This window comes from Eubalaena glacialis, chromosome 5 (assembly GCF_028564815.1).
Source record: "Eubalaena glacialis isolate mEubGla1 chromosome 5, mEubGla1.1.hap2.+ XY, whole genome shotgun sequence".
Lineage (NCBI taxonomy): Eukaryota > Metazoa > Chordata > Mammalia > Artiodactyla > Balaenidae > Eubalaena > Eubalaena glacialis.
The window spans coordinates 32,375,118-32,663,475 of record NC_083720.1 but is presented as its reverse complement, the minus strand read 5'-3'; the positions used below and the strand labels follow the sequence as shown (position 1 = coordinate 32,663,475).

General features: G+C 38.5%; 1 protein-coding gene across 2 annotated transcripts; it reads right to left on the bottom strand.

The window, feature by feature from the left end:
- Positions 1-166,514: 166,514 nt before the first annotated feature.
- Positions 166,515-268,895, bottom strand: PAPSS1 (3'-phosphoadenosine 5'-phosphosulfate synthase 1). Of its 2 annotated transcripts, XM_061191181.1 has the most exons (13): positions 268,600-268,895; positions 267,469-267,621; positions 256,031-256,145; positions 250,843-251,078; positions 244,373-244,511; positions 240,351-240,469; positions 220,510-220,623; positions 217,987-218,098; positions 215,403-215,608; positions 212,176-212,311; positions 199,494-199,762; positions 182,249-182,478; positions 166,515-167,175 (listed from the first exon to the last, which is right to left on the bottom strand). In XM_061191181.1, exons 3-13 carry the CDS (start codon positions 256,140-256,142, stop codon positions 167,037-167,039), a joined length of 1,812 nt encoding a protein of 603 aa, XP_061047164.1. In that variant the 5' UTR covers positions 256,143-256,145; positions 267,469-267,621; positions 268,600-268,895; the 3' UTR covers positions 166,515-167,036. The 2 variants fall into 2 exon arrangements, with proteins under 2 accessions (XP_061047164.1, XP_061047163.1); XM_061191180.1 differs by lacking the exon at positions 267,469-267,621 and having other exon boundaries at positions 166,516-167,175; positions 268,600-268,894.
- Positions 268,896-288,358: the final 19,463 nt, after the last annotated feature.

Here is a 288,358-nt window from a genome sequence, read left to right as displayed (position 1 = left end):
AGCAATAATATATGTTGTGAGGGAATCCGTGTCATATATTGGTACAAGTTTATTATGTATTTTAAAAGCAATAAATCTTAAAATATTTTTGTATTATATAATGGGGTATTCTATTCATAACATGACAACCTAGTATAAAATTTCCAGTCTATGGATCACTGGGTCACTTTCATAATAAATTCTTCAAAGCTGAGGGATTCAAAGCTATAAAAAATGTATTTGCTTTTCTATATAACAAACTTTGCTTCCCTAGTGGTATTTAACCAGCCCCAATAGAATTCACAAAATGATATGGCCCTCAAATTTTTAAATTGTATCCAGAAAGAATATTATGCTTATATTATCCCTGTGGACTACTTGCTTTTGACATGATTCAACTTGTTTTGTTTTCTAGTGTTGAAAGGGGTGGAAAAATTTATCCATTTAATGAACATTTCTGAAAAATATTAACACAAAACAAGTGAAAAGGAACATGCTTTTAAAAGTTTAGGACTTAGAAGAAACAAAGCCAGCTGTTGGGGGCAGGGTGGGGGAGGAATGGGTCTACTGGAAAAATGAACACAGTTTTATTTCAAGCATTAACGTTTTCAGTCTAAGTAAGCAATATTTGACACTGATTTGAAAAATTAAGAAAATAAGTTCTGGTAAAAGGTAATATAGAGAGAGTAACCAACCATAGTAATAGTAATTATCAATGCCACCTAGAAGCCTGATGCGTAAGGCACCATGTGCACACTGCAAAATGTGTTTGTGTGCACACAAACAACAGTAGGTCACCTGCAGGAAGCACACTTAAGAGAACTGATGGGATAGAGAAAAGATCTCTGATCTCAACACATCTGCGTTCTCCCAGGTCTATCACTAATTAACAGACTGGGGCCTCCATCTCTCAATCCCAAAATGGAGGAAGCAGCACTAGGTGACCCATATGGTGCTTTATAACCCATTCTGCAATATCATGAGAAAATACACAGAAGAAGTAATTATGAGGATGAAAGAATGATATACCAATCACCACAGGTTGGAGAACTTTTTAGTTGAAAGTTGGTAAATTCTCCAGCAATAACATAGCCCCACATTATGTCTCAACCCATAATTCTTGGGGAATTGTTAACATTTGAGTCCCTATTTATTTCTAGCCATTACTATTTTGTCACCAGAAAATTTATTCCCCATCACTAGAGTATCCAAAAGTGTGTTATATCACCACCAAGTTGAGATGTAGCAAAGAAGATTCCTACATCTGCAGGCAGGTGCTGGCACTTCACACACACACACACACACACACACACACACACTCTCTCTCTCTCTCTCTCTCTCTCAACAATCCTGCACAAAAGCTTTATCATCCCATTAATGCAGATGAAGAAGCTGAAGCTCAAAAATTCACTCTGCTCATGAGCAGAGATGCAAGCCCAGCTTTAAAGCTGGTACAGTTTCCCCGTATCATCATTTACTACCATCACAAAAACTAGATTAATGGAAAATACATACATGCTACATGTATGTAAAGCACTGCATCTTCAAAAACATGTAAGAAATCTAATTTCAAAATTGTTCAATTCATAGTCATTTGTTTATGATTCATCTGCTACTGCTCCCAACAAAATGAAATTATCTGTGTGTCTGTTCCATTGGACTGGAGGATCACTAAAGACAGGATATGTGTATCATTCACATACATATTTCCAACCTAGCACTCTGCCTACCAAATAGCAGTGTTTAATAAATGTGGACTTAATTAGAAACATTTAGGATAAATTTATGGGGTAAAACAGTAATATTGAGAAGATTCTTGCCATGATATCAGTTTGTTTCACATATTTTCCTTTTGTTACTTTTTTTTGTTAATTTGTGAATTAAAGAAAAGCACCTTTCTTAACTTTTAGTGATAAACCATATTGAGTCCACCAGCATTCTCAGTGAGCACAGCTTGAGAAATAATGGTCAAAGACAGAAACAGAATCTAGGTTGACATCCCCCCTCAAGATCCAGTAAGTCCTACCTCTGGACGACAAACCAGAGTTAAGGCTTGTTGATCTCTACTTTTTGTTGTTGTTTGTTCTGTTTTACACATCATGGTGTGAGCAACTCAAATACATCTCCAGAAATGGCTTTTCATATTCCCTCTTCTTCCCCACTTTCATCCCCACCCCCATCCCAAGACAGGAGGAAATTAGCTCGTTGGCTGACTATCCAATCTCATGTCCACTGAGACACATTAGGGATTCTCAATGGGGCAACGGTAGTGAATCTGGCTGATGATAGCTGGGATGAGTAGTTAGTTGACCTACCCGCTGATGAGCTCATCCCCAAAGCCATTCATGACTCTAGCAGATGTTCAGACTTCACAGAGTTGTAGCCTTCTTCTTCAGTCTCCAAAGCCAACCAGGATCCCATGGAAATCTGTTAAGGAATGTGGCACACACACAGCTTTAACACAGAGAACAAGGAGAAAGACATCCAGAGGACCTGCTACTGTACTACTTCCTCACACCCAAAATCATACTACTGTAGCCTTTGCTATGGAGATACAGCGCACAGCTGTATGAGCTGTCTGCTAGAAGAAGAATGAAGAAAGAGAGAAAGATTTATACTGAGATCAAAATTTGCCTGCTTACATGAAGGGAAAATTTCATTATAGCAAAGGAATCATAGTGATTCTGAAAGAGCTAAATTGACAGTTGTAAAGACCAGCACCCAATCTTTATCTGCAAGAAAAGCATTATCTATGAAGCTACTTGTCAAAACAATTGTTAGAACTTCACTGGAACAATTCTTTCTTTCTCCAAAGATAAGTAGATAGCTCACACATTCTGGTGCACAGACAGTAAATGTTTCATAGAAATTAAGGTACAGTTATCAGGCTGTGGTGGCACTGGATTGGAGTCACTTTGACAAGATGGACTACTGACATATTTTAATCACTTACTGATAATTTAATATTATTGCTGAATTTTGAATGTGTGTACATATACAAATATATATGCATGCACAAATACATATCCATTTTAAGTTAAATTTGGAGATCAAAACTAAAAAACTCTGTGTTCAAATCCTAATTGCCCCCTCACCCTAGTTAATGATTTTCTAGGTACTTTGCTCTGGCCCAACTAAAATGAAAGTCATATATTCCGAGATTTTATTTTTATCTTCTAAGAATATTTTTCAAATGCGCATTATCATGGTTTTCAAACCAAAAAGTAATTGTTACACTACTGTAATGTGTGACTTAGACTATATACAACTGTGAAAATTCTATAATTCTAGCTGAATATTTCAGTTTTGATAGATACCATAAATGAGATACAGATCAACTGCGTACATCCAGCCAGACATATTTAATAACTTAAGAAACTCTTCTCCAACAAAAATGTTTAGGTAGTCTCTTGATTGGGGTTAAAGCTCCAATGATTTCCAGTCTTATTTTTGTCACATCGCAGTGAGTTTCCAGATTTTTAAATTATGTTACAATTTTTTTCAAATAAAATATGAAATCAAATTTGGAAAACCACTCATGCTTTTTAGTGTTCAAATGGAATATGTACACTATAGATTTTAGCAGGGGAAATTTTTATAAAGTCAGACAATTCATAAAGCTTTAGAAAAACTGGACTGGAGTCTGAGGGCATGTACCCTTTAAGTCTTCACAACTAAAACAGTGATGGAAAAAAACACACGCACACAAATCCATCAGTGGGATTGCTGCTTAAGCCAAACAAAAGCTTATTCTTTTAGGTATAAAATACTTTCCACTTTGATTATTACTCCTAATCCATTCTCCATTTTTCTTTAAGTAGAGCAATTTCCTTTCAAGTGGAAGTAGTTGCATCTTCACATCTATTTGAAAATGCAATTAGATGGAAATACGATACACTACAGCTGGAAAATGAACAATCCATTTTTCCTCTTCCCAGACAAGGTCACACTGCTGAGCACACTCAAGTTAAGCGTGATACAGAAGTTAAGCCATAAATCCAATGAGATGGGAGACTTTGGCACCCAAGCCACAGCAAGGCCCAGTGTCAAAGGGCTCACACTCAGTACTGTCAGACTCATTTAAAAACTCTCAGTTGTTATTAACAAATAACCCCTCTCTTAGAAAAAAAAAGATATAGCATTTTACAGACCAGATAAACAAAAGACACTGTCATTTTTAAACCAAAACATATTTCGGGAAAAAAATGTAAGTGAAACTAATTTGCTACATATGTTTTATACATACAGTACATAAGGGGGTTTCTCCAACGCCATATGGAAAGCATCTGAACTTGTAAGACAATGACCTTCATAAATCACTCTAGGCTCCAACTCCAAATTATGTCTTGTTCCCTCACTCATGGGATAGTCACTATATCTCATATAAATTCATTATGTTATATGTGCACAATAATCTATCTCTACCTTTATAAGGAATGATGTCATAACACACAGGCATGGTTTTTTACAAAAGGGAACAAGTTCTCCCACCAGATGGACCAACCTATAGTACTGCTTCTCCAAACACAATATGTTTCACAATGCAGAGTTATCCATGTTGCTCAAAGGAAATACAAATTAATGGAGAAAGAAATGACCACTCTAAGAACAAAATTTTTCTGAGCCTTCCTGGTTTCTTCCTATTCCAAGGTAAAGGTAAAATAAAATAGCTTTATATCTTTTCACATACTTTCCTTTTACATATTTCCCATATATATATACATTAAAAGGGAATCTATGTTCTACGTAGTAATTTTCATACACATTGAATCACCAGCTATGGTACTAGCAGGTTTTTCTCTAAGCAAATGTCTTGCCATGACAAAGGTTTAAATTAAGGGAGCAGAAAGTTTTTGCCTCTGACTGATGGAAGAGAAAAAGGAAATAGGTATTCTCTACCCTCCAGCCTTTTTCCATAGAAAGTTGCCTTTTACTAACTTCTGTTTTGATCCAATCTTTCTTCCATTTTCTGTAGTTGAAGAATGCAGGTTTATCTGTCCCCTTATTCACTTCCAATCACTTGGGGAAATGAGCACTGAGTTAAGATGAATACAACTGCTTGGTTCTTCTTCTTTAAGAATTAAGGACCTTAAATCCATAATCTGAAGTGAAAACTATATAAACCATGTATAAACCTATAAAAGGACTACTCTTCAGTCCTTTGAAATAGTCTCACTCTCCCTCCTTCTATCTCTCTCTCTCTCACTCTAGACCAGGGATCAAACATGTAACATAAAGGCATGAAGAGGCCAGGTCTAAGGCCACAAATAAATAACTGCTGAGTGAATTAAGTGAACATTAATGGCTAGAATGGGGAGTTATTATGAGAATGACAATGTGGAGAAATTATGTCCCATCTGAAGTGGGTAGCTCTAAAACATTGTTGCAAGTCAGGATTGCTCTGGGAGTGGAAAAAACACTGTATGTGCCAACCATGCACAGGTTGAAAAATTATGTCTATGGGCTTGTTCAGGTCCATAAAACAAAAGTATGCCCTGAGTTAGAAACCTAAATTCGTTGAAGGAAGAAAGTATAGCTGGAAACACAAGATCCCAATTAACTAATGGTTAAATAATTCTAGATGTTTTTATAAATATCTGATGAGATTAATAAAGAATGACAAAGCAGTGGAGTATAGTAACATCAAAATATGAGTAATCTCTACTTTTAATATTCAAATTTTGCATGAGACTATCAGGAGTAAGATATTCGATAGTAAATTTATAGTTGGATTTATCATCTACTATTTTTAAATATTAGGTTAAGAGATTAAGACCTTTAGAACCCCTAATTACAGAAAGGATCCTGAAAAGCCTGCAAACTCATATGATTACACAGACACACACACACACACACACACAGTACTAAATGTAAAGAAATGCCACAAAATCTGATTTTTTCACTACTGTAATTTTGATGCTTCCCTTGAAAAATCAAATTTCTGAAAAATACATGTCCTTAATGCCCTTGTTTTGTTCAATTATTTGCTAGAAATTCAGCACTATTAGGAAGAAACAAGTCTGTACACAAATGCTCTACTAAATATTACCTTATAAAGATTCTAGCCCTATTATGAGGAATTTAAAATATTATAATTACATTGTATTATAAAATATCACCATTTCTTTATAATAATTTTATTTTAATCACTGGGTATACATTTATAAGATCAGGCCATTCAATGCATATAGCTACACATATATTTTCATAAATAATCCCATATTTAATTTTACTTTCACAAATTGCCACCACTTTTAATCACTTGATAAAATCACTGCATCTTTCTCCATTTATAGTCTTTAGGGAGTAACAGGGTCAAGAATTACACCCTCATCATAAATAACCAGAAAGCTAGACAAAATAGTGAAGCAACTGTTTTCAAACATGGACAACAATGCAGGACTCTGATCCCTTAGAAAAGGAAACAAATGAGGTGATCTTACAATTGTCCCAGATTTTGACTGAGGACAGTTTTCAGACCACAGACTAGGAAGGCAGAATGCAAATAGTGCCTCGAAGCCTAGCTGAATTAAGGAGACGAATCAGAGTCCAGAGAAGCTAAAATGTCTAAACTGTAGGGGGCAGAGTAGAGAAGAGAAATTTAAAAGTTCTAGAGATCTAATTAAGGGTTCCCTAAGACTTTAGCTGAGTAACACATTTTCATGCATAGAATAAAATACCATGAGTCTGGGAAGAGAATAATTACCAGAGAGCTGTAAGCTAAACAATTCTCAGAGCACACAGGACTGATAATCATCATGAAGAATTCCACAATTCAGAGTGAAGAGACCTCATTACATACATGGGAATTGAGTAGATACCCCCAGAAGGTTATACCTCAGTAGAAGGGCTTAACTAGCCATAGAGTAAGGGTTACTCTATACCTGCCCTAAAGATTTTAAAAACAATCCTTGAAAGGATCTATGTAATCCACAGGTATCCTAACTGCCTGCCAGAACAAAATCTAACAATATTTAAAGACCACAGAATGGCCATCATTAAAATGTCTACAAATAGCAAATGCTGGAGAGGGTGTGGAGAAAAAAGAACTCTCTTACACTGTTGGTGGGAATGTAAATTGGTGCAGCCGCTATGGAAAACAATATAGAGGTTCCTCAAAAAACTAAAAACAGAGTTGCCATATGATCCAGCAATCCCACTCCTGGGCATATACCCAGACAAAATTATAATTCAAAAAGATACATGCACCCCTATGTTCATAGCAGCACTATTTACAATAGCCAAGACATGGAAACAACCTAAATGTCCACTGATGGATGAATGGATAAAGAAGATGTGGAATATATATACAGTGGAGTATTACTTAGTCATCAAAAAGAATGGAATAATGCCATTTGCAGCAACATGGGTGGGCCTAGAGATTATCATAAGCAAAGTAAGTCAGAAAGAGAAAGACAAATACCATATGATATCACTTATATATGGAATCTAAAATATGACACAAATAAACATATCTACGAAATAAAAACAGACTCACAGATATAGAGAACAGACTTGTGGTTGCCAAGAGGGAGGGAGGGAGGGAGGGTGGGGGAGGGAAGGATTGTGAGTTTGGGATTAGCAGAGGCAAACTTCTGGGCTGGCCATAACGTTCTCTCGGGTTTTTCCATAGGATTTTATGGGTAAACCCGAATGAACTTTCTGGCCAACCCAATATTATGTATAGCCTGGGTAAACAACAAGGTCCTATTGTATAACACAGGGAACTATATTCAATATCCTATGACAAACCACAATGGAAAAGAATATGAAAAAATATATATGTATAACTGAGTCATTTTGCTGTACAGAAGAAATTAACACAACATTATTAATCAACTATACTTCAATAACAAAAATATTTAAAGACCACAACAAAATTAAGCAGTCAACAACAAGACCTTCACAATGTCTGGCATCCAAAAAAAAAAGAAACATTTATAGACATGCAAAAAGAATTTCTAGACATATGAAACAAAATCAATCAACAGAAACAGAAGCAGACATGACAGAGATGACAGAATTAGCAAACACCACAGTTAAAATGTCTAGTTTCAATATGCTCAAAGATTTAAAAGAAGTTATGGATACAATAAGCAGACTAATGAAACATGATTAGAACTTCTAGATATAAAAAATACAGTATCTAAAATTAAAATAGACACAGCTGAACAAAAGATGAATGAACTTGAAGACAAAACAATAGAAATTATCCAAATGAAATCCAGAGAGGAAAAAAGACTGGAAGAAAAAGGGAAAAGAGCCATAGTTAACTGAGGGACAATATCAAGTGTTCTAACCTATGTATAATTGCAAACACAATTATACAGAAAAGTAGGAGAGAGACAGAATAGTTGAAGAACAGCTAAAATTTTTTTCTAATTTAATGAAAACTACAAATGCACAATTTCTAGAACTCAGTGACTCCTAAACAGGATAAGCACAAAGAAAACTATACCAAGGCACATAATCAAATTGTTGAAAAGCAGACATAAAGAGACAATGTTAAAAGCAGCAGGGGAAAAAAAGGCACATTACATACAGAGAATCAAAAATTAAAATAATTACAGAATTCCTATTGCAACCTATGCAAGCTAGAAGACAACAGAATGGCATCTTTAAAGTGCAGGACCAGGTTAGGGTTGTGGATTCAACCTGGAATTCTATACTCAGCAAAGACATTTGAGAGAATTTGTTGCTAGTAAACTCTTACTGCAAGTAATTTTTAATTGAAGTTCTTCAGGCACAAGGAAAATACCAGATGGAAACTTGGATCTGTACAAATGAATGAAGGATACCAGAAATGATAAATATGTGGGTAAATATTTCTCATTTTAAAAAATTTCTTTAAAAGTTAAGTGATTATTCAATGAAAAAAATGTATGTGTTGTTTATAACATACGTAGAAGTAAAATGATTAGAGAAGTAGCACAAAGGATGGGAAGGGATATAAAATACTTGGAGATATTGGAGGCTCAGTTCCAGACCACTGGAATAAAGCAGATATTGCAATAAAGTGAGTCACATGAATTTTTTAGTTTCCTAGTACATATAAATGTTATGTCTACACTATATTGTAGTCTATTAAGTGTGCAAAAGCATTATGTCTGAAAAAAAGAATGTACATGCCTTAATTTTAAAATGCTTTAGTGTTAAAAAATGCTAACCATCATCTGAGCCTTCAGTGAGTCATAATCTTTTTGCAATAATAACGTCAAAGATCACTGGTCACACATCATCATAACAAATATAATAATAATGAAAAAGCTTGAAATAGTCTGAGAATTACAAAAATATGATACAGAGATATAAAGTGAGCAAATGCTGTTGGAAAAATTGCACCAATACACTTGCTTGAAGCAGGGTTACCACAAACCTTCAATCTGTTTTTAAAAAGGGGGGGGGGGCATTATCTACAAAGTACAATAAAGCAAGGTGAAATAAAATGAGGTTTGCCCATCTACAGTTATAAGCTTCCTGCATCATATATAAATTGATTCTGTATTTTTTAAGGTAAACTGTGACAAGTTAAAGATGCATATTATAAACCCTAAAGAAATTGCTAAAAAATAAAGGTATAGTTAATGTGAAAATAATGGAAATTAAGATAAATAAATGGAGCACTAACAATATGGAATAATCAAAAATCAGAAAAGGGGGAAAGTAATAAAGAACTTATGGAGATAAGATATATAGAAAACAAATAGCAAGATGGATAATTTAAGACAAATTATATTAACAATTACATTAAATCTAAATAATCTAAATAATCTAAACCTTCTAATTAAAAGGCAAAGATTGTCAAATTAGATAAAAAAAGCAAGACTTGGCTGTGTACTGTCTCCAAGAAACCCACTTTAAAAATAAAAATACATCCAGTCTAAAAAAGAATGGAAAAGGATATAAAATGCTATGCTACTCATAAGAAAACTAGAGTAGCTATATTAATATCAGACAAAACAGACTTCACAACAAGGAATATTACCAGGGATAAGGAGGAACATTTTATTATCAATATTATGATAAAGGAGCCAATTCATCTAGAAGATATAACACTTCATAAAACAAATAGACAGAAAATCATTAAAGGTACAAATGATAGCTACCTTCATTTGCAACTTTCTGACGTGACATTTATTCTATCCTCTTCTGCCATCTCCCTTGCTTTACTAGTTATCTCCCCACTGTCCTGTTTCTTCCATTGCTAGCTTACCTCTTTCCTTCCCCTTGAGTCAAAAACAAGTTCAGGACTTTTCCATCCTAAAATAAACTTTTCTTCTTTGACCCTACTTTCTTAACTATCTGGGGCCCTTTATCCTTCCTGCCCTTTCATAATCAAGTTTTCTTAAAGTGTAGAGCAGTCTAGACTTCTGGAAGTCCCCTAGGGCCTGGGTCATCTTCATAATCAAGTTTTCTTAAAGAGTAGAGCAGTCTAGGACTTCTGGAGGTCCCCTAGGGCCTAGGTCATCTTTTGCTATTCAGACAAAAGCAAACCCTTCCATCAGATACCCAGCAGTTGCAGCAGCAGCAAGTGTTCTTGCAGCATCAGTTGCTGAGAGGGACAAAGCACTTTCCTTCTGATGAGGCTAACTCTGGTTCCTATTAGCTGCAGAGGTGCCCAGCTGGTTCACTCTCCTTTGTTCAAAATTTAAATGAGCACTTACATAACCATAACAACTGACTATTTGGTTACAATTTTAGGTCTGGAAGCTTTACTGATTGTTACTTAGGGGATGATCTAAGTAATTTCCATATCTGGGAATTTCATACCTGGGAATTGAACCAGGAAAATAATTAAACCCCAGGTCCAGAAGGACGTTTCCAGGATTTCATTCAGCTAAACTCTTCACTTTCACACCTTCACCAAAATGATTTCCATGCTCACACCCCAACTAATTTTCATGAAAACCATTTTCATATTTCAGTAGTGGACTCTTAATTGCTAAAAACCAATGACCAGTTTTCAGTCTTCATGCTACTAGACCCCTTTTATAATTCTGACACCATCTAATTCTAAAAACACACATCTCCATTAGCAGAGGTAGACTGATCACAAAGATAATGAAGTTTAAGCTTCAATGCCCTTCACAATACAGAGGATTAACATGTTGGGAGGAGCCCTAGTAATAATTTTTTCACATGATCATATATTTTCCTACTTGAAAAAATGAGCTATTTAACCTCACTTAATTAAAATTACTGTCTCTATCCACCCCTGACTCCCCCTCCATCACATTACCCTCATATTAGGTGGCATTTGAATAACCACAGGCATTTTGACAAACCAGCTAAGGAGAAATTCAGTTGGAAACACATTTAATTTAAATTTAGAAAGATGTATTTGTATGGTTGGCAATCAGTTTAATATATAATTAGTTACTAACAAGATTTCATAGACTAGTAAATGGCAGAGGTAGGATTCAAAACAAAGATCGTCTGAGTCTAATATTGACAATCTTAACAAAACAATATATTGCTTTTCAATTGTTTAGTGATCCATCCTTAGGCCCCTGATTCCTTAACTTAGTCTGTCCTCAGCCTCTCATCAGAATTGGATAGTCTAGTCTCAGACACATGCTACAATTTGGCACCATTTCACTCCTCTTTTCCAGGCTTCAACACAGTTGTCCAGTTTTATCACCCACTGCCATGCTGTGTGTTCACTGCACTGCATCCAAAACCATTCTCTCTGTTTTCTAGACCATATCTTTGCTCACGTCCTTACCACAGCCTGAAATGGCCTTGTTCAGTCACATCTGTACTCATTTTTCTTAACTTCCTGCTGATTTGACAGGAAAAATTAATTTCAATGAAAATAACATTAAATAATCTGCCACTACAATGAGGAAAACATTGACAACCAACAGGTTAATGTATGTTAATTCCAGCAGTTTAAGATTAGTATGTCTTCATGTTATTTACTGCTGTGTAACAGATCATCTTAAAACTTACTAGTGTAAAACAGTTTTTTAATGTGGATTAGGAATATGGACTTGCATAGGAAGAATGGCTGATCTCTGTTCCACCATACCTGGGAGCTCAGATGGAAAGATTCAAATGGCAGGACCTAGAATTATCTGTAGGTTTCCTTTATTCTTATGTCTAGCACCTAAGAAGGGATGATTTCAAGACTGGACCCATCTGAGATTGTCAATCAAATAGCCTACACACAGCTTCACCACGTGTCTTGAGCTTCCCCACAGCATGGTGGCTTCTGTGTAATCCGATTCCTAACACTGAGGCACAGGACTACAATATCAAGTATTCCTGTAACCAAGCAGGGAAGTGCACGACCTTTTTTTGACCCAGAGGCAGAAGTGACATAGCTTCATTTCCACTGTATGCTACTGAATAAAACAGACACAAAAGCCCACCCTGATTCAAGAGGAAGGGACATATAACTCTACCTCTAAATGGGAGAAGAGTCAAAGAACTTGTGACTATGTTTTAAAATTGCCACAGCAACTACATGGGAATACTTTAAATGCCCTGAAATCTTAGTGTTTGCATGTGAAAGAAGTTTTATAGAATTCTTCCCAAATTTGATAATAATCCTAAAAATTTATTTGCCATTACCAATAATGAATAATAAAGCTAAAATATGTAATAAAAATCCCTAAAAGTAAATTTATTAATAAGTCATTGGGTCTTCCCTGGTAGCACCATAGTTAAGAATCTGCCTGCCAAACTAACACACCACTGTAAAGCAATTATACTCCAATAGAGATGTTAAAAAATAAATAAATAAATAAATATCATTATTCAAAATAAATAAATAAATAATGAGGCTAAATAGATGAGGCTTGCCCTGTGCCCTGGAAGTTAGCATTCTTCAGGCTGCAACAGAAAAACAACAGAAACAAGCTCCAAAGTGGAAGATTCTCCACCCTTCCAGCAGAGTTCAAACTCAGGACCTGACAAAGCTGATGGATTCTACTAATGGGAGGATTCATATCTCATCATAAATCTCAATCTACCTTCTTCTTTAGGTCAGAATCTCCTGGTAGTTATTACAGTGTTTGTTTGTACTTAAAAGGTAAGAGGAAAAGGAAGAAGTATCCAGCCACTGAGCTTGGTCCATGTGCCTGGCAGAGTGAAATACTATTGTCAAGTGAGTCCAATCCTCTGTCTGGGCCCAACAAGGGTTCCCAAATAAGTCAGGTTAAATTACAGACTTCACACCTGACCCTTTTACATTCAGTCAGACTCTGAGGCATAATTATTCCCTTTTTTTCGCATTTCCCTCTTATTACTGATCACATTTTACTAGTAAATTTATTTTTGTTTTTATTTTATATATTTTACACAGTAGAATGTGCAGAGCTTACATGAGTAGAGTTGGATGAATTTTGACAAATGACACACCTGTGTAACCATCACCCAATTAAGATATAGAAGATTTTCTTTACCCCTTGAAAGATCCCTTTCCAGTCAATACCAACCTCCCATCTTAACCCCTCCCTGGAACTTTTTTTTTTAAGTTTTTATCACTATAGACTAGTTTTGCTTGCATCTGAGTTTCCTCTAAATACAATTATACTGTATGTATTCTTTTGTGATGTTGTCTTCAGCTCAGTATAATATTTTTGTGGTTCACTCATAATGTTGAATGTATCCTTTTTTTTTTAAACATCTTTATTGAAGTATAATTGCTTTACAATGGTGTGTTAGCTTCTGCTTTATAACAAAGTGAATCAGTTATACATATACATACATATACATATACATTCCCATATCTCTTCCCTCTTGCATCTCCCTCCCTCCCACCCTCCCTATCCCACCCTTCTAGGTGGTCACAAAGCACCGAGCTGATCTCCCTGTGCTATGCGGCTGCTTCCCACTAGCTATCTATTTTACATTTGGTAGTGTATATATGTCCATGACACTCTCTCACCCTGTCACATCTCACCCCTCCCCCTCCCCATATCCTCAAGTCCATTCTCTAGTAGGTCTGTGTCTTTATTCCCATCTTGCCACTAGGTTCTTCATGACCTCTTTTTTTATTTTTTTTTCCCTTAGATTCCATATATATGTGTTAGCATACTGTATTTCTTTTTCTCTTTCTGACTTACTTCACTCTGTATGACAGACTCTAACTCCATCCACCTCATTACAAATACCTCCATTTCATTTCTTTTTATGGCTGAGTAATATTCCATTGTATATATGTGCCACATCTTCTTTATCCATTCATCCAATGATGGACACCTAGGTTGCTTCCATGTCCTGGCTATTGTAAACAGAGCTGCAATGAATATTTTGGTACATGACTCTTTCTGAATTATGGTTTTCTCAGGGTATATGCCCAGTAGTGGGATTGCTGGGTCGTATGGTAGTTCTATTTGTAGTTTTTTAAGGAACCTCCATACTGTTCTCCATAGTGGCTGTATCAATTTACATTCCCACCACCAGTGCAAGAGTGTTCCCTTTTCTCCACACCCTCTCCAGCATTTATTGTTTCTAGATTTTTTGATGATGGCCATTCTGACCGGTGTGAGATGATACCTCATTGTAGTTTTGATTTGCATTTCTCTAATGATTAATGATGTTGAGCATTCTTTCATGTGTCTGTTGGCAATCTGTATATCTTCTTTGGAGAAATGTCTATTTAGGTCTTCTGCCCATTTTTGGATTGGGTTGTTCGTTTTTTGTTATTGAGCTGCATGAGCTGCTTGTAAATCTTGGAGATTAATCCTTTGTCAGTTGCTTCATTTGCAAATATTTTCTCCCATTCTGAGGGTTGTCTTTTGGTCTTGTTTATGGTTTCCTTTGCTGTGCAAAAGCTTTTAAGTTTCATTAGGTCCCATTTGTTTATTTGTGTTTTTATTTCCATTTCTCTAGGACATGGGTCAAAAAGGATCTTGCTGTGATTTATGTCATAGAGTGTTCTGCCTATGTTTTCCTCTAAGAGTTTGATAGTGTCTGGCCTTACACTTAGGTCTTTAATCCATTTTGAGTTTATTTTTGTGTATGGTGTCAGGGAGTGTTCTAATTTCATACTTTTACATGTACCTGTCCAATTTTCCCAGCACCACTTATTGAAGAGGCTGTCTTTTCTCCACTGTATATGCTTGCCTCCTTTATCAAAGATAAGGTGACCATATGTGCGTGGGCTTATCTCTGGGCTTTCTATCCTGTTCCATTGATCTATATTTCTGTTTTTGTGCCAGTACCAAACTGTCTTGATTACTGTAGCTTTGTAATATAGTCTGAAGTCAGGGAGCCTGATTCCTCCAGCTCCATTTTTCGTTCTCAAGATTGCTTTGGCTATTCGGGGTCTTTTGTGTTTCCATACAAATTGTGAAATTTTTTGTTCTAGTTCTGTGAAAAATGCCAGTGGTAGTTTGATAGGGATTGCATTGAATCTGTAGATTGCTTTGGGTAGCAGAGTCATTTTCACAATGTTGATTCTTCCAATCCAAGAACATGGTATATCTCTCCATCTATTTGTATCATCTTTAATTTCTTTCATCAGTGTCCTATAATTTTCTGCATACCAGTCTTTTGTCTCCTTAGGTAGGTTTATTCCTAGATATTTTATTCTTTTTGTTGCAATGGTAAACGGGAGTGTTTTCTTAATTTCACTTTCAGATTTTTCATCATTAGTATACAGGAATGCAAGAGATTTCTGTGCATTAATTTTGTATCCTGCTACTTTACCAAATTCATTGATTAGCTCTAGTAGTTTTCTGGTAGCATCTTTTGGATTCTCTATGTATAGTATCATGTCATCTGCAAACAGTGACAGCTTTACTTCTTCTTTTCCGATTTGGATTCCTTTTATTTCTTTTTCTTCTCTGATTGCTGTGGCTAACACTTCCAAAACTATGTTGAATAATAGTGGTGAGAGTGGGCAACCTTGTCTTGTTCCTGATCTTAGTGGAAATGGTTTCAGTTTTTCACCATTGAGGACAATGTTGGCTGTGGGTTTGTCATATACGGCCTTTATTATGTTGAGGAAAGTTCCCTCTATGCCTACTTTCTGCAGGACTTTTATCATAAATGGGTGTTGAATTTTGTCAAAAGCTTTCTCTGCATCTATTGAGATGATCATATGGTTTTTCTCCTTCAATTTGTTAATATGATGTATCACGGTGATTGATTTGCGTATATTGAAGAATCCTTGCATTCCTGGAATAAACCCCACTTGATCATGGTGTATAATCCTTTTAATGTGCTGTTGGATTCTGTTTGCTAGTATTATGTTGAGGATTTTTGCATCTATGTTCATCAGTGATATTGGCCTGTAGTTTTCTTTCTTTGTGACATCTTTGTCTGGTTTTGGTGTCAGGGTGATGGTGGCCTCGTAGAATGAGTTGGGCAGTGTTCCTCCCTCTGCAATATTTTGGAAGAGTTTGAGAAGGATAGGTGTTAGCTCTTCTCTAAATGTTTGATAGAATTCGCCTGTGAAGCCATCTGGTCCTGGGCTTTTGTGTGTTGGAAGATTTTTAATCACAGTTTCAATTTCAGTGCTTGTGATTGGTCTGTTCATATTTTCTATTTCTTCCTGGTTCAGTCTTGGCAGGTTGTGCATTTCTAAGAATCTGTCCATTTCTTCCAGGTTGTCCATTTTATTGGCATAGAGTTGCTTGTAGTAATCTCTCATGATCGTTTGTATTTCTGCAGTGTCAGTGGTTACTTCTCCTTTTTCATTTCTAATTCTATTTGAGTCTTCTCCCTTTTTCTTTCGATGAGTCTGGCTAATGGTTTATCAATTTTGTTTATCTTCTCAAAGAACCAGCTTTTAGTTTCATTGATTTTTGCTATTGTTTCCTTCATTTCTTTTTCATTTATTTCTGATCTGATCTTTATGATTTCTTTCCTTCTGCTAGCTTTGGGGTTTTTTTGTTCTTCTTTCTCTAATTGCTTTAGGTGCAAGGTTAGGTTGTTTATTCGAGATGTTTCCTGTTTCTTGATGTAGGCTTGTATTGCTATAAACTTCCCTCTTAGAACTGCTTTTGCTGCATCCCATAGGTTTTGGGTCGTCGTGTCTCCATTGTCATTTGTTTCTAGGTATTTTTCGATTTCCCCTTTGATTTCTTCAGTGATCACTTTGTTATTAAGTAGTGTATTGTGTAGCCTCCATGTGTTTGTATTTTTTACAGATCTTTTCCTTATCATCATTTTTATTGCTGTTTTTCCATCAAATGAATATAGCACAAGTTGATATCTATTTTCTTATTGATGGACATCTGTTTCCAGTTATTCATTTTTATAAATAAAGCTACTGTGGGCATGCATGTACAAGCTTTTATTGGATACATGTTCTCATATATCTTGGGCAAATACAAGGGAGTGGAATTGCTCCTTTGTATAGGCTTAGTATGCATATGTTAAACATATGCTCAGGAGGCATATGTTTAACTTTATTAGGATCTACTAAACTGTTTTTCTAAATGGTTGTACCACTTTACAGTTCCACTGGAAATTGAGAGTTGACTTTCTCCACATCATCACCAACATTTAGTATCACCTGTCTTTTTTGTTTTAGCAATGCTTGTGAGTGCAGTGGTATCTCTTTCTGGTTTTACATTGCATTTCCTTGATGACAAATGATGTTGAACACTTCTCATGTGCTTGCTGATTATTCATATATCTTTTTTTAAATGAAGGGGCTGTTTGCCCATTTGTTATGGTTTGTCATTTTAATATTCAAATGTAAGGCTTACTTTATATATGCTGAATATACATGTCTTTTATCAGATTAATGTATGTATTGTGAATATTTTCTGAGTTTGTCGCTTACCTTTTCATTTTCTAACAGTGTCTTTTCATAAGCAAAAGTTTTTATTAATTTTGAGGAAGTCCAATTTTCAATTATTGTATTATCTCACATTTTAATTACACTGTATTGTGTTGAAGTGTAATACACATTGCATTATATTGTATATTATATTATAATTAACAATGCATTATATCATTAAAAAAATAAACAAGAGTCCGCCTGCCAATGCAGGGGACACGGGTTCGAGCCCTGGTCCGGGAAGATCCCACACACTGCGGAGCAACTAAGCCCATGCGCCACAACTACTGAGCCTGCGTTCTAGAGCCCGTGAGCCACAACTACTGAGCCTGTGTGCTGCAACTACTGAAGCCCATGCGCCTAGAGCCCGTGCTCTGCAACAAGAGAAGCCACCGCAATGAGAAGCCTGTGCACCACAACGAAGAGTAGTCCCCCGCTCGCTGCAGCTACAGAAAGCCCACACGCAGCAACAAAGACCCAACACAGCCAAAAAATAAATTAATTTTAAATAAATAAATAAATCATTGATAATAAAAACTGAGCTTTTATCAACCATCCTAAGGGGAAGACTGAATTCTTTCTTGTCTTTCTAGAGAGAGGAGGCAATCAAATATTATGCAGTCAAAAAGCATAAGGAAAATACTACGTAGAGGTGTTAATAATTTACTAATAAAAATGTCACTCTTTTTTCTAGATATTATGTTGCTCTTGGTACTTATTTTCTCTTTATAAATAAATATCTACTTGTACCTAATTTGTATTAGTAATTAAATAAGCTTCGATTATTTATAACTGAATAAGTTTCAGGCTTCTCGGAACCTGGATCTTCCAGGTTTCCTATTTCCATGATATCATTCTTTTTGCCTTCTTCCACCTCTCCGGCAATGCCTTCTTACTCTCTACATTCTTCTCCCTCTGCCCACCCTATTAATATTGGTAACCCCCAGGGTTCTGAACAAAAAAAACCCTCTTATAACCTTATCCACCAATCCATTGCTGCCAATCTCTTGCTATTATTTCAACTATCCTCTGTAAGCTAATGGCTCCTAAATGTATATGTAGTTGGTACATTTAAGAAGCAGCACTCCTGGGGTATAATCATATGACAGCTTTATGTTGGCATTCCGTGTCCCTTTAAACCTTCTCTGTGGATGGTGATAGCCCTTATCCTGCCTCTGATGATGGAAGCTTCAAGTCCTCAAGGTGTTTTAGATCACATGATCAAGATTCAGAAATTAAGAATCTCAGACCAATCGAATTCACAACTCCAAATTTGATCTCACTTTACAACTCTTCCTCTTCCCCCACCTGGGGACCGCTATAAATCAGTCATTTGCCCTAGGAAAACAGGGCCTGGCTTTTTTTGTCCTTTCCCTGCCAAGTATGTCCTGGCAGGGGTAAGAGGGATAGGAAACACGATGATATCTGTCACTGTATAAAGTTTATTCTTAGCCCCCGGACCTAGCAGATGCTTACAGTTGACTCTTTCTCTCACATGTACTTTGGTGGGTTCTTCCAAGATTCCCCTGTTGGGTCTTGCAAACTGCAACTACCGTAATGATAGGCAATAACTGTCCTTCACATGGCTTCCCCTGACAGCCTCAGCTTCAGTCTCCAGAGGCTCTTACCAGGAAGCCATTAGTCCAAGGGCCTTCCCTCTTGGTCAGGATTTCTTTGCAAAACACCCAAAGCTGCCTTTTCCTACCAAAGGTTACATGTGTTATAGCCCCTGGAACACCTCTGACCCTCCATCAGAGGGGAGTGCAGTGCCCAGATGGTCGGCTGGCTGATAATAAGCTGTGCCAGCTTTCTCAAGTTCATGTCAATCACCAAGTCCCTACGTTCCCCATTTTCAAGGCACACACAGGAAGCTCACCATGTGGTCCCAGTGAAGCCCCTCTCACTGTGTACTGAGCTGAGAAGTAGCTTCCAACCCCAACTACAACCCTGGGTAAGGAGAGGAGGAGCAAGGAGGGGAAACATACATCACAGCGTTTCCCCAAACCCTTCTCATAACAATCCTTCTGTTTTCACTCTCGGAATCTTTTCATACCTTTGAAGTTTTGGCATATGGTCTAGTACCCCCTTTGGAATGCAGCATGTGCTCTATCGTGATGCTTCAGCTGAAAGTTCAGTATGTGCTTCAGAGTACAAAACTAAACTCAGCTCCCAACTTGCTCACCCTACCATGTTCCCTCAATTAGTAGCCCAATCTAGAAAGCTCAGTTATGCTAAAAGCCCTTCCATCGCCAAAACTTAATGCTTACACCTCAGAAGTGTAAACATTTGTACAACTTTTCCTTGCTTTGGAATCAGGAACCAATACCCTCTCACACGGATTATTACAAACTACTTGGACTCCCTCCTAGTTATTTGCTCGTTTGATAAACAGCTGTTGAGGATCTACTATAGTCCATGCACTTTGGACAAAAAGATTAAAAATGCAATCCCTGCATTCAAGGATTTCACATGCTAGTGAAGAAAATAATAATCCAACATTCACAATATATTATAATCTTATAAAACTTGAGGGCAGGACTTTTGTCTATTTTGTTCACTACGCTACATCCAAGATTTAATAGGACCTGGTACATAATAAAAATTCAATAAATAAAGGAGTAAAGTGGCATTTGGACATGGATGCTATCAGAGTCAAGGCTTGTGCATGAGACCTCACAATGAGAAAGAAACCAAGGAATGTGATGCTTCCGTGGGGTCTGAAGATAAGCTTCCATTCCTGGCCAAGCAAATAGAATATAAAAAGGCATAGCAATTGGGAAACTGAAAACAGTTCAGTATGATGTGTGTGTTGTGAAGGAGAGAGGGAGGGAGGAAATTAGGCTAAAGATTTTGACAAGAGTCAGATCATAAAGAGCATCCTGTGTCATGCTAAGGAGTCTGAATTGTAACTTGGAGGTGGTAGAGAGTCATTGAGGGCCTTAAGCAAGAACCTGCCCTGATCAGATATTTCACTGAGAAAAGATACTCTGAAAGCAGCTTTGAGGTTCAATGGGAGAAGAACAAGTCTGCATATTGAGAAGCCAGCTTGATAGCAATGGTATTTAAATAGTGAAATAGAAAAGGGGTTCTAAATAGTGAAATAGAAAAGATGCTACTCCTTTCTCCTTTCAAAAATTGCTCCTGAACCACAAAGAGAAACAGAAATACAAACACCATTTCAACAAAACTGTATATAACTTTGGCCACACTATAAGACAAAGGCTCCCAGATGCAGTGAATGTCACGATGAGGGACACTCCAGGGGAGATACATGTCTGCAGCTGTACCTCGAACAAGGCCACAGAGTGATATTCTCCAAAAACAGGTGATACTCGCTAAGGGAGACACTAACAGGACCTTATTTACAACCATGTCAGGTGTGTGCATGGACAAGCAGAAGGACTTTCCCTGGACCACCCCCCGGCCAAGAAAAAACAAAAACAAGGAAGAAGGAGAAATCACACACTCTACTCTCCCAAGAATGATCTACTGGTGAAGCAGAGTCAAATAGATGGATTCTGCATGGCAAGCAGTATTGCAAAGGTTGATCTTTGTTGGCTGGAGAGAAAAGACAGAAAGAAATCACAGAAACTACTTGAATCACAAGGAAACTGAATAAGCATTGACACTCATATGCAAAATACAAGAACAGGCTAATTATTAATAGTCAAAATTTTATTTTACCTCTCTCTGTCCATCGAGGATCAAGTGGACAAATAAAGATAAGTATAGATAGGAATGACCTAAATAACATAATTACTAAGGTAACATAATTGTTATTCAAATGATAGGTATCCAACTTTATACCCTAAAACCGAAGAATGCACTTTTTTTCGATGCTAGCAGCACACTGTCAAAAATTAACTATATATTATGCCACAAAGAAAACTTTAACAAATTTCAAGAAGTAGGAATAGTACAGTTGAGTCTCTGATCAAAAGCAATTTTAAAAACACGTAAGTAAATGAGGACCTCTACCACTTGCCTGTAGTGTAATTTAGCATAAAATATAACAGCAGTGACACAGGCAAAAAGCTATGATGGCCTGAAATAAGACAATGAGAAAGGAAAAACAATCAATTGATAGAACTATGTGGCCATCAGAGATGGGAGCTGAAGAAGATAGAGGTGTCTTTAGAAACTTCCAGGCTTTTCAGTTGGGAAATGGGTGGATCACATTGCCATTCATTAACATCAGGTACAGTATGTTAGGAGAAACAGCTTTTGAGGAAAGAATAATGAGCTCATTTTCAGTCAAGTTGAATCTGAAATGCCAACTAGACCTCAGTGGGTAAAGGTAGAACAGGCAGCTGAATATATCAGTCTAAATCTGAGGAGAGAGAGCAAGAGATGCATATTTGGAAAACAATCATGTATGCTGGCTAAGTGACTTTGGATTTAGATGAGAGTCCTAAGAGAGGTTTTGAATGAAAACGTAAGAAGACACAGGAGAAAGCCCTAGGGCTCACAGATGCTTAACGTGGAGGAAAAGGATTTAGGGAAGGAGATCCAGAAACATGCTTCTCCTTTCATAACATTTATCACACTTGTAATTACTGGTTTCACGTCCATATTTCCTGCTACACTCTAAGCTTCATGAGGATTGGGATCCATGTATATAATAGTCACTGCTTTATTCTGAGCCTGACAAGGGCCCAGTAAATAGTAGGTGATCAGTAAATATTTGTTGAACGAATAAGTCAAATAATACATTAACCCAAAGTATTGCCTCCATTTGAACGCCCCTCGTCCCCACTTCCTACTCTATGAGTGAACCTGATCTTTTACCCTTCTCTCTCATATATCCAGCCTTCCTCTTTTTGTTAGGTCTTCTCTTTGCTCTGTGCAAGATCTTTAAAAAAGGATAAAATTCATGAAATATCAATATTTACAAACACAGTGACCAAAAAAGAAACTTAAAAACTAATATTGGGGCTTCCCTGGTGGCACAGTGGTTGAGAGTCTGCCTGCCAATGCAGGGGACACGGATTCGAGCCCTGGTCTGGGAAGATCCCACATGCCGCGGAGCGACTAGGCCCGTGAGCCACAATTGCTGAGCCTGCGCGTCTGGAGCCTGTGCTCCGCAACAAGAGAGGCCGCGATAGTGAGAGGCCCGCGCACCGCGATGAAGAGTGGCCCCCACTTGCCGCAACTAGAGAAAGCCCTCGCACACAAACGAAGACCCAACACAGCCATAAATTAAAATAAATAAATAAATAAATAAATAAATAAATAAATAAAATTAAAAAAAACAAAAAACAAAAAACTAATATTGGATCCAATGGGCCCTGATGGTATACTGAGAGTTGATATAAGTAAAGAAAACCAGAAATTCTCAACCATTTTCAGGTCATATTACATAGAAAATAATGCAGCATTTGTTGGTAAATAGAGGCACCTGTTCATGCGCTAAGAGGAAACTTCTGATAGACTGATAGTCAATGTACAAAAAGACCTGTTAACCACTTGTAATGCACAGGGTGGGAAGTTTTACATGGCCCTCCTTTAAGTCTTGCCCTCCATTTTGAACACTGTTGTTTCCAGACTGTTACAGGATTTGTGAGCATATGGCCAGGCTGTTTATTCTTACAGAGAGTAAGGGTAGTGGTTAAGAGAAGATTGCCTGGGTTTGAATATGGCTCTGCGACTCACTAAGTGTGTGACCTTGGACAAGTTACTGATCTTCTATGTACCTCAGTCTCCTCTTTTATAAAATGGGATACTGATCGTGCTTACTGCATATGGTTGCTGTGAAGATTAAATGATTAAATGAGTTAATATATTTGAAGTGCTTAGAACAGTGCTTGACAATAAGAAAATATGGTATTCTTAGCCAGCTAATCCTTTAACAGGAGAAACTTCATCTTGCAGTAACCCACAACAAGAACCTAGACCATACTGATATTCTAAACGGATGAGTATTCTCATTTAGGGATGTTCGTGCACCAAAATTTACTTGATATGATTCATAAATGAAAAATTACTAGAGCAGCTCTGTATACAAAGATAATTGGAAGGAAATATATAACGTATAAACAAAAAACTTCACTGAAATAATCATTCTAATTGGTGTTTATAAATCTAAAAATAAAAACGTTTTATAACTATGGAGGAAAGAAGATGGAAATCCTCTCTTCAACAAAATTAAAAGTCATCGAAGTTTTCAAAAGTATTGCATCTGGCAATGCAACTGCTGTTTAAATTCTTATTAAAATTTTTAATATAGGGAATTCCCTGGTGGTCCAGTGGTTAGGACTCGGTGCTTTCATTGCCTTGGGCCCAGGTTCGATCCCTGGTGTGGGGAACTAAGATCCCACAAGCCACATAGCACAGCCAAAAAAATTAATAATAAAAAATAAAAATCTTAATATAGCTATTTTTCACTATCCCCCTTATTCTTACTTCTATAATTTCTTTGTTAAATGGCCTAAAAGTGCTTTTTTAATAAAAGGGGTCCATTGGACCCAGGAGATAAATAATAATGACTCAGGATTAAACTCAGGATCTAAAAATGAGTAGACTCAGAATCTAAAAGAAAATAAATAGAAACATTTTCTCCTTAGGGTTCATTGTATTGCTGTATTCGCTGTATTGAACAACTTGAAGAGCTGAAGAAAGCACTAAAAATAAACCTAAGTTAAGACAAAAAGAAGAATAAATCATAAGTTCAGAGACAAAGTTGAAGAATTATTAAATGACTAAATATATGCCAGTGGTGACTAAATTACGATTCCATGTAAAATCCCTTTCAGAACTGTCTTTGTAGAGACAACTTAGCTCATGAACCCAATTGAGCTTAGTCTGAGCGAAGAAAACTCAGCCTAGGGAGCTGACCAGAAGCCATCCCACTGAACTCTGATAATATTTGTTGACGATGTCATAGGATTAAAACTCATGAGGTTTGTTGCACATAAAACCGCATAAGATATGTATGTAAATTAACGTTCTGAAATGAGCATTCAACAATCTTTGTAACATGGAATTCTAATGATAAAAAGTAAATTGCATCCCTTCCCTCATTTAAATAAAGATATATCTATCTGCCAGTGTTCTTCACTGTAATCATGAAAACCAACTTTGACTGTCTTAAGGGAATTTATTGGAAGAATAGTGTAGGAGAAGAGAATGAATGGGACGCTGAAGAAGCAAGTTCTAACTTTCACTAAGATTATAACCAACAACGTAGGAAATAACAGGGGAGAGGAGTCCTTGAAAGAAAACTGGAATGCTCTTCAGAAAAATGTGAAAGGCAGCTATTATTAATTAAAAAGAGAATCTATCATGTCAGAGGAAGAAAGGAATGAAGATTAGCCAAAAGAAATTCTAAGTATGAAATCAATAATTTCAAGAGACAATATGCAGGTCCTCAGGATTTCATAGAGAGTCAGACTCATAAGAGGTAAACTACAGAAAGCTTGGATCTTTGCCATTACCATAATGGGGTGAGCCAAGAACACCCTAGAGTTCAATGAGAATGAACTATGCATGCATCACTCTTAATATCCCTGCTGATGGAGCCACTAACTCAGGCTAATTATATTATGAGAAAATTCACTTGGAAATGAATAATAACCCCCCCAATTTACTCTCCTTACAGTCTTTCCTCTGTCATTGAAATTATCTCCATTATTCCAGATGTTCAGGCCAAATTTATAGAATCAACCTTGATTCCTCTCTCTCTTTCACACCCTGCATCTCATCTATCAAAATTCCTGCTGACTGTACCTTCAAATGATATACATAAGGCCACTTCTTCTCACCACTTCCATTGACCATCCAGGTCTGAGCCAACATTATTTCTCAATGGCAACATCCTCTTAACAGGCCTCTCGGCTTCTATCCTTGCTCCCACCCCTGCCACCTCCGTGGCCCATTCTCAACACTAGTCAAAATAACTTTAAAATTTGTCAGAGTATTTTCTCCCTGTGCAAAGCCCTCTAAAGCTCTCCCCCTTTCACCCAAAGAAAATACCAGCTCCTTACAACAGCCTCACGGGTCCTACGTGCTGCCCAGCGTTACCTCCTCTCCTACCTCTTTGTCCCTTGCTCACTCTGCTCCCATCCTATTGGCCTCTGTCTCACACACACCAGGGATGCTCCCACCTTAAGGTCTTTTCTCTAGTTGTTCTCTCTACCTGGAATGTTCTTCCCAACGATATCTGCTTGGCTAACTCCTCACCTCCTTCAAGTCTTTGCTCAAATGTCATCTTCTCAACGACGCCCACCCTGACCACCGTAATCAATACTGCAACCAGTCTCCCACCCCCAGTACTCCTGGGTCCACTTACCCTGCTCGACTTCTTCTGTGCTCCACAACACTTCCTAATCCGTAATATGTTCTATTATTTATTGTTGTTATATATCGTCTCTGCCTCTACTAGAAATTAAGATCCCAGAGGGCAGAGATCTTTGTTTTGTTCACAATGTATCCCAAGAAAAATATTTCAATTTATTGTCATATAGAAATGATTCTCAAAATATTTGTTGAGTAAATGAAATAAACAGTAGTAAAATGTAGAGCAATGTGTGAAGGAGTTGTTTTGATCTTGGGGTAGGGTTTAAGAAGAAGTTGGACAGGGTTTGTCACAAACTAAGGATAAGAACGTGGGCGAAATAATGTGAGTAAAGGCTGAAACTGAACTACAGGGTAAAGTGCAAAGAGACCATCCTTCTATAGGGAGGAATATCTTTGTTTCTATATGAAGGACCTTAGATTAATTCTTTCAGTTTTTCTCAAGGTAAAGTGGAGTGATTTATCTAGTCCATGAGTTTCAGGGGGGAAAAAAAGAGCATATGTGTTAGTTTCCTAGGACTGCCACAACAAATTACCACAAACGTGGTGGCTTAAAAAAACAGAAATTTATTCCCTCACAGTTCTGGAGGTCAGAAGCCCAAAATCAAAGTGTTAGCAGCCACTGAAGGCTCTCCCTCTGCAGGCCCTAAAGGGAGAATCCTCCCTTGCTTCTTCCAGATTCTGGTGCTGTCCTTGGCTCGTGGCTTTATCACTCCAATCTCTGCTTCCTTCTTCACATGGCCTTGTTTTCTGGATTTCTGTCTTTTCTTCATCTCTTGTAAGCACACTTGTCATTGGGCTTAGGGCCCACTCAGACAATGCAGGATGATCTCATCTTGAGATCCTTAACTTAATTACATCCGCGAAGACCCTTATTCCAAATAAGGTCGTATACACAACTCCCAGGGATTTAAATGTGGACCTATCTTATGGGGAGTCCACCATTCAACCCATGACAGTGGACATCCTTGGGTCAACACCTCTCCTCTTCAGATCTTTGCATCTAGATAAGGTGGTTTCTGACCATGAGGGAACCCTGTGGTTTTCACCTTGTGCCAATGACAGACTAGCTCCAAGATACTTAGAGCCTCAATATCCATGCTTTGTAGACATTTTCAGGTAAAACAAATTTACTGCTTTTATTGTTTCTCAGCAAGGTTTATACTGATTACATGTTAAATCATAATCAATATAAAAATATTAATATAATATTTTACCTTCTTTTTTGTGTGGTATATCTGTAAAATCTAGTGCGTACTTTGCATCTCAATCCAGACTATCCATATTTCAAGGGCTGTGTAGGCACATGTGAGTGGCTTCCCTATTGGAAAGCACAGGCATACAGCAATGTCTGCCACATAGTCAATACTGAATAAATATTACTGAATAAATAAATGATTAAATAAAGTATCCTATCTGATGCCAGTGCTACATAGAATGAAACCTTCAAGGGAGCAGAAAAGGTGAATCAAAAAGGGGATTTGTGCTGGACATCCAAAGACCAGTGATAAAAGACCCTTAGAGCTTCAATCTCATAAGATAGAAAAGACTTAGTCTTACTGAAGTAGGACCATGCCAAATTCTCTGAGTATCATTTCCTTGGAAGAGAAAGCCAAACGTAGTGTCATAGTGGTTTGGAATTAAATAATGCCCTTACTAGATTTTTATTTCTGAAGAATGACCCAATTTTCATCCTATAATGTCTTCTAGAGACTGAAGTCACAAAACATGAGAATTTGAGTCCTGCAAATCTACAGTCACGAATATGGAATTAGGAAGAGGCTTAACCCAGCGAAGACTGTAGTCCAGCTGTTAGGCAAGTCCTCATGCTTTACAACTTTTTTATCTTCTAAAAAAAAAAACAAACAAACAAAATGAAACACATGGGTTTGTCTGACAGATGCTGGAAAACAGCTTCTGCTCTTAGACCTCAAATGCACTGATGCAAATTAAAACATGAAAGGTAGTCCATGTCTTTATGGCCTTGATTACCACCATGTTCACCCCCCTGGGTTCTTGTATGGCCATTTCATAGTTTCCTAAGCCTGGCATGTTTGCTTAGTGCTGGGAACATGATTGCCTAAATTAAGTTCTCTGACATAAACACACCATTATCTCATTCTAAATTGGATGATCACTAATCGCTCATAATTTATTGTGCGTGAATGCTACAGTGCTTCTTGAAGTGCCAAAACAAACTGTCAGCAATTTTAAAATATAGCAGCCCATTAATCTATTTAAACCAAGTCCTAGGATTTCCTTTCATCAGCATTATGAATGAGGAAGCAGCTTCACTTCCTAAACTCTCATACTGAGTGGGAGCTCTACCTTGAGCAGTTCGTCCAACCTCCCTCTCCTTTCAATATGGCATTTCAACCATGGTTTGTAACTGAACTTAGGTTTGCTAGCCCAAAGCCTCTCACTTAGTATAATAAATTAATACTGAGCCATGTCAAACAATTTCTGCTTTGATATAGCCTTCAGAGAAAGCATTTTGAAGAAAATTCTGAAGTCTGAGATAGGCTTCCCTTACAAATAATTTCCCTTATGAAATTACAAGTTAAGACCCCAGTATAGACTAATGAACTGTTCAAAAGATTGACTATCAACCCTTGCCCTGCCTTCACATTTAACTTAGGAAAAAAAATTTTTTTTGCACAGCTTAATTTTTCCTCTAAGATCAATGAATGCTTTTACCTTTCATAGCTAGTATAATAAAAACCTTCCTTTGAACTCTTCTAAATCTCTCCTTTGATGAAAGATTTGAGAATATAAAGAGAATATAAAATATTAATTAAACTATCACCAGCAAGTCTAAATGTCATTGGAATACAATTATGCCCTCCTCAATGCTTTTAGGCTCCCCAAACAGCCAGCTGCAGGACAGATCTTTTCAAATCAAATGGCCCAAAAGATGATGAACTGATGAATGGTCCAGTGGTGGCATTATGTTTAATGTGATCTTCATTTCCTTTGACTTTCTATTTTTGCTTGGAGTCTGAGTCAGTGCTCTGATAGTAAATGGTAACACTTTTTATTATTGAGAAGGCAGAGTTAGGGAGGCATTCTGACTTTAGGAAAACCTTCCTTTAAAATAAAGATACATCTCAAGCAGTTGGACCCAGTCCAACTTCCATATGAATTCAAATTCCTTAAGTATTTTATGAGGGGACCTGAGCCACTCAAACTTTTATACTTTTCAAGCACAGTATTTTTATGGTTAATTTTACATTTTATTTCTATATGTTTAAATAGCTATCTCTTCAAAACGTTTTTTTCCAAGCTCATTAACTCTGTTTCCCTGTGGACAATTTAGGATTATATAAGTAATTTTCTGCACATATTTTTTAAATTTTTTATTATTTATAGCTAGAATGGCTGCATTTTGCCAGCAAATTATTATCTGAGAAGAATAAAGGTATCTTGCCAAAGAGTTGCCACAACTACAAAGTTCTCTTATGGGCTATTACTTATAGCCAAATATACTATAGAAGCAAAACACTCTGCAAGAAAGAAGAAAATTTGCAAATTTTTTAGGTACTTTTCAATTTAATGGGTATCTAGTTTATATGGATATTTTATGGTATGAGATTTGAACTATAATATTACATCTTTTTTTAAGTTTCAGATTTTACTATTTTTTTCCTCTAGAAATAAAATATATTTTCAAAGTATCAGTCATTTCTTTAATAATAACAGTAATATATAAATATATTTATATACATATGTTTAGTGGCAAATATCAATAGACTTACTTTATAGCAGCTGCTCTGTACCCTCATTCCTTTTGTCTTTTACACCATATCCTCACTCCCTTCACTCTCTCTCACTTCCTTACTGTGTAGATTGCTTTAACCACCAGCAAATTCCCCCACTTTCTCTCAGATTTTGCATCACAAACGTCTAAGAGTCGACCTAGGATTGAGGAGCCTGTAAAATTATGGATTCTTTTCGGTAGTCTGAGGGAAGAAAGGAGCAGTTTGTAAAGGTTAATGCAACTGCACTCAAATAATATTCTACAGAATTTTAAAACTGTGATAAGCATTATTTTGAGACAAAATAGAGATGAAGGTGGAGAGTCTGAGAATCCTTCTCTGTAGAAGTTAAATTTCAGCTGAGACAAGGCCCAAAAGATAAGTCAATTTCTATATTCAAGATCCTCACAATTGGAATAAGAGACCAGTAAACACAGTGATTAAACGTTCTGTCAACTGACTAAGAAAATAACCTTCATAAGTTTATTCTCAGCATGTTACATTTTCATTCAGAGATCCTCCTAGGAATAAAGCAAAACCTAACACACTATTGGTTCACAAACTATTAGGCATATGAAGTTGCTGATATCTGAACATTTTTTACCCCTAACAATCTAAAGTAGGGAAATGAAAACAAAACCTCTCCTTGAAGCCCATTTACATGCCTTTCATCCCCACATTAGCAGTAATTGTAATACCGGAGCAGTCTGACGGAAATTCTTTGCCTTGTACAGTCTTTAAAGAACACCAACTTGTCCCACTACCAAAGATATACGGTGTTAAACAGTGACCTAGATCCCAGAAAGAGTTCATAGTTTTGAAAGGAAGCTCTCTCTCCCTGAGGGAATACAGTTTGTTGGCCACTCAGAGTTCAGGATAATAATTGACACTGAAAGTCTGAAAAAGTAAAAATTTCTGTCATTGCCCTACTCCACTCCCAACATTTTTTTTCTTTTTTGGTGTTCAATGTGGACAGATTGTACGTGTATACTTTAGACCGTACAGAGTAACAACTCTAAAATTAAGAATATTACCTATTGATTGGTTATCTCACTTTTCCATTTGGTTACATTTGGAGAGCTCTAGCAATGAAAATAAAAATACACACAGATAAGAATTCTCCTTATAGGTATATTAGCATGAATCAGCCTACTAAATGGATACAAATGAGTGTAACAGTGTAAAGACTTGAATGCAAAAGAGTGTTTCTCTTAATGTAATGTTTACCTTGAAGACTCAAGTAGCCAAAGGTAATTTTGAAAGTATTTGCTTGCATGCATAGAAGTGTTTGGGACTAGTTAGCTAATTTGTTAATGCTTCTTATATTCTCTAGTAGGTCCTGTTTTATATTTTGGAAAACTGGTCACTAAACATTAGGATGGTAATTAGCTACCACCTACTGCTTCTGGGGTCATGATGGGCATAGCATACACCTAATCCAGTTTGTATATAAATTAAATGAAAACTAAAGCCACTTCCTGAAAACAATGAATATGTGACAGAAATGACTGAAATAGCAAGACCTTTCTTAAAAAAAAATATTGTTAGGTCTTTAGGACTTACAGTCTGGCATCTCTTTGCCTCAAAGCACATTGAAAACAAGAAAGTATAAAATATATATTTGAAGACAATAATGCTTATTATCCCTACTTAGTATCCTCTCTATAAAACACAAAGGCCAAATTCCCACTGGGCAGTCTTTCCAGTTTCCAAAGTCATTGCTCCTTTTTTACTGCATAGTGGTAATGGCTAGATTTTTCTTTACAGTATTGCCACCTGATGCAAAGAGCACTTTTGCTCTAGGGAAATTTAATTCTAGAGATTAAAAAAACTCAGGCATATCAAGAATGATGCATATCACTATTCACTGTTATGGTTATTATGTTAACAATTACAATTAAAGCTGCCATTATTTAGAGCTAACCACATGCCAGCTAATATGCTAAGAATGTTACAGATGTTAACTCATTTTATTCCTCAAATAGTTCTGCAATTTGGGTGTTATTTTTCCTATTTTAAAGATGACAGGAAAACCCTTAAGAAATTAATGATCTTATCACAAAGCTGGTAAGCAGTAAAGCAAGGATATTGAATCATTCCATTATATTACCTCTTAAATAATATAGATCATTTATTAAGCACCTACTTATAGAGCATCAGTCATGTACTACATTGCATCTTTTAATACTCACCCTACAAAATAAACTTTAGTAACCCCATTTGATAGATATGGCAACTGAAATTAAGGAAGGTCAGTTACGCAGTTTCTCCCATGCCACCGTGTCTCTGAAACGTACAGAGGGACCAATATTGTAAATTCGAGGAGCTCACCCCTCCTCACCAATGCCTTATTCATCCAGTCATTAGCACATTATTTATTCCTACGCTTAATCTTATTCCCAGTACCTTAGAGATAATTATTGGTCCCCTGTGATCATTATAAACAGCCCTGATATATAATTACCTATGCTTTGGACTGTCTGAGTCTATTGAAATATCCCCAAATGCCCAGGGACTTGAGCTCCCACTTTTAACTATTATATCATTAACAATTATTAATGTGAGAGTTAGAGTGGGTGTTTCAATGTAAACAGCCCCAGTGACTGTAAAATTACCAAAGCAAAACTCATAGATTCCAACAACGAGAGTAGACACTGGCCCTGCTAAGAATAGCTCTGATCACAGCCAGAGAGAGTCCCTGGAAAGTTTTTGATTTGATATATGATACGGCAGTTTAAGACACTACATTTTTGAGAGTTGAATTATTTATCTCTTCCATTTTCCAAATTTAACTTCTGGTTTTAATTTAAAATCATCATAAACTATTTATAACTTATCAGTAAAATGCACATTTACAGGAAGTCAATCCTAGGTCATAGAATAATACTTTGGTTTTGTTATAGGAGGGGAGAAATGAGTCCAGAGCATTAATATAAAAGACCATTAAGTATGTGCATATGTGCTCCTCCCCATCCCTGAACCCCCAAATGAAGAATCTTCTTTCTCACTTCAGTTTGTATATTATATAGTAGATCCAATTCAGGTCAACTTTTTGTAAAGACTTACTGGCTTTAACATAAACTCTCTGCCTAGTGGTCAAGTTACCTGCCTATCGGAACTGGATGTGAATCACTTCCCATCCATGGTCTGCAGTCAATCTCTCTCTTCGATAAACTTATATGAAACAGTGAAATTTTAAACCTGAATTCAGTATATGACTAGTTGTAAAATAAAGTTTTTTGATTTTTTTTTTTTTAACTGACAGGTATGCATTATTCTTCCAGAGGCTTACAATGAAGTCAAAAAAAAAAATACAATGCCATATACATTTCACCAATGCTGTGAACTGAATTCTTGTAACATCTCAACTTCTAAAAACCAGTACTACACCCTGGATCAGAACTTTGGTTTTTAAATTAAAAAATGCATTAGGATGGGAAGCAAAATCATGAAGAGTAAAGTATAACATAGCTCAGGATCAAAAACACCTTTTTTTTCTTTTTTTAGCCAGAGATAACAGATACACAGCGTTTGGGTAAAATACTTGTTTAGATGGTTTCAAATGCTGTGGAGTAAGGAGTGGGCTATTTATTTATACAGCCATACCTTGGAAATGTTGCCGGTTTGGTTCCAGACCACCACAATAAAGCGAGTCACATGAATTTTTCATTCCCCAGTGCATATAAAGGTTATGTTTACACCATACTGTAGTCTGTTAAGTGTGCAATAGCATTATGTCTTAAAAAGCAATGTGAAAAATACCTTATGAATAAAAATGCTTATCAGCATCTGAGCATTCGGTGAGTCATAATCGTTTTGCTGGTGGAGGGTCTTGCCTCGATGTTGAGGGCTGCTGACTGATGAGGGTGGTGATTCCTGAAGGCTGGGGTGGCCGTGGTAAATTCTTAAAATAAGGCAATGATGAAATTTGTTACATCAATTGACTCTTCCTTTTATGAATGATTTCATAAAATCAATGTGCAATACTGTTGCATATTGCAAAACTGTTTGATAGCATCTTACCCACAACAGAATTTCTTTCAAAATTAGACTTAATCCTCTCAAACCCTGCCGCTGCTTTATCAACTAAGTTTATGTAATATTATGTAATATTCTAAATCCTTTGTTGTCATTTCATAGCATCTCACCAGGAGTAGATTCCATCTCAAGAAACCACTTTCTTTGCTCATCCATTAAAGCAACTCTTCATCTGTTTAAGTTTTATCATGAGATTGAAACAGTTCACTCACATCTTTAGACTCCACTTCTAATTCTAGTTCTCTTGCTATTTCTACCACATCTGCAGTTACTTCTTCCACTGAAAACTTTAACCCCTAAAAGTCATCCATGAGGGTTGGAATTGATTTCTTCAGAACTCCTGTGAATGTTGGTATTTTGACCTCTTCCCAGGAATCACAAATGTTCTTAATGGCATCTAGAATGGTGAATCCTTTCAAGAAGGTTTTCAATTGACTTGTCCCAGATCCATCAGAGGAATCACCTTCCATGGCAGCTACAGCCTAATGAAATGTATTTCTTAAATAAGATTTGAAAGTCGAAATTACTCTTTAATCCATGGGCTGTAGAATGGATGTTGTGTTAACAGGCATGAAAACAATATTAATCTTGTTGTATATCTTCATCAGAGCTCTTGGGTGACCAGGTGCATTGTCAGTGAGCAGTCATATTTGACAGGAATTTTTTTTTTTTTTTTCCTGAGCACAAGTTCTCAACAGTGGGCTTAAAATATTCAGTAAACTATGCTGTAAACAGATGTGCTGTCATCCAGTCTTTGTTGTTCCATTTACAGAGCACAGGAAGAATGGATTTATCATAATTCTTAAAGGCCCTAGTACTTTCAGAATGGTAAATGAACATTGGCTTCAATTTCAAGTCACCAGCAGCACTAGCCCCTAATAAGAGAGTCAGCCTGCCCTTTGAAACTCTGAAGACAGGCATTGACTTCTCTCTAGCTATGAAAATCCTAGATGGTGTCTTTTTCCAATAGAAGGCTGTTTCACCTACATTGAAAATCTGTTGTTTCATGCAGCCACCTTCATTAACGATTTTAGCTAGATCTTCTGGATAACTTGCTGCAATTTCTACATCAGTACTTGCTGCTTCACCTTGCACTTTTATGTTATAGAGATGGCTTCTTTCCTTCAACCTCATGGACCAAACTCCAAACTTTTCTTCTTGAACTTCCCTACCTCTCTCCACCTTCATAGAATTGAGAAGAATTAGGGCCTTGCTCTGGATTAGGCTTTGGCTTAGGGGAATGTTGTGGCTGGTTTGATTTTCTATCTAGACAACTAAAACTTTCTCCATATCAGCAATAAGGCTGTTGTGCTTTCTTATCATTTGTGTGTTCACCGTAGTAGTATTTTTAATTTCCTTCAGAACTTTTCTTTTATATTCACATCTTGGCTGACTGGGGCAAGAGGTCTAGCTTTTGGCCTATCTCAGCTTTCAACACGCCCTCCTCCCTAAGCTTAATCATTTCTGGCTTTTGATTTAAAGTGAGAGACGTAAGACTCTGCCCTTCACTTGAACACTTAGAAGCCATTGTAGCGTTATTTATTGGCCTAATTTTAATGCTGTTGTGTCTCACGGAATAGAGAGGCCCAAGGAGAGAGAGAGATGGGGAAATGGCTAGTGGGTGGAGCAGTCAGAACACACATAACATTTATCCATTAAGTTCACAATCTTATATGGGCACGGTTAGTGGTGCCCAAAACAATTATAAAGTAACATCAAATATCTCTGATCAAAGATCACCATAACAGATATAATGATAATGAAAAAGTTTGAAATATTGCAAGAATTACCAAAATGTGACACAGAGACATGAAGTGAGCAAATGCTGTTGGAAAAACTGTGCTGATAGACTTGCTCAAGGCCGGGTTGCCACAAACCTTCCATTTGTTAAAAAAAAAAAAGAAAAGAAAATGCAGTATCTACAAAGCGCAGTAAAGCAAAGCACAATAAAACAAGGTATGCCTGTACATGGAAAACTTTTAGGTCCATATGTGTCAAAGATTGAACCAAGAAATGGGGACAGTTGTGACAAAAATGACAAACATTCTCATTCTGATCGTTAATGAAGATAGAGATTTAAAAATCACGAAATAAATATTTATGAGAATTGTTCCATTTGTAGATGTATTCTTGATGTACTTGTGAGGACAGGCGAATTCCATGACCTTCTATTCCGCCATCTTAATACCTCCCCAATAAATATTTAAATATAATTGAAACAATGTAAAAAAACGTTTAGGGACCTGTGGGAAGATACAAAGGGAGAATCTGACCTAGTTGGGCTGGAGAGGGGGTGGTACAGAGACAGACAGGGTGGGCTTCTCTGAGGAAGTCTTAAATGGGAAGGGAAGCAGCTAACTGGATAAAAGGCGATGGAAAGTGAGGGCATACATTCTCCAGCAACTTCGTGATACACTGACAAAGGAACAGTTTAAACAGCATCTCCAGATCAGGACTTATTTTGGAGGCATAGTGAAAGTAATTATTCAAAGATCATGACCACAGAAAAGAAACAACTGGTCTGTTAATTTCATCAGCATGTTTTCCCATTGGTCACATATTTTAACTAAAAATATAACCTGTTCAGTCTTTATCATTCATGCCATGGTGATTAATTTATCTTGAAAGACTTTAAATTGTTCAACTTCCTTCTTCTCCCTGTGGTGGGTACAACTCATTTCCCCATTTATGTTGTTTTTGCCACCCCTTCCTCACCAACCCCTGAGACAATTTAGCCCCTACTGCCTGAGAAGATCACAATACCCCCATGCAAAAGTTCTTCTTTTCCCTGGTGATGAGTGCTCACCTATGAGCTTTTCCCTGACTACCCACAAAAAAGAGCATAAAACCCAAAGAAAGAACAAGTGGCCTTTGTGTAAATAGGTCACACCTATCACATTTTATGCTCCAAGGCTGTTAATTTGGTTGGAATTTGCCTATGTAAATACATATTTTATTAAACTGGAAACAGAAACTGGATAATGATACTTGGGCCCTAGCATGAACAAAGGATTACACTTTCCTGTCAGTGAAAGAAATAAAAGTGATTGCAAACAAAAAAGAAAACTATAAACATCGCAAAACATTCTTTTGGCTTTGAATAGGAACTCCAATAATGATGTCTTATTTGAGGTTGCTTCAGTCTGGCACATTCAATAGTTATTTGTTTGTATATTCATCTTAATAAGCATGTGATGAAGGGGTAGAAAGTACAAACGACCTATGCTAAATGTCTCTACTTGTTTCCCAAACTAAGAGTATTAATAGCAAAATATATTTTCTTTCTAGTACGATGGGGATTCATAGTCCTTGATTCAATGATATTTTATTGTCTTATTTAAAACTGGGATAAAGTAGATTATGTAGGAAATTATCTCTCTATAATTTTTAAATGATAAAAAAGGTGGAGGCACATTATTTTAATAGCTGCCCAGTCCACCAAGCATTACTAAATAATTGCAAAAGACTTGTCATTCTCCTCCAGGCTGCCCTCCAGTCACTGATAAAGAGCACTACCATTTCTCAATGTTTCCTGGAAATCCCATTCAAGTTTTCAAACCTCATTTTAAGGCATCTGATCACATTTAATGTTTTTACTTCCTTTCCCAGTTTTTTGCCCTTCAAATCCCTAACAAGAATCAATGACTTAAAAATTTTTTCAAAAAAGCACTTTATGCAAGTTTTGTAGAATTCACCAAGTACCCAGATCTCATGAACTAGGAGGAGACCCTTGATATGGTAATCTTTTGGCAAACCAATGGCAACCACCTGAAGCCAACTGTAAATTTAGATTTAACAGAAGAACTGGAAGACACTGGCTTTTACCTAAATCTTGAAATGAATTAAACATCCCTGAAGATTGATCAGTTTTCAGATGAAGTCTTTTATAGTTATATATTTCACATATATTGTTTTTCTTGGAACTAGAATAAGATATGTGAAAATACCACAAGAAACACTTTTATCTGTGATATTTCCAATCCAGTTGGCAGGAGAAAGTAAAGACACATCACAGGAAAATTTATTCTTATGAGATTTCCAGCACAGCTCTGCATCCTCCAGAAAAACCCAAAGAAACATTTAAACTGGAGCCTCCAAACCTTTTGTTATTCATCCCTCACTATGGGACAGTGTCCTCTGTCATTTTGTACACTTTTGTATTAATGGGCAGATGGATATTCCACAATAAATAGCCTCAAGAATCATCCCAACCAAAAACTGATTTAAAAAATTCACTGCAGATCCAAGCCAATTTTGTCAGCTTAGGTTAAAAGGTTTTGGTTCTCAGACAGAGCATGTTTTAGAATGCAAAATGCAAAAAGAAGATGGCTTTTATCCACTGCTGCAAATAATCACTGTTTCCCCTGACAATAGTTCAACTACCTTAATGTTTTTTTCTATAATCAAGTTTAGGATGAGACTACAAAGTTGAGTCTTTTCTAGGCTTAGGGCTTCCCGCTAATGATTCAGTCTGTATTTAAGGGCCCTACACTATTGACAGAGTCAATCTTCAACAACCATACCATTCTCATTGATCAGCTCATTATTCAAAATTAAACCAAAGCCACCATTATACTGACCATGGACTTTATATCCTGAGATAACCATAATTCATTCATTCATTTACTCATTCAACATACATAATTACTGAGTGTCTACTCTTGTACCAGGTGTTGTGCTGTTGCTTTTTACATTTTTATTCACATCTTATTTTATTCACATCTTAAGAAGAAATACTAGCTGTTAATATAGATATCTCCACTAACATCACACAACTGCAAACACTACCATCTCCTTCCTAGAACCAATCTCCTTACTTCCATTTGTTATTCTCTACACTCTGTTCTCTACAAATTGACCAAAATTATATTTCTCAAATGTAAATCAGATTGTATTATTTCCTGTTGAAAATACTCTAAATCAGTAGGTCTCAGCCATGGGCAATTTTGTCCCTCCAGGGCTATTTGACAACATGTGGAGACATTTAATTGTCACAATTAGGGGTAAATGTTACTGGCATTTAGTGGGTAGAGGCTTAATGCTGCTAAACATTCTACAATGCACAGCACGGTCCCCATGGCAAAAAAGTACCTGGTCCAAATGTTAATAATGCCGCAGCTGAGAAACTCTGCTCTAAATCCAAATTCCTTCCCCTGATTTGCAAGCTCACGTAGTCTTGCTCCAGCCTCTCTCTTTTGCCTTCCCTCTGGTCACACTCTCCATGGTTCAATATGCTCCAGCCATGCAGGATATACTTTGTATTCCTTGGACAGACCAAGCCAGCCTGTACCTCAGAACTCTTTAACTTGCTAATCCCTGTTCCTCTCTCTGGAATGTTCTTCTACCAAAACTTTGCATGCCTGCCTTCTTCTCAACATTCAGATCTCTAGTCACGTCATCTAAAGTAACTACAAGCATTTCATGAATCCCAACCCCATCACTGTGAATTTACCTTGTTCATTTATGTTGTGTGCTCCCCTTAGAATGTAGGCTCCATGAGTAGCCAGTCTTATTCACTATTCTCTTCCCTAGAAGCGGAACTCTGTCACTCCCACTCTTCATCACCTGCAAGGCCCAGTCATAAAATCAAAACACAGGAGAAGAGATGGGGCAAAAAGGGAAATTGCAGAACTGTCAAAAAGTGAAAAGAACATGGGTGCAAATAGACAATTCTAAACTTAGTGGAAGTAGCAGGTAATTTTAGTGCTTGCTTCATTTTCATTTAGGGTACAGTTTTAAGTGTTTTAAATGGATTAACTCATTTAATCCTCATATATCACCAGTCTCTTAAAAATACTACTATGTTAGCACTATTATTATCCTGACTTTACACATAAAGAATGGCAACACAGAGAGGTTTAGTAACTTGCTCAGGCTGATGTAGCTGTTGAATGGTAGTGCTGGAATTTCCACACAGGGACTCTGCCTCTACAGCCCTGTTCTCTTAACCACCATGCCCTGCGCCAGGCAAAAAAACTGCCTGTTTAGAAAAATAAACAAATAGGGCCTAATTAAACTTAAAAGCTTTTGCACAGCAAATGAAACCATAAACAAAATGAAAACCTATGGAATGGGAGAAAATATTTGCAAATGATGCGACCGACAAGGTGTTACTATCCAAACTATATAATCAGCTCATGCAACTCAGTATCCAAAAAACAAACAATCCAGTCAAAAAATGAGCAGAAGACTTGAATAGATTTTTTCCAAAGAAGACATACAGTTGGCTAACCGGCACATGAAAAGACACCCAACATCGCTAACTATTAGAGAAATGTAAATCAAGACCACAATGAGGCATCACCTCAAACCAGTCAGAATGGCTATCATCAAAAAGTCTAAAAATAATAAATGCTGGAGAGAATGTGGAGAAAAGGGAAACCTCATACCGTGTTGGTGGGAATGTAAATTGGGGCAGCCACTATGGAAAATAGAATGGAGGTTCCTTAAAAAACTAAAAATATCGATAGAACTAACATATGATCCAGCAATTGAACTCCTGGGTATATATCCAGAAAAAAGGAGAACACTAACTGGGAAAGATACATGCACCCCACAATGTTCACAGCAGCACCACTTACAATAGCCAAGATATGGAAGCAACCCAAGTGTCCATCAAGAAAAGAGTAGATTCAAAGACTTAGTATAGGGAAAGTTATACTAGTTTACATGTAAACTAGTACCAATGCATGCTTAAAATGTATGTAAAAGAAATGACTTCTAACAAATATGAGGAATACTATGGAATGCCAAACCTGATGCCCATGTTTTGGTACCAGTTTCTATGGAGTGTGCTTTATGATGAGATTCTATGGACTTCACTAAGTAATCCTTTCTTTAAAAGAGTGAAAATAGACCTACTTTATCCTGATTTGCTTTGAAGCCGAGAGCCAATAAAGAGTCTCCAACACGTTTTAAAATAAAAATATAAATCCCCCATCAGCACAGAGCACAGTGGCAAATGAATAAATTTAAGTATTCTCCTTTTTTCAGATTCTTGCTTTTCATTCTTAAAACTATGAAATAGTATTTATTAGGATGTCCCTATTCCAAGGTATCTAAAACATGTGGGTATATTTGTCAGGGCTCATCATATCCTCCCTTCATATTAACAGGAAGCAGGGCTCAAAATCTCTGATCCCTGTAATATTATTATGGCTAGAGGAGAACACTTGGTGAAATAGTTCTTCTCCCTGTGGTTGTCAGGCCACATATTTTATCTTGCAAGTGTTGGCAGTGAGTTCAGCTTGCCACTCACAGATATGTGTATTGAAGCAATCACACTGATGATGAGTAGACGTTGCTTCCTCCTTACGCAAACAGCCCACAGGTACTGAAGGGATTTGTTCCTGTAAGTTCTACGTTACTTGAACTTTTCTATTTCAGCATAGGTGCTCCCTCAGCACCTTTCTATCCCCTTCTCCAAAATTTAAATCAATGTTTCATCTCTATGATAAACTACTCAACTACCAACCCTGCCAAAAAGTGGCTGAGTGGGTCACTTTTAGTTTGCCAATATGTGTGTGTGTGTGTGTGTGTGTGTGTGTGTGTGTGTGTGTGTGTGTGTGTGAGAGAGAGAGAGAGAGAGAGAGAGAGAGAGAGAGAGAGAGATGACAGCACTGATTTTTGAAGTACTGAGCATGAGATACCTAAGCTAATCCTTCCACTTCAAAAACACATTAACTCTAGAATTCATTAAATAATAGATTAAAGGAGATACCAGGCTGAGCAGATAGAGAACACTATCTTACCGTTAAATAAAATATTTGCAGTTTACTACTCTTGCAGCTAGAGTACGCCTAAAACTGGGATTCCCATAAAAGTTTTTAAGTGGTTGATGAGTAAAATGGCTCTTACACTAAAAGGTGGTAAAATATAAGGCTCCGCTCTGTCATGAACTTCTATGTAATCTAGAAACATTCTATGCCAAAATATAAATATGTTTGTGTATGTGTATATACATACACGAAACACACGTATATGTATATATAAAACATATACATACAGTCATGTGATTCATTTTTTAAACAGTCATGCTAATAAAATGGGCTTAATATTTTTAATATTAAACTGAATATTTATTTAATATTAAACTGAATATTTTATTCCTGATTATCTCCAGTTCTTGGGGAAAGTGGAACTCAGCCTCAAAGAGAGAAGTTATACATTGAATGCTTGTCCCCCTGCCCCCAGAGTTCATGTGTGGAAACCAGCCACCATGGTGATGGTGGTTGGGTCGTTGGTGGAGGTGATCAGGTTGTGAAGGCTGGGTCCTCATGAATGGAATTAGTGCTCTTGCAAGAGGGACCCTAGAGAGCTCCCTAGCCCCTCCCCCATATGAGATTATAGTGCTTGCACCTTGCTCTTGGGCGTTCAGCCTCCAGAACTGTGAGAAATAAATGTTGTTTGTTTATAAGCTACCCAATCTGTGGTATTTTGTCATAGCAGCCAAACAGACTAAGACAGAAATCAATTTTAAGTCTTCGTTTGTTTTACTCAAACAGCTGTCTCCCTTATAGCATATCTGGACTCAGATCTTAAGTCACAGGGTAGCACGGGAAGACAATATGACACAGAGAAGTCTTTGCTGGGCACGTAGGAGAAAGGAGCCACTAGGAATAGATGGAAAGGGAGAGAAAGTTAGATGCAGTGTCCTTGTTTTCCCTTACTCGGACAGGCGTGCACCTCTGGTGGAAACGTGTGGTCAAATCACCCAAATGCACTTGGTGGAAAGCCCAAGGTTAGCAGCTCATGACCTGCATCCTCTCTGAGAGGCCAGCCTTCACAGGGCACCATGTGACAATGCAGTCAGAGCAGCAGAAAGAAAGTGGCTCCAAGAGGTGTCTAGGCAGCCAATTCCAAAAGGTTCTGAAAACCAAAAGTGCTTTTCAGAACTCATTTGATGGCAAAATATGACTAAGCTAACACAACGCTACTCATAATTTATATCATTTATCCACTTACTGCAATGTGTCTGATTACACCATGCTGGCTATACATGATATACGATGATACACAGCCTTTCGAAAATCTAGAAATACATACAAATCTCAAAATATACCTGGCCCCAATGGCTTCAGATAAGAGAGATGGAACTGTATTGAAAATTGAGAGTGATTTTACAGGCTCTTCTTCCATAGCACCTGTATGCATTCCCGACAAACTTCACATCCCGCAAAACTGCTCAAGGGAAAATAAAGCTGCAACCCATCATGCAAATTCTATGCAAGTTTGTGAACAGAAGAGTAATAGAAGTAAACATTGTTACCTTATGAGGTAATCGCAAAAATAATAAATAACTAACAATAAACATAAATATCTTATGATGTCAGTAGGCTGCAGGCTTCCTCAGGGGATGCTGAAAGTGCACCAAAAAAAACATCGAGTGAGGATACAGAACAGGGGGAGCTCTGAGAACATGGGGAACTGCGACTTGCTGGGAGCTCAGGGTCCTGCAAAACTAAAGGTGCCCCTCTCTGAGGAGGGAGCCCACAATACAACAGCTCACTGTGAACTTTCATGAAATAGAGCTGAAAGGGCTCCAGTCCGCAGAAGCTGAGTTGAAGGATGTCCTTTCCTGCTGAAAGTTCTCATTCTACTTCCACTGTTCTGGCTCCTTTTGCCATAGGAAAATTGTAACCCGACTTTCACTCTAATCTGACGTTATTCTGTTATTCACCAATCACAGACTCAGCTGTGCTTAAAATCACAGCCATTGGAGTCAGATCGACTGGGACTGAACCCTACCTAGCTGAGCACAGTAAAGGACAAAAGCAGTAAAAAAAAAACTGCCCACAATCCTGACCTCAAGGAGCTCACAACCCAGCCAGAATGAGAGTCCAGTAAGATGCTACACTAGAGCTGATGGTAAGTGACAGCTATGAAAAATGAATGAAAACATCTCTCTAGACTGAGACTTGACAGGAAAAGCGAAGCTTTAGCCAGGCCTAGAAGAATCAGCAAGCCATAATTTGTAGTCTCTTTTATTGTGAGATTGCTGTGGCCTAAGAGGAAGAACAATGAATCTGTACTTCATCGGCTGCTTCTCCTTGGACAAACCACTTAACCTTTCTAGGCCTTTATTAGTGAAAGCCACTTAACAATATTTTGCAGTGAAATTAGGTCAAATGAGATGCTAGATGTGAAAGTGCATTGAGGAAAGGGCTTCACAAAGGAGAATAATAAAGCTAAGGTTTACTGAGTGCTTTCTAAAGCCAAGCACTTGTCCAAGTGCTTTATATAGATGTTTCCTTTAATCCTTTTAGATGTTAGATATGTTCTATTATAAACCTGCACCTTCACAGATGAAAAACTGAGAGAGAAAGAGGTTAAAAGGTTAAACAAATTGGCTTAGCTCAAACAGTAAGTGGTAAATCCCAGATGACAGCCCAGGAAGGGTATGGGTTAAGAGCCCAGATTTTTCAACCACTAGGAGATGAACTTTTGGGGGGCAAGGGCTATGAATTAGTCACCTGTGCATCCCCAGCACAAGCACGGTGCCGGAGATGAAGTATCTACTCAAGTGTTGAATATATGGACACTTACATTGTCTGCAATTAAAATATTTATTTTAATATTTACAGTGTTTTCATATGTTATATGACCATGAATCACTTACAATAACAGTAAACACCAGATGGTAGCATCACAAAAATGATCATTTCCGTAGACTCATAATCCTTGAAAGGACATTGGAGATCATCAACTTTTTTTTTTTTCCCCACAGATGTGGCCCAGAGAGGTTAGGTGATTTACCCAATAGCAACAAGTCTAGCTAGATCTCAAAATTTCCTATCTAACATTTTATTTTCCTACTACATCCTAAACAAGAATGTAAGTCATTTTGGCTAAAGAAGACTTTCTGAAATAAAGTCAAATTGGAGACTTATCATTAGAAATGTTCAGAACTCAGAAGTGGACATGTATATATTTTTATGTCTGGACAGATGCAAGGGAAATCTTTGATGGCAGAAAGCAGATTGTGAGAAATAGTCAATAAAGGGAGGCATAACATATATGACCCTTGACCTCTCTTTGTATGTTTCAGGGCATCAAAGGAATCTAGAGGAATTATACACAGGAAAGAGCAGTGTTTCTCAAACTTGCATGTGGTGCAATATGCTTACATGACAATGGTTGTACGGCAAACATGACGTACATGAACAAGTCATCTCCAGCCCAAGGTCACTGTCCCAGGGGCTCCAGCTGCCCTGAGCCACCCTGAGGGCTAAGACCAACAGTAGCTTGTATATCTATAACCCATTCTTTCCAGTTCTACTATGGAGGAGAGGAAAACAGAGCTTCAAGGAATTAAGGCTTGAGTTCAAACTCCAAAGAAAAAAAATAAAAAAGGGAAATTTTTGCATAAGAATAATAAACTGGCTGCATAAACCCTCATGAAAGGAAAGTAATCCCACCTCCCATCTCCCATCTATCATTTATATACACTGCTGACCAAAACTTCCATTCAAACTTACGAGCTATTTCCCTATCACTTTAGCACTAAATCTGCCACTTCACAGAAAAAGGTTGTATTCTATATGAGAGTTTTGGGCACATGGAAGAGTTTCTGAACAAGGACATTCCTGGATCAGTCTGAACCCACAGGTAACAATGAGTGATGAATATCCTTGGCATGAACACCACATACCCCGTTGCAAGCTTTTTATTTTGCAAGCTGTCCAAACTGCCGCGTGAAAACTTCTATTAGATTCCCCAGAGCCATGAAGCAGGTAGAAGATTTTAGCAGCCCTGAACACGAGGCAGCCCACAAAAATATGGATTCAACTACAGGAAATAATAGACAGTCACCACTGTAAACTATTTTATGCCTGGAGCCAATCCACAAAACTAATGCAATAATAGAGATTCTAAGTTAAAGCTGGAAATTGCTACCCAGGTCAGGCTACTCCCTGGAGCTCAGATAGGATTACTTTGGGTGCATTCTGGAACCCCACAGCTGGTCTAGGTTTTCATTGTCTCATATAATGAACTTGCACTATTTCCTTTAATAATCCTCAACCCCCTGCTTTGGATTGGATAGTCAGTCTGAATTTATCTTTTCCCAATTTTAGTTTTTCATTCTTTCCTTATTTCAGACAAAGCTGAAAAAAAAAATGCCATATCCCTGTGGAATTATACCTAGATTTTCTTACTTAGCTCTTACCCTTTTGCAGCTCTTGCCTTTGCTCCTTTGATACACGGATCACTTTTATCTGAAACCTGGCCAGCTTGTCAAATTCCCTCAGGTAATTCTAAAATCCAAAATAGATGCATTATAATAGAAAGAACAGTTGATTGGTCAGGGAGCAACTTGCTCTCTATACTACTATTCACATGTTTATTAAGAGAAAAGAAATGACTTGGTGCTATATGTCTTGGTTCTCCTATTCATAAAATCTAAAATAATACTTTTGTGGTTTCTACCTGCCTCTTGTAACACTGGATTTTCTCCCAAACAAAAATGATTTCCTATTAATCTGGTACTGCGAGGATTCAAACTAATTGGTTGCTAGTTTCATAACATTGTACTTTGTCATGACAAATGAAGTAATAGTATATTTTCACCTTTACACTGTCTTTAACCCCACCAACCCATATTCCCATGCACCAATCTTGAAGAATTTGCTATCAATGGCAGGAACTGCTCTGATGCAATTGTTTGAGCAACTGATGTGAAACAAATCATCTGACTCAAAGAAAGATAGACGGACAATGCTTATAGGCTGACCCACACCAAGGAAATAGTATTGCTGCCTATAGTGGTTTCAGTTTGAGTTCCACTCCATTTGCAGTTAGTCATGGAACAAAAATCTATCAATTTATAGTGCGCAAATAATCCTTCTTTACCAGTCCTAGAAATGAAATGTCTACTAAAGTTGCAGTTACTGAGGAAGAAAACGTTATTCCAGTGAATGTAACAAAACGTCATATCTTACACAAAACAATCTATCTTAAATCCTTGTTATCCAGACACATTAAAATAGCAACAGGGACTTCCCTGGTGGTCCAGTGGTTAAGACTTCACCTTCCAATGCAGGGGGTGTGGGTTTGATCCCTGGTCAGGGAGCTAAGATCCCACATGCCTCAGGGCCAAAAAAACAAAACATAAAACAGAAGCAATATTGTAAAATAGCAACAAAAAATTCCATTTTTGATGAGAGATTATCCCCTAGTTAGAATCAAATGTCCTAGTAAGTAGAGCTGATTTTTAAAATTTTGTTTTTAGAGATGTGTTAATTTGGGTCCTCAGAGGAGCACGGGTCCTCTGGGCAGCATGCATCAAGATGGTATGAGATGTGTAAGGTAGGCAGCCTCTAAGATGGCCCACAATGATTGCCACCTCCTGGTGTTCGTGCTGTGTAATCCTTAAGTGTGAGCTGGCCAAGTGACTTGTTTTTCACCAAAAGAATTGGAAAGGTAATAAGATGTCATTTCTGTGATTAAGCTACAAAATATTTGACTTCCATCTTGCTTCAAGTCTCTCTCTCTCTTTCTCTTGCTGGATTTGATGAAGCAAGCCATCACAGTGAGAACTCCCATGTGGCAAAGGACTAAGGGAGGCTTCCAGGCAGCAGTCAGCAAGAAGCTGAGGCCCTCAGCAGAACAGTCCACAGAAACTAAATCCCGCAGACCCTTCTGTAATCAAACTTCAGGTAAGATTCCAGGACTGGCCGGCACCTGATTGCAGTCATGTGAGAGATCCTAAAGCAGAGGACCTGGCTAAGCCACACTCATATTCTTGACCCACAGTAACTATGAGATAATAAATGTGTGTTGTTGCAAGACAGTAAGTTTGGGAATAATTTGTTATGCAGCAGATGACTAATACAACGTGCAGGTAATATATTGGGGAAGAAAGCAAAAAAAGGCAAAGAGAGCATTCTAACTATGATCTGGGTCTGACATCTAATAAAGGATAGAGAGAAGGAAGGAGAATTGGGCTGCAAGAGTCCAGTACTATGGTATAGTCCTAGGCAAAGTTGCCCATTGGAAGAGGCCCACTTCTTGCCAGAATGATCCTGCCTTAGTACCATTACCATGCTCAGTCACTGGCTGAGAGCAGTCGGAAAGAATCATATTCCTGACACAAATGTGGTGGTGAATCCAGAAGGGTAGTATCTGGAGCCCCACAGCAGGTGATCTTGACTGGTGCATTTCCATGCTACAGAAGAGAAGCAAATATCACAATACTGGAAAGAAAAGAGAAGGTATAGTTGCTTTTTAAGTCATATAGCTTAAGAAGCTCTTGCAGCTTGTTCCACCTTTTCAGCCATGTTGCCCAGGGTGGGCAGGAGTTAGGAAAACTTGAGGAAGTAGGAGCATCAGTGCTATCACCACTTCTCTGCATCACCCTCACTGACATCTCATCTGCTAGGTCAACAGCCTCTAGCATTTTCATCTAGAAATCTCTTGCTTTATTGAGTAGGGAATATAGGCTGATTGTATTCTCATTCAAATGTGTCTTTTTTCACACACACCAAAAAAAGTTTCTTTGAGGACAAGAATGACTGGGAATGAAGGGATAGAAAGAAAAACTTGACTTTATTGAGGAAAAATGAGACAAAAAGGCAGACAGGGAGAAATGCCATCATGTATTTTATGTCTTTGAATAATTATTGAGCACATTTCAGTGAGCATGAGACTCTTTTATTTTACAAGACAGAAATTTATCATGTATGTGAGGAAGCTGAACATGACTGTCAACAACTTTTCAATTAATTTTGAAGTGCTTACATTTATTAACCAGAATTTAAAAAACTGATCTCATTCATAGTCAAAGTTTTAGACCCACTGTGCCAGTCCGCCATAGAAGAATATTGAAGAAAGGGCTAGGAACTTCAAAGAAGTAGAAAGATTACAGTAGATGAATTATATGAGACCAAAGATTCTACCGGTTGACGGTATTCCCAGGAGGGACTAAAGGACCTTCCCTTCACTGAGGCTACATTGAGAAACTCAGAGAGGCTGTTTTCTGGGGGCCAAGAGTGAGAGTAGGGTATGCTTCCATGGGACTCTCTAATGTCAATATGTATGACATGATTCCAGAATAACAAAGGCCAGATTTCAGCATTCAATAATTAGAAGCAACATGGATATAATTACTGTAATAGGTAGGAAGACCAGAGTAAAAAGCAGGATCCCTTGACCATTGGAACCTACGGCAATGACTAAAAGACCATCCTGTTCCCAGAGGCAAGATAGATGTGCAGCCAATGAGAGTGTTTCTAGACCTATGAAAACATAAGCAATCAAGAGCTGGTGAGCAAAGGCCAAAGTCAACCAACTTATTTGTTCCTTGGTTCCTCACCCATCTCTGGTTCTAAACTAATTCAGAGCCAGTCAACTGAAAGGAAGTCAAATTCCCCTGAGAAAGGACTCCACTTGGAAGCTCACTCAGCTACAAGCCAAAAGAATTATATATAATGTGTATTACATTATGCTCCAAAGGGACCTACAACCATGTTTCAGGATAACTACATAGGAGAAAAGGAAATATCCAGATCTTTTGAAAATTATTAGATATAGAACCATAGCAGACACTGATATACTAGTGGAAACAAGATGCCATATGAACTCCTCTATTAAACTGAGTGTAATTGGTTCAAAGAGTCTATGGGTCCACTCCTGGCAATTTCCCCTGTCCCTGAGTGCATAATCAGAATGGGTATGTTTAGCAACTTTTAGAACTCTCACATTATTTTCTGACGTGTGGTGTAACAGCCATCAGAGTGGAAAGGGTCAAGTGAAGCCCCTAATACTGTCCCCAACATCCAATATAGTATATCAAAAGCAATACCACATCTCTGTTTGGAATTTTGGATACTACTGCTATACTCAGAGTCAAAAGATTCAAGGTTTTTGCTTCCTGTTATGCCCCCATTCAGAGAACCAATATATCCTTTCCAAAAGAGAGGGAATAAAAGGATACATAATTGTAGACCTTTAGAGGATGAGAGACAAGTATGTCTGAGGCATGTGGACAGACGTAAGGAAGTGGGGACAAACTGTACAGATCTTTGCCTCACATTCATGCCCACCAGAGAACATCTATAGCAGAGGACACGCTGAAGATCCTGAGGACCAAGATAACTCATCCAGTGAAGCTAAGCCAGATTTTGTCCTTAGCCACCTCAGGGCTAGCACAATGGGTTCATAAATAGAGTGCCCATGGTGTCAGGGATGGAGGTGACATACGGGTCCATCACCTTGGGACCAGCTTCAACAATGACTACTGTGGCTTATTGCACTAACACTCCCATTAAAAGGGTTTGTTTTTTTTGGGGGGGGGTTGTTTTGGTTTCTGTTTGCTTTATTTTGTCTTTAAGAAATTATGGCCAGCTACCACCCTTGAGTGTCAATAACAGAGTGGAAAACAACATATGGGGTATGAATGTATCTGGGTAACACAATAGATGCTCTGTCACAGACACTGTTGATTCTCTAAACCATTTCCCCCATAGCAATAGCAATGGAAGAGAATTTAAAACATGCTGATAGCTTCCCTTCCCAGGTGCCTATTCTCTTTTCTTCTCTGCCTAAGTGTTTTCTCTAGCACCTTGGAAGCTCACTCAACTACAAGCAGGTGCAACCTGCAAGTATGGGAGAGTCAACACCCCAGAGGCAACTCTCAATCAGTAAAGATCCTGGGCTGTTTAATCACCAGCAGTTATTCCCCATCATTCATGGAATGACTGAGATGTGATCTACACGGCTTCTTCATTGAACAGTATTGAGCCACAATTGCCTACCATAGTAACCCACTCATTGATGCATCCTTTATTAACTTTTCTCCCTTTTCTTTTTTCCTATCATCCTTCCTGAGATCACCTCCCTTGTAGACAATCTACTTCCAAATTATTGTCCTAGGTCTACTCTTGAAAGAACACAACCTAACAGAATATTGATGGGTTAAAGCAATAATAATAACAATGCCTTGTATAGGTTAAAATATAGATAGAAATAAGATACACAGCAACAATAACATAAACATCCATGGATTGACAAATGAAATGTTCTATGATTTTTACTAAGAAGAGTGTAAAATTACCAACCAATATACATGTTATAATCTTTAGAATGATCACTAAAATTTAATAAAAGAATGTAGTATAGAGGACAGAAATCAAGATGGTGGAATAGAAGGACGTGGAGCTCACCTCCTTCCAAAAATACATCAAAAATACATCTACATGTGGAACAATTCTCACAGATTACCTACTGAACGCTGGCAGAAGATCCCATACGACCAAAATTGCAAGAAAGATCACCAGGTAACTGGATAGGATGAAAGGGAGAAAAAAAGGAATTGGGATAGGACCTGTGACCCTGGGAGGGAGCTGTGAAAGAGAAAAGGTTCCCTCACCCTGGAAACTCCCTTCAACGGCTAGGAGATCAGCCTGGACAGATAGGGAGCTTCAGAGGCTCAGGACAGTGCAGCAGGCTTGTGGCAGGCAGAAGAGAGGCCAGACCACCTCACTGAAGTCTCCAGCCCAAGATGAGTGTCTGCTGGTGCGTGCAGAGGCTGAGTGCTGAAACTTGGACTTCAGTGGAAAGACCTGGGGAAAGAACTGGGGCTGGCTGCTCAAAGACAGCCCAAAGGAGCTGGAGTGTGGCCTGGGCCGCAACTGTGGGGGAAGCAGGACACAGCCCAGGTTTGCCACTGAAACCCCATTATTAATGCATGCTCTGCCCTTCCCTTCATAGCCTCTTTCTCAGTGTGCTCATAGTGGATGCAGCTCCACCTGAGCTCTGGGAACGCACAAGCTCCACAGGCTGCCCACACGCAGAGGCAGGGCTGAAATCCGAGCCAATTCCCCAGGGACTGCAATGACTTTGGAAGTGGGGCTAAAATTTGAGCCATGTCTCTGTGGCTTTGGAGGATTTATGCAACCAGCACCTTTGTGAGCTCAGCAACTGCGGGACATCCGAGCAGATTACCTGGCTGGGCAGATCTGGCATGAGCAGCTGTGAGCTTTGTGGGTCTGTGCACGCAGAGGCAAGGCTGAGGTCTGGGCTGACCCTGTAGCTCCCACAGAAGGTCCAGGTGCGCAACTTCTTGCAGCTATGCTGGATCCTGGTGCTTGGCTTTAGCAGATTTGTGCCAGCAGATCTGCACTGCCGGATTTGTGAGCAAAGTGCCTGAGGGACATCTGAGATGACTGCCTGTATTTGCACGGCCGAGGCAGGGCCAAGGGCAGTGCCAACAACAGTGTACTTTGTGAGCATACACAATGGGTGAGAGGCGACACCACGGAGTGCACTTCCCAGTGGACAGCTCCTGCAGAGGAATACTCAGTGTCTCCTCTCCCAGCAGAAGTACTCCAGTCCCGCCTACCTTATACCACAGCTCAGAAACTGATCTGGGGGCTTCTACTCCAACAACTGGGGAGCAGACCCTGCCCCTGAGAGGGTTGTGACAACCACAGAGCAAAGAGGAGGCCCCACTCAACATCCAGAACAGGCTCTGGTCACCACACCACCAATCACACCCACTCTCAAGGGGATAATGGCCAGCACACACTGAGGAAACACAAGGCAGGCATCCATACTAAAAACAGCCATAGCACCAAAAATATTAGACTCACACTGGCTACACAGGGATGCTGCCACACAAAAACAGCCCTTCAAGACCTCAGTAGATAACTGTTTCTCCTAAATTCAGAGTCAGAGAAATATAAGTAAAATGAAGAAGCAGAGGAACCACTCCAAATTAAAAGAACAAGAGAAATCCCCTGAAAGAACAAACAATGAAACAGACCTCTCCAGTCTACCAGATCCCAAATTCAAAAGGGAGGTAATAAAAACACTGAAGAAATTAGAAAGTCTATCAATAGAAATGCAGATCACTGTAACAAGGAACCAGAAACTATAAAGAGAAGCCAACTAAAATTAGAAAACTCATTTGCTGAGACGAAATCCAAGCTAAAAGCAATAAACAGCAAGCTAAATAATGCAGAAAAATGAATACATGATCTGGAAGGTAGAATAATGGAAATCACCCAATCAGAACAGCAGATAAAAAGACAAATTTAAAAAATGAAGCAATATACGAGATCTATGGGATAATAAAAAGCAAGCCATAGGGATCCCAGAAGGAGAAGAAAAAGAAAAAGGGATCAAAAATGTATTTGAAGAAATTATGACTAAAGACTTCCCAGACCTAAAGAAGGAAACATATTCAGGTGCAGGAAGCACAGAGGGTCCCAAACAAGATGAACCCAAGCAGACCTACACCAAGACATGTTATAATTATAATGGTGAAAGTTAAAGACAGGATTCTAAAAGCAGCAATAGGAAAACAAAGATTTAGTTACAAGGGAACCCCCATAAGGCCATCAGCTGATTTCTCTACAGAAATGTTGCAGGCCAGAAGGGAGTGGCAAGATATATTCAAAGTCCTGAAAGGGAAAAACCTGCAACCTAGGATACTCTACTCAGCAAGATTATCATTTAGAATAGAAGGAGAGGAAGAATTTCCCAAATAAGCAAAAACTAAAGGAATACAGCAATACTAAACCAATCCTAAAAGAAATATTGAAAGGTCTTATCTAAATAGAAAAGAAGAAAGAATCTATAGAAAAGAGAAAATTACAAATGGAAAGTAAATCACTTAAATTAAGGCAGCACATAGATTTTAAAAAATCAAAAAAATTTTGTGTAAGTGATGAAAACTACAATGAACAGCAAAAGGATAAACATGAAGATGTAAAAGAGGACATCAAAATCATAAAATGTGGGGGAGGGGAGTAAGAAAAAGTAGATTTTTTTTTTGAATGTCTTTGAGCCTATATGACTACCAGTCTAAAGTAATAGATAAAGGGGTTAACATGCTTGAAAAACATGGTAACAACAAATCAAAAACATTCCTTTGATTCATGTATATCAAAAAGAAAACAAGCATAATAAAAAGAAAATCATCAAACTACAAGAGGAAAAACAAAAAGAAAATCATCAAACTACAAAAGGAAAAACAAAAAGAAAAAGGAACAAAGAAGAAATACAAAATCCACTGGAAAACAAGGTTTAAAATGGCAATAAATACATATCTACCAATAATTACCTTAAATGTCAATGGACTAAATGCTCCAATGAAAAGACATAAAGTGGCAGACTGTATAATAAAACAGGAGCCTACAGTATTAAGAGACCCACTTTAGGGCAAAGGACACACATAGACTGAAAGTGAGGGGATGGAAAAAGATAATTCATGCAAATGGAAGTGACAAGAAAGTGGGTGTAGCAATACTCATATCAGACAAAATAGACTTTAAAACAAAGGCCATCAAGAAAGATAAAAAACGACACTATATAATGATAACAGGATCACACAAGAAGAGAATATTACACTGGTTAACATATATGTATCCAACATAGTAGCAACTAAATAAATAAAACAAATACTAGCAGACATAAAGGGAGAAATTAACAGGAATACAATAATAGGAGGAGATTTTAACACCCCACTGACATCAATGGACAGATATTCCAAACAGAAAATCAGTAAGGCAACAGAGATCCTAAATGACACAATAGAACAGTTAGACATAATTGGTATTTTCAGGACATTACATCCAAAACAACAAAAAAAAACCCAAAATACATTCTTTTCAAGGGCACAGGGAACACTCTCTAGGATATACCACATATTAGGACACAGAACAAGCCTCAACAAATTTTAGAGGATATTATTTCAAGCATCTTTTCTGACCACAGTGGCATGAAACTAGAAATCAACCACAGAAAGAGAAATGAGAAGAAAATGATTCCACGGAGACTGAACAACATGCTACTAAAAAACCAATGGGTCAGTGATGAAATCAAAGAGGAAATTAAAAAATACCTTGAGACAAATGAAACTGAAAACACAACCATAAAAAAATCTATGGGATGCAGCAAAAGTAGTCCTATTAGAGAAGGTCATAACTATATAGGCCTTCCTCAAAAAACAAAAAAAAAAAATCTCAAGTAAACAACATAACCTGGGGTTTCCCTGGTGGTGCAGTGGTTAAGAATCCACCTGCCAATGCAGGAGACACGGGTTCGAGCCCTAGTCCAGGAAGATCCCACATGCCACAGGGCAACTAAGCCTGTGCACCACAACTACTGAGCCTGCGCTCTAGAGCCTGTGAGCCACAACTACAGGGCCCACGTGCCACAACTACTGAAGCCAGTGTGCCTAGAGCCCATGCTCCACAACAAGAGAAGCCACCGCAATGAGAAGCCCGCGTGCCGCAACGAAGAATAGCCCCCACTCACCACAACTAGAGAAAGCCCGCACGCAGGAACGAAGACCTAATGCAGCCAAAAATTAAAATAGATTAAATAAATTTAAAAAAACATAACCTACCACCTAAAAGAATTAGAAAAAGAAGAACAAAACCTAAAATCATCAGAAGGAAGGAAATAATAAAGAACAGAGAGGAAATAAATAAAATAGAGACTTTTTAAAAAAGAAAAAAAAATCAATAAAACCAAAAGCTGGTTTTTTTGAAAGGGTAAACAAGATCGACAAACCTCTGGCCGGTCTCAGTAAGAAGAAAAGAGAGGATCCAGATAAACAAAATAAGAAAAGAAAGAGTAGAAATAACAATCAATACTGCAGAAATACAAAAATAAATAAATAAGAAAATACTATAAACAATTATATGCCAACAAACTGGACAACCTAGAAGAACTGGACAAGTCTCTAGAAACATACAGTCCACCAAAAGTGAATCAAGAAGAAATAGAAAGAAAGAAATTTGAAGGACTGATCACTACAAGTGAAATAGTATCAGGAATTTTTTTAAAAATCTCCCTGCAAATAAAGGTCCAAGACCGGATGGCTTCCCTGGGAAATTCTACCGAACATACAAAGAAGAACTTATGGCAATCCTACCCAAACCCTTCCAAAAGACTGAAGAGGAGGGAACACCCCCAAAGTCATTCTATGAAGCCACCATCACCCTGATACCAAAACCAGACAAAGACACTACCAAAACAGAAAATAACAGGCTAATATCTTTGATGAATATAGATGCAAAAATTCTCAATAAAATATTAGCAAACCAAATCCAACAACACACAAAAAAGATCATACACCATGACCAAGTTGGATTTGGATTCATCCCAGGGTCACAAGGATGGTTCAACATATGCAAATCAATCAATATGATACACCACATCAACAAAAGGAAAGAGAAAAACCACATGATCATCTCAATAGATGCAGAAAAAACATTTGAAAAAATTCAACATCCATTCATGATTTAAAAAAAAAAAACTCTTACCAAGAGTATAGAGGGAACGTATCTCAACATAACAAAAAGCTATTTATGACAAACCTACAGCCAACATAATACTCAATGGTGAATAGTTGAAAGCCTTCCCACTAAAATCTGGAACAAGACAAATATGTTCACTCTCCCCACTTCTATTCAACATAGTATTGGAAGTCCTAGCCACAGCAATCAGACAAGAAAACAAAATAAAAGGTATCCAAATTGGAAGGGAAGAGGTAAAAGTGTCATTACATGCAGATGGCATGATACTACATTTGAACACCCTAAGGACTCCACACAAAAACTACTAGAACTGATAAACAAATTCAGCAAGGTAGCAGGATACAAGACTGACATACAGAAATATGTTGCATTTCTTTACACTAACAATGAAATATCAGAAAGGGAAAGTAAAAAAGCAATGCCTTTTAAAATCACATTAAAATAATACTTAGGAATAAACCTGACCAAGGAAGTGAAAAACTTACATGCTGAATACTATAAAACACTGATAAAGTAAATTGAAGAAGATTTAAAGAAATGCAAAGATAACCCATGCTCTTGGATTGGAAGAATTAATGTTAAAATGGCCATATTACCCAAAGAAATCTACAGATTTAATGTGGTCCCTATAAAATTACATTGACATATTTCACAGAACTAGAACAAATAATCCTAAAATTTATATGGAACCATAAAGTACCCAGTATTGCCAAAGCAATCCTGAGGAAAAAGAACAGAGCTGGAAGCATAACCCTCCCAGATTTCAGACAATACTACAAAGCCACAGTAATCAAAACAGTGTAGTATTGGCACAAAAACAGACATATGGATCAATGGAACAGAACAGAGAGCCAAGAAATAAACCCACAAAGCTACAGTCAATTAATCTTCGACAAAGGAAGCAAGAATATACAACAGAGAAAAGGCAGTTTCTTCAGCAAGAGGTGCTGGAAAGGCTGAACAGCCGCACGTAAATCAATGAAGTTAGAACACTCCCTCACACCATACACAAAAATAAACTCAAAATTGCTTAAAGACTTAAATATAAATCAGGACATTACCAATTTCTAGAAGAGAACATAGGCAAAACATTCTCTGACATCAATCATAACAATGCTTTATTAGGTCAGTCTCCTAAGGCAATAGAAATGAAAGCAAAAATAAACAAATGGGACCTAATCAAACTTATAATCTTTTGCACAGCAAAGGAAACCATAAAGAAAACGAAAAGACAACCTACAGACTGGGAGAAGATATTTGCAAATGATGCAACTGACAAGGGATTAACTTAGAGAATACACAAACAGCTCATACAACTCAATAACAAAAAAACAAACAACCCAATCAAAAACTGGGAAGAAGACCTAAATAGACATTTCTCCAAAGAAGACATACAGATGGCCAACAGGCACATGAAAAGCTGCTCAATGTTGCTAATTATCAGAGAAATGCAAGTCAAAACTACAATGAGGTATCACCTCACACCAGTCAGAATGGCCATCATCAAAAAGTCTACAAATAATAAATGCTGGAGAGGGTGTGGAGAAAAGGGAACCCTCCTACATTGCTGGTAGGAATGTAAATTGGTGCAGCCACTATGGAGAACAATATGGAGCTTCTGTAAAAAAGTAAAAATAGAACTACCATATGATCCAGCAATCTCACTCTTGCACATATATCCAGAGAAAACTCTAATTCAAAAAGATACATGCACACTTATGTTTGTAGCAGCACTATTTACAATAACCAAGACATGGAAGCAACCTAAATGTCCACTGACAGATGAATGGATAAATAAGATGTGGTATACACACACACACACATGCACACACAATGGAATATTACTCAGCCATAAAAAAGAATGAAATAATGCCACTTGCAGCAACATGGATGGATCTAGAGATCATCATATGAAATTAAGTAATTCAGACAGAGAAAGACTAATATCATATGATATCACTTATGTGTGAAATCTAAAATATTATACAAATGAACTTATTTATAAAACAGAAACAGACTCACAGACATAGAAAACTTATGGTTACCCAAGGGGAAAAAGAGGGGTGAGGGATAAATTAGGAGTTTGGGATTAGTAGATACAAACTACTATATATAAAACAGGTAAACAACAAGGTCCTACTTACAGCACAGGGAACTATATTCAATATCTTATAAACTATAAATATAAAAAGAATATGAAAAAAATATATATATATATAACTGAATCACCTTGCTGTATACCAGAAACTAACACAACATTGTAAATTAACTATACTTCAATTTTAAAAAAAATTAAAAAGCTTGGGAAAAAAAAAGAATGTAGTATATCTTGCAAACTAAATTATTATAAAATATAATTTAATCAGGGCAGTAAGAAAATAAAAGGAACATTAGACAAGAAAAAATTTGTAAATAAACAAAAAAAAGAAGAAAGACCATGTAAACTGTTAGATTTAAACTTAAATAGATCAGTAATCACACTAAGTGTAAAAGGCCTAAAGCACCCATTAAAAGACAGAGACAGACCAGAAAGGAAAATGTATCTGTGTGCTCAGTACAAAACACATTGTCTTTGCCTGATTTCCCCAGAAGACAAAACTGAGGCAAAAAATTATGTACAGTTCCAATGTACAGTAGTGAAAGACAAGGGGAGTGATTCAGAAAAGGAGGGCAAACAAAGCATTTAGAATAGGAATATAAGTTAATGATATCAGGAAAGGGAAAGATTGGTAATGAAAAACTCACTAACTTAAAAAGTTCTGGGGGTCTAACGTACAGCATGGTGATTATAGCTAATAACACTGTATTATAGAGTTGAATGTGGCTAAAAGAGTAGATCTTAAATGTTCTCATCACAAAAAATGGTAATTATGTGATGAGATGGAGGTGTTAGCTAATGCTTTTGTGGTAATCACGTCACAAAACATAAATTCATCTAATCAACACATTGTACACCTTAAACTTACATAATGTTATGTGTGAATTATATCTCAATAAAGCTGGAAAAATAAAATACATAAAATAAAATACAAAACAAAAACAAACAAAAAATCACTAATCATAAAGGTAAAGATTGATAAACTGGCCCATATTAACACTAAAATTAAGAATATTTATTTATTAAAATACAACCCTAAGTAATTAAAAGGTTAACCACAGGGTGAAAAAATATATTTTTTTAACATATACAACAAACAGCTAGTAAGTTAATATAAAAGGAATTCCTTGAAACTAATGAGAAAAAGACAAAGACAGACAACCCAACAGAAAAATAGGTAAGAGAACTGAACAGATATTTTTGGAAAGAGGATATTCAAACAGCCAATAACCATGTAAACAGATGCACAACTTCATCATAATCAGGAAAATGAAAACTAAAATGACATGAGCTATCACTGCACAGCCTCCACGTGGCTAAAATCTAGACAACTGACAATTCCAAGTTTTGACAAGCATGCAGATCAACAGAAACTCTTTTATAGTGCTCTTGGGAAGGTAGTTCAACCGCCTTGAAAAACCATTTATTAACTACCACAGTTGAAAATATGCAGCCTCCACAGGCTGATTTTACTCCTACCTAACCGAAGTGCATGCATACGCGATCCAAGAGACAAAGATCACAGCATCACTATGTCCATCAACTATAGAATGAATGACAGATTTTGGTATGTTCATAAATGTAATATTATGGTAAACAACATACAACTACACTCAACAATGTGCAGTAATCTTTAAAATGTAATATTTAGTGAAAGAAGCCAGATACAAAATAATATATAATGTATATTTCCACTTAAGTAAAGTTCAAAGAAGGGAAAATTAACTGTATTGTTTAGAAATGCATTAAACATACTACAAATAAAATCAAAGAAATGATTCCCATAAAAGTAAGGATAGTGGTCCCGTTTGGGGCAGAAACAGGATAGTAACTGGGTGGAGGGAGAACTTCTGAGGTGCTGACAATGTTCTATTTCTTGTTCAAAATGATAGTTACACAAGTTTACACTTTGTGATGATTGAGATATGCATTTATGTTTTGTATACTTTATCTGTGTTACAGTTCATGAAAAAAGGCTTTTAAGGAATGCAACTGTACAGGGCAAACAAACCACCCCCGAGGGAACTAAGGAAGTACTTCCCTTTTTTTTCCCTTTTGCATTTTGAAACTTTTTTAATTGAAGTAAAGTTGATTTACAATGTTGGGTTAGTTTCACGTGTACAGCAATCGATTCAATTATACATACATATTTATCTATTTTTTTTCAGATTCTTTTCCCTTATAGGTTATCACAAAATATTGAGTACAGTTCCCTGTGCTATACAGTAGGTCCCTGGGGAGTACTTCTCTGTAATCGATGACCTTAGGCTTATGTTCTTGGCCTCACTCTAGTGATAAGTCACAGGTGCATCCATCGTTTGTATAGAGTGAAAAAAAATCTACTTTCTTGCTATGTGATGACATTTGATGGACAAATTATATTTGTAACCCTCCTCCACATTTTACTTTATGTCATCACTGTATCATTAAGTACAACCCCGCTTAATAAGCACCTCCATTCTCTTTATAGCTAAATTTTTATCAGTGTCTACCTAGGAAAGCAACAGTTCTTGAACAGTGTGGCTATTGTTTCTGCAATGATATGAGACGTGTTTTGTGAAGCTTCTTTTCAAAATTTCCTAATGACTTAATAGCTGTCTTATTCATTCTCATGCCCATGACCCTCTTCTCATACTGTTCTCTTAAAAGGTCATGATAACCAGTGGCTCTAAATCCAATTGCTCTTTTTTGTATTTTTCATATTCAATCTCTCTGCCTGAGGCAATACTTTTATCATCTCCAATTTTCAAACCACAAATCAAATTATGCCTCTATTGTACATAAACCCTAATAACTTCCTCAGAGAACAAAGAATAAACTTCCTTAAAATGTGTTTAAAACCCTCCAGAATACAAATTCCAACCTTTCTCCCCAACCTCTTTAAATCCACCTCCCCTAGAGAGAGAGATGTACACACACACATTATTTCCCAGTACACACTTCAGTTATCTTCCACAGACCTCTGTTCAAACTTATTTTGTCTGTAATACATAACAAAACCAGCATCAAACATGAAAAGTAAAATTTCATTTACAAACCTAGATGAAAAATAATAAATATTGACCAATTTCAAAAGAATAATACATTATGAAAAAATAGTTTTAATGTAAGAAAGCAGGGAACATTCACTGGAAAATTTAATAATGTAATCCACAGTTACAGCAAAAGGGAACAACTCTTAACTTTGTAAAGGATATTTACCAACAGCCTATAACAAACATCTCAACAAAGACAGAAATAAGGCAGGGATGCCATGATTCCACTAATATTTAAGTCCATATTGATTTGTTATCAATGGAATAAGCCAGAAAAAAAGAATAAACTTATAAATACTTGAAATGAAAAGGCAAAACCATAACTATTTCTAAGGATCAACCGAAAAATTAGAACACAGCAAAATGAAACAGGCTTATTTGAAAATCTACAGAACTTCCTGCAGCATGTGAAGAAGACAGTGTGTATTTGTCCTTGGAGTCAGAGCTTTCCTGAATGGGTCCCTTGAGGGCTCTCATCTGCTTTGTTCTAATACCCTCAGATACCCCCAGCATCCTCCACAATGCCATAAAACCAATAGAAGTGTAATAAATGTTTGTTGAATTGAATCAAACAGAAGTCTCTTGAAGATAATATCCAAGTCTGATTTACAGCAGGGTGAAAAGGGCAATGACAAGACTAGTTGGTTAAAGAGAAGAGATTACAGCAGGCTTGTTTGCTGATGGAAATGATCCAGTAGAAGGAGAAAGATTGGTTATCTCCCATTTTGCCCATATCATCAAAGGAGTAAACAATGCCAGGAAATAAATAAATGTCCAATATTTCAATTTATCAGTCTTACTCAACTACTTCTAGTTTAACCTTATCCATGGTCCCAGAATGTACTATCCCTATCGAGGTGACCATGTCCCCCAAGAGTCACAGAGAAATCTGAAAAAAATGGGGTCAATCCTATTCCCCCGCAATTTTGCAATTGAGATTCTGATAAACCCAAGCCAGCCAGCTGTGAGGAGATGAACTAAAAGGTCATGGAGAATCAGATCCCAAGTTTGCACCATCATAGGCAAAAGCCCCTGCAAACTGCAATAATGGAGAAATAGAATCAATGAACAAGCTTGTTTATACAGCAGAGGACAGAGCAGATATGCAGGTAGAAGCAGAGATCAAAAACCATAAAAGGAAAGGGGGAAAGGGGGAAAGGGAGAAAGGGAGGGAGGGAGGGAGAGAAAGATGGTGGGGAGAGAGAAAGAGAGAGAGAGGGCAGCTGCCTGGATCCTTGACGTCTTCCCATTTTGTTTCTGTTCTCATAAGGCCTGACTGTGATTCGTTCTTCTACCTCCATGTTTTCACAATAATCCCTTATATGGGCATGACCAAATGTGAGTGGTTTCTGTTACAACCCCAGAATCCTGACTCCTGACCAAAAAATAATTCAATGGTAAATTATTTCAGACTCCAAGTCCTCTAGGACAGTACCATCTAATAGCCTGCAATGTAAGCCACATACGTAATTTTAAATTTTCTAGTAGCCACACTTTAAAAAGAAGGAACAGATGGAATTAAATTAATATATATTATTTAAGCCAATAGATTCAAAATAGGATTGTTTCAACTTGTAATCAATGAAAAATAATTTAGACATTTTACATTCTTCTTTTGTAGTAAGTCTTCAAAATCCAGTGTGTATTTACACTTACAGCATATCTTAATGTGAATGTGCCATATTTCAAATATCCAATGACCACATGTGGCCAGTGGCTGCCACAATGGGCAGCACGGTTCCAGAAGCTCAGAGAGGGGAGAGACCAATGTGCATACAGTAAAAGGACCTTGGGGAGCTATCCTGGGGGAGCAGTGCTGAGAGATGCAGAAGGAGAACACATTAGGGCACCCCAGGTGAGAAGGGCCTGGTAAGCAAAGAGACGGAGACTAGAATTAGGATAAACTAACAAGAAGAGTGAGGTATTCCACCAACAAACAACAAACTTTTAGCCATTATCCCAGGAAACACTGTTCGATCATCTTAAATGTGGGTATGCATGCTTTCCTGAAACAAATTTCAATTCTAAAGGTGGAATGAACATTCCATTTATCACCTTCAGTGAATGTGGAGCCCCTCAAACTCTGTCATTTTGCTATTTTGGGGGGATTTTTGTGACCTCTCTAATTCAGAAGCCAGTGATAGGTATTTTATAGACTAAGAACCCCAAGAACAAGAGAATAAAATTATTCCCAATGTCACCATCTTTCTGGAAAAAAAAATACCTGCGTCTAGGCCTCAATATCAGAGGTCACTAACTAACGCTCTTCCCCTCCCCAGACGGCTGCATGTGAATCCTTAAAAAGTTTCTGAGGACATGAATTTGTGTTTTGGAAATTGGTGGTTTTACTGAGCTAGCACCTATGAGGCCTTATTTTCTCATCCCTCATTTTTCAAGAAGTAGAGAGTCTATGTGATGGAGTGGAGGTGCATGAAAACTGCAGCATCTAGAGAAGAGTTGCTACTAGAACCTGGTGGAAAGAACTGTGAGTGTGTCTCAACACGCCAGTGACCAGGTGGCCTCAGGCTGACACTATCTAGTAAGCAGGGATAAGAAGGTGTCTGGGCTGTCTTTATCCTCCCAAAACCAGATTCAGTGCCTTCACTTATCAAGAGATCAATAAAAGGGAAAGGAATTAATAAATGCATCAATGGATGCAGCTCTGCCCCTAAAAGACTACAAGCCGCAATTTGGTATGAGTTTGTTATGATCCTTTCCTCTGTGATGCTAAGTTCTTATGGACAGTTGTGGAATAGAAGCACACATCTGTAACAAGTCACTAGTCCTAAAAGACCTATTATCTCCAAGGACACTTGAGAAATTTCACAAAGCCATATAGCTCCCTGACTTCCTTCCAAATCAAGGTGGGTGGGCAGAGAGCTCTGGCGCTCACCACCTTTTCTGCCTGTCAAATTGACTCCAGATCCACATATGCATGAAAATCTGCCCCTCTTGCCCTATTTCTTCTCCAGTAACCCCCAAATCACTCTTTTAACTGTTTTTAATATTGGTCCTTCAAGATTGGGCAGCTGAGGAATCTTATCAGAGTAACCAAATGCAGCTTTGCATTCTGCCCAACTCATACTCTGTTCTGTTTAACTTTTCCACTGCTAGCTCCTTGCCACATCAGTTATTACGTCATTGTGGTACTCCTTTGTAATCACTCACTCTCAGTTGTATTCTCAGAAAGCACAAGAGAGACCAAGAAAATGATGGATTTGGATAGCCTGTTCTTTGGCATTCAGTCATCACTCCCTAGAGGCCTGATTATGAGAGTGACAGAGCAGCACAGAGAAGCTATGCATCTAGTAATAGGTGGCAGACTTCAGGAAGATGTTAAGAGAGTGGGACCCAGAAAATAAAATATTGTGTTTAATTGTCAACACTCTTTCTGTTTCTATGAAACAAGGTGGACCAAAGTCCTGTGGCTCTCTGTCTTAGAGCTCCAATGATTTGCCCCATTTGCATGAGTTCAAAATAAACAATCTGTGAAAGCTCTTTAAGCTTAGTATAAAAACTGAAAAATAAATAAAGTGTTGCTAAAGTGTTGCTTTGGGTGTGCCTAAGAACACTGATTTTATTTAGGGTGGATTTTTTTTGTTTGTTTTTTGCTGTTTGTGTTTTGAAACAGACATATTGCATGTTTTACAGCCTCTGTTCCCAGCATTACTTGCAGTTCCTGGTGTGGTAGTGATTTAGGGCTCCTTCTAGCACAGTTGCTGAAAAAAAGGCTGCTGCCCTGTTCTTTTTCTTTTGTACTGACTAGAGGCATGTTGACCGCTACTTATTAGCTCTTTGATCTTTATTTTTGTACATATGGTCAGGACCTCGCCAGTGCCCAGAATGGCAGGCTGAAATTCTAGCAGATTCTGGCCCGTGTGATAAACTGCTTTGCTCTGGGAAAAAGTGAGTGCTGTGCAGAGCAAAGACTGATGCGTATTAAACACCCCCATTATTGAGAGAACGAGATTTCCTGAGTGTCTATTAATCTAAGACTGCTGCTTCTCCATACATTTAAAGGAGCCTCCATTTAGAGTCACGTTCTATAAGAGATTTTAAGTTCCAAATGTTGCCAAATACAGTCGAACTTAAAAGCTATATCAATTTAATGCAATCTATTTCACAAGTAAAAATGTGTGAACCCCTCATTTTTCTTTCCATTTTACTTGCCTCTTGCTTTTTCTAAAATAACATCCATGTGAAACTATTCCATAAGACATTGTCTACCAAATGCGCCCCACCTTACATTTCAGCAAGTCCAGTTTCTCTTAGTGGCATTTAATGACCAAAATATGTACTTTTGAAAAAAATTCAAGTACATTTGTGGAGCAAGAATATTGTCTGTTGAGGTTTCCATATGACTTGATTCAAAACTCTGCAGTGCTAAATTAACAAATCTGTCATTTTGTCATCTAAGCTCAGAATAAGGCTCAGGGCACCAATGTTCAAGCAGCTCTGAAAACAGTTCTAACTTTTGGGCAACAGTAGAGGATAATATGGTGGCTGATGAAAGGTAATAGAACAGTCGCCAGGACTTTGGCATACAGCAGGGTGGCTGGAGGGACTAAGTCTGAGTCTAGCACTTGCTGATCTTAGGTAATTCACTTGCAATTCTCCGAACCTCATTCATCTGTAAAATAAAAATAATGGTAAACCTATGTCACAGGATTTTTATGAGGATTAAATAAGAATATGTGGAAATGCATGGTTAATTATGCAATGAAATTCAAATAACACATTGAATCCAATAGGAAAAACCAAGAGGGAGGGGGAGCTTTGCAAATTCTTGTTCCTTACTTGGTACAGAGTAACTCTACCAACTGTCCCTCTTTGGCTCTACCAAGAGATTTTCAAGATTTTGAGATTTTCTCAAAAGCTAGGGATATATTGCCTTCCATTTATATTGCACAAGCTTGAAAGTAGAGAACTTTGACGCTGTGACTTGTTTCTACAACATAAGCCTCAGGTTAACTCTTCCTTGCCTTCATGGTACAAACCATCCAGCAGGCTATGTGCCCAGCATTGTGCTGAGCAGCTACAGGCACCGCCTCACCTTTGTGTGCTCCTCCTCCTCCTCCACAGCCACCCCTGCCACCACCGGCCACTGCCAGCACAAGCCACCACCACTGTGGCACCTAAGATTCTTCCTAGTCCTAACATCTTCACCGCTCCACTCTACTACAAGAACCCACTTCCTATGCCCCTGCCCTTCATCTCCTCTTGTCTAGGAACATCTTAGAGAACAAAAGAAATGCAACTTCCACCCATGGCTTTTCCCTTTCCGAATTTTCTTTGTTTCCAGTCACCACAGTCCAGATCACTGCTCCCCAACCTGGGTGACATCTGTATTCTCTCCAGCAACTTATGTTTGCAGCTTCATCCTTCTCAAAGATTGAGGGATAGCCTGAGTTCTTGTCCTGATCCTTTATTCCACCTCTAAGAGAGATGTTCATATTCTGAAGTCTACTTCCCAAATAATCTGAAATTACAGTTGTAAAGAGATTGGTAGGTAGACTTTTTTGGGGGTAGGTGGGATTAAATAGAATGGGGTGATGTTGAGAATTGAAAGAATATTTTAAATTTTGCTTGGGGCCCAAATGTCAAACTTAAGCATTTTTTGCAGTACCATGCAAAGCATATAAGCTCTGTATTTTGGCTACTACTCTGTTCATGTGTGGAAAAGAGATAGAATCATCATTTAAGGGTGGTGAGAAGACTAATGTGTTGACATTTTCAGTGTACACTGGAATCTCTGAATTAAAGATGGATTGCTTTAGCAGCTTCCATAAGTAGGCAAATCCTGGCTAGGTGGGTCCCCTACTCCATTCTTCTCAATGCTCAGGTCTCTACAGAAAGGACCTGAACATGTAAGGAAGACATTTTTACCCTGGTAGATGAGATTCTATTTCAACCCTGTTGAAATATCAATTTGGCCTCTAGAAAAATCCCCCAAGACTGGTTTCCTGTGAGATTACCAAAACAAAAATCAAAGAAGAGGGGATGGAATTTACCTGAAGGAGCTTGGAATGTTTGGAAAAGTACTCATGGAGATTACTATCACAACCTCTTCAGCTCACTAAACCATGTGTGTGTCATATTGCTGCATTTTATAGCAAGAATGAAACCTGATTGCTGTTGGCTCTTTCTCCTGCCAGAGACAGCTTTCCATATGCCAAGCTCCCACCAACATTAAGTCCAGTCACCTCCACTTCTCAAGGAACAACTTTCAATGAAAAAGAATGAAGGGAGGCAGACTAGGGGCACTGTTAGCCTTCCACAAAAAACCTGGATGAGCTTCTACCCTCACAGCCCCTCTCCTGAGATGCAAGGGATTTCAGCCTCTAGGACTGAACTGTGTTACAAGTTTCTCTCTCACCTGGATACATGAGTTTTTGTAGTCACATTGCACTGTAATACATGTCGGTTGCTAAGAGGGTTTGAAAGGAAAAGATTTCCAAAGCAGATTTTAAGGACATTCTTGGTTTCTTAAATCACCACGATGGAATAGCGTATTTAGCAGATGGCGAGAATCTTTTCACTGGTGCTAACCTCTCACTGGTCTTCAGTTTTGTTCCTTCAGTGCAGCAGCTTGATCTATGTCCAAAGGTTCTCTTTCTTAGGGCAATTCTTCCAGAGAAAGAAATCCAGTGTTTTGATTTGAATATGTGTATGTCAAGTAACTACTTTCCACTTTCATGACATAGAGTGAAGCAAAAGGAAGTGAAGCTACCAGCTCCAAACGGGGTACCCTTGATCATGTTCACCTTATCTGGATGCTTCTGATTTCAAGGCAGTTCTAAAGAAGATTCTAGGCTATAGTATGGTTTCCCCAAGATGAATAAAGTGGTGACTTACAGGACAAAAGTAACATCAGATAGGATCATCAAAATGTGACTAGAATGTGACAAGAATTTCCTAAAATGAGATGCATATTTAATTGCTTTAGAGTGCTTTTATTTGCTGGGTTTTATTTAAGTACACAAGTCAGGACACCAATGCAAGAAAGAGACTTGGAATGTCTTTGACTCACTGATAAGATGTTCTCATGAAATGCAGCAAGCTCATGTCCAAAAAGAAAAGGGCATCACCTAGAGATCAGCACATGTTAGCTTCCCAAGTGCTGTTCCCAGTTTCCATTTGCAATGTGATCTCTCAGGAGAAGAGGTCACTGTGTGCAATACAAACAAAGCGGGCTTGGTTCACGGGCCTGGTCAACACCTGTGTCTCTGCTTTCATGCACTGTTTTAGATCTCCAATGTGAAGACAGGTCTGTGCAGTGTTTGAGAGAGTCAAAGCAATCCTTCCACAGACTCTGGCCTCTTCTGAGTCTCACTCAAATGTCCATTCTTGCTCACCTGAAGAAATCATGTGCCATATCATATCAGAACCCAAATGATTTTTTTCATGCCTGCACATTTGTGTTTTATGAGGAATACTTTTAAAACCACTAGTTCCTGTTAAATATTTTGATGTGATTCATAAAATATAATCTAAAAGCATGAAATTTTAAATCTCTACAACTGAATCAGTATAAGTGGATCCCTTAAAATCAGTATAAGTGGATCCCTTGCATGTATGCATGCACACACACACTCACACACGTACCCATTTGCCTTTGGAGAATAGTGTAAAAATTGTGGTTCTTTTCTGTTTAAGTTTTCTAAGTAAGTCTTTTGCAAGGTGGGTGGTTGTGAGATCTCTCCCACATATGTTGTTAAATTCCAAAACAAAAAAAAACAGAAAAGAACTGAGCTTTGAAACTACTTTCTTTTTTCTGATCTTGTAGTTCCTGACCACCTTAGAGAGGAATACCAGATGCGAGCTGGGGCCAGGCTGGGACCTCAATCACTGTGAACATTCAGAGAGCTCAACCACTGACATCATCATTCAAGAAGCAGGAATTAATGAGGTTGAATCTGAGGTCTAGAATTCTAATTTTCAATTGGCCAGAGAGCAGGGCTCACCAAAGGCTACCTTGATGTGAGGGGACAGCTCCTTGTTCAGTACATGCTGCCTTCATGCTCCTCATGCCACTTTACCATCATTGCTCTTCCATCACCACATTGCCACTTAATCCTTGAGACTTAATGACTTGGTATTAAAAGATAAGGAGAATATATCTTGAGACCACAATATGAAGCCTTTTTTGAGGATTTTCATGCTTCCCCTCACTTCTGTTTCTTCCATGTCTGAGGGCAACTTCCTGTCTCCATTCAGCCTACCTTATGAACCTCACCTGACAATAATTACAGCAAGAGTAATTTTTCCCATTTGCTTCAAACAAAATCTGGCGATCTTTTAGTCTTAAAGCCTGTCTTGGGACTTCCCTGGTGGTGCAATGGTTAAGAATCCGCCTGCCAATGCAAGGGACACAGGTTCAAGCCCTGGTCCGGGAAGATCCCACATGCCGCGGAGCAACTAAGCCTGTGTGCCACAACTACTGAGCCTGTGCTCTAGAGCCCGCAAGCCACAACCACTGAGCCCACATGCCACAACTACTGAAGCCCACGCACCTAGAGCCTGTGCTCTACAACAAGAGAAGCCACTGCAATGAGAAGCCCGTGCACCACAACGAAGAGTAGCCCCCACTCGCGGCAACTAGAGAAAGCCCGCGTGCAGCAACGAAGACCCAACGCAGCCAATAAATAAATAAAAATACCAATGGAATTAAAAAAAAAAATATGATTCACTTAAAAAAAAAAAAATCCTGTCTTAGTCTACTCAGATTGCCATAAACTGGGTGGCTTAAACAACAGAAATTTATTTTCTCACAGTTCTGGAGGTAGAAAGTCCAAGATCAGATTCCAGCAGGGTTTGGTTCCCGGCTTATAGATGGCTGCCTTCTTGCTGTAGTTCTCAAGTGGCCTTTTCTCTGAGCACTGACACAGGGAAGTGTGGGGTAGGGGTTAGGTGTGTGTGTGTGTGTGTAATGAAGTGAGTTAAAAATGAAGAAATTCTGTTGTAAGAGCTCTCAAGTCATCCAAATTGATTACATAAGCTAACTGATCCATGCATAAAGGAAGATTACAGGCAGATCATTACACATCTTAAGAATACCTGAGAAATAGTTGGCTTTAAATACAACTGCAAACACTGTGTAGTTCTAGATACTGTCAAATTTTAACTTTTTATTTGTTTGCTAAAATACAAGGTCATATCTAGGAGTTCCACATCCCAATCTCCTTCCATTCATCACTGTACTTGGCCTAAGACAATGGGTAAAAGGAGACTGGATCAATGAAACTTTTGAGGAAAGCCATCAAAAGTTCCCACATTCCCAGTGAAAACAACTAGCTACACCCACAAAAACTGCTTTAAAATAATCTAAAATTGATCCCATTTTTATAACTGGATACAAATCACATTAAAAGAAACGCAGGAAAGTGAGCAGTGCTTTCATCGTCCTCCTTATCTAGGTCTTGCTTATATGAACATAGAAAGTAGGAGCATGTGGGCTGAAGGAGAGCAGGAAAAATAGGACCCAGAGAGCTTCTTGGCCTCATTCTGCTGGAAACCTGATTGAAGAGTGCCTTTTAAAAAAAAGACATTCTCGTAGCATCTTTTAGTTTTCTTTTACAGCATTCATTACATATGCAATGACTTCTTTATTGTCTGAATTGCTTGATGGACTACAAATTCCTTGAGGGGGAAAGATTAGGTCTGTTTTGATGAGTGTTTCATGCTCTATGCCTTAGCACAATGCCTGGAATATAGTATATGCTCAATATTTATTCTTAATTGAAGTAAGGACAAATTGAGTATTCAAACATTTTAGAAAAAGGGATTTCTTTCTCTAAGAAAGACTAAGAAGAAAGTCATAAATGCAGAAAAGACAGTAAGAAAAAAATTCTAACACTGTGACCATATCACCACACTTACTGATATGTCTTATTTTCAGTGGGATAAAATCTAAAATGTATATTGCAAGCAGAGACTAACAAACTGTTGCAGAAGACAAACCGCAATAGCAGAACTACCAGTGACATTTAGCAGGGAAGAGAACACACCTATGTTGAAGCTAACCTACTCATATTTTGCCATCTGAAGCACTAGGAACCCCAGAAAAACTCCACAGCCCTGGAACCTCCTGCTAAAACTAAGATTTGTCAGGTTTACTGGATTTGAGCTAGGCTGGACCACAGTACTCAAAAAGGAAATTTCAAATGATTCTGTGATTTAATGTAGTAATTAGGCAGGGGAAAAAAAAAAACATAAAGGAGAGAGAAAGGAATATAACAGACCACGTAAAACTGAAAACCAGTCATTGTTTCAGCCTGTTAGGACCGGCAATGTTGCAGGGGTCTTTTTATAAGACTTTCAGGCACGCCTGCTCACTGCCCAGGTACTGCAGCAGGAAGAAATTCTGACAGAGCTTCGGAGACCCAGAAATGTAGTACGCTTGCTTATATGTCAGAAAGGGAAGACTTTCAGAAAGAAAAATGCATGTCAGAGGAACCTAAGTTCAAAGTTCTGAGGTATTACTGAATAAGTCTCTTATTTTAAACAATTATTTTGAAGGCTAAAGTTTAATGGTAAAAAACATAAAGAAAAAAATGTTTTAAAATACCAATGGGATTTTCTGAAATGCATACACATAATATGTATATTTATTTGTAAAGTATATATATGTGCTACCTATCTATATAATAGAATATTAGTAAAACTTAATTTCTTTCTTGACTTTTTTTTAACATAAAAACACGCAAATATATTCCTTTTCTTCTATTTCTCAATTATCATGTACTATTCCAAACCTCCATGGTGCCCTTAGTGGACCATTGCTCTGGGAGTTTGAAAATTCAAAAACAAATCTTCAAGATTTATTTATACATCAGAAAATAAGTGGAAGGATATTTGAGAGAGAAGAGAACATTAGATGGATGGGTTGATTTAGCCTCCATGGGGACATAATCAGCAACTCATTCTCATACTGTGAATTAAAACTGAAAAAAAAAAGTCATTGAATTGATGGGATGATTATATTTTTTAGCAATCAAGGATGGGTTTCTTGAATTATATGTACTGTATATAACATTTATTTCTTTTTAATATTAAATTCCAAACAAACTTAGAAAAAATACTTGGGACAATTTGACCTACAATGTAGATGCTGTCAGAATGGAGAAAAGGGTGGATACCCCTGTGCCTATATAGCCAGAGGTGAGAAAATGGGGAGAGGGAATACTGGTTACATAAGACCAAAAGAAAAGGGAATCTGAATGGCATAAGCAGAAACTGAAGCTATAGGAATATCATTATCTCAGCCATTTTGAGGGGACATAAATTAAATGGGAGGAATCTATTTTATTTGCATATAGAAAAGGACATTCAGATGACAAGTATACACCTTCATTTCTGCATAAATCCCCAATATCTTCAATAATATCCTTACTATTTGACTTCCACTGCCTGAGTTTGATAATGAATTCACCAAAAGAAATTTCCAGCGACAGGAAAAGATAGATTTACAATTTTCCCTTGAGATATCAAATATAAATTCGGTTTTTCTTAACCTTCAAAGTTGCAGGTGCTTTCCATTTTTACAAATATATTTTTGTATGACTTGTCCACCACTGGATGTTATACATAAATTTTAGTTATTTCATTTTTTATAAAAGGCCATGCATTAAAATCCCACTTCAGCAATTAAGCCTTAGAACAAAAGGAACTCTGTTCCAATTACTACTGGGTTCTTCACCAAGTGTTTTATTCATCAAGCTCTTCTGTGGTGCTAAAGTTCTATTTCTAACCTATTCAGTGTATCCTTCCCCTCTCAGGATATTTTTTACTCCATGACGTCTCCCTTTTCTCAAGAATTCTTTCACTTAAACAATACTGGCTCATTTTTTAGCAAAAATTTTATCCTCACTAGGCTAAAAAAAAAAAATTACTGCAGTTGCCACCTGTTAAACATTTTCAATTTCCAAAATTTCCTCTCAATAAAATGCTGACCAGAATTACAATAATTCTGAAAGTGTTCTCACTGGTTCTTTGTTTAATGTTGGAATAATTTACCACTGATGTACTATTTCTTTTGATAATATACATTCTACAACTGCATTTTACTACTGCCAAATCGAATGCAGATGGTTTTAGTGTAGAAGCCACATCTACCCCAGGTCTCTTTCCTGATCAGAATTCTTCTTAGGACTTTCATTTCAAACTGTTGATCCCAAGAGTCTCTGGCCTTGTCTCTATGACTTGTCAATTCTCTACACCAACTACTTTCCCTCTCAAAGGGTAAAATGCTGAGATATTTATAAAATGGCCCTCTTATACCACCATAACCACTATTCTTTTACATTTGTTATCACTCAAATACCCATCCCTAATATATCATGCAGACCTTATCAGGTTGGGTGTAACATTACTTCTTGAGCACTTACTTAACTTCCTCTCTCCACCCACCAGTTACCAACATTCACCGTATTTTTCCCATCTGTAGGTGAAATGCTGATTTGTTTTTCCCAATTTTCTATCCTTAATTAGGCCAAAACAAAAACCATGTCCCCAACCTTCTCAGCTACAAAAACTTCAAAAATCTATATACAGTGATGTAGTGAGAAAAACATCAGGGCAAAGATAACCCCACTATAACTGTCAAAAATTTCCATTAACTCATTGTATTGGTTGAATGGTGGCCCTCTAAAACAGCGTTCCCCAACCCTTTTGGCACCAGGGACTGGTTTCACGGAAGACAATTTTTCCACAGACCGGGGAGGGGTGGATGGTTATGGGATGATTCAAGAACATTACATTTATTGTGCACTTTATTTCTATTATTATTATATTGTAATATATAATGAAATAATTATACAACTCACCATAATGCAGAATCAGTGGGAGCCCTGAGCTTGTTTTCACTTGCCACTCACTGATATGGTTTTGATGAGTCTGCAAGAAATTGATTTATTATGGTGTCTTTGCAGTCAAACCTCTCTGCTAATGATAATCTGTATTTGCAGCCACTCCCCAGTGCTAGCATCACCGCCTCAGCTCCACCTCAGATCATCAGGTATTAGATTCTCATAAGAAGAGCACAACCTAGATCCCTCGCATGCGCAGTTCACAGTAGGGTTCGCACTCTTATGAGAATCTAATACCACCACTGATCTGACAGGAGGCGGAGCTCAGGCAGTAATGCAAGCGATGGGGAGCGGCTGTAAATACAGATGAAGCTTCTCTCACTCACCTGCTGCTCACCTCCTGCCGTGCCACCCAGTTCCTAACAGGCCACAGACTGGTACCAACCCGTGGCCCTGGGGGTTGGGGACCCCTGCTCTAAAAGATATGTCCATGTCCCAGAATCTGTAAATTTGATTTCATTTGGAAAAAGCAACTTTGCAGATGTAATCAAGTTACGGATTTCAAGATGAGATCATCTGAGATTATCCAGGTGAGCTCTAAGTCCAATGGCAAGTTTCCTTATAAGAGATAGAAGAGGGGCTTCCCTGGTGGCACAGTGGTTGAGAATCTGCCTGCCAATGCAGGGGACACGGGTTTGAGCCCTGGTCTGGGAAGATCCCACATGCCGCGGAGCAACTGGGCCCGTGAGCCACAATTACTGAGCCTGCGCGTCTGGAGCCTGTGCTCCGCAACAAGAGAGGCCGCGATAGTGAGAGGCCCGCGCACCGCGATGAAGAGTGGCCCCCCGCTTGCCACAACTAGAGAAAGCCCTCGCACAGAAACGAAGACCCAACACAGCCATAAATAAAATAAATAAATAAAATTAAAAAAAAGAAAAAAGAAAATGCTCCCTATTTCACTTACAAAATTAATTCAAAAAAAAAAAAAAAGAGATAGAAGACACACAAAGAACAAGACCATGTGAAGAGGGAGGCAAAGATTAGAGCTATGCAGTCACAAGCCAAGAAATGCCTGGAGTCATGAAAAGCTGGAGGGGCAAGAAAGAATTCTCTCCTAGAGCCTTCAGAATGAACACAGCCCTGCCAACACCTTGATTTTGGACTTCTGGCCTCCAGAACTGTGAGAGAATAAATTTCTGCTGTTTTAAGCCACCCAGTTCGTGATAGTTTGTTATAGCAGTCCTAGGAAACTAATAAACCTATTATGATTACATAGAGCTTATTTAGGATGAAAACACTCAAGTTGAGACCCTTGAATGCAAATACTTACTGGGATCACAAAATTTGAGTCACCTGACGGTTCATTCGTTCAATAAATATTGAGCACCTATTATTTGTCAGGCCCTGTGCTAATTACTGTGAATTCATGGGTAAGCAAAGAGTTGTTCCTGCCTAAATAGAGCTGACATGGTTAGTGTTTCCGTCCAAAACAAAACCAAAGGCAACTCCAATTTCTCAAGGAACATAAATCTTGGAAATGCTTTTGAACTGTTTGGAAGTGCTTAATTACGCGTCAAATAATTAGTAACATGTGAATAAGTTTTCTTCCAAGCACTCAGCTTCAAAAATGAAGGACAAAAGCATTTGGCCAAATATATTTTGGACTTTACTGAGTTTAAGTCTTTAGGAAAATGGTTGGAAGTACACAGTGAACTTAAGGATCACAGTGGTGATAAAAATAAGTATACCATCATTTAAGTAAGTGTTGTTTGGTTGCTTTTGAAAAGCTCGACACACTGCATACATGTTAAACTTTTTTTTCACCATAAGCTAGACAAATTTGGGAATTTCATGAGGTAGAATGAAGCACGGAGATAACCATACCACATGTATTAATAACAATAATAAGTATCATTTATTGTGATGATTATTTTCCAGGCACTTTGCTAAGTGTTTTATACCCAGCATCTCCCTTGATCTATATAACAACCATAAAAGGTTGACTTTCATTGAAGTCAGCAATTTACCTGCATTCCTGAGAACCTCATGCCCTCCCCAGATAAATGGCCAAAGATATGGAAGACTTTGTAACCCCTCTCTTATTGTCCCTCTATGTCTTCTCCTATTCTTCCTCTCTTGCAGTTAACCACTGAAATGACCATCTCAATCCTAGAAATATAACCCAAAGTGATTATGGATCTACAAAACGTCTCCATTCTTCAGTACATAGAGCTGAAGATAGAAACAGCTCCAGGCTTGAGGGGACTTTGCTACGACCTCCATGTTGCCCTCACACATACTGACACAAACATGTCGACATACTGTCAATTTAGATTTCATCCTTTCCTTCCCCCAGTCACTTCTGCTCTGTTTTATCCTGCCTATGGCCCAGAGCAGTAGCACTGCTAAATGGATTTTATGGTGGAATTAGCATAGAATTTGCTGATTGTCTGTAGTCTAATTGGCCCATGGTAAAAACCTAAAAGAAGGGGTTTAACAGAGCCTGAAGGAATCTGATATCACAAAGGTATACCTTAAAAGATGGTCACATCACAGATGTAGAGAACAGACATATGGACACCAAGGGGGGAAAACTGCGGTGGGGTGGGGATAGTGGTGTGCTGAATTGGGCGATTGGGATTGACATGCATACACTGATGTGTATAAAATTGATGACTAATAAGAACCTGCAGTATAAACAAACAAACAAAACAACTAATACTAAACTTTCATTGGGTTATTTGTATGGAAATATGTTAATATAAATGTTTCAGACATTACATGAAATTTCTAAAAATCTTATATGTTCTGGTATAATGTTATAAGTCATAATCCTAGTTATTACTTTAAAATGTATATCTCAGAAATAACTAATTTTCTTGTCAACTGCATTATTATGAACTTTCATCAAATCTTTAACCGTGGTCATTTTTAAGTCTTTTGTCATTTACAGACAGTTCTGGGTGTACTCTGATGCTTTTGTAAATATATTCCTATAAAAGGGCTTCATCTTCAGGAAATTCATGGAAAAGACTCTGACAAGTACAGGTTTCTGGTACCTGACTGTACTGCTGAACTGAATGAATAAGCATTTTCAGAACTCTAATGAAAAACTGACGAGCTCATAAAAGTGCTAACAAAAGATCAAGATAAAAAAAAAATTAATTACATGGGACTGAGTGAACTGATGAGGATGAGTATAATTTTTGTGACTTTCTGGTTGAATTTAAAAAAAGAAAAAATCCCACAAGAACTCAGAGGCAAAGAATATACAAATCAATTTTCACTGCAAAGTAAAGGAGCTGTTGCAGTGGAGGATTACTGGACTGAATGTCAATATTATGACATAGTATGAGTGTGTTTCATGTTTGGTAATTGCAATCATTGTTGCTTTTGTTGTGGTCATCCATGTACAATGCTTGGTGTCAGTCTATTTATCTCTTGTAAAAATAAAATACAGTGTGTGTGGGAAAAAAAAAAAAAAAAAAAAAAAAAAAGAATTTAGAGGAAAGAAAAAGTAAAAAACATAATTGCCTTCTGAGCGTTTTATCCCCTGACTTCGTTTGGTATTACTGGAAATGCTGCCAGAGAAAAGAGTTCTGCCTGCTGCTGGAAGTTTATTTATCATTTAGCATCTTCCCTAATTTGGATGATCTACTATTTGAGACCACATACTTTAAAAAAAAAAAAACAAAGAAGAAAATATCAGCCTGAAAGCTGTGAGCTGACAAATCATGTCACAGAATTACTGAGTAAAGAGTAAATAAATCAATTTTAATTAAAAAAAAAAAAAAGATGGTCACATGACCACCGGTTTCCAAATCTCCTGCAGTGTTGTTTGAAATGCTGCTTCTCAGGCTCCATCTCAAGCCTACTGAATCAAGAACACAGGCCTGAGGCCTGGAAATCTGCAGTATTACCATTCCCAGTTGTTTCTCCTGTGCCTAAACAATGGAAACCACCAGCCACGGAAATTCCCCTAAGAAGTGATCATTAAGTGCATTTACACCTGTGTAGGTGTAAAGCGTTTATGTGGAGGGCAAGAAAAGAGGACAGAATGACCTCATGAGATGAGAACTAAACCACATGAAAAGAAAACTGGATTAGAATTCCAAAGACCTGGGTTCAATGCTCAACTCCGCCATGCGATCGTTTATTCAAAATGTGTAGCAAACACTGAACTAGGCTCTAGGGATATAGCAGTAGGCAAATCCCTGACCTCAATGAGCTTATACGAGAGACAGACAATAACAAATAAATATACATTGTTCAGTGATATGTAAGTGCTCTGAAGAAAAACAGAGTTGGGGATAAAGAGTGATGGGAGTGATGCTATTTTACATAGGGTGGTCAGATCTGAGAAGTAAGGGAAATGAGGAAGCAAAGCATGTAGGTATCCAAAGAGAGCATCCAGTCTGATAGAACAGCAAGTGGAAAGCTTTGAGGAAACAAGTGTGTGTTCTGGATATAAGGAAGAGAAGGAAGCTAGTGTGGTTGGGGCAATACTGCTACAGTGAGTTACCTTATTACAGTGGGTCTTACTCTCTTCATTCCTTAAGCTTTATTTCCTCAACATGCATTTATAGGTTACATTTAATTTCCTGTATTTTGACCCATAGCAGGCTTGGTCTGTGAAGTTCTGATTTAATTTTCTAAATAGGAAGGTGACTTGAGAAAGATCCAAGTTTTTGCCTAAATCAGTTAGTTATCTACATAACCCTACTGCCAAGGTTTTAAATGCTTTCCCTGACATCTCTACCTATAAAGTCATCCTATTGGGTAAGAAAGACAGAAGAATCCACTGTATCTCGATGGCTGCTATCTCCAGTAACTTGTTCTCTTGATATGCATAGAGAACCCTGGAGTTCTAGTTCCTAGCCATGAACATGTTAGCACAAGTTTTGTTTTTTAGATTAGCTAAGAGTCAACAACCTGGATGCCTACTTGGACACAGAATGACTTGGGGGTGGAGATGGAGGTAAGGTGGAAAATTGTGTTTCCATAGGGAAAAGAGGGAGAGGAAGAAGAAAGCCAGAGAGGTGTCTTCATGTAACCAGGACTCATCAGGAGATTCACACTAACCAAATCCTGGGCAGCTCAGAAGGCAGTATGAAGACAGCATGAGGACCCCAGTGTGCACACAGCAGGCTCCAAACGACAGAACTCCTTGATTTGATCTCAAGGATAAAAATAAAAAGGGACAAAATTTGTTTACATTTCCCAAGGCTGATAATCACTGTTTTGTTTTTTTCTATACACTAAATAAATCCCATTTCCAATTTAACTTGCATTAGTGAACCTTTCCTACTCACTGCCCAGCTACCTCTTCTGTCTCCCATTCCTCTTCTCTAAGGGCCCAGCAGTCTGCCTAGTTTATAGCCACACAGAGTCCCATTGCCCACCATCAAAACACCTCAAAAAACCCAGCAGGTGGGACTTCCTTGGTGGGCCAGTGGTTAAGACTCCGTGCTCCCAATGCAGGGGGCCCAGGTTCGATCCCTGACCAGGGAACTGGATCCCACATGCTGCAATGAAAGATCCCGCCTGCCGCAACTAAGACCTGGTGCAGCCAAACAAATAAATAAATAAATAAATATTTTTTTTAAAACCCAGCAGGTATGTGTAGTTCCTTCTAGTGTATTTGTTTATATTTAGACCATAGCTTTTTATTTTGGCGGGGGGAGAGGGGAAGAGAAGGAAGCCTTTCAGAGAAAAATTTGGCTAGAGATGAACTTCTTGGTTTGAAAATGAAGACAACCAAGAGAGGGGGAAAAAAGGTCTTAAGACTAGTTTTTCTGTGTAGAGTACTAAATTGAACAAAGGATAAAAGCAAAAGAACAGCAACAAAAATGTGATCTAATCTCCCTGGATATGGTAGAGAATCCATCCAGGTATTCACAGTATATCAAGTAAATGTATTCTCGGCCATAAAGCTCATAACCACACTCTGTGAGTTGCATCAATTCAGATGCATCAATGGGTTTATCAGTAAGCATACTTTTAGAACCAATAATAATCAGCACTTTAGTTGCCCTTTTCTTTGTATTGTTACCATAAAAAATGATCTCAAAATTATGTCACTACTGGACTCCACAGAGTGAAACTAGTTGTTTTCACTGATTTTCACAAAACTCTTGAAATGTTTCTCAGGTCAAATTCAAAACACCCGATCTTCTATCCACCTGAAATATATAGGTAGAAATGTAACATGGAAAACAACATTTTTTTTTTTTTTGGCTGTGTTGGGTCTTCGTTTCTGTGCAAGGGCTTTCTCTAGTTGCGGCAAGCAGGGGCCACTCTTCATCGCGGTGCGCGGTCCTCTCACTGTCGCGGCCTCCCTTGTTGTGGAGCACAGGCTCCAGATGCGCAGGCTCAGTAGTTGTGGCTCATGGGCCTAGTTGCTCCGCGGCATGTGGGATCTTCCCAGACCAGGGCTCAAACCCGTGTCCCCTGCATTGGCAGGCAGATTCTCAACCACTGCGCCACCAGGGAAGCCCGGAAAACAACATATTTTAATAACGGCACAGCCCTCTATCCTTTTGATACTGATTTGCTCCAGAGTTCAATCCTTTGCTTTTCACTCTAGATACATGTCTCTGGGCAATTTCATCTATTTCCATAGCTGGAACTACCATCTAAATGCTGATTAACTGCAGACCTATTTCCAGCCCAGACTCAGATGTCTAATGCCTACTATGCATCTACAAATATTCCACGGGGAAAAGAAACAGAAGAAAAGAATGAACAAGCATTGTTGGGGATCCACAAAGCTCCAACACCTCAGACTCACCTCACTCTCGCTCTTTACCCCCAAACTCCACCTCCTCTTACATATACATCACGTCTTGCATGGCTCCACCTTCCTTCCACCCAACCACCAAAACTAGAAACTGAAGAAGAGTCAACCTAGACTCCTCGCTCTCACTTCACCACACATCCAACTGGTTGGAAGACATTTCAGATTCTACCTCAAAAATATTTTAGATTATGATCCTTTTTCTATACCTTCACCTCCAGTGCCATCATTCGGGCCCTTATCATTTTCCACATGGTTTATGTAGCAACCTCAGCTCTCCTCCCTCCCTCTCATCGTGGATTCAGCCAAGTTATCCAAAACGTGAATATAAGCATGTCCTTCACTTGCTAAAATCTTTTTGATGACTATCAATTATCCTCACAAAAAGTTCCAGTGTTTCCAGACAGTACCTCTTATACCTCTCACACAGCACCAACACTAACCTGTACGCATTTCCCTAGGTACACAACACTCAAACCACAGTGCTTTTGCACGTGCTTTTTCCATGCCTCCAGAAGACTCTTCCAGTCTTCTCTTCCTGCTCACCTTTTCAAGTACTCCTTCTCTGTACCAGCATAGTACTACAATCAGCTTTAGCAGCATGCTGCATTCTCTTCCTCAGAGTTGTATTTCTGAACTTTTATATTGCAAACTCCTTGAAATCAGAAACTATGTCTTCCACCTGCATATCCCCAGAATCCAACACAATGCCAGGAGACTAGTAGGCTCTCAAAAGAATGTTTGTCCAAAGTTCCTTACTCACCTGTAACAAGCCTGTGATGTAGGGAGCTATGACTGTTTGAGAGGCAGTAAGGTACATGGCACAAAGTATCAACTGCTATGTAACTATTGGCATGGTCCTAATTGAGGTTCTGTCAATCACTCATTTATACATGGATAAGGAATTTTTCCCTCATCTCTCATACGAGCATATTTCTAATTAAAAGACAAATCTAGTTAACCACAATAGTTGAGTCTTACATAAAAGAAAAGGGTGCCTTTGTGACTAGAATGGCAAAGTAGAGTATAAAAATAACTAAAGCTTTGGAGGTAATACAGAAGTCAGTGGCAAAGCTAGAAGGAAGGTAAGATGGGCGTTTTATTCTCTAGACCATACTGCCTCCCTGTGGGAGGTTTTCTGGGCAAGGATGTGCCTAAAGAAAAGCAAAGCTTCTACACAATTGCAGAGGGGTTGTAGCTAGATATTATGTCTGTTTATACCAAAAGTCTACTCCCAAATACTAGGTTATGAATGATGCAAGTGGGGTGACTTGTTTTCTGAAAGACTGATGCCTACTTTCATGGATTTGGAATAGAAACATTTCTGTTCATGTAAAAATAAGTAGTCCTGGGAACGATTTTTGGAAATGTCGAGACCAAGAAATGAAATAATCACAATCTAATTCTTTTGTTTTTACTACTTTGAATAATTATACTTTAAAGGTCTCAATTGTTTAGTTTACTTATGAGGAAAATATGATCATAAGATCATGTCCCTAAAAATCAAAAACTGCAAAAGGCGGGCCTTCCATTTGCTATGTACCAAACATCATGTTTTTTCTTAGTTTTTAAAATATTTAATTATAATGATCAAAAAATTAGTATAGTCATCAAAATTAATAATTGTTCCTTGCCTATATATTTCTCCTGAAGCAGAGCTTCACAAACCTAAAAAAAAAAAAAAAAAAAAAAATCATACGCACTTCTGCAAGTTGAAATGGTACAACCAGTTTGAGAAACACCCAGAAGATCAATCCTCATTTACCTGGTAGAGAAAGTACACTTCAAAGAGTACTATTTTTTGAAAGAAAAATCTTATGTTTTAGGCACAAATCACATTTTTCAGGATTTCAGGATTTATTTCTTTAAACATTCCTCAAATTTCTAACAGTACACAGGCATCATTCAAAGGCAGAAAATGGTCGTAGTCTTCTGTTTCCACAAAAGGCTTTGAGCAATTTTCAGAAATAAAATAATTGCTCATAATCTACCTCAATGCAAATATCTGAAGGCTCTGCTTTTGAATTTCCGGAATCTCAGAAGTATTCAAATTCATGATTTGCCTGTTTCCTGGCCGGTTGCCTTTGAAGTGGTTCTGGTACCCATGATATTATTTGAAATGTCTGGCTGTCAGTAAGTAGTTGCTATTTCCTTGATGTCTGCGAAGCTGCTTTCTTTCCTGTGACCTCTACCTATGGTACCTCTCGCTGAGGCCACATACATATGTACATGTCTGTGGACTCTGGTCCATACATACGGTGCTTGTTAGATGCTTTTACTGCTTAATCTTAATGAGAAAGGAAGCATATCCACGATATCGACTCAATCTACATTTCTATTTTCCCAAAGGGTCAAGCTGTTTTATTTATTACATACACACAAATAAAACCTTGAGTAACATTTTCTTTGTAATCATGGGCAATGAAAGTACACATGCCATCCATATGACAAGCACATGATTTCTGCATTTCTGTACTAGTATTATTAAATACTTCAGAGATTAATAAAGATGATGATGTGCATGATGTTTTCTTATGGGCAATCAGAGCCATGAACTTGAGATATGGCAAGAGAAAGGGTTAGCCTGAGGGGAAGATTAGGGGAAAAGAATGAAGAGAGCTAAGAGAGTCTGCCTGGCACCCTCTCAAAAAAGAGAAGCAGACACTTACATATCACAGACTTAGGCCAAAGGGGAAAAACTGATTGTTGGCAGAATAAAAAAAAAAATGTGGAAAAATATTTTCCATTTTCTCTCCCTTTTCGAACTAGGCTTAAAAGGTACAGAGGAGAGAATACTCTTCTGAATCAGAAAAGCTGGACTTAATCTGGAATTAACTGTGTGATCTTGGCCAAGTCAACTTCCCTGGGACTGAGTTTCCTTCTACTTAAATGAAATAATAATTAGAAAATTATGAGATAATTAGATAATTCCAGGGATGGTTTAGGTTCTAAAAATCAAAAGCATATTCAAGGATAGCTGGAGAAGGCTATTCAAGGATTATTCAAGGTGACTGGGTCGAGTCACAGTTATAAGTCACTAGTCTTACTTTTTTATTAGATACTGAACACAATCTTCACTTTTTAAGGAAACACCATACACCCCTAAAATAATACAGTTGGCTCTCTGTACCCACAGATGTGAAACCCACAGATATAGAGGGCTGACTGTACTATGCTATTTTATATAAGGGACTTGAGTATCCGTGGATTTCGGTACATGTGTGGGGTCCTGGAAATAATCCCCTGCGATACTCAGGGATGACTGTACTTCACTTTTCTTAGGAGTGGAGAAAGGGGATGGGAAAGAAAGAAAGAAAAAGGAAGCAAAAGAACTAGCCCAGGATAGAAATAATTTGTTGGGAGTGGGAGAGGCGGAGAGGCAGAGAGGGAGACAGAGAGAGACAGAGAGACACCAGCTTGACAACAGAGAGAAGAGGAGGGAGAGCCAATAGGAAGGAAGGCTTAGAGGCATATAAGTGTGGATCATCATGGTACGTGTAAGTAGCAATAAGCTGTTTGGTTCTGATAAATCGAACACGTAAGGAGCTAGAGAGGAATGTGTTCTGTGCTAAGGAAGACTGACTTCATCATATCGCCAACAGGACTTATTCAGCAGAGTGGGTAAGAGCATGGCCTCTGAAGCCAGACTGCTCTGACTTAATCCTGGCTCTGTCACTTGTTATTTTGGTCATTTGCGGAGATACTTTACCATTCTGTGCCTCAGTTTCCTCATCTGTAGAGTGGGGATAATAATAGCACCCATCTCATAGGGCTGTGGTGAAAATTTGTGTGAGTTACTGCACACAAAGTGCTGAGAACAGTGCCTGGCACAAAGAAATCACTCAATAAATATTAGCTGTGACTATTACAATCCAATTTTCAATTTAGCAAGGTAATTTTATAGGACATTTCTTAAAGTCCTGTACATGACTGATGTGGGGGATTGAGATGAAAATAAGAGGCAAGTTTGGGAATACAGACTAGGTTTGAGAATTTTCTATAAAGAATATTATATTTTTTTCTCACCCTGAGCAAATAAAACAAAGTCACAATGACCTAGTGAGATTCGGAGAGTAAATATGTTTGGGGTTGAAAATGCACAATGGATTAAAATTTTAGGTCAACATGACCAAGCCACAGAAATGTTTTTATATCATCCATCACTAAACTTATTTCCCTATATGACTATCTTCTGATTCCTCTGTGTGGGTCCTGGGTTAAATAAGCCAATGAAAAAGAAGACACTTACTTCCTTCTAATGTTCAGCTTCAGAACAGATAATCCAGTAAGAGACTAGTCTTGGACTCTTAGAATGGATCTAAAGTTAGGGAGCCACCTATGAGAACTGGGCCCTGGGAAGAGAATGGGATTCCTGTGAAGGATATACTGGCAACCTGCTGGGGTGATGGTCCAAACCAAAACCCACTCCTCTTGCTTCCTCTGGACAGGAAATATGGGAACCTGCACAGTGAAGCCGACTGGAAGGAAACTTTAAGCCCATCCCACCTATGAACATGTCTGTAGGGAAGAACACATATACCAAAAAGATTTTTAGCCTGGAATCACATATGAAAGAATGGGAATGCTAGAAGAAGATGATGATTAATACCAATTCAACATTTTCCGATTTATGTATTTCTGAATCCAACAGATAGGTCTCTTTTTCATCTTTAAACACCTGGAGTAAAGAGTGCTTAACTCGGTCAAACCATGCATGTGGGCTAGGGAGAACTGAAATCAGCTCTCTCTCAATTATTCGAGTTCCCCAAGAATAACTCCAATAGTATTAAGGCTCACCAATCTGATAGAAGCTCTACTGAAGGCTGGAAGACTAGTTACCAAATTACACAATAACCCAGGCAAGACATAATGAGGAGTTGAAGGATGTGAGTGGAAAAGACTAACATAAGAGTTAACTGGGAGAAGAGGGGCAGGTGGTGTGTGAGGAGCATGTGGTGTAACAGTTAAGCTTCTGGACCCTGAAGTCAGACTAAACAGAGTTCAAATCTCAACTCTGTCACATACCAACTGCATGAACTAGGACAGATTATTTCACTTTTCTGTCCCTTAGTTTCCTCACCCAGTAAATGGATATAAGAAAGATCAGGGTTGGAACTAGGGCAAGCATACATTTGCATAACCCTGAGAGTGCTTCCTTCTATTTTGCTCCCTGGATGCCTCACTTGACTCACTCTAGTCCCACCCCTGATTACCTTACTTCATGAGGTAATCACAGAGATTAAATAAGTTAACATATGCGAAGTGTTTAAGAGCACTGTTTATATGTTTAAGAGCATATAGTAAGTGTTAAGTAACTAGCTGGCATTATTATTGATTTGATTTGAGGGGTTACAGAAAGGAAATAAAATTCTAGGTGTACTCCCATGTTTCTGGCTTAAGTAATGGGATGACTATTGTCACACAAGAGAAATACAGAGCAAAGAACAGGCTGAGGCAAGGGTGTGAAATTGACAGTTGGATTTGAGGTACATATGGGGCATTTTGGTGCAGATACCCAGTAGCTGTTAAATAACTGCCTCTAGATAACTTATTGGTGCCTAAAAGTGAGGATCAGCTATATACTCTCAAAGAGTGTGAAAGATGCATCAGTGGTAGCAACAGTGCAAGTGATTTTGTCATGCAGGAAGCCAAAGTGGTAGCTAGTTCTGTCCCTGGGAAAGAGACCCGTTGTAACTTCTTAACAAAATATCCATGTAGACACAGAAAGAGACAAAACCTCTCAGTACTTTAAAGTAGGCCAAATAATCAACCTAATTCCAGAATCTGGGAAGTATATCTACTTAAATCCAAGCTGAACACACAAAAGAGACCACCAGTGCCAGATCTCCCTTTGCCTGCTTGCCCAAAAGTCAGTAGAGAGACCCTTCATCTTTTTCCCCTACTATACAGAAAATTAGAAATCACAAACCTGGAAAGCCAACGCTGTCAGTTTTTAAAGACAGACTAACAGTCCCTTAACACCTCTATCAATTCCTCACTCTTCTACAATCCAATGAAGAAATTCCCAGGAATGCACTGAGAGAGAGAGAGAGAGAGAGAGAGGGAGGAATGGAGATTAGAAGCAGTGGTGCACTGCCTTACAGGAGTCAAGAAAAGTCTTAGTTGGAGTGCATGCATGGAACTGTAGGTTTGTTTCCCCCCCCATGTCTTACTTACAAGTACTTGAGCATAGGAGGTAAATGAAGAATCTGCTTCAGCAAAACCAAATGTTTTAAAGCCCTGGGTAATGGGCTAGCTGTGCACAGTAACTTGCCTTCAGCACATTGAAGGAGATTCCTCTAGAACCACAGGCAGAGACTAGGGCAAGGTGTAGGGCAACCCATACACCTTGTTTTATGAAACACTAAGTATGGATACATCTGTCTTTTGAGAAAGCAGGAAAAATACAGAGCCTTATAAGGGAAAAACCTTCAGTCTGTAGAAAATGAAACTTTCGAATGAAAATTCAGAGGAGCCATACTGCAGGAGGCTGGAAACAGTTTAGTTTGTTATCCTTAGCAGAATATAGGGAGACATTGTATCTAACAGACAGGAGGAGAAAATAAATAAATTGAGGCTGAAAGGCTATAAAATAAAACAAATGTGAAGTGTGAATGGAAAGAAATTAAAGTTCAATTATATAATATATAGCCTTATAGATGGCAATAATATGTTATTGAAATTGTGAAAAATTAAATCAGTGTCATAAAGGACAAATTTGAAATGCTCTACCAGAGTTTAGATTTTTTAAAAGACAAAGAAATAACCATAAAAGAGAGAACGGCATATCCAAGGAAAGGAAAATGAAGATTTAAAGTAAGAATTTTAGCATCCTAAACAAAGAGATTATAATAACTGGATCCAACACAATAATTAAAGACATCATTGAAGAAAACTTTGTTGACTTGAAAATAAAACACCTGGGTTCTCATTAAGAGACACCATGTTCTGGTAAACTCAATTAAAGATCATAGTTAAAATCATTTGCCAAAATATTTGAATGGCAAAGAAAAATTAAAATGTCTACAAGGACGGAGAGGGTATTTTTTCAAAAGAATAAAACTCAGGTGGTCATTAAACTTATCAAATAAAATACTAAATGCCCAAAAAAATGAGTTGTGTGCCAAAACTTTTATACTCAACCAGTGTATATAAAGGCAACAAAATATATTCAAGGATACAACAGCTTAGAAAGCACACTATTCAAAAATCTTCTTGCAAAACCTTACTTAGAGACTTCTTCCAGCAAATATAAATTAATCAAAATGGGACATAATCACCACTGAGGAAGATTTCTGTGTTCTTCTGACTCAGACATCTAATTGGATGATGCATGGTCAGGCGGATTCCACAGCCTGGCAAGGAAAGCTCAGCTGTGCCTCCTTCAGCTTCTACCTGCTGCTTCCTCTCCTTCCCCAGATCAGGAAGTCTACCTTGTCCCAGAGTTCACATGGAACCTACTGTCATCTTTGATGGCTCATAAAACAATAACTAATCCTATTCTCTTAGCACCTTGCAAATAGTAAAAATATTTAAAGGATTAGACATTGTGCAGAGAGAATAAGTAAAATCTTTTTATTTACCCTCCTGCAAAGAACTGCATAGGTCAACATAATAATTATTCCCATTGCAAAGGAACTTGAGTGATGATTTTCTCTAACACTAAAAGCCACATTGGTCGGACAAAATTATTGGGATTTTTTCCACTGTAGAAGATGAACAGAAATCCTGCTGCAGAGGTTAACTTTCCAAGTACCTTTCATGCCATCTCATAACAGTAAGGAAATGGGAAAATGCTAATTGTTTCTACCTCTGACGCATAAAATTTCTGTATTTCTCAATTTTTCTACAGTGACGGACATATATAGAAAAACAAATTTAAATAGTATAAAGAATTTTGTTCAAAATCGTTTAATCACACGTATTTTAAAATACTTATATCAAATAGACTGCTATAGAAATAATGTTTAGGGACTTTCCTGGTGGTCCAGTGGCTAAGACTCCATGCTCCTAATGCAGGGGGCCCAGGTTCAATCCCTGGTCAGGGAACTAGATCCCACATGACGCAAACAAGAGTTCACATGCCGCAACTAAAAGACCTGACACAGCCAAATAAATAAGTGAACAAATATTTTTTAAAAAAGAAATAATGTTTATATCTGGGTGACAGGACTATGAATGTGTATGGTCTTCCTTTTTATTTTCTGAAGTTTCCAAATTATGCATAATGATATTATAAAGCATTATATAATCATTAGATACATAACTATTCTATAACAGTTATTTTTATTGAAATGAAAAACATTTCATTTTAAAACTGAAGAGAATGATCAATAATGTAATGTTGTGAATTGACTGGAGTCCACTTTAGGCATTTAAATAATGACAAGTGACTTTAGTGGGAGTCATCAGTGTGGAAGATGACTAGTAATGGTGTCAAAGAAGTCAAGAAAGAGAAAGTCAAGGAAGGGGAAGTAGTAATCAAATTATCATATATTACAGACGTCAAGTACATCAAGACTTAGAGGCCTCCATTGGATGTGGCAAGGCAAGAACTGTTTCAGTGGAATGGTGGAGGCAAAAATCAAATGGAAGAGTTTAAAGAGTGAAAGGAAAGAGGGAGGGTAGGAACCTTGAAAAGTATCAGAGGTTGAGTGCTAATGTAACTATCGTGGGGCAAAAGGGTCAGTTCTTATCCAACACATCTAACTCAATATACTGTTCTTTTCCTCTGCAACCACCGTTCTTCACTTACCCCTTATAAATAATCCCCTATTTCTTTTGGAAATCCATGTAATTCCAATGAATGTTACTCTATATTTTTCTACAGAGGTGGCTCCCATGGACCTAGAATGACCCAGTCAAGACATTCTAGTCCTCTGTCAGTGACTGGTACATGGGTGGAGATGGGACCTACACTGGTCCAAACACACGGATAATCAACAGTTTTGTTAGGAGTTCTAGGACACAGATGCCACTCTGAGAGCCACATTATTCCTCTGTGCCCTCTGGAATAGTGTGACACAGTGGCCCTGACAGGTGCTCTCTCCTGCTCTGGAAAAATGTGCTGTGAGGATATGAGGTCTAGAAGCTGAGGCCACCTTGCTGTGACCATGAAGAAAGAGGATAAGGCCAAAGCCAACATGTGAACAAAGCTAAGTGACATGAGGACAAACTGAGTAAACTGCAGAGAAACACAGCAAGGGCCTGGACCAAACTTTCCAGTAGCCTGTCCTACCTCTGGACTTTTCCAGTAACATGAGCCAATAAATTGCTTTTATTTATTAACCCAGTTAGAGTTTTTTTTTTTTCTTATGTGCAACAAAAAGCAACCTTATGATGCAATACCCTGCTTCCTTGTTCGTCCTTACTGCAAACACTCTCTACAAAGCCTGTGTTTTTTTGTTTTGTTTTTTAAAAAACAAGCTAGCAAAGCCACCTACATTCCCCAGAAGAAGAAAGGCAAAATTTAATACAACCTCTCAGGAATTTACCGAAACCTGGGCCAAGAAGGAGGATAAGGCAGGGCTTTGAAGCCCAAATCTGACTTTACAACAAGACGAGTCAGCAGGCATACTGTGGTTTTGCTGCCACTTTCTGCCTTCATATACAGTCCCTACAGAAATGTCCCAGCATGAGCACCCATAAGCTCCAGTTCTCCACGTTTCCACCAGACTAAGCTCTCGTACATGTCTCACTTAATGTATTTCTTAGCTTACAAGTAATAAACTTCCCATTTTCTCCTGTGTTTCTATTATTTCTGCATATTATTTTACCCAGTCTAAGAAAGTGGAAAATCCTCTAGGTTAATCCTGAAAACAGGCTTTCCATTCCGGTTTCTTTCCACTACACTACCATACACAGATGAGTGTCTTTTTCACTGGACAAAATTTACTGAATATGTCTCAATTTGAAGAATTAAAAAGAAAGGAAAACACACGTTAAACCAAAAAGAATTTAAGAAAAAAGGCAACCCTCAAACCCAACAAATAAGACTCTCTATGCCACTTTCTGGAGGGCATTAGTGTAATCCTCTCTATTCAACTTCTGCCTTTAATCATACTTTGTCTAATGTGAGGTTCTCCCCTCATGTGAAAGTTGTTAAATACACACAAGGTAAAAGCAGCCCATATTTTCTTCATTCTAATTCTTCCCAATAGTCCAATTTGCAGATACACAGGCCATATTCAACATGAAGTACACATAATGATTCCCTCCCCTCTGAGAGGACAAAATTACTTCAAAGAAGTGCTACTCAGAGAAGGAGGAAAAACTCAGAGGGGGGGAAAACTTCAGCTTGATTTCTAGCTACATGGTCCTTTATACATACCACACACACACACACACACACGTACACACACCAGCTAAATACTGAACATCAAGAAATTTTAATCTGGACCCAGAAAAAAATAACACTTTAAAGACATAGGAGATATAAGAAATAGGTAAAGTAATGTGTCATACACATATTAATATCCAGAGGAAATTCTACTGCTGAATCCGTTCTGTCATTATGAGCTGAAGAAATTATATTCTATGGCCTTCAGAAATGCTGTTACCAGCTGCAATGCTAAGTAGTCTACGGGCAGGAGGGTAGGTCTCAGGAGAATGACCAAGAAATAAAAACATGCAGAGAAGAATTTCCAAATTGCTGTTGTTGAAAAGACACAAAAATGATTAACTTGCTCATCCTTACTTCAATATCAGTTTCTAGATTTCAAATAACCCTTAGAGTATTAGAAATTCTGTTTCTATCATACTACACACATTGTTTTCATCACATATCAAATGTGATTGTTTTCAACAAATTACAAACAAAACTGATTGTTTTCAGTTTGATTGTTTTCATCAAATTTGTTTCATTTAGCATGTGATGTTAGACCTCTTAATTACTCTGAATCCTATAAAATAAATGATTCAATATTAGCAATAAAACGTAGGAAAATATATTTTACGTTTTAAAAATAGTTGTCAAGTAGCATATAGGCTTGCCCAAAGGGATATCAGCTTTCAACTCCAACTCAAAATGAAAGGCCCTTTTCTTTCTGGAAAGATTGGAATGTAAAATACATGTTCAATTACTGAATGTGGAGAACACTGGAAACAATTTGGAAACTGGACAGAGAGCTCAGATAAATGAGCTCTTCCTTCAATTAAAAAAAATTTATATACATACACACACACACACACACACACACACACACACACACGTATACTGAGGAGTTAAACTATGTGCACACGGGAGCTTCAGTACAAAAAGAAAAATAGCCATTAGGTTGGATAACTTGCTCTTGTTATCTAGGAAAACATATTTGATTTATCTGATTTACAAATATATCCCTGGGTTAAGATCAAACTATTTAAAAGCTTTTAAAATACTACCTATTCTGTATTTGTGATAACACAGGGACTCACGAAATTTTATAACACTAAGAGCTGCAAAGACGGCTCTTTGGTGGGGCTAATGGTGGACTCTGGGAGGACTCACGCCAAGGAGTACTTCCCAGAATTCTGCTGCCAGTGTCACGGTCCCCGCGGTGAGCCACAGCCATACCCCACCTCTGCAGGAGACCCTCCAACACTAGCAGCCGTGTGGGAAACAGGGTCTTGGTGCTCCAACCGGGTGTCAGGCCTGAGCCTCCGAGGTGGGAGAGCCGAGTTCAGGACACTGGTCCACCAGAGACCTCCCGGCCCCATGTAATATCAAACGGTGAAAGCTCTCCCAGAGATCGCCAACTCAACACTAAGCCCCAGCTCCACTCAACAACCAGCAAGCTACAGTGCTGGACACCCCATGCCAAAGAACTGCAAGACAGGAACACAACCACACCCTTTAGCAGACAGGCTGCCTAAAATCATACTAAGTTCACAGACACCCCAAAACACACCACCGGACGCAGTCCTGCCCACCAGAAAGACAAGATCCAGCCTCATCCACCAGAACACAGGCACTAGTCCCCTCCACCAGGAAGCCTATACAACCCACTAAACCAACCTTACCCACTGGGGGAAGACACCAAAAACAAGAGGAACTACAACATGCAGCCTGTGAAAAGGAGACCCCAAACACAGTAGTTTAAAAAAATAAGAAGACAGAGAAATATGCAGCAGATGAAGGAGCAAGGTAAAAACCCACCAGATCAAACAAATAAAGAGGAAGTAGGCAGTCTACCTGAAAAAGAATTCAGAGTAATGATAGTAAAGATGATCCAAAATCTTGGAAATAGAATGGAGAAAATACAAGAAACGTTTAACAAGAACCTAGAAGAACTAAAGAGCAAACAAACAATGATGAACAACACAATAAATGAAATTTAAAATTCTCTAGAAGAAATCAATAGGAGAATAACTGAGGCAGAAGAATGGATAAGGAACCTGGGAGATAAATAGGGGAAATAACTACTGCAGAGCAGAATGAAGAAAAAAGAATGAAAAGAATTGAGGACAGTCTCAGAGACCTCTGGGACATTAAACACACCAACATTTGAATTATAGGGGTCCCAGAAGAAGAAGAGAAAAAGAAAGGGACTGAGAAAATATTTGAAGGATTACAGTTGAAAACTTCCCTAATATGGGAAAGGAAATAGTCAATCAAGTCCAGGAAGCACAGAGAGTTCCATACAGGATAAATCACAGGAGAAACAAGTCAAGACACATATTAATCAAACTATCAAAAATTTAATACAAAGAAAAAATATTAAAAGCAGCAAGAGAAAAGCAACAAATAACATACAAGGGAATCCCCATAACGTTAAAAGCTGATCTTTCAGCAGAACCTCTGCAAGCCAGAAGGGAGTCGCAGGACATATTTAAAGTGATGAAAGGGAAAAACCGACAACCAAGATTACTCTACCCAGCAAGGATCTCATTCAGATTTGACGGAGAAATTAAAACCTTTACAGACAAGCAAAAGCTAAGAGAATTCAGCATCACCAAACCAGCTTTACAACAAATGCCAAAGGAACTTCTCTATGCAGGAAACACAAGAGAAGGAAAAGAGCTACAATAACAAACCCAAAACAATTAAGAAAATGGTAAAAGGAACATACATATCGATAACTACCTTAAGTGTAAATGAATTAAATGCTCCAATCAAAAGACATAGACTGGCTGAATGGACACAAAAACAAGACCCGTATATATGCTGTCTACAAGAGACCCACTTCAAACCAAGGGACAAATACAGACTGAAAGTGTGGGGATGGAAAAAGATATTCCAAGCAAATGGAAATCAAAAGAAACCTGGACTAGCAGTTCTCATATCAGAAAAAATAGACTTTAAAATAAAGTCTATTACAAGAGACAAAGAAGGACACTACATAATGATCAAGAGATCAATCCAAGAAGGAGCTATAACAATTGTAAATATTTATGCACCCAACATAGGAGCACCTCAATACATAAGGCAAATGTTAACAGCTATAAAAAGGGAAATTGACAGTAACACAATAATAGTAGGGGACTTTAACACCTCACTTTCACCAATGGACAGATCATCCAAAATGAAAATAAATAAGGAAACATAAGCTTTAAATGATACATTAAACAAGATGGACTTAATTGAAATTTATAGGACATTCCATCCAAAATAAAACAGAATACACTTTCTTCTCAAGTGCTCATGGAACATTCTCCAGGATAGATCATATCTTGGGTCACAAATCAAGCCTTGGTAAATTTAAGAAAATTGAAATCATATCAAGTATCATTTCTGACTACAACGCTATGAGACTAGATATCAATTACAGGAAAAAATCTGTAAAAAATACAAACACATGGAGGCTACACAATTAGAGCAATTAGAGAAAGAAGAACAGAAAAAACCCAAAGTTAGCAGAAGGAAAGAAATCAGATCAGAAGATCAGATCAGAAACAAATGAAAAATAAATGAAGGAAACAACTGCAAAGATCAATAAAACTAAAAGCTGGTTCTTCGAGAAGACAAAAAAAAATTGATAAACCATTAGCCAGATTCATCAAGAAAAAAGGGGAGAAGACTCAAATCAACAGAATTAGAAATGAAAAAGGAGAAGTAACAACTGACACTGCAGAAATACAAAGGATCATGAGAGATTACTACAAGCAACTCTATGCCAATAAAATGGGCAACCTGGAAGAAATGGACAAATTCTTAGAGAAAAGTACAACCTTCCAAGACTGAAACAGAAAGAAATAGAAAACATAAACAGACCAATTACAAGCACAGAAATTGAAACTGTGATTAAAAATCTTCCAACACACAAAAGCCCAGGACCAGATGGCTTCACAGACAAATGTTATCAAACATTTAGAGAAGAGCTAACACCTATCCTTCTCAAACTCTTCCAAAATATAGCAGAGGGAGGAACACTCCCAAACTCATTCTAAGAGGCCACCATCACCCTGATACCAAATCCAGACAAGATGTCACAAAAAAGAAAATTGCAGACCAATATCACTGATGAATGTAGATGCAAAAACCCTCAGAAAATACTAGCAAACAGAATCCAACAGCACAGTAAAAAGATCATACACCATGATCAAGTGGAGTTTATCCCAGGAAAGCAAGGATTCTTCAATATACGCAAATCAATGAGATAAACCATATTAACAAACTGAAGGAGAAAAACCACATGATCATCTCAATAGATGCAGAAAAAGCTTTTGACAAAATTCAACAACCATTAATGATAAAAAACCCTCCAGAAAGTAGGCATAGAGGGAATTTACCTCAACATAATAAAGGCCATATATGACAAACCCACAGCCAACATCATTCTCAGTGGTGAAAAACTGAAACCATTTCCACTAAGATCCAGAAAAAGGCAAGGTTGCCCACTCTCACCACTATTATTCAATATAGTTTTGGAAGTTTTAACCACAGCAATCAGAGAAGAAATAGAAATAAAAGGAATCCAAACCAGAAGAGAAGTGGTAAAACTGTCACTGTTTGCAGATGACATGATACTACACATAGAGAATCCTAAAGATGCTACCAGGAAACTACTAGAGCTAATCAATGAATTTGGTAAAGTAGCAGGATCCAAAATTAATGCACAGAAATCTCTTACATGCCTATACACTAATAATGAAAAATCTGAAAGAGAAATTAAGGAAACACTCTCATTTACCATTGCAACAAAAAGAATAAAATACCTAGGAATAAATCTACCTAAGGAGATAAAAGACCTGTATGCAGAAAACTTTAAGACACTGATGAAAGAAATTAAAGACAATACAAACAGATAGAGATATATACCATGTCCTTGGATTGGAAGAATCATCAAACTATCAATGGCATTTTTCACAGAACTAGAACAAAATATTTCACAATTCGTATGGAAACACAAAAGACCCCGAACAGCCAAAGCAATCTTGAGAAAGAAAAACGGAGCTGGAGGAATCAGGCTCCCTGATTTACAGGCTATCCTACAAAGCTACAGCAATCAAGACAGTATGGTACTGGCACAAAAACAGAAATATAGATCAATGAAACAGGATAGAAAGCCCAGCGATAAACCCATGCACATATGGTCACCTTACCTTTGATAAAGGAGGCAAGAACATACAATGCAGGAAAGACAGCCTCTTCGATAAGTGGTGCGGGGAAAACTGGAGAGCTACATGTAAAAGAATGAAATTAGAACACTCCCTAACACCATACACAAAAATAAACTCAAAATGGATTAGAGACCTAAATGTAAGACTGGACACTATAAAACTCTTAGAGGAAAACATAGGCAGAACACTCTATGACATAAATCACAGCAAGATACTTTTTGACCCATCTCCTAGAGAAATGGAAATAAAAACAAAAATAAACAAATGGGACCTAATGATACTTAAAAGCTTTTGCACAGCAAAGGAAACCATAAACAAGACAAAAAGACAACCCTCAGAATGGGAGAAAATGTTTGCAAACAAAGCAACTGACAAAAGATTCATCTCCAAAATATACAAGCAGCTCAATATCAAAAAATCAAATAACCCCATTCAAAAATGGGCAGAAGGGGCTTCCCTGGTGGCACAGTGGTTGAGAATCTGCCTGCCAATGCAGGGGACACGGGTTCGAGCCCTGGTCTGGGAAGATCCCACATGCCGCGGAGCAACTAGGCCCGTGAGCCACAACTACTGAGCCTGCGCGTCTGGAGCCTGTGCTCCGCAACAAGAGAGGCCCGCGCACCGCAATGAAGAGTGGCCCCCGCTTGCCGCAACTAGAGAAAGCCCTCACACAGAAACGAAGACCCAACACGCCAAAAATAAATAAATAAATAAATAAATAATTAAAAAAAAAAAAAGGGCAGAAGACCTAAATAGACATTTCTCCAAAGAAGATATACAGATTGATAACAAACACATGAAAGGATGCTCAACATCACTAATCATTAGAGAAATGCAAATCAAAACTACAATGAGGTATCACCTCACACCAGTCAGAATGGCCATCATCAAAAAATCTACAAACAGTAAATGCTGGAGAGGGTGTGGAGAAAAGGGAACCCTCTTGCACTGTTGGTGGGAATGTAAATTGATAGTCACTATGGAGAACAGTATGGAGGTTCCTTAAAAAACTAAAAATAGAACTACCATATGACCCAGCAATCCTACTACTGGGCATATACCCTGAGAAAACCATAATTCAAAAAGAGTCATGTACCACAATGTTCATTGCAGGTCTATTTACAATAGCCAGGACATGGAAGCAACCTAAGTGTCCATCGACAGATGAATGGATAAAGAAGATGTGGCACATATACCACGGAATATTAGCCATAAAAAGAAACAAAATTGAGTTTTTTGTAGTGAGGTGGATGGAACTAGAGACTGTCATACAGAGTGAAGTCAGAAAGAGAAAAAAAATACCATATGCTATCACATATATATGGAATCTAAAAAAAAAAAAAAAGGTTCTGAAGAACCTAGGGGCAGGTCAGGAATAAAGACGCAGACGTACAGAATGGACTTAAGGACATGGGGAGGGGGAAGAGTAAGCTGGGATGAAGTGAGAGAGTGGCACTGACATATATACACTACCAAATGAAAATAGATAGCTAGTGGGAAGCAGCCGCATAGCACAGGGAGATCAGCTTGGTTCTTTGTGATTACCTAGAGGGATGGGATAGGGAGGGTGGGAGGGAGACACAAGAGGGAGGAGATATGGGGATATATGTATAAGTATAGCTGATTCACTTTGTTATACAGCAGAAACTAACACACCATCGTAAAGCAATTATACTCCAATAAAGATGCTAAAAAAAAAAAAAGCCACAAAGAAATTATAAATACTTTAGAAAAATAAACCACTGGAGAGCTGATTAAGTTGTCCAGAGAAGTCTTCATTATCCATTAAATTTAACATTAGCTGCTGGTTGATGACTTTTTTTCCCAGAACATCAATTACATACAACCTATGCACTTACGACAATTATGACATTATATGACTCAAACATGAAATTCTGCTGGTTTGTACCAAAGGTATCTTCTATCTCTTGACACCCATGAAAACCCATTTGAAAGTCTTTTTTTTTAATAGCTAGTAGTTTCTGAAAAATTAAGTGACTTGCTTTTCATGGTATTCATGGAAAGAAACCAGTTTTACTGCATCCATGTGGGGTTGCTGGGCACCTCCACACTCATGCAGAGGCAGTGCAATCATCTGACATTAACATTAATAGCCAGTCAGTGAACATATTTCATTCTACTGGGAAACTTAGGGAGTCAGAATTTTCTAAATTACATTTTTTATGTATGATTTTTGGTTATTAGTTGATGATCCTAAAGTCATTATTTGCTTATTTCAACTAGCAGTGACAAATTGATTCTCTGCAGAAGACCTTGGGTGCGTCATTAGAAACATAAAAGATAAGGTTCGTACTTCGTGAAAACTGTCAGCCAACAAATTATGCCGGTATATGTTGTCTTAGTTGGCCTTGTTTGTTTTAGAATAGCCTAGAGATTTCCAATTTCATAGAAAAATAATTAACTGTTCTCTCTCTTTCTGAACAATATAGGTAATTTTTATTTTCACAGAAACATTCATTTCTTTCACATTTGCAAACATATTTGAAGAGGTGCAAATAAGTTATTATGTTAAAATTATTTTAATCTCCTCATCATCTGTAGTCAATCCCCCTCTTATTTCTAATTTTGTGGATTTGTGCAAAATATTTTTTAAACAAAGAAAAAATGATGAATCCTAATAAACATAACAATTTACACATAAAAAACAAAACTCACAGACAAACCTTAGAGAAAAGAAACAAATTCTGAACTTCCTCATATGTCTTATTGACAAATGGCACCATACTGATTTTCATTTGCACATCAATTTGAATTCAAATTATTCTGAGTCCAGTTTAGGGGAGATTTGTCAGTTATGTGCTTAGATGGCTCACTGTTTAGTAAGTATAAAATGCTACCTAGTCTCAAAGAGATATGCACACACCCAGGTTCACTGCAGCATTACTCACAATAGCCAAACTGGAAGCACCCTAGATGTTCATCGATAGATGAATGGATAAAGAAACTATGGTAGGCTTCCCTGGTGGCGCAGTGGTTGAGAATCTGCCTGCCAATGCAGGGGACATGGGTTCAAGCCCTGGTCTGGGAAGATCCCACGTGCCGTGGAGCAACTAGGACTGTGAGCCACAACTACTGAGCCTGCGTGTCTGGAGCCTGTGCTCCGCACAAGAGAGGCCGCAAGAGTGAGAAGCCCGCGCACCGCAATGAAGAGTGGCCCCTGCTTGCCACAACTAGAGAAAGCCCTCACATGAAACAAAGACCCAACACAGCCAAAAATTAATTAATTAATTTTAAAAAATATTTAAAAAAAGAAACTATGGTATTCAAATCAATCAATGTGATACACCACATTAACAAATGGAAGTATAAAAAAAATCACATGACCATCTCAATAGATGCAGAAAAAGCATTTGACAGAATTCAATACCCATTCATGATAAAAACTCTCATCAAAGTTGGTATAGAGGGAACATATCTCAACATCATAAAGGCTATTTATGACAAACCCACAGCCAACATCATATGCAACCATGAAAAGCTGAAAGCCTTTCTTCTGAATTCAGGATGAAAACAAGAATGCCCACTCTCATCAGACTACATTTAATACTGTACATACTATATAATTAATATAGTATTGTAAGTGATAGCCACAGCAATCAGAGAAGAAAAACAAATAAATAGAAGGCATCCAAATTGGAAGGGAAGAAGTAAACCTCTCACTATTTGCACATGACATGATACTATATATAGAAAACCTTACAGTCTCCACAAAAAAACTATTAGAACTAATTATTCAGTAAAGTTGCAGGATACAAGATCAACATACAGATATCTGTTGCTTTTCTATACACTAATAATGAACTACCAGAAAGAGAAAGAAAGCAATCCCATTTAAAATCACATCAAAAAGAATAAAATACCTAGGAATAAACTTAACCAAAGAGATAAAAGACCTATACTCAGAAAACTATAAAACACTGATGGGAATTCCCTGGCAGTCCAGTAGTTGGGACTCTGCTTTCACTGCCAGGGGCCTGGGGTTCCATCCCTGGTCAAGGAACTAGGATCCCAGAAGCCGTGCAGCCAAAAATAAATATATAAATAACACTGATGAAGGAAATTGAAGATGATACAAAGAAATGGAAAGATAGCCCATATTCATGGATTGGAAGACTATTGTTAAAAGTGTGTCCACACTACTCAAGGCAATCTACAGATTTAATGCAATCCCTACCAAAATACCCATGACATTTTTCACAGAAATAGAACAAATAATCCTAAAATTTATATGGAACCACGAAAGACCCTGAATAGCCAAAACAATCTTGAGGGGGAAAAAAAGGCTGGAGGTATCACTCTTTCTGACTTCAGACTGTAATACAAAGATACAGTAACCAAAACAGCATCATGGTACTGACACAAAAACAGACACATAGATCAATGGAACAGAACAGAGAACCCAGAAATAAATGCACACTTTTGGTCAACTAACCTACAACAAAGGAGGCACGAATACAAAATGAAATATATACAATCTCTTCAATAAGTGGTGCTGGGAAAACTGAACAGCTACATGTAAAAGAATAAAATTAGTACATCTTCTCATACCGTATACAAAAATAAATTCAAAATGGACTAAAGATCTAAATGTAAGACTAGAAATCATAAAACTCCTAGAAGAAAACATAGGCAGAACATTCTTGGACAATTCACAGAAGTACTTTTTTTATCTGTCTCCTAAGGCAAAGGAAACAGAAGCAGAAATAAACAAATGGGACCTAATTACATTTAAAAGCTTTGCACAACAAAGGAAACCATCAACAAAATGAAAAGACAACCTACTGAATGACAGAAAATATTTGCAAATAATATGACTGATAAGAGATTAATATCCAAAATATATAAACAACTCATACAACTCAGTATCAAAAAAGAAAAATCCAATTAAAAAATGAGCAGAAGGCCCTGAACCAGGATAATGGAGTAGAAGGACATGCTCTCACTCCCTCTTGTGAGAACACCAGAATCACAACTAGCTGCTGGACAATCATCGACAGGAAGGCACTAGAACTCACCAAAAAAGATACCCCATATCCAAAGACAAAGGAGAAGCCACAATGAGATGGTAGGGGGGCGCAATTACAATAAAATCAAATCCCATAACTGCCGGGTGGGTGACTCACAGACTGGCGAACACTTATACCACAGAAGTCCACCCACTGGAGTGAAGATTCTGAGCCCCACGTCAGGTTTCCCAGCCTGGGGGTTCGGCAATGGGAGAAGGAATTCCTAGAGAATTGGACTTTGAAGACTAGTGGGATTTGATTGCAGGACTTCGACAGGACTGGGGAAAACAGAGACTCCACTCTTGGAGGGCACACATAAAGCAGTGTGCGCATGGGGACCCAGGGGAAGGAGCAGTGACCCCAGGGGAAACTGAATCAGACCTACCTGCCAGTGTTGGAGGGTCTCCTGCAGAGGCGGGGGGTGGCTGTGGCTCAACAGCCAGCTCTACCCAACACTGGCAACAGAAGTTCTGGGAAGTACTCCTTGGCTTGAGCCCTCCCAGAGTCTGCCATTAGCCCCACAAGAGAGCCCAGGTAGGCTCCAGTGTTGGGCTGCCTCAGGCCAAACAACCAACAAGGAGGGAACCCAGCCCCAACCATCAGCAGTCAAGCAGATTAAAGTTTTACTGAGCTCTGCCCACCAGAGCAACAGCCAGCTCTACGCAACACCAGTCCCTCCCATCAGGAAACTTGCACAATCCTCTTAGATAGCCTCATCCACCAGAGAGCAGACAGCAGAAGCAAGAAGAACTACAGTCCTTCAGCCTGTGGAACAAAAAACACATTCACAGAAAGACAGACAAGATGAAAAGGCAGACGCTATGTAACAGATGAAGGAACAAGATAAAAACCCTCAAAAACAAATAAATGAAGTGGAGATAAGCAACCTTCCAGAAGAAGAATTCAGAATAATGATAGTGAAGACGATCCAGGAAAAAGAATGGAGGCGAAGATCGAGAAGATGCAAGAAATGTTTAACAAAGACCTAGAAGAATTAAGGAACAAACAAACAGAGATGAACAATACAATAACTGAAATGAAAACTACACTAGAAGGAATCAATAGCAGAATAACTGAGGCAGAAGAATGGATAAGTGACTTGGAAGACAGAATGGTGGAATTCACTGCTGCGGAACAGACTAAAGAAAAAAGAATGAAAACAAATGAAGACAGACTAAGAGGCCCCTGGGACAATATTAAACGCAACAACATTCACATTATAGGGGTCCCAGAAGGAGAAGAGAGAGAGAAAGGACCAGAGAAAATATTTGAAGAGATTATAGTCGAAAACCTCCCTAACATGGGAAAGGAAATAGCCACCCAAGTCCAGGAAGCACAGAGAGTCCCATACAGGATAAACCCAAGAAGAAACACGCCGAGACACATAGTAATCAAATTGGCAAAAATTAAAGACAAAGAAAAATTATTGAAAGCAGCAAGGGAAAAATGACAAATAACATACAAGGGAACTCCCATAAGGTTAACAGCTGATTTCTCAGCAGAAACTCTACAAGCCAGAAGGGAGTGGCATGATATACTTAAAGTGATGAAAGGGAAGAACCTACAACCAAGAGTACTCTACCCGGCAAGGATCTCATTCAGATTCGATGGAGAAATCAAAAGCTTTAGAGACAAGCAAAAGCTAAGAGAATTCAGCACCACCAAACCAGCTCTACAACAAATGCTAAAGGAACTTCTCTAAGTGGGAAACAGAAGAGAAGAAAAGGACCTACAAAAACAAACCCAAAACAATTAAGAAAATGGTCATAGGAACATACATATCGATAATTACCTTAAACGTGAATGGATTAAATGCTCCAACCAAAAGACACAGGCTTGCTGAATGGATACAAAAACAAGACCCATATATATGCTGTCTACAAGAGACCCACTTTAGACCTAGGGACACATACAGACTGAAAGTGAGGGGATGGAAAAAGATATTCCATGCAAATGGAAATCAAAAGAAAGCTGGAGTAGCTATACTCATATCAGGTAAAATAGACTTTAAAATAAAGAATGTTACAAGAGACAAGGAAGGACACTACATAATGATCAAGGGATCAATCCAAGAAGAAGATATAACAATTATAAATATATATGCACCCAACATAGGAGCACCTCAATACATAAGGCAACTGCTAACAGCTATAAAAGAGGAAATTGACAGTAACACAATAATAGTGGGGGACTTTAACACCTCACTTACACCAATGGACAGATCATCCAAAATGAAAATAAATAAGGAAACAGAAGCTTTAAATGACACAATAGACCAGACAGATTTAATTGATATTTATAGGACATTCCATCCAAAAACAGCAGATTACACGTTCTTCTCAAGTGCGTACAGAACATTCTCCAGGATAGATCATATCTTGGGTCACAAATCAAGCCTCGGTAAATTTAAGAAAATTGAAATCATATCAAGCATCTTTTCTGACCACAACATTATGAGATTAGAAATGAATTACAGGGGAAAAAATGTAAAAAACACAAACACATGGAGGCTAAACAATACGTTACTAAATAACCAAGAGATCACTGAAGAAATCAAAGAGGAAATCAAAAAATACCAAGAGACAAATGACAATGAAAACACGACGATCCAAAGCCTATGGGATGCAGCAAAAGCAGTTCTAAGAGGGAAGTTTATAGCTTTACAAACCTACCTAAAGAAACAAGAAAAATCTCAAGTAAACAATCTAATCTTACACCTAAAGAAACTAGAGAAAGAAGAACAAACAAAACCCAAAGTTAGCAGAAGGAAAGAAATCATAAAGATCAGAGCGGAAATAAATGAAATAGAAACAAAGAAAACAATAGCAAAGATCAATAAAACTAAAAGCTGGTTCTTTGAGAAGATACACAAAATTGATAAGCCATTAGCCAGACTCATCAAGAAAAAGAGGGAGAGGACTCAAATCATAAAATCAGAAATGAAAAAGGAGAAGTTTCAACAGACACTGCAGAAATACAAAGCATCCTAAGAGACTACTACAAGCAATTCTATGCCAATAAAATGGACAACCTGGAAGAAATGGACAAATTCTTAGAAAGGTATAACCTTCCAAGACTGAACCAGGAAGAAACAGAAAATATGAACAGACCAATCACAAGTAATGAAATTGAAACTGTGATTAAAAATCTTCCAACAAACAAAAGTCCAGGACCAGATGGCTTCACAGGTGAATTCTATCAAACATTTAGAGAAGAGCTAAAATCCATCCTTCTCAAACTCTTCCAAAAAATTGCAGAGGAAGGAACACTCCCAAACTCATTCTATGAGGCCACCATCACCCTGATACCAAAACCAGACAAAGACACTACAAAAAAAGAAAATTACAGACCAATATCACTGATGAATATAGATGCAAAAATCCTCAACAAAATACTAGCAAACAGAATCCAACAACACATTAAAAGGATCATACACCACGATCAAGTGGGATTTATCCCAGGGATGCAAGGATTCTTCAATATACGCAAATCAATCAATGTGATACACCATATTAACAAATTGAAGAATAAAAACCATATGATCATCTCAATAGATGCAGAAAAAGCTTCTGACAAAATTCAACACCCATTTATGATAAAAACTCTCCAGAAAGTGGGCATAGAGGGAATCTACCTCAACATAATAAAGGCCATATATGACAAACCCACAGCAAACATCATTCTCAACGGTGAAAAACTGAAAGCATTTCCTCTAAGATCAGGAACAAGACAAGGATGTCCACTCTCACCACTATTATTCAACATAGTTCTGGAAGTCCTAGCCACGGCAATCAGAGAAGAAAAAGAAATAAAAGGAATACAAATTGGAAAAGAAGAAGTAAAACTGTCACTGTTTCCAGATAACATGATACTATACACAGAGAATCCTAAAACTGCCACCAGAAAACTGCTAGAGCTAATTAATGAATATGGTAAAGTTGCAGGATACAAAGTTAATGCACAGAAATCTCTTGCATTCCTATACACTAATGATGAAAAATCTGAAAGAGAAATTATGGAAGCACTCCCATTTACCACTGCAACAAAAAGAATAAAATACCTAGGAATAAACCTACCTAGGGAGACAAAAGACCTGTATGCAGAAAACTATAAGACACTGATGAAAGAAATTAAAGATGATACCAACAGATGGAGAGATATACCATGTTCTTGGATTGGAAGAATCAACATTGTGAAAATGACTATACTACCCAAAGCAATCTACAGATTCAATGCAATCCCTATCAAATTACCAATGGCATTTTTTACGGAGCTAGAAAAAATCATCTTAAAATTTGTATGGAGACACAAAAGACCCCGAATAACCAAAGCAGTCTTGAGGGAAAGAAACGGAGCTGGAGGAATCAGACTCCCTGACTTCAGACTATACTACAAAGCTACAGTAATCAAGACAATATGGTACTGGCACAAAAACAGAAACATAGATCAATGGAACAAGATACAAAGCCCAGAGATAAACCCACACACCTATGGTCAACTAATCTATGACAAAGGAGGCAAGGATGTACAATGGAGAAAGGACAGTCACTTCAATAAGTGGTGCTGGGAAAACTGGACAGCTACATGTAAAAGAATGAAATTAGGACACTCCCTAACACCATACACAAAAATAAACTCAAAATGGATTCGAGACCTAAATGTAAGACCGGACACTATAAAACTCTTAGAGGAAAACATAGGAAGAACACTCTTTGACATAAATCACAGCAAGATCTTTTTTGATCCACCTCCTAGAGTAATGGGAATAAAAACAAAAATAAACAAATGGGACCTTATGAATCTTCAAAGCTTTTGCACAGCAAAGGAAACCATAAACAAGACGAAAAGACAACCCTCAGAATGGGAGAAAATATTTGCAAATGAATCAACAAACAAAGGATTAATCTCCAAAATATATAAACAGCTCATGCAGCTCAACATTAAAAAAACAAACAACCCAATCCAAAAATGGGCAGAAGACCTAAATAGACATTTCTCCAAAGAAGACATACAGATGGCCAAGAAGCACATGAAAAGCTGCTCAACATCACTAATTATTAGAGAAATGCAAATCAAAACTACAATGAGGTATCACCTCACACCAGTTAGAATGGGCATCATCAGAAAATCTACAAACAACAAATGCTGGAGAGGGTGTGGAGAAAAGGGAACCCTCTTGCACTGTTGGTGGGAATGTAAATTGATACAGCCACTATGGAGAACAATATGGAGGTTCCTTAAAAAACTAAAAATAGAATTACCATATGACCCAGCAATCCCACTACTGGGCATATACCCAGAGAAAACCGTAATTCAAAAAGACACATGCACCCGAATGTTCATTGCAGCACTATTTACAATAGCCAGGTCATGGAAGCAACCTAAATGCCCATCGACAGACGAATGGATAAAGAAGAGGTGGTACATATATAGAATGGAATATTACTCAGCCATAAAAAGGAACGAAATTGAGTCATTTGTTGAGACGTGGATGGATCTAGAGACTGTCATACAGAGTGAAGTAAGTCAGAAAGAGAAAAACAAATATCGTATATTAACGCATATATGTGGAACCTAGAAAAATGGTACAGATGAGCCGGTGTGCAGGGCAGAAGTTGAGACACAGATGTAGAGAACAGACATATGGACACCAAGGGGGAAAAACCGAGGTGGGGTGGGGATGGTGGTGTACTGAATTGGGCAATTGGGATTGACATGTATACACTGATTTGTATAAAATTGATGACTAATAAGAACCTGCAGTATAAAAAAACAAACAAACAAAACAACTAATACTAAACTTTCATTGGGTTATTTGTATGGAAATATGTTAATATAAATATTTCAGACATTACATGAAATTTCTAAAAATTTTATATGTTCTGGTATAATGTTATAAGTCATAATCCTAGTTATTACTTTAAAATGTATATCTCAGAAATAACTAATTTTCTTGTCAACTGCATTATTATGAACTTTCATCAAATCTTTAACCGTGGTCATTTTTAAGTCTTTTGTCATTTACAGACAGTTCTGGGTGTACTCTGATGCTTTTGCAAATATATTCCTATAAAATGGTTTCATCATCAAGAAATTCATGGAAAAGACTCTGACAAGTACAGGTTTCTGGTAACTGACTGTACTGCTGAACTGAATGAATAAGCATTTTCAGAACTCTAATGAAAAACTGATGAACTTATAAAAGTGCTAACAAAAGATCAAGATAAAAAAAAATTAATTACATGGGACTGAGTGAACTGATGAGGATGATTATAATTTTTGTGACTTTCTGTTTGAATTAAAAAAAAAAAATCCCACACGGACTCAGAGGCAAAGAATATACAAATCAATTTTCACTGCAAAGTAAAGGAGCTGTTACAGTGGAGGATTACTTGACTGAATGTCAATATTATGACACAGTATGAGTGTGCTTCATGTTTGGTAATTGCAATCATTGTTGCTTTTGCTGTGGCCATCCATGTACAATGCTTGGTGTCAGTCTATTTATCTCTTGTAAAAATAAAATACAGTGTGTGTGTGTGAAAAAAAAAAAAAGTAATGCATAAAGAATTTCCAGGATTAGATAAAATAAAAAGAAAATGGGGAAGGCATCAGGGATGATAGGGAATATCAGTTGCATCCATTACACTGAAACAAGTGATCTAACCTTTTTAAAAGAGAAAGGTTACTACCACCATGTCAAAGTAGATGAGTCCAAAGGATGATTTGAAAACCCATACTTTGGAGAAGCTGCATCAACGTGTCTGATTTGGAGCAATGCTTACATATGGCCACACCTAAATCCTCTACTTCAAAACAGTGAAAACATTCTTTCTCTCTAATATCCCCTTTTGCATTTTTTATTCAACTGCTTTATTGAAGTCTCTAATGGAATGGAATCAAATTATGACCTTGCTCCAAGAAAATCTCTGATGATGACTGACTTTAGCTATCCTACTACAAAGAAATATATACATGCAAGTTGCCCACTATGTTACAAAGGAACTACTTACTAAATTAGGACTACCTTGTTCAGTGGTACTTATTAAGAAGATACTCCTAATTTGGTTAATTGCCTAAATGAAAACACTGTTAGTACATGAGTGGATTCCTACAGTAAAATCTATCTTTGAGCTACTATACAATCCAATAAATGTATCCATTGTTCGGTATGAGAACTATTTCTTCTGAATGAAGGATTTGGTGCTTTACCTTTAGGGAGTTCTCTGTGTATCATCTGGTTTCAATTTCTTCTTGGGATCCATTTCCCAATGGGTGTGTGTGTGTGCTTGTGCTTGGGTAAAACACATACATAACTAATCCAAACATATCACTGAGGATTCACATATGTATGAATATACATCCAAATTATTTCAAAGTAAAACTTGTTACATTAAAGTATATACACACAGAAATAGGAGGAAATGAAACCTGAAGAGACAATGTACAAGGTTATAAAATCAAGATGGAGCTTAAAAACCCCATATATTAGGTCTAAAGTAGCCACTATAGAACGAAATGAAAATTAGAAAATCAAGAAAGTGGTGAATCTGCATAAAAGTAATATAAAGCATTGTCATTTCACATGAAGCTGCTTAGCACATAAATGTATTAGTCCATATTTCTGAGCTCTTCTTAAATGTCAGTCACCGTTCTGGTCATTAGGGATACAGTGATGCACAAGATGGACCAAGTCCCTGCTCTCAAGAGGCTAACAGTCAAGCAGTGTAGACAGATGAAATGGGTAAACAAATAATTATGTAATTTCAGATCATAATAATTTCTTTAAAGAAAAGTAAAGCATAAATAAATAAAAAATTACATTTAAAAAAAAAAGAAAAGTAAAGCAGAGTGAGGGAATTCATAATGACTCTGGGGTAGGAGAGAGAGCAGAGATCTGAATGAAATGAGTTAACCATGCAGATGTATGAGGGGAAAGTGTACCAGATGGAGGGAAAACAAATGCAGATGATTTAAGGCAGGAAAAGCATGGTGTTTTCAAGAATCGTCAAGGTCAGTGTGATTGGAGGAGAGTGAGAGAAAGAGAGAAAGATAAATAACGAAACTGGAAAATCAGGCAGGAACTGGATGTCCTCTCAGAAAGAAGAGGGGAAAGAGAGGTCAGGAAAATAGGTGTGTGTGACATCACAGAAGCCAAGAGAAGAAACAGTTTCGAGAAGGAAGAACCAATACACTGTGTCAAATGACATTGAGAGACTTAGTAAAATGAGGACTGAGAATGAACCATGAGATTTGGCAAATGGACTTGTTTCAGTGGAAAAGAGATCCTTTCCAAGAGTTTTTCCAGCAGAGAAATAGAGTATTGGCTACAGGAGAACATGGGATCAAGAGAGGTGTTTTTCTAAGATGAGAAACATTATAAACGTAATAAATGGCCAATGCAAGTCAAGCAACAATAACAAAGATAAATCTTGCACCGTTCATTGCAGTGCATTGATGTGCAAATGTCATATACACAAATGCACACACACACACTGAAATTCCCAAACACCAACTTGTTTAGCAATGCTAAGTCAGATCTTTAACTTTCTGTCAATATTTGTCTTTACCCTTTAACCCTAACCTATTGAGTTAATTTACTTCCCAGGGACACTAAATTCATGAATATAAATTATTACAGAAATTTTCAAAATGCCATCTTTTTTTTATATTATGTCATTTTTTTAACATCTTTATTGGACTATAATTGCTTTACAATGGTGTGTTAGTTTCTGCTTTATAACAAAGTGAATCAGCTATACATACACATATATCCCCATTATCTCCTCCCTCTTGCATCTCCCTCCCACCCTCTCCAAAAATGCCATCTTGAGGAACACACAAAAGTAAGTTAAAAGTTATAATTTCAGTCACAAATTGCATTTGATTGTTCACTTTTATAATTTGAGGTTCTATCAGAGTGTAATCAATGTTAACATAACTTTGTTACCCTGAGCACTACTTTGGAGGAGATAATGTCTGTAAACACATACAGATTTTGAAGGACACTGGCAGAATATATAAACCAGTACATAAAGACAACTGGATTTGTGGAAAGAGTGCAAGTATGAAACCAGAGAAAACTAGGAATGACATCCCAGCTCCACCACTTACTAACATGTTACCTTGGGCTCCTGAGTCTCATTTCCCTCATTTGTAAAGTGGAGATAATGATGTCCAGCTCACCAGGATGCAATAACAAATAAATCAGTAAAAAATGTAGGGAGAGTACCTGGCATACAGACAGTATACTCAGTAAATTGTAGCACTGATTTTTTTATTGAAATATAGTTGATTTACAATGCTGTGTTAATTTCTGCTGTACAGCAAAGTGATACAGTTATACATATTTTTTATATATATTCTTGTCCATTGTGGCTTATAGAATATTGAATATAGTTCCATGCATTATATAGTAGGACCTTGTTGTTTATTCATTCTATATATAATAGTTTGCATCTGATAACCCCAAATTCCCACGCCATCCCTCTCTCACCCTCCCCCCTTGGCAACCACAAGTCTGTTCTCTATGTCTGAGTCTGTTTCTGTTTCGTAGATAAGTTCACTTGTGTCATATTTTAGATTCCACATATAAGTGATATCATATGATGTTTGTCTTTCTCTTTCTGACTTACTTCACTTAGTACGATAATCTCTAGGTCTATCCCTGTTGCTACAAATGGCATTATTTCATTCTTTTTTATGGGTGAGTAGTGTTCTATAGTATGTATGTATCACATCTTCTTGATCCATTCATCCGTCAATGGGCATTTAGGTTGCTTCCATGTCTTGGCTATTGTAAACAGTGCTGCTATGGACACTGGGGTGCATGTATCTTTTTGAATTATGGTTTTCTCCAGATACATGCCCAGGAGTGGGATTGCTGGATCATATAGTAACTCTATTTTTAGTCTTCTGAGGAACCCCCAGACTGTTCTCCATAGTGGCTGCACCAATTTACATTCCCACCAACAGTGTAGTAGGGCTCCCTTTTCACCACATCCTCTCCAGCATTTATTATTTGCAGACATTTTGATGATGGCCATCCTGAATGGTGTGAGGTGGTACCTTATTGTAGTTTTGATTTGCATTTCTCTAATAATTAGCAGTGTTGAGCATCTTTTCATGTGCCTCTTGGCCATCTGTATGTCTTCTTTGGAGAAATGTCTGTTTAGTTCTTCTGCTCATTTTTCAATTGTGTTCTTTGTTTTTTTTGTTGTTGAGTTGCATGAGCTGTTTGTATATTTTGGGAATTTAGCCCTTGTCAGTCGCATCGTTTGCAAATATTTTCTCCCATTCTGTAGGTTTTTTCATTTTGTTTATACTTTCCTTTGCTGTACAAAAACTTATATGTTTGATCATGTCCCATTTGTTTATTTTTGCTTTTATTTCTGTTGCCTTGGGAGACTGAGCTAAGACAACATTGGTATGACTTATGTCACAGAATGTTTTGCCTATGTTCTCTTCTAGGAAATGGCTTAAAGACTTAAACATAAGACATGACACCATAAAACTTCTAGAAGAGAACATAAGCGTTGATTTTTAATAACAATTAGGTATGTCTTTTGATTTACATTACTACAAATTTTCTACTCTCCATCAATATTCTTTCATTGCACAGAAGCACAACGATACAATGTATTCAGTCCTTAGGAACTGGTTTCCCACAATCAGTTGAAGCTGACAGATCGTAAGAAAGTTACTATCAAAAAAAAAAAAAGAAAAGAAAGTTACTATCTCTTGGGTAATAACTAATTATTCCTTCAAAGAGGCAGAAAAAATATGCACATTAAACTTTCTACTAGAGTGAAAATGTTTTTGGGAAATGACTGTAGAGGATATTTATCCTTTTAAAAGTCTTGAAAGGCTCTCACAAGTGGTTTTTAAACTAGTTCTCAGACCTAGGGGATCCTCAGTGGTGCCTCAAAGGCCACAAGAGGGGCAGGACAGGAGAGATGATGTTTAGAGATGGATGGGAGTTCACGCTGCTTGGATCAGAGCAGTTCCACTTTCTGTGTTTACACTGGACTCTACATTGGATTTCATTTGAAGAAACACTCTTAAGATAAAAGAAAATTTGAAATCCTTGCCCTAAATGAACAGTTAGAGGCTACAGTGATTCTCTCACTAATCACTCAAGTCCTTTTCTCTAAAAGTTCTTTTCACCAAATTTGATTGAAATAACCACTAAAACCATACAGAAAATTAAATTACAAACAATGCATAATCCAAGTTAGAAATAAGGCTTAAAATTAAATTAGCAGCATTAAGAGTTGACAGGTATCTCAAACTGTTTATTCACGACACACCACATCATCGAAGACACAAATGAACACTTGCTTCGTTTTGCTTCTTGTACACTGCCCTGTACGATAACAGGGTTTTCTCCTCTTCAATAGTCTGCAGTATAATGGCGAGCTGGAAAATTAACTCTGAATTTCCTCTTTTCAAATGCTCATAACTCACCTGACCCTTGAGGGTGAAATTCTCACACACTTTCTCAGGGTGAGGGCCATGTGATTCCCATCGTCTTAATGGAAATCACACTTCTCACACCCTACAAAGGGCTTTAGCAACTTAGGGATTCATATCTCCACAGCCAAAGCTGTTGCTTTTTATTTCCTCTGGGTTTTATTTTCCTCTGTTAAAACTGTTGTAAGATATTTATGATGCATATCCATGAACAAGACACTGCGTACAGCTTCCCTTTCCTCCTCCCACTGTGTCTGTCCGTAGCACTATAGTTTCTTCAAATAATCTTCTACGTGGTACAAGAAATGTGTATTAGTAAACTCATGTATAATAGGTATAATCCTACTAATCATGGAGGCTCATGAACTCATGTGATTTGTTACGTCCAAAACTTTTTAAGTGTGAAAGCCCTTTTAACTTCAAAAATACTCATGAATTTCCACTTAAGGGTAATTGCACTTTTAGTTTCTGAACATTGAGAAAACACATAAATGTCAAGAAGACACTATGGATTATAAAGTCCTATTAAAGAACCTTTGCTTTCTTAATTATAAGAGTAGGTTTGTGTATGTTAATCACAGCATACGTCTGAAAATGGTACATTTGTGTGTGAAATACATCATAAATTTAATTTACAGACAAGCTTAGCACAGTCATGGATTTGTAGAGCCTTCGTACTAACTCTGGGCCCTCCGGAAATCCTCTCCCTACATGTCGCAAACGCCTAGTAGAGGAAAAAGGACATGGTCTCGAGTCAGAAAAATCTGGTTTAACTCACAGGTCTTCTTCCTCTTATGATCTACATGAACTTATCCTATTTGATTCCCAGCTTCCTTATCTGATAAAGTTTAGGATCAAGGCTGTGTAAATTAAAATATATGTAGTGCAAATCTACAAACAATAAATGCTGGAGAGGGTGTGGAGAAAAGGGAACCCTCTTGCACTACTGGTGGGAATGTAAATTGATATAGTCACTATGGAGAACAGTATGGAGGTTCCTTAAAAAACTAAAAATAAAACTACCATACGACCCAGCAATCCCACTACTGGGCATATACCCTGAGAAAACCATAATTCAAAAAGAGTCATGTACCACAATGTCCATTGCAGCTCTATTTACAATAGCCAGGACATGGAAGCAACCAAGTATTCACCAACAGATGAATGGATAAAGAAGATGTGGCACATATATACAATGGAATATTACTCAGCCATAAAAAGAAATGAAACTGAGTTATTTGTAGTGAGGTGGATGGACCTAGAGTCTGCCATACAGAGTAAGTCAGAAAGAGAAAAACAAATACCATGTGCTAACACATATATATGTAATCTAAAAAAAAATGGTTCTGAAGAAACTAGAGGCAGGACAGGAATAAAGACGCAGACATAGAGAATGGACTTGAGGACAGGGGGAGGGGCATGGACATATGTACACTACCAAATGTAAAATAGATAGCTAGCACGAAGCAGCCGCATAGCACAGGGAGATCAGCTCGGTGCTTTGTGACCACCTAGAGGGGTGGGACAGGGAGGATGGGAGGGAGACACAAGAGGGAGGAGATATGGGGATGTATGTATATGTACAGCTGATTCACTTTGTTATACAGCAGAAACTAACACACCATTGTAAAGCAATTATACTCCAATAAAGATGTTAAAAAAATAAATAATAAAATAAATAAAATATATGTAGTGCTTAATATGTAATGGCAATAATGGCTAATATTTATTACATGTTTACTGTGCACCATAAGTTGGGCTTAAAATGTATAGATATACAAACAGTGTAAGACATAAACTCATAAACAACAATTCCATGAAGTATATTGTGGTGGTCAAGAGAATCCACATCAGAGTCCAAGCACTTAGGTTCAAATCTAGGCTCTGGGCTCTAAGACCTACTAGCAACATGACCAAGGACAAGTTATTTAACTTCTCCAGTATTTTCCTCCTCATCAGTAAAAAGGAATAACAATAATCCTTACTTTACATTAATAATATTTGTCAAGCGCTTAGCATAATGCCTGGAACAGAGTAAGAGTATGTAAGTATTAGATTCTATTATTTTATAGGTGAGGCAATTGGGTTCAATAAATTAACTTGCCCAAGGTCACACAGATGCTAAAAAGCATAACTGGGGCTCTAATCAGATTTCTCTAATTTTACAGGTGTCGGCTTCTTTCAGACAGATACTTGCTCCTCTTCCCACTACTCCTATTTAGGTTCAACCCTCCTGGGTAATGCAAGGAAAAGGCAACTCAATCTAAACAGTAGGCAGCTATAATGACTTCAATCACGCACCAATTTATACAGGCCACCAGGAGAATGAACTGTTTTCCCATGTGAAGCCCCTTTCAGGGAACAATGAAAACCAACTGAGGCAACATAGACTTGCAGACCCTTGATTTAGCGTATTGGTTGCAACTCAGCGGCAGGTGAGATGAGCAGCAAGCAGAGTATCCAGAAGCACTTGAGCACACAGACCCCATCAATCCTTGAACGCACAACCCAGGTCTACCCACTATGGTTCCTCATCTCCCTCTGCTACGTAAACATCTGACTTGCTTTTGCTAAATTTTTCTCAAGATGGAGCTAACTTAATCAGGTTTTCACATCTTTCCTAAATATTCATCTATCGATTTACATAAGACTTGTCTCTTCATAATATGATTAACATAAGGAAAATGCCCTCTTACCAAGCCAACTCAGTAGTACAGGCACAGTTAAGTCTTTGCAGAAATCTGTACCCAACTTGGTTGAGCCCCAAATATCCATACACCCCATTCCCAGGGTACAAGTATCCCAAAACAGGGCGGAATCCTTTCTCTGTATCTCATTGGCCAGATTTATCTTATTGCTAAAGATAAATGATATTATAAGTGCTATTCCACTCAAAACCCTAAGCCCAATATAGTTTATTTTTATTAATTCAACACGAACTAAATTAAAAAACTCAACTTCCAGTGTATTTTTGTAAGACCTTTTACCACATCCCAGTGTGACTTATAATCCTTAAACTAAACTTCTATTTTAATACATCCCAGTTCTATCAACTAGTCTTGATAACAATCTCTCCTCTCCTCCAACACAAGAGTATTCACGTCTCATCAGTACTTAATAGGAATTTCTATTTGAACTTGACATCAGAAGTATCTGAAAAATTCCAAGGCATAAATTATAGCAGGCTCAAAGGGCTGGGAGCTCAATGAAGTTCTCGTCAGTGAACTTTTATACATCTGTATGATGCAAGGAATAAACTTTGATCATATGACCTCAAAGACCTTCACAATCTGCTTCTCTCTGCACACCCCTAGGGTTTATTTTAAATTTTTTGAGACATTCCCTCTCAAAAACATTCAAAGATTCAAATCTGGGGGTTGGCCTCAAGCTTATACATATTCCCAGAGAGCCCTCATTTTTAGCCATATTTTAATGGACCATACTTTCTGATCAGTACCACAAGCCTTCCACTACGTCCCTCCATTAGACAAAATTGTCACTTAAGTACTAGCAAAGTGGATTGGCATGTCCTCAGCAATTAACAGATAAACAGTGAACTGAAAGCTAAGTCTCCATTACTACTGAGATAGTCAATATAGTCTTTTTTAAAATTATAATTAAAATTTCCATTAGAAACACACAAAGCTCTCTTTGCCAAATTGAAAAGGACAAAACTGGTACGAAGAGAATTTCCAAGCTTTTGAAAGGTCAGTATGAACAATAGGATTTAAAAAAAAAAAAAACTGTTTAAAAATAAATTGGCACTACCCCTTGAAACAAGTTGAAAGAAAAATTAAGCTAAAATGTGACGTCTATAACCAGGGTGCTCAGTCAGCCAGTTCCTTGCCAAAATAGTCCCAGAATCATAACTCTGTTCCATTAGTCTCGCCTTTCTTGTTTGAAGAATTTTCTTTTGATTAAACCCCTTACAGTGTGGGACTCCACAGCATTCTGAAGGCGAGCTTGGAATGCAAGACAACTAACGACAGGGTGGTTTCCCACAGGCAGACCTTCAGGAAGAGGTGGGCAGATTAGCCCGATTTAGGGCTCTCTTCTCAAGGAGCCTCAGGATCTTACAATCCAGAAAATGAGCTAAAAGGCAACACAAGGCTCAATCTGGAAGACACCCAGTCAAAGCTATTTTCTTCTCCCAACACAAACTCAAAACAGGTGTATCACTTATTTTTCATTTTAACTCTGATAAACTCTCTGAACTTTCTGCTTATATACACAATGACTAAATTTAACCACTAATTCAACCAAACGGTTGACAATTAAGCCCATCACTGTTATTATTGATTGTATAATAAATAATCACAGAGTAGTTAAAAAGCTGGAGCCCAAAGGGCCATGAAGCCTTACATGGGTAAAGAAGCTGAAGAAAAGGATTTTTTGCCATCTTATAAGGAATCAGGTTTCCAGGCAGCTCACTTTATAAACACACACTAAGTCAATCAGCTGGCCTGCCAGTCTCACTGATACCCTTTCTTGAAAGGTAAGGAAATAAGAGTATGAGGAATGAGAATTTATTTCAGGAGCTATACCAGGCATCGCTCAGGTAAAACGAAATAAAAACATGTACCGTGGCCTAAAGGAAGGTGGTGATTATGAGCAAAATGGCTTCCTGGCAAGTTCCTTTCTAAACAAAATCTTGTTTCTCTTTTTAAAGTACTGAACAATCAGCACCATTCCCCACCCCCCCACCCACACACACACACATTTTCTCAAGTCATCAGCTATCCTGTTCTACCAAATAATAATCGCTATCATATATTGAGCACCACGCTAAATACCATATTGTATCTCATTTAAAATCTCTCAGCACTCCACAGAAGGTAAATATTTTCCTCTTCTTTTCATAAATGAGGGACATGGAAACCGAGTTTTAGAGAGCTTACATAACTTGCCAAGTTTGCACAAATTGCAAAGGTGAGATTTTCACCCAGGTGTTACTGGTTTCAAAGTTACCTCTAAACACAATTAGATCTAATATAAGGAACAAATATCTAGTAAAACCTTACAACATTGTGCCTCACTTTTTATACTTTCTCATCATCTTAACATTCCATCATGGGAAAAAAAAAAAAAGGTGTTAGCCAGAAAATAGCATTGTATAAAGGGCTCAGAATACAACGTCCACCAACATACAACAAATTAGCACCCAGGAACCATGAGCTATGGGTCCTAATTTGACACAAAAGCTTGTAGCTCCTGACTTCTTGACCAAAAAATCTTCAAGGATGTTTCTGATTTTAAGAGAAGAGATATCATCATTCCAAGGGGCTGAGTTTCAGAGACAGTAGAAAGATTATCTATATTGTTGGGCTGTACCACACAGGCCTACAAGCCCTGTACTCACCCAGCTTCAAGACTGAAGAAAGAGCCCAGAGTCAGTGACAGAGACATCAATGGTTTAATGGATGCGGAAGCTTAAGGTCTGAAGCAAGGTCCTGGAACACCACCCCACTGTGTGTGGCCTACAGTGGGCAGGACATGGCGGCAGGCTTCACTCCCGGGGAGAAAGGGGTGGTTACTAGTTATAGGGGGAATTGACATCAGGTTGGCTCATCAGTTACCAGGGAAACCAGCAGAGGGGCACACCCCTCACCACACCTTTGATAAGCTATCTTGTGGAGATGTTCTGATTTAAAGCTAGAACAGTGATTAGCTGGAGCCTAGAGCAAGTATGTAGGGTATAGCTGAAGCAGGCATTGGTTGAGTAAGGGATGTACAGAGAGCAAGAGAATAGCCATCTTGAGTGGCCTGATAATACATATATCCTGGAAAGAAGGAAGGAAGGGAACTAATAACAAAAAGCTTTCTCCTCATGATACCTAAAATTTCTTTAATCCTTAATCTAGCTACAAAACAGGTTATATATATATATATATATATATATATATATATAATTATTCAAACTAAGATGTGAATGATGGAGCTCATAGCTTTCCTGAAAGCATGTCCTTCAGGTGGAAGAGTAAACCAGGGCCCTAGAACAGTGGTTTTCAAACTTGGGTGTCTATCAGAATCACCTGGAGAACTAGTTAAACAGACTGCTGGGCTCTGCCCCCATTACTGATTCAGTACATCAGCTATGGGGCTGAAGAATGTGCATTTCTAGAAAGCTCCAAGATGTTGCTGGTTTCAAGACTACCCTTTCAGAACTGATGCTGTAGAACTGAGGCAGAAGTTTTTAACAGAAGCTGCTCAAATAGTAGCTGAACAGATTTTTAAATAGTAATTTGAAAAATACTACCTCCTCATCTCAAAACACTTCATGCTTCACCAGGAGTTAAAGGGAGACAAAAGATGGCTCATTTAGTCAAGAATGGAAAAGAATTAAAATTCAGAAGCTTGGATTTCTCTGGGCATGAGTGTGTTTTTGGTTGTGCTGTGTTTACTCTTGGAAAAATGCGGCATCCCACTTTTATTCTCAAAGGGCTTTAAATGCTTATTAAAAATGTTCTTTGAAATCAAATAGCTCTTTATAGCATCTGTATTTTGATGATTTGATTGTAAATGAATGAAAAGCATATGGATTAAGTCACACATGGTTTTAAAGAACTACAGGCAAAAGTGTCTAATAAGACACATTGAGTTTACCAAATTGAAATGTTTGTAAGAAAAAGTCACTGGATAGAGGAAAACAATCTGACTTCATTCTAACTGGAATGCTTACATAGCTATACGTAAATATCTATATGTTAAGAATGTGAATATCACCTCTAGGTATCTGCAATTATTATTTCTGCCAAGGGTCTAATATATTCCCTTATTGTATTTAAGCTAACCACTCAATTGCATAATTATAAAAAAGAAATTTTATTCTGAAATAGGAGTTTCAGATAAATAATAAGATAGATAATATTTGCCTTTCGACCATGGCTGAGCTTCAGCACCTAAGATAGCTATTGTATTATCATTAGTGGATGATCTACATGTACAAAACATATGTGGTAAAGCATATATTTAGATCTTAACTAAGATTTGTTTTCTTAGAGATTTACTTTTTTCCCTCCCAAAGCACATTTTAGAACAATGCTTTCCTGTGTTTATTGCAGAGGGAAGGGAAAGGGCAACAGTAGAAGAGATTCAAAGGGAAGATCCACTTGGCTTTGTGTTTCAAAAACAATGAATTTAGGAGAACCAAGAGAAAAGAAAAATGGTCTGAGGGTTAGAGTTTGAACATGTGGGTTTCTACAGCTGTGGGTAAGCAAATGGAATATATGTAAATAGTGAGGAGAGTGGCCAGGCTAAGAGGCTGGACCTAAAAGACCTGGAGACAGAAATGCAGGACCCATTTTGAAAGCAGAGTCAGCATCTGGGCTGCACTTGAGAGAATATTAAACATGAGCTCTGCTCCACAACCACATCATCATTCCTTCCTGGATGGCAGTTAGAGCCATCTTGCTGTTGGTGTTCTTATATTACTGATTTATTCCTTCTGCTTATTTTTCATGGTCAGTCCTTCCAGAAACTTGTCTGTGTTATTAAAGTTACTACTGTTATTAAAATTTTCAAAGGACCAGATTTCAGTTTTGATGATCATCTCTGTTGGTTTTTCTTTGTTTGCTTGCTTTTTATGTCATCTTTATTATTTCTTTTTTCTATTGTTTTCATGTTTCTTCCGTATTCTTTTCCTAGCTTTATGAGTTAAATGCTTAATATTTTTATGTTATTTTTTTAAAGAAATACATCTTAGGCTATAAATCTTCCTCTGAGTGCTGCCACAGTTGCATCTCACTAATTTTCACATGCACTAGTTGTATTGTCATGTTTTTCAAAATTCCAATTTATATTTCCTTTTTAATCCTTAGTTTACTTAGAATTATGTTTCTAGGTTCCAAATGCATAACAATAGCTTTTATTTTTTTGTTGATTTATAATCTATGGGTATTTTGGACAGGGACTGTGGTCTCTACAAAATCAATTAGTTGGGGAACTGTTATTACTGTTCCATGTTGTTCTTAGAAAAACATGTGTGTTCTCTAATCTCTGAGCTCTATCATATCTAAATCAACTTGTTAAGCACATCATTAAAATTTTCCACATAGTTATCAAATTTTTTCTTGCTGGTCTATTATTTATGACACTCCTCACACCCTGTAAGTAAGCAATTTATTAGTTTCTGCTTTATCTCTTCTATATTTCTTTTTGCATACACAAGCAGATACATATATTTTTTTATTTCCCCTTTCTCTTACACAAGAGATTACACATATACTTTTTGTGCTTTGATTTTTTAAATTTAACAATACATCCTAAAAAGCACACTCTATGAGTTTCATAGGTTTGCTTTTTATCTTTTCTTACAGCTATATGTACTCCATTGTATAAATGTACCATAATTTAGTCATCCAGTCTCTAATGTATGGGAGAATTACAAATAATGCCTCAATGCATAATTTTTTACGTATATATTTTCAATTTGCTGAGGTATATCTTTAGTGTAAAGTCCTAGAAGTGGGGATGCTAGGTCAAAGAGGAAATGCATATGTAGATTTGTTATATATTGCCAAATTCTTCTCCATAGAGGATATACCATTTTTGCATTCCCATCTGCAATAAATAAGAGTGGCTCTTTCCTCACAGTCTGGCCAACAGTGTATGTTGTTAAGCCTTTAAATATTTGTCAACCTGGTAGGTTAGAAATGTTATCTCAGCACAATTTTGATTTGCATTTCTCTTATTATGAGTAAAGCTGAACATATTTTCACGTTTAAGAGCGATTTTATATCATTTTTGTGAATTGTCAGTTCACGTCTCTTTGCTTATTTTTCAACTGAGTATTTTATCTTTTTTCCTCAAATGTTATTTTTAAATATATTAGAGGTGTCAATACTTTATCTGTGATATAAATTGCAGATTTTTTTCACGACTTGTCACTTGTCTTTTGATTTTGTTAATGGTGCTTTTTTCCATGAAGATTTTTTTGTAATTCTGTAAAATTTATAAATCTTTTCTTTTATTGCATCAGGATTTTAAGTCATATTTAGAAAACCTTCTCCTACACATGGGTTATAGATGAATTCACCAATGTTTTCTTCTAGTTTCAGTTTTATGTTTACATCTATGATCCATTTGATGTTTATTCTTTTGTATGGCATGAGGAATAAATCTTACAATTTTAAAATTCATCCCTGCCTCACTAATTTTAAATAATCTTTATCCTATGATAAACGTCTGTATGTACTTGGGTATTTTGAACTTTATATTCTATTTCACTGATCTGAATTTTTATGCACCAGTACCTTATTATTTTATTATTGATTACCTTAGTTATTGAAAACCTTTTTTTATAGAGAGTTGTTGTAGTCCCTCCCCACATCAGCCCATAGCAGTTCCTTTTCAGTGTTTATTGGTCATGATTATGGTTTTTTTCATATATATTTTAGTATCAACTTGATTACCTCCAGGTAAAAAGCTTGGAGGTATGTTTGTTGGGATCATCCATGTATAAATTAACTTAAGGAGAATGATACTGAGATGTCTTATCCAAGACCAAGGATGTCCCATTTATATTATTTAGGGGTACTATATAATCTCCATATAAGTTTTGCACATTTCTTAAGTTAGTCCTAAGCATTTTTAGTTTTGGTGGGGAGGGGTGTATTATAAATGTATTCCATTATAATTCCTAAATAATGTTATTTGTGTGTACAAAAGCTATTTCTTTTATTTCTTTCTTTTTAATTTTATATCTTGCTACCTTGTTAAATTCTTTCAATGCTTAAGTTAGTTTTATCATTGATTCTCTAAGGTTTTTTAAGTAAACCATCTGCAAATAGTCATTTCTTCTTTTCCAATTCTTATGTCCTTGATTGTTTTCCTTTGTCCAATCACATCAGCTTATACATCCAGTGTTAAATAATACTGGAAGTGGTGGGCTTGCTTGTCATGCTGCTGGCCTCCGTGGGAGTGCCAATTTTAGAATTTAAGTGTAGATTTTTTATCATATTAAGGAAGTATCCATTTATTCCTACTTTCTCAAGTGTTTTTATTAGGATGGAACTGTGTCAAAGTCTTTTTTCAACAGCTAGGGAACTATTCATATAAATTATTTTTCTCCTGAGACATACTGTATAGAGATTCATATTAATAGATTTTCTAATATTGAATCATCTTTCCATTATTGATATAAATCACACTTGGTCATGGCTTATTGTTTCTTTAATGTGGTGATGGAGTCTGTTCACTAATATTTTATCAAGGATTTTTGCATTAATATTCATGAGTCATATAGTATCGTTATCTTTTTCAGGCTTAGGTATCAATGTTACACTAAATTCACTTAACGAATTTGGATATTTTTCCTCATTTTCTTTATTTTCTATACTCTAAAACAACTTGAGTAGTATTGGGTTTATCTGACCCTTAAGATTTTACATTTAAACCTTAAAACCTGATTTTTCCTGTGTTAGGCATTAGGATTACTTCTTCAAGATCAACCTCATTTGTCAGTAGCGTGAAGTGCAGTTACTTTAGTAGATGACAATATTGGTAGGGTGAAAGGGAGGAGTTGGTATATTCTTTTTCTTTTAATTTCTGTGTGATTCTTAATTCTTCCCTCTTACTTCCTTCTTTTCCTTCTCTTTCTCTATTTACCTCTTTATATCTAGAAGCAATGCTTCTGTAAGGTGTTACCTCCAGTTACACTCACATTCAACCCCCCTCTTTGTGGCTGCTGCTATAAACTAAGTCCTAGACCTTAGTTTGACATTTTAGCTTGCAATATCAGAACTTTTTGGCGCAAATTTCTTAAATCTATGCTACATCTTTGTCCTTCATGCTCCTCTGTCCCACCTTGGGTATGTACAGACTAGCAGTGGGAATGCGTACTCCATTGGTAGCTCTGCTTAAACTAGTATTTATTTCTCTACTTATAGGTAATTTGAAGTTTGTGATATTCTTTGTCTTCTAGAAATATTATAGACATGGGTCATTTATGGCTCCTTTGTGTTGCATTTTTATTTTATAGTTTTGTGGGAGAGTTTGTGGAGAGGTCTGGATTTTGGTGGTCATCATTATCCTAGAGCCAATGAAAACTCTCCCTTATCTCTTTAAACATTTCCTCCCTCTTATTTTTCTCTTCTCTCCTTTCAGAACCCATATTATACACGCATTGGACTCTCTCTTTCTACCTTATATCTCTCTTAATTTTTCATTTGTATTTGCATAATTTTATATCATTTTTAATTTTTATTTTCTATCTCTTTGCTTCTGCTGTATAATATTCTCAGAATCTTGTAATTTATTAATTCTACCTTCAACTGTATATATTTAACTCTCCCATGGAGATTTCTTTCCCAAATTATTCTTTCATCACTCCTGGATTTCTAAGATAATAAGAGTATGTACTTAATACTTCATAGGTATGTACTTAAGAGTATTAAGAGTCTTACAGACATACAGATAAATGGAACACAGTAGAGAGCCCAGAAATAAACCCACACACTGGCAGTCAATTAATATTCAACAAAGGAGGCAAAAATATACAATGGAGAAGAGACAGTCTCTTCAGCAAGTGATGTTGGGAAAGCTGGACAGCAACATGGAAATCAATGAAGTTGAACACTCCCTCATACCATACACAAAAATAACTCAAAATGGCTTAAAGACTTAAATATAAGCTGTGACACCACAAAACTCCTAGAAAAGAACATAGGCAAAACATTCTCACACATAAATTGCAGTAATATTTTCTTAGTTCAGTCTCCCAAAGCAAAAGAAATAAAAGCAAAAATAAACAAATGGGACCTAATCCAACTTATAAGCTTTTGTACAGCAAAGAAAATCATAAACAAAACAAAAAGACGACCTGTAGAGTGGGAGAAATTATTGCAAATGATGCGACCAACACGGGATTAATTTCCAAAATATACAGATAGCTCATGCAACTCAACGTCAATTTAAAAAAAAAAAACAACAATCAAAAAATGGGCAGAAGTAGAGAACAAATGTATGGACACCAAGGGGGGAAAGTGGGGGGGGGGGCGGGGAGTTGTGGGATGAATTGCAAGATTAGGATTGACATATATAGACTAATATGTATAAAACAGATAACTAATAAGAACGTGCTGTATAAAAAAATAAAATTCAAAAAAAAAAAAAAAGGGCAGACGACCTTAACAGACGTTTCTCCAAAGGAGACATACTGATGGCCAACAAGCACATAAAAAAGATGCTCAACATTGCTAATTATTAGAGAAATGCAGATCAAAACTACAGTGAGGTATCACCTTACATCAGTCAGAGTGGCCATAATCAAAAAGTCTACAAATAATTAATGCTGCAGAGGGTATGGAGAAAAGGGAACCCTCTTACACTGTTAATGGGAATGTAAATTGGTGAAGCCACTAAGGAAAACAGTCTGGAGGTTCCTCAAAAAACTAAAAATAGTTATCATATGATCCAGCAATCCCACTCCTGGGCATATATCCAGAAAAGACAAAAACTCTAATTTGAAAAGATACATGCACCCTAACATTTATAACACCACTATTCACAATAGCCAAGACACAGAAGTGAACTAAAAGTCCATCAACAGACAGATAAAGAAGTATATTCAATGGAATATTGCTCAGCCATAAAAAAAGAATGAAATAATGCCATTTGCAGCAACATGGATGGACCCAGAGATGATCATACTAAGTGAAGTCAGAGAAAGACAAATTTTATATGATATCACTTATATGTGGAATCTAAAAAGATAATACAAATCAACTTATTTACAAAACAGAAACAACTCACAGACATAGAAAACAAATTTATGGTTACGAAAGGGAAAAGGGGAGGGAGAGGGATAAATTAGGAATATGAGACTAACAGACACATACCACTCTATATAAAATAGACAAACAACAAAGATTCACTGTATAGTACATGGAACTATATTCAGTATCTTATAATAACCTATAATGGAAAAAAATCTGAAGCTCTACACCTAAAACTAACACAATATTGTAAATATAGTTTAATAAATTAAATAAATAAATAATCTTTTAAGGTATTAAGAGTTTTAAAAGGTTATGGTGTTTCAAACATTTCCTGGTACCTAGTTGGCACTCATAAATGTTGGCTATTGTTATTATATATTTAAGATACTCAGCTCTAGCTCTCATTCCTATAGGGCCTTCAACATAGCCTTCTCTTCCTCTGCAGACATCAAAATCCTAGGCGCCAGGCACTTAGACCTATACCTACGTTCCATAACTCCATCATCCAATTTGATTTCACCTTCCACACACCCCTCTAACTTTCTGGAACCTCTTTTGGGTTCTGGCTTGGTTGTGTGTCCAAAAATTCCAATTATTGTATTTTATAATAACAGTAATAATAAAATCGAAGACATTGTTAGCAATTTTTATAGCCTCCATTCAAAAGCCAAGATAACCGTCCTTTCCATCCACGTCTGATAAGAAATTCCCTGCAGCAACATCCAGAACTTAGGTTGAAAACTGCCCAGTGGAATTTATGTCTGTGCACATTCTGAGAATGTGTTTTGTTCCTGGCTTTCCTGTCCATTTTGGAAAATCTTTTTGCAGTATCCTAGAACAGTCTACGTTCCAAAGGAGAAGGTGAAACTCTTGACTGCTACCTGTATGGAAGGACGAGAGGAACACTCACATACCCATCTGTGTATAGAACAAGCTTAAGTACTTCGAGTTTAATTGCATTATACTATAATTTTTTCCAACTATACAAAAAGAACTGTATTAAGAAGGAAAAGCTTCAAAGTCAAATTCCCTTTAGGGAATTTATTTTACTATTTCTGAAACCTGAGTCAAATCCTCTAAGCCAAATAATTTTTTTTTTTTTAAATCAAATTGTCAGCAAATAGGAGATGGGGAAAAAAGAAACAGAGAAGGAAAAGGAAGAGGAGACACCAACTCCAATATATTCTAGTGTACAGATTAGTGAAATTTTTGTCATATCTATTGTTGGTCAACAACATTTGCTGTAGAAACTCTTTTTTAAGCCTATGGGTCAAAGTCAGCCAGGTTTCCTGCTAAAAAGCGGCCCTGCTGTGAATAATATAGAGGAGAAAAAGAGCAGTCAGAGGGACTGAGCACAGCCTGGGCAAAGAATGATGGAGAAGATGAAGCTGGAGGCCAGGGCTCTGAAGGAGACACTTGAGTTATACTAATCAGGTGGTTGCAAAGGGAAATGCAGAATAATATGAAAACTACCAAGAACTACCCAAAAGTATGCTTGGATTTTTTTGTGGAACTGGTGAAAGGGTGGGGTTTTGCATCAAAGTTTGTATGAAGCTGGAAAGTATTGCATGCAGACAGAGGGCAATTCCTACGTCTGGGTTATGGTAGGAATTGGATCTCTTAAAAGGTTATAGTAGGAATTGTGTCTCAACATAGTAAAAATTTTAATGTATATAGTGGGAAGAAATAAATATGTTTTCTGCAAGGAAAGATAGAAAATCTATCTTTACAAAATGTCGTTGCTGTTTAACCACGGTCTCTTTTCATAGCTTCCCCAGTGGCTTCAGTTAGGGACATTGACTCTGAAATACTTTGGATAAGTATTGAAGGTATTGGTCCCATCTCCCAGGACCACCATCAGTAGGAATAGAATTAATACTCGCTAATCAGCCCAGCACTGTATTGCCTTAAGCAGTACAGGTGGCCAAATCTAGACGAAATGCAGAAATCACACATCCCTTCCATTCCTGTGTGTTCTTGCCTAGTAATCTATAATTCTCCTGGCTATAAACTGTTCCTTCCTAGCAACAACATACCATGATTTCACTGGCCATTCTTATTCATTAATACCAGCTGCTTAGCAGTGCCTGAAGGTATCAGAAGAAATATGTGTAGATGTTTTTACCATATGGTTTTTTAAAAGCTGATGAAGCCCTTTCATGTAAATCTGGGGTTGGCCAAGCACAATGTGCACACAGCAAAGTCCAGCAAAGTGAAATGAGAATCAAGGCTTCCTACAAAAGAAGAGTTCTTTTCTCTTTGTCACTTTTGACTTATGACCTTCTTTGTACCTGGGTTACTAAGATTATCTAAAAATATCTCAGACAGTGTCACCACTGTGAATTTATAAATTGTATTGCAAAGATTACTCCTTATTGCAAGCATTGAACCCAAAGGCAGGGAATGTAACTCTTTTGATAAAAATGAAATCTCTTTTACAAAGTTGTTTCAGGTTGACAGTTACTTGCATTATAATTTCTTATTTGAGAGTCATGCTTAACAACAGGTTTTTATTACACCGAATGACACATAAAAATGCTAATAATAATTTGTGAAACTTTTACTTCAGTTATTTTTATATTTTTTAATGTATGTGTGTGTACGCATGTGTGTCTGTTAAGGTCTTCTGCCCTTTTTTTTTTTTGTAAGCATGAGTCTTAAAAAAAAAAGAAAATTTTTGTTAATCACGTTTCTCCAGTAGTAGCTGGTCTCATTTTGTCCCTGAATATGGGTAGATTCTTAGAGGAAAAAATCATCTCAAGCTTAGCCTTGCAAAGCTAAGGCAAGCATGCTGCTATATTTGAATAGGACATTATGCAGAATTCATAAAGGCTTTTGCCTGACAGAGAATCATTAAGATAAATCAACTGGAAAAGAACAAGAATCTGGTACCTTGGCACGGATCCATAAAAAATGTTGCTTTTCATTATGAGATTCCCTTTGTTCCTTGCGGAAAATTCTGAATCTACACGGATGTATATGTATATGTCTACATGGGAGAGCTACAAAGAGAGAACAGACAGTTAGGCACGCAAACCAGTTATGTAAATATACACACAAGGGTATGTCTTTAGAAAGAGGATACTTAAGATGTCATCTTTTTAAATGCCTTTGGGGCAATTGGATGTTTTTTTTAGGTAAAGATCAAGTTACACAATTTCAAAAGTGATGACTTCCTAATAACATTTAAGATCAGAATAAAGCTTAAGTCAAGTGTAAGGTGAAGATTCAAGACACATGAGAATGTAAGATACGGGGTATATTTCATATTCTCTCCTGTGGGCCCAAAAGGAATTCCTGCCTGTGCTCCCCCTCATTTTTTTGTCCTCAAGAATGCTGTTAATCTTCATACACCAATAAGCCTCAACCACCAAAGACCTCTATGAGAGGGAATTTCCTGGCCGTCCAGTGGTTAGGACTCTGTGCTTCCAGTCAAGGGGTAATGGGTTGGAGCCCTGGTTGGGGAACTAAGATCCTGCAAGCCAAGCAGCACAGCCACAAAAAAAAAAAAAAAAAAAAAAAACCTTTATGAGGGATGCGTATTTATTCTTTATGTTTTGGATGAGGGGGGAGGGTGTACTTATTGCTACATTTATAGATATCCTGGACAAAAATAATATCTACAGAACATTTCCAAGCTTGGCAATGCAACTACCAGAATTGAAACCAAAGAGACATCTTTTTCACTATAAACACCTAAAAAGGCTATAATCATTCACATTTTCTGATGAGAAGCCACTTTTAATTTCCTAAATAACATATTTGTTACATGGAACAGGGAATGGGGGCAAAAGACATGATGGAGGCCTGAACTCCCATCCCAAGGGGCTCAGAGGCAAGGAATTGTGTGCAATTCATCACAATAATAAGCTAAACATACATATTTAAATGTCATGGGAATCTAATCTCTAAGGATCCTTTTAGCCACTGTTTCCATGTGGAGGAATAGTCCTGCAGTGACAAAGGCATACTGGATAATAGCTAACCTGCTCCAGTTACTTTAGGAAATGAGCTGAGTGAAATGATCTTAGGTCTAGGGTATAAAGGCCAATTCATGGTTCTAGTTGAACACACAAATACCATACCCACATGCTCAAATCTTTCCTTTTTATTTTTTTATCTTGCCTACATTGAAATTAGAAGAGGTATATATGATAGCTAAAGGAATTGCCCTGCATCTTTAAAAAATAATTTTTTTAAATACCTTTGAGTTTAAACCAGGCATGGAAAATTTCAACCCAAAAGATTAAATTTGGAGAAAGTTACTAGCAGATGAGGACTAAAGTTATAATGGAAACCACATTGCAGACACTATTATGTATGAGTCATTACTAAAAATGTTGCTTCATATATCTAGTAAGCTACATATATATACTGTATGCTACAAATTTACTGAGATCAGCTCTAGGCATTATCTTGAAAATGTTCACTAATGTTTGCAAGGCACTTTAACCTTCATAAGGAAAGGCACAAAAGAAAGATCCTTTCCCATAGAAGGTATTCAATTCAATTTGCGGCACTGAACTAAACTGGATTTCATTATTTCAGATTTTGTGATAACCTCACCAGTGCTAGAATTAAGGTTATCTTTTCTAAATACCAAAAAAAGCTGATTTCCTTAAGTAATGCCAGCAGGATGCTAGAGATGAAACTGGGCATATTTAATTTGAAACCAATTTTTTTAAGTTGAATAAATTATTTGTGTACAAATACATGTTGCTGATAACAAATAACTCTAAACTACCAAAACAGACTAACATTCAGAGAATTAGCCCTCAACTCTGTGTGTTTTGAAACTGAAGTCTTCTTCCCGCATCTTCAATAATAGGATGGGACACACAGGGGAGGGAGCATGGGATAGACAGCGGTTAAGACCGGTCATCAAAAAGCTTCACATTTAGTTGGTGTTACCCATCCTAAATAACAAAGAAAGAGCCATTTACATCTAATATAGACACTCTGTTAATAAAAACCAAACACAGAACTGAGTCATAATGCTCCATAGCATGTAAGTGCCATGAACCCAGGGATTTTTGTCCATTTATTCACTGCTATGTACTCAGCAACTGTAGTTGCTAGCTCATAACTGGTGCTTAATAAATATTCAATAAATATTTATTGAATTCTTCCATGAATAATTAAATAACACCAGCTTTATCATTTCACAAGGAATAGGGTTGAAGTTATTTTAACAGAGGAATTTCCTTTCCTATGCCGTCTGGAGAGGAATTGTCATGATCTTAGAGATAGGTTTGGGCCTTGGTAACGAGTGAGGAAGCAGCAACAACTCCAGCTGGTGGGGAAGCCACACTGGAATCAGAACCCGCATTCCAGGCAGGACCTCCTTTAATATTTACAGGACCTAGAACAATAGTATTGGCAAAGCCCTCCAGCCAAAGACCACCAGGAAGACCTCTGTAGTGTGTTGGGATTATGGGGAACGTGGGCTTTCTTATTAAGAAGGTGTTAGAAGGGACTTACAGGATCTGGGCTATGTTAAGTAATTCTGAGGACAGTTTAGGGAACTGGGATTTTGCCTAGGATTGTGTGCTGCCAGGAAACAGATGTAATTTTATGTTTGGGAATTTCAGTAATTCTTATTTAGAAAATAAGAACACAAGAGTGGAAATTAAGTTGTATCCATAAAGAAGTAGCAGCCTCTCACAATAACTAGAAGGGGAGGTTTGGCCATGTTTTGGTTTGGAAAATGTTCTTGTACTCAGAACATGATTCTCAGGTGGTCCTGTTTCCATCTTGCTCCATCATGGTCACAGACTGACCTTGTCTGATGATGGTATTCTGTGAAATTGCCCATGTTCCGTGGAGAACACCATTGCCTAGCTGCAAGTACCAGGTCAGCTCCTAGCCACCTGAAGCCAGCTCTCAGATGTCTGGAACGGCTTTCCTCCTTCTTGGGACAGAGGGACACCCATATATCACTTATCTAAGTCTTTAAAAGTTGAAAATCAACCTAACTGCCAAATAAAGTATGTTTAATCCTTTTTCCTTGATAAATACATTCATAACAACAAAACTGAAAAGACTGTATAAAGCCATGGTTTTTATATGACTGAAAGTTGGCAAAATATTTTAAAAGACTGAATTTAAATACTATTCTGCATGTCTGAATGTCCTATTGATGAGTCAGTGATGTTTGTATGAATAATAAAAGAAAGACCTATATGGTCTATACATTACTATGTTATTTATTTTATAAAATTTTCTTACATACATTCTATGCAGAACAGTATGGAGGTTCCTTAAAAAACTAAAAATTGAATTATCATATGACCCCACAATCCCACTACTGGGCATATACCCTGAGAAAGCCATAATTCAGAAAGACACATGCACCCCAATGTTCACTGCAGCACTATTTACAATAGCCAGGACATGGAAGCAATGTAAATGTCCATCAACAGATGAATGGATAAAGAAGATGTGGTACATATATACAATGGAATATTAGTCATAAAAAGGAATGAAATTGGGTCATTTGTAGAAACATGGATGGACCCAGACACTGTCATACAGAGTGACGTAAGTCAGAAAGAGAAAAACTAATATCGTATATTAATGCATATATGTGGAATCTGAAAAAACTGGTATAGCAGAAATAGAGACACAGACGTAGAGAACAAACGTATGAATACCAAGGGGGTAGTGGGGGCGGTGGTGGGATGAATTGGGAGATTGGGATTGACATATATACACTATTGATACTATATATAAAATAGATAACTAATGAGAACCTACTGTATAGCACAGGGAACTCTACTAATGCTCTTTGGTGACTTAAATAAGAAGGAAATCCAAAAAAAGAGGGGATATATGTATATGTATAGCTGATTCACTTTGCTGTACAGTATAAACTAACACGATATTGTAAAGCAACTATACTCCAGTAAAAAGAAAAAAAAAGAAATGCTAATTCCTTCTGCTTTAAAAGTATCCACTCTTGGGACTTCCCTGGCAGTCCAGTCCTTAAGACTCCACCCCTCAGTGCAGGGGGCATGGGTTTGATCCCTCATCAGGGTAAGATCTCACATGACACACGGCACAGCCAAAAAAAAAAAAAAAGTATCCACTCTTAAAAACCACAGAGTCATTCACATCTCTGACTTTACAGAAAATATTATTGCCTGTTGTATTCTGAAAAAAATTGCATTAAGTGAAAGGAAAACTGTTTTAACTCAGTGTTAATTTAATGGTTTCTGAGCTTGTAGAATTTATTCTTGCTTAATGGTACTTTGTACTCTCAAACTAGGGGGTGTTTGTTGATATTGCTTGGCAGCTTTATGTCACAGACGTGTAGGTGTTAACCTTAAATAACTCCCATATTGAAGCCCTTAGTTTACTATGGGTCTATGTATTAGTCAGAAAAAAAACCAATAGGATGTATATATACAAAGAAAGAGATCTGTTATAAGGAATTGGCTCATGCAATTATGGAGACTGACAAGCCTAAATCTGCAGTGTGGTCTTGCAAGCTAGAGATCTAGGAGAGTCGATGATGCAGATGACGTCCGAAGGCAGACTCTGTAGAATTCCCTCTTGCTTGGGGAGGCTGGTCTTTTTGTTCTATTCAGGCCTTTAACTGATTGGATGTGGCCCACCCACATTATGGACAACAATGTGCTTACTCCAAATTCACTGATTTCTATGTTGATCTCATCAAAAACACCCTCCAAGTTGACACATAAAGTGAACCTTCACAGTCTATTATGGGATGAGTTTTATAGATTTTTAAAATTTCACTGTGTCCAGTCTCCCAAAGCATAAGAAATAAAAGCAAAAATAAACAAATGTGACCTAAAAACACTTATAAGTTTTTGCACAGCAAAGGAACCCATCAACAAGACAAAGAGACAGCCTACACGCTGGGAAAAAATATTTGCAAACGATGTGACTGACAAGGGCTTAATTTCCAAAATATACAAACAGCTCATACAGCTCAACAACAAAAAAACAAGCAACCCATCAAAAAATGAGCAGAAGACCTAAACAGACATTTCTCCAAAGAAAACAGACAGATGGTCCAACAGGCACAAGAAAAGATGCTGAACATCACTAATTATTAGAGAAATGCAAATCAATGAGGTATCACTTCAGTCCAGTCAGAATGGCCTTCATCAAAAAGTCTACAGATAATAATTGCTGGAGAGTGTTGAGACCATCAGCACTGAATATGTGACTGAAACCCAGTTAAAGCCTCTATATAAAATTTTAAGATTCTGGCAGGCAGGTGCAGAGAACTACTCGTCTTAACACCTGCAGGAGACAAGTCTCTTATGTTCACAGGCCAGAAACATGCATGAATCAAGAGCAAATATATTTCCACCCATGTGGCTGACAGGGTCTTGATGCTCCGGCCTGGTGCCAAGCCTGAGCCTCTGAGGTGGGAGAGGCGAGTTCAGGACACTGGACCACCAGAGACCTCCTGGCCCCATGTAATATCAATCAGCGAGAGCACCCCCAGAGATCTCCGTCTCAGCCCTAAGACCCAGCTCAACCCAAGGGCCAACAGACTCCAGCGCTGGACGCCCCGTGCCAAACAACTACAGGAACACAACCACACCCATTAGCAGAAAGACTGCCTAAAATAATACTAAGTTCACAGACACCCCAAAACACACCACCGGATGCAGCCCTGCTCACCATAAAGACAGATCCAGCCCCACCACCAGACCACAGGCACCAGTCCCCTCCACTAGGAAGCCTACACAACCCACTGAACCAACCTTATCCACTGGGGGCAGACACCAAAAACAACAGGAACTACAAACCTGCAGCCTACGAAAAGGAGATCTCAAACACAGTAAGCTAAGCAAAATGGGAAGACAGATATGCAGCAGATGAAGGAGCAAGGTAAAAACCCACCAGACCAAACAAATGAAGAGGAAATAGGCAGTCCACCTGAAAAAGAATTCAGAGTAATGATAGTAAAGATGATCCAAAATCCTGAAAATAGAATGGAGAAAATACAAGAAACGTTTAACAAGGACCTAGAAGAACTAAAGAGCAAACAAACAATGATGAACAACACAATAAATGAAATTTAAAATGCTCTAGAAGGGGGCTTCCCTGGTGGTACAGTGGTTGAGAATCTGCCTGCTAATGCAGGGGACACGGATTCGAGCCCTGGTCTGGGAAGATCCCACATGCTGCAGAGCAACTAGGCCCGTGAGCCACAACTACTGAGCCTGCGCGTCTGGAGCCTGTGCTCCGCAACGAGAGGCCCATGAACTGCGATGAAGAGTGGCCGCCGCTTGCCGCAACTGGAGAACGCCCTCGCACAGAAACGAAGACCCAACACAGCCAAAAATAAATAAATAAATAAATAAAATTTTTTTTAAAAAATGCTCTAGAAGAAATCAATAGGAGAATAATTGAGGCAGAAGAACGGATAAGTGACCAGGAAGATAAAATAGGGGAAATAACTACAGCAGAGCAGAATAAAGAAAAAAGAATGAAAAGAATTGAGGACAGTCTCAGAGACCTCTGGAACAACATTAAAGACACCAACACTTGAATTATAGGGGTCCCAGAAGAAGAAGAGAAAAAGAAAGGCTCTGAGAAAATACTGAAAGAGATTATAGTTGAAAACTTCCCTAATATGGGAAAGGAAATACTCAATCAAGTCCATGAAGCGCAGAGAGTCCCATACAGGATAAATCAAAGGAGAAACATGCCAAGACACATATTAATCAAACTATCAAAAATTAAATACAAAGAAAAAATATTAAAAGCAGCAAGGGAAAAGCAACAAATAACATAAAAGGGAATCCCCAAAACGTTAAAAGCTGATCTTTCAGCAGAACCTCTGCAAGGCAGAAGGGAGTGGCAGGACATATTTAAAGTGATGAAAGGCAAAAACCTACAACCAAGATTACTCTACCCAGCAAGGATGTCATTCAGATTCAATGGAGAAATTAAAACCTTTACAGACAAGTAAAAGTTAAGAGAATTCAGCATCACCAAACCAGCTTTACAACAAATGCTAAAGGAACTTCTCTAGGCAGGAAACACAAGAGAAGGAAAAGACCTACAAAAACAAACCCAAAACAATTAAGAAAATGGCAAGAGGAACATACATATCAATAATTACTTTAAATGTAAACGTATTAAATGCTCCAATCAAAAGACACAGACTGAATGGATACACAAACAAGACCCATATATATGCTGTCTACAAGAGACCCACTTCAGACCTAGGGACACATACAGAATGAAAGTGAGGGGACGGAAAAAGATATTCCATGCAAATGGAAATCAAAGGAAAGCTGGAGTAGCAATTCTCATATAAGACAAAATAGACTTTAAAATAAAGACTATTAAAAGAGACAAAGAAGGACACTACATAATGATCAAGGGATCAATCCAAGAAGAAGACATAACAATTGTAAATACCTATGCACCCAACATAGGAGCACCTCACTACATAAGGCAAATGCTAACAGCTGTAAAAGGGGAAATCGACAGTAACACAATAATAGTAGGGGACTTTAACCCCCCACTTTCACCAATGGACAGATCATCCAAAATGAAAATAAATAAGGAAACACAAGCTTTAAATGACACATTGGACCAGATGGACTTAATTGATATTTATAGGACATTCTATCCAAAAACAACAGAATACATTCTTCTCAAGTGCTCATGGAACATTCTCCAGGATAGATCATATCTTGGGTCACAAATCAAGCTTTGGCAAATTTAAGAAAATTGAAATCGTATCAAGTACCTTTTCCAACCACAACACTTTAAGACTAGATATCAATTACAGAAAAAAGCTGTAAAAAATACAAACACATGGAGGCTAAATAATACACTACTAAATAACCAAGAGATCACTGAAGAAATCAAAGAGGAAATCAAACATAACCTAGAAACAAATGACAATGAAAACACGATGACCCAAAACCTATGGGATGCAGCAAAAGCAGTTCTAATAGGGAAGTTTATAGCAATACAATCCTACCTCAAGAAACAAGAAACATCTCAAATAAACAACATAACCTTACACCTAAAGCAATTAGAGAAAGAAGAAGAGAAAAAACCCAAAGTTAGCAGAAGGAAAGAAATCATAAAGATCAGATCAGAAATAAATGAAAAAGAAATGAAGGAAACAACTGCAAAGATCAATAAAACTAAAAGCTGGTTCTTTGAGAACATAAATAAAATTGATAAACCATTAGCCAGACTCATCAAGAAAAAAACAGAGAAGACTCAAATCAACAGAATTAGAAATGAAAAAGGAGAAATAACAAACGACACTGCAGAAATACAAAGGATCATGAGAGATTACTACAAGATTACAACTATATGCCAAAAAAATGGACAACCTGGAAAAAATGGACAAATTCTTAGAAAAGCACAACCTTCCGAGACTGAACCAGCAAGAAATAGAAAATACAAACAGACCAATCACAAGCACTGAAATTGAAAGTGTGATTAAAAATCTTCCAACAAACAAAAGCCCAAGACCAGATGGCTTCACAGGTGAATTCTATCAAACATTTAGAGAAGAGTTAACACCCATCCTTCTCAAACTCTTCCAAAATATAGCAGAGGGAGGAACACTCCCAAACTCATTCTACAAGGCCACCATCACCCTGATACCAAAACCAGACAAAGATGTCACAAAAAAAGAAAACTACAGGCCAATATCACTTATGAACATACATGCAAAAATCCTCAACAAAATACAAGCAAACAGGGGCTTCCCTGGTGGCGCAGTGGTTGAGAATCTGCCTGCTAATGCAGGGGACACGGGTTCGCGCCCTGGTTTGGGAAGATCCCACATGCCGCGGAGCAACTAGGCCCGTGAGCTACAACTACTGAGCCTGCGCGTCTGGAGCCTGTGCTCCGCAACAAGAGAGGCCACGATAGTGAGAGGCCCGCGCACCGCGATGAAGAGTGGCCCCCGCTTGCTGCAACTAGAGAAAGCCCGAGCACGGAAACGAAGACCCAACATAGCAATCAATCAATCAATCAATAAATAAATCTTTAAAAAAAAAATACAAGCAAACAGAATCCAACAGCACATTAGAAGGATCATACACCATGATCAAGTGGGGTTTATCCCAGGAATGCAAGGATTTTTCAAAATACACAAATCAATCAATGTGATACACCATATTAACAAATTGAAGGAGAAAAACCATATGATAATCTCAATAGATGCAGAAAAAGCTTTTGACAAAATTCAACACCCATTAATGATAAAAACCCTCCAGAAAGTAAGCATAGAGGGAACTTACCTCACCATAATAAAGGCCATATGTGACAAACCCATGGCCAACATCATTCTCAATGGTGAAAAACTGAAACCATTTCCTCTAAGATCAGGAACAAGACAAGGATGCCCACTCTCACCGCTATTACTCAACATAGTTTTGGAAGTTTTAGCCACAGTAATCAGAGAAGAAAAAGAAATAAAAGGAATCCAAATCAGAAAAGAAGAAGTAAAACTGTCACTGTTTGCAGATGACATGATACTATACATAAGAGAATCCTAAAGATGCTACCAGAAGACTACTAGAGCTAATCAATGAATTTGGTAGAGTAGCAGGATACAAAATTAATGCACAGAAATCTCTTGCATTCCTACACACTAATGATGAAAAATCTGAAAGAGAAATTAAGGAAACACTCCCATTTACCACTGCAATGAAAAGAATAAAATACCTAGGAATAAGCCTACCTAAGGAGACAAAAGACCTTATATGCAGAAAACTATAAGACACTGATGAAGGAAAATAAAGACAGTAAAAACAAATGGAGATATATACCATGTTCTTGGGTTGGAAGAATCAACACTGTGAAAATGACTATACTACCCAAAGCAATCTACAGATTCAATGCAATCTCTATCAAACTACCACTGGCATTGTTCACAGAACTACAACAAAAAATTCCACAATTTGTATGGAAACACAAAAGACCCCGAATAGCCAAAGCAATCTTGAGAAAGAAAAACGGAGCTGGAGGAATCAGGCTCCCTGACTTCAGACTACACTACAAAGCTACAGCAATCAAGAAAGTATGGTGCTGGCACAAAAACAGAAATATAGGTCAATGGAACAGGATAGAAAGCCCACAGATAAACCCACACACATCTGGTCACCTTATCTTTGATAAAAGAGGCAAGAATATACAATGGAGAAAAGACAGCCTCTTCGATAAGTGATGCTGGGAAAACTGGACAGCTACATGTAAAAGAATGAAATTAGAACACACCCTAACACCGTATACAAAAATAAACTCAAAATGCATTAAAGACCTAAATGTAAGGCCAGACACTATAAAACTCTTAGAGGAAAACATAGGCAGAACACTCTATGACATAAATCACAGCAAGATCCCTTTTGACCCACCTCCTAGAAAAATGGAAATAAAAACAAAAATAAACAAATGGGACCTAATGACACTTAAAAGCTTTTTCACAGCAACGGAAACCATAAACAAGACAAAAAGACAACCCTCAGAATGGGAGAAAATATCTGCAATCAAAGCAACTGACAAAGGATTAATCGCCAAAATACACAAGCAGCTCATGCAGCTCAATATCAAAAAACAAACAACCCAATCCAAAAATGGGCAGAAGACCTAAATAGACATTTCTGCAAAGAAGATATACAAATTGACAACGAACACATGAAAGGATGCTCAACATCACTAATCATTAGAGAAATGCAAATCAAAACTACAGTGAGGTATCACCTCACACCGGTCAGAATGGCCAGCATCAAAAAATCTACAAACAGTAAATGCTGGAGAGGGTGTGGAGAAAAGGGAACCCTCTTGCACTGTTGGTGGGAATGTAAATTGATAAAGCCGCTATGGAGAATAGTATGGAAGTTCCTTATAAAACTAAAAATAGAACTACCATACGATCCAGCAATCCTACTACTGGGCATAAACCCTGAGAAAACCATAATTCAAAAAGAGTCATGTACCACAATGTTCACTGTAGCTCTATTTACAATCGCCAGGACATGGAAGCAACCTAAGTGTCCATCGAGAGATGAATGGATAAAGAAGATGTGGCACATATATACAATGGAATATTATTCAGCCATAAAAAGAAACAAAATTGAATTATTTGTAGTGAGGTGGATGGACCTAGAGTCTGTCATACAGAGTGAAGTAAGTCAAAAAGAGAAAAACAAATACCGTATGCTAACACATATATACGGAATCTAAAAAAAAACAAAAAACAAAATGGTTATGAAGAACCTAGGGGCAGGACAGGAATAAAGACGCAGATGTAGAGAGTAGACTTGAGGACACGAGGAGGGGGAAGGATAAGCTGGGACGAAGTGAGAGAGTGGCATGGACTTATATATATACCAAATGTAAAACAGATAGCTAGTGGGAAGCAGCCGCATAGCACAGGGAGATCAGCTTGGTGCTTTGTGACCACCTAGAGGGGTGGGATAGGGAGGGTGGGAGGGAGACACAAGAGGGAGGGAATATGGGGATATATGTATATGTATAGCTGATTCAGTTTGTTATAAAGCAGAAACACACCATTGTAAAGCAATTATACCTCAATAAAGATGTTAAATTAATTAATTGATTAATTTTATTAAATTAAAAAAAAAGTATGCTTACCATAAAGGAAAGGGGGAGGAATAAATTAGGAGTATGGGATTAACAGATACACACTACTGTCTATAAAACAGATAAACAACAAGGATTTACTATATAGCACAGGAAACTATGTTCAATATCTTGTAATAACCTATAATGGAAAAGAATATCTTCAGCTTCCTTTGTGTTCTCCACATTACTGGGGATGTGAAAGGAATAAATAAAATTCTTTAGATTAAAAAAAAAAATCTACAAACAATAAATGCTGGAGAGGGTGTGGAGAAAAGGGAACCCTCTTGCACTGTTGGTGGGAATGTAAATTGATACAGCCACTATGGAGAACAATATGGAGGTTCCTTAAAAAACTAAAAATAGAGCTACCATACGACCCAGCAATCACACTACTGGGCATATACCCTGAGAAAACGATAATTCAAAAAGAGTCATGTACCACAATGTTCATTGCAGCACTATTTACAACAGCCAGGACATGGAAGCAACCTAAGTGTCCGTCGACAGATGAATGGATAAAGAAGATGTGGCACATATACACAATGGAATATTACTCAGCCACAAAAAGAAACAAAATTGAGTTATTTTTAGTGAGGTGAGATGGACTTAGAGTCTGTCATACAGAGTGAAGTAAGTCAGAAAGAGAAAAACAAATACCGTATGCTAAAACATATATATGGAATCTAAAAAAAAAAAAAAATTGTTCTGAAAAACCTTGGGGCAGGACAGGAATAAAGTTGCAGACATAGAGAATGGACTTGAGGACATGGGAGGGGGAAGGGTAAGATGGGATGAAGTGGGAGAGTGCACTGACATATATACACTACCAAATGTAAAATAGCTAGCTAGTGGGAAGCAGTCACATAGCACAGGGAGATCAGCTCCGTGCTGTGTGACCACCTAGAGGGGTGGGATAGGGAGGGTGGGAGGGAGATGCAAGAGGGAGGGGATACAGGTATATATGTATACATATAGCTGGTTCACTTTGTTATATGGCAGAAACTAACACACATTGTAAAGTAATTATACTCCAATAAAGATGTTTTAAAAAAACCAAAAAATTGCTGGAGAGTGTGTGGAGAACAAAAAAACCTGCTATACTGTTGGTGGGAATGTCAATTTGTGCAGCCACTATGGAGAACAGTACGGAGGTTCCTTAAAAAACTAAAGATAGAGTTACCATATGATTAACACAACATTGTAAAGCAATTATACTCCAATAAAGATGTTTTAAAAAACCCAAAAATTGCTGGAGAGGGTGTGGAGGAAAAAGAACCCTCCTACACTGTTGGTGGGAATGTCAATTTGTGCAGCCACTATGGAGAACAGTACGGAGGTTCCTTAAAAAACTAAAGATAGAGTTACCATATGATCCAGCAATTCCACTCCTGGGCATATATCCAGAAAAGATGAAAACTCTAATTCAGAAACATACATGCACCGCAATGTTCATAACAGCACTATTTACAATAGCCAAGACATGGAAGCAACCTAAGTGTCCATCAACAGATCAATGGGTAAAGAAGATGTGCCATATATATGTGTGTGTTTGTATATATATGTAAATATAATGGAATATTACTCAGCCATAAAAAAGAATGAAATAATGCCATTTGCAGCAACATGGGTGGACCTAGAGATTACCATACTAAGTAAGTTAGACAGAGAAAGACAAATATTATATGATATCACTTATATGTGGAACCTAAAAAAATAATACAAATCAACTCATTTACAGAACAGAAACAGACTCACAGACTTAGAAGAGAAACTTATGGTTACCAAAGGGGAAGGGGTGGGGGTAGGAATAAATTAGGAGTATGGGATTAACAGATATACACTACTATATATAAAATAGATAAACAACAAGGATTTACTGTATAGCACAGGGAACTATACTCAACATCTTGTAATAACCTATAATGGAGAAGAATTTCTTTAAAGAATATGAGTGAGTGTGTGTGTATATGTATGTATGTATCTGTATATATGTATACTTTTATTATACTTTATTTAATATATATAAATATACATATTTATATATAAACCAAATTACTTTGTAAATCAACTATACTTAAATCCTTCAATAAAAAAACTATAAAATTTAACTGTCATTTAATCCTTATCATAACCCTCTGAAGTAAGCATACTAATCATTTAATAGATGAGGAAAATGAATCCTAGAGGTTCAGTAACTTGCTGAAGGTTGCACAGGTAAGTGGGGGAAACTGGGATTTGAAACCAGATCTGTTTGACTCCAAAAACTGTGTTCTTCTCGTCTTCCCACACTGGGAAATATTGGTGTTTGCTCTGGTAACATCAGTCAAATAGAGGTTTGCTCCTGAAAACCTATGAGAAACACTGTCAGTGCCAGTACCTTGTCCCATCCTTCCTCCTTACAGTTATGTGCTCAACTCTCCCTGCATACACATATGCTGGTAAAAGTAACAAAATCTCAAGATGCACTATCCCTATTATGTGGATAGGCTAGAAGACTCAGGAGGTTGGGGAAAACAGAAATAGAAAAGTAACTAACTCCATTACAAAACGGCACCTGCATGTCTGCAAGATAAAATGGCTATCTCTACAGACCACTCGATGACTGTAAACACCCAGATACCAGAATTGAATCCATTAATGACTGTGCAATTAAAATAGTCTTGTACAGTCACACCACAAAGAACATCTCCCTGGATAATGTTTTATGGCAGAATGTCTTTTGGTTTTCAATACCCAACCTTTATGGAACATATGTATCTTTCAGCACAACTTATTTTGGCTGACGTTTACATAAAAAGAATCTATATTTATATCCCTAAAACTCATTGTGTTAATAGGGTTCTCCAGAGAAACAGAATAGGATATGTAATAAGGAAGAACAAATCTGACTCCATGTTGGATCTGTTTCTTTTACTTTAACCTTTGTGCTCTGTTGCCTGTGCTTAGTCATGTTGCCTCTGCACCTTTTGTAAAAGATTGTTGCCTATAGCCTGAAATATACAGGATAGCCTGTTCTCAAGGCTCTGACTTTTAAAGGTATAACACTCCTCCATTCAGATAGAGATAAAAAGCTGCAGAACAGAGAATAACATTTGTTACAGGAACATCATGACCTGACCTACACGGACAGCTGCAAGAACAGAGGATTCTGACACCAAGAAGTCTGAAGCAACCAACCACACCCCCTTCCCTTTTAGTATAAAAGAAGCTTGAATTCTAACTCAGGTAAGATCATTATCTAGGACAGGGGTCCCCAACCCCTGGGCCACAGACCAGTACCTGTCCACAGCCTGTGAGGAACCAGTCCACACAGCAGGAGGTGAGCAGTGGGCGAACAAGCGAAGCTTCATCTGCCACTCCCCATCGCTCCCCGTCACTCGCATTACCGCCTGAACCATCCCCCCACCCCACCCCCATCCGTGGAAAAACTGTCTTCCACGAAACTGGTCCCTGGTGCTAAAAAGTTTGGGGGCCACTGCTCTAGGACATTAGTCTGCCATCTTCTAGGTCTGCTGGCTTTCTCTGCCCCAACAACTCATCTCCCAATTTACTGGCCTGTTGTGTGGTGAGCAGAACAATTTTGGACTTGGTAGCTGATATATACAGATATATATAAGAGGAGATTTATTACAGGAATTAATTAGCTCATGTGATTATGGAAACCAAGGAGTCCCATGATCTGCTATCTGCAAACTGGAGACCCAGGAAATCTGGTGGTGTTCAGTCTGAGTATGAAGGCCTGATAACCAGGGAAGATGATGGTATAAGTCCAAGTCCAAAGGCATGAAAATTAGGGAGCTGAGGGTGTAAGCCCTGATATTAGTCCAAAGGCCAGAGAACCAGCAGTGTTGATGTCAGAGGGCAGGAGAAGATGGATGTTTCAGCTCAAACAGAGCAAATTCACCTTTCCTCTGCCTTTTTGTTCTATTGAGGCCCTCAAGAGATTAGATGATGCCCACTTGCATTGGTACAATGATCATCCTTACTCAGTCTAACAATTCAAATGCTAATCTCTTCCAAAAACATGCTCACAGACACACCCAGAAACCATGTTTTACCAGCCATCTGGGCATCCATTAGTCCACTGAAGCTGACAGATAAAATTAACCATCACACTCATTACAACATATTAAACAAAATGAGGTATAGGAAAATTCTACAATTCCAAGTGCAATTGCTAAAATGTCAGACTCTATACAGACTTTTTTTAAAAGCTGAAGAGTGCTAACAGAGGGGAAGTGCAATGTTACTGTATGCAAAACAATGATTTATAACCACTATTTTTACTGTGTGGGAATCAGGAAGCAATACTGTAAGCATTTTACAATTATTACTTATGTATGTAAGTAATATACATAATAACTGTTTTAGTTCTATTTAAGGAAATTGGTGGTAAGGGAATGGTATATCACACTTACATTTACTACTTAAAGTAATGGGGAACCAGCTGAAAGTCAGCATTTGTTGCACAGAGCATCTGAGTTTCAGAAATGAATTTCTGATATTAAGAAGGTTATGTGCAATTTTATTTCAATAACTTAGGTGGCAGCGAGGATGTACTGATCACCCTATCTTAAAAGAATACAAAGTATCCATTTCCTTTCTTACACCCTGGACATCAGGAAGCTTTAATTGCTACCTCATCTTGGGACTTGATTCCCTTGGAATCATGAGCATCAATGGATTAACAAAGTCAGAAGATCGTTCGGTTTCCCTCTCCCTGTCAGCAAACACCGCGCACCGTGGTGGCGAGCAAGATTTTTAGTGGCAGGAAGGCCTTTGTGATGTTGCCAAACTCCTGTGCAAGGTTGTGGAGCCTGTAACAACTGCTGTTTGCACAGATGCTGACTGCCAGGATTCAGTAGCCTAGAGTAACAACTTCTAAATATTTACTGAGTGATCACTGTACTCGGATTATGTTGATTGTTTAAATACAGGTAATAAACAGAAAGTCCTGATTCCTCTTCCCTTGGAGTCAAAAATGGACACAAAAAGGAGGACATGGACTGAGGCAGCTTTTCAGAAGTGGATGAAGTGCCTGATGCAGTCTGCGAGAACTTCTTTATATATTCACCACGTTGTGAATGAATAAGTTCACTTTTGTGAACTCTGAGCATGGAAATGTGCTTAAAGTTGCTGGGACCTTGCTTGATGACACTCCTAATTTAGACCTTGATGCTGTCAAAGATACAAAAAAATCCTTCCTCTCAGACGAAGAGAGAATGATGGGGGAGGTGCTACTATTTCTTAAAATCCATCCCATCTTCATTTGCAAACGTATGAGCTAAAGAACAGTCTAACTTTAAATGAATCAGTACACGAAGATGAATCTGCTTAAGACATATAGAGGATAAGGAAGGCTTCTGCTTCAAAATCTCTGTACTTTATAAACATGAAAGTTTTGTGTTTCTCTCTTTTCAAATCAAATATATACAATTTAATGGATTTTATAAAAAATCTTATCTTCTATTATCTTTGCTCATGGGGAGGAAAGACTACAACTGTTAGTCTAAGTTGGTAACAATGCAAAGTAAACTCCTACTTGTCCTATCAAAACATTAAGATATCTAAATATGGTAACATTCATCACACTTTAAAAAGGGGCTGACAATCTACTCTCCAAAAGAAATATTTTTTTCTTCCCATGGAAAAAAAAGTTTTCACAGTTATACAAGCAAACACACACACACACACACATCTGCATGACCTTGTATTTTCAAGCTAAGGAGCAATGATTTAGAACGTAAATTATCTTCCATATGTTATGTATTAGTTATTTCTCTTATCGAACACTCCACATATAAAAACTGAAGCACATGCACATAACACACTCGCTTTCTTCTTCCAAAAACATTCAGATTTATGGTGTCTAAACTAAAGTAGATACTCTCCAATGTTCGTTTCTTTCCTTTCTTTATAAAGAAATATAAAAACATAAAATCCCTTCAGGTATTGTAATGTGATAAGGGTAGACCACAGCTCATAATTATTACCCAGATTGGGAGACTTTATGGCAAAGAAAATGTCACACGTAACAACAACAATGACTCTCACAAACATAAAACCAAACATTAGAATCCAGACGAAAGAATATATACTATATGACGACATATACATCAAGTTTTAAAGCAGGCAAAACCAAGCTCTGATATTTAGGGATGTATGCTTCAATGATAAAACTATAAATAAAAGCAAAGAAACAAAATCCCCAAAAAAGACTGTGGTTTCCTTTGTGGAGACACTAAGGAATAATGACTGAGAGGGGCATGAAGGGTATTTCTGGACCAGTGACAATATAAGTAAACTAGTGTTTGCTTTGCAGTAAATAGATGAGAAATAAACTGTGCTTATAGGTGTAGGCACTTTTCCATCAGTGTGCTTCATTGCATAATGTAAAGTTGGAAAAGACATAATTTGTGAATCCAATTATATTTCAAGAGTCTTAAGAAAAGGCTAATACTTTCTGGTCCTCAAATTCCACCTTTGGAAATCTACTTTATAGACATAATCTCTTTAAAATGTCTTATTCCTCATGATATTCACTGAAAAATTATTACTACTCTGGAAATTAATATAACCTAAAATCCAACAACAAAGAAAATAGCTTAAATTGTGTTTATAAATGATCTGATCTAATTATAAAGGTAGTATAATTATAACTATGTTTTTTAAAAAATTCTATCCATGGAAACAAGACTTGAAAGATACAATAAAATGTTAAAAGTGAGTTTGAGTAGTAGGAGTATAGCTGATTTCTTCTTCATGTTTGATGTGATTTCTCTATTTTCCTCTAATTAGCACTTATTAATTTAAAATATTTTACAAATAGACTTCTGTCCAGTTTGGGGAGACCTTTTATATGGTCGTGACTTAACAAGACTTATTTATATTTGACTGTGCAACATGCTGGAGTTTCAAGTGTCTTACTTCTTCAAAGCCTCCTAGGAATCTTATAGAGAAGGATTATCATTCTTTGGTCAGCTGAAGAAACGGAGGCACACGGAGCTTAAGTAACTTGGCCTAAGCCACACAATCAGGAAGTAGGAGAGCCAGAATTTGAACCCATTCTTCTTAATTCAAAATTCTGAAATTCATTAAATTATACCATACATACATGTAGGGTTACACGTATATGATTAATTACAAATAAGAATAACAGTAACTAATCCTCTCTAAAAAATATAGTAGCAATGTCCAACAGTGAGATCCCAGACTTACCAGACAGATATCATATTAACCAGTGATTCTCAACATTTTGGGGGCAGATACAGATGCCTTTAAGAATCTGCTGAAAGCCACAAAAAAAACACACACACATACAGCGTTTGTTGATTTTTTTTTTACATTTAATTCATAAAATCTATGAAGCCTATCCATATACCCCTGGTTTTAAATCCCTGCCTACGTGAACATGAATTCTAGATAGCAACAGACTAGTACTGAGTATCTAAATGGCTGGAAAAAATACAGCTTAATTATGCAGAAAGGAGTGTTTAGGACAAACATTTTTTTTCTCCTCAAGCTTCAATAAAATCCCACAAAAAAGGACAAAGACAGTAGAAATAGCACTATTCATACTGTGAAGTTTTCAAGGATGGCAGATCTTATCCTTTCCTTCCCACACCCAGAAAAAGTGCAAAGACCTCCTCAAGGTCAATGATAAATCCCTACTGCCCCTGTATAGTGTATAAAAGAGAGGCCGAAGGTTTTCTTCACAATTACTTCTTCCCTGTACATAGTCCTGAACCCAGATGGATAAAAATGGAAATATAGGAATACAAAGCTGATGAGACAGCTCCAGGCATGAGACCAACCTTTCTTGCTCAGATCTTCCCTGGCAAGTGGATCTGAGATACTTGAAGGAGAGAACAAAAGAGACCCTCAGGGCCCTGACATGCTCCATGCTGTGCTTGCCAGGAAGCTCCCCGCACATCACACTGGGCCAGATCATCATTCATACATGTTTAGCCATATTCTCTCATCCTAGCTCCAAATCCCAAAACATACTCATTGCATTATGACTACGAGCCTATTTATGTTGCCCCCCCATCCCACCATTCTTTCCCCTCCCAACCCCATAAGAATAAAAAACTGACTCAAAACGTGGTGATGTTTAAGGTTATAGATATAAATATCTGGAATCTCACGTGTTACAGAACAAGAGGACTACCACGGGCTGTAGCACAGAGTTGGGGGACCAGGTTGTAGTTGCTTAAACTGGTGTTTGTTCCCTCTGCAGCCATGGTCTATGTCCTCCTTGCCTACCCCAGTGCCACATCAGATGGGGATGCAGGTTCTGACTAGAAAATATGGGACAACCACAATAAAGTTCAGAATGAACATTTATGAACCCCTTACTATGTGCCAGGAACTTTGAGTTAGCGGCTTTCAAATATTTTATCTTACCAAACCCCAAATCCCTGTGAGATCCTCATTTTATAGGCAAGAAAAAACCTAGAGGCTCAGAGAAGTCAAGTGACTTTCCCAGTGTCACACCTGCCCTTGACTCTTGTCAGAGAAATAGAGCATTTGGCTCAGAGTCCTATTGAAATAAGCTTTCTAACCGTAACCAACCATGACACACCATTAATGACACTATCAGTTTATGAGCTTAAATTCAGGATCCCTCAACAAAGCTTTACTAAGGGATCCCTCCCAGACCCATCCTCCAACTGTCTTGGGGACGTAAGCATGACAATTGCTTGTATGACAGTCTTAGCTAAGGTTTCTATGCTTCTGTTTTTTATAAAATGGGGAAGGCAATATCAGACTGTTTTCTACTTCCTGGGCTCATATCAAGAGCAAAGATAAGTTATGTGGATGTGGCTAATTAAACAGAATGTCCATTTTGATGTCTTGTTTGACTCAGGCACGGGGAAATTGTTTTGGAGTATGAATTCTGAGCTGGCACAATGAGAAAAGGAATAGCAACTATGGTTGTATCATAAGTAAGAAAAGTGTTTCAAGCTCATAAAACATAAATGCTTAGTACAAAATATCTCACTTTCATTTTCTCATTGTCCTCATTCAATTATTATTTTATCATGTTTTCTCATTTGCATCCTCATAATATAGCTTATATCTTTTTGGGAAAAAAATCAAGATTTTTTTTTTTTTTAATTGTGACAGAGACTAGCTAAATGTTCAATAATTCCTTTAATGCTTCCTGAGAATTCGGGTAAACTACATTTCTCAGTATCCCACACAGTTAGTTTGGAGTTATGTGACCAATCCTGGTCAATGGAATGAAGATAGGATGAGATAAGGACCACTTTCAAGGCCTGGCCCTAAACCCTTGCATGATTATTTCTGCTCTCTCTGTTCTTCCACAGTGATCAAGGAATCCACAGATTGAAAGTAATGATATCAAAAAATGGAATGATCTACACCTACCTGCAGATTGTGATAAGTGCAAGAAATAAACTGTTTTTGTATTAAGCCATCGAGATTTAGATATTATTTTTATAGCAGTTAGCATTGCTTATCCTGATTATATAGTAAGAAATTTTATACTATTCTAACTTGTAAGACTGGGAAACAAAAGGTAGAAAAAAATAATTTTTGAAACCCTAGCAAATTATACAAACTTATAGGTCATTAAGCCCAGGGGAATGTTTCCAGTTCCAGGCAGAATTCCCAACATTGGTGCACAATTATCTGAGTCCCTGTTTTCAGTTCTTTTGGGGATATACCGAGAAGCTGAGTACTGGATCCTACGGTAATCCTAGGTTGAACTTTTTGAGGAACCACCATACTACTTTCCACAGCTGTTGCACCACTTTGCATTCCCACGAACAGTGCACCAGGGTGGCAGTTTCTCTACATCCTCACCAACACCTGTTATTTTCTGTTTTTATGATAATAGTCAACTTAATGTAAGTGATATTTATTTTTATACATGTGTCCACTGTAATTAGTCTTTGTTAATTATGAAAGGTAAGAAGATTAAATTTGAAAAAGATAGATAATATCTATATTTTTAAATACATTTAAATTTTTATTAATGTTTCTCAGAACATTGTTTTATACTAAAAATTTAACACTAACATTAATGATTTTAGTGAACACAAAGTGATGAAGTACACCGTCACAGGCAAAGCCCATTAACAATTCCTGGGGGAAAAAAATAGAATCTGGGTAATAAAGTCTAACCTTTTTTTCCTTTGGCTTAGTCTAGTCTCACTTGCTCACAGGATGCCGCATACAGAGGCCTCGCACCCGGCACTTCAGAGCAGAGTCGCTCGTGATAAACGGCGGCACTCCACACTTCAGCTCCGCGAGCGTCCTGCAGACACGCTACCGTAAGACACTGCAATTCAAGATGGCGGCGGCAGGCCGTGCGCAGAGACGCCGCCGCTGGCACTTCCCAGCCTGAGCCGCGCAGCTGCACCTGATCCATCGAGAGCTCCGCCCCTCCCCCCGCCCAGATTCCTGTAAAGCAGCCCCTCCCACGGCCTGCTGGGGAGAGCATGTGCTCTAGAGCTCGGTCTCGTACCTCTCCAATTCTCTGATCAAAGAATAAAGCTTCCCTTTCCTCCTGAACCGAACTTGGTCTCATTCTATTGGCTCAGATGACACCAGGCAGGAGGACCCTTGTTGCGGACTGTCTGGGGAGGGTCGGTAACAATACTTTGTTACATGTATAAACCTTAATTCAACATTTTGCGATGTCACTGAGTTTTAATGGCTGTCATCTGCAAAAAGTTCCTTGCACCGATATTGAGAGCCACATGGGAAAAACTGTATCATTGGTTGTAAATCCTGGAGTTTAGTTTTCAATCTCATCTACCAATTTTCAATATTTTTCTGTTAAAATACCACTACTAGTGGTATTTTTTCATTTTTTCTGATACATCTGTTTTCTTGTAAATGAATCAGAAAGTATTAAATTTTTAAATTATTATCAAATAGTTTCAAAACTCACTAAAACTCTCGATTTGAAGGATGTTTTTTATCAGTTTAGATATGAGAAAATTTGTACGTGACACATTTATGCTGTTTTTGACAATAAAATAACAATGGAACATTTCCAAACATCCAGTTTCAAAATGCTTTGTTCATAGCAGGAGTTTCTTTTGAAAAGCTATTACTTTCTCTTTCATTGTTAAAACATCACTTTAAACTTGCAGGATAGATTGTGTTTATATTTTCAAAAAATGTCTGCTGTGTAGCATACTACTGACAGCCACTTGTCATCAGAGAAGAAGATACCAAATTTGGAACACTTGCCTTTTCGTTTAAAAAAGGCAAAATACATTTTTAAGTTAAACAACTCTTTAGTACTTTGCCATGAGAAATGTGGTGAAACTGTTATAGTACAGAAGATTTCCACAGTCTCTTCCCATCTCATTACAAAATCCACTGTTTTGTTTCTGTAAAACTAAGTGCCTCAGTACCTTCTGTATCGTGGAAAAGGCAATACTTCAGGATAGGATTGTAGTAAGTGAAAGAGTAAGCGATGTTGTCAAGCCCACTGCTTGGTGGGATTCCCATTGGTAACAAAGTACTAAAGTGACCACAAAATACTATCTCCCTCATTCTATCCTTTGCAATATGACCTTGCAATTTGACTTTGCAGCTTCTTCCATCAAGAGATAGACTATTTCCCCTCCCTTTGAATCTGGGCAACCCTGTGACTTGTTTCGGTCAGTGGAATGTGGCAGGAACACCAGGATGCAAGTTTCAAATCTGGGCCTCTAGGCATCTCAGGCTCCTACTCTTACTCTTGAAATTCAGCCACCAGGTGATCAAGCAGGGGCTTCTTAGAAATACAGATCCTTGAGCCCCTTTCCCCAGAGATTCTGATTTATTGGGTCCAGAGGTCTATATTTTTATCAAGCATCAAAAGCAATTCTGACTCAGGAAATCTTCAGATAACACTTCGGAAACCCTGTGAGACTTGGTTATGAAGCAGCCTCAACTCTAAGCATATTGTAAGAATCAGAAAATACATAAGAACTAGTGTTCACTCATAGTCTAAAATGTGTGTCACCTTTGCAGAATTCCTGGGTTTGACTCTAGTCCCGACTTTGCATTTTACTAGATTTGTGATCTTAATTCCCCTAACCTCTCTGAGCCTCAGTTTACCTAGTTGTAAAATGGGAATTTTACCTAGCTCTTTAGTCTTTTGTAAAAATTAAATGAGATAAGTTGTATAAACATTCAACACAGAACCTGGGTCACAGTAGATGTTCAACTGTTTATTATCCTTGACTCACTATTATATCGTCCTCTTTAAGTACCTACTCCTCCCAAAGGGCTAATTTGCATTTCTGGACAACGCCAAATCCCTCAACGAAAACCCTGTCTCACACCAAGTCAGGCTCTGGAATCAGTCACACTTTGGTTCTTGTCCCCAACTCTACCTCTTGTTAGCATGTGACCTTGAGACTTAACATAAGTCTCAGTTTTTGCATCTGTAAAACAGGGACAAAGGTATTACTTTATACCATAAGGTTGTGAAGATTAGAAGAGTTAATGTATGTAAAGCCCTTCGCCCAACGCCTGGCACATGGTAACCCACAGCAAATATTATCTATTAGGATTGTTTCCTCAGGGCTCTTTCTTTTTTTTTTTTATGGCTGCGTCAGCCCTTAGTTGTGGCATGCAGAATCTTTGTTGAGGCATGTGGGATCTTTCGTTGTGGTGTGCGGGCTCTTTGTTGCAGCGTGTGGTCTTCTCTCTAGTTGTGGCGTGCAGGCTCCAGAGCACGTGGGCTCTGTAGTTGCGGCACAAGGGCTCTCTAGTTGAGGCGCATGGGCTCTGAATTTGTGGCTCACGGGCTCTGCAGTTGTGGCGTGCGGGCTTAGTTTCCCCTCAGCATATGGGATCTTAGTTCCCCAAGCAGGGATCGAACCCATGTCCCCTGCATTGGAAGGCGGATTCTTTACCACTGGACCACCAGGGAAGTCCCAGGGCTCTTTCTCATACATCCTGAAACTCCAGTTAGGAAAAGACACCTGCATTTTTCCAAGAAACAATCTAGAAACTCAATGGTAAGGTCGCATCATCACAGGTGTTCTTAGTATATACAGGGAGTATCCTGTAACATGACAATATTGCTGGAGCGATTAGAGGGAGGGCCACCAGAGAAGAGGGAGAGGCCACTAGAGGTTTTCCTGAGGCACAGAACCTAAAAGCAGACACATCTGGTATTTGCAGCTGCCACAACAGGAATAAATTTGAATGCATATTGTCAAAAGCTCACCTGTGAGTGAACAAATGATGTTAAAGCATACGTGGCCACCAAAGAACAGGTCAGACAGAGCTGCAAAGCCCAGGAGTTATTTGGGAAGATGTAAAGTCGTCCTCTCTTCTCCACTGTTTCTTCCAACACAGGCCCTCCTAGCCCCTTGTCTGAAAAAACACAGCCCTTTTAACTGATACCTCTGCAGTTCCTCCTCTCCACTCAGCACACTGTGGCCAGAGTTATCTACTTGAAACTTGAAACCCTGCTTGCCTCATGTCACACTCCTGGGTAAAAACCTACAGTGCCTGATCCTGTTGGGTTCAACGGAAATGCTTCATTCTTACTGCAATCAGCTTCACCGCTCCACACGCATGAAATTCTTCTCATTAAGCACATCAGTAACCCTCCAACTGCCAGAGGTCGGGCAGAGTGATGTTCTCCTGAACATTCAGGGGCCTAGTTACGTGGTTTGGAGTCGTCAAAATTCCCCCAGGCCCTCACACCTTACGCCTCATTTCAGTGCATCCTAGCCAGGATAAAACAAGACGCTTTAGTTTGTTTTAATTTGCATTCATAAGAAATCTAATCAGGGGTATGAAATGTACAGTGTGGGAATATTGTTAGTAATTATGTAGTACCTTTGTATGGTGGCAGATGGAAACTAGACTTATGGTGGTGATCATTTTGAAATGTATAGAAATATCGAATTACTATGTTGTGTAACAGGGACTAACACAGTGTTGTAGGGCAATTATACTTAAAAAACAAACAAATTCATAGAAAAAGAGATCAGATTTATAGTTACCAGAGGCAGGGAATAGGGGGAGTGGGAACTGGATGAGGGTGGTCAAAAGGTACAAACTTCTAGTTGTAAGATAAAATAAGTACTGGAGATATAATATACAACATGATAAATACAATTAACACTGTTGTATGTTATATATGAAAGTTGTTAAGAGTAAATCCTAAGAGTTCATATCACAAAGAAAAAAAATTTTTTTTCTATTTTTTTAATTTTGTATCTATATGAGATGATAACGTTCACTAAATTGTGGTAATCATTTCATGATGAATGTAAGTCAAATCATTATGTTGTACACCTTAAACTTACACAGTGCAGTATGTCAACTATATCTCAATAAAACTAGAAGGAACAACTTTTTAAAAAAGAAAATCCTAGGGACTTCCTTGGCGGTTCAGTGGTTAGGACTCCACACTTCCACTGAAGGGGGCACGTATTCCACCCCTGGTTGGGGAACTAAGATCCCACATGCTGTGAGGCGCGGCCAAAAACAAAACAAAACAAAGAAAACTTCAGGAAGCAATTTAAAAAATGTAGTATAGCTGAAAATTTTCCCATTTTCGTATTTTTCCACTGGTTATATTTTATTCTTATTTTTTTTTTGACAAGATTTTCTCTAACACTTTTCAATTGATTTCATTTTTAAGTAAGTTCCTGGAACTGGAAGCCCTGGTTATCATAAAAAGTCACTTGCTTAGACACATTGTAGGAATCTCCTATAATCTTGTCGCATAATAAGTCCTTTCATAAGCCTGTCCTGTGGCTTACTTCAGGACTGGAGGGTGGGAATCTTCCACAAGTGACTCTTGGCAGCTGAAGCAGTAGTGATATGTCTCTCATGGGAAGGGGATGCCCAGACCGAGTGAGGTGTGAGAGAGTTGCCTTGTGTTCCTCAGAGCATTAAGAAAACTTAAAAAAAAAAAACAAAAACTGTAAACATTAAAGAGCTTGCCTAGAGGACTTTGGTGCTAAGCATTTTTCTGAGACTGAAGTGTTCTTTCTTCTCATATTAAAAACCTTTCCAGTGTGGTAGGATTGTCATGAAGAAAGGGAGGTGGAAATGCTGAGAGACTGGGAGACTAGCTTGGCCCTGAAGAGAAAAATGCCTGTATTGAGTTCCCGGAACCTCAACTGAAAGGGCAGTGGGAAGCCTTACACCATGTGGGGCTACATCTGCTTATTTCCCTAGTGTTGGAGGGTATTCTAAAGCAGGATTGATTTGGAGGAATCTGGAGATGTCTATAGGTACTTCGTATGCCTGTTAACCTTTTCTTCTTAAAAGTTGAAATCCGGGGGCTTCCCTGGTGGCGCAGTGGTTGAGAGTCTGCCTGCCAATGCAGGGAACACGGGTTCAAGCCCTGGTCTGGGAAGATCCCACATGCCGCGGAGTAACTGGGCCCATGAGCCACAATTACTGAGCCTGCACGTCTGGAGCTTGTGCTCTGCAACAAGAGAGGCCATGATAGTGAGAGGCCCGTGCACCGCGATGAAGAGTGGCCCCCGCTTGCCACAACTAGAGAAAGCCCTCACACAGAAACGAGGACCCAACACAGCCATAAATAAATAAAATTAAAAAAAAAAAAAAAAAAAAAAAGTTAAAATCCGGGACTTCCTTGGTGGTCCAGTGGTAAAGAATCCTCCTTATAATACAGGGGACGCAGGTTCCATCTCTGGTCAGGGAACTAAGATCCCACATGCCATGGGGCAACTAAGCCCACACGTCACAACTACTGAGCTCGCACACCTCAACTGGAGCCCACGTGCTGCAAACTACAGAGCCTAGGCTCCCTGGAGCCTGCGCGCCACTACTGGGAAAGAGAGAACCTGCATGTCACAACTAGAGAGAAGCCCGCACCCCACAATGAAGAGCCCATGCACTGCAACGATAGATCCCACATACCTCAACAAAGATCCAGCGTGCCACAACTAAGACCCGACGCAGCCAAAAATAAATTAAATAAATAAATAATAAATAAATAAATCTTTTTTAAAAAGTTAAAATTCCATTTAATTGATTATAGGGTTTTCAAGTAAGGCCCCTGGGCTATCTAGAGAGTTTTTTTTTTTTTTAGAGAGTATTTTGTCATTTCCTGGATGGAGTCTTGTTTTTTTTGTGTGTGTGTTTTTTCATTTTTTGTTTTTTTCTCTATTAACTTTTTTTAAAAAAATAATTTTGAAGCAACCTAAATGTCCATCAACAGAGGAATGGATAAAGAAGATGTGGTACATATATACAATGGAATATTAGCCATTAAAAGGAACGAAATTGGGTCATTTGTACAGACATGGATGGACCTAGAGACTGTCATGCAGAGTGAAGTAAGTCAGAAAGAGAAGAACAAATATCGTATATTAACGCATGTATGTGGAATCTAAAAAATATTGGCATAGGCAATCTTATTTACAAAGCAGAAGTAGAGAACAAATGTATGGATACCAAGGGGGAAGGGGGGATGAGATGAATTGGGAGATTGGGATTAACATATATACACTACTATATATAAAACAGATAACTAATGAGAACCTACTGTATAGCACAGGGAACTCTACTCAGTGCTCTGTGGTGACCTAAATGGGAAGGAAATCCAAAAAAGAGGGGATATATGTATACTTATAGCTGATTCACTTTGCTGTACAGTATAAACTAACAATATTGTAAAGCAACTATACTCCAATAAAAATTTTTTTAAAATTATTCTGGGCGTACAGAAAAGTTGTCCAAATAATTTCCAAATACTCCGAGTCTCTACATGTTAACATTTTACTGCATTTGATTTCTCTGATTCCTCCTCCGCCTTTCCTGGATGGAGTCTTGAACCAAGCAAACTGCAATCACCTGAAGAGGTAATCTAGGATCCGAAAAAAAAAAATTTTTTTTTAATGTTCTATTGTTAGCGGTGGTCTCGTTATATTCCTTAAAAAGATTATATGGACTCTTGGTATTTCAGGAATCCCTGAGAATTATTTATAGGAGAGCAAGTAGGTTTTAACCTTACAGCAAAGGAAAAAAGACTTATCAAAGCCCTAGTCAGGTGAGGACCATCCTTGATCCACCTCTGTCTCTAGTTGCAAATTCTCAACATATTTCTCAAAATGTTCAAAGGACCAGGGCTTTACTAAGTGGTTCTCAACAATGTCTCCATAAACCTCACTTTCTGGAGCTGATAGCCAAGACCAAAGCTTATTAAAGTCTTTAATTGGAATGTATATGCAAATCAAAACATGTTATAACTTTTAAACAAACCGATTCAAAAGAACTATCTACCTCAGCTTTTACACCACCAGATATCATACTTTAGGGTGCATAAGAATGACACAAAGCACATATTTAAATGTATATTCCCGGCTTCACCCAGCGATACCAACCCAGGTATCTTTAATAGATGGGTTAAGGCCATAATTTGAAAAACATTTCTTTAGACTTTTTTCAAATACAGCAGAAATTGCTAAATACCATGCACCATATCTTGTTACCGAGTTTGCCAAGGAAGCATTCTGAAGTCTGCCTACCAGATAGGAAAGAAGGAAATACCGTGTGGCTAGCTGTGTCCTCTCTCTTTTATAAGAAAAGCAAAGCCCCCACCCTAACAGAATTCCTCTTACGTCTTCTTGGCCCAAATTGGTCCCATGACCAATGATAGTTACGAGAGAGTCTGGAAAACACGTAGTGTCTACTTCAAAAGGGGAGGAAGCAAACATATGTTGAATACCTACTATATGGAAAGGTCTGGATCAAGTACTTTCACATTTTTAAAAATCCCGGTTAACATAATACACCAAAGTCCCTTGCTTTCACCACATCACCTCTGCTCTCTTTCAGAGTTATCACGGTAGACAATGTCATCACTCTAGTCCCTTTTCTAAAAAGACGGCCTTTTAAAAGTTTCCATTTAATGTATTTTAATCACTCAAAACTGAGTTTCCAAGTTTTTCTCTAAGCTGTATTACATTTTCTTTTCGTGATTGAGGTCCTTTGTTCTCTTTTGTTTATTACTGGCAGTAAAGGAAAAATTTTTATGCAAGCTTTGAGCACAATACTTTTAATCCATTAGAGATATGAATAAAAGGAATCAAATCCCTTCCCAATGTTCCAAACCTAAGACTCTCGAAGCAGCTATTATGTGGTATATGGTGATTGTCCTGAGAGATTGGGATATTAAATTTTTTCTTTTGTTCTCGTTTTTTAAAAGGAAACTAAATGCAAAGAAAAATGTTAATACAATGCACAGGATACAATTAAAACATGGAAGTCAGGAAATGCAAAGGTGAATATTCTCATAGGAACCTCAGCTTATATGCCCTGAACACATGCATGATGATCTGTCAGCACTACACATTTTGTGTTTCTGCTGATAAACCTGATGTTCCTGTCACCAATCATTGTGAATCTGTAATTGCCTGGACAGTCATTGTAAGTATAAAAGTGAAAGAACTACTATTGGAACCACTGCTTATTAAAATTTGCATTTATTTTTATTCTTTGCCTTGTATGTATTTTAAAAATATGCCTATTTGGATTCACAAATTTTTAGTTCCCATCACCAGAAGAAATACTGCTGGGGGACTTCCCTGGCGGTCCAGTGGTTAAGACTCCGCACTTCCACTGCAGGGAGCGAGGGTTCGATCTCTGGTTGGGGAACTAAGACCCCGCATGTTGCGCGGTGTGGCAAAAAAATTTAAAAAAAAAAAAGAAGAAGAAGAAAGAAGAAATGCTTTTGGATCAACATGATGCTAAAAACTCTGTTCTGGTAATCACAGGATTCCTATAAGAGGGAGGCAGGAGAATCAGAGTCAAAGAGAGAGAGAGATCAGAAGATGCTACACCACTGGCTTTGAAGAAGGAAGAGGAGGCCACTAGCTGAGGAATGCCGGTGGCCTCCAGAAGGTGGAAAAAGCAAGGAAACATATTCTCCCCTAAAGTCTTCAGAAGAAATGCAGCTCTGCTGGATGCCTTGATTTTAGCCCACTGAGACTAATTTTTGACTTCCAACCTCCAAAACTATAAGATAATAAATGTGTGTTGTTTTAAGCAAAAAAAATATATACACTATTGATACTAGGTATAAAATAAATAACTAATGAGAACCTACTGTACAGCCCAGGGAACTCTACTCAATGCTCTGTGGTGACCTAAATGGGAAGGAAATCCAAAAAAAGAGGGGATATACGTATATGTATAGCTGATTCACTTTGCTGTACAGTAGAAACTAACACAACATTGTAAAGCAACTATACTCCAATAAAAATTAATTAAAAAAAAGAAAAAATAAATAAATTAAATAAAATAAACACTGTTTTATTCAGTAAACAGTTCAATCAACATAGCTCCAAATAGAGTCAGACTGCATGTCTGACACTTAATTGAATTATTTGGACATGTTACTATGTCCAAAGAGATTGGAGAAGCATCCAATCTCACTCGCATGATAGGAGGTAGTTGAGCCTATGTATCACTCTGATTTCTCTGACTTTGCAGGTTAAACCTGCTGAGGGTCTGGGTCTCTTCCCTGTTGCCATCTCACTCCCACCCAAGCCGAAGAAGGGAATAGAAGGGTGAGCTATACAGACTAAATATTGAGTGTATTGCTCCATTCCCCAAGTCTGTCCCCTTCTTTTAGTAGGAACCCTGCTGTAGAAGTAATTGTCGGCCTAGAGCAGGGGTCAGCAAACTCTTCCTGTGAAGGGCCAGATGAAAAGCATTTTTAGCTTTTCAGGCCATAGGGTGTCTGTCTCAACTACTCAGCTCTGCTGCTGGAGCACAAAGCAGCCTCAGACAATACTTAAACATGTGTAGCTATGTTCCAACACAACTTTATCTACAAAAACGGACAGCAAGCCAGATCACCGTTTGCCAACTCCTGGTCTAGAGAACTCTGCTTCTCTGTTTTCTTCTTATTTTATCCAGGATATATTCTATTTTATAGCTCTGTAACTCAACACTTTTTTTTATATACAGTGTTGCCTAATTCTGTTTTATCTTGCCATTGCTATTTTAATTGATTCTACCATTTATCCTCCTAATCATAAAGCTTCTAGGGCTTCCCTGGTGGCGCAGTGGTTGAGAATCTGCCTGCCAATGCAGGGGACGCGGGTTCGAGCCCTGGTCTGGGAAGATCCCACATGCTGCGGAGCAACTCGGCCCGTGAGCCACAATTACTGAGCCTGCGCGTCTGGAGCCTGTGGTCGGCAACGAGAGGCCGCGATAGTGAGAGGCCCGCGCACCGCGATGAAGAGTGGCCCCCGCTTGCCACAACTAGAGAAAGCCCTCGCACAGAAACAAAGACCCAACACAGCCATACATACATACATACATAAAAAGAATGTAAGCAGACAAGAATAGCATTAAAAAAATAAAAAATTTAAAAAAATAAAGCTTCTAGGTGCTACTCCAGTTTCCCTTCTTTTTTTTTTTTTACCTTTACCACAACCCAAATTTCCCCAGCCATCATCAGCTGGTGAGTACAATTGATACATGAGCTGTAATGCCTGTATTAATTAGTTACTGCTGTATAACAAAGCACCCCAAAACTCAGCAGCTTAAAAACAACTACTATTATTTTTCCTGAGTCTTTGGGTCATATAATTATCTTGCCTTTTTGGTACTTGTTATTCCAAATGAATTGATAAAATTATTATAATTCCCCCCCCTAAAAAAATTCATTGAGCTTTTAGTTGCCTCAAAATCATGAATTTTAGGAAGCCTGACATTTTTATGCTATTAAGCCTTTTCACCTGGGACCAAGGTATACTGTTCCACTTTTTTAGACCTTGCTTTTATGTCTTTTCATAAAATTTTATAGTTTTACTCAAGTAGACCATTTCTTTTCTTCTTAATTTTGTTCCTAAGTATCTTACAGGTTGTGTGACTGTCATTGTTGGTACATTGTTGGTTTACAAACTCAGGAATTTCCCCAGTGAAATCTGAAAACAGCTCCTGAACACAGAGGGCAGGGAGAGAAGCAGCAGCCACTCCAGATGCCTTGGCGGCAGTTTTAATAAGCAAAGGAACTTAACTTACAAGGCTTGTCTCCAAAGGCTGCAAAATGAGTACATCTCCGCACCCACTCGTCAGAATCTTGAGAGTTTGTATAGCAGCCTTAACAGGGTTCAGCCCCGCGTACCATCCAGATGGTCTCAACAACACATTATCTCTCAAGGCTGCGTCCTTGAAATGGCTCTGGCTGTGGGAATGGTGAGCGGAATGTACATTCCAAGGATGGAGAGGGATGAGGAATCTCTGATTGCCTGCATCCAGTTCGCAGGTCAACCGGCAGTCATGTCCTTTTGATGACCTCTGCAACAGACATTTTCACTTGTAGTCAATGACTGTTAATACAGAGATTTTGATTTTGGCACATTTATGTGACTTTGGTTTTTGCACTTTTCTCTTATACTCGACCTCTTTATCAAAGTTAACTTTTAATGTTAATTTCTCTTCTAACAAAATTATATTATACTGTTAATTTTTATTGCAATTCTTTGAAAAAAATTTTTCTTCTCCTTTCTTAATATTTCTTACTATGTCAGTTATTTTATAAGCATTAAACAAAATAATACATGTAAAGCACTTAGCACAGTGTCTGGCAAATAAAATAGTAAGCACTTAGCAAATGTTAGCTATTATTATGATTTTGATTATGTTTATTCAAGATAAATTTAAATTTTGTGCTATTCTTTACTCATTATTCTACTCTTAGCTATGAGATCTTTTGACTATATAAACAGGAAAAAAAAATCCCTGTGTGGAAAACTCTGGGAAACCATATACTATTTTGCATTTCATATTCCTAATACCTTTATTCCTGTTATATCCATAGAAGATACAAATGATTCTCTAGTACATGAAACACCACTTACAGTTCAATTCTAAAAGTTAAATATATTTAAGATTTTATGCTTTGATCAGAGGTGTCAACAAGCTGAACTTTTAAATGAAAAGTGTAACACTTGTAAAATGCAGCTTTAATATAGGTAATGACCACATTAATTAAAGCAGGCCTTCTTCAGTAAACTTAATGTTGAGAATAAACTACCTTTCTAATCTTGATCTTCCTCTCGATGATGCTTTCCCAAAGTACCATCATTTTTTCATAGGATTAGTCTATGCTTGCTTTAGGCAAATGTGTATATTTTTCTGCTTTTTCTCTTTGCAAAAAGTACTAGTTTTCTTAATCTAGAAAACACAGGAGAAGTTGAACACAGGGAAAAATTGAGGGGAAAGTATGCCTGAAACAGGGATACTGTGTCTGCCTTTAGATTTGTATCTAACATATACCTGTATTTAGTCACTTTGCTCAGTGGGCTACAGAATGGTTTTATGAAGCAAAGATTACAAGGTATAGTCTCATAAATATTGATATCACTGTTTCTTGGCCAAAAGACTACATCTTTAAATAAAATAATAATAATAAAGGAGCAGTGCTTTACAAGCATTACCTCATATAATTCCTGACTATAACCTTTGGTCCACAGATAAGGAAATCAAGGCCTCATAAAGCTGAAGGTCACATAATCAACAAGGAATTGGTCAAGTTTGCCTTCAGAGCATGAATTCTTAACCACAAAACTATACTTTCTCTTTTACGCTTGTGCTTCTGTTTAAGTCTAAATGTCTCCTAAATAAACTTTTAACTTATTTTTTACTCAAAACTCTCTAATGGCTGCAAATGCCCACTAGAATTGCCCACAACGTATCAAAAGTCATATTGCTATAACTGCACCTATGTACAACATATAGATCACACAAAATAGCAGTAGCTACACACTGAGGTTCAAAGTCATTCAGGGCAGGCTCTGGGCAGCCAGGTGGTGAACCAGTCATGGGTCAGACATAACTCAGTCTCTCCTTCACTTGGCTTTTTTTCTTGAGGACCTGATTGTGCAGCAAGGCCCCAGCTTACTTTTAACAGATACTTTCTTTCTCTTGGGCAACAGAAGTGGTTATGCTCTCGGAGAGAACAGACACTTTTCAAAGAGGACAAGCCAGAACTGTTGGAAGAAAAGCAGAGAGGGAGTCGGTGTTCTAATTCATTTCAGTGGAGAGGTTTTCCTGTTCTTTTCCTTTTTTAAATTGAAGTATAGTTGATTTACAATTTTCAGGTGTACAGCAAAGTAATTCAGTTTTACATATCTGTGTATGTTTTTTTTCAATTTTTCAGATTCTTTTCCATTATAGATTATTATAAGATACTGAATATAGTTCCCTGTGCTATACAGGTCCTTGTTGTTCACCTATTTTATATATAGGAGAGTGTATCTGTTAATCCCAGGTTCCCAATTTATTCCCCTCCCTTCCTCTTTGGTAACCATAATTTCTTTTCCTAACAAAGGCAGATCACTATAGATGCTCAGTGCTGGTGCAGGTCTGGGAAATAAAGGTCCATGATGAGATTTTCCATGTTTCTAATTTCAGTTCTTCAAATCTAGGCCCTAAAATCTAGTGCCATTTTCCTGAGGATCTGTTGAAACAGGAAGTTAGGAAAACGAGGTTCCAATCTCAACACACCCCTGGCTCAATTATAGTCCTCACGTACTTACCTTTAGGGAGGCCAGCTTTTACCTTAGTCCAGAAAAGACTGACCGAGAGTTAGGTGGGCAGAATGTGTTTTGCACAACTTATATATAATTATATTCAGGACAAGACTGTGTGGAGGAGGAAATGGAATCCGCAGAAATACAAAGAGGCTTATAGGCCAAGAAATATAGCCCACACATAAAAGCCCGGTCGGCAAATACTTCCTTACTTTGTGAGTCAACTCACCCCTGCATACCTATGTGCTAATAAAAATATACCATATGTGGGAAGCATGACTTCTGAATTTCCTGATAAGGTATTTAAATGCTAACTCCCAAGATATGGACATAATTGTTCCCCTCTTGGATGGAAATGAAACTCAAATATGTGGTCTTGATTATCAGAGTGGAATACAGAATTGACAGATTTAAAACATTATATTTCTGCCAAAACATTGTATTTCTGCACTTTCTTTTCCTCCTTCTTTTTAAAAAAATAATTATTTTTCCATTCATTTTTCCAGCTGATGGAGAGATAAAAATGGCATTGAGATTTCCAAGACCACTTGGCAGTAGAGGTTTGGTGTAAGGGGTGAAGGTTTTAAAGGTTGGTTTGGGGTCATTTTTATGAGCTGGGAAAGAAAAAATTTCTACATATATCCTATTTGTAGATTAAAGACACACATACCAACCTGTGGACTGGTAGAAATCACTGGGTACTTTTATCTTCTTCTCCATCTCTCTAAAACACACAAGTGGGTGGCCGATCCCAAGAGCAGAGGGGCTTAGAATCATGTTTTCATCATGTCCCTCTCTGGTGGGTTGAGAACAAGGGGCACTATGGGACTAACTCAGAAAGGACAATTACATGACAGAACACAAAGCTCCTTTTTCGACCACATTTCACCCTGATGCTGTTGATTTCTGTTCTAAACGTTCTCAGCTTGATTTTATGAGTATATTTTTATAATTTTAAAAGGATAAGTTTTCTGAGTGCTAAGTATTAAAAATTTTTCTCTATATTTAAACTTTTAAAATATGCTAACAGGGACTTCCCTGGTGGCGCAGTGGTTAAGAATCCGCCTGCCAATGCAGGGGACACGGGTTCGGCCCCCGGTCCGGGAAGATCCCACATGCCGCGGAGCAACTAAGCCCGTGCGTCACAACTACTGAGCCTGCGCTCTAGAGCCCGCGAGCCACAACTACTGAGCCCACGTGCCACAACTACTGAAGCCCACATGCCTAGAGCCTGTGCTCCACAAGAGAAGCCACCGCAACGAGAAGCCCGCGCACTACCACGAAGAGCAGCCCCCACTCGCCACAGCTAGAGAAAGCCCGCACGCAGCAACGAAGACCCAACACAGCCAAAAATAAATAAATAAATAAATAAATTTAAAAATAAATAAAATATGCTAACAGTAAAAATCACCTTGAATTTAGCAGCATCAAGATTTTAATGTGAAGTATACATTTTTTCACGTCACCTGTTACGATCAGGGTTCTTGGCAAACAACAGAAACTCTAAATAATTTAGGCAGCAAAGGAATATACGGGGAGGCTGTTGGGTCTCTTACAGAATTGATGGAAAATGCAAGAGAATGAGGCTTGGAAAATGGTCAGGAACAAAAGGAGGTTAGTGGCAGAGGACTCAGCCAAGGTCATACCCTGGAATATTCAAGATAGGGTACTACTTTTGCACAGGAGACCCCCACTGCCACGAGCACCACCACCACTGCCCCCAGAATCCTGACTCTGTCGCTGCCACCATGAAACCACGACTCATTCTGTCCTTACATCTTTGCATCATTCCTACACATTCAACACTTCAGGCTGGAGTTTCTGAATTAGCTGAGCTGAAGTGCTATGTCACACCTTAGCTGTCTGTGGTTGGAGAGCCCATCTCCAATCCTTCAACCTTTATATATACATAAAAATTGAAGATTTATACAAGATTTATATAAAGGAGATCTCCCTAAAAGAGATCTAGATAATGTGGAGCCAAAAAAGTCATATCAACTATCACCTCTAATTCTTCCTATCAACATATGCATTCATATACTTTTTACATCGTCCACTAATGAATATTTTCATTCAGTATCCACTAGTGAATAAATCCATCCACTAGAAACTATTTACTCATATTCTCCATTTTTTTTCTATTTATCAACTTTCTCACTAATTGATTCCCTCAGTGATCTGTTTTTACTTTGTTTTCGTTTTTCCTTCTATTTCTTTTCCTAGTGGTATTTTATTCCCATTTGCCTTAATGACAATACATTATCTCCGTGTATAATCTGCCATCTCTTTATAATGCTGAATTTTCAAGGCCAGATCATGCAAGATTATTTCATCGTAGGAAATATGACTGCAAATCAAAAATGCTGGCATCTCAACCAAAATTATATATCCAGCCCCTAAATAAGCATCTCCTCTTGAATATTCTACTTGAGGATATACTACAAAAGCAAACTTGATATGCTGCCCACCCCCCGCCATGAACTAACCTCCCTCTATCATGTCTCTATTACTAGTACCACCATCTTAGGTATTTAAGAATATCAGAGAGATATTTGGGGAAACAGGTTGAGTTTTTGGATGGACTGAGAATGCATTATTATTTTCCCACTTAAAAATTCACTATGCTTGAAACAGTGCTTGGAACTAATTATTATCAATAGATTCCAGTAATGAAAGACGCCTGTATTTTCCCTTGCCCATCAGAAACTTCTTCACAAGAAGGATAAAGTATGTGTAAACAAAACAATATTTTTAAAAAGTCACATAAATAAGAAGCCAAAAAGTTTAATTTTATTGAATAAAGTTCATTCAGGGCTTACATAGATATTAATATACTTTAGATTATAACAGTTGAGAGATCAATAGCTGATAGGAAGGAAGGAAGAAAGCAGTTTGTACTTTCAATGTAAAAAAAAAAATCTAAATGCTACAGATGTCTTGTAAAATTCCCAAAACAAGGTCTAGCCAAGTTTATTGTTTAGTGGATTTTTTTTCTTTTTTCAAGAGATGAAAAGTGAGATTCAATGTGTATACTATTGGTTACAACTGATATAACAGCTTGAAAAAATCATGAGACAGAAGCATAAATATAATACAAAAAGACTATATTGTAGGAATATTTAACTATAAGTGGAAAAGATACATTAAAACCATGAGTGTGTTACACTAGTTCAGAACAGAACTCATAAGGCAGACCAAAACTGATGCTAGTTAAGGAAAAGGGTCTGTTTTTTAGGAAGCATGTCCATACAGATACCACCACAAAGAAATGCCAACAATAACTACATGGTCCCCTCTTGTTACTCAGTGAGGTGTCAAAGGTGAAATGACTGGGTTAACAGCTTAAGCTTTCTCCAAGGATTTGTAGTATTCCATCAGCACGGTCCAGGCCTTGGGAGCCATGAAACCTTCAGGAGGTTTCTGGCCTTCTCGGGCAAGTTTGCGCATTCGTGTTCCTGAAATAAATTCAAAGTCTTCATGGCTGAAAGGGAGAGAAAAAATAAAAATATTTCACATTTTTAAAAACTTAGTTATAGTGAAATTTTAAAAAACATTTGTTCCTTCTGTTCATGGTAGACAAGCTTAATGAAAAAACTATCTGGATGAAATGTACTACTTATGAATATCAACCTGATTTCAAGTTTTTCACTGAGCAAAAAATACCACACTATCAAAACTTACAAAAGAAAAAAAAAAAAAAAAAATGACCCCTCAGGTTGCCCTTTTATAGACATACCCATTTCCCTCCCTCCTTCCCAACCCCTGGCAACTAATAATTTAGAAATAGAAATTTTTTTTTTTAGAAAAACATGTAATTTAGATGTTTTAGATACACATATTGAAAACTTTTTAGGCAGTCTGAATCTGGAAAGCTAAATGCATTTTGGAACATTAAGAGAAAAACTGGAACTTAAAAAATAACAACAGCATGTAAGTAGCAATAATTAATATTATTCCATTGATAAGCTGTTACACAAAGGTAGTGCTAGTTCTTTTCACCTTCACACCTACAAAAACACACAAAAGCCCTTAGACCATTAAGCACAGAGCACCTATGGCTATGACACATACTGTCTATTGGTAATTTCAACCTCTTCCCTCAAACAAGGGAACCGACTAGACAGCAGACCCAAGAACAGAGCAAGAGTTCTGGGTCACTCAAGTCACCAGATCACACCCCCTGTTTACTCCTAGTCAGCGACTGTATGTTCCATCCCCACTTTGCTATTTGTGGAGTTAATCTGAGAATTGAGTGAAATCATAAACTGCAAGTGGCCCTTGTTTCTAGAGGCATGCCAGGTATGTTTTAACTAATAATCACACTTCTAGGAATCTATGTAAAGGAAATAATCAGAGACGCCAACAAACATTATGCATAAAGATAGCTGTCTGAAAACTGTTTTATGATAGTAAAAATGTTGTAAATAATCTAACAGTTGAAGGTCTAAGTAAATTGTGGTACAGCCCTGAGTAGAGTTATGTAGTCATTAAAGTATAGTTAAAGATTGGATAAAATGTTCACGATGTAATAATGGTAAGTGAAATAATCAGGACGCAAAACTTTATATACAATACCAATGCAATTTTGTTAAAATAAGGGGGTGGGGGGAGGAGAAGATCATAAAGAAATACACCCAAACGTTAACAGTGGTTATTTCTATGAAGTGGTATCACAGGTGCTTTTAGTTTTGTCATGATGTTTTCTGCAATTTTCTACAATGATGATTTATATTATCAATATCAAAATAAAATTTAAAATAACATTATTATCAATAAGAGCTTATTTTTAACATCTCTATCCAAAAGTGATTTAAATAATTTTAAATAATGTGACCTTTAATTGATCTGAAACCTCAATCATTTGGAACATTGCCCTGATGAGAGCAGATAAACAGGATGCTGATATAGCATTACACTCCCTATTCTGGCCCTACAGGAGTTACACTGGCTATTAATTCACCCCTAAATGACAGACATCAGCAGTAAAGAGTATATCTGAACAGTGCTGGGGACATACAGCATATTCAGTAAATAATGACCAGTGATCAAGTTTTATTAGCTTTCTGACTAGGAACTCAATAAATATTTGGTGAAATATGAAAGAATGAAAAGGTATATGTATAGAAAATTTTTATTCAATATAGAACCATTCAGAGTCTTATACAAGTCACTACTCTCCATCCCCTGGCCAAAAAAAGGGTAAGATGGGGTTTCTGGTTGCTGTGGTTCATCTGAGCTCGTTGTATATTCCCTTTTCTTTAAATCTGGATTATTCACACTAGAGGTTTCTACATGCCCTTCATGACCTCGTCAATAGTCATCTTCTGATCTAGCTTCTCTCTTGACCTTGCTCACCTCCACTTTATTTGGGGGAACCTGGTTCACTTAGTCTATCTATGAGCTCTTGGGTTGTCCACTTGGTAGGACTGAGCTCCAGACCAAGGAAGAATTATTGTGATTTCCCCATGATCCAGTGTGCCCCAGTTTCTGGCCTCTCCTGCTTTTCTAATTTGCATTGTCTGTGTGCTCAATGACCCGACTGCTCACTGGGCTTCTGAACCTTGGACTTGGTTATATTATCACCAGCCTCTACGTATCTTGCATCTGGCCGGTCCTTAGGCCTGCCCACTACTGTTAGTTCCTAAGATCAACTTGACTCCTGGTCCTGGATCTAGGTTTCCCTCTCATATTCGTTGCTGGCCCTAATTCTGGCCTTTCCAACTCCCCAGTGAGGTACCCAGAGTTTAATGAATGTCTTACCCCACTTTGAAACATCTAAGAGTCTGTTTTATTCTGGAATGCTACACATACAGGATAAGAATATAAAAAAGTGTAACTCATTTAATCAGCCACAGGAAAATCAACGTTAATGTTTTATAATCCCGTCTCTTGCTATTAAGCAGAAGTCACTACTTCTTTAACTCAGGCATGCGACATCTTCCCCTAGTCACCTGTCCGCTCTTCTATTCCCTGCACTACCAGAAAGACAGGAAGATATACATTCAACTCAATATTTCAACAGCTCTCATCTTCTCAGGTAAAACATCTTTTAAATGTCTGCTCACATTTTCAAAGATGTCCGAAGAAAAGGAAAGTTTAACAGATATTGCTCCAAAGCAAGATGGATTCAAGTAGTTTAAATCTAGGGAGTATCTCCCACTTCTATCATGTGTTCAATGTGCAAGAAAAGTCAAATCTACTATAATAAACTGGCCCATGCAGATGTGTTGGTTACAATAGTTCAAATATGAAGTAAGCTATCATCTTTCTCTTACATAAATGACTACAACTTAAGGGGAGAAAAAGAAATTGACTGCATGTGAGATGGGCCTAGGAAAAAAGCAAGACTATGAGAGGAGATTTCCAAAAAATTCAGGAAAGGTTGGGGTTGGAAACATAATTTTTAAATTTATCAACACTAAAATGAAAACCCAGTTTGAGAAAATGGATAAGCTCTCCAAGAAAGAAGACTTGCCAAAAGGGAAAGCATTTGTCGAAAGAGTAAGAAGAAAACCAAGATGATTATATGGAGGTCATGGAAAAAGAAAAAATTTTAATGTGAAGGCCACAGAGGGGCTAAGGAAGATGACCATGAGGGGGGAAAAAAAATCCACTGGATAAACGAATCAGAATTTAAATTTTCTTTAATCAAGGAGTTTCAGTGGATGATGAAGGAAAGAGATGGAGTGGTAAAGTGGCAGAGATACACAGTGGAGAAAAGATTTTTTTTTTTTACAAGAAAAGGGAGGTCTTAGCATGTGTACAGGCAGAAGAAAATAAGTGGCATACAATGAGAAAAGGGAGGAGGATGAAAGCCAGGAGAGGGTAACAGGAAAGAAATGAAAGATGGAGAAGAAAGTCTGGGATGAAGAACACAGAGAAAGGAGCTCTGACAAGGAGGGTGAAAAATGAAGAAAAGAAGAAACAGTGATGACGTGGAGTTAGAAAAAGATGAGGTGGTTAATGCAAGATGGTCTCAACCTTCTCAGTAAAAATGTAAGGTTGTCTCCTGTGGGTAAACAGAACCTGTGTGGGAATGAACTGATAATAGGATCCATCAACACAGTTTGGTGACTATCTCTAGGCTAGAGAGGTTACCCCTCAGGGCAGGGCTTAGCAAAGCAGCATCTGGAGAGGAAGTCAAGGGCGTGGAGGGGTCCAGATCTCTCCAATTGCATCTAAAAAACCCTCATTCCAACCTGATGTAAAACTGGTTAGTTCAGCTGAGAATCATTTGACAAATATTGCTTGAATGTTTTAGTTTAGGAGGGTCACTTATCAATTCCCTAAATAAGTGTCATTAAGGAAAATTATGACTCTAGATCTTTCTGGCCATGTCAATTTAAAATTTTGAATTCAGAAAGGAAACCCTGTGTCCCATGCATAAAGTACCTGTTCCTGACGGGGCAATGAAAAAGAAATGAGGGACCAGCTTGTAGAATGACTCTGTCCTGACTTTGTGATTAAAGGAAAAAAGCCAGACCAATTAAAGTCCTTTCTTTCCTCAGAATGCCAAACAGTCTGAAATCCAGAAGTCTGCTTGCATTCCTTCTGAATTTGAATTTTAAAACCAAAGTCCCTGGGTACCTCTTTTCCTGACGCTATTTCACACTCCATCTGCCCCGCATGCCACAAGCATTTCTTCATCACATGACACGGGACTTTCTGCTGCCACATGCTGGTGGTTCCTTCCACTCCACCCTGGCTACGGAAAACACATTTATTTCCCTCTGCCTCAGACTTGTATTTCTATCCCTCACCTGAGGATTTAATTTTTTATCAGAAGTCAGGTGCAAGGATTTGACACTAGAGTCACTATCTGTAATCTAATCACAGTTTTCACAATTACATCTTTAAATGGATAGCATTTTACAGAAAAAAATTAAATCAAGGAAAAACTGAGGCATTTGGGGAATGCTCTAAAACTAGCTCTGAACTTTACCTGTGAGTAATCGGAATCTTAGGCTTTCACTACAAAGCAATTCTAGCCAGTCCATCTAATTACACTGGTTAACCCACCTCCATGGCACCTGAAAAAGGAAATGCAAGTCTGTTGTTTTTTTTTCTTCCCTTTTCAAAACCACTTGGTCACAGATTCTTACAATCCACAGCTGACAGAACGCCTCCTCTTAAAACACACGCACACACACACCCCCCAAAAAACAAAAAACAAAAAAAAACCAAAACAAAACCAAAAACACCAAAAAGAAACAACTGAAGGGGAAGGGGTTAGAATGCAAGGACAGAAAAAAGCACACCATCCAGCAGACTATGTGGGACCCTGTGGGTCGAGCATCTTGTCCCATGTGGGACACACAACTACATATGGCCAGCATCTTGACCAACTCCAAAGTACAACAGCTCTTGGCCACTTGTTGAAGATTTTAATTCTTTACAAATATCTGCTGTCTCTCAGTCCACATATGTGGCCATCAGAGCCACCAGCACAAGCTGTTCAGACAAGAAGCTGGGGTCAGCCCAGGGGCCTTCAATTTTATCCTTCAAAAGTTCATATTCAATTAGACCAGCTTTTTAAAAAATACTAATTAGATAATAAGCAATCAGAGACGCAAAGGGGAGCTTCTTCTCTGATAGAACTAAAAATAATGGTAGTAACTTACAAGTGAATCTAATTAACTATTTGGGGGCTAACTACCTTTCATTTAACTCAAAAGAAACTCATATATAATACAGTATACATCAAGACACTAAGAATTCTCTTCAAATACAAATCATCTGTTCAAAACCAGATAATTAGTTATTTATGGCTTTCCAGGAGCCAAAAGGCATGGTATCATGCATGACAAATTTAACAATTTTTATTTCCAAACCAAAGACCAACTGAAATACATGAAAAATTTAATTATCTCGAACTAATTTATCAAAATCCTTAATTCATCATGTTTTCCTCCCCTCAAAAATCTTATAAATAAAAGCTAGAGAACAGCTCCTATCAGACATTCAGTCAAACAAGAAGTTTCCAGGGGATGCCTACTCATCTTTCTTCCAATCCCCCTGTTGCAAGCTACCTAAACCTAAACTATCATTTCATTAACTCTTGCCTGCACTAATGCATACCTTCACACTGACTTCCCTCCCATCTTTCTCTTTTCTATACTGCTAGGTCATTTCTATACTTTTATGTGCCATGTAGTAGTTTCAAACTTGTTTTTGTTTTAATAAACACTGCAAGTATAGTTACTTTGTAATCTATGTCTGGTAATTCTAGTATGTGAAGTCTCTGCAGGTCTGCTTGTGCCAACTGTAGTTTCCCTTTTTTTTTTCCCCTTGCTTTGGTGCTATGTTTCCTTGTATACTTTATCATTTTTTACTTAAGCTGTTCATTAAGCTTGTATAATTATTTGTGGGAATAAATTGGGGTCTAGGACAAAGGAGTAATGCTCTAGCGACAGTCTACATTTGCTTCTGCTGAATACTTAGAGGCATGTCCAGTTAAGAACCACCAAAAACTAATTTCATGGCTTGAGGGCTTTTTGGTTGTTTATTTGTTTTGTTTTGATACAACCCAGGTAGCATGAGTTTGGCCCATGTGAACAGTTCTGCGCTTTTGAGCCTAAAGCTCAGGGCTGTGCTCAGTCTCCTGGGGTAGGGGAATGGGTGGGGTTCACTTCAGATTCTCTCTTAACTACCTAAGGTGGGAGGGAGCATCAGCTCAATGGGAGTGCCTCCTGTTGGGACTCCCCACCTCGGTCAAGACCAAGGAAATCAACACTCAAATTTGCTAGGTCAACCAGGACAAAAGCAACTTCAACACTCAACTTACCTGAAGTTCTAACCTTCATTTAATAGTTTAGCCTCACAGTTCTTATCATCTTATCAGCACCACAATACTTTTATGGAAACGTTTTCCTTTATCCAGAATTTTTAGTTAATTTCTCAGGAGAATCAATCTGTATAATCCAACTAACCTAATTACCAAAAACCTGAACTTCCCAATATTTAATGTACATGGTAACAACACACTATCTTTTCAAAATCTATTCCAGTTTGTACCATTCAAAGAACTGCCTTATCTAGTCCCTGTCTCATCATCCTCCTTTCACTCTCTTTTCCAGCCCACCCTGGCCTTCTTCCCAAACCCTCTGGGTCTATCTCACCTCAGCACCTTTGCATGCACTTATCCCTTTGTCCAGAATGCTATTACCTCCTTCTTTACCAAGGGAATGCCTAACTCATCTTTTGGAGCTCAGCTCAAATGTCTCTTGCTCCAGGAACCCATCCCTGATAACCCAGACTTGGTCACACAAGTGCTAGCAGAGCTTCCCACATGTCTTCTGCAAAGCACATGCCATCCTTAAGTGGTTTATTGTCTGTCTTCTCTAGAATGTAAGTCCTATGAAGGCAACAACAATATCCGCTTGTTTCCAACCACAGTGCCCACATTTAGCAATGACATGTACGTAGTAAAGACTCAACAAATAGTTAATAAATGAATAAAGCATAGCAAAGTTGGAAAGTTTTATACTAATTTCAATGTAACATGTTGACTTTAAAACAAGACACAGCATATATAAAATATATAATTTGACTTTCAAAAATATACATAGTATTATGTCCCTAATTATGATTAAAATGTATAGTAAGAAAAGACAATGCAATAGATTTTAAATTAGACCTTATCAGTTAATGGTTACGCAATAACCCCCTGCAATAAAATATGTGCAAAATCTACAAACACAGGACAAGATTCATTGTCAAGTTCATGCAGTTACAGTCAGACTTCTACAAGTTTTTAAAAGAAACATCAAAATTAATAAAAACAAAGCACTTTATAAATGAATGGAAAAGACAGTTCCCCAGTACTCTAACAGAAATATTTATGTATGGCAAAGACTACATAGCAAGAAAGAAAAAGAAAAGAATTCACACAAGAAATATTTCAGGGGTCAATATGACAAGACCTGGATGTGAAGAGTGAGGCAAAAGGATAAAGGACTTCAAGATTCTACATAACGGGGAGAACAAGTAACTAAGGAAATTTAGGATTTGGAGATATATGAGGGGAAAGGTAAAGTTGCTTCTGGGCATTTTAAATAATAACAAGAAATCTAAGCAGAAAACACCCATTAGCGTGGTAGATAGAATTCTAAGATGGCCTTCATGCCCTTCACCCCGGTGTTACTACCATGATATGTCCTTATATGGCAAAAGGAATTTTGCAGATGCCATTAAATTGCTAACCAATTGACCTAAAATAGTGAAATTATCTGAGTGGGCCTAACCTAATCACTAAAGCTCTCTAAAAGCAAATATTCTCAGATGACAGCAGTAGTCAGAGATTTGAAGTCTGAGAGGGATTTGACCTGAGGGAGGTTCTACTGCTGAGATGAGGGGGCCCACAAGAAAGACTCTCAACGTGGCTTCTAGCTGCAGAGAGCAATCCCCCCCACTGCGATAGCCAGTAAGAACATGGGGAGCTCAGTCCTAAAACCGTAAGGGACTGAATTCTGCCAACAAGGGTCATCTTGGAAGTTGATTCTTTTCAGAGCCTTCAGATAAGAGCCCAGCCTGGCCAGAGAGTCCAGCTTGGCCCTCCCAGACTTCTGACCTAAAGAACTGTGAGGTAATAAATGAGTAATGTTTTAAGCCACTAAATTTGTGTCAGTTTGTTACACAGCAATAGAAAACTAACATAATTAGCAACTTGGAAACACTGAGGAATAGCTTTAAGAGTCACCACACAGAAACCACTAGAACAGATGAGCTTTCCTGTAGAAAGTAAATAAAAGAAGTGAAGAATATATGAGAAAAGCCTTGAAGGATGCCTCTAAGTAGAATGCTTTTAAAAAATGACACTAATAGTACATGATTTAAGGTGTACTCCAGCATTAAAAAATATGAAAGAAGTACTCTACTGATAAAATGGAAATAACCAGACAGCAAACATTTATGTCCACCTGTCCCTTCACTGACCCATTTCCACCAGGCACTCTCACTCATGTGCACTCTCTTTTTGGTGAGTTGCTATTTCAATAATCTGAACCAAAATTTTGCATTTATCTATCCAAATACAAAGAAGATTTACTGCATAAAGGAGAAAAAATTAGAAATAGCTGAATTATCTCTAAATGTTTGTAATATGTGAAAGAATGGGCTTTAATCTTGTCCTCCTAAAACTAAATTTCCTTGAGTCATTATTACAGCTAATATGAACCTACTTAACTTCCTAAGTATAAACAGATGATTTTTATCATAATTCTTATCAATAATATCTTGCCTGTAATCTTGATGAAGTTTGTTTCTTTCTCCCTAAGCCTTGTCTTACACTGGTATTTAATCAAATCAAAAGCTACAAAATCATTAATTACATAAAATCTGGCATTGAATAACAGCCATTAATCAAACATAAGACAACCTCATATGTGCATAATTAATAACTGTGTTTTCTCACTACATCAAAGACTATCGCCTTTCCACAAAATTTTAATCACTTTCCAACATATCCCCATCAACTTAATTATATTTGAACATAAATATAAAAAATTAGAAAACTGAGGCAGTTTTAAAGCTTCCCAAGTTACAATTTATAAGGATTTGGTAACTCAAAAAAAATTCCAAGAAAATGAGCCAGTCATGCAACTAATATAGAATTCATCATTGGAAAATCTTATGAGAACTGATGTAATTATTTAGCTTTTGAATGATTAAAAGAGAGACTTAAAGAAATATTACACAGATTTAACAAAACATGAAAGTTATCAAGGGCTTCCCAGTGCATCATTCAGCTACATACAGATGGGTTCTAGGATCCTGTGTGTGATTAAGTCAGCTCATCATGCAAAGAAACCACAGTAAGTAAACACATCGGCACAAGAAGTGTAAAAGAAAAGCTCAACTCTATTTAGTTTTGCTTCCTTAACTCATCAAAATGGAAACTCACCTAAGTTTTAAGCATTTGGCCACTAGCAGAACAATTCTATTTCTCACCCCTCACTCTATAAGTGACCAATTGTTACTTTCAGAACAAGGTTATGCTCAAACATCTTGTACACAAAGTATACAAATAAATTGCATGCTGGGTGAGAAGTGAAGGGTTGCCCTGCCCACGATTCCATCTCTGACACTATACAGTCTACAGATTTGTAGGAAGGCAAGGCTAACCCTCTGTGGGGGGGAGCTTTCAAAAGAATTGTCAACGGGTAATCCTCTCTCCAGACTAAGGAAATTAAAATCTCTGACGGTGGCCCTACATATTTTGAACCACAGAAGGACAGACCTATATTTGAAACTTTTTTATTTTCCTTAACATTTAATTTGTATTTTCAATCACCTTTTGCAGTAATATAGTTCAAGGTTTACTCTAATTGCTTTTTCTTTAAAGAAATTTTCTTTAAGCTTCTAAGGCATCTCTTTGGTAGAAAAAGTCCATTTACAACTCTCAGCACGTCACTTTTATAGCTGCACTTTTTTTAGACAGTGAAATTGTAGAATGTGTGTATGTATGTATATAAGTATATATATATAGACATACGCATACATATACATACATAAAACACACATTTATTTTTAGGGCAAAACAAAACATGCCACGATTTAGAGCTATTTCTAGGTATTGGCAAACCCTGATTTTGTACAAGTGTAAAAATATTCTGGTTTATTGCAAATTCTTCTCATGGTGTGGTTCTGAAGTATACTATAACCTGGGCCACAACTTGGATCTTCAGAAAGTAACAGTCTCGAGTGGCCACACCAAGGCTACTGGGAACATCAGGAGTTCTTTCATATTTCCGCAAACCAGCTATCCACTAAGCCTTTTCTGTTCATTGACTCGTAAGGTTTTCCTGTATATTGCTACAGTCTATCACTCAGAAAAGACTGCTATCATCTAAAATTATGCATTTTCTCCAGAATTATTATCATTAAACGAGAAGCCAACAAATCCCTCAAACTCCACTGTTAACAGTAGTATTTCTTTATCCACATAACTTATCATTTAATTAAATGACACCAAATTTCATGTCCCTTTCAGAAACAAGAGAATGTGTTGATTTTTAAAAAGTTTCTTTTTCCTTCTTGTCTGCACCATTACAAAACAGGCTACAACAAATGAGGACACAGGGTTAGGATCAGCGTTATTCCTGAATGCGCAGTCAACTGCACAGTATCAAGGGAAAAAGGATGAGCGCTCTCAGATTAGAAGTTATTAGACTCAGTCAATTTTTAATTAGCACCTGCCAGTAGAGGTGAACTGATAAAACATAAATTAAAAATAGAGCCAACCCTCTATATCCATGGTTTCCACATCCAAGGATTCGATCAACCTCTGACTGAAAACATCTGGGGGTAAGGGGAGAATTCCAGAAAGTTCCAAAATATAAACCTGTAAAACCAAGAGCGGGTTTTTTGAAAGGGTAAACAAAATCAACAAACCTCTAGCCGGGCTCACCAAGAAGAAAAGAGAGAGGACCCAAATAAACAAAATAAGAAATGAATGAGGAGAAATAACAACTGATGCCACAAAACTACAAAAAGCCAAAAATAAAACTTGAATTTATCATGGGCAGGCAACTATTTACATAGCATTTACATTGTATTTACAACTATTTACACAGCATTTATATTGTATTAGATATTATAAGTACTCTAGAGGTAATTTAAAGTAGAGAGGAGGATGTGTGTAGGTTACATACAAATACGACACCATTTTATATAAGGGACTTGAGCACCTGCAGATTTTGTTACCTGTGGTGGGGGGTCCTGGAACCGATCCCCCCCCAGATACTGAGAGACAACTACTTACTGAACATGAATTGTAATTTACACTAAAAAAGCAGGGGTACTAAATAAGCAGATATAATTTGTACTAAATAAGCATCAATCAACAAAGCATGAAGCACCTACTAATGTAAAAAGAACTAGGAGCTACGATTCCCAGAAATGACTACAGATTTTGAGCTAGAAGGGAATCAACTCATCCACTGCCATCATTGTAGAGATGAAGAAACAAGGCCAGAGATGACACAGGAATCTCAGGTCACGCAGGAAGAACGGGGCTAGCACTCATAACTTCTGATTCTAGAGCCTCACACTGCCACTCTAAATTTACAGAGTGTACTACCTGCAGGCCTATCTCATTTATTGCACTTCATTTTGTAGCGCTTTTCACATATTGAAGGTCTGTGGCAACCCTGCATCAAGCAAGTCTGTTAGCGTCATTTTTCCAACAGCATTTGCTCACTTCATGTCTCTGTGTCACATTTTGGTAATTCTCACAATATTTCGAACTTTTTCATTATTATTATATTTGGTGACCTATAATCTTGGACGTTACTACTGCAATGGTTTTGGAGCACCATGAACCACGCCCGTATAAGATGGTGAACTTAATCAATAAACGTGTGTGCGGCTTCCCTGGTGGCGCAGTGGTTGAGAGTCTGCCTGCCAATGCAGGGGACACGGGTTCGAGCCCTGGTCTGGGAAGATCCCACATGCCACGGAGCAACTGGGCCCGTGAGCCACAACTACTGAGCCTGCGCGTCTGGAGCCTGTGCTCCGCAACAAGAGAGGCCACGACAGTGAGAGGTCCGCGTACCGCGATGAAGAGTGGCCCCCGCTTGCCGCAACTGGAGAAAGCCCGCGCACAGAAACGAAGACCCAACACAGCCAAAAATAAATAAATAAATAAATAAATAAATAAATTTTTTAAAAAAATAAAAAATAAATAAATAAACGTGTTCTGACTGCTCCACCAACTGGCAGTTCCCCAGTCTCTCGCCCTCTCCTTGGGCCTCCCTATTCCCTGAGACACAACAATATTGAAACTAGGTCAGTGAATAACCCTACAATGGCCTCTAAGTTTTCAAGTCAAAGGAAGAATTGCACGTGTCTCACTTTAAATCAAAAGCTAGAAATGATTAAGCTTATTAATGAGGAAGGCATGCTGAAAAGCAAGACAGGCTGAAAGCTAGGCGTCTTGTGCCAAACAGCCAAGCTGTGAGTGCAAAGGAGAAGTTCTTGAAGGAAATTAAAAGTGCTGCTCCAGTGAACGCATGAATGACAAGAAAGCAAAACAAGCCTTATTGCTGATACGGAGAAAGTTTTAATGGTCTGCACAGATGATCAAACCAGCTATGACATTCCTTTAAGCCAAAGCCTAATCCAGAGCAAGGCCCTAACTCTCTTCAATTCTATGAAGGCTGAGAGAGGTGAGGAAGTTTAAGAAGAAAAGTCTGAAGCCAGCAGAGATTGGTTCATGAGATTTAAGGGAAAGCCATCTCCATAACATACAAGTGCAAGGTGAAGCAGCAAGTGCTGAGGTAGAAGTTGCAGTAAATTATCCAGAAGAACCAGTTCGGATCATTAATGAAGGTGGCTACACTAAACAACAGATTTTCCATGTAGATGAACAGCCTTCTCTTGGAAGATGATGCCATCTAGGACTTTCACAGCTAAAGAGGAGAAGTCAGTGCCCGGCTTCAAAGCTTCAAAGGACAGGCTCTCTTGTCCTCTGGCTCTCTAATGCAGCTGGTGACTTTAAGTTGAAGCCAATGTTCATTTACCATTCCAAAAACCCAACTGTCTTCAAGAATTATGCTAAATCCACTCTGCCTGTGCTCTATAAATGGAACAACAAAGCCTGGATGACAGCACATCTGTTTACAACATGGTTTACTGAGTATTTTAAGCCCACTGTTGAGACATACTGCTCAGAAAAAAAGATTCTTTTCAAAATATGACGACTCACTGACAATGCACCTGGTCACCGAAGAGCTCTGATTAAGATGTACAACGAGATTAATGCTATTTTCATGCCTGCTAACACAACATCCATTCTGTAGCCTGTGGATAAAGGACTAATTTCCACTTTCAAGTCTTCTTATTTAAGAAATACATTTCATAAGGCTATAGCTGCCATAGATAGTGATTCCTCTGATGGACATGGGCAAAGTCAACTGAAAACCTTCTAAAAAGGATTCGTCAGTCTAGATGCCATTAAGAACATTTGTGATTCCTGGGAAGAGGTCAAAACACCAGCATTCACAGGAGTTTGGAAGAAGCTGATTCCAACACGCATGGATGACTGGAGGGGTTCAAGGCTTCAGTGGAGGAAAAAACTGCAGATGTGGTGGAAATAGAAAGAGAACTAGAATTAGAAGTGGAGCCTGAAGATGTGACTGAATTGCTGCAATCTCACAATAAAACTTAAACAGATGAAGAGTTGCTTCTAACGGATAAGCAAAGAAAGTGGTCTCTTGAGATGGAATCTACTCCCAGTAAGATGTACAGATTTTTAAATGACAACAAAGAATTTAGAATATTACATAAACTTTAGTTGATAAAAAGCAGCGGCAGGGTTTGAGAGGACTGACTCCAATTTTGAGAGAAGCTCTCTTATGGTCAAATGCTATTAAGCAGCATTGTGTGCTATCGAGAGACCATTTGTGGAAGGAAGGGCCAATCAATGCAGCAACCTTCACTGTTGTTCTGCTTTAAGAAATCACCACAGCCCCCCACACTTCAGCAAACACCATTGGATCAGTCAGCAGCCCTCAACACCTAAGCAAGACCCTCCACCAGCAAAAACATTACAACTCACTGAAGGCTCAGATAATACTTTATTTTTTAGCAATAAAGTATTTTTTAATTGAGGTATGTAAATTGTTTTTTTAGAAATACTGCTATTGCGTACTTAATATACTACAGTATAGTGTAAACACAACTCGTATATGTACTAGGAAATAAATATACTTGTCTGACATGCTTGATTGAGATACTTGCTTTAATTACAGTGGTCTGAAACCGAACCCACAGTATCTCTGAGGTATGTCCATACTGATATTATCTATAGATAGCAATAAAAGTTTGTCAGTCAAAGGAAGATAGATGCATGCTCAATACTACCAATAATTTGTATTAAAAGGTTGTTATTTTTTTGCTCCTTCTAAGATCTTTGAAGAAAGAAGTTGCACTCTTAGTGGTCAAGAGCATAGGCTCTGGAGCCATACTGCTTGAGCTCAAGTGTTGAGCTGCCATTTACTGGCTCTGTGACCTTATACAAGTTATTTGAACTTTGTAGGCCTCAGCTTACTACCAACCTACAAAATGGGGATAATAATTGCACCTACTTCACAGGATTATTATGGGGTATTAATTACAGGTATTAATTTAATACCTGTAAAGCAATTATGACAGTGCCTGTCACACAACAATTGCACAAATATTAGTTAAACTCACTCTCATTACATAGATACCCTGGGCTTACCTGCAAAATCATCACTAGGCCTTGGTACTAAGTCCTAAGCACTTCTACATGCTCAGTAATATGGCAGACAGAAATGTCATTACTGCCCTTAAACACTTTACAACAAAATTCCTAAGATCATGAACCATGAAACCAGATTCAATTTTTATCTCTACTTCTAACTTCTGAAATATTGAGAAATTCGTTTCCCTGGTTTGCCTTTCTCTGAAATGGGTACAACAAAGCTTGTCACTGATAAGTTATAGTAAAGACGAGACAATACGTTGAAGCCCTCGGAGCAGCTTAGAGCACAAAGTATTTCACAGATCCGTGCAGAGAATGTAAAGCTTACTGCTCAGAGTCATAGTAGTCCATCCGCTTCTTTTTCTTGTTATAAGCCGCAACTCGAAAGGGAACTATTTCCAAGGTGATTAGGCCAGGGGCCATGGTCAGCACTTTGGCGCCATGAGTTGGCTCATACAGACCCTTCCCTGTTTCTGGATGAGGCACGCCAGCAGGGTCTCGTCCAACAATATAAAAATTGGCTCCTGCAACCATCCGTGCTCTGCAATGCCACTGGACCTAGAACAAAAATTTTCCTATTAGATAACCATGATTTTATGACCAGCACTTAGAAGTATTAAGTGGATAATAAATGCATATACTTCTTATACAGTCAGTATCAGCAGGAAATCTCAACAGATTAAAATGTTCACTTTGGGAGGCCAGAAACAAAACTGGCAACCCCTCGCCTTCCAAAAAATCTAAAAGTATATATGGTATGGATGTTTATGTATATGTATCTATATATTTGTTTTACTGGTAAGAGATATGTGAATGTACATCTGTGTCTATGTGTAGGATTTTATACAACTACTAGGTGTCATTTATATATTGTTCAAAATCTAATATGTTGGTTAGAAATCAGGCTAGTGGTTGATCCTCTGAGAGAGGCAACTGAAAGGGGCTTCTGGGGTAATGATAATGTTCTTTTTTTCCCGCAGCTTTATTGAGTATAATTGACAAATAAACCTGTTTATATTTAAAGCCTACAACGCAATGATTTGATATACATATACACTGTGAAATACCACAATCAAGTTACTGAACACATTCATTACGGCACAGTTACCTTTTTGTGCCTGTGGTGAGAGCACTTAAGATCTACTCTCTTAGCAAATCTCAAGTATGCAATACAGTATTATTAACCACAAACACCATGCTGTACAATAGATCCTCAGAACTTAACTCATCTTATAACTGAAAGTTTGAATACTTTGACCAACCTTGGAAATAAAAGCTTGTACCTAATCCACTTGGATGTTAGTTCTAGGAGTCCCTGGTAATGTTGTTTCTTAACCCAGGATCTAATCCGGGTGCTGGTGATCAGAGTATGCTCACTGTAAGAGTTCACTGAGCTGTGTGTACACTGTGATGTATGTACTTTTCTCTATGTTATACTTTAATAGGTTAAAAAAAATTGGATGAAAATTATTTAAATTATATGAATATTTACATAAACCGGTACCGAGAAAATCCTGTCACCTAAATGATTACTACCTAAAATACTAGATAAGAATAAAACAAGGTGTTGGTTGTGACTAAATAGCCATGCTGCATCCAAAGCTAGCTCTGTAGCCTATACTTTCACATTAATACTGTTTAAAAACAAAAATTAGTTAGTCGAACACCTAGAACTATAGAACTTTAGAAGTTAAAGTAACTAAGAGACCATCATTCTCATTAAAACTCGAAGGAAGTAAACCCTCAAAGGCTAAGTGACTCGGCCAACAGAGTGTAGGACAAACCCGGGTCTACAAACTTGGTCTTGGCTCCCTTTCAGTGTATGGCTCCATTATTTAGTGATTTACAAAACCATCTCGGTTCTGTGTGAAAAGAGGTATAAAATGATGAACACTACACATCACTTTCATTTTATCTCTCTTGATAGTTTCTCTTATACCAAGTATTTTATTTTTATCAACATAGTTCAGAAAGTGCAAGAGCACAGGGGCAATCCCATACCCTACAGTTGAATTGGTCACCCTGAGGAGTTTCAACTTTTTTAGTTGTTTCTACTGATATTTACATGTTTTTCTTTTATTTATTTATTTATTTATTTATTTATTTATTTATTTATTTATTTATTTAGGTGCACTGGGTCTTAGCTGCGGCATGCGGGATCTTCAGTTGGGGCATGCAGGCTCTAGTTCCCTGACCAGGGATTGAACCCAGGCCCCCTGCATTGAGAGCACAGAGTCTTAACCACTGGACCACCAGGGAAGTCCTTACCTCTATATTTCTAAGCAGCATGTGTACACTGCTGCATCTTGACTGTTTAATTTTAGATATTATATACTGTCATCCTCGATATCTGTGGATGCTCAAGTCTCACAGTCAGCCCTCTGCACTCAAGGTTCTGCATCCATGGATTCAATCAAGCACAAACTATGTAGTACCGTAGGTATTTACTGAAAAAACCCTGCGCATCAGTGGACTGCACAGTTCAAATTTGTGTTGTTCAAGGATCAACTGTAACACAGCCATTATTTCCACATTACTTATATTTCCCACTATAAAAGAAGATATGGGACTTCCCTAGTGGTGCAGTGGTTAAGAATCCGCCTGCCAATGCAGGGGACATGGGTTCGAGCCCTGGTCTGGGAAGATCCCACATGCCGCGGAGCAATTAAGCCCGTGAGTCACAACTACTGAGGCCTGTGCTCTAGAGTCCACAAGCCACAACTACTGAGCCTGCGTGCCACAATTACTGAGGCCGGCGTACCTAGAGCCCGTGCTCCGCAACAAGAGAAGCCACTGCAATGAGAAGCACATGCACCGCAATGAAGAGTAGCCCCTGCTTGCCGCAACTAGAGAAAGCCCGCGGGCAGCAATGAAGACCCAACGTAGCCAAAAATAAATAAATAAATAAATAAATATTTTTAAAAAAGAGAAGAAGAAGATATTTGGCTCTTACTCCACTATCCTCATTCCCTATCCAATTTACCCAAGAAATACAGTGATATCAATACTTTGGTGAAATAAACATTCATCTGTAAAATGGGAATTACAATAGTATTTATCGCATTCAATTTTTAAGAAAATTAACACAGGAAACATGTGAGGACTTAGAATAGTACCTGGTATCGAGTAAGTACACAATAAATGTTAGCTGTTATCATCTTTGTTTTATTCCTCTCCTTGTACAGCTGTTTGTTTTTCCTAGAGTTAATAACTGTCTTGATTTTTTTCCACTTGCTTAGTTTTCCATATACCTGTGTTTCTATGTACCTTGTACCATCCTTCTTCCTGAACACACAGTTTAATACAATTCTCAGTCTCCCTTGCAGTGTGGCCATATGGCTGAGTTCTGGCGAAAGGAATGAGAGCCAACGTGATGTGTGCCACTTCCAAACACAGACCATTAAAAAGCCTCCAGAGCACTATCCTAGCTTGCTTTCCCCATAAGCCAACTAAACAGAAAGGACCCTAAGGCCCTATAATAAACTACCTCTTTTCCTACTACAGTATTACTTCTGCTTGCATTGAGCTGCAATAGTTCTGTATGAACAAGATGGCAAAGCACGATGCTTTGTTCCCCACATACGCCCACCCATCCCAGATTCAGCTCATTCCCCTCTGCCCCTTCATAGTAGACCCACAGAAGACCTTTGCTAGTTCACACTCAGAATTTTTATCAAGGGGTCAGTCAGAATCAAATCATCAATTAACGACTCTGCAACTCCACTTAAATGGAAAATCTTTTCTGCCTCATGAAAAATAGCTACTGCTTACAGAGTTAAATTAAAAGGGCAGTCTAAGTTTTCTGAATTTAGGTGAACTTACTTTCCTCATTAAATATTTATGTCTGGATGCTTAATCATTCAAGTGCCAAATGGTCAATAAACTAGGAATATTTTTCAAAAGCATATTGGTGACAGGGGCCAGTGCTAATTCTGTCTTGTAAAATTGCCAGAAATTTAAACTGCTTCTCTGACTTCTTTTAGAAGTTATATGAGTAAATTAAATGTAAACACAACAAACACGGAGTCAGCATTCTCCGGCAGGTAACCTGAATGATTTCAATATATATTTTAGTGAATGGTTCCCTTATGAGAATACTTTTTAAATTTTAACAGCCATGAATAGGCAAATCACACGTAATTCTTCCAAGAATGCCTAGTGTGAGTCAACTTACAACCTACTGAACAGGTAATATGTCTTAATCCAGAGAATGCAAGTCAGCCCACAGCCATCAGTATCTGGTTAAGAATATAGGCTTTATTTAGAGTCAGGTTGTCCTAGATTTGAATACTAGCTTTGCCCCTTAGTGATGGAATGCCCTTAGGCAATTTCCTTATATAAGCCTCAGTTTCCCAGTTTATAAAAATGAGAATGATAATACTTAATGCGTACGATTTCTGGGAGTTTTGAAAATATTCAGGACACCACCTGGCCCTCAATAAAGGACAGTCACAAATATTGCTGCTGTTAGTATTATTCTGTAAAGTATTTCCTGACAATCACAGTTGAATTAATTGCTTCCTAACCTCTAAAGAAAATTCATTCACTCTCTAAAGATGACATACTGCCCAGAAGACGGCTGCTAAAAATCAGTAAGAGTTATCTATCTACCCAGCAGACTGAGGTCAAGATGTATTATTAATCTTTTCATGCCCAGTGGCTAGCATCATTATCGGGAAACTGAATGCATAGTGAAGAAGGAACATAAGATGATACCTAAAAGTTTTCTATAAACCCCTCTAAGAATCTGTAAATGGCCAACTGAACAACAAATGACTTATTTTTGGCTTTACTTGCATCTATGTAGCAAATAACAAATAGCTTTGTCATTCTTTTTCTGATTATAAAAGTAATTTAATTCACAGGTGGCAAACACTGCTAGTTGCCTCCACAACAACTGATTTCTCTTTGCCCTGATCTCCCTATTCCTTGATGACAGAAACAGCATCTTAAATGATGAAAATGTCGGGTCCTTGCTTTCTCAGCCTTCCTTGACATACAGCCCTGCAGCATGGGCATCTAAGCAAACAATAGAATCTCTTGGGAAGTCTGCTGGAGGGTTCTGAAAAACTTTTCCTCCCTAATAAAATTCTCAACTTTCATTTATCTGAAATGTCTTTACTTCACCTTTATTTTTGCTTGAATACAGAATTCTAGATTACAGACTTGTTTTTACTTTTTTTCTCGCTTAAAAATGTTACTCCATTGCTTCTAGCTGATAATGCTCTTGAGAAGTCAGCCATCATTCCTACTATTTCCCTATTGTCCCCTCTTCCTCTCACCCTCCCCATCCCTCTACTTTTAAGGTTCCTCTCTTTATCATAAATTTTCAGCAGATTGACTACTATGTGCCTAATTGTGGTTTTCTTTGGATTTATCCTTTCTTATATTTACTGGGCTTCTTGAATTTGTAGGCTGATGGTTTTCACCAATTTTGGAAAACGTTCAACCACTATTTTTTTTTAAAACTTTTTCTGCACATTCTCTCTCTCTCTCTCTTTTTTCAGAACTCCAATTATACATATGTTAGATGGCTTGATGTTGTCCACAAGTTACTAAGGCTCTGCTCATTTTCTCCCATTTCTTTTTTTCAAATAATTTCTATTGAGTTTTCAAAAACCCACTGACCTTTTTCTTCTGCCAACTCTAGTCTGCTTTTAAGTTCATCCAATAAATGTTTGCATTTCAGATACTATACTTTTACAGTTCTTGAATTTCCATTTAATTTTTTTATAGTTTCCACTTCTCTGAGATTCCCCATCCATAAGACTACATTTTTCTTTAAGAAGCTTTAATGTTCTTATTTGCTAATTCCACCATCAGCATCACCTCAAGGTATGTCTCTAGTGACAGTTTTTATTCTGGATTATAAATCACACTTTCTTGCTTAGTTCCAATAATTTGTTGCTGTATGCTGGACTCGTGAATGACTTGTTTCAAGGAGTCTGAATGGTGCTTTTTTCCTTTAGAATGTTAAGAGCCTGATTCTAGCAGGCAGGTAATTTACTGGCACCTCTCCTTATCTTTTTGAGGCTCAGTTTTAAACCTTGTTGGGCAGGTCCAGTCTAGCTTTTTGGGCCAATTATCAACCCACTGCCTTTCAACTCCAAATTCACCCTCAGTATTTGCTCTGAGATAACGGATTGAAAACTAAGCATTTCCCCTTCACACTGAGCAAAATGTTAAGTTTTATCAGTAGAGGGACATTGTAGAAGGAAGGGTGTGTAGTGGTACCTGAGTATGGGGATAGTTGGTGGCAGTCTGGTCCAGCAGCAAACTCAAAGTGCACCATCCTTCAACAACCTCAAAGCCCTAGCCTGAGGCCAGTGACCGCCTTGCTGCAGCCCTCCTAATGCAAACACCAGTGCACTCCAAGCCTCCCACCAGCAGCTCCCTGACTTCCTCTGCTCACTCACTCACCACCCTGTGCTCATCTGTGCCTCAGAGCGTTGTTTCCTGCGTTAATTCCAACATGGGTATCACGCTGTGCGCCAATCTAGCAGCAAGCCAGCTCCCAACGCCCTGACCCCCACTGAGCCCCAGTCTATTAGCCCCAGCTAGCTTGTGAACCAGAGGGTTGTTCCCTGCTATGTGGCATCTGTGAACCAGTGCGGCCCAGGCAATCCATTGAACTTCACCATCCAGTGGGATGAAACCGTACCTTTTCCAATGAGATCTGAAGCCCAGCTTTGAGGAGAGGATCCCTTTTCCAAGTGTACCTATCTTTCCTTTGGTAATCTCCCTCAGCCCCAGGATACCCTTTAGAGTTCACTCTGCATTTTTATAGTTGCTTCTCTATTAAAGCTTAACAATTCTTTAAACTTCCCCTGTCCAATTCTGTGTGATTTCCCACCTCCTGACTGTACCCAAATCGATACACTGTTTCTCTAGGGTGTGGTCTTTATTCCTAAAGCATGTGTTTCCGATGTCTTAGTAGAATGCCAAGGGTGTTAGCAAGGTTTCTCCACTCTAGCTGAGCTGGAATGTCATCTTCCAACAATGAATAACCTCTGGTATCTTCAATCCACTCTCAAACTTATTGCAGCCACTCTCTACCAGGCCTCAGAGTCTTGCCCTGCACGAATGCAGTCCAAGGAACCATGGGGAACACCCTCACAGTCTTCTGCTGCCTTAGCTCTGTACTGCAAGTCTCAGCTGCTCTAGCAGCCCTAAAATCCAATCTCTGCCTTCTCAGCTCAAGAGGTGTATTTATACAATGGAATATTACTCAGTGACAAAAACACGAAATATTGCCATTTGTAGCAACATGGATGGACTTAGAGATTATCATACTAAGTGAAGTCAGAGAAAGACAAATATTATATTATCACTTACATGTGGAATCTAAAAAAATGATACAAATAAACTTATTTACAAAACAGAAACAGACTCACAGACACAGAAAATAAACTTATGGTTACCAAAGGGAAAAAGGGAGGGGGAGGGATAAATTAGGAGTACTGTATGGGATTAACAGATACACATGACTACATATAAAATAAACAACAAGGATTTACAGCATAGCACAGGGAACTACATTCAATATCTTGTAATAACATATAATGGAAAAGAATCTGAAGCTGAACACCTGAAATTAACACAATATTATAAATCAACTATAGTAAAATAAAATAAAATGGATGCCAGAATAATGACTACTCAGAATAAGTCATTGAAATAAATCGATATTTGTTTCAGAATTCCCTCCCCAAATACATTTTTGCAGCTAATGTTTATTTGACTCTTTACTTAACTTCCACAATGTAATACAAGTAAAAATTAAGTTCTGCTACCCAGTAGTGCTAATAGGGGAGTAGTTCATGATTCAAATTATAATCAACTCTTAAAGAAATGAGATTGATCTATGCAAATCCTATAATGGCTTCTCCCTGCCAGCCATCATAGATTAAGATATTGTGCGGGACTTCCCTGGTGGCGCAGTGGTTAAGAATCCGCCTGCCGGTGCAGGGGACATGGGTTCGAGCCCTGGTCCGGGAAGACCCCACATGTTGCAGAGCAACTAAGCCCATGCGCCACAACTACTGAGCCTGCGCTCTAGAGCCTGCGACCACAACTACTGAGCCCATGTGCCACAACTACTGAAGCCCGCATGCCTAGAGCCTGTGCTCCACAACAAGAGAAGCCACCGCAATGAGAAGCCTGCGCACCACAATGAAGAGTAGCCCCCACTCGCTGCAACTAGAGAAAGCCCAAGTGCAGCAACGAAGACCCAACGCAGCCAAAAATAAATAAATAAAATTAATTAATTAATTAAAAATAAATATTCTTTAAAAAAAAAGATATTGTGCGACTAACAAACCAAAAATCATTGATATATAGAAACCTAAATTACCCATCTCCATACACATAATATTTATAATATAAATTCTTTAGAATTAGAATTGTTCCTGAATCATCCCAATATGGCATATTACCTCGGAGTGTGTCTCTTCTCCATTTTTAATTCACGCCCCTTTTTATAAACATAAAAGTCTCATTTGCTCCCTGACTCCATTAGAAAATAGTACCTATCATTTACCTCTCTACTCCCAAACCTAGCAAAGATTTTGGTAAATTTTATTTTCAGTAGTTTCTGAGAGAAAAATAAACAAATTACTTTTCAAATTTAAAATATTACATTATAAAATTATAAAACTGGACTATACCACTTACATACAACACCACTAGTACTACACCATCTTCTTCGTACCCCACAATGGAGAAATTCCACTGTCCTAGAAGCCTGGTTAAGTATGTAATATTTTCAATTTTGTTTAATTAAAAATACTGAAGATCATAAATAGAACAGTTATTTAAGTCCCCACTTAAATAACCTATTTCTTTATACATTTCACATCAAAATTTTCTTCAAGTGTAATGAATTTTATTAAAGTCAACATTCCATAAAGCCAAACTCATACACTCAACTGGTTTATGAAAGAACTTCAGGCACAGGGACTTTTTTTTTTTTGTAAATGTGCAAATTTGTTTTTTCTAAATCGTCAAAAATGTACTTGTTTTAATGTATGAAAATTCTTTAGAAAGTCAAATCAATTATCTATTTTTGTTGGGTAAAAAAATCTATATCTTCATTCATCTCATGAATTTCACATTAAAATACTTGGTTGTACATTATCACATCGCTTTAGTATTAACCTATTTTCTTGAAATTCCCAAATCTTAATGGTCTGCCTCTTGATTTCTCAATGGTAGGAACCATTTTAAACTCTTCAAGTTGACTGGGAAAATCGAGAGAGGCAAATGAAAGACAAGGTTCATCCTTCCCATCATGTAGATTCTGGGTACTTATGACTTTCAATCTTTGTACAACTAAGTATTCTAAACGCTTCTAGAATTTCCATCACTCTGTACAGGCACTGAACAGTATTCAGTCGTCATGAGAGTCACATTTCTGATTTGCAATGCAAAAATTATGAAATCTACTTAGACATTCCATTCTCCAGCTTGTAGGAGAGAATTAGACACACCTTATAATTACTCCCATCAGACAATTTTAAGAGTTGAAAGGGAATTTAGATTGTGGAATCCAAATCCTTCAGTCCGCACACCAGGAATCTGAGGCCTGATTCCTCACAAAATACAGACTTTCCCAAAGATTTCCTTTATCTTCAAGGATAAACCTCAGCTGTCTCAGGATTCAAAATAACACAGTTCAAATGTAAGAGAAGTATTTGTTCAGAACCATCAGCAACCAAACTAATTTTATTCTTGTAAATTACCTTGCCCTGGCTGAGCCCAGGCCCCCAGCAGGTGTGAAGGAGGTCATGGGATAGAGAGCAAATCCAGTATCCTCCCTCTTCCTGCCTCCCAAGCCCAGGGACCACAAAATTTGCTTTTGATAAAAGCCAAAGGGCTTCCCTGGTAGTGCAGTGGTTGAGAGTCCGCCTGCCAATGCAGGGGACACGTGTTCGAGCCCTGGTCCAGGAAGATCCCACATGCCCCGGAGCAACTAAGCCCGTGCGCCACAACTACTGAGCCTGCGCTCTAGAGCCATCGAGCCACAATTACTGAGTCCGTGTGCCACAACTACTGAAGCCCGCGTGCCTAGAGCCCGTGCTCTGCAACAAGAGAAGCCACTGCAAAGAGAAGCCTGTACACTGCAACGAAGAGTAGCCCTTGCTCGCCGTAACTAGAGAAAGCCCGTGCGAAGCAACGAAGACCCAACACAGCCAAAAATAAACAAAATAAATTTTTAAAAAAGCCAAAAGTCCTTGATAATCTTCTGTCTCTCCACCCCCTCACTGATTATTAAGGAAGCAAAGGAAGGCAACCATGGTGGTATGTCATTGGAAAACATTTCATGATATCCTTTACAGGGGTGAGAGAAGAAAAAAATAGGTACCAGTTATTGAGTTCTTCCTAATATGAAAACAAAGTGTTTTATAAATACCTCATTTAATGTTCAGAGCAAATCAGTAAGATAATATTTCTGTTTCACAAATAAGAAAACTTTCAATAACACATTCAAAGCTGCAAAACGAACAACTAAGAGACGGAATATTTGAACTGGGTCTTTCCGACCCCAAAGTCCATGCATACCTACTCTTATTGAGCTACTTACACTGTGTCACGCCCTACAACACAGGACATCAGAGCAGGAGAGGAAACACAAGTTAGTACTACATTTAAGGAAGAAACAGCATAGATTAAAATTGCAGAAAAAAAGTGAAAAGCCAAACTAAAACACAATATCTGAACTTGATGCTGCTTGAGTAAGAAACAGGCACAAAGAGATTCTGAGTTGGAAATCTACAGAAAAGTCAGGAGAAAAACAGGGTTTCCCACTCCCCCAGGAAAAGCATCCTGAAACACCTGTAAAATCTAATGTTTCTGAATTAAATTAGTAATTTCAGTTCTTAAGACACATATAAGCTAAAAGTATATAAAACAGACTATAGGAATCCCCAAATTATTTTTTAAATAAATCAACAGACTCTAAATGTTTTTGTGATAAAGATCTGCAACTGCTTACCAGAAAATCTGAACTTCAATTTTTTTCCAGCTTTGTTGAAATATAATTGACATACAACATTATGTAAGTGTAAAGTATACAACATGATGATTTGATATAGGTACATACTACCAAGTGGTTACCATTAAGAAGACTACTTAACACATCCATCTGAAATCCAAAAACCCAGTTTTTTAACTAACTTAGCAGAACCTGATCAAAACTGACATGAAGTTATCTATGGCCTTCGCTGATCTCAATTAATGTGGAAAGTCATTCACTTTGCTACAGAAATATTAATGTGTTTTATGTCTCAGAACCATCAGGAGAATTAAGTAGTAATACATGACCCCAAGTATTTTGGATAAGAGACTGTAAATCCATGTTACGCTATTCCAGATACATCAATAAAATAAATGAGAAGACAAAATTATCAAAGACCTCAAAGAGAGTCAAAGGTTACAATTAAAACTTGGGAGTTTATGGCTCCTATAATTAGGCTCAGACCCTAAGAGTGTCCCTTTAGGTTGTTAAAGCTCTTGGAAGTGTTTAAGGGGAAGAACAGGGTTTATACCCTAACAGACATCCTATTTACTACTCCAAATACTGGTGTAAAGCAGGAACTAATTAAATATACTGGCATCATGTGGCAATATGTTCCTACTGTAGCTGTTTAAGGGCATCTGCTCACTTAAACACAATCAGTTGCTATTAAGGAGTCATTTACCAAGTGCACGGATAACTTTCATGGCAAAGAAAAATCCCAGCTTCTAACAATGCATTTTCTCCAAAATTCAGCAGGTAATTTTCACTCAAATGCCTTAAGCCCAAGAAAGAACTTATTATTTGTACATATCCACATTCCAAGATACATCTTACTTTCAGCACTTTCACGTAACATGTCTTAAAAAGTATTATTTGTCCTTTACAGAGATGGATTTAGCATTTAGTGAGATGGGACAATTTTCTACATAGTGGATTAATGCCTCAAAAAAAAAAGTACATATATGACACATTTTTAGCATTAGAAAAGTAGCTCTCCCACCACATGCTGCCCTGCACCCCACCTACCCAATTCCTAAAATGGAATTTAGGAATCAAGCCATTAAATCTTTACAGACTGAAAAATCAGGGACATCCTGTTGACAACCAAACAGACTAACAGCTGCTCATTGTTCTGAGAAGCATTTGTGCTGCGGAAGCAAATCTAGTACCAATGCCTTCTAAATGACCTACAGAAAATGATTAAAGGAAGAGTCACTGTTTTTTATTTTATTATTATTAGTTGGCAAATGAGCATTACTGGCAGACTTTTTCCTGATGTCACTGGAAAAGCTACAAAATGAGTGTTGTGTTTTGGTTTTTTTTTTTGAACTATAAAAAAATTCTTCACTTGAGGCTGTGAATAAGCCAAATAAGTCAAACACACAAGTGAGGCACTTGAGAAAAAGAAATGGATAGTTTTCAAAAGCCACTCAATCTAACAGTTTAAATCCTGCCAGTTCATAAACATTAACATATTTAATGGTTTAAAATATGCAGACGTTTATCAGAATTTCTAAAGTTTGTTCTATAAAAGTTCAGAAGTTAAAAATGGCCTTTGCTCAGGCACCAGATGCGGTGGTTCCTGAGAAGAGCTACACCTCTTAGCAAGTAACTGACACTCCAAACAGAGATCTACAGACAGAAACTACTCTAACACACCTTTATACCCTTCTAGGAAACCTGGGAGCTCTGTGTAGGCTCAGGGGATCCTTAACTTCTTTGCCCTCCCACCGACTGCTAAGGCCCCTTTGAGGCTTCCAGGCAGCAAGGAGCCTTGTGCAAAGAACACACAGGCCTTGGAGTCAGAAGGGCTTGAGTTTCAGCTGCAGCTCTGTGTCTTGCTGGCTGTAAGATCTGACCAAGACTCTCTCCTTGACCTAACTCTGGTCAGGTTCCTCCAAGCCCTCTATGCCTCAACCTTCAGTGTCCATCCTTGTAGGGCCTGTACCACCCAGTTGCAGCAAAAACCTAAGTCAGTCTTGAAACCCTCCATCCTCGATATCTGATCAAATTCTTCACCTCCACCACCCCCCAAGTGATACCTGATCAGGCTGCCCTGCCTTCCGCAAGGATCCTGCTAGGTCTGTTTAACTAGAATCATCCCATGCCCATTGTTTCTGATGTTTCCTCTTAGTAATTTTCCATCCACTGACCCCCACTCTGCTCCTTGGCTATAAATCCCCACTTGACCACGATGTATTCAACTGAGCCCGGGTCTCTGCTGAGGTCTCTTTTCCCCTGCTGCAATGGTTCCTGAATGAAAATCTGTCTTTACTGCTTTAACTACTATACAGCTCTGGTTTTCTTGGACAGACCATAGCTATGTTACTTGGTCTCTCTGAGCTTCAGTAACCTCAGCTATAAAATTGAAATAAAACCTATCTCACTGAGCTGTTGTGGGGATGAATACAGACTAAACAAAGATCACAACCCACAACTCTAGGCTATGATAAACAAAAAATACGTTTGAAAGGCCCTGTACTAGAGATTCCACCTCTAATGAATGTCAGCCAAGGCCATCCTAATTCACTGTTCTGGAACTCCTACAGGATATTTTAAGATTTCCAGTCTGTTTTCCAAAAATCTGCAGCCACATATTTTAATATTATATGATAAGATAAAAATTATTCTGTGGCAGTTATAGTACCTGGCTCTGGAGCCAGACTATCTCGACACTACTGTGTGATCTTGAACAGGTTATTTAACCCCTCTACCTCCGTTTCCTCATCTCTGAAGTGAGGATAATAATAATAGTACCTATTCTCTTGGTGTCGTTCTAAGGATGAAGTTAGCTAATACATGTAAAGCACTTGGAACATTGCCTGGCAAATACAGTAAGAGCTCAATAAAAATAGGCTATTCTTATATTCTCAATCATGATATATAATTTACTTCTCCATTTCCTCTTCAGTGAAACTGTTTCAATGAAAAAAATTTTGAGGTTCGTTAAGAAATAGTAAAAGTATTACAGAACGTTTGGTTACATAGGGCTAGAGGACCCAAATGGCTAAAATGAAAAGTCATCAAGTTTAGATGAAGAAATACACTGCTGACGAGAATATAAAATGGTACAACCACATTGGAAAATTGACTGGCAACACCTACTAAAGGGGAACACAGGCATACCCCTAAAATTGCCTAGAATTCCTAGGTATATAACCAACATAAATGCCCACAAAAAGTCATGCACTAAAATCTTCATACCAGCACTATTCTTAATAGCAAACAACTGAAAACTACACAAACGCCCATCAACAGTACTGGGTGCAGTCACACAATGGGGCACTCCACAGTACTGAGAGTGACCAATTACAACTAACTACACACAACAGTGAGGGTGAGTTTCACCAACATAATGTAAAGCGAAAGAAGCCGGACGCCAAAGAGTATACACTGTATAATCTCGGTTATGAAAAGCCCTAGGAGAGGCTGGCCTAGACGCTGTGATGCAACGCCCGGGTCCCCCCAGGAAGGAAGGATTACTCCGCCAGCTTTAGGAGTTGCCAACACAACACCCAGCAGCTGTCAGCCCTCCTTAGAAACTGCCTCTGTGGAAAAGAGCAGCAGCGCCCAAAGGCATGCCCTTCTTGTGCAACTCAGAACATCTTTGAAGGGCCTTTCCAGAATTCCACATGGGGTCAACTGAGGCTTCCACTAAGACTGAACTGCAGCTCAACTTCTCCCCCTGCCCAATTCTGCTCCCTTCCTATCTCTTCTCTTCCACTAGTGTTGATCCCAAGAGCCATCCCTGATACATTTCCTGAACGCTAATCTCTCACTCTTAGAGTCTGCCTCCCAAAGTATCCAACAAGCAAATGAGATCTGTGATGTGAGAAGTGAGGGCAGTGATGACTACTGTGGGGAGAGCAGGTAATGACAGGAGACGGCAGGAAGGAGATCATCTAGGGTGCTGGTAATAGGCTTTTTACCTATCTGGGTGCTGGTCCTAGGACTGCTCAAATGGGAAAAATTCATTTAATTGTAAACCTATGAGATATGCACTTCTTCCTACGTATATTATACGTCAATACGAAGTTACAAGAAAATAAGGCAAATAAGAAAATGATGAGAATGGGACAGAACCTTAAAGAATATTTAGTCTCACCTCCTTGTGCATCCCTTAAATAACCCTTTTCTGTGCACTTAAACATAGCTCAGCGAAGTCTAACCTGCGATTACAGACCAGCTGGTGACAAACCAGGCCAAGAACAGGCCCAGGCTTCGACAACAGCCTGTGTTGTTTTGACCAGACCATACTCTTGTGGGTAGCAACAGGAGTCAAATCCAAGGCTGGGCAAGGGCCTGCTGCAGCCGGCTCACCTCGCTGTCAGCTTTGCCTTGCAAGGAGGGAGACTCTGAGGTTAGCCGAAATGCAAGCACCCCAAAGGCACCTTTAGGTACCTTCGCCTTTGAATCTTGAGAAACACACCTGGCTCTGAAATCAGAAGACTTAAAAATGTTTCTAGTGTAGACAAAACAGCATGCTTGACCCTTTGTGGTGCTCTCTCAAGAAAGGCCTTTCTCTCTTACCATAGCTGTCTGTTTTGTTTTGCTTTTTTATTAATTAATTTATTAATTTTTGGCTGCGTTGGGTCTTTGTTGTTGTGCTCAGGCTTTCTCCAGTTGTGGCAAGCGGGGGCTAGTCTTCGTTGTGGTGCACGGGCTTCTCATTGCAGTGGCTTCTCTTGTTGCGGAGCACGGGCTCTAGGCGTGCGGGCTTCAGTAGTTGCGGCACGGGGGCTCAGTAGTTGTGGCTCACGGGCTCTAGAGCACAGGCTCAGTAGTTATAGCGCATGGGCTTAGTTGCTCCGCGGCATGTGGGATCTTCCCAGACCAGGGCTCGAACCCATGTCCCCTGCATTGGCAGGTGGATTCCTAACCACTGAGCCACCAGGGAAGTCCCATCTGGCTGCTTTTATTATTTATCTATCCCTTCATTGCCTCCTTCTCAAGAGCAGTTTTTAGTTTATTTAGGTAATAAAATGTCACATCTTCCCCTTTTACATAGGGAATAAAAAACACAAATAGGACAAAATATGTCCTCAGTAGGGAAGATAAATTCCTTCATTTTCTTCACTGGCTCTTAATGAGATTATTGATAAACTCATTCCTGACCCTAGATTCACTTGCATCATTCCCACAGTAAAAACCACTCACCCTATAATTCTGGAAAACTTCAGTCCAAATGATTCCCTTAAAATGATGATGATGAAGACAGCACCAAAAAAGTTGAGAAACTATTGGAACAAAATTGTTACTTTATTTCCAAAATAATTTAGTTCATCTTTGAGATGTAAGAACTAAAGACCATGGTGGTCTCTGGGAAACTAAAAGGGCTTTTGGTGCCCAATTCTTATGAACATTTTATACCAACAAAGAGGGAAGAATATGAGGAGGTTTACCTCATATGGAAGTTCTAATGCATTATTTAGGCTGGATCCAAGAGAAGAGTCAAATACATTGTAATCTCTTAACTTGTTGTTATTGTAGTTTTCTGCCAGTATTTCTTAAAGAGTTGCACAGCCCCACAACTAAGCTCCAATAAAAATTTTTAGGCTTGCATAGCACAGGGAGATCAGCTCGGTGCTTTGTGACCACCTAGAAGGGTGGGATAGGGAGGGTGGGAGGGAGACGCAACAGGGAGGGGATATGGGGATATATGTATACGTATAGCTGGTTCACTTTGTTATACAGCAGAAACTAACACAACAATTTAAAGCAATTATACTTCAATAAAGACGTTAAAAAAAAAAAACCAAATTTTAGGCTTGATCCCAAAGAATAGCCAAACACGCTTGTATTTCCTTTTAAACTTTTTTTTTGAAGGAAGATATCACAGAGTATATACAACTAAATTATTTAATTCTTCTAAAAGGGTTTGCCTCTCAGATAAATCTAAGTAAATTCATCTCCCTTCAAGGCAGGGATGAAAAAGAATGCAATAATAACGTGCATTCCATTCTTTATCTTAAACACTCAACAAGAAGCTGGCTAGGAATTTCCCACACACTGTTTTTTAGGTCATTTATTGATTTATTCATTTATTCAAACAAATATTTTTTGAAAGCCAACTCTACCTTGAAGCAAAAACCTAATTAACTCCTCTTCCTTACATATGGTTATAAAAAGATCTCAAAATCTCCCTTTTGACCACTAAGTAGAACTCTAAAACTCTCTTCCACTCCATAACAAGAAGCAATTTTACTTCCTAACCCTATCAGTCCTTCAATAAAGAACAGATGAAGAATGTCTTCTGAATGTTTTTTTGAAAAGATACCATGCTTTCCTTCCCACTGAAATACCAGAAGCAAAAGTCAGACCAAATCTGTCCCCTGGGAAGAGTAACTCTGGACTTTGCTAAAGGGATAAGATGAGTGTTATCAGATCTGTATAACATGGTCAGACAAGAGCCTGTGTCACACCTTCCCAAGCTCGCCCATGCGAGCATGCCTTGTGTTTAGAATAGACCTACAGATGAGAGAAAAATCAAAAGTCAGGTCTGTTGTTGACACTTGCTGTGCTAGTAACAGTGGTTCAGCACTGCTGCCGTGAATACCTCAGTTGGTCCAGCATACATCATGGGAGATGGGAAGATGGCCACCACTGTGGTTTCAGGATTCAGGACTCCTTCCTCCAGCACTGCAGCATGCTGCTTCATACGCCACATCACAGGAACATCATCGTCCTTTGTCCAGCCACCAAGAGGGTGAAGGAGAAGGACAGGGCGCCGGTAGCCCCTCTCTAGAAGCTGCTTATGGGTATCCTGCATTAATAGAGCATGGCCATTGTGCACTGGGTTGCGTAATTGAAATGCAAAGACAGCATCTGAAAGAGAATATTCAGAGTTAATAATAGTCCTTTTCTAACAGATTACCTTCCAAAGGATAAGCAATTCTTCTTGAAGCTTGATGCTTAGGATTAAGCAAACACGCATGCTCAGAATCAGAAACTGGTGAAAAACATGTACTGCGCTGACCATTTACTCCAAGGCAACACGATATAGTAATTATTACTTTACAAATCTTACAAGCCTGAGCATGTGTCACATAGTAGTGATGGATTTATAACAATTACTTTCTGCATTCATGGGCAACCTGAGAATGATAATCAGACTTTCTGGCCCTAACATCTCGGTTCAACTGCTTGCAATGGATATAAATTCTTGGTGTATGCCTTAATTACCCATCAAGTCAATCCTGCCATTGGATCTAAGATACTCCTTTATTGAAGGAAGACAGAAAGACAGAGATATGTAGAGTTTAAAAAATTTACTTACTCTCCAAATAAGCTCACTTATACTGATTGCTCTGCTTGACTGGAACCCAATGTTGTTTTGTGATGCCAGGTCTCGATTTTGGATTATAGTTTAGCAACAACAATATCCCTTACAAGGACCATTGCTATTACTCAAATGTTGAAAACTGCTGGATTAATTAAACTGGTTAACTATGTATCATCTGATTACAACCCTGGCTTCACTCCTACATGGGGCTCTTGCTATCAGAAGACCTTTCTTAGAAGGCATGGTTCCTTGGAGTCATAAAGTAATTTCACAGAACAGAGTAACAACGCAGTTAGAGGAGCTCTGTATTTGATGCCCTCACAATACCTGATACATCATCACGCCATGTTGATCCAATCTTGACTCAGAGGGGAACAACTTCCTCTTCCCGAATAATTTTAAGCCGAATAGTATGACATCCCCAATCTATTCTCAATTCTGACCCTCTTCTATCACCGTGACAAAAGGCACAGAAAGAAAACTATGGCACCCTACTTGACCAGGAGATTTCTGGGGACACATCCTGTGATATTCCAAGATTCAGAGCATTTTCACTATGCTTTGAAGTTCTCAAGTTACCTTTTCTTGAGAAACAAGGCTGGTTTTCACCAAAGAAACAGCTGCTAGCTTTTATCTGCTAGTTTTAGCATGTTGCAAATACTGCCAAATGGTGATCTTTCGAATTCCATCATTCCATCTACATGTATTAGTTGCATTTCTACTATAAGTTAGAGTTTCCACTTCTCCTCCTTATATGACATAAGGTACAAAAAAGAAGTCTTGATACAAATATGTGAGTATTTAAAATTATGCTGCTTTAAGGAAATGGAAGGAGGGGTACAGACCTGAAAGTTTTTCTATCCTTCTGAAATCACTTCAAATTTTGGATATAGTATATGGATATCAAAAGATTTCAAAACATCCCTTTTAGCCATTAAGTAGAACTCCAGAACTCCCCTTCCCCAAGACCAAGAAGGAATTTTACTTCCTGACTCTATTATACTCCAGTCCTTCCAAAAAAGAATAGACGAAGAATGTCTCCTGAATATGAGCACTAACATTGCTCCATTTAGGGGATTACTGCCTGAACTGAACCCGCATTCTGATTCTGGCCTAAATCTCATCAGCAAGTTTAGTTCTCTAAACTAAACACAGATGCCTGCGTGGCAGGGACAAATAGGGCCAGGGCTGAGAAAACAGCTCATTTGCCTGGGAGCGTAAACAGAGCAAATAAGAAAATAGATTGAGTAGAATGGCAGCCAGGATTCTCACTGTAGGAGAGGAGAGGCAAAAATACCAAAAAGAAGAAAGGCTAGAAAAGACCACGTGGTATTGGATTAGGGTTGACAATAGCAGTGTGACCTCATGGTTTTCAGCTATATAGACAGATATATACAGGAACAGATATAAATGTGTGTGAGTGTATGTTCTTATGCACATTTCTTGGTTCTGTCCGCTGAAAGGTCCTACAAGCAATGACTACCCAGTGGCAATGAGCAAAACTAAAGCCCAAATTTTACATTCTAAATACTACTCCTCACTTAAACCAGGCTTCCTTGGCAAAATGGCCAATTCTAGGGCTAGGGAATGGAAAGTACAACATGAGCTGGAACGTCTTTTGTGTCATAAGGAAAGGAAGTGCTCAGAGAATAATGAGGACTTGTCAAAAGGATACAGCAACCAGTCTGACACGGTCCCAAAGGCCAACCTAGGACAAGCTAAATATCAAGTAAATAATAATATTAATGGATTGTAAACCACTGAGTAAAATAGGAATCTGTAAATCCAGAAATAAAATAAATGAAAAAACCACTGGAGGAGAAGTGGAAACTCTAACTTACAGTAGAAAGTCAACTAATAAATGTAGATGGAATGATGGAATTAGAAAAATCACCATTTGGCAATATTTGCAGCATGCTAAAACTAGCAGATAAAAGTTTGATGACAAGGGGATAGTTATGGAGTCTCAAAATCTCTCCCCCAAAATACCTGTTAGTACATACAAAATAATTTGTTAACTTTACAGCACAAAAACCTGGTAAACATGATCTTAAATGATAAAAGTTAACTTTAAAAAAGTTAACCTCATCTGTAATAGGACAAATCAAAATTGTGAGCCACCAAATATGATGCACCAAGAATTCAGCATTGCTTCCTGCAGGATTCCTGACAAAAATGTGTAACTGGAACCTAATCATGAGGAAACAGCAGATAAAACCAAACTGAGAGACAGTCAAGAAAGTAAACGACATGACTATTCAAAAATGCCAAAGTTGTAAAAGACACAACAAAGACTAAGCGACTGTTCCAAATGAAGTGGACTAAAGGGACATGACTGACATCCTGAACCAGGAAGCAAAGGTGGCAAAGAGAAGATTTTAGCTGTCATTGTTGGTTTTGTGATAAAAGACATTATTGGGACAATGGCATGATGTGAGTGAAGTGCACAGATTAGACAGTATTATTATATCAATGGTATTCTCCTGAGTTTGATGAGCATACTGAGGGTAGGTAGGAGACTGTCCGTATCTTCAGGAAATACATATGGAAATAACTAAGGAGTAATGAGGCATCATGCCTGCAACTTTCAAAGAAAGTGAGAATGAGAAAGCAAAGAAACATAATGTTAATTATGGAAACTGGGTGAAGAATATATAGGAGTTCTTGGTACTATTCTTGTAATTTTTCTGTAAATTTAAAATAATTTCAAAATAAAAAGTTAAAAAACAAAGTAAAATATTATGACAGGAGACATATGAACTGGTTATAACATGTAGATTTTATTTAGATCCTGATTCAAACAAACTATAAAAAAAAGAAATGTGACTACTATGAAATTATCAGAAATATAAACACTGACTAGATATTTGATAGTATTAAGAAACTATTGATATTATTATTATTTAGGTGCAATAGTGATATCATGGTTGTATTTTTTAAAGTCCTTACCTTTAAGAAATACTTTCTGAAATATTTAGATGGTAATGACATGGGGTTTGAGATTTGCTTCAGAATAATATGCAGGGATGCAGTGGGGTAGGTAGGGGTACAGGTGAAACAAGAGTAGCCAGGAGTTGGTACCACTGAATTTGGGTTAGAGGTATATAGGGATTCATTCACACTATTATATCTACTTACAAATGTAAGTAGCATATGTTTAAAATTTTCCCTAATAATTTTTAAAAGAGAAGATACATGTAGAAGCAGCACTGCTTTGGAACATGATATTTACGGGTTCAAATTACAGGTCTAACAATTTTTAACCATGGACTGTGGTCTTTAAGGACTTAATTTCACTTTTGACATCTTCGTAGTGGGGATGATACTAAGGTTACTGTTATGAAGATAAAATAATATAAAGTACCCAGCACGGTGAGATGTACATTGCAGTCACTTAAAAATTAAGTTCCTTAAGACAATTCATTCTTTAAAAAAACCCAAAAAAACACCATATCTAAAAGTTCCTGGCAGGAAATTGAACCCACTGTTCTACTGGTGACTCAAGGTCTACTCTAGTACGAACTAACACTCCAGTGAGTGTTTCCAAGATGAGGGTGCATTAGCTCTGTGCTGCAATATGCAGCCTTCGCCTTCCTTAATCAGGAACAGGTGCCTAACTGTGAATAGGACCCTTGGGTAATACATCTCAGGTGTATGATGACTACATTCCTAGACTCCAATCAGGTCAAATCTGATTTTGTAAAATTGCCATTTAGCAAGATTATTTATATGACAGCATGTGCAAAAGGAAACATAAATAAATTCTGTCTCAAATATATGTATTTCACAGATTCTAATAATTCATCTACCTAGGTTTCCTTTCCAAAAAGAATTAATCTAACTCCACACTGGACATTTAACAGATAAAGTTAAGATGAATGACTTGTTAAAAGTTTACATTAGCAGCATATAAAGGATTTTGCTGCCAAAATTTCTTCCAGGTAGAATTATTTCCTTATTATCAGTTCCATTCAGAAATCCAATGATCATTTGCTCTGTCTGCCCATTTTTTCTTGCCAATATTACCAGGTCTTTCCTAAACTTCCAGCCTTTTCAATCCCTTGTAACTATTTATCAATGAATTACACAAATGGCTTTAGCTGCCTGTAGCTCCAGACTGCATTTTCATCCCTACCATCTGGTTTCCCCACTAGAAAACTTATGTGGATGAACAATGTAATGGAAGCACCTGATCCACTGGAAGCTTACATTCCCAAGGTACTGTCCCAACTAACATAACCCAGTATGCATCACCATTATATTTTCCTCCAACAATTTTCCATCAAGGATGGAAAAAGAATAATGGGCCACTATGGACCTGGGGCCACTGATACTTAGAGCAACTTTCAGTAATTCTTCACATTCTCATCCCCATTTTCTAAAGGACAGTGAATTCCCCGTTGTCACACCATAACTGGTAGAAAATACTTGCCTTTTCGCTTATAACTCTTTATGGATTAGTTTAAGACTGCTTTACCTAAGATCAGGGTTTCAACCGTGTTTGAAAATGGGACATTATCTTCAAAATGACTGGAATTTAATATTAACATTTATGATTTCCATTTCTTTCTAGCCTTCTGCCCCCATTCCTGGGAAAGGACCAGGAATTCCATAATTGTGATTTATAGAAAGTACACTGTGAAGCTGCTGATGCCGTGCACAAAAGCGAACTTTTTCCTTCAAGAGCTAGAGTGAATATTTTAAGCTTTGCAGGCTATGGGGCTTCTGCTGCAACTACTCAACCCTGCCGAGCAGTGCAAAAACAGCCACAGACGATGCGTAAGTGACTGTGGATGTTTCCCAGTAAAACTTTATTTACAAGAACTGGCAGCGGGCCAGATTTGGCGTGCAGGCTGTGGTTTACCAACCTCTGAAAGACAAATGAAATTTGGGTGATGGAAGTAAGAGCACTGCAACCAAGACGCCTGGTGTGAGCAAAAGTGTGGAGGCAGGAAAGCAGATGTGTCTGAGGACACAGAATCATCCATCTTGTCAAAGATGGATACAAAGCCTAGCACGTGATATTATGCAGAATTTTGAATGATCGGTTAGGAAGGATACTGTGTTCCAAACAGAGGTTGTGAGTTAATCAGTAATGTTGCCCAGAAAATTAGGCTAGTAGACTGTGCAGGACTGAGGTGGGGGAGGGTCAGTGGGTGGAGTGGGGAGACAGCAAAATCAGAAGACTGTGGCACAGAAACGTGCTCCAATATTTTCCATATAAAATAAACCATCCACCAACTCTTCCATTCTCCCCACTCACTCAATCTATTCCTCCCCCAGGATACAGACAGGCTCGTCTGACCAATCACAACCTACACACTGGGAATGGGGTCACAACGGCAAAGATTGGCACTGCCTGCTCCCTCAAACCCCTCCCCAGTGCTGAGGTCACTGAGCAGCGCTCTATGTGTTACTGACTCACAGATCTACGTCATCTGACCGAAACTCCCCTAAGCTCCAGACCGTCTCTCCACCTGCCTCTTAGCACTCCACGGGCACCTCAAATCACCTCCTGCCAGCCTCCTTGCATGCCTCTGGTCCTCCTCCACGCCCTCTGAGAGCAGGCACCACTACCCACTGCAGAGTCTTAGACTCTGGAGGACCACTGCCATCCTCCACACGCAGTGCACCGCTCTGCTCCCTGAACCTCACTAAACCCTGCTTTCTTCACTCCCCAGGCCCACATCAGCCCTTCATCCCTGCTTCACAAGACAACTGGTCTCCCCCGACAACCCCATCTAGCCTCCAACCAGCAGCCAAAGCAGGCAGCGGGGCAGGGAAGAAAGGAGTTGGGACAGGATGAAAATTCTGTTTTATTTTATTTTATTTATTTATTTTTTTTAAGAACCTTTATTCTGTTTATAACAGCCTCTTATGTTCTCATGCTCTCTTGCCAGATGCCTTTGGAGCAGGTGCTTTCTGGGCTGGAGCTTTCTTTTTTTTTTTTTTTTAAGGATTTTTTTTTTTTTTTTAATTTATTTATTATTGGCTGTGTTGGGTCTTCGTTTCTGTGCGAGGGCTTTCTCCAGTTCCGGCGAGTGGGGGCCACTCTTCATCGCGGTGCGCGGGGCTCTCACTGTCGCGGCCTCTCCCGTTGCGGAGCACAGGCTCCAGATGCGCAGGCTCAGTAGTTGTGGCTCACGGGCCCAGCCGCTCCGCGGCATGTGGGATCCTCCCAGACCAGGGCTCGAACCCGTGTCCCCTGCATTGGCAGGCAGATTCCCAACCACTGCGCCACCAGGGAAGCCCCAAAAATTCTGTTTTAGATACACTGTCCTGCGGGAACAGTGAAACTGGTCCTGCCCCCAGGAGCTTACCATCTAGTCAGAGGAGGAGAAGCAAACATTCACTAATCAGAGAATAAATCCACGTTAGAAGGAATATACTTCCTTCAACTCCAAGAGGATGTGATTAGATCTTTGTTCTCAGAAGGTAAGTCTGGTGACAATGTGAAGGATAAAGTGATGGAAGAAAAGAACGGGAATGGAGTCACTCCTTCAACTAATTCCTTCCTGTTCTGCCACATAGTGAGTATGAAACCCCTGCCAAATCCAAAAGGTACTTTCCTGTTTTAAAGTCCTGACCTCTCTGCTGCCTCTGACATAAAAAAAAAAAAAAAAAGCTATGCCACTGTCTTCATAGCCTCAAGGCCTGCTAACCATGGCACCAACCTTTTCTATTTCATCTGCCTCTATGCTTTTTCTTTAGTAAAAATCATGAAACACTGAAGAAAATTTGGAGGGGAAAAACCACCCCAAATGCACTATCTTAATATAACTGTTTTTGGGTTTTTGCATAGTCTCCTAGTTTTTCTCCTTATGCATACATTTTTACACAGATGTGATCAAATGTGTATGACATTTTATATTCTGCTTGGTCCATTTTGGTCTAGTCACCTGTTTCTGACATCCTGTGGTCCTCTCAGAGCCACAGAGTTCATTGCTGGGTCCTATGAAATTCTCAGAGCCACAGAGTTCATTGCTGGGTCCTATGAAATTCTCAGAGCCAAAGAGTTCATTGCTGGGTCCTATGAAATTCTTTCTTTACGTACTCATTCAGGAAACTTACCCCTGCGCCTGGATTCAATTACCATGTGCATACAGATGGCTTCTGTTAGCTGCATCCCTAAGTCCTGACCTTCCAACTCATCAGTTACAGAGACTTATTACTAAAAACGTTTCAATAGATGCTGCTCATTACCACCCCACCCCTCAATTCCTTCACCTTCACTTACTACCCTCACATCTCAAGCCAAAAGCAGGTCCAGCTTCTAAAACCTGCACCTTCTCCCATACCTCATGTCTAAGTAAAGGAAGAGCCCCATACTACAGTTCCTCTCCCTCCCCTCCGGATTCGACACCATCCAGTTCAGGAGCCAACACACCATGTTAACAAGTACGGTCTGATCCCTTTCCCTCCAGCAGATGGAAGGGGAAGAAGACAGTGAAGAAGGTTCTTCTCAGGATGTGCTGATTTCTGACAGGGGAAGGAATGGCAACCGTGAGTGTTTTCTGGTGGTGGGAGGAGGGTGGGCCCTGACCCCCAGAATACGTGCAGGACGCGGGCTGCCTAATCTAGCGCCACGGCCACGGAACCCTGATGTGGCACAGTACAAACACCTGGGCTGGACCCCTGTGCTGCACTTTCTCTTGCACCCTGAGGGGTCCGGGGACAAGTGCAGCTCCCCAGCAGGGCAGCTGTGAGCAACGAATGAGCTGGTCAGCAGGGGAGCACTGCTAACTCCTTCCCCCAGATTTCTCAGACCTGCACTTCACTGCCCAGCCCACAGGCAGAGCCCTGGCCTGCATCCCAACCACTAGACCCAGAATTACAACATCCGTCTGCTGTCTTCCTTTCAACTTCTCTGAAAACTGGCCTGCATACAGCAGCAATTAATAAGTCTTCTCTTGCAGTCCTACACAAGCTCTATTATCTGCCACTTTACCCCAAAGCTCTAAGTACAGGCATTTCTGATTTTCCCCAAATCAGTATAGTAGCTGGACCAGAGAGTCCTGACGATCGCTCTAGCATTGCTGGGAGGCAGGCTGGGGTGCACGCACGCTATGTTTTTGTGGGAGTTTTTTGAAGAGAGTTGGAAATGAGAAAGAATTTGATCCCCCTCCTCTCTCAGGACTGTCATTTCTTTCACTTAAACTGCTCATGAGGGGGGGGGGAAAATCAACAAGACAGGGCTAGGCTACTTGAGTAAATATGAATAGACTAGAATTTTTCACCAACAGGCACTCTCATACCCCAATGTACGGCAGCAAGTTGTTTTTCTTTCTCAGGACTAGAAATGCTTTCAAATTAAAGTGAAAAATAATGTTGGATATAAAGCTTTTTTGCCAGCTGGACTCTGTACTGCCTGTTCTCCATTCCCCTTCCTGTCCAGCCCTGTCTCGTGCCTCTGTGCGCGTGTGCACACGTGCATGTGTGTGCGTGTTTGGGGGTGAGAGTGCTGTACTCCTGCCTCCATATGGGAGACATCAGTAGGCAACCAGAGGACGGAGGACAAAAGTCTTGCCCCAGTAGCATCCTGCTTCAGCGCTGTGATTACAGCAGGGTCTACACCCCAGACAACTAGCTCCTGCTCGGCAGCCCCTTGCCACAGCTCCAGCTCCTCTTACCCCACTTCAGAAACAATGCTGCCTTCCGACGCCCTGTCAGGAATGGTAATACTACCCCAAATTGCCAGTCCCCGGATGCCTCATCATTCCTTGGCGGTTCCCTTAGCCCTGACCGCCCATCTTTAAATACTCACGTTGTTAGATAATGTTCACAGCCTCATCTGAGTGTGCCTTGACCTGACTGACAAGAGGCTCCATCACCCAATCTCAGATTACAGCATCTCCAGCCCACTGCCGGCGTATGGGCAAGAAAGCCCAGTGCCTTCAGAGGCAAACTATCTGCTTCCACCTCGGCTTTCTCAGGCATCTGTTGTTCCCAACTTTGCCTAATATATCCATCTACTGTCTCTATCCATTCATTTAAAATACAGTCTGTGGTTCAACAACTTGACAAAGCTTTCTCAGATTTATTCAACACTGTGCTACCCCATACTAGCTTAAAAGAAATTATGTCAGCGTTTCCCTTTGTAACCCAGCAGGACACCAGTACTCTGTGTGCAATAAACACTAACTGGCTCTTACTTGGCTTAAGTGAAATTCAGTCTTTCTTTCCAGGATAGTGGTCAATCATCGGTGGTTCAAAGAACTTGCCATCTGGAACCGTGTCACCTTGCAATCACTGACGTGGGTATTAAAGACCTCTCAATCCTTCCAGCTACAGAATGGTCTAGAAACAGCAAAACTGATCATATCAATGTGCACAGGACAACAACCCACACAGGGTAATCAAAGATTACCTAATATTCCCTAAGACGAGGGAAGGAGAAGGAGGGAGAGGTAAGAAAAGAAACCCTAAGTAAAAGAAAAAAAATATTCCGTCCTCTCTCCCTTGAACTATGATTTGTACACAAGAGTAGATGACTTGTTATTGGCTTCCAGAAGGAGTGAATAAGAACTATAAAGGGACCTCCTCAGTCTGTTGCTTATTTGCCTTAGTCTAAAATGGAAAATTAAACAAAATAACACTCCATCATCTTTTTTGCTGGATTTAACGCTAATAACCAGCTCTCAGCTACTTTAAACAAAGTTGCAATCACTCATTATGCAACAAATCCTCTAAATGATTTAAAATGTTTGGTACACAAGGAAGAATGTAAAACAGACGTAATATAAAGTCTTGGATTATGAATGATCATTTCTTGATAAGACCCCTCAACAGTGCTAAAAATTTATTTAGTAACACGAATTCCAGATATCAATTATTTTGAAAACAAATTAAAGTAAGCAAGGTCTCAGCAAGTCCTCAGTGAACATGTTCCTCTTCACCAGAAAAAAAGAGAGACGTCTACACATATTAAACTATCAGATGCTTCTGGATGCAAATAAACGAAGACCCAACTAGAAGTGTCTCATACAACTCAAACATGCATTAGGTCTTTGAATAACAAATCTGGATACAGAGGACCCAAGGGCTGGATCAGAAACTCAAACAGTGTAAGATTCTTATGGATTCTCATGGTACAAAATGGCTACCAGAGCTCCAAACATTGTACCCTTACATGACAGCATCCAAAGCAGAAGGAAGAGGAAGGATGGGAAAGGATAACTTTTTGTCCTAAGCCAGTTACTTTTCAGGAAGGAAAACCTTTCCCAGAAGCCCCACTTGCTTACCTCTCAAAGGTCAAAACTGACTTACACACGGACCTTTAGGTCACACACTGACAAAACAGAATGCGGCACCATCACTGACTTATAGCAGTCATGATACAGTTCATGATACATTCCTCTATGACTGGGCCCAAAACGTGTTAGCAAGAAAGAAGAAAACAAGCTGCTGTATAAGCAAGCACCAAGTGTAATATTCAGAGAAATTCCTGCACAAGTAGTTTAAGCCAAATATGTGCTTCAAATTCAGAGGAGAGGAATAAAATTCAGAAGAAGGAATGGGGTACTACACTATCAAATACCGTAAGGGGGCCAAGCAAAAAATGTGCATGAACGAGGCAGGCTGGTGGGGACTGTGGAGCTCTGAAGAGTGTGTGTCCATCTCAGGCCTCCAGTTCTTGATCCCTGTCACATCACTTCAAATATCAGCTAATTATGATACAGCTTAAGAAAAAACAGATACTCTTTCTCTTCCCTTTACTTGTATACCCTTTACTTACTAGTAAAACTAGCTTCCAACTCACATAACAGAAATAATGACACCTTAACCTCTTACTGTGTGCCAGGTACTGTTACGGTGCCTAACCATCTTAGCTCATTTCACTTTTTAAAAATAAAATCCTATGTGTCAGGTACCATCACTGTCCTCATTTGTACAACTAGGGAACTGAGCCTTAGAGAGGAAACCCCTTTCCCCACAACCGCATAACTTCTAAGTGGTAAAGTAGGGGGCAGTGTGCACACAGGACTCTGAATGACTACCAAGGATCTGAGAGGTCACAGAACCTAAACACAACTGATGAAATGGGAGCTCTTGCCCAGATTCTGGAGTCACTTGGGAAGGCGGGCTTCTGGTTAATAAATACAGCTGGGTGGCCAGGTAGTTCCTTAAAAGGCATCCATATCCACCTGACTTTTCTCAGCCGTATCTCCTCAATTTGTACACAGAAGATATTTTAAAAAGCAGCACCAATGCTTAGTGTTTAACCATTTCTGTAGTGGGTGAGAATTCACTAGCAGCATGATTGTAGGAGGCTTCAAATTCTTCAGACCTTAAAAAGCAGCCTCCCAAAATCTACAGCGAATACTGTGGCAGGCACCCGGAATTTGCAAGTGTGGGTGCACCAGTGTAAACACATCATTTACCTACTTTTGTGTAAAAGATCTGCTAATCACAGATGTCTAATATAAAAATCCCTGTCCTGGGGCACTTTCTAAGACAGTATTATAAAGAACAGATTCTACAAACTCTCTATATTTACTGCTCCATTTCATCCTAATCCAGAAATCTGAAATCATTATTAACCTACTCTTCAACAACATTTTCTGTTATTTGTTGACTGTCTCTCTCTTCTACACCATAAACTCCTGTCTTATTTATTTATGAATCCTCAGCACTTGGTACTCTGGCATATAAAGATGCAAAACAAACACTTGCTGAATGCATAGCAAATGTGATATTGTTGTTCTATTATTTTCTGCAGTGGTACATTCCACTCCAATAAGACATTCTGGGATATAAAGCACATTGATATGAGTGAACTACACAGGTTGATTCAGATTGACTACCTTTCCTTACTTATTCCATTGCTAACTAAATTTATCTTTACTCCTCATTCTGTCTTACATTTTAGCAAGCATTGGAAAAAATCTTCAAGAACCTCCCCATCGAGGAGAAACTCCAAGTAGTCCCATGTTAGATAATTAGGTCCATGTCTTACCTGCATTCATATCTTTAAACTTCTGCTTTAGCTCAGTAGGAGTAAAACGATACTGATCAAGACCATCATTCCAATAAATTCGGTCCAAGACTTGAAGATCTCCTCCAATCAGCCAATCTCCTTGTTCCATAACCATCTAATGGCAAGAGAAAGAAAATAAGTTTTTTTTAACAGGAACCAATATCAAAATAAGTAAGAACATTTCTCTCATACAAGCTAAATACAGCTGTAAACTACTCTCATCTTAAGGTCAATGGCAAATCTGTTTGGTTTACCAACTGAACTGGCATTAGAGATGCTGTAGAATTAGAATATATTTTATAATTTTGCAAAGGATTTGTGATGCAGCTATTATATTTGCATATGAAACGCAAACAAAATCAAAATGAATAATTACGACTTTTTTAAGTAACCAAATCATTCTTTTCATTGCTGTTCTATGTTGATTAACAGAAAAGTGTGTAAGCCTGGGTCACCCTGCCCTCTTGTGTTCTCCAATCCTAAACTTCTGAGCAATTAAAGTAATGATGATGGAGCTGAACACAAATTCATGCCTTCCAATCTGCACACCACCTCAAATTTCTTTCGGCTTCACTCGGGTCCTTTCTCTGCATCTGAGAGGAGAAGATATACCCTCTAGGACCCGTCCATTTTTGCAATGCAGCTCAAGCTCTTCCCCCACTGCTTCAACTTACCTGCTAACAATGCACCTCAACTGCGTAGTCACTTCCTGCCTGGTCTCCCTCACTAGTAGGTCTCTGCCCATCCACCAAACCACTCATTCAACAAATATTCACTGAGGACTGGTATGTGTCAGGGCCTGTGCTAGGCACTGGGAAATACAGCAGAAAACGAGAGAGAAAGATCTTACTCCAATGGAGCTTATATTTTAGTGGGTGAGATAGAGGAGAAACCAGAGAAATATCAGCTAGTGATAAACGCTGCAGAGAAAACAAACAGGGCACTGGAACACGGTGTCCAGGGAGTACAGTGAATGGCATTTAAGAGAAAGGGGTTAGTAAATGCCTCTCTGAGGAAGGTGACATTTAACCTGAGATGATGAAAAGGAACTCGTCACGGACGTAAAGTAGTTCACGCAGAGGGACACCAAGTGCAAAGTCCTGGCGCAGAAACACGTTTCTGTCTTTGAGGAACAGAAAGAAAGCTAATGTGGCTAGAAGGTCAGAAAGGCCAAAGCAAGGAGAGGGGCAGCGGTAGTGGAAGAGATTGTGGAAGAAGGCCAGGGCCGGATCCCACAGGGCCTCACAGGTTTTATTCTGATTACAATGAGCAGCCACTGGAGAGTTTTAAAGGGGGCAGTGATATGTTCAGATCTATATTTTCAAAAGACTCACTCTGGCTGCACTAAGGAGAATGGATTTCAATGGGTATGACAGGAAGCAGGACTCCAGCCAGGAGACCGGGAGGGAATGGCCGGTACCAGGGGGGCATGGGGCTGGAAGAGGAACACCCTGCTCTAGACCACCCGGCTGGCTTCTTAAATCACCACGTCGTTTGTGACCCTGTCAAATCTGCCTGTCACCTCTCTGCTCCTAGGAAGGCAGAGCAGCACAGGGGAAAGAGCACAGAAGACCTAAGACAGACTCTAATCCTGACACCTCACAGGTACCTCTGCAGCTCTGGGCAAGCTGAACCCACTCTAAGACTCCTCAGAATAAAGAAAATAACCTTGTCTACTTCTAAGGGCCACCGTAAGGACTGAAAAGCAGAAATGTGGTTGAAAAGCATAAATACATGTAAATTGTTATTATGACTGAACAAAATTTTAACACCTTGGAGTAGAAATTGAAGCCCAAGGTCCTCTCTCCCGCTCGACCACCAACAATCTCTCAAACGCACCGAGTCTTTGCTCCTCCAGCTCCAGAAACCTGGAAAGCTGTTTCTTACAGTTCCCTCCTATCCAAATCCTACTGGTCCCTCAAGGCTGCACACCAAGTACTAACTAACCTAAGAAGTCTTACAGACTGCTCTAAATAAAAGTGGCACACAATATAAACAGCATTCACATATGTTCAGTGATTAAAAAATGTCTCCTCCAATGAGTTCATATAAAAAGTACTCTCTAGTGTTAGGGATTACATAGTACGTGAAGCTCTACATAAACCAGTAATGACTTTCTGCTAAGGATTATGGAAGATGGCTTTAAAGCCCAAGGTCTTGGATTCAAATCAGACCCTCATCCCAACCATAAGCTGCGTAACTTTGGCCAAGAACATATATCCCCCATAAAGTCTCAATTTCTCCATGTGTAAGATGGAAATGCCACCCATCCTATAGGTCTATGTGGTTCAAAAAATTTACATAAGCATGGTTTGTAAACTATGTTGTTATTAATAACTGTAAATTTTAATGCTGAAGGAATGTCTGACACCACCATTATTTTATAAAATAATATATCTGCCTGTTTTTTAAGTTTATCACTTTTTTGTCCTACATAAGACAATGAAATGAAATTTAGCACACTTCCATGATCTAAACAGATGCTATACAAAGTTTCTAGGTAAAGCTACTAAAATTTCACTTAGTTTCTTTTCTTTTTTTTTTGGCTGTACCATGCAGCTTGCAGGATCTTAGTTCCCCGACCAGGGGTCCAATCAGGGCTCTGGCAGTGAAAGCGCTGAGTCTAACTACTGGACCGCCAGGGAACTCCTTCGCTTAGTTTCTTTTAAAGTTCAAAGTCTACTTTAAAACTAATGACAGAAATGTGACTTCAGTGATAACATTTCACATACAATACATAAAATACATGAGGCCCTTCGGGGAGACTAATTAAAAATTTCACTGCTTTCATACCAGAAACACAATGTTCAATTAAAAGCCCAGATTAGATAAAATCACCCAGCGTGGGTTCCCATAGCACCCTGCCATCACATCCTACCTGTAAGTACAAGATCAATGTCTGTGCCCACCACCAGACAGCATGCCCCAAGCATATAAAGATTGCCCTGCCGTGCAGATCAGCCCTATATACCCAGCACTAGGACCTAGCTCAGTGCCTGGTGTACAGTAGATGTTTAAAAAATATTTGCTGAATATTTATGTGGACCAAACGACAAGACCATATGCTCATCACACTAAGTTCCAGCCTTGATTCTGGAAAATATTAACAGTTCCAGTGGCATAGTTGATATACAGGTAATGCCTCGCATTTCAGCACAAACATTATTGGCAAATCAAGATAAAATGCGGCAAGGTTTACTCAGGACCTTGATGTAGGGGTGGTTCTTGCATGTTGTTCCCCACTGCCTGGCACAGCGCTCCTCCTTCCTGTGCTCAAAAAACTCTGGATTGCGAAGAATAGCCACGCGGCGGCCCTCGTACATCAGAGCAAAAGCCGTGCAGCCGTCCAGCCTCTCTTTATCTTCCTGAGTAGCTGTCAGAACTATCGGTACTGACAAGTTAATGACACCCCCTGCAGGGCACAAAAGAACATAAAGCACACAGCTTGCATTACTCAGCGGGGGCCTCGCATCTACCTTTCACACTTCAGTAGACACTCTTCAAATAATAAAAGATTTATTGCTCCAGTGACAGTGTTCCACTGGTACCTGGCACAGAAAAGCAGGGAGAGAACAAGCAACAAACCCAGAGTTGAAAAAAAACAAAACACCAAAAATTAAGAACATCAACATTGTGTGTAGCAATACTCCTCACAACCACTCATGAAACTGTCTTTAGGGGGAAGAATCACAGAAGTTTAAGAAACTGTTGAGTAAGGAAGAATCAGCTGGTAAAGCCTAACGTCACCAAAAATATATGAGTAAGATAAAGAATTATGCTTCAGGGCCTTTACAGGAAAAATATTATAACTGATACTGCTGACAACTACATTTTGAGTGGCAAGTTGGTTAAGTAACTTGAGTATACTTGGTATACCTGGATATCCTTGAGAGAGGAAGACGAAAACACCCAAAAAGTTTTTTGTTTTTTGTTTTTTAATCAGAATGGAACTAAGGCCAGCTATTACTGGTCAAGAAACAAAGGTAGTAAATAATCAGTGGCTCCATTTAAACCAAAATATGTTGCCAGTGAGACCAAAGGCACATTCTCAGTTCCCAACCTTTCAAGCTCTGAAAGTGTTTTCTTTCCTATTCATCATGTGCAAGTTAGAAAAATAAAATACACTCTCAAATTCATATGTGGATATTATTTACGTATCAAAGAGAAACCACACTTTTTGGGAAATCATGGTATGCCTTCTTTGGGCAAAAGACGTCAACAAAATCAATGATAACAGTTTGGCTGTTTTAAAATTACCACCATAAGGTGGAGTTCAAAATGGAAAATTAATAGGTAGATTTACACCACACCCAAGACTAAGTCATTACTAAGGAGGCAGTCCACAAAGACTTTACCATTATTTCCAAGGAGAAAATCAAAAAGTAAAATTTAATTCTTATGTTAAAGGTTCTTGAGAACAATGAGTAGGAATTACATTTTCTAGTATCTATTTTACTCCCCAGTCAAAAGAAGTTATAACACAGAAGAACGTGGTCGCAACTTTGCAGGGTTCTATGACTTTTTTTAATTGAAGTATTATAGTTGACGTACAATATTATGTTCGTTTCAGACGTACAGCATAGTGATTCAACATTTAAACGTATTAAGAAATGATCACCATGATAAGTCTAGTAACCATCTGTCACCATACAAAATTATTACCATATTATTCCTTATGCTGTATATTATATACCTGTGACTTATTTATTTTATAACTGGAAGTTTATACACCTCTTAATCCCCTTCCCCTATTTAGCCTACCCCCACCCCTTCTGGCAACCACCAGTTTGTTCCCTGTATCTACAAGTCTGTTTTTGTTTTGTTTGTTCTTTTGTTTTTTAAATTCCATATATAAGTGAAATCATATGGTATCTGTCTTTCTCTGTTTGACTTATTTCACTTAGCATAATACCCTTCAGGTCCATCCATGTTGCAGCAAATGGCAAAAGTTCATTGTTTTTTATGGCTGCATAGTATTCCATTGTGTATATATATGTATACATATATATATATATGTATACATATGTATGTATGTACCACATCTTCTTTATCCATTCACCTATTGATGGGCACTTAGGTTGCTTCCATATCTTGGCAATTGTAAATAATGCTGCAATGAACATATGGGAACATATATCTTTTCTAGTTAGTGTTTTTGTTTTCTTCACGTAAATACCCAGAAGTGGAATTGCTGGATCATACGGCATAGTTCTTTAACATTTAGCAATATTTTCTTTATTGTAGTAAATTAATCTTACCAACAGTATACAAAGTTTAAGGTAGCTGGAATGTAATTACAATACCCTAAATATCAACTTCTTTGGCAATTTTTTTTTTTTTAGTGTTTTAAAAGAGTAGGAAGAACCATCCTTTTAACCACCTATTTCAGGACTCCTTAACTTGGGACTCCCTGATTCCTTGTTAGAACACCTGGCTTAAGCAAGCATGGGCTTCAGCACAGCACAATTAGTACGTATGTACACTTCCTGGGGAGAGGCTTTTTACCGTGATCAGGTGGATATGGCATAGGGAAACTGTATTTGTTTTTTAAATCCATTTTCAGCCCTAATCCCCAGGTTGTCCTTCTCCCCCTGCAATAAATCACAATCAAGAAAACTAAAAATGGAAAGATCTCATGGTACATTTAAAATATTCAGTACTGATATAATTTAGTCTTTAAGTGCTATCTCCATTAAGATGTTACCAGTACTCTCTATAAATAGTGACGAATCCCTGCAACTGTGTGCTTTCTTTTCCATACGCAATGTACTTGAATATAAAATGTCTTACCATCCAGAAGACAATCGAAATGAAGACACTGCAAGTACTCCCTCTCTCTCATAAAGCCATTCAGCGGGGTTGCCCAACCTTCTGCCAAAACCTGCACCCACTGCATATCCACCTAGTAAATGAGACAGTAAAGAAAAATGCTCTATTTCATGTACTTATGAACAAAAGCATTAATGGCTTTTTGGAGTTTAATTTTGAAAGCAATGGAAATGAACTTCTCAAGAATGTTTATAGATTATACAAATCTAATAAACAATAAGGGCACTAGGCAAGTATGTATTTTTCTTAATAAATTTGAATAACATTAGGCTTCCCAACATTTCTAATAAGAATAGCATCTCTTAAACCAGTGGTCCTCAAACTTCAGTATGTATTAAGAAACCTCTGGAAGGCTTGTTAAATGAAGACTGCTCCACCCCCCAGTTTCTGATTTAGCTGGTTTGCTGTGGCACAAGGATTTGTATTTTTAACAGGTGCCCAGAAAATGCTAACAATGATGGTCTGGAAACTATACTCTGACAACCACTGTCCTGAACTAAAACAAACTTTAGATAAAAATATTTACCAAAAAAAAAAATCCCTCACCAATGACAGAGTACCCTTCATTTTACAAACACTATATTATTTCTTGAACTTTAAGATTTCTAGTAGATCCCATCAGAATATTAAAGAATTGATGAATTAACGCAAGCTGGACGTGCTCATTTTTTAACTGTGTGTGTGTGTGTGTGTGTGTGTGTGTGTGTGTATATATATATATGGAGCAGTGATTCTCATATGAGAAAAGATAAAGCACCTGGCCAAGAGGTGTGCATTATGATGTGACTTACCATGTATTCCCAAAGTATTAGGTTGGCATGTTCCACTGAAAAATCAAATAATGGTAAAGCATTCCCCTCCTTCAATTCACAGGAAAAAATCATATTCATGCACCAAATTGTTTCAATTTCAAGTTCTCCTCTTACTAATTTTTCCTAAACCTTTGACAATGGCCACTATTCTTCTCTATTGGAATCTAATTCTAGATGGTATCTATTATAGACTGAATGTTTATGTCCCCCTGAAAATATGTTGAAGCCCTAACCCCCAATGTGAATGTATTTGAAGATCGGGCCCTGAAGAGGTGATAAATAAATGAGGTCATAAGGGTGGGTCCCAACCCAATAGGTCTGGTGCCCTCATAAGAGAAAGAGACACCAGAGCTCCCACGGACACCCTGTGAGGATAAGGTGAGAAGGCGTCTGACAGCAAGTCGGCAAGGGAGCCTCGCCAGGAACCAAATCAGCCAGCACCTGGATCTCGGACTTTCTAACTTACTGAACTATGGGAAAATAAACTTCTGTTGTTTAAGCCATCCAGGGTATGGTATCTGTTATGGCAGCCTAGCATACATTATATGATGTAACCTAATTTTTTTAATTAATTACTTTGCATACTGCTGTGCAAAGAACAAACCACCATATTGAAAAAAAGATCACATTTAGAAAAAGCTGCTGTCTTTCTAGGTTATAGAGTCTAACTGACCTGGATTCATATGCATTCATTCTCAGTTTCGTTCTCTCTCTCTCTCTCCCCTTCCCTCCTCCCTGCCCTGGGTGTGTGTGTGTGTGTGTGTGTGTGTGTGTTCGTTCATTTGATGCACAGTCTGTGACAGAATCTGTTGTTCTTTTGCAAAGTCAGCTTTGAGTGGCTCTGCTCTCCAGCTCTCCCTCTCTCTGCTCCCCTGCAGCATGTCTTAGCTTCCGGTCAGAAACCCAATCACACGAATCACCTAGATAATGTACTCCTATCAGGAATTTGAGTAAGTCTTTGAAGAGTCTTCCTCCGACCTCAGAAGGGTTGGGGGTTTATTTTTCTTTCTCCTTACTTGCACGTTTGGCACCTCCCTGGGTGTCCGGGATTTTTACTATATTAAAAGAAAGGCTGGGAAATTCTAGTCCTGGTCCACGTTCTTATTCCTAAATCTCTCCATTTTTAAAGTATATCTGAATGACACAATTTAAAATTCTCTAAGATTCGAAAGTGATAAATTATAGTCGCCATTGTCATATCTAGTTCAACTAAGCAGTTTTTTATTGGGAAAAACACCTAATGATATTATTAGAGCTAAGATACACAACAGAATTATTCTTCACAATATAAGAAAGGGAAAGTCAGGGTTTTGACAAGGGATTAGGAAACATGTTTAAAGGAAAAAAATGCTCATTTTAATTATTTAATTATTAAAGGTTTTTAAACTTTTAGAACCCATTCCTTCTGATAAGCCTAAAAATCTTACATAATCTTTGTTCTCTGATATTTCATAATAAATAAATATTATGACTAAAATGAAATCAAAGCCATGGTAATTTGGAAATACGGTTTTACAAATTAAACATATTTCCCATCCCTGGGAATTGTGATATACACAACTACCACTACCCACCCACACCGGCAAACACAAAACTACAATCACAAATTCTATAGACTAACAACTATACATAAGGTCAAATCACTCAGTAGGAAAAGGAACAAAGCACTCACTTTATTAATTTTCAATGCTGGTAATGTTTCTGCATCTGTTTTTGCCAAATGAAGTTTATTTTCTGGCACATACAGTTCTTTCACTTCGTAAGAGGCATCCACAGGTACAATATCCTATACATCCACAAAAGTACAGTTAAATGTTTGATTCAACAATTTAGCTTTCTCCAAAGGGTATCTTAATGAAGAAAATTAACATTTCAAAATGAGACTTAAAAAACGAAGTGTAAGAGAGGGATTTAATGCTATACCTCCCAATCAATTTTCCTAATGACTGTTGGTCTACTTGCAAGCAGGTAACATCCCACATGCAAGATTTCATTAATCATAATCTCCCACTATCTAGTGAGACAGAAATTCCTGGAATGTGCCATATATGTCAAGATCAGGCAACTGCAAAGAAGAGGTGACCTCAAGTAAGGGGTAATGATAAAAATAATTTGGAAACAAAGAAATAAACAAAAAAAGCACTCTAAGCATAATCATTATTTTCTGTAACATATTATAAAACCATTTCATTCCAGCTTCCACATGCATCTTTGTCACCAGTGTCACTAAAGCCACCTTCTTAGTCATGGAACACAGTATTCCAGAGCACGTCAGCTCTACTCCCACCACTGCAGTTTGAGAAACAGCACTCTCTGATGTCTTACGAAATGCAGTCCAGAAATTTTAACCAAACTCCTAGTATTCATTTATATCACATTGGGACAGTCCTTTTTCTCATTTATCCCACAAGTATCTATTTGTAATTACCACAAACTTATATACTGCTCTTATACACTGCTCATCCAGTGATCTTTACAAGGCCTATTCACACTTGTCATACACCCAGGAATAATTAGTAAATGTGTTTTTTGGGGTTTTCCTTTTTTTTCTTTTTTCTTTTTTGGCCGCACCGCACAGCATGCAGGATCTTAGTTCCCTGACCAGGAATCAAACCGGCGCCCCCTGCAGTGGAAGAGCAGAGTCTTTTTTTTTTTTTTTTTTTTTTTTTCCTAAACATCTTTATTGGAGTATAATTGCTTTACAATGGTGTGTTAGTTTCTGCTTCATAACAAAGTGAATCAGCTATACATATGAAGGGCAGAGTCTTAACCACTGGACCACCAGGGAAATCCTACTAAATGTGTTTAATTACTTTAAAATTTTCCAGTCAAATCAATCAAGTAATCTCTATAAGCATACAAAACTGGCACTGATTAAGGGTTTTTCATATGTATCCAAGCAATAATTTCTTATGCAAAATAAATTAATTCTCAAGAGAATGAGAAGACAAGCCACAGACTGAGACAAAATATCTGAAGGACTGTTACCCAAAATATACAAAGAACTCTTAAAACTCAACAGTAAGAAAAGAACCCTATTAGAAAATGGGCCAGAGACCTGAAAAGACAACTCACAAAAAAGATATACAGATGACAAATAAGTATATGAAACGATACTCTACATCATATATCACCAAGGAAATGCAATTTAAAACAACAATGAGATACCACTATTAGAATATACTTATTAGAATGACCAAAATCCAAAACACTGACCACATCAAATGCTGACAAGGATGCGGAGCAACAGGAACTCTCATTCACTGGTGGTGTGAATGCAAAATGGTACAGCTGCTTTAGAAGACAATCTGGTGATTTCTTACAAAGCTAAACATACTCTCACCAAATAATCCAGCCACCATGCTCCTTGGTATTTACCCAAATGAGGTGAAAACTTACATCCACCTGCACACAGATGTTTATAGCAGCCTTACTCATAATTGCCAAAACTTGAAAAGAACCAAGAAGTCCTTTAGCAGATGAATGGATAAACTGTGGTACATCCAGACAATGGAATATTAATTATTCAGCACTAAGAAGAAATGAGCTACCAAGCCATGAAAAGACATGGAGAAAATTTAAATGCAGACTACTAGGTAAAAGAAGCCCATTTGAAAAGGCTACATATTGTATGATTTCAACTATGTGACATTCTGAAAAGGCAAAACTATGGAGACAGTAAAAACATCAGTGGTTGCCCAGGGTTACAGGGGAGGGGAGAAGGGATGAATAGGAAGAACACAGGGCATTTTCTAGGGCAGTGCAACTATTCTCTATGATACTACAATGGTGTATAAATGTCATTACACATTTGTCAAAACCCACAGAAGTTTCGACGCTAATGTAAACTATGAACTATGGATGATAACAATGTGTCAATGTAGGTTCATCAATGATAACAAAGGTACCACTCTGGTGAGGGATGCTGATAGCAGGATAAGCCGTGTGTGGCAGGGAGGGGAGCCATGGGAGTTCATTCTCTATACTTTCCACTCAAGTTTTGCTGTGAACCTGAAACTGCTCTAAAAAATAAAGCCCATTTAAAAAAATGCATAACAACAGAAAAAGTAATTCAGAATGAATATTAATGGAAGAACCAGGTGTTTAAGGACAATACCTACTACTTTTACCGAGGAAAAAGTTTGGGAAGAAACTTCAACTTACATTTGGACTTTCATTAATATCTTCAGTAGTGGAAAAAAGCAGAGTCAGATATGGGTCTCAAAGCTAGACGATCTCATGAAAGCCTGAGTGCTACCACTCAAGCAGTCCGTATGGGTCCTGAGAATCTAGAAAGAATTATTCTACTACATTTTTCTGATACTCTGTTCCCTCAAAGATGGAACAGCACTGGCTAAATCATGTACCAAAATCAAGCTCCTCCTACCAGTAAATTCAAGGCCTCTGATCTTTCTCATGAAAAACCCAAGAATGAATAAGAAGAGTAAACATGAAGGAAAAAAGAAAGAAATAATAAAATTAAAAGACATAAATAAAGAAGCACTGCTTACTACCATACCACGTTCAGCTAGCTCTCTGGAGGCCCTTTGTCCTTTGAGCATCCCACTACTCATGGGAAAGTAGAAAGTGTGTGTTAAGCACAAACTCTGCACAGCACAGGGCACTTCATAAACCTTCCAGACCTCCTGCAATTAAGCCTGCAGTAGGTACCCACGGCAGAAGGCTATTTATTGTATTTACTAACGGTAAACACTACATGAGGGCATCAAAGAATAATGATGAAGAGACACAGCTTCCACCGGCTGCCTCAATTTTCTCTTTGTAGATGTAAATACTATACAACCTTGTAAGGACTCTTTTTTAAATCTAGCAAGAGAAATAGCTTAAGGTAGTCCATTCTGTACCTTCTAACTCCAGGAATTATTTTTAATACATTTATTTTAAATTATAAAACAGCAATAAAGAGAATGTGGAAAGGAGAAAAACCCATCACCCTATATATGGCTATTATTGTCATTTCTGTATATTCCCCTCCAAGCGTTTTTCACCCATGGGCATTACAGGGCAACTGGTAGTTTCAGCATTTTTTACAAAGGCTATTACTCCATCAACCAGAAAACAAAAATTCAGAATCAACTTTTCCCAGAACAGTATGATGTGCATTAAATGAACTGCACACACTCCCTATATGTTCAATTAGCTTCGTGGACATGTAAAGCTCTGAAAGGTACCTTGAGGAACACACATTTTTGTAAAATAAAGAATTTAAGTCCTCCACACTAGGAACAAATGCTAAATTAAATTACACAAAAAGTCAGGCATTCATTAGGGCTTTTGTGAGAAAGAGTATGGTAAAGTTTCACAAAACACACTTGAAATTAAATATCTGCGTTAATCACAAAACATTAGAGACACAACATTTTCAAAACCAAAAAGAGCTACAAGAAAGCAACACAGGTCTATAGGTCAGTTATTTCTGATTTTTGTACTTAAGACCTGAGTTCAGATTCTAACAGTGCAACCTTGAGCAGGTTATCTAACATTTCTCACCTTGTCTCCGTCTCAGCTGTTTAACAACACTGCCACCAAAAAGTGTGTGTGTGTGCGTGTGTGTGTGTGTGTGTGTGTGTGTGTGTGTGTAGTTACAGGGCTGCTGTGACAAATGACTTAAAGAATGTAAACTGCGGGGCTCAAGTTTACTGGATGCTAACAACAATACCAGCGATGTTCTAAGGGCTTCACGTGAATTAATTCATTTAATTTTCATGCAATCCTACCTATGAAAGTAGAAGAAACTGTTGCTATCCTCCTTTTACAGATGAGGAAATTAAGGCTCAGGAGAGGTTAATAACTTGCCCCAAATCCCTGTTGTACTGTGTTCCAACGTGCTTACCACACAAACAAATACTCAATAAATAATAGTTATAGTGTGCTTGCTACATGCCAGGAACTGTTCTAAGCACTCTACGTTTATTAATAGAATCCTCAGTACAATTCTCAGACAGGTACTATTTTTATTTCCCATTTCACAGATGAGAGAATTGAAGCCAGAGAAATCAGGTTATTTTTTCCAAGGTCGTACAGTTAATTGATAAGTGTTGGAACTGGGATTCCAACTCAGGTCCCAACACTATTCTCCTCCAAATAAAAAAACAAATTTTTAAAAATAAAAATTAAAAGAAAAACCTTTACTGTTTTTCCCATAAAACTAAGTTATGAAACATTTTGCCACATAAATTGTTCTTAGTTTACTTTCATGATTTTATTAAACATTTACAATTCCCAGGGTTTCTGGTCAGCGTGTGATCTTTCTGTGTTAATAAAGTCCTAGACAAAAAGTAAAGATATTCAACATTTCAGTTACATCTAAACATTTCTATTAATAACAAGTGAACGATTTTCAACCAACTTTCTCAAACTCCATCACTGTGAATAAATTGAAAACCTCCACTTCCACCACTTGAGACCCCTTAGAACTTTGAAAACCAGAATCACAGTCTGGGAATAAATGACACAGGAACTCCAGGGAAGAGAAGAATTTCACTGATACAAACAACTCTACGTAAAGCTTTCTTTGCCATCTCTGAAGCCTATATTATTTTGTAAGGATGAGATGCCTTTTTTGTGATGGGTGTTGACTACTCTCCCCCACCCCCCCATTTACCACTAATAGCTGTCAACAATCTTGGAGGGTCAGAGGAGTGCATCCAACAGACTAAATCTTCTGATCTCTGTTGGACGCTACAGGGCATTTTTAGCTGGTTTCCTAAGCCATCATCACTAGAGTCAGCTCACAAACACTAATGAATAGCAGCAGTGCACACTGCCCACTGTAATGCTCCCAGCACAAGGCTGGGTGTGTCTCCGCCTTGCCTCCACCCTGGAATCCCCCCTTCTGTAGAATGCCAGGACACTGGAGTGTACACTCAGGTATGTGGATCTGCTCTCTCTGAAGAGACTCTGTTCAAAGTAAGAACTGAGAACCAACAAATGTTTCTATACATCGTGTCTATTTCCTTCCAACCACACCCTAAGTTAAAAAACAAACGTACAAACAGTTTGTGAGCAAATCCAAGAGAAACAGTTTGAACATGAAAGAGTGGTATCTATATTATAAATCCAACCAAATTATTTTTTTAATGTTCTGTACACTAATAATGCCATAGCTTTAGGATGAATGCACTGTTAGTAATGTGTTGCTTTGTATGCATGAACATAGAGGCTATAATCACTTTTTTTTTTTTTTTTAATTTTTATTGGCCATGCCATATGGCTTGCAGGATCTTTGTTCCCCTACCAGGGTTCAAACCCGTGCCCCCTGCAGTGGAAATGTGGAGTCCAAACAACTGGACCACCAGGGAATTCCCCTGTAATCACTTTCTTTTCAAAAAGGAGGGAAGTCGTTTGAGAAAATAATTTTAAATTACATAAAATTTTATTGTTTAATATTTATAATTAAAATTTTATTAAAATTATTTAAGTATAAAATTGTTTTCATTACAAGCATGTCACAAAATTCTTCCCTTTTCAAAATTCACACCCTGCAATTATTTTAAAGTGAATTTTAACCTCACAACTTAGATATAAAATTCTTCTAATATCTAACCAATGGCAAAATAAAGGTTCAAGAGGTTGCTGTTTTTCTCTTCTAAAAAGGTACATAAAGTGAGCACTTTTGGAATTAACACAAACATAGCAGGAGCCAACAGAAACATGGAACACATACTCAGAGGAAGCGAGTTCTCTGTGGATTGGACATGTAGAGAGAAGAGAACTATCAGGAAGACAAAAAGTTTTTAAAATGCAGACAAAGCCAGTTCCTAGCACATTCTACTGACAAATATTTTTCATTTCCAAAACCACTACTGAACATCTAAAAGAGTCAAAACCACCTCAAAGTGAGACAAGAGATCTGGACAACAGAACATGAAGTCCCTGCCACATGAGCTATCCATTTTAGTTGGGATTCATTCGGATTCCCAGAGACACAGTCAGCTGTTAGAAAATAATGTGTTCTTCTGAAACCTGTACAAATAAAACCCTTTATTTCAGGAAATTTCCTTTAAAACAAAAATAGATCACAAGCCAGGTCAGGAACAAGTGTTCATGTACCTAACCCCTTACTTCCAGTTTTAAGAGCTCCATAGTCACCAAGCATTTAAGGGTAGAGAGGAAACAGGGGTGCTCCTAGGAGTTCTCCTGAGTAGGGGGTCAGTAAACAAATCACATGCTACCATTAATGAGGTAGGTCTAGAAATATTTTAAAATTTAATTTTAAAATGTAACATGGATACTCGAAACTTTTTCTTTTTCTTTTTTTTGCTTGACTGACTAAAATACAATCTAAGACCTAACATATGTTGTATCCATATCTTTGTTCAAAGAGAAAATTGTTTGTTTTTTCCTGGAAACTGGCCAGCAGAACAAACAATATTCACTACCTGAAACTAGTAGTTCTTGCCTTCTCTTTTTAATCTTCCTAAAGAACTGTAACAAGTTAATAAACACAGTGACTTCACATTTTAAATTTTTTCTTAAGTATTTTCTGAACTTTTTCTTGAGCCAAATCTCAACAGATTTGAACACTAGAGCTCAATCATATTTTTATGAAACTATTAAATTTCTATTATCCAAGCTACATGCATCCAACGCATGAACACCAACGACATACTGGCATCACTTTAAAACTGAGCTGCAAAGTCTGGTTTTACATGCAGTATAAACCCACTTAGAGCACTAAACCACCATTTCATAAGAAGACAAACCTTTAAATAATTTATAGCACTACTAAATCTAGAGTTCCTAGTAGATTTAAAAACAGTATTTAAAATATCACTTTAGATTAAAACCATCAGCAAGAAGCCTCCTTCTTTATGTCATAACCCGCCAAGTTAAAATGCAATACCAGCAGGCCATCTAGTGACCATTCAAGGGTTAGGAAAAAACTTAAATAAAAAACCCTCAGTGTTTTCCAGTGTCTTCTATCTTCTTGAATAAAAATGTGCCAACTGAAGCATACTGAGAAAATAAAGATGCTCTGACAAAATACTGAGAAATTAAGTATTTATTTAAATGACCACACTGCCTATACCAATTATACTACATAAGCCAGATCAAAAGAGAAATAAGACAATCCAGAGATGATAGAACCAAAATACCCATCATCCTAAAATACCCACTGTACACCACACTAAAAATATTTTTTCTTGGACAGTGAAAATCAATTCCATATCTTAATAATGATAAAATTTCATATTCTAAGGCAAATCAAGGAAAATTTAAACATGAAATATTTTCACTGCCCTTTGACCTCTCTCCCCTCTACTGTGCATTGTGTATCTGCATTATGCATTGGCCTAACCTTCCCCACTGGCAGAAATTCATGTTCAATCATAAAGAGCAATGTTCTCCTAGCACCAACAAGACAACTCCTTAAAGATAACATTCCTTCTTGGGGACTTCCCTGGTTGGAGCAGTGGTTAAGAATCCGCCTGCCAATGCAAGGGACACGGGTTCGAGCCCTGGTCTGGGAAGATCCCACATGCCACAGAGCAACTAAGCCTGTGTGCCACAACTACTGAGCCTGCGCTCTAGAGCCCGTGAGCCACAACAACTGAGCCCGCGAGCCACAACTACTGAGCCCGCGAGCCACAACTACTGAAGCCCACGCGCCTATAGCCTGTGCTCCGCAACAATAGAAGCCACCACGAGAAGCCTGCGCACCACAACGAAGAGTAGCCCCCACTCGCCGCAACTAGAGAAAGCCCACACACAGCAACGAAGACCCAACGCAGCCAAAAATAAATAATTAATTAATTAATTTAAAAAAAAGATAACATTCCTTCATGATCTTGTAAGGGGCCACAATGACCTCCACTTTGTATTCACAGATCTGGACTGTGCAAACTATCTACGTCATTTAATGTACAGCCCTCTGTCTCAAAAACCTATATAACTGTGCTTCGACCTTTAAGGGCAGAACAGTCCTCAGAGCTTGCTGAGGTTAAAATCCTGGGTTAAAATCCTCTATTTGACTCGAATAAAGTTTTCCATTTCTTTCTTAGATGGATTAATTTTTTGTCGACAGTAAAGAATGTTAAAGAAACAATACCTGGTAGAATTCATTTCAGAAGAGTCTCTCCAAAGTAATACGGAGCATCAGACAGAAAAAATTCCACTTATTACCAGAGGAGGCAGCGCTTGTCAAACACCTGAACTATCCTGGGACAAACAACTTCACCTCCCTGAATCTGATTCCTCATCAGTAAAATGAGGAAAATTGTAACTACTTCTCAGAGTTTTAACAAAAATTAAATGCAATGATGCTACTGAAGGGACTACCAAAGGCTTCGCACATGCTAAGAGTTCCGCTCTTCCATCTCTACCTGCGCCATTCCCTGCCAGCACTCACAATTATATTCTTAGACATAATGCTAGTCAACGCAGAACCTCTGATCTTCACATCCCCACTCAGAGCACACACTACAAAGCTATGGAGATTTGGTCACTATTCCCTGAAAACACCATTGCACTCGACATCTTCATCCCCTCCACCTGCAATCTGTATTTGTGATATTAGCTCTACCATGTGAGCTCACATAACCCACCCTTGGAAAACCTAACAAATATCTTTGTGGAACTTCCCTGGTGGTGCAGTGGCTAGGACTCCAAGCTCCCAATGCAGGGGGCCCGGGCTCGATCCCTGCTCAGGGAACTAGATGCCCCATGCATGCCACAACCAAGAGTTCGCATGCCGCAACTAAGGAGCCCACGAGCCGCAACTAAAGGAGGCTGCCTGCCACAACTAAGACCCGGCACAACCAAAATAAATAAACAAATAAATAAATAAAATATTTTTTTTAAATGTCTTTGTGATGACAATGAAGTTGAATTGCACTGGCTACCCCTGGACCACCAGGGAGAAGGAGCTTGTTAGGAAAAGCACATTATACTAAGTCACCTTGCGATAAGGGTGCAGCAGGCAAAGAAACTCCTTGTATCACCAACTAACCATAAACTCTGAGCTGAACATCAGGTATGCACTGGTTTCCCCATGTCCTAATGTTCAGCTGAGATTCAACTTTGTGAGAAAATCAAAGGAGAATAAACGCCAGAACAGAAGTAGTTGGGTATGTGTGCATATTTCTTCCTTCAATTGTACTTTTAAATTCTATATCATGTTATAAAAGAAAAAAAAGAATTTATACAGTCATTCTAGTTTATAAATAATGGTAGTAAGGACCAAAAATTAAGGTCCATGAGGCAGGAATCTGTACTGTCTAATTCACTGCCACATCCACAGTGGTTTACAACAGTGCCTAGCATGTATGGCACTAGGTATTTGTTAAATTAACTCACAGGATCAGCAAGTACAAACAGAAATACATACTTTCAATGGGAAGTGAAGTCATTTACTTAGGAAAGCATATAACTGAAATCTTTTCCCCAAAAGAGGGTGGTTCCCAAAAAAGCAACTGCATTAAGGAGGCATTTACATTTATTCTTTTGTCACCACCCAGCTTTAGAATAAAATTGAGTAATTTTCAAAAGAAAATTTCCCTGTCTTAAACTAATATAACCAGAATACCTTTCTGGCCGTAAATTTAATTATATTGTACTTGAGTTGTAATAAGAACACTCTTGAAAGTAAAAGCCAGAGGCATATGAAAATGAATTCTAGGAATTCATGTACCTGGAATCCTAGGTATGGAGCCCAATAAGTTCATGAACAAGTTAGTTAATATCTCTGAAATACTTCATAGGTTTACTCTGTGAATAAAATCAGACAACATACACAAAGTACTCAGTGCAAAGACCAAGTAGGAAACCACCAAAGTAATTCAAGTGAGAGGTGGTTAGAAGCTAAAGTAGGACAAAAGACCACTTCCCCTGAGATTCTAACAATCAAAGCAAATATTTTAAAAGACGCAAAGCCCCCCATACATGTCCCTTACAATAAGGATTCACTAGATGTTAGTTTATCTATCCCTCTTTTTCAAAACCTTGAATGAAACTGTCCAATTATCAGATTGTCTAGCAAGAATAATATAGACTAATATCTGTATAAAAGGAAGAATAATAGGTATAATCATTAATTAGGAACAAACAAATTGGGAGCAAGGCATTAAGGGCACAGAGACTAAGGCAAGCAATGGCATCAAAAAAAGAAAAAAAGTAAACACTGTGGTGAAAGCATAAGGACAATAATTTTGGGCTTCCCTGGTGGCACAGTGGTTGAGAATCTGCCTGCCAATGCAGGGGACACGGGTTCGAGCCCTGGTCTGGGAAGATCCCACATGCCGCAGAGCAACTGGGCCCGTGAGCCACAACTACTGAGCCTGCGCGTCTGGAGCCTGTGCTCCGCAACAAGAGAGGCCGCGATAGTGAGAGGCCCGCGCACCGCGATGAAGAGTGGCCCCCGCTCGCCGCAACTAGAGAAAGCCCTCGCACAGAAACGAAGACCCCACACAGCCAAAAATAAATAAATAAATAAATTTATTTATTTAAAAAAAATAATAAGGACAATAATTTTTTAAAAAGCAGCTTGGAACCAAACTATGGAGAAGCTTGAACACAAATTACCTTAATTCTATAAACAATGGGAAAAAAATCAATATATATTTTAGAGTAAAAAACGGAAAGGATTAGACTACACTTTAGAAAGATGATTCTGCCAACAATATAAAATGGAATAAAAGGCAGACAGGACTGGAGGTGGGGTGACCAATTGTACAGTGGCAGTCAACACTCAATTTTTTACCGTTACAGGGGGGAAAAAAAGGCAAAGTCCTGTGCACAACAGACACCACATGAGCCTGCATTTTCATTTTACAGAATCATGGTTAAAAATAATTTAAGTCTAAATACAGTGAGGGATCTTGGATTGAATCCAAGAATAGGAAAGGATAGTAGTGGAAAAGCTTGTGAAATCTAAATAAGTTTGTGCTTTAGTACAAAGTACCAAGCTTAATTTCTCAGTTTTGAGAAATGGTCTATGATCATGTAAGTTATTAACCTAAGAGGAAGCTGGGTGAAGGATATACAAGAATGCTCTGTAATATTTTTAGATTTACAGAAGAATTGCCAAATTTTCTCAAGATAAATTTTTCTTGAAAAACAACAAATCATCTGCCCACTACAAAAAAAAAAAAAAAAAGAAAGAAAGAAAAAAGCCTCTATGTAGGTAAAGTGTCAAACTCAAAGGACGCAACTCTGAGTAGGGCCCCAAAGAAGTGTTTAGGAATTGAAGGAAAGAAAGAAGGGAAGGAGGGTAGCCATCACACTCTAAGTTTAATAATCCCTTAAGTGTCTGAACTATCTGGAATTATCTATAGCCCATAAAATGGCTTCTGAGATTCATGAGCCCCCTAAAATTTTATGAGAATATCTATGTGTATTCTTCTGAAGTTTTGTAAAACACTTAAGAATCAGTAATTAGATATAAAAAACAGACAATCCAAACTAACAGAAAATAGAACTACTGGGAATTCCCTGGCAGTCCAGTGGTTGAGACTCTGCACTTTCACTGCCATGGGCCAGGGTTCGATCCCTGGTCAGGGAACTAAGATCCTGCAAGCCGCATGGCGTGGCCAAAAATAGAAAAAGAAAAAAGAAATAGAACTAAGTATAACTTTCTAACATTGATATGACAAATCTCAAGTTAAAAAAAAAGATAGGTTCAACATATAAAAAATGCAAACAAAACTACAATCTAAATATAAAGGAAAAATACTGAAAACATAGTTTCAATGAAAATGGCATAGAATTAATATTTATTGATTTCATACAAATTTATAAGAAAACTATAAACAACCCCAACAGAGTAAAAGTAGAGTAAGGATAGACAATTCACTGAAAATAAAACAGAGATTACACAATAGACCACCACCTAACAAGCAGAAAGGCCAGCTAACCTATAAAATCAAACTTTCTTGAGCCCATCACACAGCTGAGGTCCTAAAGCAGTAACATGAGCTGCTTCCAAAGAGTGACAAGTCCCACCAAGAAAAGTCAAGACACATGAATTATCTCCCTTGAGTAAATCCTGGGAGGAAGAGATGGCTGCAAGAAAAGCAGGAAGAAGAAAACAGCTTTAAAGTTTTGCAAATTCTTCAAGGCTGAGTGTGGACTAGTGTGACAGGTTAGCATCACTGGGAAGCCAGACACGAGGAGCTCTGCACTCACTCACAAGCAGGCCTACAAGAGGTATGCAGAAGGAACATGAGGAGCAGGTCTGGGGACCAGAGAGAGCGCTCCCTCCGTGGTGCACAAGCACAAAGCTCCGCCCACTCCCTGCAACACTGTCTCATCCAAAACAAAAGCCTCAGGCTGATGAGGGAGGGCAGGAAACTGCTCCCCACCCCACCCCTAGCCTCCCAGGGTCTGCTGTTTTGGGGGAGGGGTAGAAGCAAGTATGGTCTGCCAAAAGGAGGTGGAAGAAACTCTCTTGGCCCGGGATCCTGAACCGATACAAACCAGGGATCTGCACGTGAGGAGCAGAAAACTCACCCTCCAAGACCTCCCAGGTTCAAAGAGAGGCTGGCTACCATGCAGGGAGGGGAAGCAACACTGAGAAAGACCCACTCCGAGATCCAGAAGCATAGGTCCTGCTTAAGACTGAAGCTGGACCAGCAGAACTGAAGACCACCACTGCTCCCCCATCATGAGCTTGGCACTAAGTAATAAGCAACAGTAGTTTACTGCTGGGAGAGAGGAGCAAGAGCCTGGAAGGGGACCCCTTCTGTGGTACAGGCATATAGGGAATGCTAAAAGCTGAGGATGGAGTAGAAACACTGCGGAAAACCCTCCAGCAGGCCAGATCCCACACTAAGCACAAGGAAAAGAGCTCACCACTGGAGAAACGTGAAGCGGGTGGTGCATTAAGAATAACTATAGAATAAGGAAACCCTAACCCGGCCGAACTACTTATTAAACTAACTCAACTCACTACACTAACAGTGTGACAGAAGAAGCATAAATGCCCAAAGCATAAATACCACTTACCTCAATCTCTACTGTTCTTCCGGACACAACACCCAGCATTCAATAAAAAATTAGGACACATCAAAAAGAGCAAGAAAAAACACCCACTGTTAAGAAATACAGCAAGATCCAGAAATGACCCAGAGGTTAGAACCATCAGGCAGGCCTTTAAAATAATTAAAATTACTATGTTAAAAGATCTAGTGCAAAAGTGGACAGCATGCCTAAAAAGATAAAGGATTTCAACAGAGAGATGTACACTATATTAAAAACAAAAAAGATAGCCAAATGATGATAGAATTTTTTAATTATCAGAGTTTAAAAATTCTTCCTATGGGCAAATCAATATATTGGATACAGCTAAGGCATCAGTAACCTTGAAAATAAGTGAATAGAAATTAATAAAGCTGAAAAGTTAAGACAAAAAATGGTGAAAGAACAGAGCATCTTTAGGCTGTGGGAAAATATTATATTGTCTAACATATGTGTAACTGGAGTCCCAGAAGGAGGAGGGAGAATAGGACAAAAGAAATATTTGAAGACATAATGGTCAAGAGTTTTCAAAAACCAATAAAAGAATAAACTACCAACCCAAGAAAGTAAAAGAACTCTAAACTGAAAGAAATCGACCTAAATATACTGAGAGACCTATAAACTTCATACTAAAACTGCTGAAAACCAAAAAGATTAAGAGAAAATGTTGAATTTAGGCAGAAAAAAACAGAAACATTATAAAGAGAGGGGGAAAAAAGAAAAGAATCGCATCAGACTTTCATCAGAAACAATGCAAACAAGAGGACCATGGAACAACATCTTTAAAGTACTAAAAGAAAAACACCTGTCAACCCAGAACTCTATGCCCAACAAACACATGAAAAGATGCTCATCATCACTAATTATTAGAAATATACAAATCAAAACTACAATGAGGTACCATCTCACACCAGTTGGAATGCCCTCTATTAAAAAGTCTGCAAATAATAAACGCTGGAGAGGGTGTGGAGGAAAAGGAACCCTCTTATGCTGTTGGTGGGAATGTAAACTGGTGCAACCACTATGGAAAATAGTATAGAGGTTCATCCAAAAACTAAAAATAGAGTTGCCATATGATCCAGCAATCCCACTCCTGGGCATACACCCAGACAAAACTATAATTCAAAAAGATATATGCAGCCCAATGTTCACAGCACCACTATCTGCAATAGCCAAGACATGGAAACAACCTAAATGTCCATCGACAGATGAATGGATAAACAAGATATGGTATATACATACAATGGAATATTACTCAGCCATAAAAAGGAATGAAATAATGCCATTTGCAGCAACATGGATGGACCTCGAGATTATCATACTAAGCAAAGTTAAGTTCGAAAGAGAAAGACAAATACCACATTACATCACTTGTATGTGGAATCTAAAATACGACACAAATGAACATATCTACGAAACAAAAACAGATTTACAGATATAGAGAACAGACTTGTGGTTGCCAAGGGGGAGGGGGTGGGGGAGGGAAGGACTGGGAGTTTGGGATTAGCAAATGCAAACTATTATATATAGGATGGATAAATAACAAGGTCCTATTGTACAGCACAGGGAACTATATTCAACATCCTGTGATAAACCATAATGGAAAAGAATATGAAAAAGAACATATATATGTATAGCTGAGTCACTTTGCTGTACAGCAGAAATTAAACACAACATTGTAAATCAACTATACTTCAATAAAATTTTTAAAAATGTATCCTATGCCCTCCCCCAAAAAATCCTTTAAAAATGAACAAACAGATGAGAAAGATCTGATATAAAGCTTTCCCAAACTCAGTCCTCTGTGCCTCCCAGTATGCTATGTATACATTGAAACTATGGTTTCTAGGACACTTTCTAGGAGTTATATACTCTAATTTCTGTTTCTATCACCTACAATGTAAATTCCTCAAGGAGAGAAACACAGCTGGTTAAGCTCTGTAGTGCCAGTGCCCTAGAATGTGACTAACTACAGTAGCGGGCTTTTAACAGACATCGGATTGATGATGGATAATGAAAGAATGAATAATGAAGAGATGAGAGGGAAGCCAGAAGCAGAGCAATAGGACTAGCTCAAGAGCTCAGAAGTTGGTTAATAGGAAACCTATTAACCAACGGAAAAATGAAGAAGAGCAGAAAGATGAAGTACGAAGCCTTCTGGGATTAGGTCTCATTGACCTGCAGAGAGTACATCAATATATATGAAGAAAAACATCAGAGCAGTGCAGTTAGCAATTCATTTTATTTCTATTTATTCAGCTAAAATGCTTATGTAAGGGAAATAAATTAGGAAAGCAAGTCCCAGACTAATCATCTGGTAAACATTTTATAATGTGGAAAAATTCAAAGGCTAAACATTCATAGTATACTCAGATATAGGTAATTTTTATTTAAAAGTTGTATGCTAGGGCTTCCCTGGTGGCACAGTGGTTGGGAATCCGCCTGCCAACGCGGGGGACGCGGGTTCGAGCCCTGGTCTGGGAGGATCCCACATGCCGCGGAGCAACTCGGCCCGTGAGCCACAATTACTGAGCCTGCGCGTCTGGAGCCTGTGCTCGGCAACGAGAGGCCGCGATAGTGAGAGGCCCGCGCACCACGATGAAGAGTGGCCCCCGCTTGCCGCCAACTAGAGAAAGCCCTCGCACAGAAACGAAGACCCAACACAGCCATACATACATACATAAAAAGAATGTAAGCAGACAAGAATAGCATTAAAAAAAAAAAAAAAAAAAATTAAAAAAAAAAAAAAAAAGTTGTATGCTAGTATATCCAGTAAGAAATACTAGATGAAAGAGTTTTATGGTAATAGGATTTTAAAAATCAAGAGTGGGTTCAGAAATCACAAGCCACAGTTAGGACAGAATGAGGAGCAATGATGCAACGCTGAATGTGTACCACCATATCAGGAGTTCCTGTGCAGCACTGAACAGCAAAGGTAGGGATCCCATGACTGGGGAGAAAGGAACTACTGACACCCACAGGAAGGCCAGATCCTCTTCAGCTAAATGAACTGTGACCCTCCACTGGAAAAGGGGAAGTATGGAGAAAGGAGCAGAGAAGGGAAGAAAAATAACTTCTAAAAACTGAGATTAAACTAAACTCTGAGAGAATCAAGCACCTAGTGGGCCTGAGTTCTGGATAACATCAAACCTCTTTACATTTCCATATGCTCAGGAACGAGACAAAGGTCCTTATGTCCTGGAACCTTCACCTCCCTAAAATTCAACCATAAGATGTCATCAAGTTATCACAGGGGAAATCTGGACACTCTCTAAATGTTTAGGAAAAGTTAAATACATTATGTAACTCAACTTAAAAATATACTGATGCCAAGTTGTAGAGCTGAATATCCAAGGCTGAATTTCCTCTATAAGGTATTTGTGTGTTAAAATTACAGGTAAAATAAAAGATAGTCTCTCAAGCCTCGTGTGGTTTAGACTGACTGGAATATTTCACATGTGGTACATATATGGTGCCCCCCACAGCACCTAACACAGTGACGCACATGCACAGAAAACCGTCAGTGCTATAAAGAATTTAAAATGCACGTATTCAGCAATTAATGTATTCAACAACACATTAAAAGGATCATACACCTTGATCAAGTGGGATTAATCCCAGGGATGCAAGGATGGTTCGATATCCACAAATCAATCGATGTGATATGCCACATTACCAAGATGAAGAATAAAAATTATATGATCATCTGGATAGAGGCAGAAAAAGCTTCTGACAAAGTTCAACATCCATTTATGATAAAAACTCTCAACAATGTGGGTACAGAGAGAACACACCTCAATATGATAAAGGCCATTTATAATAAGCCCACAGCTAACAGCATACTCAATGGTTAAAGCATTTCCTCTAAGATCAGGGTTGTCTACTCTCACCATTTTTATTCAACATAGTATTGGAAGTCTTAGTCATAGCAATCAGACAAGAAAAATAAATAAAAGGCATCCAAATTGGAAAGGAAGAAGTAACACTGTCACTGCAGATAACATGATACTCTACACAGAAAATCCTCAAGACACTACCAAAAACTACTACAGCTAATCAACGAATCTGGTAAAGTTGCAGGACACAAAATTAATATATAGAAATCTGTTGCATTTCTATACACTAACAATGAGCTATCAGAAAGAGAAATTAAGAAGATAATTCCATTTACGATCACATTAAAAAGAATAAAATAGGAATAAATCTAACTAAGGAAGTAAAAGACTTCTTCTCAGAAAACTATAAGACACTGATGAAAGAAACTGAAGATGACACCAACATGCAAAGATATACCTTGGCCATGGACTAGAAGAATTAATATTGTTAAAATGACCACACTACCCAAGGCAATCTACAAATTCACTTCAATTCCTAACAAAATACTAATGGCATTTTTTACAGAACTGGAACAAATAACTGTAAAATTTGTATGGAAACACAAAAGACCCCAAACAGCCAAAACAATCTTGAGAACGAAGAACAAAGCTGGAGGTATCATGCTCCCTGATTTCACACTACACTATAAAGCTACTGTCATCAAAACAGTATGGTACTGGTACAAAAACAGACACATAGATCAAAGGAACAGAATAGAGAGCCCAGAAATGAACCCACACTTATATGGGCAATTAATCTATGACAAAGGAGCCAAGAATATACAATGGGAAAAAAGACAGCCTCTTCAATAAATGATGTTGGGAAAACTGGACAGCTATATGCAAAAGAATCAAACTGGGACTACTTTCTCACACCATATACAAAAATAAATTCAAAATGGGTTAAAGACTTAAATGTAAGACCTGAAACCATAAAACTTCTACAAGAAAACATAGGCAGTATGCTCTTCGGTCTTAAGAGTATTTTTTTTGGCTATGTCTCCTCAGGCAAGGGAAACAAATGCAAAAGTAAACAAATGGGACTACATCGAACTAAAAAGCTTTTGCACAGCAAAGGAAACTATCAACAAAACAAAAAGGCCACCTACTGAATGGGAGAAGATATTCGCAAATGATATAGCTGATAAGGGGTTTATATCCAAAATATACAAAGAACTCACACAACTAACATCAAAAAAACCAAACAATCCGATTAAAAAATGGGCAGAGGATCTGTTTTTCTGAAGAAGACATGCAGTTGGTAAACAAGCACATGAAAAGATGTTCAACATCACTAATGATCAGAGAAATACAAATCAAAACCACTATAGAGATAATGCCTCACACCTGTCAGAATGGCTATTAACAAAAACACAACAAATAACAAGTATCATCGAGGATGTGTGGAAAAGGGAACCCTCATACACTATTGGTGGGAATATAAATTGGTGCAGCCACTATAGAAAACAGTATGGAGAGTCCTCAAAAAATTAAAAATAGAACTATCATATGATCCAGCAATACCTCTCCTAGGTATTTATCCAAAGAAAATAAAAACACTAATTAGAAAAGCTATACACACTCCTATGCAGCATTATTTACAACAGCCAAGAAATGGATGCAACCCAAGTACCCATCAATAGATGAATGGATAAAGTTGTGGTATATGTATATAATGAAATATTACTCAGCCATAAAAGAGAATGAAATCTTGCCATTTATGACAATATGGATGGACCCATAGGATACTATACTAAGTGAAATAAGTCAGACAGAGAAAGACAAATACTGTATGATTTCACTTTTATGTGGAATCTAAAGAACAAAACAAATGAACAAACTTAACAAAACAGAAACAGAGTTATTGATACAGAGAGCAAAAAGATTACCAGAAGAGAGGGGACTGGGGGAGGAAGAAAGAAATAGGTGGGGGTGATTAAGAGGTACAAACTTACAGTTGCAAAATAAATGAGTCATGGGTATGTAATATACAGTGTGGGAAATATAGTTAATAACTAAGTAATATCTTTGTGGCAACGTAACTAGACTTATTATGGTAATCATTTTAAAATGTATATAAAACATCAGTATGTTGTGTAACAGAAACTAACACAGTGTTATAAATTATACTTCATAAACAAATGAACATACAAACAAACTCACAAAAAAAGAGATCAGATTTGTAGTTACCAGAGGCAAGGGGTGGGCGGAGAGGGAACTGGATGAAGGCAGTCAAAAGGTACAGTCTTCCAGTTATAAGGTAAATAAGTACTAGGGATGTAATGTACAACATTATAAATATAATTAACACTGCTGTGTGTCATATATGAAAGTTCCTAAGAAAGTAAATTCTAAGAGTTCTTATCACACACACAAAAAAATAGTTTTTCTATTTCTTAAACTCCGTATCTATAGGAGATGATGGATGTTCACTAAACTTACTGTGATCATTTCGTGATGTACATAAGTCAGATGATTATGCTGTACACTGTCAACTTATACAATGCTGTATGTCAATTATATCTCAATAAAATTGGAAGAAAAAAAAAGAATATAAAATACAAATGTTACTCCATACTACCACCACCCTTTTTTTGGAGGGGGAATGTTATGAGATGGATATAATTATTCTCTGGGGATTCCCTCTTGGACCTCCTCTTACCCGTTCCTGTAGAAGTTCCACAACCTGCTGCACACAGTCATTTACATCACAGGAGTCTGTTTTCAGCACCAATTCCGGGGCCTCTGGCTTCTCATATTCAGAATCAATCCCAGTGAAACCTATAAAAGGTAAAAGATAATTGAGGGAGTGGAAATTAAAATAGGTTTGTTTCCTCAGTGCAAGTCTCTGCTATGCTGAAGTTCATATTTATGCTGCCCCTTCTAAGTTATGGGGTTATAATATTGAAACTTCTTTCCTGGGAGAAGATTTCTAATTAAACTTTTGTTTCTTCTTTGAAGACAAACAGTCGATCCTTCTTATTCGCAGTAGTTCTCTTCAATAAGTTGCCACACACACAAAATTAGTGAATACTGAACCACTGCTTCTAGGAGAAATGTGGGTTTGGCTTCCTGTGAGCCTCTAGTCACCAAATTTTTGTCAACCAATTAATATATTGTTTTATGAGTGTTTCTGTTTAAAGACACCTTATTTCATATATAGTGCTGATTCATTAACACCGAACTCATGGCCAACAGCACCAGAACTCAGGTCTGAACAAAGCTTACCTAACACATGTATTTTCTCCACAAGGCAGGTCAGTCTTCCTGCACTTGGGAACACTGGACAGTACTTCAGCACTGTGCCGGGGGGCCATTTTAAACAGCAAAATCACCAACAAAAAGAAAAAAAAAATAAAAGCAAAACACATGGCACTAAATAGGCCATCAAAAGGACACTTCTTTACAGTAGGAGAGCTGAAACACAAAAGCCTTGTTCAACTTCAGCTGGGAATGTATATTCTGGGTGACTAAAATTTTGCTGCTCTGTGTGTGTCTACAAGTGACAGCCAAAGCACTGTGGGTACATGGATGTGGGGTAACAAATAAATTTTAGTGAGTAGGCACATTTGCAAATCTGGAATCTTCAAATAATGAAGATTGATGATATTTCTACCACCTTTCCTTTTTTCTGTTAAGTAAACGCCTACAGTGCCTGTGAAGAAACAGGAATGAATACCAAGTAATCCAGAGCATCCAATTTCTCCACAGGAACACAGGATATACTGCCTAAACCTTGGGCATAAAACCAAACTCGACAAGATTTTTTTCCCTCTCAGTGCAAAAACCAATGCCAAGTCAATCTGTCCATTATATTCACCAGGATTATCTGCAGCCGAATTGAAGCTCTGCAGGGTTCTCCTGCCATCACATTAGGTGTTCAGGCAAGACAGAGTAACTACTATTAGCTTAAGCAGCACGTAAGTAAGGAATCCTGTTATATCACCAAAAATGTTCCACCATCAAATGTAACCAATTTAGATATTAACCACTATTTAGATTTTCCCTATCTGTATACGTGCTACCGTGTCACTGCCTAGAAGAGAAAGAACACATGATGTTAACCACAGAATGGGCTGGTTGAGCTGAAGATATGCTATTCCTATCTTTCACATTATTCCATACCTAAGTCATTCGAGATCTGTCTGCCTTGGAATGCCAAGTCATTCTTGGGTTAGAATGGTCAACATGAATTTAAAATCATTACTAAAAAGCTTTAAAATAAACACTACAAGTCTACAGCCCATCTATTTCATTTTTTTTTCTATTTCATATTTTTAAGTATCATATCAAGTCCTGAACCCAAGAAGAAATTTTTGCATTACCAATATTCCTAACAGTATTAGTGGTGAGTCACAGTAAAATAGGTGGGGAAAAAACAAACCTGGTTAAAACACTAGTTCTTAAGCTCTGATTCTCAAATGTAGCTACACGCTGGAATCACTGGGTCCCACCCTTAAGAGATTCTGATTTCAATGGTCTGGGGTACAGCCTTGGCACTAGATTTTTTAAATCCCACCAGATAATGCTTATGTGCAGCAAAGCTTGAGGATCACTGTGTTAGAAGACTTGGTTTAACATTTTTAAAGCCCAGGAAGTCTCTTCCTAGTTAATTTAGGCCATAAGTGATTACAGTAAATGTATACTGTGAGAAAAACATTTATATTTAAGTAAATAATAACTACTTGAGTGTTACTCATGAAAATAATCTAGGTATTAGAGTAGCTGACACAGGCATATATTTACAGTTTAGTAAATGCCATATAAAGGCCTATAAAAGCCTGAAGTCTGCTGAATGTATGCAATCTCACCTGTCCCTGAAATGTTTACCATCAAGGCTCTGAAATAGCATTGGTAGGAAACTTTTTAAGCACCATTCTTACAATGAGTAAATGATTTTGAAAACTGTCCAGTCAGGAACTCTAGAACCATGGCAAACCTAAAATAAATAAACGTGTGTACACACATGCACACAGGTATACATTAACCTAAGAACATTTTATCAATGTCTATTCAGAGGAATTAAGAAACACCTGGTAAACAAGTAAAACATAGAAAACTGAACTAATACAAGCACATTCCCAGATACAGAATGCAAACTGTAAGTGACTCAAGGTATTTTGGATTCAGTCTTATTATTCATCTTTGCATCCCCAGCACCAAATATAAACCTTGCAAACAGAAAGCATTGATCAAAGTGTTGAACATCCAATTTCCACTCCACCTTCTAATCCATTCGACAAGCATTTACTGTGTGTGTGTACCAAGTATTATGCTTTGGGCCATGCTCTGTGCTAAATTCTAAAAATACAAAAATGGTAAAGATGTTGTCCTGGCTCGCAGGGTGCTTACTCCAGCTGAGCAAACAAATCTACCTCCCTCATCAATCCATCCTTGCAAAAACAACAAAACCAACTACAGTTAAAATAAGTAAAAGATTCAGACTTCAGGATCCTGGACACACTGTTCTGCTTCTCTTTGCAAATCTCTATTACAAAAAACAGAAGTGCACACTGGCCGTCAACAGAGAGAGGGTGACCTAGAAATTAAATGGATAAACTGTTTTCCCTCCTGTTGTCATATATTATTCAGGTCAGGCAGCCTATTCTCGCTGAGTCAAGAAAGTACAGGCTTAATGGGTGAAACTTGAGTCTCCATGATGGCAAGACTGGATACGAGCCCTGCCCAAGGAACCAGCTTCACCACGGCCAGTGGAACTTGCCCCAACTGCTAATGGGCTCCCAGGTCCAAACAGAAAAGCCCAGAATAACAAGCATTTTCCTTCCTGTTCCACCTTTTCCTTTCTAGGGCCAGAAGCTGGTGCCAAAATCTACACTTCATAGAGCTCCTGGGAGCTCCTGATAGTCTGAGGCTATCACACTCCCTGCTGGGAAGGCAAACAAAAGTTAGGGGCATGAACTGATCCCAAACAATGCTGAACCTATCTTTGATTTTTCTTATGCTGGCATGCCCTCTGTTACTGTTAATAATAATACCGGTAATAGACCAGGGCTAATGTCAAAGGATGTCTAAAAGATAAACAGAATGACTGGTATCAAGGGCGACAGCAGAACGGGTTCTAAATGTCTCTTTCTATGTCCAAATTTTCATCATAGTTGAAACTCTGGGAGCAGACCACAAAATCGAAAATACAAGCTGTATGTACTTTGATAAAATCACAGATATGTTAATTTAATCTAATGCAACAATCATACATAGAATGAATTTCAGACCATTCCAGGCACTATGATATAAATAAGAATGAGACATTTTCCTTGCTCTCAAGATGCTTATAATTCAGGCATTTTTCCCAGTAGCTATGGAATGTCCTACATTTTCACTGGAACAAAGAGAACAGAAGTGGCACCAACTAGCAACTAATATCCAATCTAATGCTAGGTACCTAATTATACCAAATAGGTTTCCACCAGCCCCCAAAGTCCCAATCCTCTAAAACAGCCTTGTGAGTAGGATTTCAACCTGATCGATGATACTGAGTGTACACAGTGCCAGGTACTACTGTTAGGCCTGAGAGATACAACAGTGTAACAAGACCTGCTTTCTCTTCTCAAGGAGCTCCAAGTTGTTTGAAAACTTCCATCTCCTAGAAAAGATTATCAGTCTCAGATATGGTAAGATGAAATATCTAAGGAAAGACAAACTGGGAAAAAAAATATTACTTACCTTTAATTTCTCCAGCCCGTGCTTTTTTGTAGAGTCCTTTGACATCCCTCTGTTCACAAACATGCAGGGGAGCATCAACAAACACTTCAAAAAAAGGTAAACTTGCACCCTCATGAATTTGCCTTGCATTGTTGCGATCCTTAGAAAAAAGGCACATACAGAAACGTAACAAAGAGTGCTCATATGAATCAAGGGTACTGTATTAATGTCAAGGACAAGTAAAAGTGCTTTTCAGCTGTGTTAGTGGAAAATAGACAAAGTTTAATTTATATTTTGAAAATATAAACTGAAAAAAAATAAACCCAAGAAATTATTAGATTAACACACCCATTCTTCATAAAGGATTTTAAAAGGCCTGCTATTCTAAAAATCTGAGATATTGGCAAGTTCCAGGAGGGAGAACAATGGATGCCCCATAAAAACTTTCACCTAAATTTTACGAGGAAGCTGAGCCAAAGCCCAGCTTAAATGCAGACGTCATCAGGCCTCTCTCTTAACAACACGCTCAACCTCAGCCTGAGCTAGCATGAAAGTAACTTCACAAGGGATCCATCCATTCAGAACCCTGAGGCTAGTTTATTCACTTGCCAAGTACAAACCCCTGCAGCCACTACACATCTCTAGCATTCCCAAAACTTTACTTTTCTGCATGGCTCCTAACCCCCAACTCTGTAATACCTTCACTGCTCGGCCTAAACTCTCTCTGGAACACTGCTTCCTTTGTAAGTGAAACTCTTCTTCTTTCTGGTCTTAACTAAAACCAAGTTCTCCCTTGAGGATTCACTCATCTTCCTGTTCTCCAACGCAGGCTCCACATTCATATTCTATAGACAAGGCAGTGCCACCATTTTCAAAGCTAGCCCTTGCACCTTCCTCCATCGTATCCCCACATGGCTCATGCTATCATTTACCACCTTTCTTACGGCCCCTCAACCCATGCCTACTTCCACTCTTATCAGATGGCCACACTTCTAATTTCAAAAAGAAAATCCCCAGGGACTTCCCTGACCGTCCAGTGGTTAGGACACTGCGCTTCCAATGCAGGGGGCGTGGGTTCAATCCCTGGTCGGGGAACTAAGATCCCACATGCCGTGCAGCGTGGCCAAAAAAAAGAGAGAAAAGAAAAGGAAATCCCCAGACACGAACACTCTCAATCTCCCCTCTGCCATATAATTTACCTATATCCCCCACCTTTATCTCCTTCCCTCCTGCCGCTCCTCCCTTCACGGATTCAAAATCCCCTACTCTGCAATGGAATACTATTCAGCTATAAAAAAGAATGAGATTTTGCCATTTGTAGTAAGACGGATGGGCTTGGAGGGCATTATGCTAAGTGAAATAAGTTTGACAGAGAAAGACAAATACTGTATGATACCACTTGTATGTGGAATCTAAACAAATACAACAGGACTTCCCTGGTGGTGCAGTGGTTAAGAATCCGTCTGCCAATGCAGGGTACATGGGTTCGAGTCCTGGTCCGGGAAGATCCCACATGCCACGGAGCAACTAAGCCCGTGCGCCACTACTACTGAGCCTGCGTTCTAGAGCCTGCGAGCCACAACTCCTGAAGCCTGTGTGCCTAGAGCTCGTGCTCTGCAACAAGAGAAGCCACTGCAATGAGAAGCCCACACACAGCAACGAAGAGAAGTCCCTGCTCGCCGCAACTAGAGAAAGCCCGCATGCAGCAACAAAGACCCAACACAGCCAAAAATAATAAATAAATAAAATTAATTAATTAAAAAAAAATACAACAAACTAGTGAATATAACAAAAAAGAAGCAGACTCACAGATATGGAGAACAAACTAGTGGTTACCAGTAGGAGAGGGGGGAAGGGGCAACACAGGGGTGGGGAGTCAGAGGTACAAACTATTAGGTGTAAGATAAGCTAAAGGGTGTATTGTACGACATGGGGAATATAGCCAATATTTTGTAATAACTGTAAATGGAAAGCAACTTTTAAAAATTGTACATAAGAAAAAAGAAAATCCCCTTCCTGCTCATGAACCTTGCTCAACCCATTATCGCTGCTGCATCTGGAATTTTCAACTTCCTCCTTCTCCACTGGCAACAAACAAGGAAAAGTCACCCTCTTCCATTAAAAAGAGATGAACTAACAAATCATACAAAAATTCCCTTCATCATGGCACTTTCCAGGCCATTCTGCCACATTTCACACTACTAACCCTGTGTACTGCAATAATGCTACTCCCCCGTCGTTCCTGTGCAGGCTCCCCTGGGCTCCTCTGACTTCACCCATCCCCGAGGCACTGGTGTTGCCCACATTCTACCAGGAGCCCACTGAGCACACTGCACAGTCCCTGGGCACTTCTCTCAACTGCTTGCACAGTGTAAACTGCAGCACACAAACCAACACTCAAGCCTGAACTCTGTCCTCTCCTGCAATTAAACACACCTTTCCAACTTCCTCCAAAGTACACCCACCTGGAGATCTCCCAGGTACCTCAAACTTAACACGTCCAAAACTGAACCCACTCTCTTTTCTCCCAAGCTTGCATTCCCACCTATACTGCCCAAATCAAGGGATGACAACACTACTCACCCAGAATCCCCAGACTTGTTCTGGTTTCTTCCCTTTGCCGTCCCACCCCCTGCATTTTGTCACAAAGTCCTTCAGATTTTACCTCTCGACATTACACTAACCCAGTCTGCACTTCTTCCCTAGCTCCTGGTTCAACCTCATTTTTCTTGTCTGGACAACACCCTTTTAATCAGTCTGCTGGCTTCCAGCTTTGACCTGCTCAAAGCCACACTCTACATTGTCCCCAGGATGACAGAGGATGCAAATTCAACCACGTCACTAAACTCTTTAGAGACTGCCCAGCACCATCAGGGTAAACCCCAAGCTTCTCAGTGTGACGCGTCAGGCCTTCTCCACCTGGCCCCACCATTCTCAGTCTTGCACTTGATGTTCTATTGATAATTAACACCTGCCTGGTCTACCAGGCTGTTTGGGCCTAATGCCTTTGCCATCCCCCCTGCCAAAAACACTCCACCTCTCTCCTCTGGCTACAGCAATGCGTCCCCTCACAGTACAACTCCATGCTAAGTCCTCCAGGAAGCCTACCCTCATGTCCAGGCTGACTGAGGCCTCACTTCCGCTGGGTTCTCAGAGTACCCACCATATACCTCTGTCACAGATCTCATCCCAATATACTGAAATAATTTCAGTAGCTTTATAACCTTAGTATCTGGCAGAGTGATTAAGTCGTGATCCTACTATTCCAACTGTCCTTTTAAATGAAGGTGTTCCCCAAGTTTCCATCTGTGACTCGCTTCTCATTCTATATAGTCTTTTGTATACTCAACTTCATCAAGGTTTCAACAATAAAGTTAATGATTCCCCAATTTTTTTTTTTAATTTATTTTTGGCTGCATTGGGTCTTTGTTGCTGTGCGTGGGCTTTCTCTAGTTGTGGCGAGCGGGGGCTACTCTTCATTGCGGTGTGTGGGCTTGTCATTGTGGTGGCTTCTCGTTGCAGAGCACGGGCTCTAGGTGCACAGGCTTCAGCAGTTGTGGCATGTGGGCTCAGAAGTTGTGGCTTGCAGGCTCTAGAGCACAGGCTCAGCAGTTGTGGCGCATGGGCTTAGTTGCTCCGTGGCATGTGGGATCTTCCCCGACCAGGGCTCGAACCCGTGTCCTCTGCACTGGCAGGCGGATTCTTTAACCACTGCACCACCAGGGAAGCCTCTGATTCCCAAATCTTTATCTCAATTCTACACAACGTTCCTGAGCTCCAGAACCAATTTCCCAGTGACCCAGTGGTCATCCTCACCTAGATACGCCACCAGCATTTCAAACCTAACCCAGATAAAATGAAACAGTCATTTGTCCCTTCCTACCCTACATTTTCTAACTCAATCATACCATCTTCTCTTCTGAAAGCACCATCCTTCATGTTCACCCCCAAACTCAGCAACCAACCCGGGCACCACATTCCACTGATGCTACAGGCTCAAGGGCCCTCAAATATGCCCCATCTTTTCTATTCCCATGGCTGCTACCTGAATTCACTCCAAAAGCCTTCTGACTAGTCTCCTACCTCCAGACCCTTCCCATTCCAGGCCTTAAGGGTGACTTCACTAAACTACAAAGACACCAGAGACAGTATTCCCCAGTACAATCTCAAACTCTCGAGCACCTGTGGGGCAAAGTCCCGCGCAGTCCGGAGTTCACTGTCAGACCTCTGCAAATCGCTCGAGCTTCATCTCCCCTCACGTTCATCCGGCAGAGCAGCCAAAACAAACTACCTACAGTTCCCCAAAGACCTAAGTCCCTCACATTTCCATGCTTTTGCAAATCCTGTAGCATCTCCTCTGTGAAATGGTTTTCTCCTGCGAGAAAACTGACTCATCTTTCATGATGCATTTCAAGCAGCACTTCCTCTGTGAATCTTCCACAGCACCTTTATATACATGTACCTCACCACCTGCCTCACGATACTGCAACTGTTCGCATCTCTATGCTCCCACCAGACTACCTACTGACTCCTCAAGGATAAGAACGATCAGGTTTATTTTTACAACCAAGATGCCCAAGGTTAGTGGTGACAGAGAAGAATACACATATCCTATAATATAGGATTTGGCCCAAATATTATCATGAATTTTGACATGACCTAAGCATAGCCCGAACCTCATTTTCATTCTTAGTGCTTCTGGGGATGAGATCAACAAAAGTGTTGCTCCATGTTATGGAAACAAGGGAGCCAAAAAAACAGATCAGCGTATACTTTTAGATACTCAGGTCTCAGCCGCTCGCTCTCCAAATTAGGTGTTACTGACTTTCTCTTTTTCCAAGAGTTGCAAAGCTTCCCAGAAAGGGCAAGAATATCACTGTTACTATATTACTATGAAAACTGTTTATATCCAAGAATTCAGGAACTCTAACAACTCTCATTCTCTCATACACTTCATTATTCAGGATACCTTAAACTGACATATTGACACCGATCCCAGTGTTTCAAGAAAATGAGAAGTAGCTAGTCCTCAAAGAACCTTTTAGGACTCCTGCCATGAGTGAACCTGTATGATTAACACTCAGTCTCACACTTATCTATAACCCTTACAGCTCAAATTTTCTTTGTTTTTAAAAAAAGTCTAAGTAACCAGATTTATGATACAGTACTAGAACTGCACTATTATTTACTACACTTACTGAATATTTATTACACATCAGGCACTATGCTGAAAGCTCTGAATGCATGATTTACCTAATCCTCAGAGCAACCCTACGAGGTAGGTATTATCTGAGTTTGGAAGGTTAAGTAAATCGGCCAAGGTCCTAACAGTAACTGGCAGAGCCGAGGTTTCAGTCTCCTGTTTTTGGCTTCAAAGCCGCTGTGTTTAACTACTAAACTAATTCACCTGTTCTTTCATATCTGGGCTTCCTAAGGGGCTATGCTATCATTTAACAAACACTAAATATCTACTGTGTTCCAGGATCTGGGCTTGGCATCAAGATTATAAAGATAAATCAGATGTAGTCCCAGCCTTCAAAGAGCCAGTGGGGTTTAGAGACAGCAAAGCACAGTGGGCAAGAGAACAGGTTCCACTGACACTGTCTGGGTGCAAATCCTTGCTCTGCCATGTAGAGTGTGTGAGGTGGGGTGATTGACACCTCTGTTTCCTCACCTCCACCCTCCTCATTGTGTGACGAGAACTAAGTGAGCCAATTCACATAAAAGCACTTTAAAACTGTTACCAGTACACAGTAAGTGCTCAATAAATGTTAGCTGCTATTATTATCATTATTATTATTATTACTGCTGTTATTAGCACCCCCAACCAAAGAACTGGTATTTATAATAAAACAATGTGCTATGGTACAGTAACAAGGGCACCAAAGACAGGTACCCAACAAAGCCTGAGAAACTTAGGAGGAAGAAATACCCAACCTGAGTCTCAAAGCATGAACAGGTGTCAACTGATGCTGAGGCGAGGCTAAGAGGAAGAAGAAGAGGGCCTTCGAGACAGAGGGAAACAAAATTCTTGTGGTGAGAAACAACATGATTTTTTTCAGAGAAATACAAAAAAGTGAATTAGTGCTCTATGGTCTCTAAAATAAGAAAGATGAAACTTAAGAATTGTGAGCAAAGAAGCCACGATAGGACACATGTTAAGAAACCTAAGATTTTCCCTGGTGTTTGATACATGTTGAGTATTTATTATAGGATTTTTGAACTGAAAAGTCAAACTTGAAATAATTTGGCCATTGACTTGCTCAACAACTTTGGTTATACTTTTGAGGGGGGCGGTGGGTGTGTGGGTTATAGCAAGTTTTTCAAAAATGAATTTACTCAGGAAGTTGCGGCACAAAAACGTTGTAGGTTAATTGTTTTAATTTGGATTTAGCCTCAAAGTACATGTCAGTGTTTAAATTATTTGCTTTGCCTGACACCATATTCTCAATACATGTAATTAGAACAGCAATGGCGCAAAAGCCACATACCTGAGTATAAGGCGATATAAAACTTGTGATGCACACTAAGCCAGCATCTGCAAACAGCTTAGCAACCTCTGCGATGCGTCGAACATTCTCTTCTCTGTCTTCAGGACTAAAGCCAAGATTTTTATTGAGACCTTGACGAATGTTGTCACCATCCAAAGTGTAGCATGGAATACCATGGCAAACCAGGTACTCCTCCAAAGCCATGCTTACTGTGGTCTTTCCTGCTCCCGATAAGCCTAGAAGTGAACAGTCCAAACAGATTCCATACATAAAGTTAGGAGGATAAGTAATAAAGAATTTTAACCACAGGCTTAATTATATTCGTTATTCAGAGCAGTCTCTTAGCAACATTCTTGTCTAGTATTTCTCTGTAAAATTTTACTACATCTTAGCTAGAAAAACATCTGTAGTTTAAATATAATAAGCATTTATGTTTTTAGTAACTTCTGTCTAACCCCGTAGGTATCCTAGAAATCACCAAGCTACAAAGGCTTAACCAATTTTAATATTACACATGGTTGGGCAGATATTCACTTTGTCCTCTTGTTACCACTATTCTAAAGCTGCATGCCAATTTTAAAAGAAAGTTATATGACCAAATTATTCCTGGTGAGGGAAGAAAAAGAAAGGACAAAAGTAAGTGAAATAAATATTAGAAAGTTACCTCTATATCCCAGGATCAACACCTCCCAAAGGCAACCATGATAAAAGCACCTGGGAATCCAATTTATAATATAATTAACCTTGAAAGAATATCCTCATTTCACCTTCCTCTACCAATGTTTAGTCACTAAACGATGAGGGGTAAAGGAAAAGGAAAGAGTACATTTATGCACTAATACTTGCCACCTTGGTGAGTGTATCAGAATTCACAACTAAGATAGGTACTTCCCTGGTAGTCTAGTGGCTAAGACTCCACGCTCCCAATGCAGGGGGCCCAGGTTCAATCCCTGGTCAGGGAACTAGATCCCACATGCCACAACTAAGAGTTTGCATGCTGCAACTAAAGATCCTACATGCCACAACGAAGATCCCTCATGCCGCAACTAAGACCTGACGCAGCCAAATATATAAATACACAGATAGATATTTCAAAAAAAAAAAAATTAAGATAGTTATGAGACAAGAGATAAAACACTGAAACCTAATGTACTGATACTTTGACATGCTAGTATAGAAGGCTAACTGAAAAATCAATTTTAAAAAGGATGATACGTTAAGAGGATCAATATAGTGTATATGGTTTCTACATTAAAAATGTATATTAACATGAGTACAGCAGGTAGTATTTTCCAAAGATTGACTGAAAGCTTTTTTACAATGTGACACTGCCACTGTCACACCCAGAGGTAGAGTATTTCTCAGCCCTTGAATCTGGGCTGGACTTAGGAGTCGCCTGTAGCCAAAACAATAGAGTGAAAATGATGAGCATGACTTCCAAGACTGGGTCAGAAAAGGCTATTCAGCTTCTCTTTGGATATTTAATTTGGGAGAAGCCAGCTGTTAAATACTCTGAGACCACCATGCTAGAGAAATCAGAAGTAGGTGTTCCTGTCGATAGCCTTAGCCAGCTAAGCTCCCAGCTGACCAGCAGCATCCACTGGGGAGTCATCGCGGACACCCAGCCAGTTGTGGCTTTAGATGACTGGAGTCCAAGCCAGCAGGACTGCAACCAAGCAAGACCCAGGGGGGAACTGCCCAGCAGAGCACTCCTGAATTCCTTACCCACAAAACAGTGAACAAATTAAAATGGTTGTTTCACACCACTAGGTTTTGGGTAATTTGTTGCATAGCAACAATGACTGAACGAAGTGATGGAGGTTGGGGAGACTAGGTTTTTCTGTTCTTTGTTATTGTTGTTTTTAACTACCAGTTGAACACTAAGTATCAGGAGAAAAAAAAACTGAAAACATCAACTTCTTATACAACAAAGACAACCTAATCAACTATACTCCAATATAAAATAAAAATTAAAAAAAGCACAAAGATAACCTAAACTACAATTGAAGTGTCTGTTTATACATACATGTGTACATGTACATATTTTATGTATATATTTAATTTGAAACAAAGAACAGACACTGCTGAAAACTGAACTAATGACACAGAAAATTTCACTGAACGTAGACAAAAAGGCTAGGAAATCAAAGTGGTTAGAGAAAATTAATAGATAATGCAAGACAGATAATGCAAAACTAAGATAAAGAAAACTGGTATACCAAAGAGAAACCAAACATACTAGACTGAATAGTGTCCTCCCCAAAATTCACATACACCTGGAACCTCAGAATGTGACCTTATTTGGAAACAGGGTCTCTGTGCATGTAATTAGTTAAATTAAAATGAGGTCACACAGGACTACGGTGGGCACTAAATCTAGTGACTGAAATCTTTATAACGAGGCCATCTGAAGGCGAAAGCAGAGACTGGACTGGCACCTCTACAAGCCAAGGAGCGCTAAGGATTGCCAGCAGAACCAGACGCCAGGAGAGAGGCATGGAACAGATTCTTCCCCAGAGCTGACAGAAGGAACCATCCTTGATTTCAGGCTCCCAAACTGTGAGAGAATAAACTTCTGTTGTTTGAAGCCACTCGGTTTGTAGTGATTTGTTACAGTGGCCCTGGGAAACTCATATACCAATCAATGTAAAAATACAAAACAAGAAAGTTTATCCGAAATAAGATGTAAGAAAAAACAGTGTTCCAAGAAAATGACATACAAACCACTCCATACCTGGACAGATCTGGTTAAGCTACTGAATTGCAAGAAAAAGAAAGAAATCATGACTTCCATTTCCAACAATATCAAAAAAAAGTGAAGGCTATAAATTTGACAACATAATTAACAACCTTGATCTGATAAACATATATAGAATATTGCCCACATCAGGGGAACACATTTTCTTTACAAATACACATTTATGAAACTGATTACATCCTACACTGTAAAGCAAGTACCAAAAAAATCTGATAAAAGTATTTATAAGCATCATTAGTGGTAAAATAAATGGAATATACCATGTTTAAGAAAAGGAGTACCCAATATTCTAAAGATCAATTTCCTCCCAAATTGACCTTCAGATACAATGTAATCCCAAATCAAATCCCAACTGGATTTTGGTGGAATTAGTTAAACCTATTACAAAATTTATACAATACAAAGAGCCAAAAAAAAAAAAAAAAGTCAAGACTTTTTCATTCCTAATGAAGAAGGTAAGAGGATTTACTCCACTATATTTACAAATATATAGTAATTAAGACAGTGTGGCAATAATAGAGCAATAGACAAGTATACCAGTGGAATAGATCAGAGCTCCCAGAAACAAATCCACACATAAGTGGAAACCTGATCTATGACAGCTGGTACAGCAGATCAGAGAAAAAGGATACCCTCATCTTGGGACAACTGATTATCCATGTGGAAAAAAAGAAAATGGATCCGTCCCTCACACTACACGCAAAAATCAATTGCAGAAGGAAAAGGGCCTAAACGAGAAAAGCAAAACTTCCGAAAGAAAATATACGAAAAGAAATAATTCTTCAGGCATGCAGATGAAAAAAGGAAAGCTCCTTAGAAGAAGAAAAAAAAATTGGATTAGTCACAACATTTAATAGAAGAAATGTCTGCCTGTCTTTTACGACAACTTGGCTGGGTAAAATATATATTCGGTTCATACTTTCTTTGTCCTGGAACTCTTAAAACATTACTCCAACATAAAAACTCAGGGAATTCAGAATCCAACGGGAAGCCATCTTATAAAAACCACTGAACAAAAAATACAGACCATAAAAACTTGACTCAAAGAAAGAGCTCACGAGTGGGCATGCTATAATAAAAGAACTGATGGGAAGGTGGTAAGGTTGAATCAATTTACTTACAGAACTCAAATACAAACAACTATGGAAATTTAAGATTTGGAACAGAATGTGTCACAAGCCTAGACAATATAAATGTAACAATTTAACATCAATCTAGACTTAAGAATGAGGAGATGAGAAGAACTCAAAAATGCTCTCTTCTTTCTTACAGAAACACAGAGACCTATCTACAATTGAAATTTTCAATTTATAAAAACAGAAAATGGGAATGCTGTTTTTTGGCAATCAGCAAAAATTTTAAGGATGGGTAATATCCATGTTGACAAAGATATTGGAAAATGGACCCTCATCCACATTAGGAAAATAAATAGGTATAAATTTTAGTGGGTTGTGTGGCTGTTGGCATAACTGATGCCAACTTGGCGCTTCTCTGTCATCAAGGCTTTGTAGTTAATAGATTGTTTAATGTTCGTTAGGTCCAGGTGGCCTCTATGCTCTGTTAGTCCCCAAACAATGATGAAGACCTTCGATAATATATTCCTGGTGCCCGGAAGACTAGTTACCCATTCATAAATCCTGACTTAGGAATACACTTCCTATTTCCAAGCACATACCCCCGTACCCTAGGTTAACTATGAAATTGTCCCAGTGGCCCCTCAGCAGTGCAGAATGCAGCTGTGAATGTTTCCAGATCACTGTTTGCCAGATCCCACCCTGTGAATAAGTTACGCTATAATAAACTGATCCACTGATTATATGGAGCTGCCTGCCTTGCTTTTCAGTCTCAAGATTCCTTCTCAATTCAGTGGGCACTTTTCATTCCCTCTGTCCTCCAACATGGGTAAATTGGCAAGATGCAACAAAATTTTATTTAAAACTCCCAGAAGTGAAAAAAGATCCATCATTTTTAAAACCACCTCCAAAACCTGGATCAATTTACCCTCTCAAAGAGAGATTCTGGGAAAGTCAACACAAGAATCAATCAGAAGCCAAAGCAAAAGAAGAATCATTAGAAACTGTGTGAAATTCTTTACCACTCATTCTTTCTCTTCATATGGTCTACATTATTAGCATCTTGAAGGCAGAATCCAGGTCCTATTTGCATGCAGAATTTTATAGAATGTAAGGTAGTTATCAACTAGAAGGTAGTTTTAAGATGCATTCTGATTTTTCCCCTTTAACAGCAATTTTGTAAAGAACGAAAGGAATTACCAAAAGAAAATGTTATTATTAAGCAACTTTGTCAGTTACTTATTATGGTGCTCCAGATACAAGAATAGAGCTCAAAATGTAAGTATCCTTACTCCTAGCTCAAGGCTGTCTATACCACTGCTTTTGAAATAAAGTGGCTTATCTCTCCAGACCATACCTGTTAGCCAAACCGTGCAACCGCGAAAGCCACCTCTGGTCCCCACCACCTGACCTCTCTTGTTCCTGCTGACGTGGTGAGCTTGATAGGTGACATTAGTTGCCCTCTGCATCCCCTGGAAAAAAGAAAAAAAAGAAAGAATTCTGGTTTACCTGAGTCCCTTAAAAGGTAAACATATATTCCTTGCAAACATACAGTAACTGCCCTATGTAACATGCCAAAAGCAAGGAAAAAGATGAAAACTAACGGCTTTTTCTTTCTTTAGAGTACCTGGCACGGTGTTCAGTTCTTTACATACACCAATTAATTAGTCTGCAAAGCCCCTCAAGGATGCAGAAACTCCTACTACTGTGGTTTTCCAGATGAAGGTGTGAAACCTGAGAAAAGTTAAATAACTTGCCCCAGTTCCCCTAACTAGTAAGTGGCAGACTCCAGAGCCCAGTCTTCTCACTCATTCATTCATTCAACCATTGTTTCCTGAGGCCCTACTAGTACACCAAGTGAACAAAACAGGGTCCCTACTCTCATTGAGCTCATTCCACTGGCAGGAGACAGACCAATAACACTTAATTATTAAATCAGAGAGCGACAAGTGCACTCTGAAAATAAAACAGGGTAAGAATGGAAAGAGAGATAGGGGATGAGTGCCTCTTTAGACAGGATGATCAGGAAAAAACTCTGAGAGGGTGGCATCTGAGCAGATTCCTGAATGAAGTGTGGAAGGGATGTCTGCAGGTATCATGAAATGCATGATGAAAAAAATGGAACGTAATTGTTGTTCTCTCAAATTTTCTTCTCCTTAAACAAAAAGGGCATAAAATTACATAGGTCTCAAAGGATCTTAATAGACGTTTCTCCAAAGAAAAAAATAAAAATGGTGAATAAGCACATTAAAAGATGCTCGACATCATTAGCCATCCAAGAAATGCAAATCAAAACCACGAGATACCACTGCACACCCACTCGATGGCTATAATCAAAAAGACAGGAAATAACAAGTGCTAGTGAGGATATGGAGAAATTAGAATCCTCATACATTTGCTGATGGGAATGTACAGTCACTTTGGAAAACAGAAGTTCTACAAAATATTAAATATAATTATATGTCCAAATGATTCCCACTCCTAGATTTATGCTCACAAGAAATGAAAACATGTCCACACAAAACTTGTACACATATGTTCTAGCAGCATGATTCATAAAAGCCAAAAGGTGAAAACAACCCATCTGTCCATCAATTAATAATTAGATAAACAAAATTGTTTAATTGTATGGTATATACATACAGTGGAATATTATTTGGTAATAAAAAGGAATGAAGTACTAATACAACCTACAATACGGACAAACCTCAAAAACATTATGCTAAGTGAAAGATGCCAGTCACAAAGACCACATATTGCATAATTCCATTTATATGAACCATCCAGAATAGGGAAATCTAAAGAGATAGAAAGCAGATTAGTGGTTACCTCAGGCTGGGATGTTGGGAGAGGAATGTGGATATGGGGTTCTAATGGATATGGGGTTCTTTTCTGGGGTAATTAAAATGCTCTAAAACTGTGGTGATGGCTGCACAACTGTGTAAATATAATAAAAACTATCAAATTGTACATTTTAAGTGGGTAAATTGAATGGTAGGCAAATTATCTCAATAAAGTTGTTTTCTAAAATTAAAAAAATGAATCACATAGCCTCTATTTTCTCCTCCTATGGAGCAAAAACATAATTTAGATTCTTTTCAACAAGTTATGCCTTTATAAAATAGGTAAGTGACAGCATTCTTTTAATAGGGTGTTTGTATTTGATACTGCGTATAGCTCTTATTTTTTTTAAGACAGTTTTATTCATCATTCACTCAAAGATATCTACTGAATGCACACTACATGCCTGACATTCTTCTAGGTGCTGATGAAACAGAAGTGCACAATACCAATAAAATCACTGTCCTCCTGGGGCTTCTCTAGTCTTCCCTCCCAGGGCAGCGGCTCTCAAAGCGTGGTCCCTAACCAGCAGCTTTGGCATCTCCTGGGAACTGCTAGAAATGCAAATTATCAGGACCTGCCCCAAGCAGACTAAGTCAGAAACTCTGGGGTGGGGCCTGACAATCTGCATTTTAAAGCATCCAAGTGACTCGGATGCCAGTTCAAGTTTGAGAACCACTGGACTAAGAGGAAAAATAGAGGCGAGAAAAGAAAACACCAAGATAAATAAGGAAATTATGTAAGTTAGAAGTAAGTATCAAAGAGGGGGGAAAAAGTAAATAAAGCAAAGAAAGTGAGGAAATATCATAGGAAGTGTGATATTTAGACAGGGTGGCCAGGGAAGTCTTCAGCAAAAAGAGGCTATTTAAGATCTCTGATGACCTCTGAGGGAAGCACCTTCCAGACAGGGAACAGCAAGTGCAAAGAAAAGTGAAAAAGTAACTGGGGAAATCCAGAATGATTGCTGGGCAGTCCAAACAAGCCGTCTGGAGGCAACGGTCACACATCTAAAGCAAGAGCAGTGGCCATGACCATGTTTTCTGCAACCACGTGAGTGGCTCAGGTAGAGGCATGGAAGAGTCAGACTGATTCACCCTTGACCCAGAGGTCTTCAAAATGGGGAACAAACACCCTCATAGGTACATGAACATGGACTTTGTCAAGGGACCCTTTCCATCCAGATCTTCAACTTCCAGATGTGTTCTTTTCTAAAACTGGTTGGCCTGAGAAGGTGCCTGAGGTTCAGGATCTCTTTCCCCCTCTCCCTGCACAATCCCCCTAGTGTACAGGAGAAAGCATCTCTGCCCATCTGCATCTTACTCTCACTCACTGCCCTGGGGGTGTCCTCAGGAGCCAAAGGGACAATTTGACCATTCTTTTAATAGGCCCACCACAAAAGCTGCACCCCTCCCCCACTAACCATCTCATTAGCAGATGTATCAATAGTTCCAATAATCACGAAGAATTCTACTATGGGTCTCCCAAACCATTTCATTTCAATTAAACTGATGAAGCAAACTTAACTTTCCAGCTCTGCATTTCCAGGATTTTAAACAAAACCCGGGGTGTCTGACCCAGACATCTGCATCTCCCGGGAAGCAGCGGCCCCTCTTTCCTGCAGTATCCAGTTTTAGCTCCCAGGCAGGCAGCCTGGGAGGAGAGGAGACAGGAGCTGGGTCTGCTGGAAGGGGACAGGACTGGGATAGGGGCACAAAGAGGGTGCTATACACATTAGCTGCCTACACTTGCAGAACCTGTTTGACTTCGTCGTTTTGTTTCGGGATTTTTTTCCAAGTTACTTTGCTTTGGGGCAAGAAGAAACATGTATTTAATGAGTTTTAATTCATTTTGGCACCATAAAATATCTTCTGCTTTTCTTTTTAAATTGAGTAGAATGTATAAAAACTGAGAAGCTACAAAATGCTGAGGCTGTGGTTGAGAGAAAATATAGGATAAGAGATTGTTTTAATCACTAGAAAAGTATGCTCCCTCCGGGCTTCTTGCCTCCTACATTTAAAAAAATTCTGGCAGTAAATATGGCAGTCTGGGTACAAGGAGGCTTACTGTTAATGTATGTTTGATATTTTCCATATTAAAACACAAACTTAAAATAAGATTTGCCACAATCTCCTACCTCCCAGTTTTTCAGAATAAATCAAAGAGCACTTTTTAAAACTATTAGAATTGCAAGGTGGTGGGTGTATGCCTGAATTTTACTAAAAATCTAAAGGTCACTTCCATATGTAATCTTCTAGTTCCCCTTCCCCTCTCTTTTCCCTTTCCACCCGCTCTAGCCAAAGCCTTCCTATAATCCCGCCAGGAAAACATGACATTAGTGGGTGCATCAGTGAGTTATTTCCTTCCAACTCTTCATTCCTGTTCTCAGAGTCTTCAATGCCCTAGTTTCTTCTATTCACAGAACAATGAAATCAGGCTTATTCTTTTCTAAGAGTCTGGGTGGTTTATAGTAATATTTGGCTTGTTGTACATACACCCAAGGCAGTCCCTGTAACATTTACTGCCCATAGGATTCGTCTGTTATTTATGGACCGTTTTATACGGTGTCTTTTTGTATATAATTTTTACTTCCTTGGGAGAATAGGCCAAGCACTATGAGTTATAGTTCTTTGTGTTTTTCACAACACCCAACCTCTTTTCTTGTGCCTAGTCAGTGTTCAGTAAAAGTTAGATATAAGGCATTTATTTTAAAGCGTGATTTGTGTTCTCTGTATAACTTGCAAATGAAATGATGATTGACATTCAGAAGTCTTAAGAATAGCAGAACTGGGACAATTCAAAAGAATTCCTTCTCTTTCTACGATTGGGACTAAATGACTACCAGTCCTGTTACTAGGCTAACGTCAGGTGGCCTCTCATATGTGTGGTGTACATTTCCTACACATTCTACAAACTGCTGTCCTCAACACCCACACGAGTGGCCCTGTGACCCTTTTTGACCCACCTTAATTTCCACATGGGCTGTTTTGTTATTTTATCCACTTCCCTATGGGACAAATTAATTTCTCCCATGATGCTATTTAGAGAATTTCATGGTTTGTGAGTGTATGATGATTTTATGAAGAACTCTGCATTTTTAAGTGAAATTTGTAAAGGCACAGAAAATATACCAAATATCAAGCATAATTCTGGACTTCAACATCTATCACTCACCCCACCACCCATCTTAAACTGACTGCCAAACAGTATATTCTTCCAAAGAGAATACCTGAAATGGTAACACAGATGTGTCTTTTATATCCCAAGACATACTGTTAGTAAACTGGAGAGATGGTAGAGTACCATGTGGATAAAACTGAAAAGAATACAATGAGAAGAAAGCTGTAGTTCACAGAGTTATTGATAACTGAAATTAATCTTTTGAACGTTCACGTTAACAAGCCAAAGACAAACGGCAAGAGTGAGGCTCATACATTCCTGGAGGTTAAGAAAACAACTTGAAAAGGCCACACTTAAAACCTTGCTGCTACGAAGCATGGGGCACAGCAGCACCGGCAATGACCTGGCTGCTTCTCAGAAAGTGAATCTCAGGCCCTACCCCAGATCTCCTGAATCAGAGCTAAGATACTAGCATGCCTATTCGATCACCGACTGTCATGCATACACTCCGCATATACATTATGGCTCTCCAACTATTCTGTTTTAAAGATTAAAGAACACTCAAATACTTACTTAATGGATATTTTAAACTGTCAATACTTTTAATGGAAGGGGCCCTGGATGACCTCCAGTTGGGAAGTCCAGCCATAAGAGATTCCTAGAAGTCAGAAATGAGCCTGAGACTACCTGTTCATTCATCATTTGTTGATGGAGCCCTCCTAGATACGGGGAGTAAAACGGATCAAAAACATTTCAGGGAAGGAGACAAACAATAAAGAGAGAAAGACACCTTTACACTGTGACAGGCCCCTGCCTCCCTATGGTGACAGCGGGGCTTTCCCTACATACATGATGGGGATGCGTCCTCTACAAGTGGTTGTGCTTTTGTGTACTTTACTGTACAATACTGTATAGAGTACAGTAGTACAGTATCTTTATTTCAAGCCCAGGATGTCCAGAAGCAAGCATAAAAGCAGCAGTGATGTAGCCAGTACTGTACTGTACTTTTCAAGGTACTGTACTGTAAGATTAAAAATGTTTTATTTTTTGTGTTTGTTTGTTTTTTATGTATTATTTTGGTGAAAAGTATTATAAACCTATTACAGTACAGTACCATATAGCCAACTGTGTTAGTTGAGTACCTAGGCTAACTTTGTTGGACTTACGAACAAATTGGACTTATAAATGCGCTCTCGGAACGGAACTCGTTCATATGTAGGAGACTTACTGTACATGAATGTTCACAGCAGCATTATTCATAGCAACTGAAGAGGAGAAACAACTCAAATGTTCATCAACTAATGAAAAGGTAAGCAAAATGTGATACATCCATAAAACATAATATTATTCAACCATATAAAGGAATGAAGTATTGATACATGCTACAACATGGATGAACCTTGAAAACATTATTCTAAGTTAAAGAAGTTAGACACTAAAGGCCATGTATTATATCATTACATTTATAGGAAAGTCTAGAATAGGGAAATCCAGAGACAAAAAGTAGATTATTGGTTGGCAGGTGCTAGAGAGGGGGAAAGGGGAAGGATAGGGAATGACTGCTAATGGGCACAGGGTTTCTTTCTGGGGTGATGGAAATGTTAAAAGTAGATATTGGTGATGGTTATAAAACTGTAAATATACTAAAAAAACAATGAACTGAACACTTAAACATATGAGAGATTAAGACAGAGGGAAGGGATGCAACCATCAAAGAAACTACAGAGAAGAATAAGAACAATGGCTGCAGTCATCTAACTGGATTTCTATATGTACTGTCCAATATTTCCACCGTTTACTCAGTTAAAACTTACTTGGTAGAGAACTGTGTCCTTAGGAAAGGATATTTCACAGAAATAATTACCACTTAGGTAAATACCAAAAAAAAACAACAAGCAAAAAAAAAACCACAAAAACCAGTCTCTTCATTTGAACTAATTACTTAGTAATTCGCTTTCAAAACAATTCAGGGTTGGATTTGACTGTTTTGTTGTTGGTATGCTACGGGTAATTGATCCATCTCAGAGCAAAAGATGGTAACATCCTAGCTGGTGGAGGAGAAAATGCTAGTATCGGATTTTATTTTAAATTACTAGTTTTGCATTTCAGAGTTACCTAATTTATTTCCCCTTTTTCTTACTCAAAGCAAAGAATACAACAGGGTCTCTCAACCTCAGCATTAATGTCTTTTGGGCCTCGGCATTAACGATAATGCTTTGCTGTGGGGACTGTCCTGTGCACTGCAGGATTTGTAGCAGCATCCCTGGCCTCTATCCAACAGATGTCAGAAGCAACCCCCCCTACACACACACACAAATATAACAACCAAAAATGTCTCCAGATATTTTCCAAACACCCCCCTGGGGGCAGTAAATTTTTACCTGGTTGAAAATCACTGGAGAAGAAAACTACTCCTCAAAGGTCAATGTAATAGAGCCAAGCTGGGGAAGCTTATTTCATATTTCAACTTTAGAGAAGCCACTATGCTAAGGGGAGGCTAACTGACAGCTGGGTACCCTGCCAGAGCCAGGACTACAGAATTGCCCAAAACCGTGATTCCAAAGTTGCCACCATCTCTCGAAATTTCCTTCCCCGGGGAAGAAAGTAAGAACAAATACACGAGTACAGAAATACACACATAAGTAGGAAAAAATGTCGGCAGCCATCCCAAAGTTACTACCTATAGACTTGTCCAGTATAACTTTCTGAGGTGATGAAAATGTTCTATACTGCACAGCCCAATACAGCGGCCACGAGTTTCCTATGGAAATGTAGCACCTGAAACACGGAATGTTTCATCTTATTTTAACTAAATTTAAGTTGCCACAGGTGGCTACTGGCTACCAGATTGGACAATGCGGATCTAGACCCTGCTGTCATTCTTCCCGTTCTTGTTGTCAGTCAACACGGAGTACATTCTTGGTAGAAGTCCAGTTCTCCTTCTCCTTTAGGCAACTTTTCCAGCAGTATCTCCCTAGCTTCCAGGGAAGGAAACTCAGTACCTGCCCCTGCACACAGCCAGGCCAATGCTCTGAAGGAGGAATATATGGCTTTCCATACGCTGTGTGTTCCATTTCTGCATGCTTGCTTCATTTTTGTACCACCTCAGTCTTCCCCCAAATCCAGAACGGGCTGCTGGCCTTCTAGGAAAGGCATCGAACAGTATGAGGGACAAATTGTTCAGAAAAGGTAGAACTGATAAAAGGGAAAAACAGCTCATTCATTTATTTGCTTTTCAATTAACCTTCTCCCAGGTAGAATATAATATCCATGAGAGCAGGACCCTTTGCTGTCTTTTTACCACTGCATCCCCAGCACCTGGAACACAGGCACACACAAAGCTGGTGTTAAATATTTGATGAATTAATAAATAAGAACACCTTAAATAGTGCTCATGTGCCAGCACTAGAGTGCTTTAAATGTATTAAATAACTGAAACCTCATTATAACCTTATGAGACATGCCCTATTAGCTCCACTACAAGCTATGTTTCATTATCCACATTATTACATTTGAAGACAGTGAGGCACAGAGGAGTTAGGCAACATGCCCAAGATCACACAGGTAGTAAGGGACAAAACTATAATTTTAATTCTACCACATATGGAGCTTATTCTCTTACTTAAGCTGTGCTAAGTTACTAGTAAGTTATCTAAGACTTTTAATAACATAAGTACTCAAGCTTACTCAGCACCCTAACCCTTATCCCCATCCTGTTATATCAGGAGAAGCTCCGTGTAGACGCAAAACCTCTGTAACGAAATATGATTACATGATACACGATAATAGCAGAGTGCAACATAACACAGAGGCGCACAAAGAATTCAGCCTATGTGCAACAGCGTGTGGACACAGGAGGCCACAGTTTCAGTACAGGAGCCCGAGGCTGTGAAGACTTCCACAAGTGATAAAGGTCAACAGGCATCAGGGCAGAAGGAAAGGCTTGTGTAAAACCCTGAGTATGTAAGGTATAGAAGGAGAGTTGGTGCTGGAGATATGGAGCGATGGGAATTTGGGGCGTGGAGGAGAGAGGGGAATGGAACGGCAAACCAGAATGAGATCGTCGTATGTGCTTCCGAACGGCAATGCTAGATCTCAGACTACTCTGTGGGTAGTAGGGTCCAGATCCACTGTAAAGCGGGTCCAAGCAAGGGATTTGGCCCAACATGAGTCTACAAAATAGGTGAGTGACACCTGGGTCTGAACTGAGGGCCAGCTAACACACAGTTTGAAATGTTTTACGGAAGGCAGATGAAAACCGGTCCCAATAGAGAAAGGTTCAATCAGATGCTAAATGATACTCATTACACCTGATGCTTCGTCAGACTGAGATAAGAGGAGGCTAAAGGGGCATGTTCATTCTTGATTTTCTTTACTATTCTTGTAGGTACATGGAGACACCTCCCTTCCCTCTAGTATATTCTCTAACTCGAATTTAACCATCAAATCTTTATTTTCAACCTTAACCTAACTCAATCCCTAGAGATGTGCTGTCCACAGGTCCCGACTGAGTTTTTAAAATGTGGTTAGTAAATGTAAAATAGATAGCTAGTGGGAAGCAGCAGCATAGCACAAGGAGATCAGCTCGGTGCTTTGTGACCACCTAGAGGGGTGGGATAGGGAGGGTGGGAGGGAGACGCAAGAGGGAGGGGACATGGGGATATATGTATACATACAGCTGATTCACTCTGTTATACAGCAGAAACACAACATTGTAAAGCAATTATACTCCAATAAAGATGTTAATTAAAAATAAATAAATAAATAAAATGTGGTTAGTCTAAAGTGAGATGAGTGCTAAGTGTAAAATATATACTTATGTATATTTTTTAATAATTTTATATTGATTATGATAGTATTGAACTCATTTTTATATTGAGATGACAGTACTTTAGCTATACTGGGTTAAATAAATATTAAAATTTATTTCAACCTGTTCCTTTTCACTTTTTTTTTTTACTATGACCTCTAGAAAAATTTAAATTACATTATGTGCCTCACGTTATATTTCTATTGGATAGCCTTGTTCTACAGACTATCTCTACTAAGGCCATCTGTCCCTTACATGCAGCATGCTTAATACTGGGTCCACCTTTTACAAGCTCTATGACATCTCTGTGCCTCAGCTTCTTCATCAATAAAATGGAGATACTAATTGGAATAAAGAGAATAACTAACAATAACAGCTAACACACATAATACTCAGACTGTAAGAGCTAACACACACACAACACTTACAATATGCCAGACACTGTTCTAAGCATTTTTCATATATTAACTCCTTTAATCTTCACAATATCCCTGTGAGGCCATCACTCCCATTTTATAGATGAGCAAACTGAGGCACAGAGAAATTAAGTGACTAGCCAAAGGTTACACGGTTAGTAAATAGTGAAGCCCAGGTTTGAGTCCAAGCAGTCAGTTCCAGGGTCCTTGCTTTAAACCACTGTCTCTCATGATACCCACCTCAAAAATGGTACAGAAATTCAATAAGTTAATTTAGGTAAAAAATTTCAAACTGTCTCCAGCACATAGTAAACACTCCTTCAGTGTTTAACTATTATCACCATCACTCCAGCCCTCAACCTACTTCCCAAATTCCCTGCATGCCGCGACTTTTCTCCTCATTTCCCAGGATTAAAACCTCAGGACCCTCTTTTAATACGTCTCCCTCTTTCATTCCCTAACTCGTCAGGTCCTTCTTACTCTTCCTTGAATGCTCTTAACGCATCTATTCTGCTTTTCCACTACCACGTTAGCCCAGTACTCTGCACCCTCACAACTGTATGAATTAATAGCAGTAACAAGACAAAGACCTTAACCAGTGCTCATGTACCAGGCATTCTTCAAGTTTATTAATTCATTTAAACCTTACTATAACTCTGTTTGTTCTCCAGGACTTCTACATCTGGGCTCTAACAGTGTCTAATTTCTTTAGCAGACCAGTCTTCCTGGAATACCAATTTCATCATGTGATGGGAACTTTAAATGTGTCTGGATTCACGTGTCCTGACACGTGTCCCTATCAGCTGATGTACGTGAGAGGAAAAGATGATGGGTGTTCCCTACTGGGGCAAAGAAGGATTTACAAGGCCCTGAAAATTAAAAATTCTAGCCTCGTCCAAAATCTCTCACAGAATCTAGTCTCAACTCAGCAGCCAAACATTAACAACTATACAACCTAGCCCCATGCTGCTCATTCAGTCTTACCTCCAGTCAACAAAAACCCTCCAGAGTGGTTAAACAGGTCTCTTCATTGTTCCTGGAGTAAATAATGGTAATTATTATTATTATTTATATTATGTATAATAATAATATTATATATTATTATACATAATATAAATTATTATTATTATTAGACCTTATTCATACAGCTCCCCTCTGCCTCAAAAATCTGAGCACACTTCTCCTCCATCACGCCCAGGCTAAACTAATCTCCCCTCTAAACTGTGATAAAACAGCTGTCTTACCCCACTCACTGGGGTCTATAATGATATATTCATCACCCGGCAAATGCCAATCACAACCCCAACCAGGCCCTGAGCAACTGGAAGGCAAGCACAGAGTCCCTCATTTCTCACCGTCCCCATGAGTAGCACATGCCTCTACAAAGAACACGCACTTATTTGGCAAATGGAACACTAAATGAGTTACAGACAGTGTAGCTGAAATGACATGTAAATACCCTAATTCAGCCAACTGTATTTCCCTAACCAGGAAATACCTCAAGGTAACAGGAGCAGTATCAATAGTTTCATAGCAGTGTTATCACTGCACTCTCCAAGTCATTATCTTCTTTACTCCTCAAAACTCTCCAGTGAAGTACCACTACTATACCTTTAAGTCAGCTGAGGTTTAAAGAAGTCGAGGGTTTTTACTCAGGATCACACAACTACTACACGGCAAAGCTGGAACCAGAGACCAGGCCGCTAGTCCAGCGCTCTTTCCAATGGTCTAATTCACCTTTTATCTCTTCTCCGTCCTTATCACCTAAGGAAGAGTTAAATAACTAAGAGGGGAAAGGAATCGGGTGAGAATACTTGGTAACAACAGATGTGGTAAATTAATGACTTGAACATTTGTCTGAAATGGCTTTTTTTTCTTTGACTCACCAAGGGTAATGACGATTTACAAGGCTGCATTTAAACCTCATAATCTTGCTGTACTGTGAAATAAAAATTTCCACCCAAACTTAAAACGGGTATCTTTCCGGCCTCCAGAGCTGGACACCACCTCCTCCACCCCACCCCCTCTGCACTTACAAAATCTTAGCTTAAGGCTGTTTCTTACCAAGAATAATTAAGGAAGTAAGCAACCTTCTAAGGTTGCTTAACCATCAAAGCAAACTGGCAGTCCTTGCTAAACGTTATAAACCATTAGTTTCCCCACACTTTACTGTTTCCATGTTATTTGCTAGATATTCCGATTTAACACCGAATCACAAAGAACCTCAGTTCAGGGCAGTCTCAGCTCATGAATGGCCACATTGTTGGGTACTCTCCCTTCACGCTGAAAGTCAGAAATGGAAAGACGTGGAGATGGACCCAAACCTGGGCTCACTGCACTGGCAGAGCCAAGAAAAACCAGGAAACGTACCAAAGACGCCTGCCTCTGCCTCCTCCGCAGACCTTCAGGCCACTGGAGGGGATGCGGGCAGCTCCCCCTCGGGGGATGCAGGTTTCAGCAGCCGCCAGCTCACTGCCGAAAGAGCGTCCTCGAGGTCTCCTCTGAGGCGAGGAGCTGGTGAAAGGGGCGTTCTTCCCACGGACCCTGGATCGGACCCCCGCCCCCCGCCGCGCCACTCCACCCGGCACAACCCCCTGCCCCAGGTGGAAGGCGCTGCGGCCTCGGGTACCACCCCCAATTCTCCAGGGAGGATACAGACGAGACGGAAGGGAGGCAGCGGCTCCGAAACAAGCTGCAGCCGGAGCCTCCCAGAGCCTCCTCCGCACCTCTGCTCCTACTCACCCAGTTCTGCGCGTTATTGCTCAGCTTGACTTTCTTGCACAGGCTACCGGGAACCTCCATGGCTGCACAGCGCGCCGGTGCCCTCGTTCTCAGCGCCCAGAGAGTAGTCGAAGGATGGGAGGCCGGCGGGGGCGGGACGGGAAGGCGGGGTCTCCTCGCGACCGGGCTGGCACGCGCTGTCGTAGGTACGCGCTCGTGCTCGTGGCTCCGACTGAGCCGCACCTCGGCCCCGCCTCCGAAATGGGTCCGGGGCAGAGGTGTGTGGGGTGGGGCGAAGCAAAGGACGAGAACCGGACGCAGGGCGTGGGAGCGGGGCTTCAGGGCGCGCACCGACGCGAGCACGCACGACGCTCCTCCCTCTTGATTCTGAAGAAGGGGCGGGGCCTGAGAAGGTAGTCGTGGAACTTCCAGAGTCTCCCCCGCTCGCCGCCTTGCGCTGCGCATGCGCAGAGGCTGGAAACGCGTCTCAGGCCTCGACCTGGAAGGACAAGGAAAGATACCAGGCCCCCAGCTCTTTGCGGGTTTGGCTGCCTGCTGCTGTTTACTAGATGGCAGAAGGCATTGACGTGGTCTTCCGGCCCTCTGGTTTTTCCTCCATAAACCCGGCCACCAGTTTCCTATCCTACATATCTGTGCCCTCCTCGCCCTGGCCACATTTAAAAAGGAATTTTCCAGCTTCGCAGAGGGAAGATTTGCTAAACAGCTCATTCTCCACACGTTCCACTTAGCTTTAAAATTCTGCTCAACGCACAGTTTCAAAAAAAAAAAAAAAGTCAATGCCCCATCCCTGGACATCAGTAATTAATATCTCTCTGGTTTTAGTGTTTATCTGCAAGGTGCCTCCTTCCCCACTTGCAGATGTCTTTTCAGGAGATTTCTGTCGGATACTTCTCACCCGCTAAGCCAAAAAGGGGCCTCTATTAGCTTCTCAGGAAATCCTTAGAGGAATGAAATCCAGGCTGATGGAGGGCCCTTGGTTACCACAGAGTAGAATGTCCATGTGTGGAGGACATTTTCAAATTCACCTAAGTATTCCATGGCTACTTCACAGGAGGATGGGCTGGGGATGGAGGGGAGCCTGCTCTAGGAGTTATCTCCCCTTCCACCCTCAGTTACCCTATGGGCCTTTCCATAGCTTGTCCCTGGCACCAAGATAGTTGTTTGAAGTACTTCTCCATAATGCAATGCCCTACCCTACAAATACACACCAATCCCTAAGACCTGACATTACTGCCTCTTTGCTGGAGGACAAGAGGGAATGAAAAATGCCCACCAAACTAAGATGGTATCTTGAGACTGAGTAAGTGAGGCAGGTGGCTCCATGTAATCAATGGATCAGTTTATTATACAGTAACTTACAGGGTAAGATCATGGAGGACTATAATCCAGAAGCATTTACAGCTGCATCCACACTGCTGCGGGAACATTGGGACAGTTTTATAGCTAACCTAGGGTGTTGGAGTAGTGCTTAGAAACAGGAAGTGCATTCCTAAGTCAAGGTTTATGAATGGGTAACTAGTCTCCTGGGCACTGGGAATATGTCAGCAAAGGTCCTCATCATTGTCTGGGGACTAAGATAGCATAGAGGCCACTGGGTCCTAATGATTATTAAACAATATCTATTAACTTCAAAGCCCTTGACGACAGAGAAGTGATTTATTGCAGAGTACAGTACTGGGTAGGGTCAGCGGAAGGACAGGAGGAACTTCTACAGGCCCAAGTTGCCATCAGTTATGCTGACAGCCATACAGTCTTTTTTTTTTTTTTTTAATTTTTATTTTTGACTGCACTGGGTCTTCGTTGCTGTGCGTGGGCTTTCTCTAGTTGTGGCGATCGGGGGCTACTCTTCGTTGAGGTGCGCGGGCTTCTCATTGCAGTGGCTTCTCTTGTTGCGGAGCAGGGGCTCTAGGCGCGCAGGCTTCAGTAGTTGTGGTGCACGGGCTTAGTTGCTCTGCGGCATGTGGGATCTTCCCGGACCAGGGCTCGAACCCGTGTCCCCTGCACTGGCAGGCAGGTTCTTAACCACTGCGCCGCTAAGGAAGTCCTGACAGTCATACATTCTTAATAGCTAGCAAATCAGTCCCCTGTTTATTTACCCCACTGCTACTGTGTTAATATTAGGCCTTTCCCATATCCAGGATGAATCACAGCTAATCCCTGTTTCTGGGCATCCTGTGCATCTGCTGCCCACACACTCCATTCTTAACATTGCTGTCAGTGTGTTATTTCTAAAACTTCAATCTTGTTACTTGACCTCAAACTGTCAATGGTTTCCTTAGCTTTTTCTTTGGGGATTCTTCATTTGCAGTCTGTATATAGAACTTAATTTCAGTATATTTCTGAACTCTGCCAGTAACGGAATGAGCTTAGAAGAGGATCCAAAGCTTCAAATGAAAACACAGCACCACATTTGGAATCAGCCATTTCTCTAAGGAGTCCCAGGATTCCTGGTTTTCAGAAGGGAATGGTATTTAGATATCACAATCTGGGCTTCTAAGACTGTTTAGTGCTTCTGAGTCAGTCCATATTTCTGGACTTTTTCAGTGAAAGACTTTTTTCAGGTAAAATATATCATAAGTTTACCTTGGTACTATCAATTCAAATGTATTATTTCAGACATCATTCATGCAAATGAGCCTGAAACATCCTGTCAAATCCAAAACAAGGAATTATCAAAAACCACTAGGATTATGTCAAAAGGACTCAGAAGCCAAACTGAAGAAGCTTTCCCCTGTCAAAATCACACAATTAGAGCACTAAAGGGATAATATCTATAAGGTATTGAAACAAATCAAATATGTTTAAATCTAAATGTTCATAATGATGACAATTTAAAAAGAACTAATTGTCACACTTGGAGGATGCTAATAAACCAACTCATTGTTTTGAAAACTTATAAATAAAAGGAAAGAATTAAGCATTTACCCTGGCTTCCATCACTAACTGTAAGTCAGGTAATGAAAAAGCTGATGAGAGGAAGTTTTTCTTTGTAGACATGCAGCTAATAAATTAGGAAGGAAAGGTAGATTTTATAATGTCACCATTTTACAACTTTAAATGAAATAAATGGATAAAGACAATGGTCCTCAATGGCTGCTAAATCATGAAAATAAAGAACATTAGAACTTTCCTGCTTCCTGATGAAGTATTAATGCCCCCCAAAAAGTTAAAACTGATCTTAATTAAGTCTTCAGGTTTCATTATCAATTTATAGCTAATGCAGAGGAAAGAGGAAGATGTAAAATCACCATAGATGCAATCAGTCAAGTCCAAACTGTGGAAAACTACATCATAAATGACCTGATTCTTCAATAATTCAATTATAGGAAAAAATAAAGAAGAACTAAAGATTAAAAGATAACTTATGAGAACTATCAAGCAATTGAAATACATGAACTTATCTGAACACTGCTTCAAACAAAAAAATCTTTTTAAATACAGGAAATTTAGAGAGTCCCTAGACTCTTGATATTAAAGACATTCTTTTGGCATGATAATAGCGTTGTTATTATATCTTTAAAGGAGTAATTTTAGAGATACATATTGAAATATTTACCAATGAAATGGCAATGCCATAGGTATTCAGGAAACAAAATTGGTCTCCTGAAAATTAAAAACAAGATAGCAGGAGTGGAAGAAAAGGTGAAGAAGGTATCTTTCAGAATGCAGAGCAAAAACCCCAAAAGATGAGAAATAGAGGAGAATTTTTAAAAAGAAAGAACAGTCTAGGAAATTTAAGATCCAAATATTAAGAGTTCCAAAAAGAGAAAACCCACCAGAGGAAATAACCAAGGAAATTATTCAACAAAATTTCCTATAACTGAAGGACTTTAGACATTCGTTGAATGTCCAGCTCAACAGATAAAAATCAAACACACAAAGCACAGCACTATGAAATTTCCAAACAGTGTTCCCCAGTGTTCTGAAATTGTTTGGAAATCCTACAAGCTTCCAAGGAGAAGATGGAGAGTTCACAAAGAAAGAATCAGGAGTATAAATGAATTGAAGCTATCAAGAAACACACCAAGAGCTAGAAGACAAATGGAACAATAGCTTCAGAGCTCTAAAAGAAAAGTATTTCCGCAAAAGAAAAAGAAAAATATTTCCAATTTAGAATCTAGAATTATCATACACCCTCTCTTAAAGAAATATTAGAGGATATGCTTCACCTAAATAGAAAGAGAAAAACATGGCATCCAGAGAATAGGAGTTCCCACACAGGAAACAACTGGAGGGAATTCTAGTGAAGGGAGATCCCAGGATGACTGCAGTGTACCAGGTCTAGAAGATAATCATTCAGAAGCCTCTCCAAGAAGTCAGGAAGCCCTTGGAGAGCCCAGTTTAGGAAGATGAAATTGATAGAGCATTTGACGGGAATGACCATACTGAAAATAATTTAGGTAGGTGACAGAGTTTGGGATTAAATTAGTGATAACTACTTAGAAAACTAAGTCATCAAAAAGGATACATTGGGACTTCCCTAGTGGCACAGCAGATAAACTCCACACTCCCAATGCAGGGGGCCTGGGTTCGATCCCTGGTCAGGGAACTAGATCCCACATGCATGCCTCAACTAAGAGTTCGCATGCCACAACGAAGGAGCCTGCAAACTGCAACTAAGGAGCCCAACTACCGCAACTAAGGAGCCCACATGCTGCAACAAAGGAGCCCACCTGCCGCAACTAAGACCCCACGCAACCAAGACCCCATGCAACCAAATAAATAAACAAATTTTTTTTTTAAAAAAAAGGATACATTTATCGCACCCTTTCTGTACAAACTGTATTTCAGGATAATCAAATAGTTGATAAGGGAAAGTTCAGACTGATAGAATTTTAGCTAATAAATGCAGAAGGAATGTTGGCATTTAAAAATAACCATTTTAAACAACTGACGAGGGAATTCCCTGGCAGTGCAGTGGTTAGGACTTGGAGCTTCCACTGCAGAGGGCACGGGTTTGATCCCTGGTTTGGGAAATGAGATCCCGCGCTGTATGGCACGGCCAAAAATACACCTGAGGGGGTAATTGATATAGGCAATAACCATTAGCGACTGATAAAAGTATTAGGTGAAAGGTAGTGTGATGGCTAATTTTGTGTCAACTTGACTGGGTCATGGGGTGCCCAGATATTTGGTTAAACATTATTCTGGGTGTGTCTGTGTTTCTGGATGAGATTAACATTTAAATCAGTAGACTGAGTAAAGTAGCTTGACCCCCTAATGTGGTGGTCTTCATCCAATCAGCTGAAGGTCTGAGTAGAGCAAAAAGATGACTCTTCCACAAGTAAGAGGGAACTCCTCCTGCCTTACTTCCTGGAGCTGAGGCATTGGTCTTTTCCTGCCTTCAGAACTGAACTGAAATGTTGGCTCTTGGGTCTCGAACTTGCTGTCTTTCATACTGGAATATACACCATCAGCTCTCCTGGGTCTCCAGCTTGCTGACTGCAGATCTTAGGACTTCTCAGCATCCACGGTCACATGAGGCAATTCCTATCTATCTATTTATCTATCCTATTGGTTCTGTTTCTCTAGAGAACCCTGACTAATACAGGTAGGAAAGGGAATTTTATAATGGACACATCAGGCTGACACCACCTGCGTCCACTTGTTAATTTTAGCATCTCTAAAGCTGGGACAGCAGATATCATGTACCTTAAAATGTGATGTAACAGGAAATACTCAGCACTATTGTTTTAGTTTGGGTTGTTGAAGAAGCAGGCATGGAAAGAAGGATTCAAGTACAAGTCATTTATTTGGGAGGTGATCCCAGGAAACTCCATTAGTGGAGTGATACAGGAACAAGAAGGAAGTCAATAAAGAGTGTGCTATCAAGCAGCCATGGTGGGTAACTGGAGCTAAATCCCACCAGGGAACTCTGAGAAACAGTGTAGAGCATGTCCTTCAGAGTATCTCACCTGAGGGAGAGAACTAGGGCATTGATACAACTCCCTTCAGTCATTATTCAAGGACTACTCCCAGGGAGTATTCATTCTCTGGTACTTTTGGATTGCAATGCACATCTATAGAGAGGGCACTAGTCCCAAAGAAAGCCCTCATGCAAAGAGATGGCAGTAAGGGCAAAGTGGATGTGGATGGGCACCAGAAGTGTTTACCAGAGCCACTTATGAAGTATTCTTTTTAAAAAAAAAAAATATTTCTATACTATTTCTTTTTTATGTAAGAGCACTTTTTTTTAAGATGAGAAAAGACAAAGAATTTTTCAAAGAAAACCACACAAACCCACTTTAAAACAAAAAAAAAAGAAACGAAAAAAAGAAAAAGAAAAGAAACTGTCTCCAGAGGAAAAATATCATGCTGGAAAGGAAGGCTAATAATAGTTTTACTACATGGCTCTGCTCTAAATCACACATGTTTAGTCATGATAATGTAAACTATGAATATAAACCTTAACAAGATTGCGGTATGACTAGCTGGAGAGTTTGAGGGGATACAATGAGTGTGTGTGTGTTGATGGGTGGGTGTGTGTGTGATGATAATAGGAGAGGAAAGAGATAAATCCTCATTTTCCATAGTGAGAGAGCAAGAGATATTGTCTAAAACATAAAGACCAAGAATAGCAATACACCCATTGTTTCAAGATATGGAGATATATACCAAGAGAATTTGCTAAAAGACTTAAGAGTGGTTGCCTCCAGGGAAGGAAAATTGCTCTCTGTTTTAAAATTCCTTATTGAATTATTTCACTCTAAACTATTTGGATATTATCATTTTGACACACATACAAAAAAACTTTTTTTGGAAAGAGTGAATTAGAAGTCAAATGAAGTTAGCATGTGAGAACAACCCTGAAGATGTTTGGCTTGAAAAAAGGAGCAGAGATATGGGACATAGTTGAAGGATAATACAGAATCAAGATAGGATAGTTTAAAAAGAAAGGAGAAAAACTAGAGTAAATTGTATGCTGATGAGAAAGATCCAACAGAGAGAGAGGGTAACTGATGGATGGAGGTCCTTGTGGCTGAGAATCCAGAGCATAAGTAAAGATGGGCCTTTAATGGGCAGTAAGTAATTCCTGCAAAATAAAGTAAAAGGAGAGGATGTGCACAGATGCCAGTCCATTTGTATAGGTAGTGGAAAGATGAGAGAATTTCCATTGAAGGTTTTTATTTTTTCATTTAGTATGAAGCAAGGCCATTAGTGAGAGAGGACCATACTTTGAGAACTATTGCTCTAAGTAATGGATGGGCATTCCTAAATATCTATAACTAATAATTAACCTTAGGCATTAAGATCTCTCTCACAATTTAACTGTATATTTCAAACATCATAAAAACTGAAAAGAAAAAATTAAATATTTTAAGCTAAACTGAGGAGCTATAAAAATTAGGAAACCCAGAGCAATGTATATTTTAACCCTTTGGGTACACAGGTATTCTCAGTAAGAGAATAATAGTTAGGTAAGTAAGCTTGATAATATTGTAAGTCATTTACCTTGGTCATATTGGAGCATCAGTCTCAGAAGTTCACCTGGAAGAATTAAAAAGATGCCACACAAGCCAGAGATAAATGGTCATTAGGATCTCATTCACCTCCACACTCCCTCATTAAATCCCCACCAGCTGAGAAACTGGTGTGATAGTTTGGAAGCAGTCACGGATATTTGGTTTCCACCTGGAAGGAATCACCATAGATTCAGGAAAGTTCCCTTCAAGTCTCTGGGACTTGCCAGAAGATTTCTAAGTCAGTCTGTAGAGAAAATGACCCCTCTAGTCAAGGTGGTTCCATTTTCTCCACATTTTATGTGTGAAGATATATGAAGATACGTAAAGGCATATCTTCTCCACTAGGGGGATTTGATTCAATAAAGAAACAGGACTGAAAGAATCCTTGAAGCATCACTTAATTTCGTCTGAAGCATTTCCTTCTGGTTAACATTGTCTTTTTTTTTCTTAGAAAAAAACCCCCAAATAGTGAATTGCATAAGACCAGTTACTAAAAAAAATATTATATTTTAAAATTATGGCTCATTCAAAATTCAAAGGAGATCTTCAGAGTGACTGGAAATAACTTGCTAGAAATCTACGTTTTCTACTTTGCCCATATGACCTTGGGGAAATCACAGGACTTCTGGGGATGGGGGGGTGGGCAGTTGGATACATTTATCTCAAAGGATTCTTCCTCTAAAATTATTCTAGGTTCTTAATTTGTGTGTCATCTATACCTGTAAATAATAATTTAATCAAAACCACAAACTGTCTTTAAGTACCTTACTATATGTAAAGCATTGTGTTAATAATTTCTGTGTGTTAAAGTAGCTAAGTAGTAAGTAATAGGATACATCACCAAACACAGCACATATTCTTCTCTCTACATTCTTTCACCGTAATTATTGAGATTCATCCATGTTGCTGTGTGTATCAATAGTTCATTCCATTTTATTGATGGTTAATATTTCATTGTATGTTGTTATGACTTGATCAAATCACATTTGTGAAGTGGAGCATAGGGTGCTGGATGGTGAGCTGTGGCTCCACTACCGACAAGAGAAATTGAAATAGAGAAGTTTATCACTCACAGATCCTGAACAAAGTACATGGCACACCCTGAGGGGCCACATTGGGAGATCAAAGCAGGGTGCAGGCAGAGAGAGAGGCAGGACCTGGGGCACATGCCTTTATTAGGGTCTGTGGGTGAGTGCTTTGGGGCTAACGCTGTATTGTATTGGTTAATTCAAACCAAAATTAATGCGGCTTTGGTAAGCCCTATGAGGGGGTCTTATTTAAGAGGCACACAAGGAAAGGTCTTGGGAGGCAGGGAAGACTTGATCACAGGGGCTGTTGGGGGAGTCATCTCAGGAACCTTCACTCGCTTGTGACTCTGCAGGCTATTTTCTAGGGCGTGTACTTGCATGACGGAGCTAGTGTCAGTGTAAGTCCCCTCTCCCCCCAAAGCCTCTTAGCCACACAAAATAATGCTGAAACAGCAATACCATTGAGTAGCTTGGCTAAACTCTCAACACATGGATACACCATGATTTGTTTATTCGTCTGTTGATGAATGTTTGGGTAATTCCAGTTTTGGGCTTTTGCAAATAAAGCTGCCATGAACATTCATATACAAGTCTTTGTGTGGACATATGCTTTCTTTCCCCCTGGGTAAATACTTAGGAGAGGAATGGCTGAGCCATATGGTAGGTATATGTTTAATTTTTTGAAAAACTGCCAAAACCATTTTCCAAAGTGAATGTGAATGTACAATTTCACATTCCTGCCAGCAGTGTATGAGAATTGTAGTTGTTCCACATCTTTGCCAACACTTGGTATGGCTGGTCTTTTCAATTTTAGTCATGATTGTAGTACGCAGTGGTGTCTCATTGTGGTTTTAATTCTACTTCCCTAATGTCTAATGATGTTGAATGTCTTTTCATGTGCTTATTTGCTATTTGTACATCTTCCTTGGTTAAGGGTTTGATCAGATCTTTTGCCCATTTTCTAACTGAATTGTTTGTTCTCTTGTTACTGAGAATAATATATATATATATATATTCCATCTCAAACATTTTACTTTTCATCTCTAGAAGTTCAACACGGGTCTTTGTTAAAAAAATATGTCTTCCATGCCTCCATTTAACATGAGAAGTCTTTCCTCTACCTGTTTGAATGTATGTAATGTAACTGTTTAATATCCTTATATACTAATTCTATTATTTGTGTTTACACATTTTTGTATTGATTCATTTTTTTCTCATGATGTGTCATAGCTTCCTCCTTTCCCCCACTTCTTCCCTCCTCCTAATTAGACCCCTGATAGTGTGAATTTTACCTTGTTGAATGCTGCATATTTTTGTATTCCTATAAATATTCTTGAGTTTTATCCTGGGTCACAGTTAAGTTACTTGGAAACAGTTCGATACTTTCAAGTCTTGCTTTTAGCATCATTAGGTGGTACCCAAGCAGCCTTTAGTCTATGACTAAGTGTGCCCTACCACTCAGAACATGATTTTGAATACTTTGCCCAAAGCCAAGTTTTTCTACTCTAGTCAGTGGGAACGCTATCTATTTCTGCTGGTGTGAGCTCCCGGCATTTTCCCCTGTGCTCCTTTTGGGTGGTGTTTTTCTCTGTCCTACATTAGTTTCCTCACTTGCCTCGGCTCAGGTGGACATTCTGTCATCTCTGGAGCTTTCTCTGTGGTAGCCGTCTCCTCTCCTGCACTCCACTGTGTCTCTTTGATTCCCAGTTCCATCTCCTTAACTCAGGGGGACTCCTGGTCTCTGCTTGGGTTCCCCCTTCCTTCCACGGTACGGTAAATGTTAACAATAAGGAAAACTGGGTGTGGGGTATTTGTGAACTCTCTGTACCATCTACTTAATTTTTCTGTAAATATAAAATTGTTCTAAAAATAGAGACTATTTTTTAAAAAATAAAAGAATCCTGACACCCTAGAGCAAACATGTTTCTCTCTTGTGCTAAATCCCCAAATGCTCACCATCCACTGAGCCTGTTCAGACAACAGCAGTAAAATTTCATTTACTCCTGGGGTCTCGACTTAATTTCTTCTCCCTCATGTAAATTGCCCTGTAGCCTCAAAACTCTCTCCAGGTAGTAAGCTGAGGCAATTGTAGGGCTTACCTTGTTTATTTCCCCATCTCACTGCCCTGCATTGCCTGGTATCTAATGTCTGAAAATCAGTGTTTCACGTATTATTTTGTTGGGTTTTTTACCTGTTTCGGGTGAGATAGTACGTCCAATCTCTGACACTTTATCTGCCCAGAAGTAGAAGTTACTTTTTATGTAGTTACTGTTATAGTCATAACTTCTTTGCTTTTTTGTTTGTTTGTTTCACCATTTAAATGTGCACCTCTAGATGGTGTAATTAATTCTTACCAATTTCAAAAGTATGATATGTCTTTAAGACTATTTTAATCTGTAAATTTACTTCTCCGTCCTTTTCATTTCTTTACAGCGTCACTAAAGGGAAGTAGGTGCTGAACTAAGTAAATTTGGAAGAGTGGGATCTGTAAAACCAAACGCAAAAGGAACTTCACATAAGCACCGTACTCTAGTTGATAAAGTCATTCCCATGAGTGTACTGGTTAACAATTCTGATGCTACTGTACATGTACAATGGAATTGAACAATTAAGTAAATGGATGGCACAGAGTGTGAGCCAACTTTCTCACTGTTGGAGTGGGATTCAGATAAGCAAGGGGTAGGGGTTGAGGAGAGGCTAGAATGATTCATTTGGTAGTGGATTAGAATTGCAGACACTCGTAAGAACTCATGTGTAGATTATTATAGATGCAGATGATTACATATAGAAATATTTATTGATATGTGTATATATGTAAGTGATATGCACATGTATATTTCTTTGCTCTGTCGGCTGAGAAGACCCAAAAGAAACAATGCCCCACTCATACTAACAAGTATACCTAATGCCCAGATCTTGGTTTCTAATGCCACTTCCAATAACTAACCAGGGTTCCTTGGAGTAATGGCTGATTTTAGGACTAGCTAAGAAATAAACGAGATGAGCCTGGGACATCTTGTAGTGTCAGAAAGAAAGGAAGTACAAAAACCAACAACAAAACAAAACAGAATATAACAAAATACCACATTCATGTGGTTCTGTCAAAGGAGCACAAGAGCCAAATGAGAGTTGCCAATGGCTAAAGCTGGAACAACTTGGGCAACAAAATAAAGTAGTATTGAATTATCACAAGTATAAAATAAATATCTGTGAGTCCATATTGATATAAATAAATGATTGAATGCATAAATAAATGGGAGAAGAGACAAGTCTCCCATGGAGAAGAATTCCAAATAATTTATGTAGATACTTTACCCTCAAGGAGAGGGACCATAAATCTCCACTCCTTAAATATGGGCTGTGCACACTTCCTTCCAAATGTACATTATGGAAACGGAGAGAAAAAGAGCAACTCTACAGTGAATAAACTTGACAAATACTACCTCAACCAGGTAATCAAGATCGACATCAACAGTGATAAGTCATGTTGATGGTATGCAGTCTAAATGTGATGTAATGAAAATAACACTTTACCTCTGTGATCTTCCTTCAAAAACCCATGGCTGCAGTCAAATCATGAGGAATACATCAGACAAATACCAACAGAGGAATAATCTACAAAATACCTGATCAGTACTCAAAACTGTCAAGATCATCGGAAACAAGGTAAGTCTGAGAAACTGTCACAGCCAGGAGGAGCCTAAGGAGACATGACAACTAAATGCAATGTGATATCCTGGATGGGAACCTGGCGCATAGAAAGGAATTAAGTAAAAGCTAAGAAAATCTGAATAAATTGTGGACTTTAGTTAATAATAATATATCAGTATTTGTTCATTAAGTGTTTCTTCTGTAGCTATTAACCAAAGAGTTTCCTACAACAGTTGAAAAAACTTCCTGAGCAATTTGTGTGCCAGCCTACCCTACCATTCTTCCTATTATTGGCGCCACTAGTAGCAGTTCCCACTGTGTTTACAGGCTTCTGAAGAGTACGTGTCATAGTGGCACTTCTTCCCTGAGGAGATAATTGAATAGAGTGTTTTCTCATTCTGAATAAGAGAGCATCAGCCCTCCCTGACATCATGTATTAGACTCTTTCAGATAGTAAGAAATTGGGACATAGTTGGGCTACCACAGTTAATGGGGTTTTATTCTAAAGATGGGGGAAGAAAGGGAAATAGGAAGTGTTTTCAGCAGCCACAAAGCCAGGATCATGAAGGAACAGCAACCTAGGGTTGCATACAGTGGAAACTCATGTGTTCCCTGCTTCTGCTTCTACTGCTTCTACCCCTGCCAACTACCTGACTGATTTTCCCACATTCAAACTACCCAAGTGACAGGATCTAATTTGCTCTGCCCATCACAATCCAATTTAGACTACTTTTGGTGAAAGCTCTTGTGCCAGGCTATCCTTCAAGTTGCTGGCCAGCCTGTAGACAATGGCCTTTGGGTCAGGTGCCCATGCGAGTCTAGTCACCTGCAACCAGGAGATGGGGTCATACTAAAGTACAACAATTAATTCATTAGGAAGCACCTAGATGGGGGCTGTAGATCAGGAGGAAACTCAGAATCACATACTCCTTTCACAAAGTTCCTTCCTGGAAACACCAATTCTTTGTAATGTACGTGTATGTTTTGTGGAAAAGGGATAAATCTCACTCAACAAATATTTATAAGTGATTACTAAGTGCCAGGCACAGTTCTATGCACTTAAATGTTTGGGAAATGCCAGGTTAAACAAAGTAAATATATTTTTATACTGCAAAATCCTTACTGTTTTTAGGAAGCCATTATAAACCCAAGAGAAGGGCTATCATTTCTACTGCCTCTCAAATTATTAAACTAAGTGCTCTTTTTCTGAAAGGCATTTCTTAAGCCTCAGATAACACAAAGGATACATCCGGAGAAATACTCAGTTTTACCCTTGAGGATACAGGAGATGGACACATCAAGGGACACATGGACTGAAGTAGCTAAACTCCACAAGGTACCTCCTCTCCCATGAGGAACTGCTCATCCTGGTATTCACACCCTGTGTACTTCTCTCCCACCCTGAATTCATGCTGACCCTGTGACTTACTTTAGCCAACAGAATGTGGCAGAAGCGACCGTGTATCTGTTCCAGGCTTACACCTGACAACTTAAGGAGTCTAGCTACTTTGCCAGAAGAACGAGAGAGAGGCCACATGGAGAAAGAGAGGTTCTAATGCTATCTGGAGAAGACCAAGGAACGCAGCCAGCAGGGGGAACCAAAGCCCCAAATATCTGACCGTAAGAGAGCCATTCCAGTAAGACCCATCATTCAATCCATCCTAGCTCAAGAGACAAATGTGAGTGAAGCAGCCATCCTGGACGGTCCAGTCCAGTTCAAGTAGTGAAATCAACAAGCCATAGCCAAATCCCAATCCACGAACTGTGTGTTATGTGAGGCATAACAAAGTTGTGGTTGTTTTAAGCCAATAAGTTTTGAAGTAATTTTTTTAAACAACACTAGGTAAACAAAAAGTATATTAACTGTTTTGGAAAAAATATTGCATAAACTTAATATATTGTGCCTAAACTATATTTATAAACACGTGTCTGCTTCAGAAATGACCCATTTTAGAGGAAATACATTAGATATTTACTTACAAATACTTAAATAATTTCACTGTTTACTACAATCATTTGCCTTCATTTACTTTTGAAAATAACCACTTTATCAGTAAAAATTACAAATCAAATAAAGGAAGTTATGAAATATTTAATCACAGAGAAGCCAATTTAATTATGCATATTTCTTACAGTAAACAAAACTAAAATATTTTCATACAATAAGGAACTAAGCAAAAATTGGATTGAACCTGAGACATCCATTAGTTTATAATAGGCAAATCTAATTTACAAGAATATCTGCTTGTTTTAAGTTGCAACAAATATCAATAGCAATTAGGAAATTATAAATTCATAACATAAAAACAAGGTCCTAATTTCAGTGAGGGAACATTATCCTGTTATTTACAAGCTTGGGGATACTCAGGATTTGCCCTAAGACGATGAAATGTTAAACACAGTTCTCTTTCTTTCCTCCTCCTCCTCCTTTCCCCTTCCCTTCCACCCAGCCTTCCCCTCACCCCTAGTTCTTTTCTCCCCGGATGTCCAGAATACTAGGTAGGTCACACTGGTCTGAGTTTTTGTGAGGTGGTGTTCTGAGAAACCCACAGGCTCATTTCACGCAAGCCAGTCAGAAGCCCATGTTGTGTTACTACGTTGTAATACTGAAAAATCGTCCCCATTTTAGGATTTGCCCCTTTCTAGGTTGAGCAATCTAGCAACATAAGATGCACAGGATCCCAAATCAAGCTCTTCACTCCTTCCATAAAAGCTGTATTCTTGGTAAACGTTATTGGACATGACTTCCAGAGAGTCACACAAAAATTATTCCATTTGGATATTTTAGTACATGAAATTCATGAAAGCAAGAGTTGTAGAACAAGAATTCCAATATTTAAGAGTAAATTTTTATTTTGGAATTATAAGAACACATTTCAAGATAATATGAAAAGACACACTAATAACACTAAGTCCAATAAAACACAAAGTTAATGTTGTTAAAAGAAAAGGTAGACGATAGGAAGGCATCATGGAGCCTCAAAGACAAAGCTTCTGCTCTTCAAACCAATGTGTCATAGTGTTTGCTATGGACTTGATATTTGTGTGTCCCCCACCCCCAAATTCATATTTTGAATCCAAACTCCAAAGTGATGGTATTAGGAGGGAGGGCCTTTCTTTGGGAGGTAATTAGGTCATAAGGGTAGTCAACTTTAAAAACATAATAGCCAGTTATATTACCAGCAAAACTGAGTTTATTCAGAAATAGCAGAGGAATTGCAATCCAGGATACATGAACCATGGCAGACCACAGGCAAATCCAGAGAACAGGGAAGGGGAACTTGCCTTTATAGGGGAAAGGTGGGAGTTGGGAGGGGCTGTGGTAACCAAAGAGTCCATTGGAGTCCAAAGTATGGAGACTTTTTATTCGTTGGACTGCCACTGTCTCAGATTGGCTGGGCTGTCATGGGGCAGAGAGTTTTCTTCTTCCTACTGGATGGTAGAGGCACCTTCCTGTTGGAAATATAGGCAGAAGTCTCTTCCTAGTTGAAGTGATTGATGATGTATGGCAGGATGTGAGAGCTCCCCCTACAGGCCTGTCCTGACTCCAGTTTTAGCTGAGGTTCCTCAATTAATTCCACAGGTGGAACCCTCCTGAATGGGCTATAAAAGAGACCCCAGAGAGATCCCTAGCCCTTTCAAATATGTGAGGACACAGTGAGAAGACACCAGCTATGAACCAGGAAGAGGGCTCTCATCAGAACTCAACCCTGCTGGTGCCTTAATCTTAGACTTCCCAGCCTCCATACGTAACTGTAAGAAATAAATGTCTGTTGTTTATAAGCCACCCAGTCTGGGGAATTCTGTTACAACCAACTGAACAGACTAAGACAGTGCTTATGTCTGTAGTTTCTCCAGGGCACTCATTTATGTCTCATTTCGTAATTTATGCAGAAACACAACTTGAGAACTAGATTCTTGATATATCTAGGTACAGTAACTTTAATGAACTATTTCCTCCAAAGTAAATTTAGATTTAAATTAGTGATACTGATCTGTTTCCTTCAATACAACAGCTGCTCTTAAGATAAGTACAGTGGGATCTGATTTATGATTAGAAGAGGAAAGACAGTTAAAACTAGGCACTGAAAGCTAAAAGATGAAACAAAGTAAAGCAGGGTACTATTGTTACTTGATAGGGCTCATAAATTCTTACAGGAGACAGAGAGATGAAAGTCTGCCTGAACTTACAGTACTCCTCTATTAAATGTGTGTGTACATCCCAGCATTTAACCTGGAATAGTCAGATGTAGGAAAGAAATTGAAAGGTCAAACCTGAGGAGAGTGAAACCAGCATGTTAAAAAGAAACAAAATTAGTGCAGCTAAACTTATGCTGACCTCCAAACACTGGGATGCAAGAAACAGCAAAATAATTCTCTGTTGCATTCAAGAGAAAACCTGGATAGAGCAAAAAATATATAGAAAAATATATGCAAGTATGTTTTCTCTCTCATCAAATCCTAAAAAGGTCATTTTATCTAAAGAGAAAGAAACCAAGATGAATAAAATCTTTGATATATTTACTCCATTTTTTCCTTACTCTGTGTGTGTTTGTGTGTGCATGTGCATGTGTGGTATATACACACATATACAAACAAGGCCAAGTTTTTTTTTATTTGGACATCAGATTAGAGGTACTATAAATGTTTGTTAATCAGAATTATTAGAGGAAAATCTGTAGTAATTAACTATTTTATTTAACCAATAAAATGAGTCAAGAGTCTTTTGGTTGCAAGTGACTGAAGACATTCAAATGGATTTAAGCGGAAAGTGACCTTACTGGCGTAAGGAACTGAGAAGTCCAGAGGCAGTGCAAGCTTCAAGCACAGCTGGTTCTAGGTACTCAAGGGATATTAGGACTGTGTCTATTTATCTCTTGTCTCTACTTTCCACTGTGTCGATTTTACTCTCAGGAACGCGCTCACCAAGGAGTATCAGTTTAGTCAACAGCAGCTCCAGGCTTGTGTCCTAGCCTAGCAACCACAGCAGAAAGAGAGGAGCCAGGAGATGCAAGTCTGTCGTTCTAGGAAATATCCTTAGTCTGAGTCTCATTAGTCTGTCCCGGACTATTTTCCCGCCTATTCTAGAACTAATCACACGGCTGGGGAGGAGGGCTGGTATGTGTATGTTCTGATTGGCCAAACTGAGCCTAAGTCTCCTGGAACTTGGGCAGGAGTGGCAGAGTAGGGGATGTCATCCCCACAGAAACTATAGGGAAAGACGGGGGAAGGGATGATTCACTGAGGAAAACTGGGGATTCTTTGACCAGCAGAAGGAGGAATAACTACTTGGCAAGCAACAACTTCATATCAACCTGTTTAATTTCTTTCTTTCTTTCAAAGGTAGACAGCAAGGTGGGGTGAGGGGTCCAGCTATTTGTGTTCGATAGTCATTTGATTTCTAGACAAGGGAGAGTTTTTATCCAATGAAAATAAAAATAAATTCAAGAAGAGTTTAAGGACTATGGAAATGACAACTAGGTCTCAGAGAAATGTACCAACAGAGCAGCTGGTCAAAGACTCGTACTACTGAGGTTTTCAAATGGATTCCCTTTATGTGCTTTTTCTGGTTTACCACCACCCTTTCCCTGTCTAGAGAATTTCCTGCCTTTTGATCCACCTCCACACGGCAGGAGTCAGAAAACTCACTCTCCCAACTCACTCACAGTTAGGCTGCAGGCACAGAACCTAGGCTCCCCGAATCGCACACACGCACTCGAGACGTCAAACCACAAATGAGCTACATGGCAAGACAGGGCTGCAGGAAATCCATTTTGGGGGCAAAGGTAGCCTCTGAGACGTTATCTTCCATGGTCAGAAGGTGGAAGTCCTGGCATCTCATGTCCACAGTGAGTGGTGTGTAATGCAGAGTCTGGTTTCATTGGAGACTTTACTGGCACAATCTCTCAACGTGGTTTGGGCATTGTTTCTGACTGCCTGGCCTCCAAACCTGGCTCTCTAGTTCTCCAAAGATTCTCTGAGCTATCTAATATTCCTTAGGAAATGTCTTTTTTTTTTTCTCCTTAAACATGTATGTACTAAAACATGTATGCACTAAAGTTTATCAAGAACATAGCACAGATGTAAAAGGGAAAACTGAGCAATTGTTAGATGAGTTTATCAGTTCAAACACCAGATCCAGATAATAAAAATAATAAAATTTTGTCAGCATTATTTGGATAGTTGACTAAACTTTCTATCTAATGTTATATGGTGACCCCAGACCAAGTTCTGTACTTATTTTAGATGGAAGTGTATAGTATGTGTGTTAAGAGCATGGATATTGGAACCAGCCTCTTGGTTTAGAAAAATCAAATGACAAAGTTTTGCCACTTACCAGCTTTGTAACCTTTCTGTACCTCAATTTTCTTATCTTTAAAATGGGGGTAACAGAGTAATTACGGAAGTCAAATTTGTATTACATGCAAAGCATTTAGAATATCTGGTACTCACTAAATACTCAATAAATGGTAACTTTTTATTATCTAAAACAAAAATCCTTCAAAAGTTGTAAACATCTAATACATTTTATTTTTTAAATTTCCCATCTAAAACATTTCAAAGACTAATTTCACTGTTTCTCTACTGCTTCAAAGATTTGACCCTCAGCCTTCTCACATTCTTTATTCTCCCTAAAGAGTCCAGGGCATTTGCCATTTTCTCTTTCCATTGTCTATCCTCATTCATTGCGGTCCTCACACGTATGTACACACATCTTTAGTAACTTCCTCCTTTCTTTCCTTAATTTTAAAAAATTCTCAGTTACCTCAGGAAACTCTCTTGATCTCTGGCTCCAATTTCAAAGAGTCAAGATCTTAACTACATTTTTTTAAAAATAGTTCTTTATTGGAGTATAACTGCTTCACAATACCGTGTTAGTTTCTGTTGCACAACAAAGCGAATCAGCCATATGCATACACGTCTCCATATCCCCTCCCTCTTGAGTCTCCCTCCCATCCTCCCTATCCCACCCCTGTAGGTCATCGCAAAGCACCGAGCCGATCTCCCTGTGCTATGCTGCTGCTTCCCACCAGCCAACTATTTTACATTCAGTAGTGCATATATGTCGATGCCACTCTCACTTCGCCCCAGCTTCGCCCTCCCACCCCATGTCATCAAGTCCATTCTCTGTGTCTACCTCTTTATTCCTGCCCTGCAACTAGTTTCATCAGTACCATTTTTTTTTTTTTTTTTAGATTCCATATATATGCATTAGCATACAGTATTTGTTTTTCTCTTTCTGACTTAACTTCATTCTGTATGACAGACTCTAGGTCCATCCACCTCACTACAAATAACTCAATTTCATTTCTTTGTATGGCTGAGTAATATTCCTTTGTATATATGTGCCACATCTTCTTTATCCATTCATCTGTCGATGGACACTTAGGTTGCTTCCATGTCCTGGCTGTTGTAAATAGTGCTGCAGTGAACATTGTGGTACATGTCTCTTTTTGAATTATGGTTTTCTCAGAGTATATGCCCAGTAGTGGGATTGTTGGGGCATATGGTAATTCTACTTTTAGTTTTTTTTAAGGAACCTCCATACTGTTTTCCATAGTGGTTGTATCAATTTACATTCCCACCAACAGTGTAGGAGGGTTCCCTTTTCACCAC

Excerpts from the sequence above, each read along its gene's own strand:
- PAPSS1 (XM_061191180.1), bottom strand. The coding sequence starts at position 268,659 with ATGGAGGTTCCCGGTAGCCTGTGCAAGAAAGTCAAGCTGAGCAATAAC. Across the intron at positions 240,470-244,372 it reads ACGGGCTGGAGAAATTAAAG|GTTTCACTGGGATTGATTCT; the intron begins GTAAGTAATATT and ends TACCTTTTATAG. Across the intron at positions 212,312-215,402 it reads AGAACCACCCCTACATCAAG|ATGGTTATGGAACAAGGAGA; the intron begins GTCCTGAGTAAA and ends TCTTGCCATTAG.